Consider the following 288,358-nt stretch of genomic DNA (forward strand, 5'->3'; position numbering starts at 1 on the left):
ATCATAACAGGTGTCATATGTACAGTTTTCCAATCACTGGGACCTTTCCAGAATATAGGAAATTTTAGAAGATTACAACCAATGCATCCATTATCCCTGCAACCACTTCCTTTAATTATGACCCTAGGATTCAAGCCATCAAGTCCGGGGACTTGTCACCCTTTAGTCTCATTAGTTTTCCTAGTACTTTTTCTCTAGTGATTGTGAATGTTTTAAGTTCCTCCATCCCTTTTGCCTCTTGATTTCCTAATATTCTTGGAATGCTTTCTGTGTCTTCTACTATGAATAAAGAGACAAAATATGTGTTCAAAGTCTCTGCCATTTCCTCGCTTCCCATTATTAATTTACCAATCTCACCTTTAAGGGGCCTTCACTTACTTTAGCTACTCTCTTCCTTTTTTAGTAGAAGCTTTTGCAACCTGTTTTAAATACTTCTTGCTAGTTCTCTTGATACTCTAATTTCTCCTTCTCTCTTTTTTTGTCATCCTTTTCATGGGAACACCCGATCCCTGTGTACTACAGCATTCTGCAGACTCTCTCCATTGAAATTAAATTCTTCTTTTATATTACATTTTTAATTTGGTCGGTTTGGTTACTGGAACAGCAGGCTTCTGCTTTTATATTACATTTTTAAAAATGTTCCCAACTTTTAGGCTACCACCAATCTTTGCAGCATTGTATATCTTTTCTTTCAATTTGTTACCATTCTTAACTTGTTTAGTTAACCACTATTGATTCATCCTTCTTGTGGTATTTTTCTTTCCCAATGGAATAAATCTTTGTTGAAAATTATTGTCACAACCACATAAAAGATGTTTCCACAAAGTCGTCTGCGAGCAAAGAATTTGTATGTGTGTATGCAGCCCACTTTTAATTTGCAAGTGATTTAATTTAAAAATACACAACAGCAGAGCTTTATTTTTAAATAAGATAAATGTTAATTTATCACAAAACTACTGCTGTAAATTACATAAGTAAAAGTAATAACGTTACTAATTGATGGCATACAAAGATTAAATGTAGAAATGTAGAAAAGACACTTATAAAGATGAACTTCAGTTACTGCAGGCCCATAGCTTGCAAAATGTATTGGTTGCCTGGAGTGAAAGGTTGAGGCTGAATAGTTGTGTTCAGCAACTGCGATGGTTTCTGCAGTTGATTCATTGGTATTTACCCTTTCAGGTAGACTCAGCAATTCAATAGGTTTTGGGAAAGAGAGAATGTTTCTTGTCCTCACTAGTTGTGTGGTTACAACACTTGAAATTTTGTTAGATTCGTTTTCAGCAGAACAGCAGTTGGTTTCTGGTTGCCTTCCTCTTTATTCTCCCTTGGCCAAGAACCCTCTCTGATGATGTCTCTCAGAGTTCTTCCTGGTAGTTCTGCATAAGATGACTATTCTCAATCAGACTTTATACAATTCAAAACTCAAAATGGCTGCTCTTCCAAACTTTTGAATCATGCTCCATATTAGATATCGGGTTAACCCAGGTCTGGGGCATAGTAATCAACTTTTCAAATGTCTCAGCTATTAACTTGAATGGCTCCCATTCTTCTAGGTTTGGTGATATAGGAAAAAATGATTCACACCTCCATGGAGGCCATTGCAATGAGTTTCTGTTTACCATTGTGGAAATGTGCATTGTATTTCAAATGTCTTCACATGTCTGTGTATGTCTACTTGTGATCCACTTGAAAGCTTCTGGAAGCTTGGCAAATATTGCAGTTGAGGTTGCAGTTCAGGTGATTTTTGAAAGCTATTTTAAAGCTCATGTTTCCACTTAAAAGAAAGATTAGCTTTCTTTTACAAAATTTATAATATCACAACTACATGTTTGTGATAATTGTAACATATCTCCTTAAATATCCAATCCATTTAGCCACCTCTGTCTTCATATCCTTATAATTGCCTTTATTTAAGTTTAAAACACTAGTTTCAGACCCACATTCTTCACCCTCAAACTTAATGTGAAATTCTATCATGTTATAACCACTCTTAACTAAATGAACCTTTACAATGAGATAATTAATTAATCTGTCTTAGAACACATTACAACCTGTTTGATTTCATAATGCATTGGTCTGATAAACCCTATGAATTCATGCTCCAGACCACTGTTGCCAATTTGATTCATCCAATCTATATGAAGGTTAAAATCTCTCATACTTATTGCAGTACCTTTCTTACAAGCCACATTATTTTCTTGATTATACTCTGTTCTACAATGCAGCTACTGTCAGAAGGCCTATAAATTACTCCCACCAGTGAATTATTTCTTTTGCAATTTCTTATTTCCACTCAAGCTGATTCTACATTTTGATCCTTTGAACTTTGATCATTGCTCACAACGGTACTGATCTCATCCTTTATTAACAAAGCCACCCCCTTCCTTTTCCTTTCTTCCTGTTCTTCCAAAATGTCAATTAACTTTGAATATTCAGGTCCCAACTGTGGTCACTTTACAGCCATGCCTCTGCATTGGTTATCCTATCATACTAATTTATTTCTATTTGTGCTATAAATTCATCCATCTTGTTACAAATGTGGTCTGCATTCAGATAAAGAGCCTTTAATTCTGTATTTTTACCATTTCCCTTACTCTGACCTTATTTGCTAGTGCACAGTTATGTTTGTAGGCTCTGTCCCTTCCACCCAAACTTTGGTTATCATTACCTTATGGCTACCCTGCTACATCTCCTTGTCCTGTTTTGACTTTCCCAATCTCCCCTCACCTGAACCCCGCCCCCCCACCCCACCCCGCTCCCCGCCAACCTTATTAGCGAGTTTCTAATTCATTGGAAACTTTAGGAAATAAATATGGCTAGGTTAAGGTGCTCCAAAGTGAACACACACCGAAGGCATCTATCTATGTATGGAGGCACTATTTTCTATCGAAATAAAATTCTCTGTAATGCAGAATTTTACAGAGCAGATTATGCCTAATTCATCACCATTAATGTAGGAGGGTGGGCAGAACGGCACAAACATGTTTGAAAAAAGGATTCGCCCTCCCACATTAAACTGAAAAGACTCCTGGTATATTGAAAGGACAGAAGTCGGAGTCGTACAAAGGACAAAGTGCTTACTGGTGAAAATAATGTGACTTGTCTTAGGGGAATTATAATGCACGAGGGGGTGGTGGGGGGGAGAGTGCGAGGATGTGCGAGTGTCCGTGTGTGATTGCACGGCACTTTGATGAAATCACACGCTCTTTCTGGAGAGCAATAGGTACAGAAGAGGAGGGAAAGAGCCTTGGAGGGAGCACACTACAGACAACACGACAGCAGCTTCAGGCTACAGGTCAGTTAATCGGTGGTATTATCACTGCCGAACTGGATGATCTCCATTCTTGCTTAATCTGAAAGCCCCCTCCCCCCACAAACCCCCACCCCCCACATGATATTTTGATCAAATCTGTTCAATCCATTATAATCCAGTCTGACAAAGGTCAGTACTGATGCTTGTATAATTTTCAGTCGGTGCCTGTTATCTTCTTCACTGATGTTTGGCTGTTTGAGGGTGAATAAATCAGATTTAGTAGATGCTTGTTCTACAGCGTTCCACTGATCGAGGACCAAAATGGATGTTTTCATGAAAGGATTGTCCAAAGCGAAGGAAGGAGTGGCTGCTGCAGCTGAGAAAACCAAACAGGGTGTAGCAGAAGCGGCAGAGAAGACTAAAGAGGGAGTGCTATATGTTGGTATGTACAAATTTAAAGCCAGTGTAATGGAAAGTAGTGTCGCCTTTCCAGTTATACAATGAAACCTCCCTTTCGACAGTGACTGGATGGGTGGCTTACAGTCATGACATTATAATGGGCTAAAGCGATTTTTTTTATTGAATAGAAATACAAATTAACTGTATTAGTTGTTAAAAATAAACAGAAAACGTTTAATCCCGCGGGATCGACCCATTCTCGGACCAGAGCTGCTTTCGTTGTTGGCTCGGGTCTGATTCAAAGGTTTCATTTCCGCTCAGCAGATGGACCAGCCATATGGCACTCTCTTCCAGTACAGTGAAAAACATCCTCTTTCCAAGGATGTGGCGTCCAACACATTCAGGTTTCACGTCTGTCATAAAAATAGCAAAAATGATCATGACATTCAGCAAGAAATGGGAAATTCTCAAGGGATCGCAAAAACGTTTGCAAAATTATGAATTCAGACAATTGCCCGAGGATAACGATGTTTATATTCAACCTTTCCTTAGGATCCAAAACCAAAGAAGGTGTTTCAAGTGTCGTTTCAGGTAATTTCACATGAATGTTTACATAATAAAATAATTGAAATGTGTAACGGTGCAGAAGTCACAGTTTTGTACTCGCGCTCATCAATGTGCCGAAATCAAAGGCTTTCTGTTGTCACTATCGAGGGCTGTTGTAAGATGTTGGTTCTGCGCTGGTTAGATTTGTGGACGTTAATTTCAGAAATAGATCAATCCGTTGACACCAGTAAGTCTTACACAGTTCGACGTAGCGTGACGTGACGGAAGTGTAGTTGCATTTACAGTGCACCTGTGGCTGAATAAGTAACTTGTCATCCTGTACATGCGTGAACTGTGTTGCAAATGAAGTTAAATGCACGGATAATTTTCAGTAAGGTGAAACGTTTCTTAGAAAAGGTGACTTATCACTGCATTAACCTGGCTGTTACAATGAAGTTGTAAATATATATACAAGTTTAGAATTACCATGTGCGATGTTAATGCGTGAATGCCTAATATCTTCGTATATCATGACTTTGTTCACTATTTAATGGGAAGGATTACCCATTATAAAAAAGCCCATTTTCCAAAAAAAAATGGACAAAGTAATGTCATGCTAATTTTAATGACCGGTTCGCTAATATTACATCTAGCAATTTTTGGGTAGTGGTATTCAGGAACAACATGGCTTTGATTAATATAAGGTTACCAAGAGATCTGTTAATTATTTTAAAACTGCAGTTACACAGCACATGCCGAAAGCATTCTGTGCTCAAACGGTTGTAGGTACTATAGTTATATATTAAACATATCTATTTATATACTTCTGTAACGGAGAAGGACGACCGTCGAGGTGATATTCTAACCAATTCAGGGTGCAGGCCTGCGGGCATACTATGGACATAAGTTTGATTATGTACATTTGTGCAAATCACGCTAAAATGTGGAAATATAAAATCAGGGACAAATTCATGTTGTTAATACAAAAAAAATTAATATGCCTCGTTGCTGAATTGCAGTTCTAGGCTGTACACTTCCATACACCAGGAGACCAGAATTACAATGCCTCCTGCAAATTGACAAATGGGTTTGAGCCCTATAACCACCTGGAATTTTATTTCTCCTACTTTGTGCACCATGGAATTAGAATTGACTTCATGACTTTGCTGCCACTGACTCATAAAAGTAACACACTGACTAAAAAGACTGTATAAAAACTGTATTCACATAATGATTTTAATATAGCAAAAAAAACCTCCAAATGGTCAATTTATTTATATTACTGTTGAGCCAAATATCTTGAATGGCACACCAAACTCTATCTTTAAAGGAATATGAGTTTTCTTTCAGAACCATTCTCATATCTTAAAAAAACAACACAAAACAAAAATCTGTTCCATATCCCATTTGACAAGTAGTAGTTGTTTGTGGTCAGAGTGACCAAAAGGAAAGGGAAAGAAAAAAACAAAGCTGTGTGATTAAATAGTATGTGTCTTTTTGTGGAAGGAAGAGGACAGGATATTTTTAGATAATTAAGGGATAACAAACACACTCAGTGCAGTGAGAAACTGCTAAATTTTATTGGTATAAAGAAGAATGTTTTCCTGACTTTCTAGATACAAAATTGCTCTACTCAAACCACAATAGATCAGGATGATGACCACCTCACTGTAATAATAATTTCATTCAGTGTTTTTGAAAAGTTTGAAAGATGATATCTTGACCAAGTTAAACTGTTCAAGCTATTGACCATGTATTTTAAAATTGATACAGATATGCACATTCACAATCCTATCCTTTGTGTATTCATGCTACATGATGTTCAAGGGTAGAACTTTCTATCTTGACAGCTAAAAATAATAACACTTAGCAGTAGAGGGTCAGACAACTTATTTAAAATATTGGAAAAATATTGATGCTGGAAATCTGAAACAAAAACAAAAAATGCTGGAAAAACTCAGCAGGTCTGACAGCCATCTGTGGAGAGAGAAACAGAGATAACATTTCGAGTCCATATGACTCGAAGGTCTGAGGGAGAGTCTTGAAATGTTGAAATGTTGAAATAAAAACTGCATTCACATAGTGCTTTTAATATCGCAAAAAAACCTCCAAATGGTCAATTTATTTACATTACTGTTGAGCCAAATATCTTGAATGGCGCACCAAAGTCTATCTTTCAATATTTCAAGGACTTGAAATGTTATCTCTGCCTCTCTCTCCATAGATGCTGTCAGACCTGCTGAGTTTTTCCAGCATTTTTTGTTTTCGTTATTTAAAATATTCCTGTATTCATACATGAATTCTATTTTTCTTCACATCAAAGTTAATTTATATCAAAATGAAACATTTCTCAGTGAATCTGGACTTGCATTGAAACAATGGTGGGAGGATCATTTTTTAAATCAATAATCAAAAAATCAGTTTAAGTAATTAATTATAAATTGATTTGAAATGTGGCATTGAAAAGAAGGAATTTAAATAAGAAAAGCTCCCTCTGAATAGGAATCAAAGTTTACTGATGCTTGCTTTTTAGTGGCGGAGAAGACAAAGGAGCAGGCCTCTTTGGTGGGTGGTGCTGTTATCACTGGGGTCTCAGCTGTGGCTCAGAAAACAGTGGATGGAGCTGGGAACATCGCAGCAGCCACCGGTCTGGTGAAAAAGGAAGATTTCCCATCTGAAATAAAGGTGAGCCTTCATCAAACATGCACACCCCATCCTCTGATGCTGTAATCATACATCAAACTATTCAGATTGAATTAATGCTGTACACTTAGAAAAAAGCATGTAACACCCAGCATACGGTGAGTACACAATACATGAAACTGAAGATCTTAATTTTATTTAGATTTTCATATCTGCAAGCTGTTTAAATGCCTCAGGATTTGAGATAAACTCTTCTTAATAATTTCCATTATAGGCAGTAATTAACATAGAAATTCAATGGGGGATAAATTTGGCTGTATAGTACCATTTTTAGGCACAATGCAGCCACCTAACGCTCGATGATGGGGTCTGCAATGCACACACTGACTTCTAATGGGAAATGTACAGTATGGTTTATCTTGGTTTATGCATGCGCATCTAATGACCAATGGCAACACGAAGAGCAGACAAATTAAGATGTCAATCAGTGATTTGAAGCTATCACTGTCATTTTCAAACTTTACATTCCATCCAATGCCCTATCTTAACCTGGCACAGCAGAACATGACTTAAATGGACTGAAGGTTCCCTCCCTCCTCCTGCCACTTCCCCCAAACCTGTGCTATTTAAAAGGATCATGAACTACCTACAGATTAGTTGCTGGATTATTTCCTTTAGCTGCTCTGTGCCAAGAGTGTACTATTTCAGCCTGGGCCAGAGCAGTCAGGTCTGGCTGGCTGATGGGGAACAGCAAGGGCACTAGCAGAGTGGCAGGGGTAGGAACACAAATGCTGAAATCCTGCAAATGGATAACAGGGTTTGTGCTCCATCAAGCCATTGCCACCCTTCCAAGGAGCTGCCTCAGCAATCCTACTGATTTATTGGTAGACAGATTGATGGACCGCTGTGACATTCTGAAAGCCCCTTTGGGCAGGGGTATTCAGAGTCACAATAGCAGCAGTCTCAGCTTGCAAGGCAACATTCTGACCTTTCAGTGCAGCATTCAGACCTTTGATATTAGCTGTTGGTGCTGCATTGCAATCTATTTGTGTAGCAAGCTTTGACATCAACCAGCAGATTCTGCATCATGGCGAGTTCCACAATGCTGATGGAGGTGACCACTCTTTCATGTTGAAAGGATGGGCTTCAAGTTTTGCTCAAAGCCCTGTGCCAAGTTGATTCTGAACTCTCCATTCCACTTGACATTGAATGCTGGCTTTCCAGTGCACCAAACATTTGGTTGAGCATACTCATCAACTTTCTTCAGCAGCCAGGCCCATCAAAGTCCTTAACTGTCTCTTCTGCAGAGGACCAGTAGTGAGTTTTCATCTTGTTACAAAAGTATAAAAATTTTCATAATATTTTTCTGGTTTATTGTAAAGTAGATTTATAGGGGGTTGTGTTTTTCTGCCTGTATGTGATTTAATTACATTTTGTAGCCAAGCAGACTGCAAATTGAACTTATCAAAAGAAGTAAGGTGTAGAAGTGTCTTTAATATGCTAAGTAGGTAAACATGGTTAGGGTCTTAGCATGTAAGGCATGGAAGGAATTTGCATTTTTAGATAGATGAAGGGAGATTTGAATTTCAAAGAGGTTAATGAGAATATTGGCAACATGAAAAGATTTGTAATATGAGAAAAGTAAAGTTCCAAAGGCACATGGGCCAGGATTTTCCATTTGTCGGGCGGGCACGGTGGGAGCGGATGGAGATGGTCGCAGAGCCGACTGCCGCCCACGATCGGCTCCACACCGCGATTTCACGGCCTGCCCTGGGTGGATCACAAACAGTAGCGCTGAACATGACCTTTGCGGGCAGGGGGACGGGGGAAAGTCAGGTCCAGCGCTCTTTCGTGCATGTGTGCAAAAGAGCGCTTCACTCTCTCTGAGGCACAGAGTTACCTCAGGGAGATTGAAGCGCTTTTTAAAAAAATAAATAAATACAATAAAAATTTAATGAAACATGTGCCCTCAGGTGACTGTGTCACATGAGATGTGACATGGTTTTATTTTACAAAAGTGTTTTTTATTTAGTTTGTAAAAGCTTCAGGAAACCTTATCCCGCTCATGGATGAGGTTTCCTAAAAAACCTAAAGGCTGCTTTGCCTTTTCACCTGCCTGCCAACCATAAGGTTGGATGGGCAATGTAAAATTCAGGTTAATTACCTGGTTAATGGCCTTCATAGACCTATCAATTATCAGTGGGTGCACAGCCGACTCCAGCGCATGCCTGCGAAATATCGAACGACTTTGCGATTATCGCATGTCATTTAATGTTCTGGCATGTTGGGCGCACACCTGCACGCCAAATGGAAAATCATGCCGATGGAAACAATGGAATTTACACATTAAAAAGGGGGAAACATATACAAAGGAGAATGAGGCTGTGTCAGGAGAAGGCATTGTGAGCTCTAACAAAAGTGTGTGAAATAGCCTTAATAAAGCCTCCAGTGTTTGTGCATAAGCCTGCTGTCTACAGAAACTGGAGCTGGAGAAAAGTCATTTGGAATTCCTCTGTCTAGTTTATTTTGTTAATTTGCTGGATCTGTTTAAAATATAAAAATCTATTTTGGGACTGTTGACTATTGTAACAGGGGTGCAACTGAGAGTCAGGTTTTAGGAGTTATTATAGTAGTAATAGTTCTATGTCTGTGCTTGAAATCTCCCCTTTTGTTAATAAATATTTTAATTTATTTTTTTTAATCTTTGCAAGTTTTGGTGGACTTATTGCTTCTGAATGCAGTGCATGCACCTCGAAATAAATACAAATTACAAAACCATTGTGATAGCATGATCAAGTTTCCCTCTGGATTTGATCCACCTGGCACATATCATCAGCCAAGTCATAACAATTTGCACTATCCTTTCTCCTGTTCTGGCTCCAATGGACTTGTGTATGGTGTCAAACCATGTGCAAATCCTACTCTGTCCTGGCCTCAAAAGTACACCTAGTGTCAGTACCTGATGATTATAAGTGTAAGATTGGGAGACAGTGTCTCATCATCTTCACTGTCTTCTTCCTCTTTTTCCTCTGACTGGGATGGTTCCAGTTCCTGGTATCTAAAAAAAAGAAATACCGGTTGGGTTGTGGTGAGGAAAGAGGAGAAAATAAGAAGTGTGCTTACATCACCTGCAGCTTGTAAATCAGGAAATGTTATGTGATGAGATTGTGTATGTAGACCCCTCACCATCAGTCCTGTCCAGCTGTGCTAGTTGCTTCAGCCTCAATGCCGCTACTTTCCATGATGGCCATTACAGTCTCCTCCAAGGATGGCATACTTGCCCTCCAATCTTGTTTCCTGCTGCTTCATGTTACTCGCTACTTTCTCCAGCAAGAAATTAAATGTGTCAACAAGCATCCCGCAATAAGTTTGTGTGATGTGGCTGTCATTGTTGAATAGCTGTCAGTGCTGTGTTCTGGTTGCAAGGCTTGCAACAGTGCACAGTATGTGAAGGTGAGGTAATTGAATGCAAGAACTGAAACTGAGATGTTGATAGGTGGGATGATGAAAGTGTAGAGAATTGAGCAGTGGACGAGACTAGTAGTGGAGTTGGTAGGATATGCCATTTAAGGATGAGCTCATTCATCTTAATGACTTGTTTCAGATTGTTGAACTCCTTTTTCAATGTACCCATGTTGTTGGAGCAACACTCCTGGCATTAATATCTGTCATTAATTTTTCCCACTACCTCCTGAGCATGTGGCTGGTGGACCTCCTAACCCACTATGAATACAAGATGTTTCTCCTTCTTGCCACCTCTTGCACTAAGACCACCAGTGTGCTATCCAAAAATCTTGGTGCTCGCTTACTGCTATCTTCAGCCATTCCTCAAAGTATCAAAGCCCAAAAGCACCACTTCTTGCATTCGCCATGCACCTCCATTTGAAAACACACAGGCTACTTTTAGTAATCTTGCCGGTCATGTTATTTGGCTCCCTGCTGATGCATGAAGCCAATGTACGGCACATGCAGTGCTGGCTGGATGCAGCTATCATTTAGAAACATAAGCAACACCAATTTAACTGTTCTCTGCAACACAATGAACCAGCGTGGGTTAATCATGAACTATGATCTCCTTGCTCGTTTTCAGGTGTTATTCAATATAATCCCCAATTAATTTTATTGATTTCTTCCTAAAATTCTTATTTGCAAAATCTTATTTTTCACCCAAGAATAGGTCTTTGTGAGTTTTAAATTTATAGAAAAATTTCTACTCTTCTTCAAATTGTGAACTCGAAGGACTGGCTGCAGCACAACACAGTGGTATTCAATATGATGCACCACAGAGTAACAGGATGCAAGGCTTTGGACCTGATTATTTACAATGTGGGTTCTCAGTTTCGATTAGGATGTCTGGAGCTGGGATGGGTACACTTTTTAAAAGCTGCTTGATACTGAACATGCTTTCTCAGCAAGGTAATAGTGATAAAGGGGAGCTAAAAGAGGATGGAATTAATAACTTTAAAAATGTAAACCTTTGTTAAAGTCTGCATTGTTACAATTAAAGGACAACATGGAATACACATGCACCTTGCCTGTTTACTGGCAAATCATGCAGGAAACAACAAAACTTTTAAAGAATCAGCCCCTGTGGAGCAGTAAAGTGGACTGATGAACTGGGGTAAATCTAAGTGACCTAAAATGACATTTTATTTAGTCAAAAATAGATTAACTGCCCTTTATTCATCTTCATTGATAATCTATGAATGAAATGGCATGTATGAATTGGAACATATGATATTGAAATATGCGACTTTTTGAATGGCAGTCATCTGTACCTGCAATAAAGATCTTTAATACTTTTCAAATTGTTAAGAAGCCATTTAATCAGTTTAAATAATGGAAAGTTTGGTGAGCAAGTAGTTTGTGAAATGATAGGTTCTTTTCAACAAATGGGAATGATTAAGGTTTATTAGAAACACATGTACAAAATGCTGTCTATAAGGCAGTTAAATTGCCTCAAGGTCTTCTCCTGTCTTAAACTGCCTCTATGTTACTCTTACTATGTTAACATCTATCTGTTTGAACAGAACTTAGTGTCATGCATTATCGGGGAAAATGCGCTACCAGATATATTAATAAAATAAAGTTTTTTTGTTGTTCAACTGTGCATTTTGTGTTGACATGATATCTGATCAATTTTTACCAAATTTAGTGTATCTGTGTAAGAACTTCTGAACTACTCCTGAAGATTATTAAAAAAAGGAGCTTCCAGTATATAGGAACAGGAATAGACCATTGAGCCTCCCAAGCTGATTCTGGATTCTAGTAGATCATGCAAATAGGCAATATTTCATTCCTTTTGTCTCTTGGCAGTTTGGGAGGTTTTCAAATATCCCAATTAAACAAATTGGTCTAACTGAGCAGAGATTAAGAAGCTGTTGTCTTAACAGCATTCCAGAGACAAAGATGTTAAATAAAAAACACATACAATAGATTTCTGGTAGCTACTTTTCATTTAAACGCTGGGCAGATTATGCCTCTATTTATGGAGCTAGTCCTATCTATTCCCAATCCATCAAGCTACAATATGGAAGTTAGCCGTTTATTGTCCATAAACACTAAGGGCAAAATTTCCACCCCCCCAATAGGGGGGGAAGAGTGTGAGTGGGCACGAGCGGGTAGGCTCCCGATCAGCGCCCCGAGTTGGGGGCGCACTGCCATTTTGCTTGGGTGGGGCAATTAAGGCCCGCCCAACGTGACGTTCACCAGGAAGCGCTATGCGCTCCCTGTGTGGGCTGGGGGGGTGCAGATTCCCTCAGCCAAGAGTGTGATCTTTCGTGCATGCATGCGAACAGATCTCCCTGAGTCTAAATGCTGCCTTAGGGAGATCAGCTCCATTTTGAAACTTTTAATAAAGGAGTTTAAAAATTTTCCCTGTCATGTTCCCTCATGTGACACTGTCACATGAGTTGGGACGTGTCCATAGCTTTTATTGCAACCTTTCATTAAAATTTGAAAACCCTCATGAAGCTTCATCCTGCCAGTGGATGAGGTTTCATGTTTTTTCACAAGCCCGCTGGGGCTCCCAGCCTGCCCGCCAACCTTAAAGTTGGACGGGCAGGTCCATTAATAAGCTGAATTGGTTTCTTAATGGCCTTAGTAGGCCAATGACAGGTCGGCGGGCGCACAGCCAAAATATAAATGACGCGGGGTGATATCGGGAGTTCCACCTGACATCATCCCGTGTCATTTTACGAATCGGCATGCAGGCCCCGCCCCCTACACACCGACAGAAAAATTCTGCTCTAAATCTATCCTTTGGGATAGATATAAAAGCCACACAGTAACTGGCAACATTTTTGAGCTATGTTAGAAAGTCTGGCATATCTTCTGAATACTATGCAATAGTGGGCATTTGAAGTGCACCTTTACGTCCTGGTTATAATATGAGCAGAATGATAAGTCTGATTATACTAGATTTTCGGAATGAGGGGTGTGGTCTACAATCTGGATTCCTGACCAAAATTCACAGTTCCACTGATCATCCTTACAATTTGTGTCAGTTTCAAAGCTCACACAGAGAAAAGGCTGAGGCAGAACAAATTATTCATGACAGGAGTCAGGATGAATTATCAGCAACAGACACTGAAAATATTTTACAATCTACTGCACTGAAGGCCTTAGGAACATTATGACAATTCCAAAAAGCCCACAAAGTTTTTTTTTGTTGTTCATGGATCACAGGGACAAGACATAATGATTTGTAGAATAGACAGCATCATGACTATCATGTCATCTTTAAGGCTATGAAAACAATTAGCGGTCTAGAAGCTAAATGCAGGTTTTATCTTCATCGCTACTAGAATAACTGTGCTAGCTGTTTAAAGTAGAAGCAGTTCTACATTGGAGCATTTGGTGCTGTTAATTCTGCCCTGTTTACAAGGGTATGGAAAATATACAGTACCAATCATAATCATTTAGGAATGATGTATATGCAGTTGTTTAAAAGTTGCAATTGCAAATTCTAATATATAGCTCTGGCCTTGGGCCTTCCCCAATACCTGAAGATACAATAGTAGCACAACTGCTTTCAGAACAGCCCAGAAAACAATGTGCTGTTCCCCCAAGAGTTGTATTGCTGTCACATTTGCTTTATAGCTCACCAGTGTAATGTAAATTGTGGTACTGTAGTGTAATGGGATAATTTGACATTTGTCTTCAATTTCAACTTTTAAATAAATCAACCAGTGATTGCTAATTTATTGTATCCCTGTCAAGTTCAAAGAAAAGGCATTGGCAAATAGAAGGAAAAGTGAAAATCCAGCAGACGGGAAGAGTTGTAAATAGCAACAGATGGATACAAGGAAAGTAATGGGGTTCAAAAAAAAAATTTGCAAAAAAAAATTTGCAAAGAATATCAAATCAAACAGCATTTTCCTAAATATGTTAAAAGAGTACAGGAAAATATGGTTTTATTTAAGGTACAGGTAGGAGAGACAATAATGGACAATAAAGAAATGGCAGACTTGTTAAGTGAGTACTTGTAAAAAGGGACCCAAAAATAAGTTAAGAAGAAGAACTTAGGGCAGAATTTTCCCCTCGTTGGGGGGGAAGTTTAAGAGTGGGTGTGTGGAGGCATGCCTCTGATCGGCGCCAATTAAGGCCCATCCAGTGTGACGTCTGCCAGGAAGCGAGTGTGCTTCCAATGCAGGCAGGAAGGGGTGGGGGGGGTACTTCCTGAGCCATGCGCACGAAATAGCTCACTGATCTCCCTGAGGCTAAGTGCTGCCTCAGGGAGATTGGCTTTGCAATAAAAAATCTGAAAAATTGAAAAAAAAAATGGAACAAAGTTTGATTCTTCTAGGGACCGAGCTCAGCAATTTAAATTTAAGATCGGTGAAAATCAGGTCATCAAGGGCTGGAAAGAAGGATTAGTTCAGATGAGTGTTGGACAGAGAGCAAAACTAACCTGCACCTCTGACTATGTTATGGAGCTGCTGGCCACCCTGGCATCATTCTACCTAATGCTACTTTGATTTTTGATGTAGAGCTCTTGAGACTCGAGTGAAATCATTATTCAGTTTGTCTCCTGCTTTTGGCACACAAACATGAGCAAGCTTAAAGATTGTGCATTGAATATGCAGGGCTTGGCTATAATCACACTACATTTAACTTCCCCATCCACAACCTGCTGTATGTCAGCAACAAATCTGCTTCTCTCATGTTCCTTTTGGGCTGTAACTTAAAACCTGATGATCTTAATCCTGAACTTTATTTTTTTAAGAAAATCATGCTTTACTTTCTGGTAATTCTAAGTTGTGCATGATCAAGAATGAACATCAAGCTGCCTGTTAGTAAAAAAGGACAGCTGATCATTAATGACATACTACTTAATGTCACATGAGTTGGGACATGTCCATAACTTTTACATACATTTCAATTACATCTCACCTGTGGATGAGGTTCCTGCTTTTTCTAATGTGCACCAGGGCTCCTGGCCTGCCCGCCAACCTTAAGGTTGGACAGGCAGGTCCATTTATTAGTTTAATGACTCTGTCAATGGCTTCAATTCACCATTGACAGATCGGCGGGTGCACAGCTGATTCTGCTGAGCACCCGCCTACCTGAAACTTTAAATGGGGTGGGCTGACGTCGGGAGTTCCACCCATGTCATTTTATGCATCAGTGAGCAGGCCCCACCCCACCTGCTCGCCAACTGGGAAATCCTGGCCTTAGTGAACTTAGTTTAAATAACAACTTGGTAATAGAGAAAATAATGGGACTTAAGACAAATCTTTGGGAAGTGATATCTTCAACCCCAAAGGATTAAGACAGATGACAAAATTGCAGGTGAGTTAGTCATAATTTCCTAAAGCTCCCTAGATCCAGTATTTGTACTGTTGGTTTGTAAAACTGCAAATGTCACTTTATTATTTAAGATGAGAGGAAGGGAGGAATCTTATTGGGCCTAATTTTTAGCAACATATCATGAAATCATGTATTCCCCCTTTGGGAAATTCTGGGAAACAGTCCGTCCAAATATTGAGCTGTAACAATGTTCCAGATCCTTTCAATAATAAGAGGGCTATTGGTGGACATGAATTAATCTGATGAATAATATCTGCTTCAAATCAAGAATTCAAACCATGACCCTTCCAGGACATTTGACAAATGCACTTTCAAATTAAAAAAACAGATTTTTTTAATTCTCAGGAGTGGAACCAATAGACATTTTGTAAAGTCAACTTTTCTTTTTAAAAAGAGCAGTAAGAACATCATTAAAACCTTTGGAGATTGCTGATTACAAACTGACAGTGACTTATTTGAATGGCTTACCACCAATGTCACAATCAAAAAGTGGGGAGGAAGGATTGATATTGTAGAATGATTTTCCATCCCCTTTTTTGATGGAGTTTGATATTTTTCTACCCAGCACTGAAGCAATTATACCCATTGGTATAAGTAGTGTTTTAAACTTTATAATTGGTGCTATTATTATATTATAACCTTGCTGCTTTGGGCATTTGGATGATCTGAGAATATCCTCATCATCATTTCACATTGTTCAATCTTCATCACAGGCAGTTTGGATGGTTAATCTGTGAGATTGTATTAAGACAGCTGTGTTTAAGTAGAATGTTGTTTCATAGAGATTTCTATCCAGTACCAAATCAAGTGTTTTCATGGGGTGTGGACATCACTGGCAATTTGTTGTCCACCCCTAATTGACCTTTGAGAAGGTGGTGATGAGCTGCCTTCTTGAACTGCTGCAGTCCATCTGGTGTAGGTACATCCATAGTGTTGTTAGGAAAAAAACAGACTCTGATAATATCACAATTTTTTTAAATTCTGAAGATGTGACAGTGTGATGACACAAATATTGCTATATTGGTGCAGTGAACTGCAAAGTGATGTACTCCCATCTGTGCTTCCTCTGCACAAACCTTTTGGTCTCAGTGCAGCTTCAGCGGGGAAGCAGCAAAATGACACCAGGCATATTTCCACAGAAATTGTTTTTATATTGATGCTTGTTTAGGTCCGATTTTGGAAGACTTGAATCTACTGCTCAGCGCCCAGGGAAAGGAAACTGGATTTAATGTGAAAACAAGAGATTGAATTTTACACTCCCCTGCCGGTGGGTTTGGAGGTGGAGTGCGGCACGTAAAATCCTGTCTGCTGCCTACCCATCCAACCTGACTTGTCTGAATTTTTACAGGGCACAGGGGAGGTGTTAGACTCTCAAGCCCACCCTTGGGCCTATTAAGGCCCTTAAGTGGCCAATTAATGGCTATTTGAATCCTTCATCCCACTGCCACCACAACACTACCCATAGGGCTTGGCCTTAATAGCCAAGTGGTTATGGTACTGGGTTTGTAAACCCAAGATCAAGAGTTCAAATCTCACAATGGCTGAAACTATGTAACTTCATCTGAAACAGATGGAAACAGGTTTGTACTCGAAAGAGGTACACTACCCATAGGGCTTGGCCTTAATAGCCAAGTGGTTATGGTACTGGGTTTGTAACCCCAAGATCGAGAGTTCAAATCTCACAATGCCAAGCTATGAAAGAATGTAACTTCATCTGAAACAGATGGAAATGTGTTTATAGGGCTTGGCCTTAATAGCCAAGTGGTTATGGTACTGGGTTTGTAACCCCAAGATCGAGAGTTCAAATCTCACAATGCCAAGCTATGAAAGAATGTAACTTCATCTGAAACAGATGGAAACGTGTTTGTACTCGAAAGAGTTACACACCCAGGTCTCTCTGCTCCTGCAACCCCTTTTATGGGGCTTGGCCTAAATAGCCAAGTGGTTATGGTACTGGGTTTGTAACCCCAAGATCAAGAGTTCAAATCTCACAATGGCAAACTATGAAACAATGTAACTTCATCTGAAACAGATGGAAACAGGTTTACTCAAAAAGAGTATCAAGAGTTCAAATCTCACAATGGCAAACTATAAAACAATGTAACTTCAACTGAAACAGATGGAAACGGGTTTGTACTCGAAAGAGTTACAAGCCCAAGACTAACTCGAAAGAGTTACACTACCCATAGGGCTTGGCCTTAATAGCCAAGTGGTTATGGTACTGGGTTTGTAACCCCAAGATCGAGAGTTCAAATCTCACAATGCCAAGCTATGAAAGAATGTAACTTCATCTGAAACAGATGGAAACGTGTTTGTACTCGAAAGAGTTACACACCCAGGTCTCTCTGCTCCTGCAACCCCTTTAGCTTGGCCTAAATAGCCAAGTGGTTATGGTACTGGGTTTGTAACCCCAAGCTCAAGAGATCAAGAGTTCAAATCTCACAATGGCAAACTATGAAACAATGTAACTTCATCTGAAACAGATGGAAACGGGTTTGTACTCGAAAGAGTTACACTACCCATAGGGCTTGGCCTTAATAGCCAAGCGGTTATGGTACTGGGTTTGTAACCCCAAGATCGAGAGTTCAAATCTCACAATGCCAAGCTATGAAAGAATGTAACTTCATCTGAAACAGATGGAAACGTGTTTGTACTCGAAAGAGTTACACACCCAGGTCTCTCTGCTCCTGCAACCCCTTTAGAATTTTACCGTGGAGTTCTTCAGGGCGTTGTGGGACGTCTTGGGGAGCGACTTCGCGGGGATCCTGGGGGAGAGCATTGCTACCGGGGAGATGCCCCTTTCGTGGCGCAGGGCCGTGATTGCCCTGCTGCCGAAGAAGGGGGATCTCCGCCTTCTTAAAAACTGGTGCCCGGTCTCCCTCCTCAGCACGGACTACAAAATCTTCGCCCGAGCCATATCTTCTCGGCTCGGAACCGTGCTGGACCACACGATCCACCCTGACCAGTCCTACACCGTCCCGGACCGAACCGTTTATGATAACATCCATCTGGTCTGGGACATCATCCACCATTCCCGGAGGGCTGGTCTGTCGAGCGCCTTCCTGTCTCTCGATCAGGAGAAGGCGTTCGACAGGGTGGATCACGAATACTTACTGGGAACTCTGCGAGTTTTCGGGTTCGGGACGCATTTTGTCGCCCGGATCCGACTTCTGTACACCGCCGCGGAGTGTCTAGTGAAGGTTAACGGGTCCCTGACGGCGCCCCTTCGCTTTGGGAGAGGGGTACGTCAGGGCTGCCCCCTGTCTGGCCAGTTGTATTCTATTTGCGTGGAGCCTTTCCTGCGCCTCTTGCGGAGGAGGTTGTCGGGATTGGTTCTGCGCGGGCCGGGCATCGGGGTGGTCCTTTCGGCTTACGCCGATGACGTGCTCCTTATGTTTAGTGACCCGGCTGACCTGCGGAGGATGCGCGAGTGCCAGGAGGTCTACTCTGCCGCTTCTTCTGCCAGGATCAACTGGGGTAAGTGTTCTGGACTCCTGGTCGGTCAGTGGCAGATGGATCCCCTACCCGAGGAGCTCAGGCCTTTCACCTGGAGCAGGACCAGCCTCCTCTACCTGGGGGTCCATCTCTGCCCCGCTGAGGAATCCTGGCCGGCAAACTGGCAGGAACTGGAGACGAAAGTCACCGCTCGCCTGCGGCGCTGGACAGGACTGCTCCGAGTGCTATCTTACCGAGGTCGAGTTCTGGTCATAAACCAGCTGATCGCCGCCATGTTGTGGTATCGGCTGGTCACTTTGACCCCTCCCCCGGACTTTGTCACAAGAATCCAGAGATTGTTAGTCGACTTCTTCTGGGACAAAAGATTGCACTGGGTCACTGCCGAGGTTCTGAGTCTCCCGCTTAGGGAGGGTGGTCAGGCGCTAGTGTGCCTACGCACACAGGTGGCGACTTTCCGCCTTCAGACCCTGCAGCGATACCTCTACGTCGAGCCTCCTCCTAGATGGTGTGCCCTGATGACGTATTTCTTCCGTCAGGTGCACGGCCTGAATTATGACGTGCAGCTCCTGTTTATAGAACAGCTGGGCCTCGGTGGCTCCTTGCAGGCATTGCCCGTCTTTTACCAGGACCTGATCAAAGTCTGGAAAGTGGTCGCCTCGCGACGCAGCTCTCCCCCGTCAGGAGTAGCGGCTATCGTCAGAGAGCCGCTGCTCAGGAATCCGCCCCTCCGTCCTTTTCAGTGGTTGGCGGAGAGGAGGGCTGTGGCCGCAGGGGTGACCAGGATCGGGGACGTGCTGGGTGGCGGAGGACTGGGCTGGATGCTCCCGCAGGAGTTGGCGCGACGCGCGTCTGTGAGTGTCCAGGTCGCAGCCGATGCCATCCAAGACCTGAGAACGGTCGTGCTCGGACCCGACGTTATTTTGGGTCTTGAGGCGGCCCAGGTGCGCGGTGGTCTTCCGTCTGAGCGTTCCCCTGTTCGGACGGAATTCCACATTGGCCCCAAGCCCCGAACCCTCCCTCGGGTGCTGGTGCCCCGCAACATGAGCCGCCTCGGGGACATGCCCTCTGTGCCTTTTGGCATGGCAAAGAGGGGCTTTTTGTATGGACTGCTGCTGCACACCTTCCATTTTCTCGCCCTTGTCCGTCGACCGGACACGCCCTGGCGTGCCTTGTTGCCGTCCGGCGGTGGAGGCCCTCGATGGGAGGCCCTCTACGGAGGTGTCCTCCCCCTTTCTATCGGGGACCTGGGTTGGAGGGTGTTGCATGCAGCAGTCCCTTATAATAAGAGGATGCATAGGTTCACGGACTCTCAGGACACATGCCCTTTTTGCGGTCTTGTGGAGTCCGTGGACCATGTATACATAGGGTGTTGTAGGCTGCACTCCCTTTTTAGTTATTTGAAAAACCTTTTATTGATGTTTTGTTTGCACTTCAGCCCCACGCTCCTGATCTATGGGCACCCGGTGCGGAAGGGGGTCGGGAAGGAGGAGGACCTCCTCGTGAACCTGCTCCTGGGCCTGGCCAAGTTGGCCATTAACAGGTCCAGGCAGCGGGCGATCGACGGGGGAGTCCCGCCCGATTGTTTGTCCCTCTTCCGTGGCTACGTTCGCTGCCGGATGTCCCTGGAGAAGGAGCACGCGGTGTCTGCTGGCACTCTCGAGGCCTTCCGTGCTCGGTGGGCACCGCGGGGACTGGGGTGTTTTGTTGACCCCTTTAATCACATTTTGATTTAAAGTTTGTAAGTTTCCTTTAAACTTTGTTCTTGGTTTTACGGCTGACCTGAATTAGGGGCTGTGCCTGATTTATCCCAATTTTGTTGATTTGGTTTTCATTTAAAAGATTATCAAGAGTTCAAATCTCACAATGGCTGAAACTATGTAACTTCATCTGAAACAGATGGAAACAGGTTTGTACTCGAAAGAGGTACACTACCCATAGGGCTTGGCCTTAATAGCCAAGTGGTTATGGTACTGGGTTTGTAACCCCAAGATCGAGAGTTCAAATCTCACAATGCCAAGCTATGAAAGAATGTAACTTCATCTGAAACAGATGGAAACGTGTTTGTACTCGAAAGAGTTACACACCCAGGTCTCTCTGCTCCTGCAACCCCTTTAGAATTTTACCGTGGAGTTCTTCAGGGCGTTGTGGGACGTCTTGGGGAGCGACTTCGCGGGGATCCTGGGGGAGAGCATTGCTACCGGGGAGATGCCCCTTTCGTGGCGCAGGGCCGTGATTGCCCTGCTGCCGAAGAAGGGGGATCTCCGCCTTCTTAAAAACTGGCGCCCGGTCTCCCTCCTCAGCACGGACTACAAAATCTTCGCCCGAGCCATATCTTCTCGGCTCGGCACCGTGCTGGACCACACGATCCACCCTGACCAATCCTACACCGTCCCGGACCGAACCGTTTATGATAACATCCATCTGGTCTGGGACATCATCCACCATTCCCGGAGGGCTGGTCTGTCGAGCGCCTTCCTGTCTCTCGATCAGGAGAAGGCGTTCGACAGGGTGGATCACGAATACTTACTGGGAACTCTGCGAGTTTTCGGGTTCGGGACGCATTTTGTCGCCCGGATCCGACTTCTGTACACCGCCGCGGAGTGTCTAGTGAAGGTTAACGGGTCCCTGACGGCGCCCCTTCGCTTTGGGAGAGGGGTACGTCAGGGCTGCCCCCTGTCTGGCCAGTTGTATTCTATTTGCGTGGAGCCTTTCCTGCGCCTCTTGCGGAGGAGGTTGTCGGGATTGGTTCTGCGCGGGCCGGGCATCGGGGTGGTCCTTTCGGCTTACGCCGATGACGTGCTCCTTATGTTTAGTGACCCGGCTGACCTGCGGAGGATGCGCGAGTGCCAGGAGGTCTACTCTGCCGCTTCTACTGCCAGGATCAACTGGGGTAAATGTTCTGGACTCCTGGTCGGTCAGTGGCAGATGGATCCCCTACCCGAGGAGCTCAGGCCTTTCACCTGGAGCAGGACCAGCCTCCTCTACCTGGGGGTCCATCTCTGCCCCGCTGAGGAATCCTGGCCGGCAAACTGGCAGGAACTGGAGACGAAAGTCACCGCTCGCCTGCGGCGCTGGACAGGACTGCTCCGAGTGCTATCTTACCGAGGTCGAGTTCTGGTCATAAACCAGCTGATCGCCGCCATGTTGTGGTATCAGCTGGTCACTTTGACCCCTCCCCCGGACTTTGTCACAAGAATCCAGAGATTGTTAGTCGACTTCTTCTGGGACAAAAGATTGCACTGGGTCGCTGCCGAGGTTCTGAGTCTCCCGCTTAGGGAGGGTGGTCAGGCGCTAGTGTGCCTACGCACACAGGTGGCGACTTTCCACCTTCAGACCCTGCAGCGATACCTCTACGTCGAGCCTCCTCCTAGATGGTGTGCCCTGACGACGTATTTCTTCCGTCAGGTGCACGGCCTGAATTATGACGTGCAGCTCCTGTTTATAGAACAGCTGGGCCTCGGTGGCTCCTTGCAGGCGTTGCCCGTCATTTACCCAGGACCTGATCAAAGTCTGGAAAGTGGTCGCCTCGCGACGCAGCTCTCCCCTGTCAGGAGTAGCGGCTATCGTCAGAGAGCCGCTGCTCAGGAATCCGCCCCTCTGTCCTTTTCAGTGGTTGGCGAAGAGGAGGGCTATGGCCGCAGGGGTGACCAGGATCGGGGACGTGCTGGGTGGCGGAGGACTGGGCTGGATGCTCCCACAGGAGTTGGCGCGACGCGCGTCTGTGAGTGTCCAGGTCGCAGCCGATGCCATCCAAGACCTGAGAACGGTCGTGCTCGGACCCGACGTTATTTTGGGTCTTGAGGTGGCCCAGGTGCGCGGTGGTCTTCCGTCTGAACGTTCCCCTGTTCGGACAGAATTCCACATTGGCCCCAAGCCCCGAACCCTCCCTCGGGTGCTGGTGCCCCGCAATATGAGCCGCCTCGGGGACATGCCCTCCGTGCCTTTTGGCACGGCAAAGAGGGGCTTTTTGTACAGACTGCTGCTGCACACCTTCCATTTTCTCGGCTTTGTCCGTCGCCCGGACACGCCCTGGCGTTCCTTGTTGCCGTCCGGCAGCGGAGGCCCCCGATGGGAGGCCCTCTACGGAGGTGTCCTCCCCCTTTCTATCGGGGACCTGGGTTGGAGGGTGTTGCATGCAGCAGTCCCCTATAATAAGAGGATGCATAGGTTCACGGACTCTCAGGACACGTGCCCTTTTTGCGGTCTTGTGGAGTCCATGCACCATGAATACATAGGGTGTTGTAGGCTGCACTCCCTTTTTAGTTATTTGAAAAACCTTTTATTGATGTTTTGTTTGCACTTCAGCCCCACGCTCCTGATCTATGGGCACCCGGTGCGGAAGGGGGTCCGGAAGGAGGAGGACCTCCTCGTGAACCTGCTCCTGGGCCTGGCCAAGTTGGCCATTAACAGGTCCAGGCAGCGGGTGATCGACGGGGGAGTCCCGCCCGATTGTTTGTCCCTCTTCCGCGGCTACGTTCGCTGCCGGATGTTCCTGGAGAGGGAGCACGCGGTGTCTGCTGACACTCTCAAGGCCTTCCATGCTCGGTGGGCACCGCGGGGACTGGGGTGTTTTGTTGACCCCTTTAATCACATTTTGATTTAAAGTTTGTAAGGTTCCTTTAATTTTTGTCCTTGGTTTTACAGCTGACCTGAATTAGGGGCTGTGCCTGATTTATCCCAATTTTGTTGATTTTCATTTAAAAGATTATCAAGAGTTCAAATCTCACAATGGCAAACTATGAAACAATGTAACTTCATCTGAAACAGATGGAAACGGGTTTGTACTCAAAAGAGTTACACTACCCATAGGGCTTGGCTTAAATAGCCAAGTGGTTATGGCACTGGGTTTGTAACCCCAAGATCAAAAGTTCAAATCTCACAATGGCAAACAATGTAACTTCATCTGAAAACAGATGGAAACATGTTTGTACTCGAAAGAGTTATACTACCCATAGCAGAGGGAAGCTACACCATGCAGGAACCCATCAGCTTTAGTTGCATGGGCTAGTGTCAGGCAAGGTTGGCCCACCTATGTAAAATGGCAGCAGGGCCTGCTTCTCTGGCAGGGATCAGCTCCCCGCCCACCAGAGATTGGGTCGGGCCCGCCCAACAGGCAGAAAATTCTGCCCCACATCTCCATTTACCCGCCTCACTGAGACCCCTGACCCCAGACCTACCTGTTAGTCTGGGCTCCTCAGTACTGGGGACTGATTGTAATCCCAGCCATGGTGCCCAGTGGAACTGCTGGGACTACAGAGCTGCCAGCCAATCGGATTGACCAGCAGTTTTCTAAGGCAGGACCTGAGAAAGAGGCAGAAGTCTCACCTTAAAGCAATTAATGCTATTTCCAGTGTTAAAATGCTGTAGGACAGTCGTTGGGATCATGGGCAGGTTCCCACCAGCCCCTCCACCCCTGAATTTGTAACTGAGTAGGTAGGGATCACAACACCCTAAAAAATTCAGCCCAAGACTGTTGAGTACTGGTCTTCTGGAATACAACAAAACAAGCAGCAGCAACAAAATAAAGAGGGAGTAATAGCAGAAGAGAAATTCCCTGATTGCCCTTATACACTCTAAAGCCAGCTGAAATGTACCATTGGTTAAGGCTTACAGCCAAGGAATCTGTCATAAGATTGGTTGAAATAGTTAATAAGATCAGAAATAAGTTTGCTTACATTATAAAAATTAAGGTAGTGAAATATAAGCCTTTGTAGAATGATTGTCTAAAACCTTTCTGGATGGTCACAGTGATTTTCAGTTGTATGAAGTAATAATAAGACCATTTAAAGATTCACGAGGCAGCAGTTTGTTGCAATTTTAATAGATAACAACTCTGAGGCCTATTTCATTTATGCCAATTGGCTACATTAAAAAAATAAAGTTTAAAGCAGCGAATAAGTTGTATGTTTATACAGCAACCTGTACCTAACAGATTGAACCTTTTTTAAGCCAACATATCTAGGACAGAATAGTCTGCTTGATTCACATCTCATCTAGCACCTTAAACATTCATTCCCTCCACATCAGCACAGTGCGGCTGCAGTCTCTATCATCGCAGGGTGCACTGCAGTAACTCACCAAAGTTTCTACAACCAGCACCTTCCAGTTATGAGTTGGCACGGAAAGTGGATGGAGGTTGTGAGGGGTGAGGGCTAGACGGCCGAATGTTTAACAAAACAACTGGGACAAAGACCTACTCAGCACCCAGAAACCCCTGTGGCCGCTTCTGATCCGCATCTGGGGGTGATGGATCCAAAACTCCAAAGCACTTGCCCCCTCGGATGAAGGTCCTGCTAACCAGGACACTTTGAGAAATATCCTGACTCTGTGCACCTGCCTTGGGAGTGAAAATCTATGCCCGGATGCATGACCTCTACTGTCTAGAAGTACAAAGGAACACCATCACCTGCAAGGTCCCCATGCCCTTACTATTAACTCCTGCATCCATGAATGTATTAAAAAATTAACTATATATAGTTCAGAAGCAGAGGTAATTTAGTGAGCATCTGGATGGATGCTTACCACCACCATCTCAAGGGCAGTTAGGGATGGGCAACAAATGCTGGGCTGCAGCATCTCATAAAGGTGGCTCACCACCAGTTACTCACGTGCAGTTAAGGACAGGCAACAAATTCTGGCCTTGCCAGTGACATCCACATCCCATGCAAGAATTTTTAAAAAGATCTCATGGCACTACTTTGAAGAAGAGCAGGGGAGGTATCCCTCATCTGGCCAATATATATCCCTCAATCAACATCACAAAAACAGATTATCTGGTCATCATCACATTTCTGTTTCTGGGAGTTTGATGTGGGCTAATTCTCTGCCATGTTTCCTACATTACAACAGTGACTACAGTTCAAAAAGTACTTCATTGGCTGAAAAGCAATTTGGAACATCCGGGCATAGATTTCCACTCCCAAGGCAGGTGCACAGAGTCAGGATATTTCTCAAAGTGTCCTGGTTAGCGGGAACTTCATCCGAGGGGGCAAGTGCTTTGGAGTTTTGGATCCACCACCCCCAGATGCAGATCAGAAGCGGCCACAGGGGTTTCTGGGTGCTGAGTAGGTGGTTCTCTAGGACTTTGTCCCAGTTGTTTTGTTAAACATTCGGCCCTCTAGCCCTCACCCCTCACAACCTCCATCCACTTTCCATGCCAACTCATAACACTTGTGCCCCCACCGAATCTCCTGGCCCCTTATAACCCCTCTGGCAACTTACTCTGTATCCGCCATGGGCAGACCTCAGGAGCCATGCAGAAATTAAAGTTCTAAAACATGTAATGCATTAAAGTCCATTAATTACATTTAAATTCCCTCAAGTACTTAATTCCTTATAAAACAAACTTTTTATTCAGAACCCCACATCAAAACTTGAATAACCTCTTTAAGCCATCAGTCAAACTGTGAGCTTACAGCCCACCACCACGATAATGATAGGTTGTGGAAAGCAGTCAAGCATAAATAATGCTATAATGATAACGCTTAGGGTTATGTCAACAAACAGCTATTGAAACTTCTAGAACAGATTTTTTCACATTCAGACACAGGCAGCCAGTTTTTTTTAAAGCTAGGGGATTTAGATAGCTTGACAGTTCTAGTTACCTTATCTGCCCTTAGGAGCATTTACATCAGTACTAAGCTCAAATGGCCCTACTGTGTTCCACATTATCTGGTCATCATCACATTTCTGTTTCTGGGAGTTTGATGTGGGCTAATTCTCTGCCATGTTTCCTACATTACAACAGTGACTACAGTTCAAAAAGTACTTCATTGGCTGAAAAGCAATTTGGAACATCCGGGCATAGATTTCCACTCCCAAGGCAGTCACTTCCTTTCCTCAATTGGTCTGTGCTCCACTCAAGCCTCCTCCCATTCCTCTTCATCTAACCAGAGCAGCATAACCATTTATACATTTCACTTTTGGGTGTTTCTTTAACTTCTCCTTAAATGCATTTAATCTATTCACCTCAATTATTCCATGTGGTGGCATGTTCCACATTCTAGCCACTCTCTGGGTAAAGAATTTTGTCTTGAATTCTCTACTGGATTTATTAAAGTGAGTATGTTATCCCATGGCCCGTAGTTTTGGTTTCACCCACAAGTAGAAACATGATCTCAATGTATAGATAAAAACAAATACCTGCGGATGCTGGAAATCCAAAACAAAAACAGAATTATTTGGCAAAAATCAGCAGGTCTGGCAGCATCGGTGGAGAAGAAAAGAGTTGACATTTCGAGTCCTCATGACCCTTCAACAGAACTGAGTGAATATTAGAAGAGGGGTGAAATATAAGCTGGTTTAAGGTGGTGGGGGGGTGGGGGGAGAGAAGTGGTGGGGGGGTGCGGGTGTTGGGTGGTGTGGTTGTAGGGGCAAGCAAGCAGTAATAGGAGCAGATAATCAAAAGATGTCACAGACAAAAGAACAAAGAGGTGTTGAAGGTGGTGATATCTAAACAAATGTGCTAATTAAAAACAGAAGGCAGGGCACTCAAGGAACAGCTCTAGTGGGGGTGGAGTGGAAAGACTAGCAGGGCATAAAAGATTTAAAAATAATGGAAATAGGTGGGAAAAGAAAAATCTATATAAATTATTGGAAAAAACAAAAGGAAGGGGGAAGAAATGGAAAGGGGGTGGGGATAGAGGAGGGAGTTCAAGATCTAAAGTTGTTGAATTCAATATTCAGTCCGGAAGGCTGTAAAGTGCCTAGTCGGAAGATGAGGTGCATTTACTCCAGTTTGTGTTGGGCTTCACTGGAACAATGCAGCAAGCCAAGGACAGACACATGGGCAAGAGAGCAGGGTGGAGTGTTAAAATGGCAAGCGACAGGGAGGTTTGGGTCATTCTTGCGGACAGACCGCAGGTATTCGGCAAAGCGGTCGCCCGGTTTATGTTTGGTCTCTCCAATATAGAGTAGACCGCATTGGGAGCAATGAATGCAGTAGACTAAGTTGGGGGAAATGCAAGTGAAATGCTGCTGCACTTGAAAGGAGTGTTTGGTCCCTTGGACGGTGAGGAGAGAGAAAGTGAAGGGGCAGGTGTTACATCTTTTGCGTGGGCATGGGGAGGTGCCATAGGTGGGGTTTGAGGAGTAGGGGCTGATGGAAGAGTGGAGCAGGGTGTCCCGGAGGGAACGATCCCTACTGAACGCCGCCGGGGGGGTTGAAAGGAAGATGTGTTTGGTGGTGGAATCATGCTGGAAGAAGCGAAAATGGCGAAGGATGATCCTTTGAATGCGGAGGCTGGTGGGGTGATAAGTGAGGACAAAGGGGACCCTATCATGTTTCTGGGAGGGAGGAGAAGGCGTGAGGGCAGATGCGCGGGAGATGGGCCGTACACGGTGAGGGTGCTGTCAACGACTGTGGGTGGAAAACCTCAGTTAAGGAAGAAGGAAGACAGGTCAGAGGAACTGTTTTTGAAGGTAGCATCATCGAACGGATGCGAAGGAGGTGAAGGAACAGAGAATGGGATGGAGTCCTTTCAGGAAGCGTGGTGTGAGGAGCTGTAGTCAAGGTAAATGTGGGAGTCGGTATGCCTGTAGTGGATATTGGTGGACAGTCTATCACCAGAAATTGAGACAGAGAGGTCAAAGAAGGGAAGGGAAGTATCAGAGATGGACCACGTGAAAATGATGGAGGAGTGGAGCTTGGAAGCAAAATTAATAAATTTTTCCAAGTCCCAACGAGAGCATGAAGCAGCACCAAAGTAATCATCGATGTACCGGAGAAAGAGTTGTGGGAGGGGGCCGGAGTAGGACTGGAACAAGGAATGTTCCACATACGCCATAAAGAGACAGGCATAGCTGGAACCCATGCGGGTACCCATAGCCACACCGTTTATTTGGAGGAAGTGAGAGGAGTTAAAGGAGAAATTGTTCAGTGTGAGAACAAGTTCAGCCAGACGGAGGAGAGTAGTGGTGGATGGGGATTGTTCGGGCCTCTGTTCGAGGAAGAAGCTAAGGGCCCTCAGACCATCCTGGTGGGGGATGGAGGTGTAGAGGGTTTGGACGTCCATGGTGAAGATGAAGTGGTAGGGGCCAGGGAACTGGAAATTGTTGATGTGACATAAGGTGTCAGAGGAATCACGGATGTAGGTGGGAAGGGACTGGACAAGGGGAGAGAGAAGGGAGTCAAGATAATGAGAAATGAGTTCCGTGGGGCAGGAACAGGCTGACACGATCAGTCTACCGGGACAGTTCTGTTTGTGGATTTTGGGTAGGAGGTAGAAGCGGGCTGTCCGAGGTTGGGCGACTATCAGGTTGGAATCTGTGGGAAGAGGATCTCCAGAGGAGATGAGGTCAGTGACAGTCCTGGAAACAATGGCTTGATGTTCAGTGGTGGGGTCATGGTCCAGGGAGATGTAGGAGGAAGTGTCTGCGAGTTGACACTCAGCCTCCGCGAGGTAGAGATCAGTGCGCCAGACAACAACAGCACCACCCTTGTCAGCATGTTTGATGACAATGTTGGGGTTGGATCTGAGAGAATGGAGTGCAGTAAGTTCAGAGAGAGACAGATTAGAATGGGTGAAAGGAGCAGAGAAATTGAGACGACTAATGTCACGCCGACAGTTCTCAATGAAAAGATCAAGAGAAGGTAAGAATCCAGAGGGAGGGGTCCAGGTGGAGGGAGAATATTGGAGGTGGGTAAAAGGATCTGTTGAACAGGGAGAGGAGGGCGTAAGGGTATGAAACTAAGTCCTTTGCTGAGCACTGAACGTTCAGCGTCGGAGAGGGGAAGGTCAGAGGGTATAGTGAATACACGGTCGGGGCTGGGATTGGAAGATGGGGTGGGGACGGAGGGCCAGGCAAGGGTGGAGGGTCCTAGATGGGTGTTGGTGTCGATGAGTTTTTGGAGCTAGCGTTCCTTAGCACTTGAGAGAAAGAGAAAAAGTTTCTTGTTGAGGCGTCGGATGAGACGAAGAATAAAATGAAACTGGGGGCATGTGCAGCTTTGAAAAAGGGTGCGCGGTGCTGCTGGAGGGAGAGGTCGAATGTATTCATATGGTGGCACATGACACTGAGTGTGGATCTCAGAATGTGATGGGAACAACAGTCCGAGAAACGTTTTTTGTTCCGGAGATTCCTGCAATCCTGGGTGGGTTCAAAACAAGAGTGATGGAATTTCAGTTGAAATCCACATGGGGTAAGTCGCAGGCGCAGACAGTCACTGAGAAAGGAGATATGGCTGTGAAAGTGGGTTTTAGTAAACACCTTGTGAAACGACAGGAGAGAAATGGAAAGTCATGAAGGTGAACAAGGGAAAAGAGAGATACGGAACTCTTGTCGCAGAGAGGAGTAGAACCTCTGCAAGGTAGGCATTTCTTGAAGAGGAGTGGCAGTCAATTAATCACAGAGATAAAAACAAAAAACTGTGGATGCTGGAAATCCAAAACAAAAACAGAATTACGTGGCAAAACTCAGCAGGTCTGGCAGCATCGGCGGAGAAGAAAAGAGTTGACGTTTCGAGTCCTCATGACCCTTCAACAGAACTGGGTGAATATTAGGAGAGGGGTGAAATATAAGCTGGTTTAATCTTCGGTGGGGAGGGGTTGGGGGGAGAGAAATGGTGGGTGGTGGTGTGGTTGTAAGGACAAGCAAGCAGCAAAAGGAGCAGATAATCAAAAGATGTCGCAGACAAAAGATCAAAGAGGTGTTGAAGGTGGTGATATCTAAATAAATGTGCTAATTAAGAACAGAAGGCAGGGCACTCAAGGTACAGCTCTAGTGGGGGTGGGGTGGAAAGACTAGCAGGGCATAAAAGATTTAAAAATAATGGAAATAGGTGGGAAAAGAAAAATCTATATAAATTATTGGAAAAACAAAAGGAAGGGGGAAGAAACGGAAAGGGGGTGGGGATGGAGGAGGGAGTTCAAGATCTAAAGTTGTTGAAATAATATTCGGTCCGGAAGACTGTAAAGTGCCTAGTAGGAAGATGAGGTGCTGTTCCTTCAGCTTGCGTTGGGCTTCACTGGAACAATGCATCAAGCCAAGGACAGACAGGTGGGCAAGAGAGCAGGATGGAGCGTTAAAATGGCAAGCGACAGGGAGATTTGGGTCAATCTTGCGGACAGACCGCAAGTGTTCTGCAAAGCGGTCGCCCAGTTTACGTTTGGTCTCTCCAATGTAGAGGAGACCGCATTGGGAGCAATGAATGCAGTAGACTAAGTTGGGGGAAATGCAAGTGAAATGCTGCCTCACTTGAAAGGAGTGTTTGGGCCCTTGGACAGTGAGGAGAGAGAAAGTGAAGGGGCAGGTGTTACATCTTTTGCGTGGGCATGGGGAAGTGCCATAGGTGGGGGTTGAGGAGTAGGGGCTGATGGAGGAGTGGACCAAGGTGTCCCAGAGGGAACAATCCCTACAGAATGCCGCCGGGTGGGTGAAGGGAAGATGTGTTTGGTGATTGCCTCATGCTGGAGTTGGCGGAAATGGTGGAGGATGATCCTTTGAATGCGGAAGCTGGTGGGGTGATAAGTGAGGACACGGGGGACCCTATCATGTTTCTGGGAGGGAGGAGAAGACATGAGGGCGGATGCGCGGGAGATGGGCCGGACACGGTTGAAGGCCCCGTCAACGACCGTGGGTGGAAAACCTCGGTTAAGGAAAAAGGAAGACATGTCAGAGGAACTGTTTTTGAAGGTAGCATCATCAGAACAGATGCAACGGAGGTAAAGGAACTGAGAGAATGGGATGGATTCCTTATAGGAAGCGGTGTGTGAGAAGCTGTAGTCGAGGTAGCTATGGGAGTCGGTAGGCTTGTAATGGATATTGGTGGACAGTCTATCACCCGAAATTGAGACAGAGAGGTCAAGGAAGGGAAGAGAAGTATCAAACATGGACCACGTGAAAATGATGGAGGGGTGGAGATTGGAAGCACTATTAATAAATTTTCCCAAGTCCCGACGAGAGCATGAAGCTGCACCAAAGTAATCATCGATGTACCGGACAAAGGGTTGTGGGAGGGGGCCGGATTAGGACTGGAACAAGGAATGTTCCACATACCCCATAAAGAGACAGGCATAGCTGGGGCCCATGCGGGTACCCATAGCCACACCGTTTATTTGGAGGAAGTGAGAGGAGTTAAAGGAGAAATTGTTCAGTGTGAGAACAAGTTCAGCCAGGCGGAGGAGAGTAGTGGTGGATGGGGATTGTTCGGGCCTCTGTTCGAGGAAGAAGCTAAGGGCCCTTAGACCATCCTGGTGGGGGATGGAGGTGTAGAGGGTTTGGACGTCCATGGTGAAGATGAAGTGGTAGGGGCCAGGGAACTGGAAATTGTTGATGTGACATAAGGTGTCAGAGGAATCATGGATGTATGTGGGAAGGGACTGGACAAGGGGAGAGAGAAGGGTATCAAGATAATGAGAAATGAGTTCCGTGGGGCAGGAACAGGCTGACATGATCGGTCTACTGGGACAGTTCTGTTTGTGGATTTTGGATGGGAGGTAGAAGCGGGCTGTCCGAGGTTGGGCGACTATCAGGTTGGAAGCTGTGGGAGGTGGATCTCCAGAGGAGATGAGGTCAGTGACAGTCCTGGAAACAATGGCTTGATGTTCAGTGGTGGGGTCATGGTCCAGGGAGAGGTAGGAGGAAGTGTCTGCGAGTTGACACTCAGCCTCTGCGAGGTAGAGGTCAGTGCGCCAGACAACAACAGCACCACCCTTGTCAGCAGGTTTGATGACAATGTTGGGGTTGGACCTGAGAGAACGGAGTGCAGTAAGTTCAGAGAGAGAGATATTAGATTGGGTGAGAGGAGCAGAGAAATTGAGACAACTAATGTCACACCGACAGTTCTCAATGAAAAGATCAAGAGAAGGTAAGAATCCAGAGGGAAGGGTCCAGGTGGCAGGAGAATATTGGAGGTGGGTAAAAGGATCTGTTGAACGGGGAGAGGACTCCTGCCCAATGAAGTGACCACGGAGACGAAGACAGCGGAAGAAGAGTTCAGCATCATGCCGAGCCCGAAATTCATTGAGATGAGGGCTTAAGGGTATGAAACTAAGTCCTTTGCTGAGCACTGAACATTCAGCCTCGGAGAGGGGAAGGTCAGGGGGTATAGTGAATACACGGCTGGGGCTGGGATTGGAAGATGGGGTGGGGACGGAGGGACAGGCAGGGGTGGAGGGTCCTAGATGGGTGTTGGTGTCGATGAGTTGTTGGAGCTTGCGTTCCTTAGCACTTGAGAGAAAGAGAAAAAGTTTCTTGTTGAGGCGTCGGATGAGACGAAGAATAAACTGAAACTGGGGGCACGCACAGCTTTGAAAAAGGGTGTGGCGGTGCTGCTGGAGGGAGAGGTCGAGTGTGTTCATATGGTGGTGCATGGCACTGAGTGTGGATCTCAGAATGTGATGGGAACAGCAGTCTGAGAAATGTTTTATGTCCCGGAGATACCTGTTATTCTGGGTGGGTTCGAAACAAGAGGGATGGAATTTCAGTTGAAATCCACGTGGGGTAAGTCGGAGACGGAGACAGTCACTGAGAAAGGAGATATGGCTGTGAAAGCGGGTTTTAGTAAACACCTTGTCAAACAACAGGAGAGAAATGGAAAGCAATGAAGGTGAACAAGGGAAAAGAGAGATACAGAAATCTTGTCGCAGAGAGGAGTAGAACCTCTGCAAGGTAGGCATTTCTTGAAGAGGAGTGGCAGTCAATTAATCACAGAGATAAAAACAAAGAACTGTGGATGCTGGAAATCCAAAACAAAAACAGAATTACGTGGCAAAACTCAGCAGGTCTGGCAGCATCAGCGGAGAAGAAAAGAGTTGACGTTTCGAGTCCTCATAACCCTTCAACAGAACTGAATGAATATTAGGAGAGGGGTGAAATATAAGCTGGTTTAAAGTGGTGGGGGGGGTTGGGGGGAGAGAAGTGGGGGGGGGCGGGGGTTGTAGGGACAAGCAAGCAGTGATAGGAGCAGATAATCAAAAGATGTCACAGACAAAAGAACAAAGAGGTGTTGAAGGTGGTGATATCTAAACAAATGTGCTAATTAAGAACAGAAGGCAGGGCACTGAAGGTACAGCTCTAGTGGCACCCGATGCGGAAGGGGGTCGGAAAGGAGGAGGACCTCCTCGTGAACCTGCTCCTGGGCCTGGCCAAGTTGGCCATTAACAGGTCCAGGCAGCGGGAATCGAGGGGGTAGTCCTGCCCGATTGTTTGTCCCTCTTCCGCAGCTATGTTCGCAGCCGGGTATCCCTAGAGAGGGAGCACGCGGTGTCTGCCAGCACTCTCGAGGCCTTCCTTGCTCGGTGGGCACCGCGGGGTCTGGGGTGTTTTATTGACCCTTTTGATCACATTTTGGTTTAAAGTTTGTAAGTTTCCTTTAAACTTTGTCCTTAGTATCCAGCTGACCTGAATTAGGGGCTGTGCTTGATTTATCCCTTATTTTGTTAATTTAGTTTAATTGTTTTAACTCTAAAAGAGTTACAGCTCTAGTGGGGTTGGGGTGGAAAGACTAGCAGGGCATAAAAGATTTAAAAATAATGTAAATAGGTAGGAAAAGAAAAATCTATATAAATTATTGGAAAAAACAAAAGGAAGGGGGAAGAAACAGAATGGGGGTGGGGATGGAGGAAGGAGTTCGAGATCTAAAGTTGTTGAATTCAATATTCAGTCCGGAAGGCTGTAAAGTGCCTAGTCAGAAGATGAGATGCTGTTCCTCCAGTTTGTGTTGGGCTTCACTGGAACAATGCAACAAGCCAAGGACAGACATGTGGGCAAGAGATCAGGGTGGAGTGTTAAAATGGCAGGGAGGTTTGGGTCATTCTTGCGGACAGACCGCAGGTGTTCTGAAAAGCGGTCACCCAGTTTACGTTTGGTCTCTCCAATGTCGAGGAGACCGCATTGGGAGCAATGAATGCAGTAGACTAAGTTGGGGGAAATGCAAGTGAAATGCTGCTTCACTTGAAAGGAGTGTTTGGGCCCTTGGACGGTGAGGAGAGAGGAAGTGAAGGGGCAGGTGTTACATCTTTTGCGTGGGCATGGGGAGGTGCCATAGGTGGGGGTTGAGGAGTAGGGGTGATGGAGGAGTGGACCAAGGTGTCCCGGAGGGAACGATCCCTTCGAATGCCGCTGGAGGGGTTGAAGGGAAGATGTGTTTGGTGGTGGCATCATGCTGGAGTTGGCGGAAATGGCAAAGGATGATCCTTTGAATGCGGAAGCTGGTGGGGTGATAAGTGAGGACAAGAGGGACCCTAACATGCTTCTGGGAGGGAGGTGAAGACGAGAGGGCAGATGCGCGGGAATGGGCTGGACACGGTCGAGGGCCCTGTCAAAGACCGTGGGTGGAAAACCTCGGTTAAGGAAGAAGTAGAACATGTCAGAGGAACTGTTTTTGAATGTAGCATCCCCCCCACCTTAAACTAGCTTATATTTCACCCCTCTGCTAATATTCACTCAGTTCTGTTGAAGGGTCATGAGGACTCGAAATGTTAACTCTTTTCTTCTCCGCCGATGGTGCCAGACCTGCTGAGGTTTGCCACATAATTCTGTTTTTGTTTTGGATTTCCAGCATCCACAGTTTTTTGTTTTTATCTCTGTGTTTAATGGACTGCCACTTCTCTTCAAGCAATGCCTACCTTGATGATGTTCAGCTCCACTCTGCGGCAAGATGTCCGTAACTCACTTTTGCCTTGTTCACCTTCATTGCTTTCCATTTCTCTCCTGGTGTTAGACAAGGTGTTTACTAAAACCTGCTTTCACAGCCATATCTCCTTTCTCAGTGACTGTCTCCGTCTCCGACTTACCCTACGTGGATTTCAACTGAAATTCCATCCCTCTTGTTTCGAACCCACCCACGATTACAGGTATCTCCGGGACATAGAACTTTTCTGAGACTGCTGTTCCCGTCACATTCTGAGATCCACACTCAGTGCCATGCGCCGCCATATGAACACACTCGACCTCTCCCTCCAGCAGCACCACGCACCCTTTTTCAAAGCTGCGCATGCCCCCAGTTTCATTTTATTCTTTGTCTCATCCGACGTCTCAACAAGAAACTTTTGCGCTTTCTCTCAAGTGCTAAGGAACGCTAGCTCCAACAACTCGTCGACACCAACACCCATCTAGGTCACTCCACCCCTACCTGTCCCTCTGTCCCCACCCCATCTTCCAATCCCAGCCCCAGCCGTGTATTCACTATACCCTCTGACCTTCCCCTCTCTGACGCTGAACGTTCAGTGCTCAGCAAAGGACTTAGTTTCATACCCTTAAGCCCTCCTCTCCCCGTTCAACAGATCCTTTTACCCACCTCCAATATTCTCCCTCCACCTGGACCCCTCCCTCTGGATTCTTACCTTCTCTTGATCTTTTCATTGAGAACTGTCGGCGTGACATTAGTCGTCTCAATTTCTCTGCTCCTCTCACCCATTCTAATCTGTCTCTCTCTGAACTTACTGCACTCCGTTCTCTCAGGTCCAACCCCAACATTGTCATCAAACCCGCTGACAAGGGTGGTGCTGATGTTGTCTGGCGCACTGACCTCTACCTCGCGGAGGCTGAGCATCAACTCGCAGACACTTCCTCCTACCTCTCCCTGGACCATGACCCCACCACTGAACATCAAGCCATTGTTTCCAGGACTGTCACTGACCTCATCTCCTCTGGAGATCCTCCTCCCACATCTTCCAACCTGATAGTCGCCCAACCTCGGACGGCCCGCTTCTACCTCCTACCCAAAATCCACAAACAGAACTGTCCCAGTAGACTGATCGTGTCAGCCTGTTCCTGCCCCAAGGAACTCATTTCTCATTATCTTGACTCCCTTCTCTCTCCCCTTGTCCAGTCCCTTCCCACCTACATCCGTGATTCCTCTGACACCTTATGTCACATCAACAATTTCCAGTTCCCTGGCCCCTACCACTTCATCTTCACCATGGACGTCCAAACCCTCTACACCTCCATCCCCCACCAGGATGGTCTGAGGGCCCTTAGCTTCTTCCTCGAACGGAGGCCCGAGCAATCCCCATCCACCACTACTCTCCTCCGTCTGGCTGAACTTGTTCTCACACTGAACAATTTCTCCTTTAACTCCTCTCACTTTCTCCAAATAAACGGTGTGGCTATGGGTACCCGCATGGGTTCCAGCTATGCCTGTCTCTTTATGGGGTATGTGGAACATTCCTTGTTCCAGTCCTAATCCGGCCCCCTCCCACAACTCTTTCTCCGGTACATCGATGATTACTTTGGTGCTGCTTCATGCTCTCGTCGGGAATTGGAAAAATCTATTAATTTTGCTTCCAATCTCCACTCCTCCATCATTTTCACATGGTCCATCTCAGACACTTCCCTTCCCTTCCTTGACCTCTCTGTCTCAATCTCTGGTGATAGACTGGCCACCAATATCCATTATAAGCCTACTGACTCCCATAGCTTCCTCAACTACAGCTCCTCACAGCCCACATCCTGTAAGGACTCCATCCCATTCTCTCAGTTCCTTTGCCTCCTTCGCATCAGTTCTGATGATGCTACCTTCAAAAACAGTTCCTCTGACATGTCCTCCTTCTTCCTTAACTGAAGTTTTCGACCCACGGTCGTTGACAGGGCCCTCAACCGTGTCCGGCCCATCTCCCGTGCATGTGCCCTGACGCCTTCTCCTCCCTCCCAGAAACATGATAGGGTCCCCCTTGTCCTCAGTTATCACCCCACCAGCCTACACATTCAAAGGATCATCCTCCGCCATTTCCGCCAACTCCAGCATGATGCCACCACCAAACACATCTTCCCTTCACTTCCCCCCCCCCCCACCCCAACACCGGCAGCTTCCATAGGGATCGTTCCCTCTGGGACACCTTGGTCCACTCCTCCATCAGCCCCTACTCCTCAACCCCCACCTATGGCACCTCCCCATGCCCACACAAAAGATGCAATACCTGCCCCTTCACTTCCTCTCTCCTCACCGTCCAATGGACCAAACATTCCTTTCAAGTGAAGCAGCATTTCACTTGCATTTCCCCCAACTTAGTCTACTGCATTCGTTGCTCCCAATGAGGTCTCCTCTATATTGGAGAGACCAAATGTAAACTGGGCGACCGCTTTGCAGAACATCTGCGGTCTGTCCGCAAGATTAACCCAAACCTCCCTGCCGCTTGCCATTTTAACACTCCAGCCTGCTCTCTTGCCCACATGTCTGTCCTTGGCTTGCTGCATTGTTCCAGTGAAGCCCAACGCAAACTGGAGGAACAGCATCTCATCTTCCAACTAGGCACTTTACAGCCTTCCAGACTGAATATTGAATTCAACAACTTTAGATCTTGAACTCCTTCCTCCATCCCCACCCCCTTTCCGTTTCTTCCCCCCTTCCTTTTGTTTTTTCCAATAATTTATATAGATTTTTCTTTTCCCACCTATTTCCATTATTTTTAAATCTTTTATGCCCTGCTAGTCTTTCCACCCCACCCCCACCTTGAGTGTCCTGCCTTCTGTTCTTAATTAGCACGTTTGTTTAGATAATATCACTACCTTCAACACCTCTTTGTTCTTTTGTCTGTGACATCTTTTGATTATCTGCTCCTATTACTGCTTGCTTGCCCCTACAACCACACCACCCCCCACTTCTCTCCCCCCAACCCCCCCACCTTAAACCAGCTTATTTTTCACCCCTCTCCTAATATTCACTCAGTTCTGTTGAAGGGTCATGAGGACTCGAAACGTCAACTCTTTTCTTCTCCGCCGATGCTGCCAGACATGCTGAGATTTTCCAGGTAATTCTGTTTTTGTTCTCAATGTATACCCTGTCAAACACCTTCGCTAGCTTAAACATTTTATCAGATCCTTCAGCTTTCTCTTTTCTAGAGCAAAAAGCCCCATCTGTTCAATCTCTCCTGATAGGTATGACTGCTCAATGCTTTATTATTATTCAAACTGAACACAGTAATGTATATTTGAATGGAACACAGCAGTCGCAAACCCCGATCATAATAGTCATTTACCTGGAGTGTGGCAAAACACTCAAACTCTTGTTCTCCTTTTGTTAGGTTTCCAATTCACTTCCCATGGTCAAGGAACCTAATCATTTAATTAAAAACACAAGCATATTCCTAATTCTGGCACTGCCTGATACTATGACTTTTCAGTTTCCCATGATAAACAATGAATAGAATCACAGCATTATACATATGTAACAGTGAGTAAGACTAATATGTGATTCAGCACTGAAGAGTATTGTAGGAGAGGATGTGGTGTATCAGAGAGTGTTGCGCTAAATTGTTTCTCAATTAAGTAGCAACATGTGTATGAAAGTGGTGGTGTACCAAAGCAGTGATGTATGAGTGCCATATCAGGAGACTGTGGTCTATCAGAGTTGGCGAGCCCACAAAGCTGATGGTTTACTGGAAATGGTGATATCACAGACACTGGTGGTGCAATGCGAGGTAGACTGATAAGCAAGCCTCCTGGAGGAAGAACCTGTCCCTCCCCTCCCTCCCCTCAGTGTCGCAGTCACCTGAACTCTTGCTTGTAGAGGGGCTAAAGCATGCCTAGGAAGAAGCTACCAGTGTTACTGTCATAAGTGAAGTGCATTTTAATAACAATCTAACTGCTGCAGCCCTGTATAATTCGGGGGTGAAGCTGGCTTACCTGCATCCAGTAAATAGGCCACCTCCTCTACCAATTTCTACCCCCAACCTGTGTCTTTCATCTGGACTCCTAATAACCACAGGACATCCCAAAGCACTTTTCATGACCACTGGACATCTCGAAACATTTGATATCCAATTAAGTACTTTCTGAAGTGTTATCATTGTTGTGATGTAGGAAACACAGCAGCTAATTTGCATTCAGCAAGCAATCAGAAAGAGCAATGTGATCAGGACCAAATCATCTCTTTTTGTAATGTTGATTGAGGGATATATATTGGCCAGTAAAACAGGGATAACACCCCTGTTCTTCTTTAAAGTAGTGCCATGCAATCTTTTGCACCCACATGAGCAGGCAGATGGGGCCTCAGATTGATGTCTTACCTGAAAGACAAAATATCATACGCTACAGTGCCTCCTCAGTACTGTACTGGAGTGTCAGCCTTGATTTTTAAGCTCAAGCCCTACAGTGGAACTTAAACCCAGAACCTTGTAATTCAGAGGTGATTGTGTTGCAAACTGATCCACGGCTGACACTGCAGTCACTGAAAGTGCAGTCACTGACAATACAGTCACTGACAATACAGTAACTGACAATGCAGTCACTGACACTGCAGTCACTGTCAATGCAGTCACTGTCAATGCAGTCACAGACAATGCAGTCACTGACAATACAGTAACTGACAATGCAGTCACTGACACTGCAGTCACTGACACTGCAGTCACTGTCAATGCAGTCACAGACAATGCAGTCACTGACAATACAGTAACTGACAATGCAGTCACTGCCGCAATACAGTAACTGACAATGCAGTCACTGCCGCAATACAGTAACTGACAATGCAGTCACTGACAATGCAGTCACTGACCCTGCAGTCACTGAAACAGCAATCTCTGACACGGCAGTCACTGCCGCAATGCAGTCATTGACACTGCATTCACTGACAATGCAGTCACTGACACAACAGTCACTGACAATGAAATAACTGACACTGTAGTCACTGACACTGCAGTCACTGCCGCAATGCAGTCACTGACACTGCTTTCACTGACACTGCAGTTACTGACAATGCAGTCACTGACAATGCAGTCACGGACACTGCAGTCACTGACAATGCAGTCACTGACAATGCAGTCACTGACACTGCAGTCACTGCCGCAATTCATTCAATGACACTGCAGTCACTGACACTGCAGTCACTGACAATGCCGTCACTGACAATGCCGTCACGGACAATCCAATCACAGCTGCAATGCAGTCACTGACACTGAATTCACTGACATTACATTCACTGATAATGCAGTCAATAACACTGCAGTCACTAACACTGCTGTCACTGACACTGCAGTCACTACCGCAATGCAGTCAATGACATTGCAGTCACTGACACTGCTGTCACTGACACTGCAGTCACTGCCGCAATTCAGTCAATGACATTGCAGTCACTGACACTGCAGTCACTGACACTGCAGTCACTGACACTGCAGTCACTGACAATGCCGTCACTGACAATGCCGTCACTGACACTGCAGTCACTGACATTACATTCACTGACACTGCTTTCATTGACACTGCAGTTACTGACACTTCAGGCACTGACACTGCAGTCACTTACAATGCAGTCACTGACAATGCAGTCACGGACACTGCAGTCGATGACAATGCAGTCACTGAAACTGCAGTCACTGACAATACAGTCACTGACAATGCAGTCACTGACACTACAGTTGCTGCCGCAATTCATTCAATGATACTGCAGTCACTGACAATGCCGTCACTGACACTGCAGTCACTGAGAATGCAGTCACAGCTGCAATGCAGTCACTGACACTGAAGTCACTGACATTACATTCACTGACAATGCAGTCACTGACATGGCAGTCACTAAAACTGCTGTCACTGCTGCAATGCAGTCATTGATATTGCAGTCACTGACAATGCAGTCACTGACAATGCAGTCACTGACAAGGCAGTCACTGACAATGCAGTCACTGACACTGCAGCCACTTCCGCAATGCTGTCACTGACAGTGCAGTCACTGCCACAATTCATTCAATGACACTGCAGTCACTGACACTGCAGTCACTGACACTGCAGTCACTCACAATGCAGTCACTCACAATGCAGTCACTGACAAGGCAGTCACTGACAAGGCAGTCACTGACAATGCAGTCATTGACACTGCAGTCACTGCCGCAATTCATTCAATGACACTGCAGTCACTGACACTGCAGTCACTGACAATGCCGTCACTTACACTGCAGTCACTGACAATGCAATCACAGCTGCAATGCAGTCACTGACACTGAAGTCACTGACGTTACATTCACTGACAATGCAGTCACTGACACTGCAGTCACTAACACTTCTGTCACTGCTGCAATGCAGTCTTTGACACCACAGTCACTGACAGTGCAGTCACTGACACTGCAGTCACTGACACTGAAGTCACTTCCGCAATGCAGTCACTGCCACTGCAGTCACTGACACTGCAGTCACTGCAGCAATTCATTCAATGACACTGCAGTCGCTGACACGGCAGTCACTGACAATTCAGTCACTGACAATGCAGTCACTGACACTACAGTCACTGACAATTCAGTCACTGACAATGCAGTCACTGACAATGCCGTCACTGACACTGCAGTCACATACAATGCAGTCACATACAATGTAATCTCTAGTAGAATACAGTCACCGAAAAGGCAGTCACTGACACTGCAGTTACTGATAATGCAGTCAATTGACACTGCAGTCACTGACAATGTAGTCACTGACACTGCAGTCACTGACAAAGTAGATACTGATACAGCCGTCACTGACACTGCAGTCATTGACACTGCAGTCACTGACAATGCAGTCACTGACATGCAGTCACTGCCAATTCAGTCACTGACAATGCAGTTACTGACACTGCAGTCACTGCCGCAATGCAGTCACTGACACTGCAGTAACTGACAATGCAGTCACTGAGACTGCAGTCACTGCCAATGAAGTCACTGGCAATGTAGTCACTGACAATGCAGTCACTGAAAATGCAGTCACTGACAATATCGTCACTGACACAGCAGTCAATAACATTGCAGTCACTGCCGCAATGCAGTCAAGGAAACTGCAGTCATTGACAATGCAGTCACTGACAATGCAGTCACGGACAATGCAGTCACTGCATTCACTGACAGTGCAGTCATTGACACTGCAGTCAATGCCGCAATGTAGTCCTTGATACTGCAGCCACTGGCATTGCAGTCACTGACAATGCAGTCACTGAAACTGCTGCCACTGACAATGCAGTCACTGCCACTGCAGTCACTGAAAATGCATTCACTGCCGCAGTGCAGTTACTGACAATGCAGTCACTGACAATGCATTCATTGACACTGCAGACACTGACAATGCAGTCACTGACACTGCAGTCACTGACACTGCAGTCACTGAAAATGCAGTCACCGGCAATGCAGTCACTGCATTGAATGACAATGCAGTGACATACAAAGCAGTCAATGCCGCAATGAAGTCTTTGATACTGCAGCCACTGACACTGCAGTCACCGACAATGCAGTCACTGACAAAGTAGATACTGATACAGCCGTCACTGACAATGCAGTCATTGACACTGCAGTCACTGACAATGCAGTCACTGACACTGCAGTCACTGCCAATTCAGTCACTGACAATGCAGTTATTGACACTGCAGTCACTGCCGCAATGCAGTCACTGACACTGCAGTCAATGACAAAGTAGATACTGATACAGCCGCCACTGACAATGCAGTCATTGACACGGCAGTCACTGACAATGCAGTCACTGACACTGCAGTCACTGCCAATTCAGTCACTGCCAATTCAGTCACTGACAATGCAGTTACTGACACTGCAGTCACTGCCGCAATGCAGTCACTGACACTGCAGTCACTGACAATGCAGCCACTGAGACTGTAGTCACTGACAATGAAGTCACTGGAAATGCAGTCACTGACAATGCAGTCACTGAAAATGCAGTCACTGACAATATCGTCACTGACACAGCAGTAAATAACACTGCAGTCACTGCCGCAATGCAGTCAAGGAAACTGCAGTCATTGACACTGCAGTCACTGACATTGCAGTCACTGACAATGCAGTCACGGACAATGCAGTCACTGCATTCACTGCCAACGCAGTCACTGACACTGCAGTCAATGCCGCAATGTAGTCCTTGATACTGCAGCCAGTGGCATTGCAGTCACTGACAATGCAATCACTGAAACTGCTGCCACTGACAATGCAGTCACTGCCACTGCAGTCACTGAAAATGCATTCACTGCCGCAGTGCAGTCACTGACAATGCAGTCACTGACAATGCATTCATTGACACTGCAGACACTGACAATGCAGTCACTGACACTGCAGTCACTGACAAAGCAGTCACTGAAAATGCAGTCACCGGCAATGCAGTCACTGCATTGAATGACAATGCAGTGACATACAAAGCAGTCAATGCTGCAATGCAGTCTTTGATACTGCAGCCACTGACACTGCAGTCACCGACAATGCAGTCACTGACACTGCAGTCACTGACACTGCAGTCACTGACACTGCAGTCACTGCAGCAGTGCAGTCACTGACAATGCATTCACTGACAATGCAGTCACTGACAATGCAGTCACGGACACTGCAGTCTCTGACAATGCAGGCACTGACACTGCAGTCACTGACACTGCAGTCACTGACACTGTAATCACTGACAATGCAGTCACTGACAATGCAGTCAAAGACACTGCATTCACTGACAATGCAGTCACTGCCACATTGCAGTCACTGACAATGCAGTCACTGCCACAATGCAGTCACTGACACTTCAGTCACTGACACTGCAGTCACTGAGACTGCAGTCACTGACAATGCAGTCACAGAAAATGCAGTCACTTACAATAAAGTCACTGCCACATCAGTCAATAACATTGCAGTCACTACCGCAATCCAGTCAAGGACACTGCAGTCATTGACAATGCAGTCACTGACAATGCAGTCACTGAAAATATAATCTGTAGCAGAATACATTCACCAAAAATGCAGTCACTGAAACTGCAGTCACTGACAATGCAGTCACTGACAATCTAATCTCTAGCAGAATACAGTCACCGAAAATACAGTCACTGACACTGCAGTTACTGACAATGGAGTAATTGACATTGCAGTCATTGCCACTGCAGTAACTGACAATGCAGTCACTGTACCAGCAGTTCACTTACAATGCAGTCACTGACAATGCAGTCACTGACACTGCAGTCACTGCCGCAATGCACTCGCTGACACTGCAATCATTGACACTGCAGTCACTGATATGCAGTCAATGACACTGCAGTCACTGACAATGCAGCTACTGAGACTGTAGTCACTGACAGTATAGTCACTGACACAGCAGTTACGGACAATGCAGTCATTGCATTCACTGACACTGGAGTCACTGCCGCAATGCAGTCACTGACATTGCAGTCACTGACACTGCAGTCACTGCCGCAATGCAGTCAATGGCACTGCAGTCACTGACACTGCAGTCACAAACAATGCAGTCATTGACACTGCAGTCACTGAAAATGCAGTCAATGACAATGCAGTCACAGAAAATGCAGTAACTGACAATAAAGTCACTGACACATCAGTCAATAACCTTGCAGTCACTGCCGCAATGCAGTCAAGGACACTGCAGTCATTGACAACGCGGTCACTCACAATGCAGTCATGGACAATGCAGTCACTGCAGTCACTGACAATGCAGTCACTGCAGTCACTGACAATGCAGTCACTAGCACTGCAGCCAATGCCGCAATGTAGTTTTTGATACTGCAGCCACTGACATAGCAGTCACTGACAATGTAGTCACTGACACTGCTGCCACTGACAATGCAGTCACTGAAAATGCATTCACTGCCACACTGCAGTCACTGACAATGCAGTCACTGACAATGCAGTCATTGACATTGCAGACACTGACAATGCAGTCACTGAGACTGCAGTCACTGACACTACAGTAATTTACAATGCAGTCACTGACACTGCAGTCACTGACAATGCAGTCACTGACAATGCAGTCACTGACAATGCAGTAACTGACTCTGCAGTCACTGCCACAATGCACTCGCTGACTCTGCAATCTCTGACACTGCAGTCACTAACAATGCAGTCACTGATAATGCAGTCACTGACACTGCAGTCACTGACAATGCAGTCACTGCCACTACAGTTACTGACATTGCAGTCACTGAAACGGCAGTCACTGACAATTCAGTCACAGACACGGTAGTCACTCCCACAATGCCATCACTGACAATTCAGTCACTGACAATGCAATCAATGACACCGCAGTCACTGCCGCAATGCAGTTAGTGACATTGTAGTCAGTGACACTGCAGTCACTAACCATGCAATCACTGAGACTACAATCACTGACAATGCAGTCACTGACACTGCAGTCCCTGTCACTGGAGTCAGTGCAAATGCAGCCCCTGACAATGCAGTCATGGACACTGCAGTCACTGACACTACAGTCTCTGACAATGCAGTCACTGACACTGAAGCTACTGCCGCAGTGCAGTCACTGACACTGATTTCACTGTCACTGCAGATACTGACAATGCAGGCAATTGAAATTGCAGTCACTAACAATGCAGTCACTGACACTGCAGTCACTGACAAAGTAGTCACTGGTACTGCAGCCACTGACACTGCAGTCACTGACACTGCAGTCACTGACAATGCAGTCACTGTCAATGCAGTCACTGACACTGCAGTCACTGGCAATGCACTCGCTGACACTGCAGTCATTGTCACTGCAGTCACTGACAATGCAGTCACTGACAATGCAGTCACGGCCACTACAGTTAGTAACATTGCAGTCATTGACACGGAAGTCACTGAAAATTCAGTCACTGACAATGCAGTCACTGACACTGCAGTCACTGACACTACAGTCTCTGTCAATGCAGGCACTGACACTGCAGTCACTGACACTGCAGTCACTGACACTGCAGTCACTGACAATGCAGTCACTGACAATGCAGTCACTGCCTCAATGCAGTCAATGACACTGCAGTCACTGACAATGCATTCACTGCCACAGTGCAGTCACTGACAATGCAGTCACTGAGACTGCAGTCACTGACAATTCAGTCACTGAGACTGCAGTCACTAACATGACAGTCATTGACAATCCAGTCACTGACACTGCAGTCACTGACAATGCAGTCACTCACAATGCAGTAATTGACAATGCAGTCACTGACACTGCAGTCACTGACAATGCAGTCACTGCCACTACAGTTACTGACATTGCAGTCACTGAAACGGCCGTCACTGACAATTCAGTCACAGACACAGTAGTCACTCCCACAATGCCGTCACTGACAATTCAGTCAGTGACAATGCAGTCACTGACAATGCAGTCACTGCCGCAATGCAGTTAGTGACATTGTAGTCAGTGACACTGCAGTCACTAACCATGCAATCACTGAGACTACAATCATTGACAATGCAGTCACTGACACTGCCGTCCCTGTCACTGGAGTCAGTGCAAATGCAGCCCACTGACAAAGTAGTCACTGTCAATGCAGTCACTGACACTGCAGTCACTGCCGCAATGCACTCGCTGACACTGAAGTCATTGTCACTGCAGTCACTGACAATGCAGTCACTGACAATGCATTCACGGCCACTACAGTTAGTAACATTGCAGTCACTGACACGGAAGTCACTGAAAAGTCAGTCACTAACAATGCAGTCACTGACACTGCAGTTACTGACACTACAGTCTCTGACAATGCAGTCACTGACAATGCAGTCACTGACACTTCAGTCACTGACACTGAAGTCACTGACACTGAAGTCACTGACAATGCAGTCAATGACACTGCAGTCACTGACAATGCAGTCACTCACAATGCAGTCATTGACAATGCAGTCACTGATACTGCAGTCACTGACAATGCAGTCACTGCCACTACAGTTACTGACATTGCAGTCACTGAAACGGCAGTCACTGACAATTCAGTCACAGACACAGTAGTCACTCCCACAATGCCGTCACTGACAATTCAGTCACTGACAATGCAGTCACTGACACCACAGTCACTGCCGCAATGCAGTCAGTGACATTGTAGTCAGTGACACTGCAGTCACTAACCATGCAATCAGTGAGACTACAATCACTGACAATGCAGTCACTGACACTGCAGTCCCTGTCACTGGAGTCAGTGCAAATGCAGCCCCTGACAATGCAGTCATGGACACTGCAGTCACTGACACTACAGTCTCTGACAATGCAGTCACTGACACTGAAGTTACTGCCGCAGTGCAGTCACTGACACTGATTTCACTGTCACTGCAGATACTGACAATGCAGTCAATGGAAACTACAGTCACTGACAATGCAGTCACTGACACTGCAGTCACTGACAAAGTAGTCACTCGTACTGCAGCCACTGACACTGCAGTCACTGACACTGCAGTCACTGCCGCAATGCACTCGCTGACACTGCAGTCATTGTCACTGCAGTCACTGAAACTGCAGCCACTGACAAAGTAGTCACTGGTACTGCAGCTACTGACACTGCAGTCACTGACAATGCAGTCACTGACAATGCAGTCACTCACAATGCAGTCATTGACAATGCAGTCACTGACAATGCAGTCACTGACAATGCAGTAACTGACTCTGCAGTCACTGCCACAATGCACTCGCTGACTCTGCAATCACTGACACTGCAGTCACTAACAATGCAGTCACTGATAATGCAGTCACTGACACTACAGTCTCTGACAATGCAGGCACTGACACTGCAGTCACTGACACTACAGTCTCTGACAATGCAGGCACTGACACTGCAGTCACTGACACTGCAGTCACTGACACTGTAGTCACTGACAATGCAGTCACTGACAATGCAGTCAAAGACACTGCAGTCACTGACAATGCAGTCACTGCCACATTGCAGTCACTGACAATGCAGTCACTGCCACAATGCAGTCACTGACACTGCAGTCACTGACACTGCAGTCACTGAGACTGCAGTCACTGACAATGCAGTCACAGAAAATGCAGTCACTTACAATAAAGTCACTGCCACATCAGTCAATAACATTGCAGTCACTGCCGCAATCCAGTCAAGGACACTGCAGTCATTGACAATGCAGTCACTGACAATGCAGTCACTGAAAATGTAATCTCTAGCAGAATACATTCACCAAAAATGCAGTCACTGACACTGCAGTCACTGACAATGCAGTCACTGACAATCTAATCTCTAGCAGAATACAGTCACCGAAAATACAGTCACTGACACTGCAGTTACTGACAATGGAGTAATTGACATTGCAGTCACTGCCACTGCAGTAACTGACAATGCAGTCACTGTACCAGCAGTTCACTTACAATGCAGTCACTGACAATGCGGTCACTGACACTGCAGTCACTGCCGCAATGCACTCGCTGACACTGCAATCATTGACACTGCAGTCACTGATACTGCAGTCACTGACACTGCAGTCACTGTCAATGCAGTCACAGCAAATGCAGTCCCTGAAAATGCAGTCACGGACATTGCAGTCACTGACACTACAGTCTCTGACAATGCAGTCACTGACACTGCAGTCACTGACACTGGAGTCACTGCCACAGTGCAGTCATTGACACTGATTTCACTGTCACTGCAGATACTGACAATGCAGTCATTGACACTGCAGTTACTGACAATGCAGTACCTGACACTGCAGTCACTGCCAATTCAGTCACTGACAATGCAGTTACTGACACTGCAGTCACTGCCACAATGCAGTCACTGACACTGCAGTCAATGACACTGTAGTCAGTGCCGCAATGCAGTCAATGACACTGCAGTCACTGACAATGCAGCTACTGAGACTGTATTCACTGACAGTATAGTCACTGACACAGCAGTCACGGACAATGCAGTCATTGCATTCACTGACAATGCCGTCACTGCTGCAATGCAGTCACTGACACTGCAGTCACTGACACTGCAGTCACTGCCGCAATGCAGTCAATGACACTGCAGTCACTGACACTGCAGTCACAAACAATGCAGTCATTGACACTGCAGTCACTGAAACTGCAGTCAATGACAATGCAGCCACAGAAAATGCAGTAACTGACAATAAAGTCACTGACACATCAGTCAATAACTTTGCAGTCACTGCCGCAATGCAGTCACTGACACTGCAGTCATTGACAACGCGGTCACTCACAATGCAGTCACGGACAACGCAGTCACTGCAGTCACTGACAATGCAGTCACTGGCACTGCAGCCAATGCCGCAATGTAGTTTTTGATACTGCAGCCACTGACATAGCAGTCACCGACAATGTAGTCACTGACACTGCTGCCACTGACAATTCAGTCACTGAAAATGCATTCACTGCGGCAGTGCAGTCACTGACAATGCAGTCACTGACAATGCAGTCATTGACACTGCAGACACTGACAATGCAGTCACTGAGACTGCAGTCACTGAGCCTGCAGTCACTGACACTACAGTAATTTACAATGCAGTCACTGAACTGCAGTCACTGACAATGCAGTCACTGACAATGCAGTCACTCACAATGCAGTCACTGACAATGCAGTCACTGACAATGCAGTCACTGACAATGCAGTCACTGACTCTGCAGTAACTGCCACAATGCACTCGCTGACTCTGCAATCACTGACACTGCAGTCACTAACAATGCAGTCACTGATAATGCAGTCACTGACACTGCAGTCACTGACAATGCACTCACTGCCACTACAGTTACTGACATTGCAGTCGCTGAAACGGCAGTCACTGACAATTCAGTCACAGACACGGTAGTCACTCCCACAATGCCATCACTGACAATTCAGTCACTGACAATGCAATCACTGACACCGCAGTCACTGCCGCAGTGCAGTTAGTGACATTGTAGTCAGTGACACCGCAGTCACTAACCATGCAATCACTGAGACTACAATCACTGACAATGCAGTCACTGACACTGCAGTCCCTGTCACTGGAGTCAGTGCAAATGCAGCCCCTGACAATGCAGTCATGGACACTGCAGTCACAGACACTACAGTCTCTGACAATGCAGTCACTGACACTGAAGTTACTGCCGCAGTGCAGTCACTGACACTGATTTCACTGTCACTGCAGATACTGACAATGCAGTCAATTGAAATTGCAGTCACTAACAATGCAGTCACTGACACAGCAGTCACTGACAAAGTAGTCACTGGTCCTGCAGCCACTGACACTGCAGCCACTGACACTGCAGTCACTGACAATGCAGTCACGGCCACTACAGTTAGTAACATTGCAGTCACTGACACGGAAGTAACTGAAAATTCAGTCACTGACAATGCAGTCACTGACACTGCAGTCACTGACACTACAGTCTCTGACAATGCAGGCACTGACAAGGCAGTCACTGCCACAATGCAATCACTTACACTGCAGTCACTGACACTGCAGTCACAAACAATGCAGTCACTGATAATGCAGTCACTGACAATGCAGTCACTGGTACTGCAGCCACTGACACCGCAGTCACTGACACTGCAGTCACTGACAATGCAGTCACTGACACTGCAGTCACTGACAATGCAGTCACTGTCACTGCAGTCACTGACAATGCAGTCACTGACACTGCAGTCCCTGTCACTGGAGTCAGTGCAAATGCAGCCCCTGACAATGCAGTCATGGACACTGCAGTCACAGACACTACAGTCTCTGACAATGCAGTCACTGACACTGAAGTTACTGCCGCAGTGCAGTCACTGACACTGATTTCACTGTCACTGCAGATACTGACAATGCAGTCAATTGAAATTGCAGTCACTAACAATGCAGTCACTGACACTGCAGTCACTGACAAAGTGGTCACTGGTCCTGCAGCCACTGACACTGCAGCCACTGACACTGCAGCCACTGACAATGCAGTCACGGCCACTACAGTTAGTAACATTGCAGTCACTGACACGGAAGTAACTGAAAATTCAGTCACTGACAATGCAGTCACTGACACTGCAGTCACTGACACTACAGTCTCTGACAATGCAGGCACTGACACTGCAGTCACTGACACTGTAGTCACTGACAATGCAGTCACTGACAAGGCAGTCACTGACAAGGCAGTCACTGCCGCAATGCAATCACTGACACTGCAGTCACTGACACTGCAGTCACAAACAATGCAGTCACTGATAATGCAGTCACTGACAATGCAGTCACTGACAATGCAGTCACTGACACTGCAGTCACTGACAAAGTAGTCACTGGTACTGCAGCCACTGACACCGCAGTCACTGACACTGCAGTCACTGACAATGCAGTCACTGACACTGCAGTCACTGACAATGCAGTCACTGTCACTGCAGTCACTGTCACTGCAGTCACTGACAATACAGTCACTGACAATGCAGTCACTGACAATGCAGTCACGGCCACTACAGTTAGTAACATTGCAGTCACTGACACGGAAGTAACTGAAAATTCAATCACTGACAATGCAGTCACTGACACTGCAGTCACTGACACTACAGTCTCTGACAATGCAGGCACTGACACTGCAGTCACTGACACTGTAGTCACTGACACTGTAGTCACTGACAATGCAGTCACTGACAATGCAGTCACTGCCACAATGCAATCACTGACAATGCAGTCACTGACAATGCAGTCACTGCCACTACAGTTACTGACATTGCAGTCACTGAAACGGCAGTCACTGACAATTCAGTCACAGACACTGTAGTCACTCCCACAAGGCCGTCACTGACAATTCAGTCACTGACGATGCAGTTACTGACACTGCAGTGACTGCCGCAATGCAGTCAGTGACATTGTAGTCAGTGACACTGCAGTCACTAACCATGCAGTCACTGAGACTACAGTCAGTGACAATGCAGTCACTGACACTGCAGTCCCTGTCACTGGAGTCAGTGCAAATGCAGCCCCTGACAATGCAGTCATGGACACTGCAGTCACTGACACTACAGTCTCTGACAATGCAGTCACTGACACTGGAGTTACTGCTGCAGTGCAGTCACTGACACTGATTTCACTGTCACTGCAGATACTGACAATGCAGTCAATTGAAACTGAAGTCACTGACAATGCAGTCATTGACACTGCAGACACTGACAATGCAGTCACAAACAATGCAGTCACTGACACTGCAGTCACTGACAATGCAGCCACTGAGACTGTAGTCACTGACAATGCAGTCACTGACACTGCAGTCACTGACAATGCACTCACTGAAAATGCAGTCACTGACAATATAGTCACTGACACAGCCGTCAATAACATTGCAGTCAGTGCTGCAATGCAGTCAAGGAAACTGCAGTCATTGACACTGCAGTCACTGACAATAAAGTCACTGACAATGCAGTAACGGACAATACAGTCACTACATTCACTGACACTGCAGTCACTGACAACGCAGTCACTGACAATGCAGTCACGGCCACTACAGTTAGTAACATTGCAGTCACTGACAATGCAGTCACTGACACTGCAGTCACTGCCACAATGCAATCACTGACATTGCAGTCACAGACACTGCAGTCACTGCCGCAATGCAGTCAATGACACTGCAGTCACTTACACTGCAGTCACAAACAATGCAGTCACTGACAAAGCAGTCAATGCCACAATGCAGTCTTTCATACTGCAGTCACTGACACTGCAGTCACTGACACTGCAGTCACTGACAATGCAGTCAATGACAATGCAGTCACTGACACTGCAGTCACTGCCACAATGCACTCGCTGATACTGCAGTCACTGACACTGCAGTCACTGACAATGCAGTCACTGACAATGCAGTCACGGCCACTACAGTTAGTAACATTGCAGTTACTGACAATGCAGTCACTGACACTGCAGTCACTGCCACAATGCAATCACTGACATTGCAGTCACAGACACTGCAGTCACGGCCGCAATGCAGTCAATGACACTGCAGTCACTGACACTGCAGTCACAAACAATGCAGTCACTGACACTGCAGTCATTGACAATGCAGCCACTGAGACTGTAGTCACTGCCGCAATGCAGTCAATGACACTGCAGTCACTGACAATGCAGTCACAAACAATGCAGTCACTGACAAAGCAGTCAATGCCACAATGCAGTCACTGACACTGCTGTCACCAACAATGCAGTCACTGACAATGCAGTCACTGACACTGCAGTCACAGACAATGCAGTCACTGACAATGCATTCACTGCAGCAATGCGGTCACTGACAATGCATTCACTGACAATGCAGTCACTGACAATGCAGTCACTGACAATGCAGTCACTAACACTGCAGTCACTGACACTGCAGTCACTGACAATGCAGTCACTGACAATGCAGTCACTGACAATGCAGTCACTGACACTGCAGTCACTGCCAATGCAGTCACTGACAATGTAATCTCTAGCAGAATACAGTCACCAAAAATCCAGTCTCTGACACTGCAGTCACTGACAATGCATTCACTGCAGCAATGCAGTCACTGACACTGCAGTCACTGACACTGCAGTCACTGACAATGCAGTCACTGACACTGCAGTCACTGACAATGCACTCACTGAAAATGCAGTCACTGACAATATAGTCACTGACACAGCCGTCAATAACATTGCAGTCAGTGCCGCAATGCAGTCAAGGAAACGGCAGTCATTGGCACTGCAGTCACTGACAATGAACTCACTGACAATGCAGTAACGGACAACACAGACACTGCATTCACTGACAATGCAGTCACTGACACTGCAGTCAATGCCGCAATGCAGTCTTTGATACTGCAGCCACTGGCATTGCAGTCACCGACAATGCTGTAACTGAAACTGCTGCCACTGACAATGCAGTCACTGACAATGCAGTCACCGAAAATGCATTCATTGCCGCAGTGCAGTCACTGACAATGCAGTCACTGACACTGCAGCCACTGAGACTGTAGTCACTGAGACTGTAGTCACTGACACTGCAGTCACTGACACTGCAGTCACTGACACTGCAGTCACTGACACTGCAGTCACTGACACTGCAGTCACTGACAATGCAGTCAATGACAATGCAGTCACTGACACTGCAGTCACTACCACAATGCACTCGCTGATACTGCAGTCACTGACACTGCAGTCACAGACAATGCAGTCACTGACAATGCAGTCACAGCCACTACAGTTAGTAACATTGCAGTTACTGACAATGCAGTCACTGACACTGCAGTCACTGCCACAATGCAATCACTGACATTGCAGTCACAGACACTGCAGTCGCGGCCGCAATGCAGTCAATGACACTGCAGTCACTGACACTGCATTCACAAACAATGCAGTCACTGACACTGCAGTCATTGACAATGCAGCCACTGAGACTGTAGTCACTGACAATGCAGTCACTGGCAATGCAGTCACTGACCCTGCAGTCACTGACAATGCACTCACTGAAAATGCAGTCACTGACAATACAGTCACTGACACAGCAGTCACTGACAATGCAGTCACTGAAAATGCAGTACAAAAACAGAATTACCTGGAAAAACTCAGCAAGTCTGGCAGCATCGGCGGAGAAGAAAAGAGTTGACGTTTCGAGTCCTCATGACCCTTCGACAGAAGTTCTGTTCAAGGGTCATGAGGACTCGAAACGTCAAATCTTTTCTTCTCCGCCGATGTTGCCAGACCTGCTGAGTTTTTCCAGGTAATTCTGTTTTTGTTTTGGATTTCCAGCATCCGCAGTTTTTTTGTTTTTATCTCAGAAAATGCAGTCACTGACATTGCAGCCACTGACACTGCAGTCACTGACATTGCAGTCACTGACAATGCAGTCACTGACACTGCAGTCACTGCCGCAATGCACTCGCTGACACTGCAGTCATTGTCACTGCAGTCACTGACACTGCAGTTATTGACAACGCAGTCACTGACAATGCAGTCACGGCCACTACAGTTAGTAACATTGCAGTCACTGACAATGCAGTCACTGACACTGCAGTCACTGCCACAATGCAATCACTGACATTGCAGTCACAGACACTGCAGTCACTGCTGCAATGCAGTCAATGACACTGCAGTCACTGACACTGCAGTCACAAACAATGCAGACACTGACCAAGCAGTTAATGCCACAACGCAGTCTTTCATACCGCAGCCACTGACACTGCAGTCACCGACAATGCAGTCACTGACACTGCTGTCACCAACAATGCAGTCACTGACAATGCAGTCACTGACACTGCAGTCACAGACAATGCAGTCACTGACAATGCATTCACTGCAGCAATGCAGTCACTGACAATGCATTCACTGACAATGCAGTCATGAAACTGCTGTCAACAACAATGCAGTCACTGACAATGCAGTCACTGACACTGCAGTCACAGACAATGCAGTCACTGAAAATGCAGTCACTGACAATGCAGTCACTGACAATGTAATCAATAACAGAATACAGTCACCAAAAATGCAGTCACTGACACGGCAGTTACTGACAATGCAGTCACTGACACTGCAGTCACAAACAATGCAGACACTGACCAAGCAGTTAATGCCACAACGCAGTCTTTCATACCGCAGCCACTGACACTGCAGTCACCGACAATGCAGTCACTGACACTGCTGTCACCAACAATGCAGTCACTGACAATGCAGTCACTGACACTGCAGTCACAGACAATGCAGTCACTGACAATGCAGTCACTGCAGCAATGCAGTCACTGACAATGCATTCACTGACAATGCAGTCATGAAACTGCTGTCAACAACAATGCAGTCACTGACAATGCAGTCACTGACACTGCAGTCACAGACAATGCAGTCACTGAAAATGCAGTCACTGACAATGCAGTCACTGACAATGTAATCAATAACAGAATACAGTCACCAAAAATGCAGTCACTGACACGGCAGTTACTGACAATGCAGTCACTGACAATGCAGTCATTGACATTGCAGTCACTGCCACTGCAGTCACTGCCGCAATGCACTCGCTGACACTGCAATCATTGACACTGCAATCATTGACACTGCAGTCACTGACAATGCAGTCACTGATACTGCAGTCATTGACATTGCAGTCACTGCCACTGCAGTCACTGCCGCAATGCACTCGCTAACACTGCAATCATTGACACTGCAGTCACTGTCACTGCAGTCACAGCAAATGCAGTCCCTGACAATGTAGTCAGGGACATTGCAGTCACTGACACTACAGTCTCTGACAATGCAGTCACTGACACTGCAGTCACTGACACTGGAGTCACTGCCACAGTGCAGTCATTGACACTGATTTCACTGTCACTGCAGATACTGACAATGAAGTCATTGACACTGCAGTTACTGACAATGCAGTCACTGACAATGCAGTCACTGACAACGTAGTCAATGGCAATGCAGTCACTGCCAATGCAGTCACTGACACTGCAGTCACCGCCACAATGCAGTCATTGACACTGCAATCACTGACACTGCAGTCACAAACAATGCAGTCACTGACACTGCAGTCACTGACACTGCAGTCACAAACAATGCAGTCACTGACACTGCAGTCACTGACAATGCAGCCACTGAGACTGTAGTCACTGACAATGCAGTCACTGGCAAAACAGTCACTGACGCTGCAGTCACTGACGCTGCAGTCACTGACAATGCTACCACTGAGACTGTAGTCACAGACAATGCAGTCACTGGTAATGCAGTCACTGACACTGCAGTCACTGACAATGCAGTCACAGAAAATGCTGTCACTGACACTGAAGTCACTGACAATATAGTCACTGACACAGCAGTCACTGCCACAATGCAGTCACTGAACATGCAGTCACTGACAATATAGTCACTGACACAGCAGTCAATAACATTGCAGTCACTGCCGCAATGCAGTCAAGAAAACTGCACTCATTGACACTGCAGTCACTGATAATGCCGTCACTCACAATGCAGTCACGGACTTTGCAGTCACTGCATTCACTGACAATCCAGTCATTGACACTGCAGTCAATGCCGCAATGCAGTCTTTGATACTGCAGCCACTGGCATTGCAGTCAACGACAATGCAGTCACTGAAACTGCTGCCACTGACAATGCAGTCAATGACACTGCAGTCACTGAAAATGCATTCACTGCCGCAGTGAGGTCACTGACAATGCAGTCACTGACAATGCAGTCATTGACACTACAGACACTGACAATGCAGTCACTAAAAATGCAGTCACTGACACTGCAGTCACTGATAATTCAGTCACAGCATTGAATGACAATGCAGTCACTGACAAAGCAGTAAATGCCGCAATGCAGTCTTTCATACTGCAGCCATTGACACTATAGTCACCGACAATGCAGTCACTGACACTGCTGTCACCAACAATGCAGTCACTGACAATGCAGTCACTGACACTGCAGTCACAGACAATGCTGTCACTGACAATGCAGTCACTGACACTGCAGTCACTGACAATGCATTCACTGCAGCAATGCAGTCACTGACAATGCATTCACCGACAATGCAGTCACTGCCACAATGCAGTCATTGACACTGCAGTCACTGACACTGCAGTCACTGACAATGCAGTCACTGACACTGCAGTCACTGACATGGGAGTCACTGCCACAGTGCAGTCATTGACACTGATTTCACTGTCACTGCAGATACTGACAAAGCAGTCACTGACACTGCAGTCACTGACACTGCAGTCACTGACACTGCAGTCACTGACACTGCAGTCAATGCTGCAATGCAGTCTTTGATACTGCAGCCACTGGCATTGCAGTCACCGACAATGCTGTAACTGAAACTGCTGCCACTGACAATGCAGTCACTGACACTGCAATCACTGAATATGCATTCACTGCTGCAGTGCAGTCACTGACAATGCAGTCACTGACAATGCAGTCACTGACAATGCAGTCATTGACACTACAGACACTGACAATGCAGTCACTGACAAAGCAGTCACTGACAAAGCAGTCACTGACACCGAAGTCACTGACAATGCAGTCACTGAAAATGCAGTCACTGACACTGCAGTCACTGACAATATAGTCACTGACAATGCAGTCACAGCATTGAATGACAATGCAGTCACTGACAAAGCAGTCAATGCCGCAATGCAGTCTTTCATACTGCAGCCACTGACACAATGCAGTCACTGACACTGCTGTCACCAACAATGCAGTCACTGACAATGCAGTCACTGACACTCTAGTCACAGACAATGCAGTCACTGACAATGCAGTCACTGACACTGCAGTCACTGACAATGCATTCACTGCAGCAATGCAGTCACTGACAATGCATTCACTGACAATGCAGTCACTGACAATGCAGTCACTGACAATGCAGTCACTGCCACAATGCAGTCACTGACATTGCAGTCACTGACAATGCAGTCACTGACAATGTAATCACTAGCAGAATACAATCACCAAAAATGCAGTCACTGACACTGCAGTCACTGACAATGTAATCTCTAGCAGAATACAGTCACCAAAAATGCAGTCACTGACACTGCTGTTACTGACAATGGAGTCATTGACATTGCAGACACTGCCACTGCAGTCACTGCCGCAATGCACTCGCTGACACTGCAATCATTGACACTGCAATCATGACAATGCAGTCACTGATACTGCAGTCACTGACACTGCAGTCACGTTCACTGCAGTAACAGCAAATGCAGTCCCTGCCAATGTAGTCACGGACATTGCAGTTACTGACACTATAGTCTCTGACAATGCAGTCACTGAAACTGCAGTCACTGACATGGGAGTCACTGCCACAGTGCAGTCATTGACACTGATTTCACTGTCACTGCAGATACTGACAATGCAGTCATTGACACTGCAGTCACTGACAATGCAGTCACAAACAATGCAGTCTCTGACACAGCAGTCACTGACAATACAGCCACTGAGACTGTAGTCACTGACAATGCAGTCACTGGCAATGCAGTCACTGACACTGCAGTCACTGACAATGCTGCCACTGAGACTGTAGTCACAGACAATGCAGTCACTGACAATGCAGTCACTGCCGCAATGCAGTCAAGGAAACTGCAGTCATTGACACTGCAGTCACTGACAATGCCATCACTGACAATGCAGTCACGGAATTTGCAGTCACTGCATTCACTGACAATGCAGTCACTGACACTGCAGTCAATGCCGCAATGCATTCTTTGATACTGCAGCCACTGGCATTGCAGTCACAGACAATGCAGTCACTGCAACTGCTGCCACTGACAATGCAGTCATTGACATTACAGTCACTGAAAATGCATTCACTGCCACAGTGCAGTCACTGACAATGCAGTCACTGACACTGGAGTTACTGCCGCAGTGCAGTCACTGACACTGATTTTACATTCACTGCAGATACTGACAATGCAGTCACTGACACTGCAGTCACTGACAAAGTAGTCACTGATACTGCAGTCACTGACAATGCAGTCATTGACACTGCAGTCACAGACAATGCACTCGCTGACACTGCAGTCACTGCCAATTAGGTCACTGACAATGCAGTTACTGACACTGCGGTCACTGCCGCAATGCAGTCACTGACACTGTAGTCACTGCCGCAATGCAGTCAATGACACTGCAGTCACTGCCGCAATGCACTCGCTGACACGGCAGTCATTGTCACTGCAGTCACTGACGACGCAGTCACTGACACTGTAGTCACTGACAATGCAGTCACTGACACTGCAGTCACTGTCACTGCAGTCACTGTCACTGCAGTCACAGCAAATGCAGTCTCTGACAATGCAGTCACGGACACTGCAGTCATTGACACTACAGTCACTGAAAATGCATTCACTGCCGCAGTGCAGTCACTGACAATGCAGTCACTGACAATGCAGTCATTGACACTACTGAAACTGACAATGCAGTCACTGACACTGAAGTCACTGACAATGTAGTCACGGAAAATGCAGTCACTGACACCGCAGTCACTGACAATATGGTCACTGACACAGCAGTTAATAACATTGCAGTCACTGCCGCAATGCTGTCAAGGAAACTGCAGTCATTGACACTGCAGTCACTGACAATGAAGTCACTGACAATGCAGTCACGGACACTGCAGTCACTGCATTCACTGGCAATGCAGTCACTGACACTGCAGTCACTGAAAATGCAGTCACTGAAAATGCAGTAACTGACAATATAGTCACTGACGCAGCAGTCAATATCATTGCAGTCACTGCCGCAATGCAGTCAAGGAAACTGCAGTCATTGACATGAAGTCACTGACAATGCAGTCACGGACAATGCAGTCACTGCATTCACTGACAATGCAGTCACTGACACTGCAGTCAATGCCGCAATGCAGTCATTGATACTGCAGCCACTGGCGTTGCTGTCACCGACTATGCAGTCACTGAAACTGCTGCCACTGACAATGCAGTCATTGACACTGCAGTCACTGAAAATGCATTCACTGCTGCAGTGCAGTCACTGACAATGCAGTCACTGACACTGGAGTTACTGCCGCAGTGCAGGCACTGACACTGATTTTACATTCACTGCAGATAATGACAATGCAGTCACTGACACTGCAGTCAATGCCGCAATGCAGTCTTTGATACTGCAGCCACTGGCATTGCAGTCACCGACAATGCTGTAACTGAAACTGCTGCCACTGTCAATGCAGTCAATGACACTGCAGTCACTGATATTGCATTCACTGCCGCAGTGCAGTCACTGACAATGCAGTCACTGACAATACAGTCACTGATACTGCTGTCACTGTCGCTGCAGTCACTGACACTGCAGTCACTGCCACAATGCAATCACTGACATTGCAGTCACAGACACTGCAGTCACTGCCGCAGTGCAGTCACTGACAATGCAGTCACGGACAATGCAGTCACTGCATTCACTGACAATGCAGTCACTGTCACTGCAGTTACTGCCGCAATGCAATCGTTGACACTGCAGTCATTGTCACTGCAGTCACTGACACTGCAGTCACTGACGATGCAGTCACTGACACTGCAGTCACTGACAATGCAGTCACGGCCACTGCAGTTAAGAACATTGCAGTCACTTACACGGAAGTCACTGACAATTCAGTCTCTGACAATGCAGGCACTGACACTGCAGACACTGCCACAATGCAATCACTGACATTGCAGTCACAGACACTGCAGTCACGGACAATGCAGTCACTGAAACTGCTGCCACTGACAAAGCAGTCATTGACACTGCAGTCACTGACGCAATGCAATCACTGACACTGCAGTCACTGACACTGCAGTCACTGACAATGCAGCCACTGAGACTGTAGACACTGACAATGCAGTCACTGGCAATGCAGCCACTGAGACTGTAGACACTGACAATGCAGTCACTGGCAATGCAGTCACTGGAAATGCAGTCACTGATAATATAGTCACTGACACAGCAGTCAATATCATTGCAGACACTGCCGCAATGCAGTCAAGGAAACTGCAGTCATTGACACTGAAGTCACTGACAATAAAGTCACTGACAATGCAGTCACGGACAATGCAGTCACTGCATTCACTGACAATGCAGTCACTGTCACTGCAGTCACTGCCGCAATGCAATCGTTGACACTGCAATCATTGTCACTGCAGTCACTGACACTGCATTTACTGTCGATGCAGTCACTGACACTGCAGTCACTGACAATGCAGTCACGGCCACTGCAGTAAGGAACATTGCAGTCACTTACACGGAAGTCACTGACAATTCAGTCACTGACAATGCAGTCACGGACACTGCAGTCACTGACACTGCAGTCTCTGACAATGCAGGCACTGACACTGCAGTCACTGCCACAATGCAATCACTGACATTGCAGTCACAGACACTGCAGTCACGGACAATGCAGTCACTGCATTCACTGACAATGCAGTCACTGACACTGCAGTCAATGCCGCAATGCAGTCTTTGATACTGCAGCCACTGGCATTGCAATCACCGACAATGCTGTAACTGAAACTGCTGCCACTGTCAATGAAGTCAATGACACTGCAGTCACTGAAAATACATTCACTGCCGCAGTGCAGTCACTGTCACTGCAGTCACAGCAAACGCAGTCTCTGACAATGCAGTCATGGACACTGCAGTCACTGACACTGCAGTCTCTGACAATGCAGGCACTGACACTGCAGTCACTGACACTGCAGTCACTGTCACAATACAATCACTGACATTGCTGTCACATACACTGCAGTCACTGCTGCAATGCAATCACTGACACTGCAGTCACTGACACTGCAGTCACTGACAATGCAGCCACTGAGACTGTAGCCACTGACAATGCAGTCACTGGCAACGCAGTCACTGACACTGCAGTCACTGACAATGAACTCACTGAAAATGCAGTCACTGACAATACAGTCACTGACACAGCAGTCACTGACAATGCAGTCACTGACAATGCAGTCACGGACAATGCAGTCACTGCATTCACTGACAATGCAGTCACTGACACTGCAGTCAATGCCGCAATGCAGTCACTGGCAATGCTGTCACTGACACTGCAGTCAATGACACTGCAGTCACTGCTGCAATACAGTCAATGACACTGCATTCACAAACAATGCAGTCACTGACAATGAACTCACTGTCAATGCAGCCACTGAGACAGTAGTCACTGACAATGCAGTCACTGGCAATGCAGTCACTGACACTGCAGTCACTGACAATGCAGTCACTGAAAATGCAGTCACTGACAAGATAGTTACTGACACAGCAGTCAATATCATTGCAGTCACTGCCGCAATGCAGTCAAGGAAACTGCAGTCATTGACACTGCAGTCACTGACAATGAAGTCACTGACAATGCAGTCACTGACACTGCAGTCAATGCCGCAAAGCAGTCTTTGATACTGCAGCCACTGGCATTGCAGTCACCGACAATGCTGTAACTGAAACTGCTGCCACTGACAATGCAGTCAATGACACTGCAGTCACTGAAAATGCATTCACTGCCGCAGTGCAGTCACTGACAATGCAGTCACTGACAATGCAATCACTGACAATGCAGTCACTGTCACTTCAGTCACAGCAAATGCAGTCTCTGACAATGCAGTCACGGACACTACAGTCACTGACACTACAATTTCTGACAATGCAGGCACTGACACTGCAGTCACTGACACTGCAGTCACTGCCACAATGCAATCACTGACATTGCATTCACAGACACTGCAGTCACTGACAATGCAGTCATTGACACTGCAGTCACTGACAATATTGTCACTAACAATGCAGTCACAGCATTGAATGACAATGTAGTCACTGACGAAGCAGTCAATGCCGCAATGCAGTCTTTGATACTGCAGCCACTGACACTGCAGTCACAAACAATGCAGTCACTGACACTGCAGTCACTGACTATGCAGCCACTGAGACTGTAGTCACTGACAATGCAGTCACTGGCAATGCAGTCACTGACACTGCACTCACTGACACTGCAGTCACTGCTGCAATGCAGTCAATGACACTGCAGTCACTGACACTGATTTCACAAATAATGCAGTCACTGACACTGCAGTCACTGACAATACAGCCACTGAGACTGTAGTCACTAACAATGCAGTCACTGGCAATGCAGTCACTGACATAGCAGTCACTGACAATGCAGTCACTGACAATATATTCACTGACACAGCAGTCAATAACATTGCAGTCACTGCCGCAATGCAGTCAAGGAAACTGCAGTCATTGACACTGCAGTCACTGACAATGAAGTCACTGACAATGCAGTCATGGACAATGCAGTCACTGACACTGCAGTCACTGACACTGGAGTTACTGCTGCAGTGCAGTCACTGACGCTGATTTTACATTCACTACACATACTGACAATACAGTCACTGACACTGCAGTCACTGACAAATTAGTCACTGATACTGCAGTCACTGACAATGCAGTCATTGACACTGCAGTCACAGACAGTGCACTCACTGACACTGCAGTCACTGACAATTCAGTCACTGACAATGCAGTTACTGACACTGCAATCACTTCCGCAATGCAGTCACTGACACTGCAGTCACTGACACTGTAGTCACTGATGCAATGCAGTCAATGGCACTGCAGTCACTGCCGCAATGCACTCGCTGACACTGCAGTCATTGTCACTGCAGTCGCTGATGATGCAGTCACTGACACTGCAGTCACTACACTGCAGTCACTGACAATGCAGTTAGGAACATTGCAGTCACTGACACGGAAGTCACTGACAATTCAGTCACTGACAATGCAGTCACTACACTGCAGTCACTGACAATGCAGTTAGGAACATTGCAGTCACTGACACGGAAGTCACTGACAATTCAGTCACTGACAATGCAGTCACTGACAATGCAGTCACTGTCACTGCAGTCACTGTCACTGCAGTCACAGCAAATGCAGTCTCTGACAATGCAGTCACGGACACTGCACTCACTGACACAGCAGTCTCTGACAATGCAGTCACTGAAAATGCAGTCTATGACAATATAGTCACTGACACAGCAGTCAATAACATTGCAGTCACTGCCACAATGCTGTCAAGGAAAGTGCAGTCATTGACACTGCAATCACTGACAATGCAGTCACTGACAATGCAGTCACTGCAATCACTGACAATGCAGTCACTGACACTGCAGTCAATGCCGCAATGCAGACTTTGATACTGCAGCCACTGGCATTGCAGTCACCAACAATGCTGTAACTGAAACAGCTGCCACTGACAATGCAGTCACTGACACTGCAGTCACTGAAAATGCATTCACTGCCACAGTGCAGTCACTAACAATGCAGTTACTGACAATGCAGTCACTGACAATGCAGTCACTGAAAATGCAGTCACTGACACTGCAGTCACTGACAATATAGTCACTGACACAGCAGTCAATAACATTGCAGTCACTGCCGCAATGCTGTCAAGGAAAGTGCAGTCATTGACACTGCAATCACTGACAATGCAGTCACTGACAATGCAGTCACTGCAATCACTGACAATGCAGTCACTGACACTGCAGTCAATGCCGCAATGCTGTCTTTGATACTGCAGCCACTGGCATTGCAGTCACCAACAATGCTGTAACTGAAACAGCTGCCACTGACAATGCAGTCACTGACACTGCAGTCACTGAAAATGCATTCACTGCCACAGTGCAGTCACTAACAATGCAGTTACTGACAATGCAGTCACTGACAATGCAGTCTTTGATACTGCAGCCACTGACACTGCAGTCACCGACAATGCAGTCACTGACACTGCTGTCACCAACAATGCAGTCACTGACAATATAGTCACTGACAATGCAGTCACTGACAATGTAATCTCTAGCAGAATACAGTCACTGAAAATGCAGTCATTGACACTGCAGTTACTGACAATGGAGTCATTGACATTGCAGTCGCTGACACAGCAGTTCACTTACAATGCAGACACTGACAATGCAGTTACTGACACTGCAGTCACTGATGCTGCAGTCACTGCCACAATGCAATCACTGACATTGCAGTCACAGACACTGCAGTCACTGCCGCAGTGCAATCACTGACATTGCAGTCACTGACAATGCAGTCACGGACAATGCAGTCACTGCATTCACTGACAATGCAGTCACTGACACTGCAGTCAATGCCGCAATGCAGTCTTTGATACTGCAGCCACTGGCATTGCAGTCACCGACAATGCTGTAACTGAAACTGCTGCCACTGACAATGCAGTCAATGACACTGCAGTCACTGAAAATGCATTCACTGCCGCAGTGCAGTCACTGACAATGCAGTCACTGACAATGCAATCACTGACAATGCAGTCACTGTCACTACAGTTTCTCACAATGCAGGCACTGACACTGCAGTCACTGACACTGCAGTCACTGCCACAATGCAATCACTGACATTGCATTCACAGACACTGCAGTCACTGACAATGCAGTCATTGACACTACAAACACTGACATTGCAGCCACTGACACTGAAGTCACTGACAATGCAGTCACTGAAAACGCAGTCACTGACACTGCAGTCACTGACAATATAGTCACTAACAATGCAGTCACAGCATTGAATGGCAATGCAGTCACTGACAAAGCAGTCAATGCCGCAATGCAGTCTTTGATACTGCAGCCACTGACACTGCAGTCACAAACAATGCAGTCACTGACACTGCAGTCACTGACTATGCAGCCACTGAGACTGTAGTCACTGACAATGCAGTCACTGGCAATGCAGTCACTGACACTGCAGTCACTGACACTGCAGTCACTGACACTGATTTCACAAACAATGCAGTCACTGACACTGCAGTCACTGACAATACAGCCACTGAGACTGCACTCACTGACACTGCAGTCACTGCTGCAATGCAGTCAATGACACTGCAGTCACTGACACTGATTTCACAAATAATGCAGTCACTGACACTGCAGTCACTGACAATACAGCCACTGAGACTGTAGTCACTAACAATGCAGTCACTGGCAATGCAGTCACAGCATTGAATGACAATGTAGTCACTGACGAAGCAGTCAATGCCGCAATGCAGTCTTTGATACTGCAGCCACTGACACTGCAGTCACAAACAATGCAGTCACTGACACTGCAGTCACTGACTATGCAGCCACTGAGACTGTAGTCACTGACAATGCAGTCACTGGCAATGCAGTCACTGACACTGCACTCACTGACACTGCAGTCACTGCTGCAATGCAGTCAATGACACTGCAGTCACTGACACTGATTTCACAAATAATGCAGTCACTGACACTGCAGTCACTGACAATACAGCCACTGAGACTGTAGTCACTAACAATGCAGTCACTGGCAATGCAGTCACTGACATAGCAGTCACTGACAATGCAGTCACTGAAAATGCAGTCATTGACAATATATTCACTGACACAGCAGTCAATAACATTGCAGTCACTGCCGCAATGCAGTCAAGGAAACTGCAGTCATTGACACTGCAGTCACTGACAATGAAGTCACTGACAATGCAGTCATGGACAATGCAGTCACTGACACTGCAGTCACTGACACTGGAGTTACTGCTGCAGTGCAGTCACTGACGCTGATTTTACATTCACTACACATACTGACAATACAGTCACTGACACTGCAGTCACTGACAAATTAGTCACTGATACTGCAGTCACTGACAATGCAGTCATTGACACTGCAGTCACAGACAGTGCACTCACTGACACTGCAGTCACTGACAATTCAGTCACTGACAATGCAGTTACTGACACTGCAGTCACTTCCGCAATGCAGTCACTGACACTGCAGTCACTGACACTGTAGTCACTGATGCAATGCAGTCAATGGCACTGCAGTCACTGCCGCAATGCACTCGCTGACACTGCAGTCATTGTCACTGCAGTCGCTGATGATGCAGTCACTGACACTGCAGTCACTACACTGCAGTCACTGACAATGCAGTTAGGAACATTGCAGTCACTGACACGGAAGTCACTGACAATTCAGTCACTGACAATGCAGTCACTACACTGCAGTCACTGACAATGCAGTTAGGAACATTGCAGTCACTGACACGGAAGTCACTGACAATTCAGTCACTGACAATGCAGTCACTGACAATGCAGTCACTGACAATGCAGTCACTGTCACTGCAGTCACAGCAAATGCAGTCTCTGACAATGCAGTCACGGACACTGCACTCATTGACACAGCAGTCTCTGACAATGCAGTCACTGAAAATGCAGTCTATGACAATATAGTCACTGACACAGCAGTCAATAACATTGCAGTCACTGCCACAATGCTGTCAAGGAAAGTGCAGTCATTGACACTGCAATCACTGACAATGCAGTCACTGACAATGCAGTCACTGCAATCACTGACAATGCAGTCACTGACACTGCAGTCAATGCCGCAATGCAGACTTTGATACTGCAGCCACTGGCATTGCAGTCACCAACAATGCTGTAACTGAAACAGCTGCCACTGACAATGCAGTCACTGACACTGCAGTCACTGAAAATGCATTCACTGCCACAGTGCAGTCACTAACAATGCAGTTACTGACAATGCAGTCACTGACAATGCAGTCATTGACACTGCAGTCACTGACAATGCAGTCACTGAAAATGCAGTCACTGACACTGCAGTCACTGACAATATAGTCACTGACACAGCAGTCAATAACATTGCAGTCACTGCCGCAATGCTGTCAAGCAAAGTGCAGTCATTGACACTGCAATCACTGACAATGCAGTCACTGACAATGCAGTCACTGCAATCACTGACAATGCAGTCACTGACACTGCAGTCAATGCCGCAATGCTGTCTTTGATACTGCAGCCACTGGCATTGCAGTCACCAACAATGCTGTAACTGAAACAGCTGCCACTGACAATGCAGTCACTGACACTGCAGTCACTGAAAATGCATTCACTGCCACAGTGCAGTCACTAACAATGCAGTTACTGACAATGCAGTCACTGACAATGCAGTCTTTGATACTGCAGCCACTGACACTGCAGTCACCGACAATGCAGTCACTGACACTGCTGTCACCAACAATGCAGTCACTGACAATATAGTCACTGACAATGCAGTCACTGACAATGTAATCTCTAGCAGAATACAGTCACTGAAAATGCAGTCATTGACACTGCAGTTACTGACAATGGAGTCATTGACATTGCAGTCGCTGACACAGCAGTTCACTTACAATGCAGACACTGACAATGCAGTTACTGACACTGCAGTCACTGATGCTGCAGTCACTGCCACAATGCAATCACTGACATTGCAGTCACAGACACTGCAGTCACTGCCGCAGTGCAATCACTGACATTGCAGTCACTGACAATGCAGTCACGGACAATGCAGTCACTGCATTCACTGACAATGCAGTCACTGACACTGCAGTCAATGCCGCAATGCAGTCTTTGATACTGCAGCCACTGGCATTGCAGTCACCGACAATGCTGTAACTGAAACTGCTGCCACTGACAATGCAGTCAATGACACTGCAGTCACTGACAATGCAGTCACTGCCGCAAGGCAGTCAAGGACACTGCAGTCATTGACACTGCAGTCACTGACAATGCAGTCATGGACAATGAAGTCACTGCAGTCACTGACAACGCAGTCACTGACACTGCAGTCAATGCCACAATGCAGTCTTTGATACTGCAGCCACTGACATTGCAGTCCCCAACAATGCAGTCACTGACAATGCAGTCATTGACACTGCAGACTCTGACAATGCAGTCACTGAAAATGCAGTCACTGATACTGCAGTCACTGACAAAATAGTCACTGACAATGAAGTCACTGCATTCAATGACAATGCAGTCACTGACTCTGCAGTCAATGCCGCAATGCCATCTTTGATACTGCAGCCACTGACACTGCAGTCACTGACAATGTAGTCATCGGCACTGCAGACATTGACAATGCAGTCAGTGACACTGCAGTCACTGACACTGCAGTCACTGACACTGGAGTCACTGACAATGCATTCACTGCAGTAATGCAGACACGAACAATGCATTCACTGACAATGCCGTCACTGACAATGCAGTCATTGACACTGCAGACTCTGACAATGCCGTCACTGAGATTGCAGTCACTGACAGTGCAGTCACTGAGACTGCAGTGACTGACACTGAAGTCACTGACAATACAGTCGCTAAAAATGCAGTCACTGACACTGCAGTCACTGACAATGCAGTCACTAAAAATGCAGTCACTGACACTGCAGTCACTGACAATATAGTCACTGACAATGAAGTCTCTGCATTCAATGACAATGCAGTCACTGACACTGCAGTCAATGCCGCAATGCAGTCTTTGATACTGCAGCCACTGACACTGCAGTCACCGACAATTTAGTCACTGACACAGCAGACATTGACAAAGCAGTCAGTTACACTGCAGTCACTGACACTGCAGTCACTGACAATGCATTCACTGCAGCAATGCAGACACTGACAATGCATTCACTGACAATGCAGTCACTAACAATGCAGTCACTGACACTGCAGTCACTAACACTGCAGTCACTGACAATGCAGTCACGTGGAATGTAGTCACTAGCATTGCAGTCACTGGCATTGCAGTTACTGAAACTGTAGTCACTAACACTGCTGTCACTGACAACATAGTCACTGATCATGCAGTCACTGACACTGCAGTCACTGACAATGTAGTCACTGACAATGTAGTCACTGATAATGCAGTCACTGCCACAATGCTTTCACTGCCACAATGCAGTCACTGACAGTGCAGTCGCTGACAATATAGTCACTGACACTGCAATCACTGACAATGCATTCACTACAGCAAAGCAGTCACTGACAATGCAGTCACTGACAATGCAGTGTCTAGCAGAATACAGTCACTGACAATGCAGTCACTGACACTGCAATCAATGCCGCAATGCAGTCACTGACACTGAAATCACTGACAATGCAGTCATTGAAAATGCAGTCACTAACACTACAGTCAGTGACACTGCAGTCACTGACACTGCAGTCACTGACAATGCAGTCACTGGCAATGGAGTCACGGATACTGCAGTCACTGACACAGCAGTCATTGACAATGGACTGACTGACAATGCAGCCACTGACAATGCAGTAACTGACAATGCAGTCACTGTCACTGCACTCACTGACACTGCAGTCATTGACAGTGCACTCACCGACTCTGCAGTCGCTGCCACAATGCACTCGCTGACACTGCAATCACTGACACTGCAATCACTGATGCTGCAATCACTGACAATGCAATCAATGACACTGCAGTCACTGACAATGCATTCACTGCAGCAATGCAGTCACTGACAATGCATTCACTGACAATACAGTCACTGACAATGCAGGCACTGACAATGCAGTCACTGGTACTGCAGTCGCTGGCACTGCAGTCAATAACAATGCAGTAACTGACAGTGCAGTCACTGACAATGCAGTCACTGACACTGGAGTTATTGCCGCGGTGAAGTCACTGACACTGATTTCACGGTCACTGCAGATACTGACAATGCAGTCAATTGACACTGCAGTCACTGACAATGTAGTCACTGAACTGCAGTCACTGACAAACTAGTAACTGATACTGCAGTCACTGACAATGCAGTCATTGATCCTGCATTCACTGACAATGCACCACTGACCCTGCAGTCACTGACAATTCAGTCACTGACAAGGCAGTCACTGACAAGGCAGTCACTGACAATTCAGTCACTGACACTGCAGTCACTGCCGCAATGCAGTCACTGACACCGATTTCACATTCACTGCAGATACTGAAAATGCAGTCAATTGAAACTGCAGTCACTGACAATGCAGTCACTGACACTGCAGTCACTGACAAAGTAGTCACTGATACTGCAGTCACTGACAATGCAGTCGTTGACAATGCAGTCACAGACAATGCACTCACTAACACTGCAGTCACTGCCAATTCAGTCACTGACTACGCAGTTACTGACACTGCAGTCACTGACACTGTAGTCACTGCCGCAACGCAGTCAATGACACTGCAGTCACTGACACTGCAGTCACTGACAATGAAGTCACTGACAATGAAGTCACTGACAATGAAGTCACTGACAATGCAGTCACTGAAAATGCAGCCACTGAGACTGCAGTCACTGACAATGCAGTCACTGACACTGCAATCACTGACACTGCAGTCACTGCCGCAATGTAGTCAATGACACTGCAGTCACTGAAAATGCAGTCACTGACAATGTAATCTCTAGCAGAATACAGTCACTGAAATTGCAGTCACTGACACTGCAGTCACTGGCAATGCAGTCACTAAAAATTCAGTCACTGACAGTGCAGTTACTGACAATGCAGTCACTGACACTACAGTCATGCAATGCAGTCACTGACACTGCAATCAATGCCGCAATGCAGTCACTGAAACTGAAGTCACTGACAATGCAGTCACTGAAAATGCAGTCACTGACACTGCAGTCACTGACAATATAGTCACTGACAATGAAGTCACTGCATTCAATGACAATGCAGTCACTGACACTGCATCAATGCCACAATGCAGTCTTTGATACTGCAGCCACAGACACTGCAGTCACTGACAATGTAGTCACTGGCACTGCAGACATTGACAATGCAATCAGTGACATTGCAGTCACTGACACTGCAGTCACTGACACTGCAGTCACTGACACTGGAGTCACTGACAATGCATTCACTGCAGTAATGCAGACACGAACAATGCATTCACTGACAATGCCGTCACTGACAATGCAGTCATTGACACTGCAGACTCTGACAATGCCGTCACTGAGATTGCAGTCACTGACAATGCAGTCACTGAGACTGCAGTGACTGACACTGAAGTCAATGCCACAATGCAGTCTTTGATACTGCAGCCACTGACACTGCAGTCACTGACAATGTAGTCACTGGCACTGCAGACATTGACAATGCAATCAGTGACATTGCAGTCACTGACACTGCAGTCACTGACACTGCAGTCACTGACACTGGAGTCACTGACAATGCATTCACTGCAGTAATGCAGACACGAACAATGCATTCACTGACAATGCCGTCACTGACAATGCAGTCATTAACACTGCAGACTCTGACAATGCCGTCACTGAGATTGTAGTCACTGACAATGCAGTCACTGAGTCTGCAGTGACTGACACTGAAGTCACTGACAATACAGTCGCTAAAAATGCAGTCACTGACACTGCAGTCACTGGCAATGCAGTCACTAAAAATGCAGTCACTGACACTGCAGTCACTGACAATATAGTCACTGACAATGAAGTCTCTGCATTCAATGGCAATGCAGTCACTGACACTGCAGTCAATGCCACAATGCAGTCTTTGATACTGCAGCCACTGACACTGCAGTCACCGACAATTTAGTCACTGACACAGCAGACATTGACAAAGCAGTCAGTTACACTGCAGTCACTGACAATGCATTCACTGCAGCAATGCAGACACTGACAATGCATTCACTGACAATGCAGTCACTGAAAATGCAGTCACTGACACTGCAGTCACTGACAATATAGTCACTGACAATGAAGTCACTGCATTCAATGACAATGCAGTCACTGACACTGCAGTCAATGCCACAATGCAGTCTTTGATACTGCAGCCACAGACACTGCAGTCACTGACAATGTAGTCACTGGCACTGCAGACATTGACAATGCAATCAGTGACATTGCAGTCACTGACACTGCAGTCACTGACACTGCAGTCACTGACACTGCAGTCACTGACAATGCAGTCATTGACACTGCAGACTCTGACAATGCCGTCACTGAGATTGCAGTCACTGACAATGCAGTCACTGAGACTGCAGTCACTGACACTGTAGTCACTGCCGCAACGCAGTCAATGACACTGCAGTCACTGACACTGCAGTCACTGACAATGAAGTCACTGACAATGAAGTCACTGACAATGCAGTCACTGAAAATGCAGCCACTGAGACTGCAGTCACTGACAATGCAGTCACTGACACTGCAATCACTGACACTGCAGTCACTGCCGCAATGTAGTCAATGACACTGCAGTCACTGACAATGCAGTCACTGACAATGTAATCTCTAGCAGAATACAGTCACTGAAATTGCAGTCACTGACACTGCAGTCACTGGCAATGCAGTCACTAAAAATTCAGTCACTGACAGTGCAGTTACTGACAATGCAGTCACTGACACTACAGTCATGCAATGCAGTCACTGACACTGCAATCAATGCCGCAATGCAGTCACTGAAACTGAAGTCACTGACAATGCAGTCACTGACACTGCAGTCACTGACAATATAGTCACTGACAATGAAGTCACTGCATTCAATGACAATGCAGTCACTGACACTGCAGTCACTGACACTGCAGTCACTGACAATGCAGTCACTGACACAGTAGTCACTGACAATGCATTCACTGCTGTAATGCAGTCACTGACAATGCAGTCACGTGGAATGTAGTCACTAGCATTGCAGTCACTGGCATTGCAGTTACTGAAACTGTAGTCACTAACACTGCTGTCACTGACAACATAGTAACTGATCATGCAGTCACTGACACTGCAGTCACTGACAATGTAGTCACTGACAATGTAGTCACTGACAATGTAGTCACTGATAATGCAGTCACTGCCACAATGCTTTCACTGCCACAATGCAGTCACTGACAGTGCAGTCGCTGACAATATAGTCACTGACAATGCAGTCACTGACACTGCAATCAATGCCGCAATGCAGTCACTGACACTGAAATCACTGACAATGCAGTCATTGAAAATGCAGTCACTAACACTACAGTCAGTGACACTGCAGTCACTGACACTGCAGTCACTGACAATGCAGTCACTGGCAATGGAGTCACGGATACTGCAGTCACTGACACAGCAGTCATTGACAATGGACTGACTGACAATGCAGCCACTGACAATGCAGTAACTGACAATGCAGTCACTGACACTGCACGCACTGACACTGCAGTCATTGACAGTGCACTCACCGACTCTGCAGTCGCTGCCACAATGCACTCGCTGACACTGCAATCACTGACACTGCAATCACTGACGCTGCAATCACTGACGCTGCAATCACTGACACTGCAGTCACTGACAATGCAGTCACTGACACTGCAGTCACTGACAATGCATTCACTGCAGCAATGCAGTCACTGACAATGCATTCACTGAAAATGCAGTCACTGACAATATAGTCACAGACACAGCAGTCAATAACATTGCAGTCACTGCCGCAATGCAGTCAAGGAAACTGCAGTCATTGACACTGCAGTCACTGACAATGCCGTCACTGACAATGCAGTCACGGACTTTGCAGTCACTGCATTCGCTGACAATGCAGTCACTGACACTGCAGTCAATGCCGCAATGCAGTCTTTGATACTGCAGCCACTGGTATTGCAGTCACTGACAATGCAGTCACTGAAACTGCTGGCAATGACAATGCAGTCACTGACACTGCTGCCACTGACAATGCAGTCACTGACACTGCCGTCACTGACACTGCAGTCACTGACACTGGAGTTACTGTCGCACTGCAGTCACTGACACTGATTTTACATTCACTGCACATACTGACAATGGGTCACTGACACTGCAGTCACTGACAAAGTAGTCACTGATACTGCAGTCACTGACAATGCAGTCATTGACACTGCAGTCACAGACAATGCACTCACTGACACTTCAGTCACTGCCACAATGCAGTCACTGACACTGCAGTCACTGACACTGTAGTCACTGACGCAATGCAGTCAATGACACTGCAGTCATTGCCGCAATGCACTCACTGACGTGGCAGTCATTGTCACTGCAGTCGCTGATGATGCAGTCACTGACACTGCAGTCACTACACTGCAGTCACTGACAATGCAGTCACGGCCACTGCAGTTAGAAACATTGCAATCACTGACATGGAAGTCACTGACAATTCAGTCACTGACAATGCAATCACTGACACTGCAGTCACTGTCACTGCAGTCACAGCAAATGCTGTCCCTGACAATGCAGTTACAGACACTGCAGTCACTGACACAGCAGTCACTGACAATGCAGTCACTGAAAATGCAGTCTATGACAATATAGTCACTGACACAGCAGTCAATAACATTGCAGTCACTGCCACAATGCTGTCAAGGAAACTGCAGTCATTGACACTGCAGTCACTGACAATGAAGTCACTGACAATGCAGTCACGGACAATGCAGTCACTGCATTCACTGACAATGCAGTCACTGACACTGCAGTCAATGCCGCAATGCAGTCTTTGATACTGCAGCCACTGGCATTGCAGTCACCAACAATGCTGTAACTGAAACTGCTGCCACTGACAATGCAGTCACTGAAAATCCATTCACTGCCGCACTGCAGTCACTGACAAGGCAGTCACTGACAATGCAGTCATTGACACTACAGACACTGACATTGCAGTCACTGACACTGCAGTCACTGACAATGCAGTCACTGACAATGCAGTCACTGACAATGCAGTCACTGACACTGAAGTCACTGACAATGCAGTCACTGAAAATGCAGTCACTGAAAATGCAGTCACTGACAATGAAGTCACTGACAATATAGTCACTGACAATGCAGTCACAGCATTGAATTACAATGCAGTCACTGACAAAGCATTCAATGCCGCAATGCAGTCTTTGATACTACAGCCACTGACACTGCAGTCACCGACAATGCAGCCACTGTCACTGCTGTCACCAACAATGCAGTCACTGACAATGCAGTCACTGACAATATAGTCACTGACAATGCAGTCACTGACAATGCAGTCACTGGCACAGTGCAGTCGCTGACAATGTCATCTCTAGCAGAATACAGTCACCAAAAATGCAGTCACTGACACTACAGTCACTGACAATGCAGTCACTGACAATGTAATCTCTAGCAGAATACAGTCACCGAAAATGCAGTCACTGACACTGCAGTTACAGTCAATGGAGTCATTGACATTGCAGTCGCTAACACAGCAGTTCACTTACAATGCAGTCACTGACAATGCAGTTACTTACACTGCAGTCACTGCCGCAATGTACTTGCTGACACTGCAATCATTGACATGCAGTCACTGACAATGCAGTCACTGACAATGCAGTCACTGATACTGCAGTCACTGACACTGCAGTCACTGTCGCTGCAGTCACAGCAAATGCATTCCCTGACAATGCAGTCACGGACACTGCAGTCACCGACACTACAGTCTCTGACAATGCAGTCACTGACACTGCAGTCACTGACACTGCAGTCACTGCCACAGTGCAGTCACTGACACTGCAGTCACTGACACTGCAGTCACTGACACTGCAGTCACTGACACTGGAGTCACTGACAATGCATTCACTGCAGTAATGCAGACACGAACAATGCATTCACTGACAATGCCGTCACTGACAATGCAGTCATTGACACTGCAGACTCTGACAATGCCGTCACTGAGATTGCAGTCACTGACAATGCAGTCACTGAGACTGCAGTGACTGACACTGAAGTCACTGCCACAATGCAGTCTTTGATACTGCAGCCACAGACACTGCAGTCACTGACAATGTAGTCACTGGCACTGCAGACATTGACAATGCAATCAGTGACATTGCAGTCAGTGACACTGCAGTCACTGACACTGCAGTCACTGACACTGGAGTCACTGACAATGCATTCACTGCAGTAATGCAGACATGAACAATGCATTCACTGACAATGCCGTCACTGACAATGCAGTCATTAACACTGCAGACTCTGACAATGCCGTCACTGAGATTGCAGTCACTGACAATGCAGTCACTGAGACTGCAGTGACTGACACTGAAGTCACTGACAATACAGTCGCTAAAAATGCAGTCACTGACACTGCAGTCACTGGCAATGCAGTCACTAAAAATGCAGTCACTGACACTGCAGTCACTGACACTGCAGTCACTGACAATATAGTCACTGACAATGAAGTCTCTGCATTCAATGGCAATGCAGTCACTGACACTGCAGTCAATGCCACAATGCAGTCTTTGATACTGCAGCCACTGACACTGCAGTCACCGACAATTTAGTCACTGACACAGCAGACATTGACAAAGCAGTCAGTTACACTGCAGTCACTGACACTGCAGTCACTGACAATGCATTCACTGACAATGCATTCACTGCAGCAATGCAGACACTGACAATGCATTCACTGACAATGCAGTCACTAACAATGCAGTCACTGACACTGCAGTCACTGACACTGCAGTCACTGACACTGCAGTCACTGACACTGCAGTCACTGACACTGCAGTCACTGACAATGCATTCACTGCTGTAATGCAGTCACTGACAATGCAGTCACGTGGAATGTAGTCACTAGCATTGCAGTCACTGGCATTGCAGTTACTGAAACTGTAGTCACTAACACTGCTGTCACTGACAACATAGTCACTGATCATGCAGTCACTGACACTGCAGTCACTGACAATGTAGTCACTGACAATGTAGTCACTGATAATGCAGTCACTGCCACAATGCTTTCACTGCCACAATGCAGTCACTGACAGTGCAGTCGCTGACAATATAGTCACTGACACTGCAATCACTGACAATGCATTCTCTACAGCAAAGCAGTCACTGACAATGCAGTCACTGACAATGCAGTGTCTAGCAGAATACAGTCACTGACAATGCAGTCACTGACACTGCAATCAATGCCGCAATGCAGTCACTGACACTGAAATCACTGACAATGCAGTCATTGAAAATGCAGTCACTAACACTACAGTCAGTGACACTGCAGTCACTGACACTGCAGTCACTGACAATGCAGTCACTGGCAATGGAGTCACGGATACTGCAGTCACTGACACAGCAGTCATTGACAATGGACTGACTGACAATGCAGCCACTGACAATGCAGTAACTGACAATGCAGTCACTGACACTGCACTCACTGACACTGCAGTCATTGACAGTGCACTCACCGACTCTGCAGTCGCTGCCACAATGCACTCGCTGACACTGCAATCACTGACACTGCAATCACTGACGCTGCAATCACTGACGCTGCAATCACTGACGCTGCAATCACTGACGCTGCAATCACTGACACTGCAGTCACTGACAATTCAGTCACTGACACAGTAGTCACTGACAATGCATTCACTGCTGTAATGCAGTCACTGACAATGCAGTCACGTAGAATGTAGTCACTAGCATTGCAGTCACTGGCATTGCAGTTACTGAAACTGTAGTCACTAACACTGCTGTCACTGACAACATAGTCACTGATCATGCAGTCACTGACACTGCAGTCACTGACAATGTAGTCACTGACAATGTAGTCACTGATAATGCAGTCACTGCCACAATGCTTTCACTGCCACAATGCAGTCACTGACAGTGCAGTCGCTGACAATATAGTCACTGACACTGCAATCACTGACAATGCATTCTCTACAGCAAAGCAGTCACTGATAATGCAGTCACTGACAATGCAGTGTCTAGCAGAATACAGTCACTGACAATGCAGTCACTGACACTGCAATCAATGCCGCAATGCAGTCACTGACACTGAAATCACTGACAATGCAGTCATTGAAAATGCAGTCACTAACACTACAGTCAGTGACACTGCAGTCACTGACACTGCAGTCACTGACAATGCAGTCACTGGCAATGGAGTCACGGATACTGCAGTCACTGACACAGCAGTCATTGACAATGGACTGACTGACAATGCAGCCACTGACAATGCAGTAACTGACAATGCAGTAAATGACACTGTAGTCATGGACACTGCAGTCACTGACAATGCAGTCACTGATAATATAGCCACTGCCGCAATGCAGTCAATGACACTGCAGTCACTGACAATGAAGTCACTGACAATGCACTCACTGACAATGCAGCCACTGAGACTGCAGTCACTGACAATATAGTCATTGCCACAATGCTTTCACTGCCACAATGCAGTCAGTGACACTGCAGTCAATAACACTGCAATCACTGACAATGCAGTCACTGACTCTGCAGTCACTGACAATGAAGTCAATGACACTGCAGTTACTGACACTGCAGTCACTGACAATGCAGTCGCTGCCAATGCAGTCACTGACATTGCAGTCACTGACAATGTAGTCACTCCGCAATTCAGTCACTGACAATGAAGTCATTGACTCTGTAGTCACTGCCAAAATGCACTTGCTGACACTGCAATCACTGGCACTGCACTCACTCACAATACACTCACTCACAATGCAGTCACTGACAATGCATTCACTAACAATGTAGTCACTGACACTGCTGTCACTGACAATGCAGTCACTGACAATGCAGTCATTGCCACAATGCTTTCATTGCCACAATGCAGTCAGTGACACTGCAGTCAGGGACAATATAGTCACTGACAATGCAGGCCATGACAATGCATTCACTGCAGCAATGCAGTCACTAAAAATGCATTCGCTGACAATGCAATCAATGACAATGCAGTCACTGACATTGCAGTCACTGACACTGTAGTCACTGCTGCAATGCAGTCACTGACAATGCCGTCACTGACCATGCAGTCACTGAGACTATAGTCACGGCTAATGCAGTCACTAACACTGCAGTCACTGTCACTGCAGTCACTGCAAATGCAGTCCCTGTCAATGAAGTCACGGACACTGCAGTAACTGACACTTCAGTCTGTGACAATGCAGTCACTGACACTGCAGTCAATGACACTGGAGTCACTGACACTGGAGTCACTGCCGCAGTGCAGTTACAGACACTGATTTCACTGTCCATGCAGATACTGACAATACAGTCATCACATTGCAGTCATTGACAATGCAGTCATTGACACTGCAGTCACTGACACTGCAGTTACTGAAAATGCAATCGCTGACACTGCAATAACTGGCACTGCACTCACAATGCAGTCACTGACAATGCACTCACTCATACTGCAGTCACTGACACTGCAGTCAGGGACAATATAGTCACTGACACTGCACTCACTGACAATGCAGTCGCTGCCAATGCAGTCACTGACATTGCAGTCACTGACACTGTAGTCACTGCCGCAATGCAGTCACTCTCAATTCAGTCACTGACAATGAAGTCATTGACTCTGTAGTCACTGCCAAAATGCACTCGCTGACACTGCAATCACTGGCACTGCACTCACTCACAATGTACTCACTCACAATGCAGTCACTGTCAATGCATTCACTAACAATGTAGTCACTGACAGTGCTGTCACTGACAACATAGTCACTGACACTGCAGTCACTGACAATGCAGTCACTGACAATGCAGTCATTGCCACAATGCTTTCATTGCCACAATGCAGTCACTGACACTGCAGACATTGACAATGCAATCAGTGACACTGCAGTCAGGGACAATATAGTCACTTACACTGCACTCACTGACAATGCAGCCACAGAGACCGCAGTCACTGACAATATAGTCATTGCCACAATGCTTTCACTGCCACAATGCAGTCAGTGACACTGCAGTCAGGAAAAATAAAGTCACTGACAATGCAGTCCATGACAATGCATTCACTGCAGCAATGCAGTCACTAAAAATGCATTCACTGACAATGCAATCAATGACAATGCAGTCACTGACATTGCAGTGACTGACACTGTAGTCACTGCTGCAATGCAGTCACTGACAATGCCGTCACTGACCATGCAGTCACTGAGACTATAGTAACGGCTAATGCAGTCACTGACACTGCAGTCACTGCAAATGCAGTCCCTGTCAATGAAGTCACGGACACTGCAGTAACTGACACTTCAGTCTGTGACAATGCAGTCACTGACACTGCAGTCACTGACACTGGAGTCACTGACACTGGAGTCACTGCCGCAGTGCAGTTACAGACACTGATTTCACTGTCCATGCAGATACTGACAATACAGTCATTCACACTGCAGTCATTGACAATGCAGTCATTGACACTGCAGTCACTGACACTGCAGTCACTGCAGCAATGCAGTCACGGATGCTGCAGTCACTGCCACAATGCAGTCAATGACACTGCAGCCACTGACACTGCAGTCACTGACACTGCAGTCACTGAGAATGCAGTCACTGCCGCAATGCAGTCACTGACGCTGCAGTCACTGCCGCAATGCAGTCAATGACACTGCAGTCACTGACACTGCAGTCACTGACAATGCAGTCACTGACAATGCAGACACTGACAATGCAGACACTGACAATGCAGCCACTGAAAGTGCAGTCACTGACACTGCAGTCACTGAGAATGCAGTCACTGCCACAATGCAGTCACTGACGCTGCAGTCACTGCCGCAATGCAGTCAATGACACTGCAGTCACTGACAATGCAGTCACTGACACTGCAGTCACTGACAATGCAGCCAATGAAAGTGCAGTCACTGACAATGCAGTCACTGGCAATGCAGTCAATAACACTGCCGTCACTGACAATGCACTCACTGACAATGCAACCACTGAGACTGCAGTCACTGACAATGCAGTCACAGACAATGCAGTCACTGACAATGCAGTCACTGAGACTGCAGTAACTTACAATACAGTCACTGACACTGCATTCACTCACAATGCAGTCACTGACAATGCAGTCACAGAAAATGCAGTCGCAAAAATGCATTCAATAACACTGCATTCACTGACACTGCAGTCATTGACAATGCAGTCACTAACAATTCAGTCACTGACAATTCACTCACTGACTCTGCAGTCACAGACAATGGAGTCACTGATACTGCAGTCACTGACAATACAGTCACTGACAATACAGTCACTGAATCTGCATTCACTGACAATGCAGTCACTGACAATGGAGTCACTGAAAATGCAGTCACAAAAATGCAGTCAATAACACTGCAATCACTGACACTGCAGTCAATGACAATGCAGTCACTAACAATTCAGTCACTGACAATGCAGTCACTGACTCTGCAGTCACTGACAATGGAGTCACTGATACTGCAGTCACTGTCACTGCAGTCACTGACAATACAGTCACTGACACTGCATTCACTGACAATGCAGTCACTGATGATGCAGTCACTGACACTGCAGTCACTGAAAATGCAATCGCTGACACTGCAATAACTGGCACTGCACTCACTCACAGTGCAGTCACTGACAATGCACTCACTCATACTGCAGTCACTGACACTGCAGTCAGAGACAATATAGTCACTGACACTGCACTCACTGACAATGCAGCCACTGAGGCCGCAGTCACTGACAATGCAGTCATTGCCACAATGCAGTCATTGACACTGCAGACATTGACAATGCAGTCAGTGACACTGCAGTCAGGGACAATATAGTCACTGACACTGCAGTCCCTGACAATGCATTCACTGCAGCAATGCAGTCACTGACAATGCATTCACTGACAATGCAGTCAATGACAATGCAATCACTGACATTGCACTCACTGACACTGTAGTCACTGCCACAATGCAGTCAATGACACTGCAGTCACTGACAATGCACTCACTCATACTGCAGTCACTGCCGCAATGCAGTCACTGACGCTGCAGTCACTGCCGCAATGCAGTCAATGACACTGCAGTCACTGACACTGCAGTCACTGACAATGCAGTCACTGACAATGCAGTCACTGACAATGCAGCCACTGAAAGTGCAGTCACTGACAATGCAGTCACTGACAATGCAGTCACTGAGACTGCAGTAACTGACAATACAGTCACTGACACTGCATTCACTCACAATGCAGTCACTGACAATGCAGTCACTGAAAATGCAGTCACAAAAATGCAGTCAATAACACTGCATTCACTGACACTGCAGTCATTGACAATGCAGTCACTAACAATTCAGTCACTGACAATGCAGTCACTGACACTGCAGTCACTGACAATGCAGTCACTGACACTGCAGTCACTGACAATACAGTCACTGACAATACAGTCACTGACACTGCATTCACTGACAATGCAGTCACTGACAATGCAGTCACAAAAATGCAGTCAATAACACTGCAATCACTGGCACTGCAGTCAATGACAATGCAGTCACTAACAATTCAGTCACTGACAATGCAGTCACTGACTCTGCAGTCACTGACAATGGAGTCACTGATACTGCAGTCACTGACACTGCAGTCACTGACAATACAGTCACTGACAATGCATTCACCGACAATGCAGTCACTGACAATGCAGTCACTGATGATGCAGTCACTGACACTGCAGTCACTGAAAATGCAATCGCTGACACTGCAATAACTGGCACTGCACTCACTCACAATGCAGTCACTGACACTGCAGTCAGGGACAATATAGTCACTGACACTGCACTCACTGACAATGCAGTCGCTGCCAATGCAGTCACTGACATTGCAGTCACTGACACTGTAGTCACTGCCACAATGCAGTCACTCTCAATTCAGTCACTGACAATGAAGTTCATTGACTCTGTAGTCACTGCCAAAATGCACTCGCTGACACTGCAATCACTGGCACTGCACTCACTCACAATGCACTCACTCACAATGCAGTCACTGTCAATGCATTCACTAACAATGTAGTCACTGACAGTGCTGTCACTGACAACATAGTCACTGACACTGCAGTCACTGACAATGCAGTCACTGACAATGCAGTCATTGCCACAATGCTTTCATTGCCACAATGCAGTCACTGACACTGCAGACATTGACAATGCAATCAGTGACACTGCAGTCAGGGACAATATAGTCACTGACACTGCACTCACTGACAATGCAGCCACTGAGACTGCAGTCACTGACAATATAGTCATTGCCACAATGCTTTCACTGCCACAATGCAGTCAGTGACACTGCATTCAGGAAAAATATGATCACTGACAATGCAGGCCATGACAATGCATTCACTGCAGCAATGCAGTCACTAAAAATGCATTCACTGACAATGCAATCAATGACAATGCAGTCACTGACATTGCAGTCACTGACACTGTAGTCACTGCTGCAATGCAGTCACTGACAATGCCGTCACTGACCATGCAGTCACTGAGACTATATTCACAGCTAATGCAGTCACTGACACTGCAGTCACTGTCACTGCAGTCACTGCAAATGCAGTCCCTGTCAATGAAGTCACGGACAATGCAGTCACTGACACTGCAGTCACTGACACTGGAGTCACTGACACTGGAGTCACTGCCGCAGTGCAGTTACAGACACTGATTTCACTGTCCGTGCAGATACTGACAATACAGTCATTCACATTGCAGTCATTGACAATGCAGTCATTGACACTGCAGTCACTGACACTGCAGTTACTGACAAGGCAGTCACTGACACTGCAGTCACTGCTGCAATGCAGTCACGGACGCTGCAGTCACTGCCACAATGCAGTCAATGACACTGCAGTCACTGACACTGCAGTCACTGACACTGCAGTCACTGAGAATGCAGTCACTGCCGCAATGCAGTCACTGACGCTGCAGTCACTGCCACAATGCAGTCAATGACACTGCAGTCACTGACACTGCAGTCACTGACAATGCAGTCACTGACACTGCAGTCACTGACAATGCAGCCACTGAAAGTGCAGTCACTGACAATGCAGTCACTGGCAATGCAGTCAATAACACTGCAGTCACTGACAATGCACTCACTGACAATGCAGCCACTGAGACTGCAGTCACTGACAATGCAGTCACAGACAATGCAGTCACAGACAATGCAGTCACTGACAATGCAGTCACTGACAATGCAGTCACTGAGACTGCAGTAACTTACAATACAGTCACTGACACTGCATTCACTCACAATGCAGTCACTGACAATGCAGTCACTGAAAATGCAGTCACAAAAATGCAGTCAATAACACTGCATTCACTGACACTGCAGTCATTGACAATGCAGTCACTGACAATGCAGTCACTGACAATGCAGTCACTGCATTCACTGACAATGCAGTCACTGACACTGCAGTCACTGACACTGGAGTCACTGACACTGGAGTCACTGCCGCAGTGCAGTTACAGACACTGATTTCACTGTCCGTGCAGATACTGACAATACAGTCATTCACATTGCAGTCATTGACAATGCAGTCATTGACACTGCAGTCACTGACACTGCAGTTACTGACAAGGCAGTCACTGACACTGCAGTCACTGCTGCAATGCAGTCACGGACGCTGCAGTCACTGCCACAATGCAGTCAATGACACTGCAGTCACTGACACTGCAGTCACTGACACTGCAGTCACTGAGAATGCAGTCACTGCCGCAATGCAGTCACTGCCGCAATGCAGTCACTGCCACAATGCAGTCAATGACACTGCAGTCACTGACACTGCAGTCACTGACAATGCAGTCACTGACACTGCAGTCACTGACAATGCAGCCACTGAAAGTTCAGTCACTGACAATGCAGTCACTGGCAATGCAGTCAATAACACTGCAGTCACTGACAATGCACTCACTGACAATGCAGCCACTGAGACTGCAGTCACTGACAATGCAGTCACAGACAATGCAGTCACTGACAATGCAGTCACTGAGACTGCAGTAACTTACAATACAGTCACTGACACTGCATTCACTCACAATGCAGTCACTGACAATGCAGTCACTGAAAATGCAGTCACAAAAATGCAGTCAATAACACTGTATTCACTGACACTGCAGTCATTGACAATGCAGTCAGTGAAAATGCAGTCACAAAAGTGCAGTCAATAACACTGCAATCACTGACACTGCAGTCAATGACAATGCAGTCACTAAGAATTCAGTCACTGACAATGCAGTCACTGACTATTCAGTCACTGACAATGGAGTCACTGATACTGCAGTCACTGACACTGCAGTCACTGACAATACAGTCACTGACACTGCATTCACTGACAATGCAGTCACTGACAATGCAGTCACTGATGATGCAGTCACTGACACTGCAGTCACTGAAAATGCAATCGCTGACACTGCAATAACTGGCACTGCACTCACTCACAATGCAGTTACTGATAATGCACTCACTCATACTGCAGTCACTGACACTGCAGTCAGGGACAATATAGTCACTGACACTGCACTCACTGACAATACAGCCACTGAGGCCGCAGTCACTGACAATGCGGTCATTACCACAATGCAGTCACTGACACTGCAGACATTGACAATGCAGTCAGTGACACTGCAGTCAGGGACAATATAGTCACTGACACTGCAGTCCCTGACAATGCATTCACTGCAGCAATGCAGTCACTGACAATGCATTCACTGACAATGCAATCAATGACAATGCAATCACTGACATTGCACTCACTGACACTGTAGTCACTGCCACAATGCAGTCAATGACACTGCAGTCACTGAGAATGCAGTCACTGCCGCAATGCAGTCAATGACACTGCAGTCACTGACAATGCAGTCACTGACACTGCAGTCACTGACAATGCAGCCACTGAAAGTGCAGTCACTGACAATGCAGTCACTGGCAATGCAGTCAATAACACTGCAGTCACTGACAATGCACTCACTGATAATGCAGCCACTGAGACTGCAGTCACTGACAATGCAGTCACAGACAATGCAGTCACTGACAATGCAGTCACTGAGACTGCAGTAACTGACAATACAGTCACTGACACTGCATTCACTCACGATGCAGTCACTGACAATGCAGTCACAGAAAATGCAGTCACAAAAATGCAGTCAATAACACTGCATTCACTGACACTGCAGTCATTGACAATGCAGTCACTAACAATTCAGTCACTGACAATGCAGTCACTGACTCTGTAGTCACTGACAATGGAGTCACTGATACTGCAGTCACTGACACAGCAGTCACTGACAATACAGTCACATACACTGCATTCACTGACAATGCAGTCACTGACAATGCAGTCACTGAAAATGCAGTCACAAAAATGCAGTCAATAACACTGCAATCACTGACACTGCAGTCAATGACAATGCAGTCACTAACAATTCAGTCACTGACAATGCAGTCACTGACAATGGAGTCACTGACAATGGAGTCACTGACAATGGAGTCACTGACACTGCAGTCACTGACAATACAGTCACTGACACTGCATTCACTGACAATGCAGTCACTGACAATGCAGTCACTGATGATGCAGTCACTGATGATGCAGTCACTGATGATGCAGTCACTGACACTGCAGTCACTGACACTGCAGTCACTGAAAATGCAATCGCTGACACTGCAATAACTGGCACTGCACTCACTCACAGTGCAGTCACTGACAATGCACTCACTCATACTGCAGTCACTGACACTGCAGTCAGAGACAATATAGTCACTGACACTGCACTCACTGACAATGCAGCCACTGAGGCCGCAGTCACTGACAATGCAGTCATTGCCACAATGCAGTCATTGACACTGCAGACATTGACAATGCAGTCAGTGACACTGCAGTCAGGGACAATATAGTCACTGACACTGCAGTCCCTGACAATGCATTCACTGCAGCAATGCAGTCACTGACAATGCATTCACTGACAATGCAGTCAATGACAATGCAATCACTGACATTGCACTCACTGACACTGTAGTCACTGCCACAATGCAGTCAATGACACTGCCGTCACTGACAATGCACTCACTCATACTGCAGTCACTGCCGCAATGCAGTCACTGACGCTGCAGTCACTGCCGCAATGCAGTCAATGACACTGCAGTCACTGACACTGCAGTCACTGACAATGCAGCCACTGAAAGTGCAGTCACTGACAATGCAGTCACTGGCAATGCAGTCAATAACACTGCAGCCACTGACAATGCAGTCACTGAGACTGCAGTAACTGACAATACAGTCACTGACACTGCATTCACTCACAATGCAGTCACTGACAATGCAGTCACTGAAAATGCAGTCACAAAAATGCAGTCAATAACACTGCATTCACTGACACTGCAGTCATTGACAATGCAGTCACTAACAATTCAGTCACTGACAATGCAGTCACTGACACTGCAGTCACTGACAATGCAGTCACTGACACTGCAGTCACTGACAATACAGTCACTGACAATACAGTCACTGACAATACAGTCACTGACACTGCATTCACTGACAATGCAGTCACTGACAATGCAGTCACTGAAAATGCAGTCACAAAAATGCAGTCAATAACACTGCAATCACTGGCACTGCAGTCAATGACAATGCAGTCACTAACAATTCAGTCACTGACAATGCAGTCACTGACTCTGCAGTCACTGACAATGGAGTCACTGATACTGCAGTCACTGACACTGCAGTCACTGACAATACAGTCACTGACAATGCATTCACCGACAATGCAGTCACTGACAATGCAGTCACTGATGATGCAGTCACTGACACTGCAGTCACTGAAAATGCAATCGCTGACACTGCAATAACTGGCACTGCACTCACTCACAATGCAGTCACTGACACTGCAGTCAGGGACAATATAGTCACTGACACTGCACTCACTGACAATGCAGCCACTGAGACTGCAGTCACTGACAATATAGTCATTGCCACAATGCTTTCACTGCCACAATGCAGTCAGTGACACTGCATTCAGGAAAAATATGATCACTGACAATGCAGGCCATGACAATGCATTCACTGCAGCAATGCAGTCACTAAAAATGCATTCACTGACAATGCAATCAATGACAATGCAGTCACTGACATTGCAGTCACTGACACTGTAGTCACTGCTGCAATGCAGTCACTGACAATGCCGTCACTGACCATGCAGTCACTGAGACTATATTCACAGCTAATGCAGTCACTGACACTGCAGTCACTGTCACTGCAGTCACTGCAAATGCAGTCCCTGTCAATGAAGTCACGGACAATGCAGTCACTGACACTGCAGTCACTGACACTGGAGTCACTGACACTGGAGTCACTGCCGCAGTGCAGTTACAGACACTGATTTCACTGTCCGTGCAGATACTGACAATACAGTCATTCACATTGCAGTCATTGACAATGCAGTCATTGACACTGCAGTCACTGACACTGCAGTTACTGACAAGGCAGTCACTGACACTGCAGTCACTGCTGCAATGCAGTCACGGACGCTGCAGTCACTGCCACAATGCAGTCAATGACACTGCAGTCACTGACACTGCAGTCACTGACACTGCAGTCACTGAGAATGCAGTCACTGCCGCAATGCAGTCACTGACGCTGCAGTCACTGCCACAATGCAGTCAATGACACTGCAGTCACTGACACTGCAGTCACTGACAATGCAGTCACTGACACTGCAGTCACTGACAATGCAGCCACTGAAAGTGCAGTCACTGACAATGCAGTCACTGGCAATGCAGTCAATAACACTGCAGTCACTGACAATGCACTCACTGACAATGTAGCCACTGAGACTGCAGTCACTGACAATGCAGTCACAGACAATGCAGTCACTGACAATGCAGTCACTGAGACTGCAGTAACTTACAATACAGTCACTGACACTGCATTCACTCACAATGCAGTCACTGACAATGCAGTCACTGAAAATGCAGTCACAAAAATGCAGTCAATAACACTGTATTCACTGACACTGCAGTCATTGACAATGCAGTCACTGACAATGCAGTCACTGACAATGCAGTCACTGACAATGGAGTCACTGATACTGCAGTCACTGACACTGCAGTCACTGACACTGCAGTCACTGACAATACAGTCACTGACACTGCAGTCAGTGAAAATGCAGTCACAAAAGTGCAGTCAATAACACTGCAATCACTGACACTGCAGTCAATGACAATGCAGTCACTAAGAATTCAGTCACTGACAATGCAGTCACTGACTATTCAGTCACTGACAATGGAGTCACTGATACTGCAGTCACTGACACTGCAGTCACTGACAATACAGTCACTGACACTGCATTCACTGACGATGCAGTCACTGACAATGCAGTCACTGATGATGCAGTCACTGACACTGCAGTCACTGAAAATGCAATCGCTGACACTGCAATAACTGGCACTGCACTCACTCACAATGCAGTTACTGATAATGCACTCACTCATACTGCAGTCACTGACACTGCAGTCAGGGACAATATAGTCACTGACACTGCACTCACTGACAATACAGCCACTGAGGCCGCAGTCACTGACAATGCGGTCATTACCACAATGCAGTCACTGACACTGCAGACATTGACAATGCAGTCAGTGACACTGCAGTCAGGGACAATATAGTCACTGACACTGCAGTCCCTGACAATGCATTCACTGCAGCAATGCAGTCACTGACAATGCATTCACTGACAATGCAATCAATGACAATGCAATCACTGACATTGCACTCACTGACACTGTAGTCACTGCCACAATGCAGTCAATGACACTGCAGTCACTGACAATGCAGTCACTGCCGCAATGCAGTCAATGACACTGCAGTCACTGACAATGCAGTCACTGACACTGCAGTCACTGACAATGCAGCCACTGAAAGTGCAGTCACTGAAAGTGCAGTCACTGACAATGCAGTCACTGGCAATGCAGTCAATAACACTGCAGTCACTGACAATGCACTCACTGACAATGCAGCCACTGAGACTGCAGTCACTGACAATGCAGTCACAGACAATGCAGTCACTGACAATGCAGTCACTGAGACTGCAGTAACTGACAATACAGTCACTGACACTGCATTCACTCACAATGCAGTCACTGACAATGCAGTCACTGAAAATGCAGTCACAAAAATGCAGTCAATAACACTGCATTCACTGACACTGCAGTCATTGACAATGCAGTCACTAACAATTCAGTCACTGACAATGCAGTCACTGACTCTGTAGTCACTGACAATGGAGTCACTGATACTGCAGTCACTGACACAGCAGTCACTGACAATACAGTCACAGACACTGCATTCACTGACAATGCAGTCACTGACAATGCAGTCACTGACAATGCAGTCACTGAAAATGCAGTCACAAAAATGCAGTCAATAACACTGCAATCACTGACACTGCAGTCAATGACAATGCAGTCACTAACAATTCAGTCACTGACAATGCAGTCACTGACAATGGAGTCACTGACAATGGAGTCACTGACAATGGAGTCACTGACACTGCAGTCACTGACAATACAGTCACTGACACTGCATTCACTGACAATGCAGTCACTGACAATGCAGTCACTGATGATGCAGTCACTGATGATGCAGTCACTGATGATGCAGTCACTGACACTGCAGTCACTGAAAATGCAATCGCTGACACTGCAATAACTGGCACTGCACTCACTCACAATGCAGTCACTGACAATGCACTCACTCATACTGCAGTCACTGACACTGCAGTCAGGGACGATATAGTCACTGACACTGCACTCACTGACAATGCAGGCACTGAGGCCGCAGTCACTGACAATGCGGTCATTGCCACAATGCAGTCACTGACACTGCAGACATTGACAATGCAGTCAGTGACACTGCAGTCAGGGACAATATAGTCACTGACACTGCAGTCCCTGACAATGCATTCACTGCAGCAATGCAGTCACTGACAATGCATTCACTGACAATGCAGTCAATGACAATGCAATCACTGACATTGCACTCATTGACACTGTAGTCACTGCGGCAATGCAGTCACTCACAATTCAGTCACTGGCAATGCAGTCACTGACAATGCAGTCACTGACTCTGCAATCACTGGAACTGCACTCACACACAATGCAGTCACTGACAATGCACTCAATCACTGACACTGCAGTCAGGGACAATATAGTCATTGACACTGCAGTCACTGACAATGCAGTCACTGACACTGCACTCACTGACAATGCACTCACTGACAATGCAGCCACTGAGGCTGCAGTCACTGACACTGCATTCACTGACAATGCAGTCACTGACATTGCAGTCAGTGACACTGTAGTCACTGCCGCAATGCAGTCACTCACAATTCAGTCACTGACAATGCAGTCACTGACACTGCAGTCACTGCCACAATGCAGTCACTGATATTGCAGACACTGACACTGCAGTCACTGACCATGCAGTCACTGAGACTGCAGTCACTGATAATGCAGCCACTAACACTGAAGTCACTGTCACTGCAGTCACAGCAAATGCAGTCCCTGTCAATGAAGTCACGGACACTGCAGTAACTGACATTTCAGTCTCTGACAATGCAGTCACTGCCGCAATGCAGTCAATGACACTGCAGTTACTTACATTGCAGTCACTGCAAATGCAGTCCCTGTCAATGAAGTCACGGACATTGCAGTAACTGACACTTCAGTCTCTGACAATGCAGTCACTGACACTGCAGTCACTGACACTGGAGTGACTGCTGCAGTGCAGTCACTGACACTGATTTCACTGTCAATTCAGATACTGACAATACAGTCATTCACACTGCAGTCACTGACAATGGAGTCACTGACACAGCTGTCACTGACAAAGCAGTCACTGATACTGCAGTCACTGACTATGCAGTTATAGACACTGCAGTCACTCACAATGCAGTCACCGACACTGCAGTCAGTGACAAAACAGTCACTGGCAATGCAGTTACTGCCAATTCAGTCACTGACAATGCAGTCACTGACACTGCAGTCACTGCCGCACTGCAGTCGTTGACACTGCGGTCACTGCCGCAATGCAGTCAATGACACTGCAGTACTGACACTGCAGTCACTGACAATGCAGTCACTGACACTGCAGTCACTGACAATGCAGCCACTGAGACTGCAGTCACTGACAATGCAGTCCTTGAAAATGCAGGCACTGAAAATGCAGTCACTGACACTGCAATCACTGACAATGCAGCCCCTGAGACTGCAGTCACTGACAATACAGTCATTGACAATGCAGTCATTGACACTGCAGTCACCGCCACAGTGAAGTCACTGACAATGCATTCACTGTCGCAGTGCTGTCACTGGCACTGCTGTCACTGACAAAGCAGTCACTAACACTACAGTCACTGCTGCAATGCAGTCACCGACACTGCAGTCACTGACACTGCATACACTGACAATGTATTCACTGACACTGCAGTCACTGACAATGCATTCACGGCCGCAATGGAGTCACTGACGATGCAGTCACTGCCACTGTAGTCACTGGCATTTCAGTCACTGACAATACAGTCCCTGACACTGCAGTCACTGACAATATAGTCACTGACAATGCAGTCACTGACAAAGCATTCACTGCCGCAATGCAGTCACTGGCACTGCAGTCACTGACACAATGTTGTCACCGACACTGCCGTCACTGACACTGCATACACTGACAATGTATTCACTGACACTGCAGTCACTGACAATGCATTCACGGCAGCAATGCACTCACTGACAATGCAGTCACTGACAATGCAGTCACTGACAATGCAGTCACTGACAATGCAGTCACTGAAATTGCAGTCACTGAAATTGCAGTCACTGGCAATGGAGTAACTGACAATGCAGCCCCTGACAATGCAGTCACTGACAAGGCATTCACTACCGCAATGCAGTCACTGCCACAATGCAGTCTCTGTCACAATGCTGTCATTGACTCTGCAGTCACTGCCACAATGCAGTCACTGACACGGCAGTCAATGACACTGCAGAAAATGACAATGCACTCACTGACAATGCATTCACTTCAGCAATGCAGTCACTGACAATGCATTCACTGACAATGCATTCACTGACAGTGCAGTCACTGACATGTCGGTCTCTGCCGCAGCGCAGTCACTGACACAATGCAGTCCCTGATACTGCAGTCAATGCCGCAATGCAGTCACTGACACTGCAGTCACTGACACTGCAGTCACCGCTGCAATGCAGTCATTGACACTGCATTGACACAGCAGTCAATGACAATGCAGTCACTGACAATGCAGGCACTGACAATGCAGTCACTGACATTACGAGTCACTGACAATGCAGTCAATGAAAAAGCAGTCACTTACACTGCAGTCACTGACACTGCTCTCACTGACACTGCTCTCACTGACGCTGCAGTCACTGACACTGCAGTCACTGACAATGAAGTCACTGACATTGCAGTCACTTACACTGCAGTCACTGACACAGCAGTCACTGACAATAAAGTCACTGACATTGCAGTCACTTACACTGCAGTCACTGACACTGCATACACTGACAATGTATTCACTGACACTGCAGTCACTGACAATGCATTCACAGCAGCAATGCAGTCACTGACAATGCAGTCACTGACAATGCAGTCACTGCCATTGCAGTCACTGACATTGCAGTCACTGACATTGCAGTAACTGACAATATAGTCACTGACAATGCAGCCAATGACACTGCCTTCACTGATTTTGCAGTCACTGACATTGCAGTTACTGACATTGCAGTCACTGCTGCACTGCAGTCATTGACACTGCAGTCACTGACACTGCAGTCACTGAGAATGCAGTCACTGACAATGTAGTAACTGACATTGCAGTCACTGCCGCAATGCACTCTCTGACAATGCAGTCACTAACATTGCAGTCACTGACACTGCGCTCACTGCCAATGAAGTCACTGACAATATAGTCACTGACACCGCAGTCACTGACAATGCAGTCCCTGACACTGCAGTCACTGACAATGCAGTCACTGACACTGCCTTCACTGATTTTGCAGTCACTGACATTGCAGTTACTGACATTGCAGTTACTGACATTGCAATCACTGCTGCAATGCAGTCATTGACACTGCAGTCACTGAGAATGCAGTCACTGAGAATGCAGTCACTGACAATGTAGTAACTGACATTGCAGTCACTGCAACAATGCACTCACTGACACTATAGTCACTGACACTGCAGTCACTGACACTGCAGTCACTCCCGCATAGCAGTCATTGAAAAAGCAGTCACTGACAATGCAGTCACTGATAATGCAGTCACTGATAATGCAGTCACTCACACTGCAGTCACTGACAATGCAATCACTGACACTGTAGTCAATGACAATGCAGTTATTGACACTGCTGCCACTGACAATGCAGTTATTGACACTGCTGCCACTGACAATGCAGTCACTGACACTGCAGTCATTGCCACAATGCAGTCACTGGCACTGCAGTCACTGACACAGCATTCACTAACACTGCAGTCACTGCTGCAATGCAGTCACTGACAATATAGTCACTGACAATGCAGTCACTGACAATATAGTCACTGACAATGCAGTCACTGACAATGCAGTCACTGACAATGCAGTCACTGACAATGCAGTCACTGACAATGCAGTCACTGACAATGCAGTCACTGACACTGCCTTCACTGATTTTGCAGTCACTGACAATGCAGTTACTGACATTGCAGTCACTGCTGCAATGCAGTCACTGACAATATAGTCACTGACACTGCAGTCACTGACAATATAGTCACTGACAATGCAGTCACTGACACTGCCTTCACTCATTTTGCAGGCACTGACGCAATACAGTCATTGACACTGAAGGCACTGACACTGCAGTCACTGAGAATGCAGTCACTGACAATGTAGTAACTGACATTGCAGTCACTGCCGCAATGCACTCACTGACAGTGCAATTACTGACACTGCACTTACTGCCAATGAAGTCACTGACAATGCAGTCACTGACACTGCAGTCACTGACAATGCAGTCACTGACAATGTAGTAACTGATATTGCAGTCACTGCCGCAATGCACTCACTGACAGTGCAATTACTGACACTGCACTTACTGCCAATGAAGTCATTGACAATGCAGTCACTGACACTGCAGTCACTGACAATGCAGTCACTGACCAAGCAGTCACTTACACTGCAGTCACTGACCAAGCAGTCACTTACACTGCAGTCACTGACACTGCTGTCACTGACAATGCAGTCACTGACAATGCAGTCACTGACACTGCAGTCACTGCCGCAATGCGGTCATTGACACTGCATTCACTGACAATGCAGTCACTGACAATGCAGTCACTGACACTGCAGTCCCTGACAATGCGGTCACTGACAATGTATTCATTCCCACAACTCAGTCAATGAAAACGCAGTCACTGACACTGCATTCACTGACAATGCAGTCACTGATACTGCAGTCACTGCTGCAATGATGTCATTGACACTGCAGTAACTGACAGTGCAGTCTCTGACAATGCAGTCATTGACAGTGCAGTCACTGACAGTGCAGTCACTGACAATGCAGTCACTGACAATGCAGGCACTGACAATGCAGTCACTGACAATGCAGTCACTGACAATGCAGTCACTGACAATGCAATCACTGACACAGTAGTCAATGACAATGCAGTCATTGACACTGCTGCCACGGACAATGCAGTCACTGCCGCAATGCAGTCCCTGACACTGCAGTCACTTCAGCAATGCAGTCCCTGACAATGCATTCACTGAAAAGGCAGTCACTGACACGGCAGTCACAGCTGCAATGCAGTCATGACAAAATGCAGTCACTAACGTTACAGTCACTGACTGCAGTCAATGCTGCAATGCAGTCACTGACACTGCAGTCACAGCCGCAATGCAGTCACTGACACTGCTGTCACGGACACAGGATTCACTTACACTGCAGTCAATGACAATGCAGTCACTGACGCTGCTGTCGCTCACAATGCAGTCACTGACACTTCAGTCACTGATAATGCAGTCACTGATACTGCAGCCACTGACACTGTAGTCACTGCAGCAATGCAGTCACTAACACTGCAACTACTGACACTGCAGTCACTGACACTGCACTCAGTGAAAATGAAGTCACTGACATTGCCGTCACTGACAATGCAGTCATCAACATTGCAGTCACTGCCATTGCCGTCACTGACAATGCAGTCACTGACAATGCAATCACTGACACTGTAGTCAAAGAAAATGCAGTCATTGACACTGCTGACACTGACAATGCAGTCACTAACACTGCAGTCACTGACAATGCATTCACTGCCACAGTGCAGTCACTGGCACTGCAGTCACTGACACAGCAGTCAGTAACACTGCAGTCACTGCTGCAATGCTGTCACCGACACTGCAGTCACTGACACTGCAGTCACTGACACTGCATACACTGACAAGGTATTCACAGACACTGCAGTCACTAACAATGCATTCACAGAAGCAATGCAATCACTGACAATGCAGTCACTGGCACTGCAGTCACTGACAATATAATCACTGACAATGCAGTCACTGACAATGCCTTCACTGATTTTGCAGTGAATGACTCAATGCAGTTACTGACATTGCAGTCCCTGACACGGCAGTCACTGACAATACAGTTACTGACATTGCAGTCACTGCTGCAATGCAGTCATTGACACTGCAGTCACTGGCATTGCAGTCACTGACAATACAGTCCCTGACACTACTGTCACTGACAACGTAGTCACTGACAATGCAGTCACTGAAACTGCAGTCACTGACAATGCAATCACTGACACAGTAGTCAATGACAATGCAGTCATTGACACTGCTGCCACTGACAATGCAGTCACTGCCGCAATGCAGTCACTGACACTGCAGTCACGTCCGCAGTGCAGTCACTGACAATGCAGTCACTGACACAGCAGTAACTGCCGCAATGCAGTCACTGACACAATGCAGTCACTGACGTTACAGTCACTGACACTGCAGTCAATGCTGCAATGCAGTCACTGCCACTGCAGTCACTGACACTGCAGTCACAGCTGCAATGCAGTCACTGACACTGCTGTCACAGACACAGCATTAATTTACACTGCCGTCAATGACAATGCAGTCACTGACTCTGCTGTCACTCACAATGCAGTGACTGACACTGCAGTCACTGACAATGCAGTCACTGCCGCAATGCAGTCACTGACACTGCAGTCACTTCAGCAATGCAGTCCCTGACAATGCATTCAGTGACAATGCAGTCACTGACAATGCATTCACTGCCGCATTGCAGTCACTGGCACTGCAGTCACTGACAATGCAGTCACTGATACTGCAGTCACTGCTGCAATGCAGTCATTGACACAGCAGTCACTTACACTGCAGTCACTGACAGTGAAGTCAATGACAATGAAGTCACTGACATTGCTGTCACTGACAATGCAGTCGTGACAATGCAATCACTGACATTGCAGTCACTGACAATGCAGTCCCTGACACTGCAGTCACTGACAATATAGTCACCGACAATGCAATCACTGACACAGCTGCCACTCACAATGCAGTCACTGACACTGCAGTCACTGACAATGCATTCACTGCTGCATTGCAGTCACTGGCACTGCAGTCACTGACAATGCAGTCACTGATACTACAGTCACTGCTGCAATGCAGTCATTGACACAGCAGTCACTTACACTGCAGTCGCTGACAGTGAAGTCACTGACAATGAAGTCACTGACATTGCAATCACTGACAATGCAGTCGTGACAATGCAATCACTGACACTGTAGTCAATGACAATGCAGTCATTGACACTGCTGCCAGTGACAATGCAGTCACTGATACTGCAGTCACTGACAATGCATTCACTGCCGCATTGCAGAACTTGGCACTGCAGTCACTGACACAGCAGTCACTAACACTGCAGTCACTGCTGCAATGCTGTCACCGACATTGCAGTCACTGACACTGCATACACTGACAATGTATTCACTGAACACTGCAGTCACTGACAATGCATTCACAGCAGCATTGCAGTCACTGACAATGCAGTCCCTGACACTGCAGTCACTGACAATATGGCCACTGACAATGCAGTCACTGACACTGACTTCACTGATTTTGCAGGCACTGACAATGCAGTTACTGACATTGCAGTCACTGCTGCAATGCAGTCATTGTCACTGCAGTCACTGAGAATGCAGTCACTGAGAATACAGTCACTGACATTGCAGTCACTGCCGTAATGCACTCACTGACAGTGCAATCACTGTCAGTGCAATCACTGACACTGCACTCACTGCCAGTGAAGTCACTGACAATGCAGTCAGTGATACTGCAGTCACTGACAATGCAGTCACTAACCAAGCAGTCATTTACACTGCACTCACTGACCAAGCAGTCACTTACACTGCAGACCTTGACACTGCTGTCACTAACAATGCAGTCACTGACACTGTAGTCACTGACACTGCAGTCACTGACAATGCAGTCACTGCCACAATGCAATCACTGACACTGCAGTTATTGACAATGCAGTCACTGACACTGCATTCACTGACAATGCTGGCGCTGATACTGAAGTCACTGACAATGAAGTAACTGACAATGCTGTCACTGACACTGCCTTCACTGATTTTGCAGGCACTGACAATGCAGTTACTGACATTGCAGTCACTGCTGCAATGCAGTCATTGACACTGCAGTCACTGACAATGCAGTCACTGAGAATGCAGTCACTGAGAATGCAGCCACTGACAATATAGTCACTGACCATGCAGTCACTGACACTGCCTTCACTGATTTTGCAGTCACTGACAATGCAGTTACTGACATTGCAGTCCCTGACACTGCAGTCACTGACAATATAGTCACTGACAATGCAGTCACTGGCACTGCAGTCACCGACATTGCAGTCACTGACACTGCATACACTGACAATGTATTCACTGAACACTGCAGTCACTGACAATGCATTCACTGATTTTGCAGTCACTGACAATGCAGTTACTGACATTGCAGTCCCTGACACTGCAGTCACTGACAATATAGTCACTGACAATGCAGTCACTGGCACTGCAGTCATTGGCATTGCAGTCACTTACACTGCTCTCGCTGGCACTGCTCTCACTGACACTGCTCTCACTGACGCTGCTCTCACTGAAGATGCAGTCACTGACGCTGCAATCACTGACACTGCAGTCGCTGACACTGATCGCACTGACGCTGCAGTCACTGACAGTGCAGTCACTGACAATGAAGTCACTGACATTGCCGTCACTGACACTGCTGCCACTGACAATGCAGTCACTGCCGCAATGCAGTCACTGACACTGCAGTCACGTCCGCAGTGCAGTCACTGACAATGCAGTCACTGACACAGCAGTAACTGCCGCAAAGCAGTCACTGACACAATGCAGTCACTGATGTTACAGTCACTGACACTGCAGTCAATGCTGCAATGCAGTCACTGACACTGCAGTCACTGATACTGCAGTCACAGCTGCAATGCAGTCACTGACTCTGCTGTCACTCACAATGCAGTCACTGACACTGCAGTCACTGACAATGCATTCACTGCCGCATTGCAGTCACTGGCACTGCAGTCACTTACACAGCAGTCACTAACACTGCAGTCACTGCTGCAATGCTGTCACCGACACTGTAGTCACTGACACTGCATACATTGACAATGTAATCACTGACACTGCAGTCACTGACAATGCATTCACAGCAGCAATGCTGTCACTGACAATGTAGTCACTGGCACTGCACTCACTGACAATATAGTCACTGACAACGCAGTCACTGACAATGCAGTTACTGACATTGCAGTACCTGACACTGCAGTCACTGACGATGCAGTCACTGGCATTGCAGTCACTGACAATGCAGTCCCTGACACTGCAATCACTGACAATATAGTCACCGACAGTGCAGTCACTGACACAGCTGCCACTGACAATGCAGTCACTGACACTGCAGTCACTGACAATGCACTCACTGCTGCATTGCAGTCACTGGCACTGCGGTCACTGACAATGCAGTCACTGATACTGCAGTCACTGCTGCAATGCTGTCACCGACACTGTAGTCACTGACACTGCAGTCACTGGCATTGCAGTCACTGACAATGCAGTCCCTGACACTGCAGTCACGGAAATGCAGTCCCTGACACTGCAGTCACTGACAATACAGTCACCGACAATGCAGTCACTGACACAGCTGCCACTGACAATGCAGTCACTGACAATGCAGTCACTGCTGCAATGCAGTCAATGACACAGCAGTCACTTACACTGCAGTCACTGACAGTGAAGTCACTGACAATGAAGTCACTGACATTGCCGTCACTGACAATGCGGTCGTGGCAATGCAATCACTGACACTGTAGTCACTGACAATGCAGTCATTGACACTGCTGCCAATGACAATGCAGTCACTGACACTGCAGTCACTGACAATGCATTCACTGCTGCATTGCAGTCACTGGCACTGCAGTCACTGACAATGCAGTCACTGATACTGCAGTCACTGCTGCAATGCAGTCATTGACATAGCAGTCACTTACACTGCAGTCACTGACAGTGAAGTCACTGACAATGAAGTCACTGACATTGCCGTCACTGACAATGCAGTCGTGACAATGCAATCACTGACCCTGCAGTCACTGACAATGCAGTCCCTGACACTGCAGTCACTGACAATATAGTCACCGACAATGCAGTCACTGACACAGCTGCCACTCACAATGCAGTCACTGACACTGCAGTCACTGACAATGCATTCACTGCTGCATTGCAGTCACTGACAATGCAGTCACTGATACTGCAGTTACTGCTGCAATGCAGTCATTGACACAACAGTCAGTTACACTGCAGTCACTGACAGTGAAGTCATTGACAATGAAGTCACTGACATTGCAATCACTGACAATGCAATCGTGACAATGCAATCACTGACACTGTAGTCAATGACAATGCAGTCATTGACACTGCTGCCACTGCCAATGCAGTCACTGACACAGCAGTCACTAACACTGCAGTCACTGCTGCAATGCTGTCACCGACACTGTAGTCACTGACACTGAATACACTGACAATGTATTCACTGACAATGCAGTCACTGACAATGCAGTTACTGGCACTGCAGTCACTGACAATATAGTCACTGACAATGCAGTCACTGACACTGCCTTCACTGATTTTGCAGTCACTGACAATGCAGTTACTGACATTGCAGTCACTGCTGCAATGCAGTCATTGACACTGCAGTCACTGGCATTGCAGTCCCTGACACTGCAGTCACTGCCACAGAAGTCAATAACAATGCAGACATTGACACTGCTGCCACTGACAATGCAGTCACTGCTGCAATGCAGTCACTGACACTGCTCTCACTGACACTGCAGTCACTGACAATGCAGTGAGTGACACTGCATTCACTGACAATGCAGTCGCTGATACTGCAGTCACTGCTGCAGTGCAGTCATTGACACTGCCGTCACTTACACGGCAGTCACTGACAATGCAATCACTGACACAGTAGTAAATAACAATGCAGTCATTGACACTGCTGCCACTGACAATGCAGTCACTGCCGCAGTGCAGTCACTGACACAGCTCTCACTGATACTGCAGTCACTGACACTGCAATCAGTGACACTGCATTCACTGACAATGCAGTCACTGACACTGCAGTCACTGACAATATAGTCACTGACAATGCAGTCACTGACACTGCCTTCACTGATTTTGCAGGCACTGACAATGCAGTTACTGACATTGCAGTCACTGCTGCCATGCAGTCACTGATACTGCAGTCACTGAGAATGCAGTCACTGAGAATGTAGTAACTGATATTGCAGTCGCTGCCGCAATGCACTCATTGACAGTGCGATCACTGACACTGCACTCACTGCCAATGAAGTCACTGACCAATCAGTCACTTACACCGCAGTCACTGACCAAGCAGTCACTTACAATGCAGTCCTTGACATTGCTGTCACTGACACTGCAGTCACTGACACTGCAGTCACTGCCGCAATGCAGTCACTGACACTGCATTCACTGACAATGCAGTCACTGACAATGCAGTCACTGACAATGCAGTCACTGCCACAATGCAATCACTGACACTGCAGTTATTGACAATGCAGTCACTGACACCGCAGTCCCTGACAATGCAGTCACTGACAATGTAGTCACTCCCACAATTCAGTCACCGAAAACGCAGTCACTGACACTGCATTCACTGACAATGCAGTCAATGAAAATGCAGTCACTTACACTGCAGTCACTGACACTGCATTCACTGACAATGCAGTCACAGATACCGCAGTCACTGACAATGCAGTCACTGACAATGCAGTCACTGACCAATCAGTCACTTACACCGCAGTCACTGACCAAGCAGTCACTTACAATGCAGTCACTGACACTGCAGTCACTGACAATGCAGTCACTGACCAATCAGTCACTTACACCGCAGTCACTGACCAAGCAGTCACTGACCAAGCAGTCACTTACAATGCAGTCCTTGACATTGCTGTCACTGACACTGCAGTCACTGACACTGCAGTCACTGCCGCAATGCAGTCACTGACACTGCATTCACTGACAATGCAGTCACTGACAATGCAGTCACTGACAATGCAGTCACTGCCACAATGCAATCACTGACACTGCAGTTATTGACAATGCAGTCACTGACACCGCAGTCCCTGACAATGCAGTCACTGACAATGTAGTCACTCCCACATTTCAGTCACCGAAAACGCAGTCACTGACACTGCATTCACTGACAATGCAGTCAATGAAAATGCAGTCACTTACACTGCAGTCACTGACACTGCATTCACTGACAATGCAGTCACAGATACCGCAGTCACTGACAATGCAGTCACTGACATTGCCGTCACAGACAATGCAATCACTGACACTGCAGTCACTGACACTGTAGTCAATGACAATGCAGTCGTTGACACTGCTGCCGCTGACAATGCAGTCACTGACAATGCAGTCACTGACAATGCAGTCACTGACCAATCAGTCACTTACACCGCAGTCACTGACCAAGCAGTCACTTACAATGCAGTCACTGACACTGCAGTCACTGACAATGCAGTCACTGACCAATCAGTCACTTACACCGCAGTCACTGACCAAGCAGTCACTGACCAAGCAGTCACTTACAATGCAGTCCTTGACATTGCTGTCACTGACACTGCAGTCACTGACACTGCAGTCACTGCCGCAATGCAGTCACTGACACTGCATTCACTGACAATGCAGTCACTGACAATGCAGTCACTGACAATGCAGTCACTGCCACAATGCAATCACTGACACTGCAGTTATTGACAATGCAGTCACTGACACCGCAGTCCCTGACAATGCAGTCACTGACAATGTAGTCACTCCCACATTTCAGTCACCGAAAACGCAGTCACTGACACTGCATTCACTGACAATGCAGTCAATGAAAATGCAGTCACTTACACTGCAGTCACTGACACTGCATTCACTGACAATGCAGTCACAGATACCGCAGTCACTGACAATGCAGTCACTGACATTGCCGTCACAGACAATGCAATCACTGACACTGCAGTCACTGACACTGTAGTCAATGACAATGCAGTCGTTGACACTGCTGCCGCTGACAATGCAGTCACTGACATTGCAGTCACTGACAATGCATTCACTGCCGCAATGTAGTCACTGACAATGCAGTCACTAACACTGCAGTCACTGACACTGCATACACTGACAATGCATTCATGGCAGCAATGCAGTCACTGACAATGCAGTTACTGACATTGCAGTCACTGCTGCCATACAGTCACTGACACTGCAGTCACTGAAACTGCAGTCACTGAGAATGCAGTCACTGACAATGTAGTAACTGATATTGCAGTCACTGCTGCAATGCACTCATTGACAGTGCAATCACTGACACTGTACTCACTGCCAATGAAGTCACTGACAATGCAGTCACTTACAATGCAGTCACTGACCAATCAGTCACTTACACTGCAGTCACTGACCAAGCAGTCACTTACAATGCAGTCCTTGACATTGCTGTCACTGACAATGCAGTCACTGACAATGCAGTCACTGCCACAATGCAATCACTGACACTGCAGTTATTGACAAGGCAGTCACTGACACTGCAGTCCCTGACAATGCAGTCACTGACAATGTAGTCACTCCCACAATTCAGACACCGAAAACGCAGTCACTGACACTGCATTCACTGACAATGCAGTCAATGAAAATGCAGTCACTTACACTGCAGTCACTGACACTGCATTCACTGACAATGCAGTCACAGATACTGCAGTTATTGACAATGCAGTCACTGACATTGCTGTCACAGACAATGCAATCACTGACACTGCAGTCGCTGACAATGCAATCACTGATACTGTAGTCAATGACAATGCAGTCATTGACACTGCTGCCGCTGACAATGCAGTCACTGACACTGCAGTCACTGACAATGCATTCACTGCCTCAATGCAGTCACTGACAATGCAGTCACTGGCACTGCAGTCACTGACACAGCAGTCACTAACACTGCAGTCACTGCTGCATTGCTGTCACTGACACTGCAGTCACTGACACTGCATACACTGACAATGTATTCATGGCAGCAATGCAGTCAATGACAATGCAGTTACTGGCACTGCAGTCACTGGCATTGCAGTCACTGACACTGTCACCACTGATTTTGCAGTAACTGACAATGCAGTTACTGACATTGCAGTCACTTACAATGCAGTCACTGACAATGCAGTTACTGACATTGCAGTCACTGCTGCAATGCAGTCATTGACACTGCAGTCACTGACACTGCAGTCACTGAGAATTTAGTCACTGAGAATGCAGTCACTGACACTGCAGTCACTGACAATGCAGTCACTAACATTGCAGTCACTAACATTGCAGTCACTAACACTGCACTCACTACCAATGAAGTCACTGACAATGCCGTTACTGACACTGCAGTTACTGACAATGCAGTCACTGACACTGCAGTCACTGACACTGCAGTCACTGCCACGCAGTCACTGACAATGCAGTCACTACCACAATGCAGTCACTGCCACAATGCAGTCACCGACAATGCAGTCACTGTCACTGCAGTCACTGACAATGCAGTTACTGAGACTGCAGTCTCTGCCGCAATGCAGTCACTGACAATGCAGTCACTGCCACAATGCAGTCACTCCCACAATGCAGTCACTGACACTGCAGTCCCTGCAGCAATGCAGTCACTGACACTGCAGTCACTGACAATGCACTCACTGACACTGCAGTCACTGACAATGCATTCACTGCAGCAATGCAGTCACTGATAATGCAGTCACTGACACTGCAGTCACTGACACTGCAGTCACTGCCGCATTGCAGGAAACAATGCACCAACCCATGCACTGTAAGCTCTCACAAAAACAATGTGACAATGATCAAAGAATCTACTTCTGTGATGTTGACTGAAGGACAAGTTATTGGCCAGGACACCCAAGCTTTGGCCCAAGAACAAACGTAACAAGTTTCAAGTGAAAAATATTGTGGATACTGAAAATCTGAAATAAAAATGTAAAATGCTGGAAATATGCAATCTGAGTGAATAGACAAACTGAGTGAATGATCTGGATTTATTGCAGCCTTTGCAATGGGAAACATGGAGGCTGGGTTCACTTAGTCACAGGGAAGGACCCACGACAATCTCCGGGCGGAGGAAAAAACCTGTCCCGATTATATCAGCAGGCAGAAGGGGATGACGAGGGATTCCCAGCTGCTGGCAGTGGGATGTCAGTTAGGTTCATTAACGGGCAAATTGACACCCTTATTCCTGAGCCGACTGTAATTTAGTGGTTACTCAGGAATTAAATGGGAGCTGTGTGGCTCTCCCACAGCTTCTAAAGAATGTTCAGCAAACCCTGTCAGGTACTCTGTGCCTGATTGAAGGATACAGAATCAGGAAGTGGGCTCTTATGAAAGCCAACCTCCTGCCCTTTCCTCCAAACCCCACAGATCCCCTTCTCCTGAAATCCCCAACCCACTCTCACTCACCTTTGGTCTGGGGTCCCATAATGATCTTTGACCTCTGGTGGGTGCATTGACACCAGCTGCCACTGCTCCCCGATGGCATTGGTGTTTTAGAGAACTGTTGGCCTCAGATTGGATGGTAGGCCTTGGTGGTTTGAACTGACTGTCGGGGACTTCAATCGAGTGTCAATCGAAGGTCCAGTGGTGGGCACTTAAGTGCCTGAAAAACACCTGATTCTGTCGGGCCTTCTCCACAGAACTGACAGGGTTTCCCCGCCAGTTATCCAATCAGTGAGTGAGATTCCTTCGGCTCGACAGAATTCCAACCAATGTTTCAGGTTGATAACATTTCATCAGACCTGAAACATTAGCTTTGTTTCTCTCTCCACTGATGCTGTCTGATCTGCTGAGTATTCCAAGTTTCACAATTTACATGTTGACATAATCTTAAAATAATTGAGTTTTCCTTACTGAAATTATGAGAATATTATTCATATACATGAAAAAACTTAGATGGGAGCACTCACAAATGATTAAAACACACCTCCATTTAATAATTAAACGCACTTACTGAAAATGTATTTTCATGCACAAAAGGTTGTTGCTTTTAACAAGTATATTCTCAGAGGTGTAATTTAAATGCAATTTAGCTTAGCTGTTTTACGTAAAGTATACATAATTAACTTTATGTAAAACAAGATTAATATGCAGGATGAAAAGAAGTGGCATGATGGCAGGTCTCTGAAGTAACATTAGGAACTTGTTAAGTTGCTAGAAAATCCAAAGAAGCACAACTATTCCAGGCATAATTTTTGCTAGTTGCAGTGCAGTTTCAAAATTGCACACTGCTCAAATGAAAATAAAAACCCATGTATAAACTTGCAATGAAACAGGCTGCAACCTATTACCAAAACAGGAATATTGTAGTTATTAAATTATGGGTCAGAATTTCCTGTGAATTTGCACCCAAAGACTCATGCAATTGAATCACAGAAGCCAATTCCTGCCATTAAAGATTGAGAAATTTGAGTATGTGTTACACACTGAGCCACAATGTGCCCAGGTACAGGGATTTTTTTTATTCATTCATGGGATGTGGGCATCACTGCCTAGTCCAGCATTTATTGCCCATCCCTAATTGCCATTGAGAAGACGGTGGTGAGCTGCCTTCTTGACCTGCTACAGTTTATGTGGTGTAAGTACACCCACAGTGCTGATAGGGAGGGAGTTCCAGGATTTTGACCCAGTGACAGTGAAGGAATGGCGATATATGTCAAAGTCAGGATGGTGCATGGCTTGGAGGGAAACTTCCAGGTAGCGCTGTTCCTATTGCATCCTCTACCCTTTTCCTTCTAGATGGCCCTGGGTTTGGAATGTGCTGTCTAAGGAGCCTTGGTATGTTTCTGCAGTGCATCTTGTAGATGGTACAAACTGCTGCTACTACGCGTCAATAGTGAAGGGAGTGAATGTTTGTGGATGCGGCGCCAATCAAGTGGGCTGCTTTGTCCTGGATGGTGTCAAGCTTCTTGAGTGTTATTGGAGCTGAACTCATCCAGGCAAGTGGAGAATATTCCATCACACTCCTGACTTATGCCTTGTAGATGGTGGACAGGCTTTGGTGAGTCAGAACATGAGTTGCTCGCTGCAGGATTCCTAGCCCCTAACCTACTGTTTTGCCACAATATCTATATGGATAGTCCAGTTCAGCTCCTGGCCAATGGTAACCTCCAGAATGTTGATTGTGGTGAACTCAGTGATGGCAATGTCATTGAATGTCAAGGGGCAATGTTTAGATTCTTTCTTGTTGGAGATGGTTATTGCCTGGCACTCGTGTGGCATGATGTTACTTGCCACTTGTCAGCCCAAGCATAGATATAGTCCAGCTGCATTTGAACATGGACAGCTTCAGTTTCTAAGGAGTCGCGAATGGTGCTGAACATTGTGCAATCATCAGTGAACATTTCCACTTCTGACCATATGATGGAAGGAAGGTCATAGATGAAGCAGCCGAAGATGGTTGGGTCTTGGACTCTACCCTGAGAAACTCCTGCAGTGATATCCTAGAACTGAGATGATTTATCTCCAACAACCACAATCATCTTCCTTTGTATTAGGTATGATTGCAACCAGCGGAGAGTTTTACCCCTGATTCCCATTAACTCCAGTTTTGCTAGGGCTCCTTGATGCCACACTGAGTCAAATTCTACCTTGATGTCAAGGGCAGTTTGAACCAAGGCTGTAATGAGGTCAGGAGCTGGTGGAATCCAAAGTGAGCATCAGTGAGCAGATTATTGCTAAGCAAGTGCCACTTGATAGCACTGCTGATGACCCTTCCATCAGTTTACTGTTATCTTTTCTGATGATCAAGAGTAGACTGATAGGGCAGTAATTGGCCTGAAATATATCACACGGAGGAACCAAATTGGCTGAAGATGGGCACTTGTGATGCTGGGGACTTCCGGATCACCCATTTGGCACTTCTAGCTGAAAATTGTAGCAAATGCTTCAGCCCTGACTTTTTCACTGATATTTTGCATTCCCCCTTCATTGAGAATGGAAATATTTGTGGAGCCTTCTTCTCCAGTGAGTTGTTTAATTGTCCACTGCCATTCATGACTAGATCTGGTAGAACTGCAGAGCTTAGATCCGATCCATTAGTGTGAAGTCACTGAGCTGTGTCTATCGCTTGCTGCTTATACTGTTTGGTATGTTTGTTGTAGCTTCACCAGGTTGACACTTAATTTTTGGGCATGCCTGCCTACACGCTTCATTGAACCAGGCTTGATAAATAAGTAGAAAAGATTGAGGAAATTTATGCATGCATCGCACAAATACTAACGCTATCTAAATTTCCTCTATCTTCTATGCTGTTTATCAAGCTCTGCACTCAGACACATCACAGCTCACTCTCATGGCTCAGCCCCCAAGGTAAAGAGTGGTACACAAATTTCCTGCAGTTGCTCTCGTTCAAGCATGGTATAAAATTAAGTCTGGAGTTTCAGATACACAGGCACCTAATAAGAACATGGGAACACGGGTACTCCATTTAGTTGCTCAAGCCTATGTTAATGAGATCATGGCTGATTTGTGTCTTGACTCCATCCACCTTACTTAGCTTCATATCCTTTTATCTCCTTGGTTAGCAAACATTTATCAATCTCAGATTTAAAATTATCAATTAAGTCAGCATCTACAGCTTTTTTGGGAGAGAGTTCAACATTTCTACCATCCTTTGCACGAAAAAATGTTACCAAACTTGGTCCCTGAGTTGTGAATTTGAGCACCAGATTGATGACTTTTGTTTGTCATAAGATTCTGAAGGGGCTTGACAGGGTAGATGCTGAGACAATGCTTCCCCTTGAAGGGAATCTTGAACTAATGGGACACGATTTCAAAATAAGGAGTCTACTGTTTAAGACACAGATAGGGAGGAATTCGATAATCTTTGGAATTTACTAACCCAGAGAGCAGTGGAGAATGTGTTATTGAATTTTGAAGGCAGAGTTAGATAGATTTTTGATCTGCAAATGAATCCAGGTATGTAGTGGTAATGTTGCTGGACTAGTAATCCAGAGGCCCAGACTAATGCATTGAGGGCATGGGTTCAAATCCCACCATGGCAATTGGTGGAATTTGACTACAGTTAATAAATCTGACCATGAAACTATCATAAAAACCCACCTGGTTCACTAATGTCCTTTAGGGAAGGAAATCTGTCATCCTTACCTGGTCTAGGCTATGTGTGACTCCAGATCTGCAGCAATGTGGTTGCCTCTGAAATAGCCTAGCAAGGGCAATTAGGGATGGACAATAAATGCTGGCCTTTCCAGCGATGCCCACATCCCATGAAAGAATAGAGGGAAAAAAAGCTGCCAACAGCATCACTTCAAAGTAAGAATTTAATTAACCCTCAATGCCTTTTACGGATTCCACCCAATTTTCCCTGAGACCTCAGTGGCTGATTCCTACATTCCAGAACAGTGAAATTAGTTTTAAGAGAATTAACGTTTACAAAATGGGTGTATGAATGGGCGCATAATCAGAAAAACTTGCTGATTGTGCCCCCATGGGAAACTCTAACCACAATTTAATACTGTTCAGGAAGCATTAAAATAATTCAGCACGCAGTTTACGAAGAGACTTGGCTAGTCAATATTATTAGCTTGTTATGACATGGCAGATTTTGTGTGCCAGGTGGACCAAATCCACAAGGGAAACTTGGTTGCACTATCGTAACAGTTTTGCAATTTGTATTTATTATGAGATGTGTGCACTGAATTCAGAAGTAATAAGTCTGCAAAGACCTTTAGAGATTTAAAAAATTAAATTAAAATATTTAACAAAATATAAAAGATTTCAAGCACATACATAAGACTACAATTACTTATTATAATAAATCCTAAAATTCCTATTAACCTGACACCCAGATATGCTCCCTTTAAGGCAATGGTCCAAAAATAGATTTTAGATTTAGGTTTAGGTGTTGCAACAAAATGAAAATAAATGTTTGCTCCAGGGATCAATAGCTATTTGTCAGCATTGAAATTAACATGCTCTATTGAGAGATATTCATCCATGTTGAGGCAATTAAAGCCTAACAAATCAATGCTTGGGACCAGAGATACACTTACAGCTGAAGAAACAATGGGAGACTAAAAATCGCAAATCAGGCATATTAGTGATGTTTGGCTTAAGTGCATTAAAGGTGTCTCTGATTAATTGATAAAATAAGATCCTATAGGAGTAGAGCTCTCAGTATTTAATAACCTATTACTCTTCTGGGATAGTTATCCCTGCCACATCAAGGAGCAATATTCTTGTCTGAATACATAGAATCATAGAATGGTTATAACACAGAAGAAGGCCTGTTGTGCTTATGTCAGCTCTCTACAAGAGCAACTCATTTAGTTCCACACCCCTGCCTTTTCTCCACAGCGCTGAAAATGTTTTCTCTTCAAATTTGTCATAATTTCATTGGTCCTGCACACCTCACTCCTATCCTTGAAGCCCATGACACCATATGCCCACCAACTGTTTTCCCAACCTGTCCCACCTCCTTCAATGACCTGCACACATACTTCCAGGTCCCTCTGTTCCTGCACCACCCCACAGAACCATACCATCATTCTACATTGGCTCTCCCAGTTCCCATCAAAATGAATCAATCCACACCTCCCTATATTAAATTTAATTCGCCACCCATCTTCCTGCATCACCAGCCTGTCTATGTCCTCTTGATGTTCATACTACCCTCCTCATAGTTCACTACAACTCGACATTTTGTGTCATCTGCAAACCCTGAAATTATGCCCTGTACTGTCCAAGCCAGGATATTAACATATATCAAGAAAAGCAGAAGTTCCAATACTAACCCCTGGGGAACCCCACTATATATCTTCCTCCATTACAAAGAAACAACTGTTCACTACCAATCTCCGTCCCCATCACTCAGCTAATTTTGTGTCCCTGCTGCTACCATTCCCTCGGCCACACTCCAGGGGCTCCAACCTTGCTATCAAGCATGTCATGTCTAACCAACAACACTGACTCCTCTTGGAATTTATTGTATGTGAAGCCTTTTACTATGATGCTGTAAATAAATGCCATATAAGTGGCAATTTTGTTTTTTAAAGGGTGAGTTAGGAAAATTAATTCACGCTTAGAAGCATTTTAGAAACCAAATATACTGAGCTTTTTTTTCCAGATTCATGTACACTGCATCAACCACATCACCCCCATCAACCTCATCAACCTTCTATGTTACCTCATCAAAAAACCCAAGCATGTCCATAAAGCATAATCCATCCCTAACAAATCTGTGCAAGCCCCCCTCAAACAATCCACATTTGTTCAAGTGACTGTTAATTTTGCCCCAAATCATTATTTCTAAAGGCCTTCACAACACTGAAGTCAAACCAACTGGTCCACAATGGCTGAGTTTATCCTCACATATCCCCTACAGCCTCTCCCCCACCCCCCACCCCCCACATGCCCCCCCAGCAAACAAGGGCATAACACTTGCAACTGTCCAGCCCCCGAGGACTACCCCCACACCCAAGGAGGACCAGAAGACCATGGCCAGTGCCTCCGCAACCTCCGCCCCCACCCTCCTCAGCATCTTGCTTGACCATCGGGGTATTAAAATGTGCCAGGAACAGGTATCAGAGAGAAATGTGAGCTTTTCCACAGAAACAAGTCACAGCTTACTGCAGAAACCTTGGCAGAAGGTTGCAGAAGAGAAAGGTGCTGTGCTATTACTGACTATTACACCAGATTATTTAAATTCAGTCATCTTGCAGCTATAACTAGCCATCAAATTATCAGGTAAAGGCACATCTCGGTTAATTATAAAACAACAGATAAGTGCTATCATTCATAACATTAGACAAAGATCTGAAGTAAAAATGGCCAAGGTGAAAAATGACAATAAAATAATTTAAATTTAGTATTTCATTCAAAAATATTAAGAACTAACAATAAATGCAAGCATCCTTAGCTTAATCAGCAATATTTAGTTAGAGTACCATAGTTCTATTTTAGAGGACCATACAAAACAGGCAGGGGAGTGGGACCAGCAGAGTTGCTCTCGCAGAGAGGTGGCATGGGCACAATAGACTGAATGGGCTGCTTCTGTGTTGTAGCCATTCTATGATTCTATGTTCTTCAAGTACAATAATCTATTGATAAAATAAGCGTTAGATTGGCAAATAAAACAGATGGGCAAATCCTGTTACAAGGAAAGGCAAAGAAAGAACTCCTAGATTGTTCATAGTGCAAACAGCAAACAGCAATGTTCGTAGCAACTAAAGACATCTGCAATTAATTCCAACGTCAAAGGATAATCAGTCAGACTGGGATTTGCAGGCTATAAATGATATACAGCCACCAGATGAATTGCACTTGAAGATACAGCTGTCTAATTATTACCTGCTAATCAAGAATGAAGTGATGCTTTTTAAAGACCAACCTAGAAAACATCGAAAGCATAAGAAGTTGAGAACATAAGAAATACAAGCTGGAGTAAATCATATGGCCTGTCAATATGGTCATGACTAATCTTGGGCTTCAACTCCATTTTCCTCTGTTCTCCATATTCCTTAATTCCCTGAGAGACTAAAATCTGTCTATCCTATCCTTAAATGTATTCAATGAAGGAGCATCCACAACCCTCTGGAACAGAGAAATCTAAAGATTCACAACCCTTTAAATGAAGTAATTTCTCCTCATCTCAGTCTTAAATGATCGAATCTTTATCCTGAGACCATGAATGAGAGATTGTATTGATTGTGTTGAAAGTGAATTCGGAGATAGGCAGATGATGATAAACTAAAGGTTCCCCTAAAAGGTAGTAGTTTCTTTGAGGATAAAAGGCCCAAAATATACAAAAGCACAATTTTGTGTAGTTTCCAGGAACAAGCTTGATATTTGTACTGTCAAGCGTGGGGTTTGCAATCTGTTATGTTTTCATTGATTTTTAATCTTAGTCTTTTGTCTCTCCTTGTCTGTTAACTGCCCTAATATTGATGGTTTGAGTGTCTAATTCCTAGTTACTCTGTGAGAAGAAAGAGATAGTCAAGTTACAAAAAATATCAACATGACACCAGTGACACATGACTCAAATCTCACCAAACCAAAATAAAAGCAGATGCTGGAAATCTGAAATAAAAACAGAAAATGACGAAAAGACTTAACAGGTCTGGGAGCACCTGTGGAGAGAAAAAACAACCAGCATTTCGCATCTGTATAACTCTTCTTCAGAGCTCTGTCTTTCTAACTGATTAGATTGGTTTATATTGACAATGACCCAGCCCAATACTGATAGTCCGACACCCAAATTTAAAAGCTGTCACCTTTATTTAGAACCTTTATTTGGTTGCTCAAGTACAATTAGTTACAAGGATTTTGTAATGCCTTGGAAAATCTTCTAACTTATCAACTATTGGTTTGAGAAGTTATGTTCTCTACCCAGTCTATTACCTAGCCAATCAATAAATGATGTGTCGTGGCATGGTGTGCAAAATATAACTGCTACACTGTTTAGTTATATTGAAAGCAGGTTTGCATTTAATGCATGGAAAGCAACTATTCAGACCTTCAGTTCTCTTGGTACCCAGAGAATAATTTCCTTGGATTAGTAGGGGATGTGCTACAGAGATTATAGATCACTAATTGTTCAACTAGCTGAATAAGACGTGGTTCTTGTTATAGACTAATAATTGTTTTGAACTAGACAGAGAAAAGAAGATTTCCCTTTGCATCCATTGTATTATTCACTGATTGATTCTGTTGCCTTGCCTGGATTTGAGTTCACCATTCTGAGGAAAACTAGGATGACTTGAATACATGTCTCAAATGATTAACACCATCTGCTCCCATTAATTACTTCAAACTGTTTCTGCGTCACGTCAACCTCAATTCCATGGAAACAAACCCAGGTTAACCCTTTGAGTACTGAGCGACCTTGTATTCTTTCCAGCACAGTTTTCATCAAACAGCTTCAATCACTGTTCAGTGAGTGAAATAAGATAAAAGGACTGAAGTTCAAAAAATATTTATCATTGCATTAAACTAACATTCTATTAAAGTGCAAAACATTTCTAGAATTCTGTGAAGTTTAGCTACCATTGTGATTTTTAAGCATTCTATAGAAATAGTCCAATATAAAATAAATCAAAAGTAGCATATAATTTTACCCCGTAGTTCTAATAGAACTCTCTTTGTATGTTAAATTAAATTGTGATGGTATGTTGCTAGATGCAACTGAAGAAAAAGCACTAAAATCATACAAAAATCAGCCCTCAGGTCTGGAAAAAGTTTAAGCAAAAAGCACTACTTTTGGGATTTATACTCAAATATTTAATCATTTACTTGGACCCCATTATTATGACAATAGCTATCAATAGCACTCGCAGGGCCATAAAACTCAATTTACAGCTGTTGCATCCCTCTTCCACTAGGGACAATGAAGTTCTGCTTAAAATAAAATTAAGTTTAATAAGTGCTCCAGTTCTGGGAACATTTTAAACTTTGCTTTACATAGCGGACTGCAGTTAGCTTCCTAATACTGGTGTGAAAATCCAAGCAGTGTAAAACCTTATCTACCAAAATTAGCTTTGTACTTCTTGCCTAGAGCAACCACCTATTCAGTTTTGAATTGGTAGTTTGGTTTTAGGAATGGCCAGTTGATAATTTTAGTACTGAAAGAGCAGGAATAAGCTGACTGCTGACTTATGATTGCTGCCATTTTTTTAAAAAAAAGTGATACTTGAAAAGACTCTTATTTTATAGATGCATGGTCAAGTCATTTTCAAGTCATTAATGGTGTGCGTTACTATGTGCACAATAGTAACAAGGAAATTACCAGAAAAGAATAGACGAAGGCCCACCTTATTCACCTTCTTCTATCCTGATGGTTACAAGATACAATGATAATGAAGTTGTTGGCTGATCATAGCAATTGATCTGTCTATAACACACCCAGACACAATGATGGAAAGCTTTGAAAACCATGGGGAGAATTTTCCCCCCGTTGGGGGGGGGGGGGGGGGTTATGCGGGGGGTGCGGGCGCAAAACTGATTGGCGCCCCCGATTGGGTCCACGCCACCATTTAATGTAGGTGGGCCAATTAAGGCCCGCCCAGCATGACCCATGCCCCTTTGTGGGCGGGAAGGGGATTCCCTAAGTCAGGGCCTGCAAAAGAGCACAGAAATCTCCCTGAGGCAGATTAGTTTAAGGTTTAAAAAGCTGATTAAAGGAAAGAAAAAATTCTAAGACACGTCCCTTCATGTGACAGTGTCACATGAGCTGGGACATGTCAATTAATTTTTTTTTTAAATTTTATTTAATTTATAAACTCTTCATGAAACCTCATCCCGCCTGTGGATGAGGTTCCATGAAAAATGTGAAGGCCACCAGGTCTCTTCGTCTGCTCCCCAACCTTAAGGTTGGACGGGCAGCTCAGTTTATTGGTTTAATTAGTTTTAAAATGGCCTTAATAGGCCTTTGACAGTTCAGCAGGCATGCAGCCAAGTCGGCTGCGCGCCCACCAAATTGAAAATCTAAATGACGTGCGGTGACGTCGGGACATACATCCGATGTCACCCTGCGTCATTTTACACTTCGGCAAGCGGGCCCCACACCCATCCTTGCCCCCGTCCCTGCTTGCCAAGCCAAAAATTCTGGCTCATAGATCCAAGGTCACCTCTTCCAGCCAAATATCCCACTCAGCATGTCATGTCTCAAACTATTCAAACTCTATTCCAAATTATAATGTTCCATAAGAAATCTTCCTAATTTACATTTGAATGAATCAATTCTATCTGAGTTCACTGTCTCCCTCGGCAGCGTATTCTAATAGGTTTTTAATTTGCCTTAATTCCTCACCCCATTCAGATTTACAGCAGACAAAAAGTTGTCACCCTTGTCTTCTCATAATGTGATTCACAAATTACTGAGTTTCCTTTGGGGCTATACTAGCATTGAAAACCACTTTGTATTAAAATTAACTGTTAGTGTAACTGGTTCATTACATCAGGATATGGATAATTTTGAAATGTTAAATGAATATTTTAACGTCTTAATTCAAAAGAGTGTAATATAGTATTTACTGGTTTAAACTCACAAATACAATTTTTCGAAAGGTAGAAAATTAAAGATTTTCGATGAATTTAGATACCCATCCTAGCTAGCATCTGAATTGAAAATGTATGCATTCAATAAGACAACCTGGCGTGACAGTGAGACAAAAAGAGAGTGAGAACTTTTGAGAAAAATATATTTGCATATGTAAAATGTGCTTTCTAGATTATACATCACAATGACTCATTGTCTATTTACAGGACATTATGTGCAGTGTTTCTTATAATTGTGCTATAGTGACTGTCCTGACTGAATATGTGTGTAAAAATTAGCATTAACAGATCTCACTTCAACAGAGTCTGTGCTAAGAACCATAAGGTCACAGTTTAGAGAAGATTAAAGAAGCACCTTGATCCGTATAATTAACATGAGCTCTGAAAAACATTGATCTATGCTTATTAAGGTTAAATATGAACTCTGTGATGACTGTCACTTTAAGATCAGTTCAACTGAGCAGAGGTCACATGATTTGTTCAACCATTGTTTGGCTAGCGTGGGGGGAATAAATTCTAGAGAGGGGTTATCTAGGAAAAAGAAGATGGCTGTAGGAAGGGCTGGCTGGATGCAAGCAGCCATAGAAGTTCTCGTGTAAATAAAGTTGTTTTGTTTGACTAAGAAACCTCCCGGAGCATGCTTCTACAAAAACATAGCATTTACTTCAACATTAAACTGCAGTGGGGCTGAAGATCACAAACTTCCATCTTCAAGATGCATCACCAACTAAGCAGTAAAAAAAATGAAAAGATAAAAGGCAATTTTTCTCATTGAGAATAGCAATTAATTGTTATGTATCATTCTATGATTGGAACTCAAAACTAGTAACATTCAAAGCTTTAGCACAAAATCAATAACCTGCTTGCTCTCTTAATGAGGAATCAAAGGGGAATCCAAAGCATTTCATTCATGACAATTCCCCAAATGGAGTTTTTAACTATTTACTAGTACCTTTTGGTTCCAATTGTTTACACAGCTTTTAAATTCCATAAGCTCATTTTAAATAATCGCATCAATATATACCCTATTTAAAAGTGTTGGATGTGGATCTTTATGAAGCACTTCGAGAAAATTCAATTAAATCTAATCTTTTGAATAGTCCTCAACAAACTAGTTTCGCTAGCTACTGAATGAATTCTAGCGGACCAGTAACATATTACACCCTTTAATGCTTCTAAATCCACATTGACTACACCCTGTGGATTCCCTACTCCTTAGATAGTATTGACAGTTTTTAAAAACTATATTTCATTCATGGGATGTAGGTGTTACTGGCAAGGTCAGAGTTAATTCCCCATTCCTAATTGCCCTTGAAAATGGGGTGGTGTGCCGCCTTCTTGAACCCCTGCAGTCTGTGTGCTGCAGGTATTCCATAGCGCTATTAGTTTCAAGATTTTGACCCAGTGGCAATGAAGGAATGGTGATATAGCTCCAAGTCAGGCTGGCGTGTGATTTGGAGGGGAACTTGCAGGTGCAACTTCAAATTTAGTTTAAAATGAAAATTAAGATGTAAACACACCCCCACCCTGCTTTATGCCTGCACCGCACCACCCCCCCCCCTCCCACCTGCCGCCACTTGAAGCTCAAAAGAGCTAGTCACAATAAGAACCTGTGAGATCAGTGTGGGAGACCCATGGCCAATTTTATTGTCTGTCCACCCTCTTCCTGCCAAATGGTAGCTTTGAATTCATCCCTATGATCATAATTATATCTTCAACTGATGTTATTTCTGTGTAAATCTATGAATATATATTTGTTTTCTTCTCTATTGACAGCCTGAAGAGGTTGGGGAAGAAGCTGTTGAAATCATAGGAGAAAGTACAATGGAATCAGAAGGCGAAGTTGAACCTGAAACTTATGAAGAGGCTCCACAGGTAAAATAGTCAAAGATTTAATTGTAGGAGACTGATGTAAATATGATTGTGAAGTTGCTGTATTGGAACTGCCAGCGTTGAACCCTTAGGGCAGCTTTTCATTCTAAACATGGTCTGATTTGAATCTGCATCACAAATTACAGCTTTGAGATGTATCTTCAGTCACAGCCCATGAAAAATGATTGATCAACTAAAGGTATCTTGTATGAAACACTATTTATAGCTTTAATAACTGATAATTGAGCAGAAGTGATAAAGTGACAACTGATTTATCAAAAATGTGTCAGAAGTGAAATAAAGGAAAAAATAATCCTCAAAACGTAATTCTGTATTCTACACACAAAAATATAGGCCAAGAGTTTTGACGCGCGATGATGTTGGGCGAGCGTCCCTAGGTCATCCTGCACTCGCGCAATATTTCGGTCGGCGGGCGCATGTGAGAGCCGGCAGCATGTCCGCCAACAATGAAAAGGCATATTGAGGCCCTGAACAATCCAAGTGATTTAAATTTTTCACTGCCCGTCCAACCTTACGGTTGGCGGGTGGGCAAAAAGGCCAGGCGGCCTTTGCATTTTTTGCGAAACCTCATCCACGGGCGGGATGAGGTTTCGATCCATCATTATTAAAATAAAAAAAAAATTTAATTTCTAACATGTCCTGCTCATGTGACAGAGTCACATGAAGGGACTTTTTTTTACACCTTAAAATTCTTTATTTTTTATCTTGAAAACTGTTCATCTCCCTGAGGCAGCTCTGTGCACGAAGTTCGCGCTCACCCTACTCCCCCCCAACTCCTCCCCTCACACAGGCAACGCCAAGCGCTGCCACTTGCAACTCACACTGGGCAGGTCTTAATTGACGTGAAATCGCAGTCTGGCCCAAATCGCAGGCCCACCCATCCCCGCTGACCCGCCCGATAAGGGCAAGATTCTGCCCATAATTACAATATGAATCATAAATATATTGTTATTTAAGTGAATGAAAATGTGAAACATCGAAGGCATTTAAACAGCATTATCATTATACAATGAAACTAAAATACAAGACCAGTTACAATGATATCGTAAAGCAACATTTATAGTAAAATACTAATGAATTTTGATGTATGCATGGTAAAATAGGGCAAAGCCAGCATGGTTTCATCAAGGGGAGATCATGCCTGACAAATCTGTTAGAATTCTTTGAGGAGGTAATGAGTAGCTTAGACAAAGGAGAGCCAATGGATGTTATCTACTTGGACTTCCAGAAGGCCTTTGACAAGGTGCCGCACAGGAGGCTGCTCAGTAAGATAAGAGCCCATGGCGTTAGAGGCAAGGTACTAGCATGGATAGAAGATTGGCTGTCTGGCAGGAGGCAGAGAGTGGGGATAAGGGAGTCCTTCTCAGAATGGCGGCCGGTGACTAGTGGAGTTCCGCAGGGATCTGTGTTGGGACCACAACTTTTCACTTTATATATTAATGATCTAGATGAAGGAACTGAGGGCATTCTGGCTAAGTTTGCAGATGATACAAAGATAGGTGGAGGGACAGGTAGTATTGAGGAGGGGGGGAGGCTGCAGAAGGAGTTGGACAGGTTAGGAGAATGGGCAAAGAAGTGGCAAATGGAATACAACGTGGGCAAGTGTGAAGTCATGCACTTTGGTAGGTAGAATAGAGGCATAGACTATTTTCTAAATGGGGATACAATTCAGAAATCTGGAGTGCAAAGGGATGTGAGAGTCCTAGTCCAGGATTCTCTTAAGGTTAACTTGCAGGTTGAGTCGGTAGTTAGGAAGGCAAATTCAATGTTGGCATTTATTTCGAGAGGACTAGAATATAAAAGCAGGGATGTGCTGCTGAGGCTTTATAAGGCTCTGGTCAGATCACATTTAGAATATTGTGAGCAATTTTGGGCCCATATCTCAGGAAGGATGTTCTGGCCCTGGAGGGGGTCCAGAGGAGGTTCACGAGAATGATCCCAGGAATGAAAGGCTTAACATATGAGGAATGTTTGAGGACTCTGGGTCTATACTCGATGGAGTTTAGAAGGATGAGGGGGGATCTGATTGAAACTTACAGAATACTGCAAGGCCTGGATAGAGTTGTCGTGGGGAAGATGTTTCCATTAGTAGGAGAGACTAGGACCCGAGGGCACAGCCTCAGAGTAAAGAGAAGACCTCTTAGAACAAAGATGAGGAGAAACTTCTTTAGCCAGAGAGTGGTGAATCGATGGAATTCATTGCCACAGAAGGCTGTGGAGGCCAGGTCACTGAGTGTATTTAAGACTGAAATAGATAGGTTCTTGATTGGTAAGGGGATCAAAGGTTACGGATAGAAGGCGGGAGAATGGGGTTGAGAAACTTATCAGCCATGATTGAATGGCAGAGCAGACTCAATGGGCCAAATGGCCTAATTTCAGCTCCTATGTCTTATGTCTTATGAATTTAACAATATGTATAGTGTCACATATGGTCAATTGTTTCTAAGCAAACATGGTTAACTCTGGAAGCAGTATAAGTGGTAATATATGGACAGGAATTTTACACTCACTCAGTAATGGTCTGGCAAGGGGATGTAATAAAATTGTGTCACATGGCAGGGAGCAATGTGCCTATGGTGTACTTACCTCCACTGGTACTTTACCAGTAGCAGGGGAGGTACCAAATGGCCTGCTGGCCCTTGGGCCAATTGCAATCCTTAAGTGGCCCATTAATGGCCTCTCCCTGCTACCACTGGTATTTTACCAATGGTATGGGAATGGGTGGAGGGGAACCTTGCCATGTAGCAAGGCTGCCAGGTGAACCCTGGTAGCCCTGTTGTGGCTGGGTTAGGGGTCCCTACTGTTCAAGCACTCTGTGTCCAATGGAGGTACTTCATGGCCCTGCTTGTACCCCCTACTCGCCTTCCTGATGGCAGACCCCCACCACCTCCCCCACACCCCAGGACTTGCTTGATTGACTCTGGCAAACTTCTCCGCCCCACCCCACCCCACACTTACCATTTTATCTGGATCCCAGAATGCTCTCGGTTGGGGACTGGTACTGGAGATCTGGCGGTCATTTGATTAGGGGTGGAGTTCTCACCTTAAGTCAATTAACAGCCCAACAGCCATTAAATCAGGTTCGAGCTTCTGGGCCACACAGATACAGACCCTTTTCAGCCGGAGGTCACCAACTCCACTCAAATTTCTGGTCATAATCTTCAGTCAAATGCATCATTCTCATTACTAACTATAGAGTGATAATACTTTTAGTGGTGCCCTGCATAAATACAGAATAAAACTGATAATTTTGGACTGGTCATACATCCACATTAAAAACGTAACTTACGCTTATTTGATTTTGATCATAGGAACGTTTTACTGCATAAGTAGATGTTGCACAGTGTGAGTTAACCTAACACCTTGAACACATCTGAATCAAATGTGAAAGTTGGCAAGTAGGAGCTGGCTTCCTGACACATCGTCAATTTGTCAATTTTAACACTCCCACCTGCTCCCAAAGTGTTAACAGCCGATATTAAGCATCCACATAATATGTTGTTACATTTCATATGTTCTGCGGTGAGTGGAATTAGAGACGCAAAATTAATCTTTGAGACCCATAAGTAAAAATTTAGCAGGAACCAGAATTAACAGGAAGTCAGCAGAATATGATTTTAATGACAATAATGCATCTGAGAAATGCTCAGTGTTTACCAGGGGTATACAAAATCATCTACTAAACTAAAATAATACATTTCATTTCAAAACATTTAAAGATTACAAATGAAGATGATCCCAATTCCAACATTAAGGATTTAGTAGGATTTGAACGACAAAATCTGAACATAAATCTAGTCAGATTTGACACAGCCCCACAATGAATGTAACATTTTTCATAGAAGAGTTCTGCCTTTAGGAATTTCTTAGATTCCCCAGTGTATTGATGTTTCTATAAATTTGCATGTCAATTCCAATTTCCTGTATGTGAGGTTGAATGATGAAAGTTTTGGAAAATTTCAATGTGCAATGATGCCAGTGTTACAGAAACACTTCTTTGTTATTCCAATAGTCCAGTGATTGTAATTCACCTCAATAGGTTATCCTCTATATTTTCCAGACTAAAAGCTGAGGTGTTCTGCCTTTAGTCCTCTACCAATGTTCCCCCACCACTATTCATTGGACACTCCATGAGAGCAACCTTGGTTATCTGGATGTCAATCTTCTCGCCCTCCATGGATTGAACAATCTATTTCTTAATTGCTGAAACTAGACATAATTCCCAAGCTAAAGCCTACAACTCACAGATTAAGAAATGGATGCAAAGCTGCAGCACAACATTTCATGATGCATCAAGTCATCACTATACCAGTAGCAGGAATCTCCACAGAGAATGGGAAATTAAACCTATTGTGTGGCAGGAGTGGTACAGATAGCTGCAGAATGAGGCTAAGAAAAATGCTCAATTTTCATGAATCATTTACCTAAACATAGAAATGCTGAACTAATGGAAGGAAAGGGAAAAATTCTGAGTCGTTTTTCCAAACTTAGTGTTATAGCCAGTAGACAGGGTAGGAATGGTGGCAGTGACCTGGTGCTGTGGCCTAGCTGTCTGAGCAATAGATGCTGGAAGTATTGGCGGGATTCAAAGCTGGGTTCCCAGTGCATTACCCTGGGTCTTTAGTCTAGTTACTAGTCTGGAGCTTCTGGATTTAATGGGGAGGCGATGGCGTAGTATTGGTACTAGACTAGTAACTAGACTAAAGACCCAGGGTAATGCACTGGGAACCCAGGTTTGAATCCCGCCATGGCAGATGGTGGAATTTGAATTCAATAAAAACCTGGAATTAAAAGCCTGTTGCAGACCATGAAACCATTATCAATTGTTGTAAAAACCCACCTGGTTCACTAAGAAAATCTGTCGTTCTTACCTGGTCTGGCCTACTTCTGACTCCAGATCCACAGCAATGTGGTTGACTCTGAAATGGCCTAGCAAGCCATTCAGTTGTATCAAAGTCACAAAAAAGGAATGAAATCAGATGGACCAGCCGGCATCAACCTAGGCACCAGAAACGACAACAGCAATCGCAGCCCTGTCTATCCGGCAAAGTCCTCCTTACTAACATCTGGGGGCTAGTGCCAAAATTGGGAGAGCTGTCTCACAGACCAGTCAAACAACAGCCTGACATAGTCATCCGCACGGAATCATACCTTACAGGTAATGCCCCAGGCACCATCATCACCATCCCTGGGTATGTCCTGTCCCACCGCCAGGACAGACCCAGCAGAGGTGGCGGCACAGTGGTGTACAGTCTGGAGGGAGTTGTCCTGGGAGTCCTGAACATCAACTTCGGACCTCATGATGTCTCATGGTATCAGGTCAAACATGGGCAAGGAAACGTCCTGCTGATTACCACGTACCACCTTCCCTCAGCTGATGAATCAGTGCTCCTCCATGTTGAACACCACTTGGAGGAAGCACTGAGGGTGGCAAGGGTGCAGAATGTACTCTGGGTGGGGGACTTCAATGTCCATCACCGAGAGTGGCTCAGTAGCACCACTACTGATCAGGTTGGCTGAGTCCTAAATGACATAGCTGCTAGACTGGGTCTGCGGAGTGGTAGTGAAGGAACCAACAAGAGGGATAAACATACTTGACCTCATTCACACCAACCTGCCTGCTGCAGATGCATCTCTCCATGACAGCATCAGTAGGAGTGATCATTGCACAGTCCTTGTGGAGACGTTGTCCCACCTTCACATTGAGGATACCCTCCATTGTGCTGTGTGGCACTACCACCGTGCTAAATGGAATAGATTTTGAACAGATCTGGCAACTCAAGACTGGGCATCCATGAGGTGCTGTGGGCCATCAGCTGCAGCAGAATTGTACTCGAATAGAATCTGTAACCTCAAGGCCCGGCACATCCCCCACTCTACTGTTACCATTAAGCCAGGAGATCAACCCTGGTTCAATGAAGAGTGTGGAAGTGCATGCAGGAACAGCACCAGGCATTTCTAAAAATGAGGTGTCAACCTTGTGAAGTTACAACACAGGACTACTTGCATGTCAAACATCATAACCAGCAAGTGACAGACAGAGCTAAGCGATCCCACAACCAACGGATCAAAACTAAGTTCTGTAGTCCTGCCACATCCAGTTTTAAATGGTGGTGGACAATTAAAAAACTCGTTGAAGGAGGAGGCTCCATAAATATCCACATCCTCAATGATGGTGGAGCCCAGCACATCAGTGCAAAAGATGAGGCTGAAGCATTTGCTATAATGTTCAGCCAGAAGTGCCAAGTGGATGATCCATCTCGGCTTCCTCCGGAGGTCCCCAGCATCACAAATGCCAGTCTTCAGCCAATTTGATTCACCCCACACGATATCAAGAAATGGCTGAAGGCACTGAATACTGCAAAGGCTATGGGCCCTGACAATATTCCGGCAAGAGTACTGAAGACTTGTGCTTCAGGACTTGCCATGCCCCAGCTACAGCACTGGCATCTACCTGACTATGTGGGAAATTGCCCAGGTGTGTCGTTTACACAAAAAGTAGGACAAATCCAACCCAGCCAATTAAAAAAACTCCATGAGTCTACTCTTGATCATCAGTAAAGCAATGGAAGAGGTCATCAGCAGTGCTATCAAGCAGCACTTGCTTAGCAATAACCTGCTCACTGATGCCCAGTTTCAGTTCCGCCAAGGCCACTCAGCTCCTGACCTCATTACAAGCTTCGTTCAAATATGGACAAAAGATCTGAACTCCCGGGGTGAGGGAAGAGTGACTGCCCTTGACATCAAGGCCACGTTTGACTGAATGTGGCGTCAAGGAGCCCTAACAAAACTGGAGTCAATAGGAATCAGGTGGAAAACTCTCCACTGGTTGGAGTCAGAGCTAGCACAAAGAGGATGTTTGTGATCATTGGAAGTCAGTCATCTCAGCTTCAGGACATCATTACAGGAGTTCCTCAGGGTTGTGCCCTCGGCCCAACCCTCTTCAACTGCTTCATCAATGACCTTGCTTCCATCATAAGGTCAGAAGTGAGGATGTTTGCTGGTGATTGCGCAATGTTCAGCACCATTCGCAACTCCTTAGATACTGAAGCAGTCCATGCAGCAAGACCTGGACAATATCCAGGCTTGTGCTGACAAGTGGTTAGTAACATTCGCGCCACACAAGTGTCAGGCAATGACCATCTCCAACAAGAGAGAATCCAACAATTGCCCCTTGATGCTCAATCGCATTACTATCACTGAATCCCCCCACTATCAATATCCTGGGAGTTAACATTGACCAGAAAATGAACTGGACTAGCCATATAAATACTGTGGCTACAAGGTCAGAGGCTAAGAATCCTGCAACGAGTAACTCACCTTCTGACTCCCCAAAGCCTGCCCATCATCTACAAGGCACAGGTCAGTCACTTGCCCTGATGAGTACAGCTCCAACAATACTCAAGAATCTTGACACCATCCAGGACAAAGCAGCCCACTTGATTGGCACCACATGCATAAATGTTCACTCCCTCCACCACCGATGCACAGTAGCAGCATGTGTAACATCGACAAGATGCACTGCAGGAATTCACCAAGGCTCCTTCGACAGCACCTTCCAAACCCACAACCACCACCATCTAGAAGGACAAGGACAGCAGATAGATGGGAACACCAACATCTGGAGTTTCCCCTCCAAGTCACTCACCATCCTGACTTGGAAATATATCGCTGTTCCTTCAGTGTCACTGTGTCAAGATCCTGGAACTCCCTTCATAACAGCACTATGGGTGTACCTTCATCACCTGGACTGCAGCGGTTCAAGAAGGCAGCTCACTACCGCCTTCTCAAGGGCAACTAGGGACGGTCAATAAATGCTGGCCCAGCCAGCGAAGCCCACATCCTGTGAATGAATAAAAATATAATGAAGCGCCATTTAATGGTAGAAAAGGGTACCTGTAGATTGACTGTGATAGAACTGATCCTCAAATAAAGACTGTCTGCTATACATGGCAAACTTGATAGCTTGCTCAAGATCAAAGCTGCTGGTGCCTCTCAGCAGAAACGCGAAAGTCTAAAGATATTGGCTGCAATATCTGTGGCTACTTCTGGCATGCCCTGCCTAGTGCATACCACATGCAAGCCAGGACTGTAAAAACACTAGAGCAGGTATGCTGGAAGCTTACAGAGTGGGCTGACCATGACATCAAACAATATTTAAAGCTGATTTGATGATGCATTAACTGCAATTTTGATTTGAAGTCCCTGTAAACGCCCCATCTTAAATACTTACTGCTCTACAGGTGTTCAGTTAAACAAGTTACACTAACTCTATTTAAAAGGAACACTTAGGGACTTCCAGATGATATGCTTCTAACTTTCTTTTGCCGATGTGAAGTTAATGTAAATATTCAGTTGGGTGTTATTGGTGCAGTTTGGAAAATATTTTGGATTTACAATGGAGCAGTGCTGGGCTGTGACAAGGAATTTACAGGAGTTGGAAGGACTGTCAGGGCTCATTCCGACGTCTCCAGCATCACAGATGCCAGTCTTCAGCTAATTCGATTCATTCCATGTGATATCAAGAACCAGCTGAAGGCACTGGATACTGCAAAGACTATGGGCCCTGACAACATTCCAGCAATAGAAATGAAGACTTGTGCTCTAAAATTAGCCATCCCCTAGCCAAGCTTTTCCAGTAAGCTACAACACTGGCATCTACCCAGCAATGTGGAAATTTGCCCAGGCATTTCCTACCCATAAAAAGCAGGACAACCGAACCCAGCCAATCACCACCCCATCAGTTTCCTCTCGATTATCAGCAAAGTAATGGAAGGGGTCATCAACAGTGCTATCAAGCGGCACTTACTCGGCATCAAACTGCTCACAGATGCTCAGTTTGGGTTCCGCCAGGTCCACTCAGTGACTGATATCATTACAATCTTGGTCCAAACATGGACAAAAGAGCTGAACTTAAGAGGTGAGGTGAGAGTGACTGCCCTTGACACCAAGGCCGCATTTGACCAAGTGTGGCATCAAGGAGCCCGAGCAAAACTGGAGTCAATGAGAATAAAGAAGAAGACTCACCACTTGGAGTCATACCTATCATAAAGGAAGATGGTTGTGGTTGTTGCAGGTCAATCATCTCGGCTCCAGGACATCAGGGTAATGTCCTGCGCCTAACCATCTTCAGCTGCTTCATCAATGACCTTCCGTCCATCATAATGTCAGAAGTGGGTATGTTCACTGATGATTGCACAATGTTCAGCACCATTCACGACTCCTCAGATATGAAGCAGTCCGTACCCATATGCTTCAAGAGCGGGCCAACACTCAGGCTTGGGCTGATAAGTGGTAAGTAATATTAAGCCATACAAGTGCCAGGCAGTGATCATCACCAACAACTGAGAATACAACCATCTCCTCTTGATGTTAGTGGCATTACCATTGCTGAAACCCTCAATATCAATATCCTGGGGTTTACCACTGACAAGAAGCTGAACTGGATCAGCCATATAAACATTACGACTACAAAAGCAGTTCAGAGGCTGGGAATTTTGTGTCAAGTAACTCACCTCCTGATTCCCCAAATCCTGTCCATCATCTACTAGGCACAAGGCAGGAGTGTGATGGAATACTTTCCAATTGCATGGATAAGTGCAGCTCCAACAGTACTCAAGAAACTCAACACCATCCAGGACAAAGCAGCTACTTGATTGGCACCTCATCCGCCACCTTCAATATTCATTCCCTCCACCACCGACACACACTGGCATCAGTGTCTACCATCTACTAGATGCTCTGCAGCAACTCACCAAGGCTCTTTCGACAGTACCTTCCAAACCCGCAACCTCTACCACCCAGACAGATGAGAGCAGCAGATGCATGGGAACACTACCACCTGCAAATTTTCCTCCAAGCCATCCTGACATGGAACTATATTGAAAGTCCTTCACTATTGCTGGGTCAATATCCTGGAACTCCCTTTCAAGCAACATTGTGGGTATAATCCACCACATGGACTTTGGCGGTCAAAGAACACGGCTCACCGCCTTCTCAAGGGCAATTAGTGAGGGACAATAAATTCTCATCTAGCCAGCAATGCCCACTTCCTGTGAAAGATTAAGAAATAGGAGTAACCTCCTGTCAGTAATGGGTGCTATCATTGCAGTTCCTCTTAGGAATATGTTTGTTATGACACAGCTGATGGTAAATGCTGAGTTGTTCAAATCCCAAAGGGAAACTTGAAATAACTGCCGCAACCTGTTTTGCAATGTGTATAAATTTCAAGATGTGTGCCTTGAATTCAGTAGTAATAAGACCACAAATTCTTATAGGTTTTACAAAACTAGATTAAACATTTATTAATTAGAGAAATGATTTTTAAATATATACATAGATCTACAAATTACTACTATGATAACTTCTAAATTCCCCTAATCAATCTAACTCCCAGTTACACTTTTGTTAAGGCAATAGTAAGACCAACAGGGTAGGAATTTCCCGTCGGCGAGTGGGGCCCGATGTGTAAAATGATGCGCGGTGACGTCGGGCGGAACTCCCGACATCACCACGCCCCATTTAAATTTTCAGGTAGGCGAGGCGCAGCAAAATCAGCTGTGTGCCTGCCGACCTGTCAATGACGAATTGAAGCCAATGACAGAGTCATTGAAGCAATTAGTGGACCTGCCCATCCAACCTTAAGGGATGAGGTTTCATGTAGGTTTTTAAAAATGTAATTAAAGTTCTTTTAAAAGTTATGGACATGTCCCAACTCAGTTGACAGTATCACATGAGGGGACATGTCAGGGAATTTTTTTTTCTATTTTTAATATTTTTGACAGTAGAGCCGATCTCTCTGAGGCAGCACTTAGCCTCAGGGAGATGAGAGCACTCTTTTGTGCGCATGCATGAAAGAGCACACTCTCAGGGTTAGGGATTACCCCCCCTCCCCACCCGCACAGGAAGCGCATAGCACTTCTGTGCGGACATCACACTCAGCGGGCCTTAATCGGCCCACCCACGTAAAATGGCGGCACACCCCCAATTGGGGGAGTCGATTGGAGGCCCGCTTCCACGCGCCTGCACTTCAACTTCGTTCCCGACGGGGGTAATCCTGCCCATAGATTTTAAAAGACCCAGGCGAAGAAACATGATACCCTGAACAAGTCAAATTCAAAGTAAGGTTTCTTAACTTCAGTCCTTTGAAGACAGCAGCTTGATGCATAGATGCTGAAGGCTTCTCAAACTTGCAAGATCTTAAAATGCCTTCCCTTACAAATAATCTTCTCTCCTTTATACATATTTTCCTCTTTGAATGCAAGTACTCATTGTTTCATTATGTCTTTGGACTTTAACTTCCTGATAATAAAAACCTCTCTTAGCACTCAGTTTTACCAATTTTTATGTTTAAGTTTTTGGGAAAAATAAATACACTATTTCTAAACTTCACCTGGCTAGGTGACACATTTCACTCCCTCTTTTGAAAACAATCTAGTCATGTTTATTTAAAAATGCATATGTTCCCTCGACACCTATGTTTCTAAACTTCCCCTTGTTTACCTAATTAACATTTCAAACCCAACTTCTCTTCTTACATCAAAGCACCCAGACTAATTCAATTAATCTCTCATACACACACAGACACATATAGACATATAGGCAGATCCCACTATTAATATATTTCACAATAAGTTCCAATAACATTATGAGAATTATTATATCTTCCTGACAAAATTCAAGGTGATTTGGACAGATTTTTGATTGACAAGGGAGTCAAGGGTTATGGGGGGCAGGCATGAAAGTGGAGTTAAGGCAACAATCAGATCAGCCATAATCTTAGTGAAAGTCAGAGCAGTCTCAAGGGGCCAAATGGCCTACTCCGGCTCCTTTTTCTTACGTTCTTATGTTATTTTGGGTGTTGGGCAAAGATGATGCTTCTTCATCTGATGCCTGGTGTTGCTCTCACCCTTCATAGTGAGGCTACCTTGGTTAGCCAACTGACAAATCGTGGATACCTGAAATTAAAAATACAGAAGGAGAGAGCTGGGGTGAGGGAAGTGGGGGTAGGGTTGAAAGCAAAAGATCCAAAGTCACGCCCTCTGCAACTTGCTCATCATGCCAGATAACAGGATGAGTATGAAGTGAGATTTCAGAAGGGAAACACGGCAGGAACATACTATTAACTTCAATGTTCTCGGTGCCACTGGTGCAATACTCCCAGTCACAGCTGGCCCCATGATGCGGAGCACATGCCTGTCCCCAATGGTTCTTTGCTGCTTCCTGCAATTATGTTCCACCTTGCCCTGTAGAAGAAAGTAAAGAATGTCAGTGAGGGTGTTGCAATGTGTTTGGTAATGGACCTGCCATAGCTGAATAGCTGGAGGAATTTGGAAGCTGAGAGAGGTGGGTGTGAGGCTGGCAGCATTGGCAAGTATGTGAGGGTGAAGTGGAGCATGTGACTGTTGGCATGAGTTTTTGTTGCTGGTGGGTGACTGATGGGTGCATTGAACAGCCTGATAGGTTGGTTGAGTGATGGATAACTGACATCATTTGAAAATTTATTCACTGACCTTGACCACATTTGTGAATTCATTGGACTTATTCTGGCACTCCAGCCAGATCCTTGGGGCCAGACTCTGGGCATCGACTCCTCTAGCCACTTGCTTCTATTCCCTTCACAGGTTGTGCATTGAGGGCCTCCTGTGGAAATATGGCCTCCTCCCTCCTTTCCACCTTCATCTCTAAGGCCTCCAGATCCACATCTAAGAACCTGGGAATCCTCCCTCTGCTCAATTACCAGCCCTCTTCCTTCCACCTGATTTAGGAGTTACTGTAACCTGAGTGCACCTCCCTGTTAAGGGGACAGGCTGCCTTTAAGAAGTGCACGCTAGCTGCATTACATCTTATCTTCATAGATAACTGAGCCCTCAGTGGAACATGCAATCAGTCAGTGCAGTATTTCATCAATCGCATTGATGGGCAACAGCATGAAGTTTGTGTGCTGGCTGCCTCAATGGGACCATGCCTGGGATAATTGAGCAGCATGACCTCTGCACCCAAAATGGGCCTAAGCAAACTTCTCCCCCGAAGTCTTCAGAAGGTGAAGGATAATTTGCTTGAGGTGCCCAGATGTATTTCTTGCATTCTAAAATTATGCATCTGCCCATATTTTATACGTTACATATCACATTGCAGCTTTGTGTTTGAGTGGTTAAAAATGATCAAAGGCAAGGAGTGAAGGAAAGAAAGAGGAGTGTGCATGGCTGTGGATTGAAGTCATACAAGTAATTGTGAATGAGGATAGAAACACTTCAATTTGCTGGAGCATGGCCAACTAGTGAAGCTTGGAAAAGTGTGATGTGAGTGCACGTCTTTGTGTGAGTAAGGATGCAAATCATAAGGTAATGGGTCCTTTGTCAAAATTGGAGGCTGACTACCAGATTCTTTCAGAAATCAAATCTCAAGATAAAGTCTGAAGTAGGATTTTGGTGACAGTGCAGAGGCACAAGAAAGTGGAATTAGAAATAGAAAATTCATGGGGAATGGGCCTTGGCATTAAGTTAAAGTTTTGTGCCTTTTCAGCTAGATTGAGCTGACAATCAAGGAGGTTGATACACCATGGCTGATGGTAGGAAATAAAGAAATAGCTTTGTCAACATTAAGATATTCCATACAAAATTGATGAAGTTGTAACTCACTGGTGTAAGCCTCAACTTGAGTATTGTCATGCCCAGAACTGGACAAACGTTTGGAAAGATGGAGACATGAGACAGTCTGAATTTTTTTCTCCTTGAGAGCTGGGAAGGTTAAGGGGAGATTTAATAGAGATGCTCAAAATTATGAGGAGTTCTGATACTAGATAGGGAGAAACTATTTCCACTGACAAGAAGGTTGGTAACCAGTGAACACAAATTTAAGATAATTGGCTAGAAGTGTAGGGCATTTTTTTATGCAGTGTTTATGATCTGGAATACACTACCTAAAAAAAGGGATGAAGGTGGATTCAACACTAACTTTCATAAGGTAATTGTATATATACTTGAAGAGGAGAATTTTGCTTATTTATAGGGAAAGCGCATAGAATGTGAGTTATTGGATAGTCAAAGAGCTGGCATAGTCATGATGGGTCAAATGAGATCATGTTCTTTATGATTCTATGATTAAAGCTGTTGAAAATTCTGCCCTTAATGCCAGACAGGAAACTTGAGGAAGATACTTTCAGGTTTGCATTGATGGAGAAGATGTGGATGTAGAGCTGCAAGACATAAGTCAACGTGTGGAAACTGATGTGGCAGTATGTTATGGCCTTGGGAGGATATATAACGGAGGAGGAGAATAGGACGGAGGAAGGGGCTATGGCATCTCTTCTTTCTGAAGGTGATCTTAGAGGCAAAGGAGGTGAAGCAATTGGGAGCATTATGTCCTTGCTTTTCCAGGTAAAACAAAGCTAAAAGAGAATATTGCAATGAAGATGGATTGCAGAGGAGAGATGCTGGAGTCGAAGTAATGTCCAAATTGATGAGTAAATGATAAAGGGACACAGTGAACTAGTACATATTGAAGATAGTTTTATCTTAATGGAAGCAGAGCTTATTCATTAATGTTGTTTAGGGGTAAAACCTGCCATCCATTCCCAGTCTGACCTGTATGTGATTGGAGTCCCACACTAATATGGTTGATTCTCAATTGACTTCTGAAGCGGTGTAACAAGCCATTCAGTTACATCAAATCTTGGAAGAAGGACCACTATCACTTTCTCAAGGCCAACTGCTGATGGGCATTAAATGTTGACTTTGCTAGCTAAGCCCACTTAATGAGAATGAATTTTTTAAAAATATTTAGTTAGGGCTTCTGAACATTAACCTAGTGAACTCTGGAGGACAGTGCAACCTGATGGACTACACCTCAGGACAGGATCAGGCTGCTGCAATGAAAATGTTGAAAGCTGTCAATACTCTGCTTCTAGGCTAAAGCATGAAGCATGTCCCTTGGATGATGCACTGGAGACTAGCCAACACCCAAATAATTGTGCCCGAGCAGGAGATAACTGGTCAAATAAGTATTGCTGAGCATATACACTCAGTCATAGAAAATTAAAAAGAAATAAAGACAGGTAATGATGAATTGAATTGGAGCATCTCCCAAAAGGAGGAGGAAATTGAAACTGTGTTGCTATTCCTTGATTTCACTTGGAATCTCAAAATAGTACTAAACTAAATGGACTAATAATGAAATAAGAGTCAAATTGAAAATAAAAAAGGCATACACTAAATACTTAGACAATAAAGGAGAAGATGGCAAAAGGGAAGATGAAAAGGTTAGGAAATAAGTAAAAAAAAAAATTAGGAAGGCAAAGAGAAGCTAGAAAACTAAATTATACAAGAATATTGAAAGAAGTAGCAAAATCTTTTCCAAGGAACTTTAATTGGCTGGGGAGAGGACTTCCAACCCTCACTCGGGCGGAAGTGGAAAATTGCCTAAAATGGCTATGTGGAAAATTGCCCAGGTGTGTCCTGTACACAAAAAGCAGGACAAATCCAACCCGGCCAATTACCACCCCATCAGTCTACTCTCGATCATCAGTAAAGAAATGGAAGGGGTCATGAACAGTGCTATCAAGCAGCACTTGCTTAGCAATAACCTGCTCACTGGCGCCCAGTTTCAGTTCCGCCAGGGCCACACAGCTCCTGACCTCACTACAGCCTTGGTTCAAACATGGACCAAAAGAGCTGAACTCTGAGGTGAGGTGAGAGTGACTGCCCTTGACATCAAGGCAGCATTTGACCGAGTGTGGCATCAAGGAGTCCTAACAAAACTGGAGTCAATAGGAATCAGGAGGAAAACTCTCCACTGGTTGGAGTCAGAGCTGGCACAAAGGAGGATGTTTGTGGTCATTGGAGGTCAGTCATCTCAGCTCCAGGACATCACTGCAGGAGTTGCTCAGGGTAGTGTCCTAGGGCCAACCATCTGCTTCATCAATGACCTGCCTTCCATCATAAGGTCAGAAGTGGGGATGTTTGCTGATTATTGCACAATGTTCAGCACCATTCACAATTCCTCAGATACTGAAGCAGTCCATGTCCAAATCCAGCAAGACCTGGACAATATCCAGGCTTGGGCTGACAAGTGGTAAGTAACATTCGCGCCACACAAGTGTCAGGCAATGACCATCTCCAACAAGAGAGAATCTAACAATTGCCCCTTGATGTTCAATGGCATTACCATCACTGAATCCCCCACTATCAACATCCTGGGAGTTACCATTGACCAGAAACTGAACTGGACTAGCCATATAAATACTGTGGCTACAACAGCAGGTCAGAGGCTAGGAATCATGCGACGAGTAACCCACCTCCTAACTCCCCAAAGCCTGTCCACCATCTGCAAGGCACAAGTCAGGAGTGTGATGGATAAATGCAGCTCCCACAGCATTGAAGAAGCTGGACACCATCCAGGACAAATCAGCCCGCTTGATTGACACCACATCCACCAACATTCACTCCGTCCACCACCGATGCACATTAGCAGCAGTGTGTACCATCTACAAGATGCACTGCAGGAATTCGTCAAGCCTCCTTAGACAGCACCTTCAAAACCCATGACCATTACCATCTAGAAGGACAAGAGCAGCAAATAGATGGGAACACCAACATCTGGAGTTTCCCCTCCAAGTCACTCACCATCCTGACTTGGAAATATATTGCTGTTCCTTCACTGTCACTGGGTCAAAATCTTGGAACTCCCTTCCTAACAGCACTGTGGATGTACCTTCCCAAATGGACTGTAGCACTTCAAGAAGGCAGCTCACTACCACCTTCTCAAGGGCAACCAAGATGGGTAATAAATGCTGGCCTAGCTAGTGAAGCCCACATCCTGTGAATCAATAAAGAAAAAAGTCCCACTTGAGAAAGCTGTTGGCGAATCTGATTGGTTGGCAGCTCTGTAGTCCCAGCACCAACAGTGTCCAGGACTGGGACTACAAGTTGTCCCCAAATGCTAAAGCCTGGAGTCCAAGACCAGGTATGCGCAGGGAGGTCTCACAGCAGGGAGGCGAGATGAGGCCCTGAATGTGAGGTCTTAATGGAGAAGACAAGGGGGTCAATAATTGGCTACTTAAGGGCCTCAATTGGGGCGAAGGTAGACGGGCTGCCCAAAGCCTTGCCTGCCCCCACATAAAATTGTGGGCAGGTTGCAGCAATTGAGAGGGCAGTGGGAAGGCCACCTGGGGAATTTTATGGGCCGTCCACTGCCTGCAAACCCGCCGGCAAGGGACCGTGAAATTCTGCCCATAAAGAAGATGTTTCAAGTTGTGGGCAAGACTAGAACTAGGGGCCATAAATAAGGTAGCCACTAATAAATCCTGTTGAATGTTCAGGAGTAATCTGGTTCCAAGAAATTGGTTATAATGTAGAACTCATTATCACAGGAGTGTTTGAGGCAAATGGCATAGATTAATTCAAGGTGAAGCTAGAGAAACACATAATGGGGAATGGAATTGAAGGATACGTTGATGGAGTTAGTTTAAGTGGGTTGTGAGAGAAGACCCAGGTGAACCATAATCACCGACATGGACCTGATGGCCTGAATGGCTAATTCTGTACTGTAAATACATTGGCCAGAATTTTTAGGATGGCAGGGCTCGGCCCTACCATCTGAAGAGTTGGTGGGGATTACTCCGAGAGCCCCATTTGCAATTTATGTTCTAACATGCATTGATTGGCAGTAGGCGGGGCTTCTGCCCCTCATTCGGGAGGAAGTCCCACCTTGGAAAGCTGCCAGCCAATCAGATTGACCAACAGCTCTCCGGTCCCTCCAGGGGAACAGCGCTGCAGTGGCCAGAAGAGGCACTGCAAAAAGTTTCCTCAGCCTAAGTCCAGGGACAGAATTTTACGAGTTGGTGAGCGGGGGCGGGGCCCACTCGCCGAAGCATAAAATGACGCGCTGTGACATGGGGGGGGGAGATCCCGACGTCACCGTGCCTGATTTAAATTTTCAGGAAGGTGAGAACGCAGCAAAATCAGTTGCGCGCCCACTGACCTATCAATGGCCAATTGAGGCCATTGACAGGATTAATTAAGTAATTAAAAGACCTGCCCGTCCAATCTTGAGGTTGGCGGGCAAGCCAGGAGCCCCAGCAGGAACTAGAAAAAACATGAAACTTCATCCATGGGCAGGATGAGGTTTCATGTAGGTCTTTAAAAAATTTTAATGAAGATTTAGTGAAAATTATGGACATGTTCCAACTCATGTGACATTGTCACATGTAAAGGAAATTTTATTTTTTTATTTTTATCTTTTTTACATGTACAGATGACTTCCCTGAGGCTGTACTTAGCCTCAGGGAGATGAGTGCGTCCTTTCATGCGCATGCGCGAAAGAGCACACTCTTGATTTTGGGAATCCCCCCGCCCGCACAGGGAGCACATAGTGCGGACGTCACACTGGGTGGGCTTTAATTGGCCCGCCCACATAAAATGGCACCATGCCTCCGATCGGGGGTACCGATTGGAAGTGTGCCCATACACACCCGCCCATCAACATCCCCCCAGATTGGAGAAGGAACCGGAGAAAATGGTTTTACGGTCCAGGTGGGGAGGGTAGGGAAAGCCTTGAGGATCATGAAGGGGGTAATTGGAGTCTCAGGGGATAGGATAGGAGGAAGATGGATGTCCACAGGTCACCAGGCCTTAAAGGGAGCCGCCCAAGTTCTAACTCCCTTCCTTCCCGGCCTTCCCCCCCCCACTGAGCCAGCCTGAAAATGAAGGCTGGACCGGAAACAGCCTTTAAGTGGCTATTAAGTGGCCACTGAGGCCTTAATTAGGGTAAGGTCAGCCTTCCCATCCAAGGCCCTGCCCACCCAGCATGAAATCGCGACTAGGTTGGGGCAGGCTGGAGCCTGGAGGGAATCTCCTCCGTGCAATTTCACGCTCCCCCACTCACCCCCACCAACTCCCCTGCCCCCACTCCCCAACCTCCGAACCCACCGGTGTGAAATTCTGGCCCTTGTAATGCTTGGTATGTTGCACAAATGTAAAAGAATTAATTAGCTTTTTGTATGCAGAAGGTTACAAATGTCAATTGACTGTTGCTCAGAAAGTGGGGCTAATTGAATACACATTTGATTGTACATGTTGAAAACAAAGTTTATCCGAAAGTACTTAGGAACAATATCGCATAAGAAAGGAAGTAGGCCATTCAGCCCCTGAAGCTTATCATAATGGTGGCATGAAAAATTTTATGCTCCGAAGAATATTGTCAAGAAAAATCAAGACATTGCAGGAACTGGTCTCGTTGTGGTGTCACACAATATGCACAAAATTGCATTTTTCCTAGTCCTGGAAGATGCTTGAAAGTCTCTCTTAAAATATTTTCAGAGGAGAAACACAAAGAGAATCAATATTTGCATCTTCAATTTATTAAAAGAAACTGAACGGGACTGGCCGTATAAATGCTGTGGCTTCAAAAGTAGGTCAGAGGCTAGGAATAGTGCAATGAGTCACCCATCTCCTGACTCCCCAAATCCTGTCCACCATCTACAAGGCACAAGTTAGGAGTGTGATGGAATACTCCCCACTCGCCTGGATGAGTGCAGTTCCAACAACACTCAAGAAGCTTGACACCATCCAGGACAAAGCAGCCCACTTCATGGGCACCACATACACAAACATTCACTCCCTCCACCAACGACGCATGGTAGCAACAGTGTGTACTATCTACAAGATGCACTGCAAGAATTGACCAAGCACCTTCCAAACCCACAACCACTACCATCTAGAAGGACAAGGGCAGCAGATAGATGGGGAAACCACCACCTAGAAGATTCCCTCCAAGTCACTCACCATCCTGGCTTGGAAATATATTGCCATTCCTTCACTGTCACTAGGTCAAAATCCTGGAACTCCCTTCCTAAGAGCACTGTGCGTGTACCCACACCACATGGACTACAGCAGTTCAAGAAGCCAGCTCACCACCACATTCTCAAGGGCAACTAGGGGTGGGCAATAAATGCTGGCCTTGCCAGTGAAGCCTACATCCCATGACTGAACAAAAAAAATTACACTGTCAAAGGAGACATTGTCTGCTCTTACATCTAGGTAAAGTTCAATCCTTCCCTAAATACTACAATTTGTTTCTTCAAGAGAAATGGAGACAGTCAAGTAGAACACAGGAACATAGGAACAGGAATAGGCCATTCGGCCCATCAAGCCTGCTCCACCATTCAATTTGTCCATAACTGATCATCTACGTCAGTGCGGGAATGTGGTTCTACCTCCATATTCAATGGTCTTCAGAAATCTATTGATTTCTGTCTTGAAAATGCTCAATGATTGAGCATCTACATCCCTCTAGGGTAGAGAATTTCAAAGGTTCACCGCCCTCTGAGTGAAGAAATTCCTCATCTCAGTCTTAAACAGCCTACCCTGTATTCTGAGATTGTCGTCTGGTTTTAGACTCACCAGCCAGACTCAACATCTTATCTACATCCACCCTGTCACGCCTTGTAAGAATTTGGTAAGTTTCAGTTAGGTCACTCCTCATTCTTCAAAACTCTAGGGAAAACAATCTCTCCTCATAAGACAATGCTGCCTTCCCAGGGATTAAGCTGGTGAACCTCCATTGCAGTCCTATGGCAAGTATATCATTCCTTAGATAATGGGACCAAAACTGTACATAATACTCTCGGTGAGGTCTCACCAAGGCTCTATATAACTACAGCAAGACATCCTTATTCCTGTACTTAAATCCCCTCATGATGAAGGCCAGCATGCCATTTGCCTTCCTAATTAGTTGCTGCACCTGCATGCTAACTTTTAGTGACTCATGAACAAGGACACCCAGGTCACATTGGACACCTGCATTTCCCAACCTCTCACCATTTAAGAAATACTCTGCCTTCTCATTTTTCTACCAATGTGATTAACTTCACACTTATTCACATTATATTCCATCTGTCATGTTCTAGCCCATTCACTTAGCCTGTCCAAGTCCTCTTAGAGCCTCCTTGCATCCTCCTCACAACTTACATTCCCACCTAGTTTGGTGTCATCAGCAAATCTGGAAATATTACAATTGGTCCCCACATCCAAATCATTTATATAGATTGTGACCAGCTGTGGACCTAGCACGGATCCTTGTGGTACCCCAGTAATAAGAGCCTGCCACCCTGAGAATGATCCATTTATTCTTACTCTCTGCTTTCTGTCTGTTAACCAATTCTCAAATCATACTAGTATATTTCCCCCAATCCCATGTGTTCTAATTTTGTTTCCTAACTTCCTATGTGGGACCTTAGCAAAAGAATTCTGAAAATCCAAATACACCACATCCACTGGTTCTCCTTTATCTATGCTACAAATAACATCCTCAATGAACTCCAACAAGTTTGTCAAACATGATTTCCTTTTCATAAATCCATGTTGACTCTGCCCAATTTTACCATTCCTTTCTAAATTTCTAGTTATCACATCCTTTATAACAGATTTTAACATTTCCCTACTACTGCTGTCAAATTAACAGCTCTGTAGTTCTCCACTCTCCCTCTTCCTCCCTTCTTAAATAGTGGGGTTACATTTGCTGCTTTCCAGTCCACAGTAACCTTTCCATAATCTATTGAATTTTGAAAGCTAACCATCAATGCATCCACTAACCCTCTAGCCACCCCCTTCAACACTCTGGGATGATGCTCATCTCGTCTAGGGGATTTATCAACTTTCAATCCAGTTAGCTTTTCAAACACTACTACCCTTTACTAATACTAATTTCTTTTAATTCCTCAGTTTCACAAGTCCCTTGGCTGCCTAGTGTTTCTGGGAGATTTTCTGTGACCTTCTTCTATGAAGATAGACGCAAAGCAAATGTTTAGTTTCTCCACCATTTCCCAATTCTCCATTATAAATTTCCCTGTGCCCACTGTAATGGGCCCATATTTGTCCTGGCTAATCACTTCCTTTTCACATACCTAAAGAAGCTTTTACAGTCTGCCTTTATCTGCCTCGCTAGTTTGCATTCATAGTCTATTTTCCCTTCCTTTATCAGTTTCTCACTTCTCCTTTGCTGGGTTCTAAATTGCTCCCAATCCTCAGGCTCACTACTTTTTCTGGCATCGTTATATGTCATTTCCTTTAATTAACTGCAATCTTTAACTTCTTTCATTAACCATGCTTGATTTACCTTTCTATTTGGGTATTTGTGCCTTAGAGGAATGTATATCTGCTGTATACTGTGTAAATACTAGCCATTGCCATCTACAGTCAAATCCTTTCGTGTATTTTCCCAATCCACCATCGCCAACTTGCCCCTCATACCCCCATAATTTTCTTTCTTTAGATTTAAGACTCAAGCTTCAGAATGAACTCTATCGAATTCAAACTTGAGGCAAAATTCTACTACATTATGGTCACTATTTTCCAAAAAATCCTTTACGGAAAGATTGTTAATTAGCCCTTTCTCATTACACAACACTAAATCCAAAATATTCCGATCCTTAGTAGACTCTTCAAAGTACTACTCCAGGAATTCCTCCTCCAGAGCATTAATGCTGATTTGGTTAACCCAGTCTATTTGTAAATTGAAGTCACGCATTACTACTGTGTTACCCATGTTACATGCAATTTCCTGATTTATCCATGCCCAACATTAGTACAGTTTGGTGGCCTATAACCTACTTTCACCAATGTTTGCTGCCCCTTGCTGTTTCTTAGCTCCACCCAGACTGATTCTACATCTTGATCCTTCAATCTAAGATCCTCTCTTATCAACATATCGATCTTGTTCCCTATTAGGAAAGCTACCCAACCTCCTTTTCCTTTTTTTCTATCCCTCCTAAATGCCGAATATCCTTGGATATTCAGTTCCTACTCTTGTCCCCCTGTAGCCATGTCTCTGTAATGACAGTTAAATCATGCCATTTACCTCAATTTATGCATTCAAATCATCAACTATTTTGCGAATGCTACGTGCATTCAGCAGAGTGTCTTTTATTCTGCTTTTTTAACTTTATTCTGATCCAATTGATGCTTGCTTATGCCTTGTCTGTCTTCAATTTTTCTTTCCTGCTTCCTTTTACCAGTTTTGTTTCCCCCGAATTTGAGATCCCTCTCGGGTTCCCATCCCTCTGCCAATCTAGTTTAAACCTTCCCCGTAGCACTAGCGAATATCCCTGCGAGGATGTTAGTCCAGGTCCTATTAAGATCTAATACAGGTCCCACCTGCCCCAGAACTGGTACGAATGCCTCAGAAATCTTATGCCCTCCTTCCTACATCAGTTCTCCAGCCATGTGTTCAATTGCTCAATTCTCCTATTTCTATAATCATTAGTCCATGGTACTGGAGGTAACCCTGAGAATACTGCTTTAGGAGGTCCTGCTTTTCAATCTCCTTCCTAGCTCCCTGAAATCTGCTTTCAGGACCTCATCCCCCTTCCAACCTAAGTCATTGGTATAGACATGGACCAAGGCTTCTGGCTATTTACCCTCCCCCAAAAGAATGTCCTGCAGCTGCTCTGTGACATCCTTGACCCTGGCACCAGGGAAGCAACATGCCACCTTGGAGTCATGTCTACGGCCTGTCTGTCCCTCTAATAGATGAATCACTTATCACTACTGTTTTTTTCCTCTCCTTCCTCCCTTCTTGTATAGCTGAGCCACCCATGGTGTCACAAACTTGGCCGTGACTGCACTCCTCTAAGGAACCAACACCCTTACCAGTATCCAAAAGGGAACATCAGTTAGCAAGCAGGACCTCAGGGGCACTCCTGGCCTGGTTCTCTTGGACTGTATGCTGGTCACCCATTCCCTTTCTGCTTCCATGCTCCTAGCCTGCAGTGTCACCACCTCTCTATCCATGTAGCTGGCAGCCGCACGGATGTTCCACAATGACTCCAGCCACCACTTGAGCTCCGAAACCCGGTGCTCAAGTTTCTGCAGCTGGTCACACTTCTTGCACATGTAGTCATCTATGTCACTGCAACATCCACAACTTCCCACATACTACAGGAATGCATGCATTCCACATGACTGAGCTGCCCTGCCATGTCTTTACTTCACTCACATTAACTTTATTACTTCAGTTAAAGTTTGGTTTACTTATATTAACTTTACTTCATTTGGCTATAATGTAATAAACCTTACAACTATTGATAAACCTTACTAGTATTGATAAATCGGACTAATACTTAACACACTTTATGAGTTGCAAGAAACCTTATTTAAAGCACCTCTTTCCCCTGTTCACTGAATTCCCACCTGAACCTCAGGCTTGAGTCCAGGGGGATGGGTCCAAAAGCAGCACTCTCAGGCTGGAGTCCAGTGGGTCAGGTCCACTGGTTGCACTCTCAGGGGATACGGTACCCACCCGATGCCAATGGCGCTTATACCTACGCAATACTCAACTTCTATACCTCTGAATCCTTCCAGACTTCAGCTGGTGACATGTGTGGAATCTTGTAGGCAGCCACTCATTGCTGCATAAAGGAGGTTACAAACCCTCTATTCAAGAGGGCAGCTGAGTTCATCAAATACTAGACAGACCAAGACAACCAGACTGAGAGGTCCAGGGGCATTGTGGCAATGGCCAGTTTTCCATATGTGCAGAGTGTCATTGACTGCAACCATGTGGCCATCAAAGCATCATCAGATCAGCCAGAGTGTGAGCCCAAGCCAAACCACCAACATCTACCCCCTGTGGTGATTGTATTTGCTCTGTTGCTTGGTGCGGGGGAACGATATGATGCTGTGCACTCTGAGATGTCAACACTCTTGTCCTCAGAGGAGGCCTGAGGAGTTTTGCTGGTGGCTTCCTTATGGCTCTCTGCTGCAGTTGCACCTGCAAAGAGAAACATTCACAATTAGTTTTTTTTTAAATATCCAATGCTTTACTCCCAGTCTTGGATGCAGTGCTCTTCCTTTGCAGTTAGAGTTGATGGCAGAGCACTAATCCTCCTCATACTCAATGCCCATCACTCCAATCTCAATATCTGAGATGGGATGTCCACCCTGCTCTCTGGCCAACTCATGTGCCTCCATCTCAGTGAGACTCAGAGAATGAACGTCTAGCATTCTTCCACCAGTCTTCATCCTTTCACGGATGCTGTGGGCTCTTTTATCCTGAAAGTATAAGGGGAGAATGAGTGGAGCTCCAGATGCTGCTGAGTGGAACCCCTCAAGGCAGGACTTCCCTTGGTGCCATGAAGGGTTACCGCATCTGTATGTCCTTCCTAAGTATACGCTCTCATGGGAGATGGCTGATGTGAAGAGTGAGATGCACATGCCTGTGACCCACATGCATCCACTACTGCTAAAGTAGCTGGTGAGGGGGAACAGTGTACACATTGCCCATGCGATCCGATACAAATTGAGTAGCCCTTCTGTCCCCTCCTACTTTTTATCCACAGTTTGCACATCATTCTCTCAGTCACCATCATGGTACAAAGTAGGTCATTATTCCTGTTACTGCACTGGACCCAGTTTCATTGCTGCTCACATTTGCTGCGACCTCTGCCCAGGCATGCTTGGATGGCGGGAGGGTTTTTTACGGCCATATGCTGAACTATGGGACTGAATCTGAATGGCCTGTGGCAACTCTTCAGCTCTATGGTGTACAACTGACTGTAACTTTTACTCTCACTCTCTCTGGGGTGTACTATTTCTCAATGATATGTCACTGTATTTGGATGCTGGAGTCTTCTAGTTTAAGCTGCTCCTCTTCCTACCTCTGCTGCTTTCAGGGACATACTTCAGGAGCTTTGGAAGTCCGAAGGCTGAACAAGCTACTGTTTAAATATAGCACCAGCTCCTGTACTGAATTTACCTGATGCTGACATTCCTGCACTGAAGATGGTCCCCATCCTATAATTGTACAGGCCCTGCTGTCACTTCCGTTCATTGGTTGCTTGTCATTTGATTGTGGTTGGCCAGACGCCACAGACCCATTCTGGATTCCCACTGACATTCGATCCCGCCGGTGGGATCCACACCACAACAACTAAAGTCTGCCCAGTGACTTTAGAACAAAACTAGAAGATTAGTAAATAATTAATATTCTCTGCAAGGAAGCAAAAGTAGAGTTCCTCAGGATTTCTTGAAGGACAATATAACACTTTATTAGCAGCTGTGTGGGAATTTACATCATGGCAGTAAGATTAATGTAACAAATTACTCATACTTGCTCTTGATATGCAAAGCACACAATGGTGCTCTGGGATTCAAACATCCCTTTCAGAGAAATGTTGCTATGCTGCAGCTGATAAGAATAGAATTATTCTTGAATGCTTCATTTCAAGGTAAAGCATAACAGTAATTTCCAAAGAGATATTGTGTAGAATACACAAATTGAATTTTGATGCAATGCTTGTTTTAATTTATTTTTATATCTGTTTATCAGAAAATCATTATTTGGTTTGAGCAGATGATCATATCAATTTGCACAACAGCAAGCTTCCACAAATAATAAAATAACTAACCAAATAATCTAAGCAAAATACTGCGGATACTGGAAATCTGAAACGAAAATAGAAAATGCTGGAAAAACTCAGCAGGTCTAGTAGCATTTGTGGAGAGAGTAACAGAGTTAATGTTTCAAGTCTGTATGACAAAGGCTCTGAAGAAGGATCATACAGACTCGAAACGTTAACTCTTGTTTCTCTCTCCAGAGATGCTGCCAGACCTGCTGAGTTTTTCCAGCATTTTCTGTTTTTGACCAAATAATCTGTTTTTCAGTGATGTTAATTGAGGAATAGATGTTGGCCAGGACCCTGGGAATATTCAGCTGCTTCCTTTCAATAACACTAGGGGATTACTTACCTTTATCTGAGAGGGCAGTCAGGGCAGTAGTTTAATATTTGATTCAAAAGACAGCACCTCTCCTTTAGCACTGCACTGTTCTGAAGTGTCGACCTAGATTATGAAATAGGTTGGAACAGCGAGGAGGTCCTGCTGAAAGAATATCTGGAATTAGGCTTTAAACTAAAAAGCAGGACTTGGAGGGTAATAATCTATGGATTACTGCCTGAGCCACTTGAAAATTAGCATAGGAACAGACAGATCAGGAGAACTAACATGTGGCTAAAGGGCTGGTGTAGGAAAGAGGGTTTCCTTTATATGAGATACCGGAACCAGTTCTGTGACAGGAAGGAACTATACCGATGCAATGGGCTCAACCTGAACCAGGATGGGCCTGTGTCCTGGCAGAAAGGGTAAATAAGGAGGTGGCAAAGGCTTTAAGCTTACAAGTGGGAGGGAGGGATCTACTAGAAATATAAGCAGCCTAAATATAAACAAACAAGGCAGCAGAACACAGGAAAATAAAGTAAGGGAGGACATTGATAGCATGAGAATAAGCAGAATTATTGACCAGGAGCCAAAAAAGATGGTTAAATTTAATGGGAGAGAAAATCCTGTTAAAATGTGTTAAAAAATCTGTACATCAATGTACACAGTGTCCATAATAAAGCAGGGAAACTGGAGGCAAACATGCATTGGAAAAAAACAGATAGACCAAGGGTTAGTGAGACATGGCCACAGGGATAGAACATACATAGAAAAGTTAGAGAGGGAAAATGGGGAGGTGGAGTAGCTGTAGTTAGTACAGAAAACATAATGGCAGTAGAAAAATGGGATGCAATTATCAGCAAGACAAAAATAGAATCCACCTGGATAGAGATAAAAGATAATAAAGGATCAATCACACCACAGGTTAAGTCTACAGACCACCGAATAACGGAAGGGAGGTGGAGGAATAAATTTGCAGACAACTTAGGGAATTTAGATAAAAACATAGAATGTTAACCATGGGGGATTTCAACTACACTGATATTAACTGGACAAAAGAGGTAAGTAAAGGTGAGAAGAGAATGGAGTTCCTACAATGTGCACAGGAATTTCTTTCTAATTGAATATGTAAAAAACCCAACAAAGAAATCATACGGAATCGAAACGTTAACTCTGTTTCTCTCTCCACAGACTTGCTGAGTTTTTACAGCATTTTCTGTTTTAATTTCATATTTCCAGCATCCACAGTATTTTGCTTTTATCTTAAGGAAGATTCACAATTAGATCTAATAATGGGGAATGAACTAGAGCAGAGAAGAGAAATGAAAGTAGGGGAACAGGCAGGCAACAGTGATCATAATATTTAAAATGATGATAGAGAAGGGCATAAGTATGATTAAAAACAAGTTAATAGATTAGAGAAAATCTGATTTTGAGGAGTTGAGAATAGAACTTGGGAAAATAAAATGGGTAACTGTATTGACAAACAACAATGCAGAACAACAATGGTGTTCAACAGAGTGCAGAGAAAATATATTCCATTAAAAAAAACAAAGTAAACACCAGTGGAACCCCATGGATAAATAAAGACAGAAAATAAGTGGGAGTTAGGAAAGAGATATACATTATTTGTGTAAACACCAACAATTGCATGATAGAAGAGAAAATGGAGAGATTAGGAGAGAAATCAAAGAAATTAGGAAGACAAAGGGGAACTATGAAATTAAGTTATCCAGGAACATAAAATAAAATAATTAAACATTTTACAAGCACATAAATTAAAAAAAGGAAGGCTGTGATGGGTATACGACCATTAGGGGATGGACAGGATAATACCATAAATAACGATAGAGAGGTGACAGAAATGTTAAATAATTATTTCACTTCAATATTCAACAAGGAGATAGAACAGGTAGACATGTCATTAAATAAGGAGAAACGTGCACTTAAAATAAAGGGGATGTATTGAATGAACTGAACAAACTTGAACAACATAAAGCCTCTAGTTCAGATGGATTGTATATTTTAAAAGAATCTAATAAAGAGATAACGGAAGTATTACTCCTCAGATTTGATAATCCATTAAAAAATGTGTAGTACCAAATGAGTAGTGGATAGCTAATGTAATTCCTATATTTACAAAAGGGGCCAGCACATGTCCAGGGAGCTATACCACATCATTGGAAGGAAAAATAATGGAACCCTTACTAAAGAAGAGAATGGAAGAACACCTGGAAATGAGAAACATAATCATGAATAGTCAGCATGGATATCAAAAGGGAAAATCTAGCTTAATCAATGTTATTAAATTTTTTGAGGTGGTAACAAGAGAATAGACAATGGTAATGTTGTAGATGTAATTTATCTGGATTTTCAAAAGGTCTTTGATAAGGTACCCCATAATAGTCTAAAGAATAAGGTCAGAGAATGTAAAGTCAGGGGATAAATTGGGAAAAGAACGGATTGCTAGCTGGCTTCAAGACAGAAAGCAGAGCATGGGAATAAAGGGTAGTTATTCAATGACAGAAGGCGGAAAGTGGTGTCCACAAGGACCAGTGCTGGGACCACTGCTGTTCACAATAAGAACATAAGAAATAGGAGCAGGAGTAGGCTATTCGGCCCCTCAAACCTGCCCCACCATTCAGTAAGATCATGGCTGATCTGCACCAGGCCGCAACTCCTCTTTTGTGCCAGCTCCTCAAAATCCTCAACTCCCTAAATTTCAAAAATCTATCCACCTCCTCTTTAAATACTTTCAGTGATCTAGCCTCCACTACTCCCTGGGGTAGAGAATTCCAAACATTCACTACCTTCTGAGAGAAGAAATTCCTTTGCATCTCAGTTTTAAATGAGTGTCCCCTTATTCTGTAACTGTGTCCCCTAGTTTGAGATTCCCCCACTAGGTCTTCTCAACATCTACCCTGTCAAGCGTCCTCAGAATCTTGTACGATTCAATAAGATTCTTCTAAACTCTAATGAATAAAGGCCTAAGCTGTTTAACCGTTCTTGATAAGTCAACCCCTTCATCCCAGGAATCAGCCTAGTGCATCTCTTTTGAACTGTCTCCAATGCCAGTATATCCTTTCTTAAACAGGGGGACCAAAACTGCACCCAGTACTCCAGGTGCGGCCTCACCAAAATCCTGTACAGTTGTAACAAAACTTCCCTATTTTTAAACTCCGCCCCCTAGCAATACAGGCCAAAATTCCATTTGCCTTCTTAATTACTAGCTGTACCTGCATGCTAACTTTTTGTGTTTCATGCACAAGAACACCCAGATCCTTCTGTGCTACACTTTTTGGAGTCTCTCTCCAAATAATGATTTGGACTTTGAAATCAAAAACACTAAATTACAGCTGGACATTAATTAACTTGCAGAATGGGAAAATAATTGGCAAATAAAGAACAACACAGATTAATGTGAACCAGTACATTTTAATAGGTAGAATAGGGAGGTGTCATTACTTGGAAGGTGCATACCTAGAGTGGATAAAGAGAGAATATTTCCTCTTGTGGAGAAGAGCATAACTAGAGGCTATCAATATAAGATAGTTACCATGAAATCCAATAGGAAATTCAGAAGAAACTTCTTCACCCTAAGAGTGGTAAGAATGTGGAAGGCGCTACCACTGGAGTGGTTGAAGCAAATAGTACAGGTGCATTTGAGGGGAAACTAGCGAACCATATGAGGGAGAAGGGAATAGACAGATAAGATGGTAGATTTAGATTAGAAAAGATGGGAGGGGGCTCAAGTAGAGCATAAACATCAATGTGGACTGGTTGGGCTGAATGGGCTATTTCTGTGCTGTAGATCCTATGTAATCCCACATAAACATTCCTTCCTGTTGTATGTTATATGTCTGTCAGTAGGTCTCATGAAGAGTTTTTGAGTCTTGCATGGCTGAACATTAAGGCCAGAATTTTTCAGTTGGTACATGGGGGCGGGCCCAACACACCAGCACGTAAAATGATGGGCGATGACGTCGGGCTTGTGTTCCGTCATCAGCGCACTGTCTCACAGTGTTTTGTTCAGTGGGTGCGCAGCCGTTAAAGAAGTAATTAATGCCAAGTTTACTGCCCGTCCAACCTTACGGTTGGCTGGCAGGCGAAAAGGCCAAGTGGCCTTTATGTTTTTTAGGAAACCTCATCCATAATCGGGATGAAGTTTCCTGAAGCTTTTACAAATTAAATAAAAAGCTTTCCTGTAAAATAAAAACATGTCCTATCTCATGTGACACAGTCACAAGAGGGGACATGTTTCATTAAATTTTTATTACATTCATAAATTTTTTTCAAAAGTGCTTCAACCTCACTGAGGCAGTTCCGTGCCTCAGGGAGATTGAAGCACTCTTTCACGCACATGTGCGAAAGAGTGCTGGATCCGACTATCCCTGCTCCCCCTGCCCGCACAGGTAGCGTTCACTACCGCTCATGTATTACACTGGGCGGGCCTTAATTGTCCCACCCACATAAAATGGTGATGCGGAGCCAATCACGGGCAGTGGTAGGCTCCGTGACCACCCCTGCCTGCTCCCACCGAGCCCGCCCAACGTGGGAAAAATTCAGGCCTATGTGTTTATTGATAACACAACAATGTAAATGCATACAGGGTATAGACAAGTTATGAGCTAACTCCATGCTTGCTTCTACACAGGCCTCTGTCCAGTCCACAACTGACTCTAGTCTCAGGTCATATGTATCTTTACATCACACTGGGCGCTACCATTTCCCAGTCGACATTAACCCTTGCTCTGCCAGATACCCTTGTACTATATCTCCCATCCAAATCTTTACCCAATGTACTTACATTACAATGGTGTTACCCCTTCTCTCCAACCACTCCACCACCCCCCAAGTCTCTGATTTTATAAATTCAGATGACCTGGAGGCTTGATAGTTCTTCCGGATCTCAGTCTGGTCACATTTAGGGGAGTGTGTTTCTTCTACTTGAGGTACAATGGTAATTATCTGAAGGATTGGCTGATCTGATCAATGAGGAGCTTCTGCTGCTTGCAACAAAAAGATACAAACTGGCTCTGTGAAGACTGAAGACAATTCAAAGCTGAAGTTCCAGTTGAGAGTCTTTTTACTGGTGGGCCTCTAGGGAACTTGCAGTCCAGTGTAGTTGACGATAGAGGTTGTCTTGAGGCCGTCAGCTGTTTTAAGAATGTCAAGGGCAACACGAGTATCTCTGCTCAAGAGAGAAAATGATTGGTTTCAGCTGATGTACATGACTTCAAATATCTTCTTGTTGCCATACCTTAGTGATTGTAGGATCATGCTTATGACCAGAAGTAGGATTCCTACAGGCCCATAGAGAGTGATGTGTCTGTCATTCATAGCCAGAGGTCTCTCAACCACAGTTCCTTATTCAAGAGGACTACAACACTGGCTCCCATGTCCAATTTGAAGTTGGTGAGGTGATTGTTTATTGAGATGTCTGCTTTCCAAAAAGAGAATCTAGGATCCTTGACCTCACCCAACACCCTGGCATCCAAGTGTCCCAGGCTGTTGCATTTGAAATACAAAGCTGAGATTGCTGGACATTGATCTCGCCTGTGGGGCCATTTGGCTCCACAGCAATGATGTGGTCTCCCACCCTCTTGTGGTCTGTTTGGGTATTGCCTTCCTTGGCCTGGAGTCTCTCTGTCCCTTTGTTGTTTCACTAGCTGGACAGTTGCGGTTGCATTGTACCATGGATTACTTTCTCCCCATAAAATTGATCGGTGTTGTTTGCAGACTTCAGACGGTCTGCCTATTTGGATGGTGTTTTTTAAAGTCAGGTCCTCCTTGCCCCAAAGTCTGCCTGAAAGGGCATCATCAGCTGCTCCAATAATAATTCTGTCTCTTATGAGTTCTGAATTAAGGCCACCGTAGTCACAGACTTCAGACACTCGGTATAATTTGTTTATAAGAGTCAACCAGTTCTCCAGGCTGTTGGACACATTTGTTGTATTTCACTCACTCTAATATTTTGTTGCTTCTTAGATTAAAATGTGTATCAAAATAATTTCAGAACTTCTTCAAACTTATCTGAAGATTCGTTTATTCCTTGCCTCACAATAATATAATTAGCTATCGGACCTACTGAATAAAGTAGTGCATTCACTTGTTCAGCTTCTACCTTTTTATTGAATCCTGAAGCTATCATGTGTCTTAAGAGTTTTTTTCATCAAAGTCCCCAATTTTGTGTTTGGTCTGGCCATTGGATCAGCCCAAATGTTGATTTGTTGTCTATGGTTGCTTTAAAGTTCAGGGGAGTGCAACTTTAAATGCTGTGCAGGTTTTAAAGGTGGCACCACAATAACATTTTTTTCAAAGAACCTTCCGTACTGATTGCATTTTGGTGGGCTCCTGCAGCGATGGTGGTCCCAACCTCTTTAGGATTTAGTTTTTTTGCAGCAATTTGTTAAATCAACAATTTGGGTCCTTCCCTGTGACAGCAGAGGATTTTCATGCATTTTACAATCAATTCCCAGCTTTGGCTGGGGTTTTTAAACCTTCTGCTTCCTTTTTTTCTTACAACGAGCTCGACTGTCACGTGGTATGGCACCAATTCTGAACCCAGCTGGCCGCAGTGATTTCGGAAACAGGCTGCTCTGACTTTATTATAACACTGAAGCTATTTAAACTAGTCCTGGCTTAGAACTGAATTTTTTCTTCATCCCTGTTAGGTCCTTTGACTCTGCTCTCTGTGGCCACTCACAATGGACCTCCACAATCTCTTGTGGAGTCCTTAGCTGCACAGTGGAGGATTTTTTCTGCTTTTCTGCTTCCAGTTCTGCAAAGAGGCTTCTTTCAGGTGATCTCCCTCTCTGTCTTCACTTCAGGTGCTTTCAGTCAGGTCAGAATGCTGCTGCCTTAATTTTCCAGCCTTTGAATTGCTGCTCCATCTTCTCTGAGGTTCTGGGTTTTTCCATTAGCTGTCATCATGTGTGTTACACGTGTGTTTCCCAGTCCCACATTAACCCTTGTTATGCTGGATACCCTTACACTTCAATCCCCTGAATTCCACCCACCCCGCCCACCCAGACATCACACCTGGCATTGCAATATTTAATCTCATGGGTGGGACCAAAAAAGAAAAAAGGCAGGGGAGTAAGGGAAAAAATACTTCACATAATTCCTCTCTAACTCTTTCAGACCATCAAAACCACTGAGGAGATCACATAGACCAAACTTTAGTTAAAAAGACATCTATAAGATGTCAGAAACCAGTCCAACTCCCTCTTGATGGTGTGCCAAGAGTCAGCATCCATCACACTCGCTGGCAATATATGTCACAATGGGAGTCACAACTCTCGAGGAAAAGAAGAAATGCCTAATGATCAGTCTATTCCCACTCCTCCATTCTTTAAACTCCTGTCCTCTGATCCTCCCCAACTTATTAAACTGGAATACTCTATTAATAGGGACACTATCTAGCTCTTTAATTGTATTATAGATCTCTACCAAGCTTACATCATCACTGCCCTCAAGTAAATAGACAGGTACTTAAGCTTATCTGAGTAGCTGAGGGTCTTTAAGATAGAAATCATTCTTGTAGCTCTCCGAGGCCACTGTATCACCCAAGTGGGGCAGCCTAACCTATAGTGTCAAAAAAGTACCATTTAATTTATATTCTAGAATTCTATGAACATAAACCATCAGCTGCTCACTTTAACTGCAGTTTCTCTACATTGGTCATGAACCTTCAGTGAACTGTGCACAACGACACCAAATAATTTTCACTCTTGACCTCGCTCAATATTATTACCTGCAAACCATATGAGTATTCTACATTAGCCTGATCAACATGCATGACACAACTTTTATCTAAATTAAAAGCTATTTGCCAATGTATTGCCCACTTCCCTAGTACATCCAAATCTTTTTGGATGTACCATATCAAAATTTTCAGAAAATCTTTGTGGTCAATGACCACCAAATCTCCCTCATTCACTACCCTAGTGACTTCTGGAAAATCTATTCCAGATTAATTAGGCATAACATATGTTTTAGAAGCCATGCTGTGATTTTCCAATGACCCCTTCCCTTTCCCAGTGATCAGGAAGGACATCTCTTGTCATCCCTTCCAGCATATACTTGCTGAATAACGTGTTTGAGAAACTTGTTTGATGTTACTATTTTGGCACATCTGGTATTCCTAATACTTAGTAATTTTATTCCAAGCATAAAACATTACAGGTAATGCTTAGGAAGAACATAACAGGTTGATGAAGTTGGAGCGATTTACTGAGAATTAATCAACTTGAGGATTAATTTGTATGACATCTGTGGCAAAGTGGAGTGCTATGTACCTTTAAGAGAATGTAGTTAGTTGACCATGTGATTGTATTGACCAATCACTACACAGCACGGGCTTCTTGTGTAACTGTAAGTCTCGAGCTGGAAATGATTGAAGAAGTACATATGGCGTTAGTGCTCTGTTCTTAGTTCCAATATATCACCAGTGTTTGTTCAGATAATCGGTCTCTGTGCGTATATTGTTTCAAGCACCAACTAATGTGTTAATATCAAGGGCGCAACTAGCGTTTGCTGGACAAAGCGAACCTGATAACCAAAAACATAAAACTGGCGATGAGGATAAACCAGATCAATTGACGGCAATCAAGAAAGCCGTGGTAAGCCAGCTACGTTACTTCGCCACTACCTTGAAAGCTCTTTGAAAGCGCAGTCCCCTTAGTCATCGAGTAAGTCCCAGTTTGGGCATCTAGTCTATCTAGAACAGTTAGGTACTTGTTTGACCAGTCCAGACTCAATGGGCTGAAGGGCCTTTTTCTGTACTGTGGATCTCTATGACTCTATGACTATGACTATCTCAAACCATTCGACTCCATTTCCAATAACTGGTCTTAGTACATCGAACGGCTAGCATTTTTTTTTACCACTAACAATATTGTAGGGGAGGACAAGAAGAGGGCAATTCTTTTGTCCACATGCAGGAGCATAATGTATGGGCTGATCCGCAGCCTCACATCACCAAACATCCCCGATACAAAGCCTTTTGATGAGTTAGTAAACATTGCAAAAAAGCACCTGAAGCCAAAGTCCTCAGTCACTATGCAGCGTTTAAATTCAGTGCGAGGAATAGGCTTTCAGGAGAGACAATCACTGGCTATTTAGCTGCTTTAAAGGAATTAATGGAACATTGTGAGTTCGGAACTTCAATTAATGACACAATAAGAGACCAATTGATATGCAGAATGGTGGACGATGCTATTCAAAAGCAATTGCTATCTGAAACTACCTAGACTTCAGTAAGGCATTAGAATGGAGAGTGCTGTTAGAGACTCGGTGGCAATAAAAGATAGACAAAATGGCGCCGTTCATCTTGTAGGGCGCGTAGGTCCGGTAACAAAAGGCGCAAAAATGTCAGACTCCACAGAAAGGCAGAGTGCCCACTGTGTACAAACCATTGAAGAACAACAGTACTACAGTGAAAACCCAAGACTTTAATGAGAGAAATGCATCCAGGCAACTGCAGGTGATCGAAGTTCAGAAATATTGAATGCTTCTTTTGTCACTGCAATGGTCACAATGCGGCACTGTCAAAGTAGGCTGAGACAGCATTTTAAAAACAAAGGTAGAAATCGCAAGCTCTGTCTCATTGAAAAACCAGAGAAAGCAGAATCTGACATCTATTCATTATACAACCTGAAAGTGGGTAGAACTGAACCAATCCAGGTAGTCATTCGAGTCTATGAACAGCCCATCAAGATGGAGGTCAATACTGGAGCATCGACGTCTGTCATAGGAGAACATACATTCAGACACTTGAATAAAGGAATCCATCATTTAAGTTTGGAACAATCAGACACTAATTTAAGAACATATACAAGCGAAGAAATAAGAGTGAATGGGATATGTCAAGTCTTTGTGCAGTATGGGCATCAGTTTGCAAATTTACACCATATAGTAGTAGCTGGGGCAGGTCCCAGTTTAATTGGTCACAACTGGCTCAAAAAGATTAAATTGCAATGGGCCAAGATTTTTCAAATCAGATTGAGAAACTCACAGGAATTGTTACAAAAGTATGCTTCCATTTTCAGTGATGAGATAGGAAGGATTTGTGGGCTACAGGCCAAAATCCACATGGACCCTAACGCAACCCCTAGATTTATCAGAGCCAGACCAGACCCTTATACTCTATGGGACATGGTCAAGACTGAGATTAGCTGGCTGGAAAAGTTGGGTATCTTACAACCGGTGCAATTTTACGAGTGGGTGGCACCCATAGTACTCGTACTGAAGCCAGACCAAAGTGTCACTTATGTGGTGACTATAAGTTAACTATAAACAGAGGGACCAAACATGATAGATACCCGATACTGAAGATTGACAAATTATATTCGAAATTGGCAGGGGGCATCACATATTCAAAACGCGATATGAGCCACACCTACCAACAGGTAGATAGAGGGCTCTAGGGAATTTGTGACCATCAATACACATCAAGGATTGTATCAGTATACTCGACTACGCTTTGGAGTTTCATCGGCATGTGCTATTTTCCAGCATACCATGGAAAATTTGCTTCAGGGACTGCCCCATGTCATTGTTTATCTGAATGATGTCTTAGTCACTGGATGAACTGACAAAGAATATTTAGTTAATTTGAAGGTGGTGCTGAAACGCTTCTCACAAGTGGGGGTGTGCATGAAGCGAGAAAAATGTCTTTTCCAAGCCGAAGAGGTAATTTATTTGGGCCATAAAGAAGGGCCTGCATTCTGTGGAAGAAAAGATCAAAGCTATTCACAAGGCACCTGCACTGAGAAAAACTGCAAAACTAAAGGCCTTCTTAGGCATGATAAACTATTAGGGACGATTTCTCCCAAACCTATCAACCATACTGGCTCCATTATATGCATTGCTTAAGAAAAACAATAAATGGATTTGGCGAGCTCCACACCAAGATGTGTCTCTGAAGATAAAGCAATTCTTAAGATCATCGGCCCTAATGGTTCACTTTGACCCAAAGAAAGAATTGATTTTACTTTGCTATGCATCCCCTTATGGAGTAGGGATTGTACTTTCACATCGGATGGCAGATGGCTCCAAATGACCCATTGGCTATACATCTCGTACACTCAGTGCTGCAGAGTGACGATATTCTCAAATTGAGAAGGAAGGCTTGTCTGTTGTGTTTGGTGTTCAGAAATTCCATCAATACCTCCACGGTCACCATTTTCACATTATGTCCAACCACAAGCCTCTGCTGGGATTATTTGGAGAGGATAAGGCGATACCTCCCATTGGATCTACTCGTATCCGGAGGTGAGCACTGATATTGGCTGCTTTCAAATACACTTTTATTCACCGATCAGGAAGCCAGATCACACATGCTGATGCGCTGAGCCGCCTCCCCCAGCCAGATAACAACATGAAGGTTCCAATTCCCCAGGAACCTCTCTTAGCACTATTTTTTTTGGATTCCTCTCCTGCCCAGGCCAAACAAATCCATGAGTGGACAAGCCGAGATACACTTTTATCTCAGGTCTGGGAGCAGGTCTTGAATGGATGGTCAGACGAGCCAAAGTCTGGCAACATGAAGCCCCATTTCAATCGCAGATATAAGCTTACCTGCCAGGACATCATATTGCTCTGGAGAGCAAAGGTAATGATGCCCCCGAGAGGGTGAAGGCCATTACTAGCTGAATTACATAGTGCTCACCTTGGCGTTAGTAGGATGAAGATGCTTACATGCAGCTACTTGTGGTGGCCAGGGATGGACACGGACATCAACACCTTAATCAAAAGTTGTCTTCAATGCCAACAGGTACAAAGGCTACCCCCCCTTAGCTCCATTGCACGCTGGGAATGGCCGGGGCAGCCATGGGTATGCTTCCATGTTGACTACATGGGGCCCTTCTTAGGCACGATATTCCTTTTACTAATAGATGCCCACACCAAGTGGATGGATGTCTACAAAGTTCAGTTACCCACATCTGCTGCTACCATAGACCGTTTGTGACAAAAGTTTTGCTGTGCACAGGTTACCAGAGGTGCTCATGTCGGATAACGGGACTGTATTTACCAGTGGGGAGTCCCACAGGTTTACAACCCTCAGTGGAATAGCTCATATCAAAACCTTGCCTTATAGAACTGGAGGTGATTGAAGAAGCTCACATGGTGTTAGTGCTCTGTTCTTAGTTCCAATAAACTACTAGTCTTTGTTCAGTTAATCAGTCTCTCTGTCTATATTGTTTCAAGTACCAACTAATGTGTAAATATCAAGGGCACAGCTAACACTCGTCGAACAAAGTGAACCTGATAACCAAAAACGTAAAACCATCCAAATACTTTAAATTGAAGAAGGGTCATATGGACTCGAAACATTAACTCTGTTTTTCTCTCCGGTGATGCATGCTAGACCTGCTGAGTTTTTCCAGCATTTTCTGTTTTTGTTGCTTTAAATTGTTGTTGGATGGAGTAGTGAAGATGTTTTATTCTCTAGAATTGCCATTGTCAGCATAATATGCACATGAAATGAATATGCTATTTTTAATTGAAATACAAATCTAGAGTATGCAACTGATGGAAATGGAACTGAAGCATAATTTTTCCTTAAAATAGGCACTGTTATTTTTAACATTTAAGAATGCTGAGTCTAATACTATGATTTTGGTTGGAACTGGATAATAGTGCAATAAAACATCTGTACCAGTCCTTCCTATTCCTCACAGTAGCACAATTACATTTTCCAGCATTAAATGCCATGGCTATTAAACAGGTGCTGACAGCCAATAATCTTCTTTCTGAATGTCATCTCTTTGTATTGCTAAACATATTTTTGAGTATTATTAATGATGGTGTGCAAGATTTTAAAATTACAGTGTGCACCATGTGTTTCAGTACTGTGGAGATTAACAGTATTCCGATTAAAGACCGTGGTTAAAAAAAAAATGAGAAATGCAGCCCTTCCCCTACTGCATTTTAGCTGACCTACTTTCAGAAAAACTGATTTGGACAGATATACTTTGATCATAAAGTGCTATTCAGTGTTTGTGATGGAAAATGGGGTAAAGCCACAGTTCAAGATAAAGCTGCAGTTTGATTTTAGGTACATTACTTGCTTACTAAGAGATAATTATGCTGCAACAATGCATTGAGAAAGCAAAGATGCTGCAACATTTTCTGGATGTTTCAATCGCCAGTGGGTAACAAAAAAACAAAAGCAGCTGTGGATTTGTCTCAATTTCAAAGTTGTATTAGGTGAAGATCTGTGCTTATTAGTCAAAGCTGAATATGAAAAGTTATCCCGACCTTCCTCTTAATTACTTAATTCACTGCACTTGTATAAATGCTATTTTATTACTAGCGTATAAATTGATTTTTGTTCAATCTTTGAAGCTTCGTACACAAGGTGAATCAGTTTTTTTGCTAACTCCAATGGAGCAGTGAATACTATCAGTTGATAAGAAAGCAAAAGTACAAGCATTTGTACACATGTACCGATATGTCATCACCTTCTTTGCCAAACATGGATGTCCTGATAGAGCTGTAAATCTGATACAGCAGTTTCATGATGGAATGACCACTGGACTCACTGACTGTGAACTGACTCTGACCCTCTGATGTTACAAGTGTTGTGAAGCAGGGGTGTGTCATGGTCCCTCTGCTCTTCGGTATGTTCTTTGCTGCCTTGCTTTCTGGGGCATTTGATGGAGATATTTATGGAATATACATCAAATTCATAATTCATTAATCTCTTCAACCTGCGACGACTGAAATCCTCAACTAGGGTATGAGAGATAATGATATGAGAAATGCTGTTTGCTGGTGACTGTGCCTTTGTATCACACTGACCCTGGCCTTCAAAGGATCATGGACTGTTTTTCAAAAACAGGCGATGACTATGGGCTAATGGAACATCACCTTAAGGAAGACAGAGATACTCCACCAAACACCACCAAATTCTGACCATACCCCACTACCATAAGTATCAATGACATAACTCTGAATGCTGTAGATAACTTCACTCAGAAGCAAAATCTCCATCTCAGAAGCAAAATCTCCAGAAGTGTCTGCATTGATAGTGAAGTGGCAAATAGAATTGCGAGAGCAAGGTCAGCATTTAACCATTTACATGAGAGATCGTGGAGGAAGCGAATTATCAAACTTACAACAAAACTTGCTGTGTACAAAGTTGTGGTAATACCTACCCTCCTATTTGCCTGTGAGACATGGACTATCTATTCCAGACACATTAAGTACTTGGACAGGATCTACATGAGATGCATTTGGAATACACGGACATTAAATGGTAGGACAAAATCAAAGAACAGAAATGTCTGGAATTGAAGGCCTCCTTATCAGACCCCTCAAGTGTAGTGGACATGTACAACATAAGACTGATAATAAAATCCCTAAGGCAGTCATGTATTCACAACTTAAACTTGGACACTGCCTGCGAGGCAGCCTGAGATTAAGGTTCAAGAACTCCTGAAAGGCGAATCCCAGGAGATGTGGCATGTCTGCCACAGAGTAGGAGAAAAATGCACAACAGCGAGCTACCTGGGGAACAATCCCAAGTAGTGACGTGTTTCCTTCAAACAGCAAAGAATACAGACAGCTGAGGACAAAAGGCAGGCTAGAAAGACCAGGCAGTCCCAACAAAATCAGACACTTCATCCTTGCCTACACTGTGGAAAGCCATGCAGGTTTGCAATCTGGCTCCACAGCCACATTAGAACACACAATAGAGGACATTATGCACAAATAGCCATCCTCGATAACAAAGGAAAGTATATCCTTGGCCACTTAAGGGCCAGTTCCTTCCTGGCTCCAAGTATGAGGATGGCGGGAGTTCAGGGTATTGGGGGGGCCCGACAGGTCTCCCTGCTCATCTCAGATGGGAAGGGATGGTACCTCCCTCAAGGGCCTCCTTTCCACATTGGGTGCCCTTCACCACCCCCCATCAATTTTCTTCCCTCTATTGGTACTCCCTACCATCCTGGCTACTCCATCAAGACCCCCAGCCCCCAATCTTCAACTGCCCCCCCCCCCCACCACCCCCGCCATGAGAGCCCTCCCTGCCCGCATTCCCCCACTTACCTGATCCTGGACTCCAGGGTTTAGAATCTGTGGACTGCCTGTAGTCCTAGTCCTGGCCACTGGCGCATTGCCAACTAGATTGCTCAGCAGCTGTCTGAGGCATTACTTCTGCCCTAGTGAGGGACATTAAGCCCTGTATCCAGCCAGTTAATGATCAGAGTCTTAAATGGCTGTGGGGCTGCTGTGATCTGTGGGGCTGCATTCATCACCATCTGAAAATCCTGCACATAATTTGGGGCTGTTTAACATACATAGAATCCTGCTCATCATTATATGGCAAAAAATTGGTTAAAGTGTGCACTCTCTGCCAAGGTCCATTGGTGACACAGCAGAAGAATCCCAGAAATCTAAGTTTTATATTTGTCTTTTGTGGGGCCATTATTGTCTTGTGCTTCCCCCCATCAATCCCTCCCCTCTCCCCCACCCCCCGCCACCTCTGAGTGATTGGAATTACCTTATGCCATCTGACTCTGGACTGTCTGATATTGCTGGATTCAGGCCAATACAAGTTACTTCTTAATTCTATTTTAATGTGGTCTTAGCCTCAAAATGGCTTTGGCCTATTTGCTGTTGAAACGGGAGGATGGCCAGTGCACTCCACCAGTTAGTCGCACAAAAGGCACAATTGCCTCTGAGTAAAATTGAAACACATACAAACACATAAAACTGATGGGTGGGAAAAGACCAGGTAACCCATAAAGTCTACTCCACACCATGATGGACAGAGCATCATAACACTCTTTCCCCCATCCACAGCCATGCAATCGGCTTTGAGAGGGTTAGAAAAAGCTCAACACAGGTCACAGCTTACTTATCCTTGGCTAAGTCAAAAAAAATGTTACAATGCATTGTATTAAAAGGATGAAATACAACATTTTAAAATTAGCAAGTAATCAGAGAACTAACATCTCACTTTGGAGAGGCAATTTTACTCTGTGAATGACTGCATGTGACAGTCTCTGAAACATCCTGTCATGGGATTAGGATAAACACTGACATAACTGAAAGGTTGACTGATTCTGAAGAATAAAATGAAAATGGAACAAATACAAAAAGTTGGAATTGAGAGGATTATTTGAAATAAACAGAGAAGGATTGGTAATTGACCTGTCAAGGGAATAAAACCTCTGAATGTTAGGCTAAAAAGCTACCGTACAGATCATTGGCTGAGGAATGTCTTTCCTATTTCAGATTTGAAAGCATGGACACCTCTAAATCATTGTTACTCTTCACAATTCTTGATGATAATATTTGAGGTAACATTATTCATTCTTTGCAAAAACAGAATTACCTGGAAAAACTCAGCAGGTCTGGCAGCATCGGCGGAGAAGAAAAGAGTTGACGTTTCGAGTCCTCATGACCCTTCGACAGAAGTTCTGTTGAAGGGTCATGAGGACTCGAAACGTCAACTCTTTTCTTCTCCGCCGATGCTGCCAGACCTGCTGAGTTTTTCCAGGTAATTCTGTTTTTGTTTTGGATTTCCAGCATCCGCAGTTTTTTTATTTTTATTCATTCTTTGGTCTGTTGCACTGCATTATAATTGCCCAGGCGTAGTCAATTTATCACAGCCCACAATGGTTCATCTAGCAATGTTAACACCACAACTCCTCGGCCAGAATTTTATGGGGCCCGATCGGGCGCGTGGCCAAGCCGAGCTCTTGTGAAATTGCGTTCCAAAACGTCGGCCGCGCGTCCTAAAGTCATCGTGCCGTCGCACCACGTTACGGTCAGGGGGCGCCTGCAGGAGTCGGAAGCACTCCTTGGCCGACAATTCAAAGGGTAATTAAGGCCATTAAAAAGCCTGTTGCTTGGAATTTTACCTGGCCCATGCGATTTTGCAATCGACAATTAAGCCACACAAGCTGGCGGCCATCCCGCTTTTCATGCAAACTTGATCCAGGGCGGGATAAAAAGTGACCAGCGCTGTGGCTCTGTGAGTAGGTAAGAGTTCAGGTGAGAGTTGGTTGTAGGTGCTTTTCTGACAGTTCATTGCATTTTCTGTATTTTTTGAAGGACTCTTTAGCCTACAAGCTTTCTTAGAGGCTTTCTGCTGAGTGCACCCTTAGGGCTTTATCCTGTGTCATCTGTATTCCAGGAAACGGGGATTGTCTACTCAGCTGGAGGCACTTCATCCTCTGAGGAGGAGGGGGCCAGAAGGGAGAGAAGGGCTGGCGTCTGCAGGCAGCATCCCAGAGAGCCACCTGTGGAAAGAGAGGTGCAGCCAGATGGGGGTGCAGGGCGAACAGGAAGCCCAAAGCAGAAGGGTCCACAAAGGCACTATTATCTTGCAGGGAGAACCTACAGACAATGCTCCAACTACCTGAACATGTCGGAGGCCCAGTGCCAAAGGAGGCTCTGCCTCTCTGGGGAGACTGTGACCTCCATATGCCATGTGACTGGCCCCTAGATCACCTTAAACTGTGTCATTGGCAACCCAATGCCAGTGGCTCTTAAGATTACAGTGGCCCTGAACTTTTTCCCCTCCGATTCTTTAAGGGTCTGCAGGTGATCTATGTGGCGTTTCCTAATCTGCTGCCCACAGTTGCATCAAGCTGGTCACTGTCGCTGCGTTCAGATGGGTGATGAACTACATTCATTTCCGGACTGACCATGCTGAGCGGGCCAGAGGCTTCACTGCAATGGCTGACTTCCCGCACATCCAGGATGCCATCCATTACATTCATTTGGCCATAAAGGCGCCAGCGGGTGAGCCGGGTGCCTTCGTCAACAGAAAGGGCTTTCATTCCATCAATGTTCAGATTATGTGCCACCACAGGTCACAGATTTTGCAGGTTTGTGCCAGGTACCCCGGCAGATCCCATGATGCGTACATCCTGCAGCACTCCCAGGTGCTAAAGCTCTTCATCGCCTCAGCTAGTTGGATGGTTGGCTCCTGGGTGACAAAGGCTATCCCCTGAAAAGGTGGCACATCGTGCCACACCAACACCCAAGGACGGCTAGAGGGGAGGTACTGATGTAGAATCATGCCTCCTACAAGAGTGGTAATTGAGAGGACCATTAGCCTGCTCAAGATGAGGTTCAGCTGCCTGGACTGATAGGGGGAACACTGCAATGTCCTCCTGAGCGTGTCTCACTTATCATTGCTGTGTGCTATGCTCTGCATAGTCTTGCTTTCTCAAGGGGGAACATATTGGAGGATGAAGACAACTCTCCAGGCCAAAGAGGATGACTCAACTGATGATTTGAAGATGATCCAGAGGAGGCCCAGGTGAGGATGTGGCTACAGGAGTGATGAATCTTGTGGGAGGCAGGAGACCAGGGAGGCCTTGGTTCTCCATTTATTCAGCTAGATATCCAAGGCTTGGCATTAAATTGAGGACAAGGGTGATGCCTCCCTGCTGAACATTCCTGCTGAGACCACCATGTGAGGCTTATGTCAACTAACTGTCTCCAAAATAAAGTTTGCAGCCGTTCCCGTCTGTCACAAGCCACTCCCATGCCCATCACCTAGGAGAAACATGAAGCACACTCAGACCATGAAACATCATAACATCTTTAACTGGTGGTTGTGTTTGCCTTAATGATCTTGGTGGCTGTCCTTTGGCCAGTGGAGCATGTGCAGGCCCTGCCTGGGAGGGAGTGTCCAGTGCCATGGCTGGGCACTCCTCAGTTGTGACAGCCACGTGTACTGGTATACGGGCGAAGGAGCTGCTGTCTCTGTCTGGAGCTCCCTGAGAAGAGCCCGCAGATGCAAAATACAGCTCGTCTGCCAGCGTGAGGTTGGTTTGAATCTCCCTGCTCACCATTGCTAGACGGGCGCCTAGCACAGTGACGAGGTGCCTCATCCATCTCTCACACTGGTAGTGTGTAGGCTTGCAGGATCGAGTGCAGCCCCAGAAGCCCCTGATACTGTTCCTGGAGCTGCCTCTCAATGAAGGAGTCAGTGTGCTCAGTGGTCTGGGTCAACGCAACGCTCATGACCCCCAGCAATCTCCACCAGATCTTCACACACATCCCGCTGGACAACCAGCATCTGCCGCCAGAAGGACAACTCCAGAGTTTCATCATCTGCTTTGGACTCAGCATGGTCCTGGTCTCCAACAGTCCTCCGACTGCCAGGCTGTCGGCACCCTGGGCACTCTCTGCCTCCGCCAGCTCCTCATGTGAATGTGATGTGCCCTCACTATCTATATTACCTCTCCTCTACCCCTGTCCTTGGGTGTTGGAGTGTCACGATGTGCCACCTTTTCAGGGGATAGCCTGGTTCTCTACAAATTGAAGTGCACTACAAACTGAGCTGATGCGCTATTGCCAACTGATGTGCCTGTATCTGAGTTGGTGCTTGATGCAGAAAGCGGATGTGATGTGGGTGCATCAGTCAGCTGTTCCCCCTCAGGTGTCAATGGGGGTCCTTGGGGTCAGCCTCACGTCGTGAGGATGGCGTTTCTGAGGGTGGAACAGAATAAGTCAGTTAGGAACATCATAACAAAATGTCTGTGCAAGCACAATGGTTGTTTGCCACAATGGACAGCTGCCTCACTGAGGCACTGTGATTGGACAAGCAATGGGTACCCTGGATTTGAATTTTTCATTGGACATGTCATGGCCCTACCTTTCTTGCACACCCCTCCAGTCTCTCATCTGCCCACTGGGCTCTTACCGTCCTCTGAGACCCCTGCCTCTCCGAAACCTGTAGGCCTTGCTCCTCGCTTGCATTCCATGTCCAGGACATCCATCTCAAACCTGGAGAGGATCAGGATGTTGGGCACCCCACTACCTTTAGTGCACGCTCCAGCACATTGTGGCTTCTCTTTTCCTGTACCGACACAAATGCCTTCATTAGAACATCCTTTACCTGCATCACAATTCCAGCCTCGCTACTCACCTCCCAGGAGAGCCAGCTTGAGGTTCCTGCCACATTGGCACTCCTCACCCTTCAGGTGGGAATGAGGTCAGCATGAGAAGCAGACCCTCAAAGATAATAATTTCTGGATTATTACCTGATCCACGTACAAATTGGCAGAGGGCAAATAAGATTAGAGAAATTAATAGCTCAAAGACTGGCGTGGGAGAAGTGGGTTCCAGTCCATGGGGCACAATATTGGGGAAAGTGAAACTTGTACAGTTGGGACAGTCTACACCTGAACCGCACTGGGGCTGTATCCTCGTGAGTCGCATATCTAGGGAAGTAGAGAGGGGTTTAAACTGAAATGTTAGGGTAAGGGATCAAATTTGGAAAGATGTGGTAAACCAAAGAGTAGAGATGAGGCAAGGGAGAAAGGTATTAATATGGGAAATGATAAACAGACCGTGACAGGAAGGGACAGAGCATACAAATCTAAGAGTAAATCAGCAGAAACAGCTAGACACCACAAAAATAATAAAAGGACAAAACTAAAGGCTCTGTATCTAAATGCACGTAGCATTCGAAACAAAAGAGATGAACTGATAGCTGAAATGGAAATAAATAATTACCATCTGATAGTCATTACAGAGACATGGCTACAGGATGACATAGATTGGGATCTGAATATTAAAGGATGCATGACATTTAGGAAGGACAGACAGCTAGGAAAAGGCGGAGGGGTGGCTCCGTTAATTAATGATGGTATTAGCACATTAGAGATGGATGACCTAAGTTGATAAACCAGAATGTATTAACGGTTTGAGTAGAGACAAGAAATGATAAAGAAGGGCAGTTATGAGGTCATGAAAGCGGAGCTAGCTAAAGTGAACTGGCAAATGATGTTTAGAGTTAGTTCAATAGACATTCAGTGGCAGATATTCAACAAAACATTTCAGAATACACAGAATAAATACATTCCAATGAGAAAGAAAAATTCCAAGCGATGGAGAGGGTGCCCACCATCCCTGGTTAACTAAAAAAGTTAAAAGATAGTATCAAACTTAAAGAGAAGGCACACAATTGCACAAAGATGGGTCACAGGTCAGGAGATTGGAAAGAATATAAAGAACAGCAAAGAATGACAAAAAAGATTAACAAGGAGTGAAAGATTAGAGTACAAGAGAAAGCTAGCTAGTAACATAAAAATGTGGGGTTGAGGTTTAGATCAGATCAGCCATGACCTTATCGAATGGTGGAGCAGGCTCAAGGAGCCAAGTGGCCTACTCTTGCTCCTAATTCATATGTTCATATATATGCAAGGTATGCGGGCACATCTCCCACCCTTGGCAGGCACAACAATATGTGCCATTTGGCACTGTGCATCTCACACCCCTAAGCACCATGAATAACAGCCACCCTCCAAGTCATTTATACTCAGTTCCATGCCAACTTGGTACTCACCCTTGCGAAGCACAGAAAATCATTGAACCGTTTCCAGTCCTGGATCCATGTGCAGCACACAACATTATGCCAACTCACTTGGGTAGCCACCTCCATTTAGGCCAACTTCATCTGGTGGGGTGACCTCTGCCTGAGTATTTCATACCGGGCACTCACTGCCTCCGCTAGAGCACAATGACACTCATATGAGAATCATGGGGATAGTGCCCAATGGCATTGCCCTCACTCCTGCTGTGCCCACCAGGTGCTGAGGCCTTCACAGCTGTCAAATATTTAAGTCTCTCATGGACAGTTCCCTGAGGCTCCTCCCCAACTCCTGGCAGCCTTCAGGAAGCTGCCTGGGCTCTTTTTATACCTCCCTCCAGGCCACTATTCAATCCACTACCCACCATGCTCCCATCCCCACTGGCAGTGCTGCACCAATGTCCAGACATGTTTCACACTGCCCGGCCCTTAATTGGCCAGCCAGCGTGAAATCGCGTATCAAATCTAATCACAGCCAAAAGCAAATATCACATCCGCTTCTGGGCCCACTGATTACATACCCACAACGCGCGCAAAATTCAGGCTTTAGATAATGTACGAGTACCCACTTCATGAAATTCAGAAATACTTGGCTTTTGTGGGATTGCTTAACTTTCCTGCAAGCCCTTGAATTTTGAATATTGAAATGACCCTGACTAAAGTTAAAACTGAGATCTTTGTGACGGTGGCATAATATCCCTTGTCTCTGCAGCTTTTGACATGGTAGAAACACATTCATTCTCCAATGTCTTTCTATCATCGTCCAAATCAGTGGGATTGCAATTACATAGGCCTGAATTGTTCAGGCAGCAGGCGGGCTCGGTGGGAGCGGGCCGAGGGTGGTCGCGGAGCCGACCGGCTCCATGCCGCCATCTTACACAACATAATATACGGACCATAGCGCTCAGCGTTACCTGTGTGGGTGGGGGGAGAGTTGGGGCCAGCGCTCTTTCACACATGCACACACTCAGACGCACGCCTGATGTCATCATGCGTCATTTTACATGTCGGCATGTCGGGCCCGCCCCCACACGCCAACTGAAAAATCTTGCCCATAGTTCTGCTTTCATGTATCAGATCATGGTGAAAACACCTCCAGTAATTGCTTCTCTTCCTACCCCACATTGTTACTTCTACTCACACTCAACCAGTCCAAGAATCTATCCTTGGCTCCTGCCTCTTCAGCTGCATCATCCAAAGATATGTATGATATCTGTCTACCATCTTTTCAACTCCTCAACTGCCTGTATTATCAGCATACCACAAATTCCCACGGTTTAAAATAAGGAGACTAAAGCCAAAAAACTTGCTTATTCACACCCTTATAAGCACAAATTCAATTATCCTAATTCTCTCCTGGCCAGCATGTCATCTCCCACTTCAGTTCATCCAAAATGTCCTTTCCCATCTCCCTTTCAAACCCTGCTTACCATTCCCCATGCTATACAGTTTCTTCCATTAATCTCTCTAACTCTTCACTTCTTTCTTTTCTTTAAGATGCTCCTTAAACTCCACCTCTTTGGTCAATCTATTGGTTACCCTTCCGAAAATCCTCTTCTTTGTCATGGCTGCCATGTTTGCCTAATCTGACACATCTTGGGTTCTATTCAACATTAAAGGTTCAATACAAGTACAGGTTGGTGCTGCTATCCAAAGAATTCCAGTGCTTTCACCCCCTTTTCTCTGCATTGGAATTCAATGAAGTCCATTCACTACAATGTTCACTCTATGTGAAGCAAATCTTGTGATGTCAGTCCTAAATTTGCCTTTAACTAGTTTGAAACTATGTTCCTTTGTATTACCCTCAGTTTGGTTTGAAATGATTCGGTCTTGCCATTTGGTATATTAATTACCTCTACAAGATCACCCTTCCATTTGAAAAGACTAAAAGTTCTCCAGTTTTTCCTTCTAACTTAGGCTCATAACACTAGGAAACAGACTCATTTTTTTTTCTGAACTCCTTTCAGGGCTTAAATGTTTCCCTGCCTCTCGGCCTAGATTTTTACTGAGTTGGGTTGACTTGAGAGCCCTTTAAAACTGGTGGGTGGCTCCTGATACCAGGATTCCTGACCGCGTTCCCGGGATGTGTAATTTTCGGGAGTGCCTTTAAAGGGTGCAGACTGCTTCCTGTCAGAAGCTCGCATCCGGCTGGCCAGCTCCATTGCAGAGATAGGCATGTGCTACTCCTCTGCAATGTTCATGGAGTCAGACCAGGCTTTTAAAGAATCGTGGTTGACAGCCCCTCAGCTGAGTCATGAACTCTAGTGTGCACGAGGGGACCTTTTAAAAGGTAAGTTCAAAAAATCCCTATACTAAGTTACACTCCCACACCCACTCCCTCAGGCCTCTCATGCCCCCATGCCAAGCTCTGCCCTTCCACCCACTCCCTATGTCCCATGTCCTCATGCCAAGCTCTGGGATTCCATGCCCATTGACTCACTGTACACTTTCTAGAACCATTGAACATCATGGTGTGTAGTCCGATCTGTTTAAAAAAAACTTGAGCCCAGACAGCTCCCCAGAGGAAACATTGATTGATTGACAGCTCAGGCTGTCTAACCTCAGTGGTCAATTGCACAATGGCTTTTGAAACTTCAAAGGGCCTGGATGATTGACACTTTTATTAACTTGGTCCAGATTTTTTCATTGGAGAAATTTATCAATGGATTATATTTTTCCAAAGCTATATATATATTTTTTTTTACAGATCTCACTACACATCATGGTGTTCATTGTTTCTAGATAGTGCACAGTGGGGCAATGGTCATGGAAGTGCCAGAGCTTGGCATGGGGGGGCATGAACTGGACGAAGTGGGTGGGTGGAAGGGCAAGAAGGAGCTGCCATCTTCTGTCACTAAAGGATATTGTCAGTGGCGGAAATGGCAGTGGCACAGCCACTCCTGCCCCCACTGATATTTTATCAGCATCAGGACGGGCTGTTGCTGTTTGCAAAGACTGCCAGGTAAACCACGATGGCCTCCCAGTGGGATCCCAGAGGTTGTGGGGGAGTCCTTCCTTTTTGGCTGTTCCATGGCCCATGGAGAGGTCATCTGGCAGCAATCACTACTCCTCCCCACCCTACTCCCTAGCTCCGATGTCCCCATTGGAGGGTTAACTCCCCCGACCACCGGGGCCTGTCTGCCTGGCCCCGGCACAGTGAAAAGAAATTTACCTCGCCTTTGGGTTCCTCAGCATGGAGCGGTGTTCTCCTTCCTGCAGCCTTAGCAGTGGCTACTCCTTTGTTGGCACCACTGAGGCACCCGAACTGCCAGTCTTCTGACTGAGTCAGCACTGAGAGGTAGGCTGCCATCCTAATTTGGGCAAGGTTGCTGGCGGCAATCTCTTAGTTGGCCACCACCAGCGAAATTCCGCCATTGGTCCCACCATCCATCCACCTGGGCTCAGGACACACATTTGGTCACAGTCGTGGGACAACCAGGATTTACATAACATCAAGCCCAAAGTGTTCCAGAGTGAAGATAATGGGCAGAATTTTCTGATCCCCGTTGCCCCCATGCTGGGTTTAATAGCTGGCGGGGGATGGTGGGGACCAATGTGGCAGGAGCTGAAAAATCAGTTTCCTGCTAGCATAAAATGACAAGAGGATCTTCCGCTCCCAGCCACCATTGTGGGCGCCATTCCCACCAGAGGCTAGCGTGAAACTGTTTTGCATCCTGTTAATAGCATGCAGAAGAAGGCCTGACTGGAATCCCCCCCCCCCCCCCCCAATCCCACCTCACCCAATCATCTGCACCACCAGCAGGAAATCACACCTGTCCAGAACACGTCTGGACCAGCGTGGCGTGTACATGTCGGCATTTACCTGAAGAAGGCCTAGGGCAGGTCATGGGGATCGGAAAAGAATTTGGAGGCCTCCAGCGACTAGACCCTGGAACACCACGTGCAACAGTGGCTGAGTGGAGGATCTACGTGGATCTTCTATGCTCAGGATCTTCCAGGAGGTCTGTCCATCTTCTGACTTCAGGATCTTCAAGGAGGTGCATCTTCTAGCTTCAGTGTTGCATAGGTTGCTGTCTGCGTGCCATCCAGCCCCGCCCCTCTGTGCAATATGTCAGGAAACACCGGAATGCATAATTAATAAAGCCGGGATAGCGCAAAACAGCACGAATTCCCAGCAGCCTCCATGGCAGGAAACTCTCTCTGTTCCCACCCCCACCATGGGACTTAATTCCAGAAAGGAAAATTCCACCCAAAGCTTTGTGTGTGAAACAAAGTCAGTTTGGCCTTGATGCCTCATTCTTATTCCACACACGGCATTAAGAAATACAAATAATTAATTCAGGTAACACCAGAAATATTTACTCAGTCAAAAAATAGCATTTAAAATTATAAAATTGATATACCAAAAGTTCAAGGCAAAAGTGAGGGATACTATACTGTCAAGGACATCAACAGGACATTGGTGAGATGGCATCTGGAATACTGTGTTCAGTTTTGGTCCCCTTATTTAAGGAAGGATGTAAATGCATTGGAGGTGGTTCAAAGGATGTTTGCTAGATTGATACTTGGAATGAATGGGTTATCTTATGAAAAAAAGTTGGACAGGCTGGAGTTGTTTCCACTAGAGTTTAGACGAGTGAGGGGTGATTTGATTGAAGTATACAAGATCCTGAACAGCATTGACAAGGTAGACGTTGAAAGGATGTTTCCTCTTGTGGCTGAGTCCAGAACTAGGGGGCACTGTTTTAAAATTAGGAGTCGTTCTTTTAGGACAGAGATGAGGAGAATTTTTTTCTCTCAGAGGGTTTTATGACTTTGGAACTCTCTGCCTCAGAAGGTGGTGGAGGCGGGGCCATTGAATATTTTTAACGCAGAGGTGGATAGATTCTTGTTAAGGGAATCAAAGGTTATTAGGGTTAGATGGGAATATGGAAATTGAAACACAAGAAGATCAGCCAAGATCTTGTTGAGTGGCAGAGCAGGCTCAAAGGGCCGAATGGCCCACTCTTGTTCCTATTTTTTATGTTCTTATGTTCAACACATCTGAAAAGTTAAATTCGTTTTAGTGTTATTTCATGTTGCGGAACTTTGGCCTTTCACGTATTTTCATTTGATGAGTTAATTTTATTGTTATTTGCAAAGCCATCCATTAAAATTTATATTTTTACACACTACAATAATCAGTGCAGAGCTGGAGGATTATTAATTTGAAGGAAATCATTGGTGTCTGAGAAAAGATTACTCTATGCATTCTACAGTGTCCGCTCAGTGGCAAGGTTGCCTACGAACCCTCCCATCCCGGACTTAATCGTGGCAGAGGTAGGCAGGCAGCGAGTTCCCCACCCCACATCCTCTAACCTGATTAAGTGGCCCTGCCTCCAAATGCACTTCAGGGAGGGCATTAAATTCTGCCCCCCATGTGAAATGCCACAAGAAATGAGCTAGCAATGTGGTAAAAACAGAAGGGCAGGATTCCATTCCTGCACTCATTAGCCCAAGGTTTCCTACCAACACATTTAGACAAATGGAACATCATTGGCTGCTGATTTTATAAGTAGAATTGCTATCCTAATATGGCTAGCATGCATTTTCTGGTCTCGGCATTTTAACATCCTACTAGAAATTCCCATGTCAGATTTAAAAGGAATAAGATAGCAAACAGCTGTCATATGAATGTACAAAGTGCCCAGTTCATTTAAAACAACTTAAATGATATAAGAAACAAAACATTGAATTTCCTTGGACAATCTGCCAATGTTCTCCCATAACTTCTTCTCTGATAGAAATACTGTTAACTTTATGACTTTAATGGAACAATTCACAGTTTAACAGCAGAATAATACATCATTCACTACACAGTATAATATTCCTGTCATTGTAGAACAGCATAACAGTGTATCTTCTAATTTACGATGAGCAATGTAATGGATGATTTGCTGGTTGATAGCATGTCAGGCGTGTGTTTCTCAGTCACTTCCCTTTCCTGAGCCCTTGCTGTGAGCAAGGATTCTGGAGATGAGCAGCAAAGCAAGAGAAGCAGCTTTGAGCCATTCAAAAATAACTTGAATTATAACAGTGCCAGTTCAGCACTTCTGCACTATTGGGACTTGCACTTTCACAAACCCAGACCCCAACTTCATATCGGATCTGGATCATGAATGGGAACGCAGGTTCAGGAGAAGCAAGCAGTGAGAGAGCAAGGATGTTCGACGAGAGGGTGGGCTGGGCAGTATGGTAAGTCGGAGGTCGGGGAAGGGAAGAGGCTGCAAGTCAGAGGTCATACATGGGGAGAAGCTGCAATTTGGAGATTGGGAAGGGGAAGTGACCACAACTCAGAAATTGGGCACTGGGAGACACTGCAAGTCGGAGAGCAGGAGAGGGCGCTCCAAAATGGCACCAATCAGGTCACATGGGAAATGACATTAAAACGAATCTCATAATGCTGAATGAGATTAGGCTCCATTAATTTACTGACGTTAAAGCAAAACAACTTTAAGCGGGTCAACAATAAACAGGGACTTAGTGTAGCTGAATACATTTCATTCTCTCTTGCAAGGGTGAAGGAGGCTGAGTGAGCACACAATTTCACAAGAATTTCAGGTCTCCCTATGATATAGGGAGCCATTGGCCAGGATTTTTGTTTCGTCGCGTAGGCACGGTGTGCAGGCCTGGAGCAGCCAGGAAACAGTCCACCACCCGCAATCGGCCCCCGACCATGATTTCATGCTGGCTGGCCAATTAATGGCCAGCTAGCCTGAAACACACACTGAGGAGCTCAGCGCTCTTGGGCTGGGGCGGGAGGAGTGTGAGCATGGAAGTCTGCGCATGCGTGGGGAGCATTCACTGAAAGCTCCCTGAGGGCGCAGAGCTGCCTCAGGGAGCTGAAGAATTGGAGAAACGAAAATAAAGATTTTGAAGATGATATAAACATGTCCCCACATGTGACTCAGCCACATGATCTATGTTTAAAATGATGGTGAAAATATCTAATTTTTTTTATTTACTGTTGGAAAACTCATCCCGCCGTGGATGAGGTTTCGTTAAAAATGTAAAGGCCGCCTGACATAATCATCCACCCACCAACAGTAAGGTTGGACGGACAGCTAAAAATACAAATTAATTTCTTAAGGGCCTTAATAGGCCTCTTAATTGTTTGGTGGGCACGCTGCTGACTCTCGCACGCGCCCACCGACCAAAAGATCACGAGAGTACACAATGACACCGGGACACTGGGCCAACATCATCACGTGTGATTTTACGCCCGATCGGGTCGAGCGCACACCCGCCCGACAAATGTAAAATCCTGCCCATTGACTGCTTACATATCACTTTGTAAATGTAAATTTTGAAATGTACAACAACCAGGTGTTCCATTCCCTCAATATCCAGTTGGTGTGTGACCCTACTCAGCACATCATTCAGGGCAATATGCAATATCCTGGCAATAATCATGAAGCCTTTGTTGTGCATTAATCCACTGTGCTGTCAGCATTTGAACCACCAGGACAAACCAGAGGTTGGTACCCTCTCTCTATCTGCTGACCATCTGACTTGTGACTCCAGTGTGTAAGCCATACACATCTGGGCACCATGCATGCAATGAAAACCATGCTGCCACGCAAAATGTTATCAGCATTGTGCCAAGAGGACACTGTGACGATCAGTGAAGGTCGGTTACAAGCCTGTTAATTTTTTCTCATACCTTACCTTCCTGGTGTTACTGATCATCAGTGACCTCTTGACCACAAAGCTGAGCTAAAGGGCACCATTAACAAACTTTCTGAACTAACTTTATAAATCAAACCATTCTATCTCTCCTCATACAAAAGTAAAATAATCACCCTTGTGAACATCAGTAACTTAAATGTCCCATTAAAAATGCATATTCAAAATTAATTTTTTGCCACCCTCAAAACATGTCGATTTTTATGAATGTGTCAAGCATTTGATCAGGTAGCTATATTTTAGCTATCAAATATTAAAGACATGCTATAAAATAGTAAATATAAAACTGGACAGGACATAACAGATAAACAAAGAAACACAGAAAGTAGAAGCAGGAGGACTTCATTAGGCCCTTCGAGCCTGCTCCGCCATTCAGTAAGATCATGCCTGATCCTCTATCTCAACGCCATACTCCCGCTCTCTCCTTGATGCCTTTAGAATGTAGAAGCCTCTCTGTTTCCTTCTTAAATATATTCAGTGACTTGGCCTCCACAGCCCTCTTTGGTAGAGAATTCCACAGGTGCACCACCCTCTGAGTGAAGAGGTTTCTCCTCATCTCAGTCCTAAATGGCCTACTCCATATCCTGAGACTGTGACCCCTTGTTCTAGACCCCTCAGCCAGAGGAAACATCATCCCTGCATCCAGTCTATCCAGCCCTGTCAAAATTTTAGATGTTTCAATGAGATCCCCTCTCATTCTTCTAAACTCCAGTGTATACAGGCCTAGTTGACCCAATCTCTCTTCATACGACAATTCTCATCCCAAGAATGAGTCAGGTGAACCTTTGCTGCACTCTTTCCATGGCAATGCTTTGACACAGCAATTGGTAAAGGCTGAGTTATTTAAATCCCAGAGGAAAACATCAAGAACTGTCATAATCAATACTTTCAATTGGTATTTGAGGTACAGCTCTGAATTCATTAATAAGACCGCCAAGCCTCAAGAGATTTTTTATATAAAAATAAATTAAACATTTATTAATTTAATAGAAAATTAAACACATATGCATGTCTGTAAATTACTACCATAATAACTTTTAAACAAATCCCCAAATTAATCACCCCAGGTAAATCTTCACCAAGGCAACAATAACCCATAGACTTTAAACAGATTTCAAGCAAAGCACATTTGACCTTACAAATTCAAAATGAGGTTCCTTTCAATTTGGTTCCTTTTCAGATACAGTTGCAGGCTTACAGGCTGGTTAGATATTAAATGCCTCTGCCTCATGCACAAACTCCTTTTCCTTTATAACTAGCTTTCCTTTTGAATTTACATTTTCCATTGTATTGCTAGTTTTAAAAAAAATTACCTCTCCTAACAATAACCCTTTCATTCCACCAATTTTATTAGTAATATAAACAGATTGCTTAGTGTCTCCAAGCTAGTTGCAAGGTTTTATTCAACAAATGCAAATTGCACTTTACCTTTTACTCCTTACATTTATCTAATTAACATCTCAAAACTACTATACATCAAAGTACCCAGACTAATTGGCTTTAATCCAATTAAGCCACACAGACACACACATAGACACAGATCCTACTACAATTCCAACTTAGGCTTGGCCTAAATAGCCAAGTGGTTATGGTACTGGGTTTGTAAACCCAAGATCAAGAGTTTAAATCTCACAATGGCAAACTATGAAACAATGTAACTTCATCTGAAAACAGATGGAAACGGGTTTGTACTCGAAAGAGTTACAATTCCAACTTAAAATAATTTCCGACAACATTATAGATATTAACATCTCTTCATGACAGGCCTTTCTTAGGTAAGGAGACCAAAACTGCACAACAGGTGTAGCCTCACCAAGGTTCTGTACATCTGCAGCATGACATCTTTGCACCTGTACTCAAATCCTCTTGCAATGAAGACCAACATACCATTTGCCTTCTTAACTGCTTGCTGCACCGCATGCCTGCTTTCAGTGATTGGTGTACAAGTTCACCCAGGTCCCTCTGTGCGTCAACATTTCCCAATCTGTCACCATTTAAATAATGCTCTGCTATTCTGTTTTTCCTACCAAAATGGATAACTTCACATTTATCCACATTATACTGATTTGCCATGTATTTGCTCACTCACTCAACTTGTTTAAGTTGCCTTGAATCTTCTTAACATCCTCCTCGTCATTCAGATTCCCACCAAGTTTCATGTCGTCAGCAAACTTGGAAATATTACATTTGGTTCCGTCAACCTAATCATTGATATATATTGTGAATAGCTGAGGCCCAAGCACTGACACCTGTGGTACTCCACTAGTCACTGCCTGCCTCTCTGAAGAAAACCCATTTATTCCTACTGTTTCCTGTCTGATAACCAATTCTCAATCCATGCCAATATATTGCCCCCAATCCCATGTGCTTTAATTTTGCACACTAACCACTTACGTGAGACTTTATCAAAAGTTTTCTGAAAATCCAAATACACCACATCCACTGGTTCTCCCTTATCTATTCTGCTAGTTACATCCTCAAAAAACTCCAGTAGGTTTGTCAAATATGAATTCCCTTTCATAAATCCACATTTGTCTAATCCCATTGATATTTTCTAATTATCTGTTATCATATTCTTTATAATAAACTCTAGCATTTTCCCTACTACTGATGTTAGGCTAACCGATCTGTGATTCCCTGTTTCCTTCTTTAAATGGTGGGGTTACATTTACCACCCTCCAATCTGCCAGGACTATTCCAGAATCTATGGAATTTTGGAACATGACAACCAACACATCCATTATTTCCATGGCCACTTCCTTTAGTACTCTGGATGTAAATTATCAGGCCCTGGGGATTTATCAGCTTTCAGCCCCATTAATTTCTCCAGCACTATTTTTTTAGTAATACTAATTTCCTTCAATTCCTCCTTCTTGTTAGACCCTTGGTTCCCAGGCATTTCTGGGAAGTTATATGTGCATTCCTTTGCGAAGATGACTAAAGTAGTTACTTAATTGTTCTGCCATTTCCTTGTTCTCTATTATAAATTCTACCATTTCAGGCTGTAAGGGACCTACATTTGGCTTCACTAATCTTTTCCCTTTTACATACTTATAGAAGCTTTTACAATCTGCTTTTATGTTCCTTGCAAGTTTGCTCTCATACTTCCACTAATATTTTCTGCCCTTGTTGCTTCTTAGTTCCACCCTGATTCTACGTCTAGATTTTCTGAGCCAATATCCTCTCTCACTATCGCACTAATTTAATCCTTAGTAACAATGCCACCCCACCTCCTTTTCCTTTTTTCCTGATGGATAGGAAGGACAATCACCCTTGGATATTCAGTTCCCAATCTTGCTCACCCTGTAGCCATGTCTCCCTAATCACAATTATATCATACTCATTTACATCTATTTGCTCTGTTAATTCATCAACCTTATTGTGAATGATATGTGCATTCAGATACAATGCCTTTAGACTTGTCTTTTTAACATTTTAACACATTTTTTGTACTATTGTCCTATTTGCTGTTAGCCCTTGTTTCCTCTCCTTTCCACTTTTGCCTTCTACTTTTCTGTCCTTCATTCCTAGCTTTGTTTCTGTCTCTTGTGCCCATCCCCCTGACACTCTAGTTTCAACTTTCCCCCACCGTACTGGCAAATACCCCTGCGAGGACATTAGTCCCGGTCCTGCTGGGGTGCAACCTGTCCAGCTCATACAGGTCCCATCTTCCCCAGAATTGGTCCCAATGCCTCAGGAATCTAAATCCCTCCCTCCTACACCATCTTTCCAGCCACACATTCATCTGGTCTATTCTCCTATCCCTGACCTTGCTAGCATGTGGCACTGGGAGTAATCCTGAGTTCCTGCTTTTCAATTTCCTAGCTCCCTATATTCTGTTTTCAGGATCTTATCCCTCTTTTTATCTATGTTGTTGGTACCAATATAGATAACGACCTCTGGCTGTTCACCCTCCCCCTTCAGAATGTCCTGCAGCTGCTCAGTGACATCTTTGACCCTGTCACCAGAGAGGCAACATACCATCCTGGTGTCACATCTGTGGCCACAGAAACGTCTATCTGTTCCCCTTACGATAGAATCCCCTACCACTATTGCTCTTCCAATCATTTTTCCCCCCTGCTGTGTAGCTGAATGACCCATAGTGTCATGGACTTGGCTCTATCTAAATTTCCCTGAGAAACCATCTCCCCTAGCAGCATCCAAAACAGAAAATCAGTTAGAGAGGGATATGGACCCAGCGGACTTTTGCACTACCTGCCTAGTGCTTTTACTCTGCCTGGCAGTCACTCATTCACTTTCTATCTGTGCACTCTTTACCTGCAGTGTGACCACCTCACTGTGCATGCTATTCACAAAGATCTCATCATTGCAGATACTCCACAGTGACTCCAGCCACAGCTCCAGCTCTGAAACACGGATTTTGAGTAGCTGCCATTGGAGACACTTCCTGCACACATGGTCGCTCTGCATACTAGAAGTCTCCCTGACTTTCAACATCACACAGAAAGAGCATTCCACATGGCTGAGCTGCCCTGCCAGGACTTACCTTTGAATTACTCCTTTTCCTTTTACTTCCTCTAGTTTACAGAATATTAAGGACGGTAGAAATACTCACCAGGTCCTACTTACCACGGCCACCTCTCTTCCTTCTGAGGATAGGTAGAAAATGAAAGGATCACCTCCAGTCCTCTTCACCAAACCCCTTCTCTTACCAAACTGCAACTTTTAAGTACTCTAATGCAGCCCAAAGCAGCAGTCCACTGCAGACAAGAGAGCACTACAGATAGCCTGCTTTTATGCTTTCTGAATCTAGCTTCTGAAAATCTGTTTAAGCTAGTTATCTAATTAACCAGCTGCAGCTGCAAGCAGAGCCTGTATAACCCCTGTTTTCAAGCTGGACTAAAACTCACCTTCTCCCAACCCAAAGAGCAACTTTTAGTTTATTGCCAAATTAAAGAAAGGCTAGACTTTAGATAGAAATTAAATTAACCCTTAAAAGTTCCTCACTCACCAAACTCCAAGTTAAACACTAATGCAGTCCAAAGCAACATTCCAGCGTAATGCTAATTAAAACAAATGACATGAGATTAATGTTGAGATCTGTCAATTTGTGTATTTTACTGTATTTATTCAGTAATTGCTTTTCTAATGAAAAATTTTCATTTTTTCAACTAAATTATGATAATTAATGAAATATTTAAAATTTGGCGTCAACATAAAAGTAAAGCATGGATTACTGAGAAGTTAAGGACCCTCCATTATTCCTCACAATGTTCCTCAAATGCAAATTCACCAGAGAACTCCTCATGGGGGAAACAGGTTCCTTCCATTTCTTGCACTAACCATATCTGTGGCCGGCCAGCTTGTCACCACAATTAGTGCAGAATTGTCAAGAGTCTTAGGATTTGAATTTGTGCCAACTTCAAATGGTGTTGACACAGCCCAGATATTTAATAAAGGACCTTCAGTCAACAAAGGGAGGCTTTCATCCCAACAGCCTTGAGAGCAAAAACTAGATCTGCGCAGTGAGATGTTTCCCAAACCACAGTGCCACTCAGTACCATTTCTAAATTATTGAAAAATTAAATTAATTGTTTTGAGAAAGATACTTTTTATGCAAGTGATCTAAAAATATATCCAACCTCAGTAAAATTAATTTGGTTAATTTTCTTTGGTTTGTGCTGCTTTGAATTTTTTTTTAAATTGGGTATAGATTTCAGATCACAGCTAATTTTAAAGTGAGCTGTCCAATTCTTTTTCCATGCAGAGTCTCACAGCATATTAAGTACACAATACATATGTGTGTCTAATTGGCTTGGAGTATCAACGAAGGGAAATGTCTATCTGCTGCTGAATGAATGCACACAATTAATAGTGGCAGGATCAACTTTTGAGATATCATAGCCCATTGGAATACATGGGCTGAGATTTTCCGGTCCCGCCATGGCGGGACCTGCTGAGGGAGACTCGGTGCCCCAGTCATTGGCCAGGATTTTCCTGTCGGCAATTTGGGAATGGGGCCCACGTGCCAACGGGAAAATGACGCGGGATGACTTCGGGAGGAACCCCCGATGTCATCCCGGTCCCTTTAAATTTCAGGAAGGCAGGCAGACAGCGAAATTAGCTGTCCGCCCACCAACCTGTCAATGGCCAATTGAGGCTATTGACAGGCTGATTAAGATTGTTAAAGACACTGCCTGTCCAACCTTAAGGCTGGCGGGCAGGCCAGGAGCCCCAGTGGGCTCCGGATTATACATGAAACTTCAGCCACTGGCAGGACGAGGTTTCATGTCGGTTTTTAAAAAGTTTCATAAAGTTTATGTGTTTCTTATTAACATGTCCTATCTCACGTGACATTGTCACATGAGGGGGACATGTTAATAATTTTAATATTTTTCTATTTTTGGAGTTTTTTTATCTATCAGTAATCTCCCTAAGACAGCAAATGGTCTCAGGGAGCAGTGTGCTCTTTCACGCGCATGCGCGAAAGAGTGCATTTTGACAGTTGGGGAATCCCTCCCCCCCACCCACCTTGCACAGGAAGTACATAGCACTTCCTGTCAGGCAGGCTGCTGGGTGGGCCTTAATTGGCCCGCCCACTCAAGATGGCAGCGGACCCCGTTTCGGCAGCAGAATTCGGCTGCCCGCCAAGCCAGTAGGGCCTGCCCGCCCACCAAGGCCAAAATTCTGCCCATTGACTTCAGACGGGCCTGGATGATCCCAGTGGCAGGCGGGGCCAGAAAATCCCACCATTGAACTAAATTAGTATAGGCACACGTGCTGTCTATGTTAAAAAGAGAGAACTCAAAGTAATGAATGATATTTTGAGTGGAAAAAATGCTAATCAATTGTTCATAAAATTTTGGAAACAATCGATAATTTTTCTTTCTTTACATCTTAGGGGGAGTATCAAGAATACGAACCAGAGGCATGAAGCACAATGTGACGAACAAGATAAAAAAAGAGATTCGTATAAAATAATTACTGTAATTGTCTTCTATTGATGCAATGATTCCTTAACTTTTGTTATTTTGTTATACCATGTAAAAGAACCCTTTGTTAGCCATACTGATATTATACAATTTTATCTGCCATGGCTCATTTCACTGAATCCCTCCCACTGAAATGGGACCTTGACTTTGTAGAGATGGCATTGTTTTCAAACTGTTTCTATGTGTGATTTTGTGTTTTGAAAAAGGACCAATGTTATTGCAAATTTCAAGTCTGAATTTTAAATTAGATAGCTGTCTGGCTGTACATTGCTTGTATGTGACTAGGTGTTTCATATTAACTGAATTTTTATACATTGTGTCACTTCAATGTTGTTTGTTGTAACCATCAAATGGGAACTGAGTAAAATGTTTAATATTCCCAATTGTAGCATAAATGTGTCCAGGTGAGTCCCAATTCAAGCAAATTGAACAGGGAAGTGTCTTTATGCTGAGAATGATTACCTGTAAATAAAGTGCTAGGACCACATTACATTAGTTTCTGCAATGTTTCTAGACTTTTACAAAGAAAAAACAAGGAAGCTGCTTATCAATTACATATCAAGTGACTTTATATTTTACACTTCTAGGTTGGATGAATTGCTTAACGTTTGCTACGTTCATCATAGTAACAGTGAAAATGAATTGATAGCACAAATCAAACATTAAATGGTACTTTAAACAGTAAACGGTAATTTGCTGGTGCAAAACGTCTGCTTAATTAGTCCAAGTAATTACTCTCCACCAGTAATAAAATTTTGGCAAAAAGCAATCAGCACTGAATTAAATGCCACAGCAGGAGAATCAATCTGCAGAGGGAGAAAGTTCAACAATTGAATGGGCTCATCTGATCCCAGACTTTTATTTTATTATTAACATAAATCAAACTGTGAATTTTACTAGTGTTATTGTTGACCGATATAGAACATAAAATGTAATTTTAGCAATGGGTCTTTGTTTCATAGTCATGTGTCACTCATTACAATACAAAAAGACAAGTGTTTTTTGTGCAAATATTCAGGCCTGCAAACATCTTTGCTATAATTTCTGTGGTGCAGTTCCCAATCCCCCACTGTAACTTCAGCAGGAGATTAGCAGAAAGCTGAGACAAGTGAAGAACAATAAACAAAGGAAGATCGGAGTATCCCTGCTGAAATTCTACTCGCTTGAAGTTCGGAGACTTCAGTGGAGTTGGTCTCGAAGTCTGATTATTGACCATCAGTTTTATTTTCCTGCTTCCACCTCAAATATTTGGCAGGTTTGAACATCAATTATAAACAGTACTTGCTCTTGGTAATTTACCTTCTTGGTTGGCAGGACAGATGTTTGTTTGCTCTTAAACAATATGGTAGCCATTACACTTCTGGCTTGACATTTTAAAACTTTAATAAACTGTATAACCATGGGGTGCAGAAGAAAATTACTAGCTGTTGTGTAGTAATCAGCATCACATCATTAATTAACAATAATACTACAACCAGTTACTTGCATATATTCCAATGTACTTTTTGCTGTTCAATTATTCATATACTTCACCAAAATCTTTAAGTCTGTATTTCCTGCTAAGAAGAGATTGGGCTAAAAATGCTGCTTCTTGGTGTGGAGGTCATGATTTGTGACCCACCCATGCCCTTTCAGGTGAAGGTAGGCAGCACACAAATTTGGTGCTGCCACCTCATTTACTCATTTGTAGCCTAGGGCCAAATGTCTCCGAGTTCTTGGCTGTCTAACATTCTGGCTGGCTAACATGCGTGCCACACAAAGGAATTGGCCTGGGAGTCCTCAACATTGACTCCAGACCCCATGAAGTTTCATGGCATCAGGTCAAACATGGGCAAGGAAACCTCCTGCTGATTACCATGTACCGTCCTCCCTCAGCTGATGAATCAGTGCTGCTCCATGTTGAACACCACTTGGAGGAAGCACTGAGGGTGGCAAGGCCACAGAATGTTCTCTGGTGGGAGATTTCAAAGTTCATCACCAAGAATAGCTCGGTAGCACTGCTACAGACCGAGCTGGCCAAGTCCTAAAGTACTTGGCTGCTAGACTGGGTCTGCGGCAGGTGGTGATGAACCAAGAGGGAAAAACATACTTGACCTCATCCTCACCAACCTGTCTGCCGCAGATGCATCTGTCCATGATAGTATTGGTGGGAGTGACCACCGCCTTCACATTGCGGATACCCTCCATTGTGTTGTGTTGCACTACCACCGTGCTAAATGGGATAGATTTCAAACAGATCTAGCAACTCAAGACTGGGCATTCAGGAGGCACTGTGGGCCATCAGCAGCAGCAGAATTGTACTCAAACACAATCTGTAACCTCATGTCCCGGCATATCCCCCACTCTACCATTACCATCAAGCCAGGGGATCAACACTGGTTCAATGAAGAGTGCAGGAGGGCATGCCAGGAGCAGCACCAGGCATACCTAAAAATGAGGTGTCAACCTGGTGAAGCTATAAAACAGGACTATTTGTGTGCCAAACAGCATTAGCAGCAAGTGATAGACAGAGCTAAGCGATCCCACAACCAGTGAATCAGATCTAAGCTCTGCAGTCCTGCCACATCCAGTCATGAATGGTAGTGGACAATTAAACAACTCACTGGAGGAGGTGGCTCCACAAATATCCCCATCCTCAATGATGGAGGAGCCCAGCATATCAGTGCAAAAGATGAAGCATTCGCAACAATCTTCAGCCAGAAGTGTCGAGTGGATGATCCATCTTGGCCTCCTCCAGAGGACCCCAGCATCAGAGATGGCAGTCTTCAGCCAGTTCGATTCACTCCACGTGATATCAAGAAACGGCTGAAGGCACTGGGTTTGGCAAAGGCTATGGACCCCGACAACATTCCAGCAACAGTACTGAAGACTTGTACTCCAGAACTTGGCCAAACTGTTCCAGTATAGCTACAATGCTGGCATCTACGCAGCTATGTGGAAAATTGCCCAGGTATGTCCTGTACACAAAAAGCAGGACAAATCCAACCCGGCCCAATTACCGCCCCATCAGTCTACTCTCCACCATCAGCAAGGTAATGGAAGGGGTCATGATCAGTACTATCAAGCAGCACTTGCTTAGCAATAACCTGCTCACTGATGCCATTTGGGTTCCACCAGGGCACTCAGCTCCTTGGTTCAAACATGGACAAAAGGCTGAACTCCCAAGGTGAGGTGAGAGTGACAGCCCTTGACATCAAGGCAGCATTTGACTAAGTGTGGCATCAAGGAGCCCTAGCAAAACTGGAGTCAATGGGATTCAGAGGGAAACTCTCCACTGGTTGGAGTCACACCTAGCACAAAGGGAGATTGTTGTGGTCATTGGAGGTCAGTCATCTCAGCTGCAAGACACCACTGCAGGAATTCCTCAGGATAGTGTCCTTGGCCCAACCATCTTCAGCTGCTTCATCAATGACCTTCCTTCCATCATTAGGTCAGAAGTGGCAACGTTCGCTGATGATTGCACAATGTTCAGCACGATTAGCGACTGCTCAGATAATAAAGCAGTCCTTGTCCAAATGCAGCAAGACCTGGACAATATCCAGACTTGGGCTGACAAGTGGCAAGTAACATTCACACCACACAAGCGTCAGGCAATGACCATCTCCAACAAGAGAGAATCCAACCATTGCCCCTTAATGTTCAATGGGATTACCATCACTGAATCCCACACTATCAACATCCTGGAGGTCACCTTTGACCAGAAACTGAATTGGACTAGCCATATAAATATTGTGGCTACAAAAGCAGGTCAGAGGCTAGGAATCCTATGGCGAGTAACCCATCTCCTGACTCCCCAAAGCCTGTTCACTGTCTACAAGGCACAAGTCAGGAGTGTGATGGTATACTTCCCACTTGCCTGGATGAGTGCAGCTCCTAAAACACTGAAGAGGCAGAACACCGTTCCAGGACAAAGCAGCCTACTTGATTGGCACCACATCCACAAACATTCACTCCCTCCACCACCGACTCACAGTAGCAGCAGTGTGTACCATCTACAAGATGCACTGAAGGAATTCACCAAGGCTCCTTCGACAGCACCTTCCAAACCCATGACCACTACCACCTAGAAGGACAAGGCAGATAGATGAGAACACAACCAGCTGGAAGTTCCCTTCCAAGTCACTTCGCATCCTGACTTGGAAATATATCGCTGTTCTTTCACTGTCGCTGAGTCAAAATCCTGGAACTCCCTCCCTAACAGCACTATGGGTATACCTACACCACATGGACTGCAGCGGTTCAAGAAGGCAGCTCACCACCATCTTCTCAAGGGCAACTAGGGATGGGCAATAAATGCTGGCCCAGCCAGCGAACCCTACATCCCGTGAATGAATTTTAAAAAACAAGTGCAAGGGAATGAACATCTCCAACAAGAGAGAATCTAACCATCTCCGCTTGACATTCAATGGCATTACCATCGCTGAATCCCCCTCTATCACCATCCTGGAGGTTACCATTGACCAGAAACTGAACTGAACTAGCCTTATAAATACTGTGGCTACAAGAGCAAGTCAGAGAAATCTGTCGAGAATAACTCACCTCCTGACTCCGCAAAGTCTGTCCATCATCAACAAGGCACAAGTGTGGAATGTGATGGAATATTGTACACTTGCCTGGTTGAATGCAGCTCCAACAACACTCAAGAAGATCGACACCATCCAGGACAAAACACCTGCTTGATTGGCATCCCATCCACAAACTTCAACATTCACTCCCTCTACAACTGACTTTCAGTAGCAGTAGTGTGCACCATCTACAAGATGCACTGCAGGAATTTGCCAAGGCTCCTTAGGCAGCACCTTCCAAATCTGCGACCTCAATTACCTAGGTAAGGCAGTAGACAGATGGGAACACCATCCCCTGCAAGCTCACCTCCAAGTCACACACCAGCCTGACTTGAAAATATATCACCATTCCTTCACTGTCGCTGGGTCAAAATCATGGAACTCCCTTCCGAACAGCACTGTGGATCTACCTGCAGCACATATGCCACCGCAATTCAAGAAGGCAGCTCGCCACCACTTTCTCAAGGGCAATTAGGAATGGACAATAAATGCTAGATTAGCCAGCAATGCTCACATCCTTTGAATAAATAAAGAAAAATGGTGCAGCCAATCCTCTGCTGTTAAGAGAAGTCTGCCCCCTTAAAATGAAGCTGCATTGAATCACAAGAGGTTGCTGAATACAATTATAGACAAGGAAAATGAATCATCACAGCAATGACAGTTTTCAAGGTCACAGATGCAGCATAGGGAGGCCTTAGTGGCGAATATGTACAAGAGAAGAGACACCATGGTTCCAGCAGTTGGAGAGGACTTTGGAGTGTGATAGGTGCTGAAGCCCTTAAAGTCCATCCTTGAAAGGGATTGGGAGCAGGTGGGTTAGGAGGCAACAGTGCATCAAGTCTAATGACCTAACTTTGGTGGTCAAAGTCAGTGAATGCATCCTCAAATGACTTCTCCTCATAACCCTCTACCAGCCTGTCACGCTGCTCAATGCGCCACACACCCTTCACTCACCCAGCAACAGGCGCTCAAGTCACTATCCAGACACTTCACCTCAAGCTCACACACTAACCAATGCTGCTAGCCTCACACCCACCTCTCACTGCCTCCATGTACCTTCAGCTATTCAGCACTTGGCTACAGGCTAAGTGGTGGAAAATGGGATTAGAATAGATAGATGCTTGATGGCCAGTATGGACACGATGGGCCAAAGGGCCTGTTTCTGTGCTGTATAACTCTTTGGCTCTATAGCAGGTGCACCACTCAAACACACCACAAGATAATCACTGGCATTCTTTCCTCTCTTTTGCAGGAAAAGGTCCCACAATAGAAACAAAACGGAGCAGAGCTGGCAATAAACAAGGATGCCTGCATCTCCTGAACCCCAAAGGGGATAGCTCTCAGCATCATGAGGCCGGCTATGACTGAGTCTGTAGCATCCAGCATCACTGAGAAAATTGAAGATGACACCTTATGCCCTTTATCAACTTCCAGATCACCCTTACGCTGCTACCTGGTGTGGTGAGCTAGCCACATATGGTGTTGTCATGGACCATTCGCTTTCCACCCCACCTCACAGCTGTAGTATAAGGGTGTTAATGTGGGACTGGAGAACAACACCACCCACAGTATAATGCAGAGAGTCACATGACAGTAGACAGTGTTGTATACATAGACCTGTGTAGAAGTAAGCATCGTGTTAGCTCATAGCTTGGGCTATACTTTGTACATATGTAAATAATTACGTGTTACCAATAAAAACTCCTGTTCACCCCTACAAGCCTTTGAACCTCTTTGTGAGACGTACTGAACAAACCCTTACAACATGGTGGTAGCTAATGAACAAACCCAGAATCAAAGAAGCTGGGAAAGGATCCCTGAGTCTGAAAAACTATAGGAACAGCATTCTGATCTGACTGAAGTGCACCTTAACTGAAGACACAGCCGGATATCACCAAAAAAGAAACTCCATGGCTGACATGGAGGCTGAAGGGCAGAAGAAAAATCCACTGTGCAGATAAGACTCCACCAAAGCACATGGAGGTCTATTGTGGGTCCCCATCAATTGCAGCACTCAAGGACCTAGCAAGGATAAGCAAAAATTCAGCTCTAAGGCTGAAATAGCCCTTAAAAGTCTTCAGGCTATTAATCAGTCAGAGCAATCTGTTTCGTTAATCACTACAGCCAGGCAGGGTGCACAGTTGGCACCATACCACATGGTGGTCGAGCTCCTTTGAAAAAATAGCGAAGCTTTAAAAGCTCAGCCAAAGCCAGGAATCACCTTTAAATTGCCCTAAAGTACTCTGAAAATGTTCTAAAGGGATCCAAATCTTTGATTAAAAAAATTGCTGCAAGAAATTGATGTCTGTAGGAAATCATGGATCCACGATCGCCAAAACCCAATAAGCACGGGAAGAAGCAGCGCGATACCGGTTACTGCAGCGCCATAGTTAAAAGTGAAACATCATTTAAAGCTGTACCATCCTGATCTGAAAAGCTACCATGGCTAATAAATCAACCCTACCAGGTCAATTTGGGCTAATATAACAGCCAGACCAAGAGCAGAACTGGGGGCTTTGGCAAAAAAGATTTTCAAGATACATGTTAGTTTCAGGATTAGATAAGACAGAGGCTGAACAAGTGAATATTCTACTGTACACAGTGGGTCCAATAGCCAATGACATCATTGCAAGGCAAAGAAAAAACTCCAGATAAGGTTAAAAATGTTCTAAAATCTTCATTATCTACTTTAAATTAAGAAGCAATAAAATTTTAGAGTGAGCAAAGTCCAAAAAGCAGGTCCAACTACCTGGAGAATCCATCAACTCTTTCATAAATGAATTATACAGATTAGTTGTGACTACAGCAATCTTAAGTCAGCACTCATACAAGACTGAATAGTAGTTGGAGTGGCTAATGAGACCACTTTGGGCATATGCAGGCAAAAGAAGATCTAACTCCAGAAAAGGCCATCCAAATAGTCAGACAATCTGAAATTCGCCAACAACAACAATCCATTTTACTTGGTGAGGTTAAGCCATGGGAAACAGCAAACACAGCTGTCCAGCTCATAGAGCAACAAAAAGCCAGGGAGACTCCTGTCAAGAGAGACAATACCCAAACAGCCCACATAATGTTGGGAGACCACGTCAGCACTCTGGAGCCAAAAGACCTCACAGGCAAGAGCAATGTCCAGCAATCTCTATGCAATGTTTCAACTTCAACTGGCTGGGACACTTTGGAAAGCTGTGCAAGTCTAAGACATTGAGATGTGCGGAGGATCCCAAAACAGTCACCGAGATTGAGTTACCACACCAGGAAGATGTTCAGCTGTGTCTCTTGGATGATATCAGGGATCCTGGCTTCTCCTTTTGGAATGCTGACATCTCTGTAAATGGTCACCTCACCAATTTTAAATTAGACATGGGAGGCAGTGTGACGGCCCTCTTGGATAAGGAACCATGACCAAAAGATCTCTGGCTATGAAAGACAGAGACACCAATCTATGGCCCTAGAGGAATCTGTCTTCTGATCGCAGGCATAATCCTGGAACCACTCCCATATGGTGCCAAGCAAATATTCAAAATTTTGTAAGTAATTTAAAACCAATCCTTTTCTCTCTTAAGCAAAGATGCCTGTGTTGCCCTTAATCTCCTCTAAAGGGCAGAAGATGCCAATTGTTGTCAACTGCATGGAACTGCAATTACCTAAGAAATCTACCAGAGAAGAGACTCTAAACTGGGACTGCAGCTCTGAATTGTCTTCGCTCTTTGCAGAGCAAATTTGTCCAACGTCCCTGCAGGCAGCAGAAGCTCCTCTTTGGTTAGATCAGCCAAACCTTCAGATAAGTACCCCCATACTTTGAGCAGAAGATGCACATGAGAATGACCAGCAACAGAATGATGAGCCCCAAACTCAGGCTCCAATCATTGCTGTCAAACAACCGGGGAGCACCATGGCAATTAAGTTGCATTTTCCAGCAGAAATGCACAACAGCAAGGCAATTCTGGAGCAGAATAGTAGCAACCATCAACTCAGAGCACACAACAGTGAGGTACAAGGGCACAGGATTAAAGCCAAACTGTAGGTTGAGCTCATGCATGAGGAACATTCAAACAGAATGGAGATACACCATCAAGTTCCAGAAAGATCATAGCGGATCCCACGGATAAAGAAAATGCGTGATCATACTAGGAAAGAATGAAGTGAACGCTCCCTCCAAAGGAACAGGACAAACTCAGAAACACAGAGTACTACAACTTCAACTCCAAGCCAACAAAGCTTGCCCAAAGCAACTAAACTACCATTCCTCCAAATGTAACCAGAACAAGATCTGGAAGAATTGCCAAGTCTCCAGGCCATCAGAATTTATGAAGTCAGAGACCTGAGGGGGAGAGAAGGGGTAACACATAAGGAAAGATTGTACTGTAAATGTGTTGCAATGTCTGGAAAATATAATAATCATCATAATGTTATTGGAGTTTATTGTAAGATTGGAATAGTGTGTGTCTGTATATGTGCATGTGCATGTGTGTGTGTGTGCGTGTGTGGTGGGGGGGGACTTAATTGAATTAAAGATAGCTGGTCTGAAGACTTTGATGTATCAGGAGAGAAGCTAGGTTTAAAATGTTAAATAGGGAAACTTGGCTGGATTTTAAGAATGTGAGGTGTAAAGGGAAAAGTTGCATTTTAGATAAACCAGAGTAATTTGAATTTCAAAAGAGGGGGTGAAATGTTACACTTAGCCAGAAGAAGCCAAACAGTGTGTTTATTTTTCCCAAAGCTTACTGATAAAATTGACACTTGAAAGATTTTTAGTAGAGTTGAAAATACATATTGGGACAATGGGATTTACATTAAAAAGGGAGAAACCTGTATAAATGAGATGTGGTTATGTGTAAGAGGAAGGAATTCTAAGATCTAACAAGTGTGAAAAGCCTCCAACCTCTGAGCCTCAAGTTGCTGTCTACACAAACTGAAGTGAAGAAAACTCACCTTGAATTAGACTGTTCAGGATATTGTGTTACTTTGCCTGAGCCTTTTAAAATCTATGTTTTACTGTTGCCCTAATGGACTTGTAACTGGGAGTTAGATTAACTAGGGGAGCCAGAAGTTATCATTGTAGTAATTTGTAAACCCATGTATGTGCTTAAAATCATTTTTTATTAATAAAGGTTTAATTCAGTTTTGTAAAAAACCTATAAGGCTCGTTGGTCTTATTAGTAATAAATTCAAGGCATGCATCTCAAAATAAATACAAATTGTAAAATAGTTGAGGCAGTTGTTTCAAGTTTCCCTCTGGGATTTCAACAGCTCAGCATTTACCATCCGTTGTGCCATAACATGGGTAAAGACTTGCAGGGAGACGTTGTTCGACATAGCAAGGGTTAATGTGGGACTGGAGAACAGTGCCGCCCACAGTATGATGTTGAGTCACATGACAATTGACAGGAGACAGAGTTGTATGCAGAGACATGTGTAGAAGTAAGCATGGAGTGAGCTCATAATCTGGGCTATGCCTTGTATATATTTATATAGTTATGAATATAAACACTACAGCACAACATTGCAAGCCTCTGAACCTCTTCCTGAGACCTACTGAACAAACCGTTACAACAACCTACCCCTTCTGATCATCTGCTTTCAGACACCCAAGAGTAGCTCTCTATCTAGCCACAGAACACTCAGGAGAAAGGGAGGGAGCAACAGCACAGCACTGATGAAGATGTCCCATTCCTTGATCTGACACTTGCAGCCACCAACTCAGATATTGGTACAGTGCAGACCTGGGAGTTGGGAATAGCATGTGGCAAGCTGCAAGGAATGAGTGGGTTGCACCCAGGCCAAGGGTAAAGGATGGTTTTCTGTCAGCCCACTGGAAGATAAGGTAAAGATGGGTTTTGCGACAGAGGTCACAGATGATACAAAAAAAATGCTAATGGACAGACGCATCAATTCTGGGTGCATTGGCTGGCTTGCCAGACAGCTCTTTATCACTGTCTAGGAGCAAGAAAGAGTCTGACTTCAAGCTGGCAAATGGCATCACAGAGAGCTTCCTTGTCGTGTTGCTGACCGAGAAGCCTCCAAACCTGCAGCAACTTTTGTGTGGACAGGTCACCAAATCATCTGGTTGGAGTTATACCCATCACAAAGGAGGATGGTTGTGGTTGTTGGAGGTTAATCATCTCAGTCCCAGGATATTGCTGCAGGAGGTTCCTCAGTGTAGTGTCCTAGGGCCAGCCATCTTTAGCTGCTTCATCAATGACATTCCCTCCACCATAAGGTCAGAAGTGATGATGTTCACTGATGATTGCACAATGTTCAGTACCATTTACAATTCCTCTGATACTGAAACAGTCCATGCCCATATGCAGCAAGACCTGAACAACATTTAGGCTTGGGCAGATGAATGGCAAGTAACATTTGTGCCAAACAAGTGCCAGGCAATGACTATCTCCAACAAAAGAGAATCCAACCATCTCCCCTTGACATTCCATGGCATTACCATCGCTGAATCTCCCACTATCAACATACTGGGGGTTACCATTGACCAGAAACTGAACTGGACCGGCCAAAGTAATACCTTGGCTACATGAGCAAGTCAGAAGCTGGGAAGTCTGCAGCCAGTGACTCACCTCCTGACTCCCCAAAGCCTGGCCATCATCTATAAGGCACAAATCAGGAGTGTGCTGAAAGACTCTCTACTTGCCTAGTGTAGCTCCAACAACACTCAAGAAGCTTGACATCATGCAGGAAAAGGTTTGATTGGCACTCGATCTACCACCTTAAATATTCAATCCATTCACCACCGACGCACAGCGGCAGCAGTGTGTATCATATGCAAGATGGAATGCAGCAGCTCATCAAGCCTTTTTCAACAGCACCTTCCATACCCGTGACCTCTAATGAACTAGAAAGACATGAGCAGCAGACTCATAGGAACGCCACCATCGGCAAGTTCCCCTCCAAGTCACATACCACCCTGATTTGGAACTCTATTGTCATTCCTTCACTGTTGCTGGGTCAAAATCCTGGAACTCCCTTCCTAACAGCACAGTGGATGTACCCACACCACATGGACTGCAGCGGTTCAAGAAGGTGACTCACCACCACATTCTCAAGGGCATTTAAGCTTGGATATCAAATGCTGGCCTAGCCAATGATGTTCACATCCTGTGAAAGATTAATAAGAACTCCAGGATACTTCCAAAAAGTATGTAATAGCAAAGATTATTCAAAATGACCTTAACTGCAAAGTGGGTGCCTGACCTTTTAAATAATGCTAGTGCTGGGCCCCTCTTGCAGCAGAATGTTTGATGCTTAATGGGTGACAAGTGAATCCATTGAAGGAACCTGCATTTGGTCCAAATTTGGAAAATGGGTATCATACCCACTTATTGGGCTGTGTGAGGTCAGTATTGCATCACTTCAGCTAATTCCAAAGCATGTAGGGAATGGTCACGCAAGCAGGCTTTTCAACATGCTATGATGCAGGGACCACGTTGGAAGTAGCTGGCAGCACAGCTCTCACGCTCAGAGAGTGTTCAACTTCCAATGTGCTGCAGATCTGAATTTTGCACCCCTTACTTTTAAATCTGTGGCTTAGCTAAATGTTTAAGGGAATGTTCTAGCTTGTGTCCAAAAGGTTACTTGTAAATTTTCTTTTTGTTGGGACTTATTATGTTCATAACTGATATAAGAATGTGTTACAACATAGATTTTTTAAATGTTTTAAGGCTAATTTTCAGAGTTTACAGAACTCAGCAAATGGTTCCAGTTGCGATTTGATGGAGAATGAGACAGAAATGCTCTTACTCAATGGCTCAACAAACACACTAGCCCAGTGTGCCATTAATTAAGACTAGTTAATTACAGTACTGATGCATTTGTGCTTGGTTAATGACGGTTACTATTTATTCCCAAGACATCTAAAGATCTGTTACATCAACTTGCTAATTCCAACTGTTAGCCTAAAGAACTTTGAAAAAATTAGTGCTGTGAAATATAAAATACACAATGTATTGTGGGTTAGAAATGGGCAAAGAAAACTATGTTCAGGATTTTTTTTACAGGATTAGCAGAAAATTCTAGGAAAAATCTCTGTGCCAAGTAGAACTAAAATGATTACTTTAGAGAATTAATCACAAATAGTTGGAAAGAGAACTGCATGGCACAAATAAAATGCTTTAAAACTTGTTATTTTACAATTGACTGATGTTATTTTTTAGGTTGTAAAAATGGGTTATAGCTATAAAAATAGTTAAGTGATGATGTGGGGAAGTGAAGATATGCTATATATGGTTCTGGCAGAGCAACACCACAGCAGTCACAGTTCTGGTGTGAACTTCTGTCACTCACTGTCATTGCAAATATACTTTAAAATTAGCACCCTGAAATGCAAGTGAATTGGATAGCATGTCTCTGTTATTAACAATTAAGACTGTAGACTGGTAGCAATTAATTACATCTATATTTTTGTTGAATATTAGTGTCAATAAATCAAGAATTGTGACACAAACTAGTTCCTTAATGAGTTAATAAAGTCTAATTTCTTTAACTTTAAAAATTCACTGATTCAGTTTTTTAAGTAGTAAATCAAATTCAGTAGGCAAATAGTGTAATATATTCAGTTTTGAGGTTACCAGCTCAAAGCAGACTGACTGTGATGCTATTAACCTCATGTGTGTACATGAATATCATTAAACAGATAGGGGATTGAAGAAGAAACAAAAGCAAAAATTATATTTGGTTATCAACAGGTCAATATCATTCAGTCCAGTTGATTTGATGAGAATTACTACATGACAAAATTGTACGCCCTACAACAGCAGAGCACTGTGACTAGCTCATCGAGCCTCCATTATATCATGACAGAACAGGCACCACAAAAACTGTTAGTTCTTAAACTAGTTCCCTTTCTTTATGCCAGGAATGCAACAGCTGCTGCAGCTGCAGCTCAACATTTTGTATGGATCCAAAAAATTGACACACAATACAGAGGTAAAGTGCTGTTCCTGCCTATGAAAGTACCTTCGGAACACTCTGTCCTTCCTGTACACAATTTGAAATGCAGTTACAGTAACTAACACTTTAGAACCAGGGCTGTAAACATCCCCCAATTCTGATTGCCCAATTTGAGCTCTAGTACAACTTCTCTATCTTCCCAAAAATCAAAAATATAATTGCATTTTCCACAACACTCCTCATGTTCAGCAAGATGTCAACAAGAGTTGTAGATTAAGGGCACAAAACAATGGATACCAAACACTGAGGAAAAAGAGAAAAATGGTTATTCCAAAACCAGCCTCTTCAAGTCGGACAGAAGGTTTTTGAGAATATTTTGAAAACATGGAGGGAAATGGCAAGATGGATGTGACTGGGTAGGAATTTCTAGAGCGTAGGGATTGGAGTGGCTAAAGGATGTTGTAGCAACAGACAAATGTTGATAGGACTGACCAACATCCATTCTGCTACTGCATCTTGGAGACCATGCCAAAACAACACCACATCAACCTGGTGAAGCTACAATATAGGCCTACATGCATGCTAAACAGCAGAACCAGCATGATTATAGACAGAGATAAGCAACCCCATATCAACAGATCAGGCCAAAGCCTGCCACATTTGGTTGTGACAATTTGGTGGACAATTAAACTAACAGGACTGTGAACATCCCTACCCTCAATGATGGTGGAGCCCAGCACATGAGTACAAAAGAGAAAATAATTTTCAAACATCTTCAGCCAGAAATGTCAATTGATTGATCTTGGCCTTCTCCTGAAGTTCTCACTATCATAGATGCCAGTCTACATCCAGTTTAACTCAATGCACATGACATTAAGAAGTAGCTGTGTGCACTGAATACAGCATAGGAGGCGGCTCAATAACATCCCGGCTATAGTGCTGAAGACCTACGCTCAGAACCAACTGCACTTCTAGCCAAGCTATTCCTATACAGCTACAACACTGGCATCTACCCAACAAAATGTAGTATCGGCCATGTCTCTCTGGTCCTCAAAAAGGACAAATCCGATCTGGCAAATTACCATCCCATCCATCTACTCTCATTCATCAACAAGGTGACAAAAGCTGTTGTTGACAGTGCTACCAAGCAACAGTTACACACCAATAAACTGCTTACCAATGCTCAGTTTTGGATCTGCAAGGATCACTTGACTCCAGATCTCATTACAGCCTTGGTCCAAACATGGATAAAAGAGCTAAGTACCAAAGGTGAGATGAGAGTGATTGCATTTGGCATCAAGGCAGCATTTGAACAAATGTGGCATCAAGAAATCCTAGTAAAATTGAAGTCAATGGGAAACAAGAGTAAGCCCACTAGTAGATGGAGCCATACTTAGCACAAAGGAAGATGGTTGTGGTTTTGGAGGCCACTCATCTCAGCCCCAGGACATTGCTGCAGGAGTTCCTCAGAGCAGTGTCCTAGGCCCAACTATATTCAACTGCTCCCTCAAAGTCCTTCCTTCCATCATAAGGTCATAAAAGTTGATGTTCACTGATAGCTGCACAGTTTTCAGCACCATTTGTGATCTCTCAGATACTGAAGCAATTCTTGCCGACATGCAGAGAAACCTGGGCAACATTCTGGCTTGGGGTGATAAGTGGCTGATGTAACATTCATGCCACACAAATGTCCATCAATGATCATCTCCAAATGGGCAGAACCACTTTAACATTCAACAGCATTGCAATCACTGAATCCGCCACCGTTAGTATCCGGGGGGGGTCAACATTGAACAGCAATTTAACTGGATCTGCCAAATAAATATTGTGCCTAGAAGAGCAGGTCAGAGACTGGGAATTATAGGTTAAGAATGTTAAGTTCTCCTCTTGCCTGGATGAGTGCATCTCCAGAAGCTTGACACTATCCAGGAAAAGCAGCCTGTTTGATTGGCACTCCGTCTACCAATTTAAACATTCAATCCCTCCACCATCGCCAGACCGTGACTATATTCTGTGCCATCTATAAGATGCACTGCAGTAACTTGCCAAGTCTTCTTTGGCAGCATCCTCCAAACCTGCAACCTCTACCGTCTAGAAGGACAGGGCAGCAGGTGCATGGGAACTCCATCACCAGCAAGTACACCTCCAAGTCACATAGTATCCTTACTTGAAAAATATCATCCCCTCTTTCATCATCATTGAGTCAGCATGCCGGAGCCCCCTATCTAACAGCACTGTGGACGTATCAGTACCCCATGGCTATATCGATTCAAGAAAGCTTCAAACTACCACTTTCACAAAGACAATTAGAAATAAATTCTGGTGTCTCCAACAATGGCCACATCCCATGAATAAACACAAGAGAAAAAGGAGAAATATGATTTTACCTGAGCACAGGGACACAGGTCAAATGAATTCACTAAGGTAGAGTGAGCTATTACAATGGAAAGATCTGAAAGTCAGAACAAAAATGTTGAAGTCCATTCTCTGGCATACCTGGAGCCAGTGACATTTGGGGAGGATATGGAGATGCTAGTGCAGGGCTTAGTGCACGTGTACAAGCGGACTGCAGCATTTGAGGTTAATTGAAGCTTATGGAGCAATGAGACAGGGAGATTGCAGGGAAAGGGTTAACCAAGTCAAACATTGAGGTGATTGTTATGGACAGGAAGGGGGTTAACTTAAACAGCATTATTTTTCCCTCTCACCAGCCGTCCATAAACAAGGAAATGTTTTGATTTGTATCCCTCTTTATAAGTGGTGGCATATTTTCGAACCCCTTGGTTTTGTTGTGATCCAATTTTCTAATAACAACCCCATAGTGAACTTGCAATAGGATGAATTCAAGGGTTAGTTCATTTGCACACATTTAAAACATGAAAGGAGAGTCACAATATCACCTCCACACTCAGACAGTAAAGAGAGGGATAGAGAAAAGGTTTTACAATACAGAGACCATAAAGAAAATAAACATTCATTTACATGAGTTCCAATCCAGAATCAAAGTCCAATGAGGTATTCCTTCACGCAGGCCGTAGGGTTGAAAACCGATGCTGGATAATTCACTTCTCCAATTGTGTTGACTTCACACAATGAGATAGGCATGCAGAGATGAATCAGTTTTGTAGGTGATAGCACAGAATTTCCAGCAGAAGAAGTGTAGGTGGGGCCAGGTGTCTAACTGGGCTCAGCTTCTTGTCTGTGAGGCTGATAGTTAGATGGTAAACAGCAGACTGAGCTATGCAGTTCTGCAAGGCAATATTACTTGTTCCACAAGACAGAGGCCCATGTCTTGTGACTCCCACCTCTCCATCTAGTCTTTAGTAAAAGCTTTGTATCCATCGTCTGGATTCTAAAGACTGTTAAATGCCTCAGCCATTAGAAATTGAAAGGAAGGTTGTGGGGTTTGTCTTAGCAGATAATCCATCTCCTGTTGGCCAGCCTGGGTTATTAAATGCAGATGGCCTTTGTATAGTTCTCTTTGAATTAGGGCGGTGCAGTCCATAGGTTGTTATTAGTGGCTCCTCAGAGATGACAAGGTGCAAGTTTTCCCAAATCTGCTAGCTTATTTTGTTCAGGGTTCAAAGACAGAAATTCGTTCAACTATTTTAAAGGTCTTTGTTCAGTTTTAAAATAGATAGCAATGAGCACATCCATATATACTTTATAAGAATATACAGTGTGAGGCCTTAGCCCCTCACATCATGAAGACACAGCCTCAGGTTTTATCAGTGGAGAAAAGTAAAGAGTGGTGGGAGGTAAGCAACATCGCAGAGGTTGAAGACTTACTTTTGGTAAAGCATCAAATATGAAACTGAGCTCAGCATCAAACAATAGAGACAGATTCTGCACATTCTAGCTCAGCTTGAGGGGTCAGCAGTAAGTGGTAAGACAGCTCCTTTCTCTGTGGTGGGACACTCAACTAGCAATCTAGTTAGGAAGTGATAAAACACATCAGATAGTCTGACTGCAAAATCTAAGCACCAGCAGCCAGTGATAAAATGTGAATCCATGAAAGAAAGCATTGGAAAGGGTACAATTTTGCTGCTATGTTAACAGACCACCCAATAGTACAAGTATTCAATAATAAAAGTTCACATTAATATCTAATTTTCAATACTATATAGAGATGTCAATGACCAGCTCTGAGAAAAACATGCAAAATCCTCTATAAAGAGACCAAACCATTAACCTGTGTTGCTTTTTTCAAATCGGCTTAGCAATTAGTGCAGTTCACAACTAGTCCAACCCATATGGTACTCACTGTTACTGAGCTAGTGTGAACAGCTCAACTAGATCCAGCAATTGCAGCAGCTGTCAGTTTCAGACTGAGCCATTTAGGATTCAGATTATGCCACTTTCATTGGCAATGAGCTACAGAGCATGATCTCAAAATCTACTGTAAAATGCGAGATCAGCAACTCAATTTAAAAATGCACTCGTTTGCAAATGGTGCTAAACAAAGCACACGCTAAGCTGCCTTTACTGAACACTCCATTAATCTCATCCTTTTCAAAGAAAACTGCACCACTAATCATGGTTTGTGTAGCCTTGTCAAATTTCAGCCCTGGGGCATTCACAGCAAAACTATTAAACCCCTTGCATCAGAACAGATTCCCCATGTGTAGTTGCTGCTAGTTCATTTACTGCAATAGAGCAGGAGAGAACAGAATAATATGGCATCAATGAAAAAATCATTTGAAGAGCTGAAGAACACAACACAGACAGCTGCAAAGGGAATGGCAGACACAACAGGTTAGTAACTGGGCAAACAAAATGGAGGGGGGTTCACATGGAAGCTCAGGAGAGTATAATCACGTTACTTCTTTTTAAAGTTAAACTTTTTCCTCACCTTTTAGTGCAGGCAGCTCAAGAGGCAGTTCAACAAGTGGCCGAATCATCCAAGGAAACTACTAAAACAGGTATCTCAGTGAATTGAGCTCTCCACTGCTTGACAACTCAATCTTTCACAAACATTGAAAAGCCATAACACAGGTTAAAATGTTCTTTGAAATATTCTGCTTCTCCATTAGGTATGAAAGGAATTAAATGGCAGAAAATTGGTCAGAAACACTACTTTAACACAGTAAAATAATAAGATATATGTTAGTTGTTGTAAGGGAAGTTTTGACACATAATTTTCTATTGTAACACATAGTACACAAATATTTTAATGCTAAAGCCAGTTCTTTGTGGAATTAAAACAGAAAAGGCTGGAAAAACTCAGATAGTATCTTTGAAGAAACAACACTTCAGTTCAATGACATCTCATAGCTGAAGTGTCATTGCCCTGAAATGTTAACTTTCTCTTCACAGATGCTGCCTGACCCGCTAAGTATTTTCAACTTTTATTTTAGAATTCCTGGATTCACAATAGTTTGCTTTTGTATCATATTGAATTATTTAGTTTAATGGAACTTACTAATGAATGTTTTGCTAACAATGATTTAGCATTTAATTTCCTGTTTAATCTGTTAACCATAAGAATCCAGTTGCCAAAAAGAATCCTTTTTGGCTTCTAATTCAGAGATATAAATGTATTTCAATTCAATGAATATAGAACTGTAATGTTATAACTTTAATGGGAGGGAGGATGGGGGAGAGGTTTTCCTAAAATCAACTCGAGCCTTGTCATTGAAATTCTGGGAACATTGTTTAATTGAATTTGTTATGTTTTAAATCATGTATACATCTAAACTTTTGGTGCAATATTCTTAAGTGGTGTTGCTCTTTTAAATAAAATATGAAAGTGCTGTACAAGTACAACAGGTCAACTAGCATCTGAAAGAAAGAGAATAACATAAATATAAACTCCTAAATCATTAACTTCTTAAAACCACACTTTTTATATTGGCTTCCCCCATGTTTTCATGTTTAAGTGATGTCATTAGACTTTTTATGAACCCATGCTGATTCCTAGCGTGGACCTTTTGGACTATTAGTTGCATCCGACAAATCTGTAGTTATTGAAAGAATACAATAAAACTATTAAAATGAATAGCACTGTAAATGGTCTATCGACCTTCAAACCTGGACTAAGTAATACGACAGGCTGATATGACACAAAACTGGGGCTGATTCTGCCCTCACCCAATAGCACATGCACTTCCATCAGCAATCACTGAGTCATTATCAGCTGTGGGAAACCTGGTCGTTTCACTCCTGTGTAATCCAGGAGCCCTTCAGCCAACTGTGGCACTGCTGCTGCCATCCTGGCTGTGGTCAGTTAATTCAACATATACCATAGATTAATTTACCAGTGGGAATTTACCAGTCTCCTGGGCTCAGCTACTCACTCAACTATCATGGAAGCCCTAATACAACTATGTCGAAAGTATAAGCCGATATAGGAGGACAGGGGCTTACAGTGACTGTGTAGAGATATTGAATGCTACTTACCTATTCTTATTTTCATGTATGTCCATAGCTACTGAAGAAGCATCAAAACAAACGCAAACTGCTATCAACTCTGTTGCTTCCAAAGCACAGGACAGCATCAAGGGTCTTGGGCAGAAGCTTGTGCAGAAATGAACTTTTGCTTGCATTGCACAAATCTGAGATTTTTTATACATACTACTGTGTAATTCTGCACATTAAGTTATATAGTTATATTACATATAATACTTAGAACTTCAAAAGTGGATATAAAAAGAATACAGTTTCTAATGAAGCCGTAATTCAGGATTCACATAGACTTAGGCAGTTAGGAAATCAATACTGCTTTGCCTTCCATTTTACTCATTATCATTACTGGCACAAGTAATTTTAGGTAATAAAATAATGCAACATTTTTGGAGGTTTATTATATTTGATATTTAGCACAACGAAACAAGCTCTCAAATGTTAAGGCAGCACTTTATTTATGAAACTAAGAGGAAACTATAAAATAGCCAAATGTCTGATAGGAGGTATAATACAAAACACACACATATAAAAAATAGTAGAACTTTAGAATTTAAAATGTGAATCCAACTTATGGATAAACAGAAAAAAATCATGACATGATCCCTTGACCTAGCACAAAGTCTTCCCTTGCAGCCGAATGTTTAATTCTCCAAAGTGCTAGACAGAAACCTTTACAAAAGAGTATATGTGAATACAAAAGAAGCATTTCATGCTAAACTATTGAAGGTCACAGTAGGCGTTCAATAAAGTCCATAAGTACTAGAACAGAATATAGTAAGCTGATCAGGATTTAAAGTAGAGAGGCAATTAATCATTTTTGCATGTGATTTATTCTGCACTGATTTGGAAAATGATTACTTTAGAAAAAACATGTGCTGAAAAATACTTCTCCCTTAGAAATTAAAAGACTTGCAGTCTTCAAGGGCTTTTAGCCTTTTCCACTTTTAGGAAAGGTAACCTTTTATCTAATTTTGAACAATGTACTTTTGCTGATCAAAATGAGGAGCAAGTGTGTTGGGAAATGGAACAGTACTTTCACTCAGAACATCAACTAATTTCATTGTAGAAATATAAGGAAAAGTGGAATGAGAAAAGGCCATTCAGCTACTGAGCCTGCAGAAACCACATTTTGTTTATAAATAGTTATCTAGGTGTTATATAAGCTATCACTCACTACATTATGTATTGAATTATCAGTATGTTGAGAAGAGGATTGAATTCTACACTTGATAGTGAACCAAATTAGATTCTGTCAAGCTAAGATATGCCTTTCTATTACAAAATAATATACATATGCACAGGAATACCCTTGAAATTGCATGATGTCAATAATCCACCATCCTATTATCTGTGGATAAAGCCTGTATTGAGAGTTGCTAATTTCACCATTATCAACTGCATGAGCTGGTATCTCTGGGATAATCTCCAACTCTCTAAATTTACATATTTTACAATTAAAACCTGAAAATGAAACAAGGTCTGCTGATGAATGGCTTGCCAAAATTACTAAAGTTCACCAGTACATATGGTTAGGATTTTATCATAGTGTTTCACTAACGTTTATTCTTAGTTTTTCAACAGCTATTTCTGCGGATACTTTGATGAACAATTTCCTCTTCATCATCAATAATTGTTAAATAATAACTTCACATTAAAACTTATGATTGATATTTCATATTTTTGACTCTTCCTCACAATAGAATTTAATACTGAAATTAAATAAATCTGTTTGTAAATTGCTGATCTATATATTGCTATTTGTAATAAATTTTAAATCAGAACTATTTCACCGAGTGTGACATCATTTTCAGTTTAGAAATCTGAATAGATATATATTAGAGGGCATCCTATCCTTAATGCTACATTTAAAGCTGTTAAAAAAAATTTAGTATTAACATAAGCAGCATTTTGTCTTTTCTGCATTTTTTTACATATATATATATATATATATACCTCTGTATAAACATTGAATGCTGATAATACTATTTGTGGAGTTGATGGGAAAGGGTGGTTGTTGGGAACTGCAAGAGGAGAACTAGTGAGCCTGGGTGTATATTAACACACTATTACTAATGGTGCCAAAACTCAGTCATGGATACATCTTCTTCAGAACATCCATCTGTTCCAGACAAGAAACTGTGAATGCTGGAAACCAACATGAAAACCTGAGATGGAATACAAAAAAGGGCCTGAGCTTACAAAAAATATAAACCGAGCAACAGTGATTTTCCAGAGCTGTACAATATATTTTGGTTCTGTGATAAGGATGGTTTGAGTTTCATTTTGTTTCCAAGGTGGATTTTAATAATAGGGTGAACTTATCAATAGGTCTGGTGTAAATGGTACAAGACAAAAAGCCTTAAATCTTGGGTACAAGGCTGATGTAAGACTTACGATTATAAAATCATAAAGCGGTCACGAAAGTACTGAAAGCAGCCAATATAATTCAAAATATATTTGATTTCTGTGCATTTGAAAATTATATAATTCAATATTGTAGTTTCTATGTTTCAGTACCTTGTTGATTGTGGCTGAGCTAGTATTAAATCTTTTTAATACATCACATTGAATTGTCTGAAAGCACATTTTATCCATGTTGACAACAGCCAATTGTGGATGATTTGCAGCATCGCCACACAACATTACAAATTCTGTTAGTGGAAAATAATCTATTGAATCTTACGTTGTATGTGTTTATGACCATCTGTGTGGAAGAAGAGCAACAGTACAATAATGTTTGTCAATATCATAGGAGCAAAGATACCGAAAATTCATAAAGAAATATTTGAAAATATAGAGGAAATAATTGTTAAAAACTTTGAGATGATTTTGCACATTGAAACTACTAATTAGAATTACAAAAAATATACAGCACAGATAAAGGCCATTTAGTCCAGCAACCAATCCATGTTGGCATTGATGATCTATTCAACTCTCCTCCTCTCTTTCCCCAAACAACTTGATGAGAATAACATTCTATTCCCTTCTCCCTCATATTCTTAAGGGAGGTTATATAAGCCTATCTATACTGTTTGCCTTAACTACTCCCTGTGCTATCAAGGTCCACCTTCTCACCGCACTCTGGGTAAAGAATTTTTCCTGAATTCCCTATTTGATTTCTTGGGATTATTTTATATTGATGGACTCAACTTTTGCTCTTTCCCACAAGTAGAAACATTTTCTCTGTATCTACTCTTTCAAAACCTTTCATAACTTTAAAGACCTCTATTAGGTCACCACTCAACCTTCTCTTTTCAAGAGAAAAGAGACCCAGGCTCTTCAACCATGTCTAATACCTGCAAATTTCTCATACCATCCTTGTCAATTTTATTTTGCACCTCACCGGTGCCTCTATATCCTTTTTTATGACCAGAATTACATACAGAACTCCAAGGGGAGAATTCTCCCCTTGTCAGGGGGTTTGTGCAGGGTCGGGCAGGGGCAGGCACGGACCCGATCGGCAACCCCTATCGGTCCACACCGCCATTTTATGTGGGCGGGCCAATTAAGGCACATGCATGAAAGAGTTCAGAAATCTCCCTCAGGCACAGAGCTGCCTCAGGGAGATTACTTTAAGTTCCCAAAATTTTAATAAAGGAAAGAAAAAATTTTAAGACAAGTCCCTTCATGCGACGGTGTCACATAAGCTGGGACATGTCAATGAATTTTTATAAAAAATTTTATTCAATTTATAGACATTTCATGAAACCTCATCCCGCCCGTGGATGAGGTTCTATGAAAAAAGCGAAGACCATCTGGGCTCTTCGCCTGCCCGCCAACCTTAAGGTTGGACGGGCAGCTCAGTTTATTCATTTAATTGATGTTTAAATGGCCTTAATAGGCCTTTGACAGTTCGGCAAGCGCACAGCCGAGTTGGCTGCACGCCTGCCGAACTGAGAATCTAAATGACGCGGGGCGATGTCAGGACACCCGCCCGATGTCACCGTGCGTCATTTTATGCCCCCGCTCGCCAAGCCGAAGATTCAGGCCCAGGTGCGGCCTAACCAAGATTCGATACAACGTTCACATAACTTCTCTACTTTTCAATTCTATCTCCCTAGAAATAAACCCTCGTGGTTGGTTTGCTTTTGTATGACTTTATTAGCCTACATTACTACTTTTAGTGATTTGTATATTTGTAGTTTGAGATCCCTTTCTTATTCTAACCTATTTAGATGCTTTTTTCCAAATAATATGCAATGCCCTTAGTTTACTTAGTTAAATTTTACCTCATACTTACCTATGGTGAAACATTGGGTCTCTTGAAAACTTATATTTTTAATATTTTCCTTATTATCAGCAGAGCCTTCCAACCCAGCACTGTGGGTTAGATTGAAGCACAGGTTTCAAAGATGAAATGATGGACTACCAACTCATTGTACTATTTAATACTCTCCCCCACCCCACCTCTACGATGTTGCTATAATTTTAATCCTAGTTGTTTAGTGCGGCCCATGCTCTACTGCCTCTTTTCATCATAATACGGTGCTTAGGGCCATCATGCAAATACTATGCTGTCAGAAGGATGGAATGTAATTCTATTGTCTCCTTGACAAACAGAAAATACTACTGTGCACCATCTAGTTGCTGAGAATTAAGCAAATTTCCATTATGCATGATTCAGAATCCAGCTCTGATTAGTGAAGTTCTGAGATAGTCCAATACATCATAAATGTTCTGTCATTCCTTTGTTTTCACCCACAAAGCATTTGTTTTGGTTGTCTCTTTCTCTCCTGCTGCAGATATTAAAAGAGCACACTCTGCTTCCAGAGTAGTTCCATCATATGACTCGACATTGGGCAATCAAATTATTGGATCAGCATGCAAGACGTAGCCAAACAATATGCATCTTTGAATCTAATCATCAACAATAGGTTGTTCTGGGAATTTAGTCTCTGGCCATTCTTAAATTCTTTAAGCAGATTGCTAGTTTTGTCATTTTTTTTACTGAATTCATAGTTTAGTTTAGAAGAATACAGCATGTTTATATAACAGGTCACTTACCCTTTCCACAAGCAGAAATCGGTTACCGTAATCTTACTCACTTCTATTACTCAGGAAAAACATGCATGTTAGTTAATATGCAGTGAGTTAGTATCCCAAAACTTAACAATCTGAAGTAGCCTTTTCACTGTCAAAAATATTACATCTTTATTTTTAAATATAATTTCTAAAAATACTTTTCTGTAATGTTAATAAAGCACAATACAAGGATTAAGGGCTCCCTTCATGGTTCAGTGAGTAGAGAAAATGGGCGGAATCGCCCTAGATTTGCACAAAGTGTGGTCGCGAGCAAGAAAAAAGCTGTTTTACCCGTCGGCTGCAATGACGGGTTTTGATGCCGTATCGTCCCATTCTCGGTACGTATCGTCTCATTAATAATGCATTCACAAGAAACACTCTGATGGGCAGGCTCATATTTGCCTGCCCTGTCATGGCCTCAGCGCTTTCTTGCTCTGGACACCATATTTAAAGCACTCAGGAGTGCAGCCCACTTCCTGTCTACAGACCAGGACTGCTCCAGGCGACAGATGGTACTGAAAGCAAAGAAGATGGCAGCCACCAAATTTAGTGACGCCTCTCTGGGGCACCTGCTGGACACAGTGGAAGGCCATTGCGATGACCACTACCCCTGTTCTGGCCATAGGCCAGAGTCACCTATCCAGCCTGGGAGGCAGTGGCAGCAGTGGTCAATGGCACTGGAGCACAGAGGAGGTCAGACATCCAGGATGGATGCTTTCATCCGTTCTGCCAGAGGATCTCAACCACCTTATCACTCTCAACTCACACACTAACAAACCCATCACACAGGGATCTCACACCTCATGGGACAACACCACTAACTCTCACACACACCCTCACATCTCCATCAGGCTCATATCCTCTGGAGTTCACGTCTTCATCTCGTCCATGGCTCGGCTCACCTCACAAATATTCCACGCAGTGCCATGTGTCCTGCTCACACTCTTTCCATCTGTTTTCATGCAGGAGAAGCTGGCTCACAACAGCAGGGGGAGGGCCCAGACCAGGGGTGGAGTGGCCCACATTAGGCCCCTCACTCACTTTGAGGAGCGTGCCATCATGCTGACTGGTGAGGATGTGGACCGTGCCTTCAGTGGCAGTAAGGCGGCAACGAGCACCCACATGAGGATCCTACACCACATCATCCCTCTCTCAAAGCAAATGTGAGTGCTGTCTCTCTCTTGCTTTTGACTCTGCTGCCATGCACTAATTATCTCTACTTTTGTTCACAGGGAGCTCTGCCAAGCGGCTGACACCCTCAGCCAGCCAGTCCCTCAGCTCCATCCACATCCTCATCTCCAGCCAAGAGGGCACTTCCACCAGTGAAGAGCTGGAAATAAGCAGCCTGGAAACCCATCACAGTGCATACCCACACCCTCCAACAGTGCAGAGGCACACACCTCTGTGGGACCTAAATCTAGAGCAGGCTCGGGTTCACATTCGGGTGCTCACCACACAGACATGTGTATGCAACAGAAGGAGGCAGGTTCAGCTGAGCACCCCAGCACTCGGAGGACCGCTGGGGAAGAGGCATCTGTGAGGTTTGAGTCAGATGACGAGCCTCTGGATTTGGCCTTCAAACTCATTGTGGAGAGTCAGCAGAAGTCAGGGGAAAATCATGCAGAGCTGTTGGGAGCCTTCAACAGAGTGGTTCGCAAGTAGGATGAGTGCATCTGCCTGCTCTCTGATGAAGTGGTGCCCGCATGTGCACATATGGAGTTCTCCATAGGAAGGATGGTGGATACCTAGTCCAGCAGAATCCGGAGATGCACTCCATCACAGGAGCCATGGGCAGAATTTTGCCATCAGCGAGCAGGGGGCGGGGCCTGCTGGCCGACGCACAAAATGACGGTGGATGACGTTGGGCGGAACCCCCATCATTCCGCCCCATTTAAATTTTCAGGAAGGTGGGGGCACATCAAAATCAGCTGTGCGCCCGCTGACCTGTCAATGGCCAATTGGGGCCATTGACAGGCTCAATTATACAATTAAAGGACCTGCCCATCCAACCTTAAGGTTGGCGGGTCAGGCCAGGAGCCCCGGCGGGGAATAGAAAAAACATGAAACCTCATCCACCGACGGGATGAGGTTTCATGCAGGGTTTTAAAAAGTTTAATAAAGTTTTACTGTAATTTATAGGCGTGTCCCATCTCATGTGACATTGTCACATGAGGGGGACATGTTAGGGATTATTTTTTTCTATTTTTCATAATTTTATAAGTGTAAGCGATTTCCCTGAGGCAGCACTTAGCCTCAGGGAGATGTGCACTCTTTCGTGCGCATGCGTGAAAGAGCGCACTCTTGCTTTTGGGGAATCCAGCCCCCGCCCGCACAGGAAGCGCATAGCGCTTCTCGCCGGATGTCTCGCTGGGCAGGCCAATTAGGCCTGCCCACTTAAAATGGCGGTGGGGCCCAATTCTCCGGCGGGGATCGTCTCCCTGCCCACTGGAGATTGGGTCATCAGAAAAATTCTGCCCCATGGGTACGTTTCTGCAGTGGCAACGAGAGGGAAATGGGACACCTCAACAACTCTCCAGGTGATCCTTCACCTCAAGGAGTCAGGCTGGGGCCATTGGGCACCCGAAGGGAGAAGGAGTGGCAGCTGGATACCTCTGGGTCATCCGCTCAGGAATCTCAGAGGCTGTCCACTCCCTCCAAGTCCCCTTTCCCTGGGATCCCCTCAAACTTGTCCTCTGTCACCGCAGAAGGAGCAGCTGGCCCACAGGAGGACAGCTAAAATAAGCTAGCGCCCCCGATGCTTCAGCTCTGCAGAGAACCCACGCTGGAGTCATCAAAAGCAACAGGGACAACCATTGCACAGGTTGTCTCCATCCCTGCTGTAGATGTCAGGGCAGCTCCTAGAAGAAGTGTAGGCCTAGAAAAGTTAAGAAATTCTGATCACAAGTGTTGCACGGGTGAACATATTTTGCCACTTTATAAGCTGAAAATATATTCACTTTCACTGAATAATGTGTAATGATGGGCAGGATTTTCCAGCTGACGTGCAGGTGGCGGAGCCCGCACATCAGCGCTTAAAATGTCGCATGAGCGTCCCAAAGTCTGTGCGTGGCATTGCGATATTTCGGTCAGCGGGCGCACTCAGCAGCAGGACACTCGACCGCCATTGATTGAAGACCTCGTTAAGGCCCTTAACTTGCCAATTCTCCTGGATTTTGAGGGGCCCGTGCAAACTTCAGGTTAGCGCATTGGCCCCATGGGCAGGCGGGTAGGAGATGTTTTAAGAAAACTCATGTACTGGCGGGATATGTGGACTCAGAGGGTTGTTCATGTCTTCCACAAAGTTTTAATTGCAGAAAGTGTTTTAAAGTTGCCTGTGTGATTGTTAGCAGTTCACATCGATTTCCAAGATCTTTTTGTGTACTTTGAAACCAGTCTGCAGACAGTAATCTTTCTCGGGCCTGCAGCTTTCCAGAGGCCTCCATTTAGCCTGAAGGTATGGGTTCTGACATCTCCACTGGAGGCAGCTCCTCTGAGGAGGAAGGGAGAGATAGAATAAGGAGGAGGCCAGGACTGGACAATCAGGCTCCAGGCGAGCCACCTTTGGGAGGCCAGGCGCAGGCACAAGGGGCCCAGGGCCAAGAGGTTGTCCAAGGTGGAAGGGACCGCAGAAGATGCCACAATCCTGCTGCCCGGGTATACAGGCAATGAAACAGCTACCTCAATATGACTGAGGTGCAGTGCTGAAGGAGGCTCTGACTCTCAAGGGAGACAGTCAACTATATCTGTCAGATGATTGGCCCTGAGATCTCCCCTAACTGTGTGGGTGGACACTCCATGCCAGTGGCTCTGAAGGTCATAGTTGCCCTCCACTTCTATGCCTCTGGCTCCTTCCAGGGATTGGTGGGTGACCTTTGCGGTGTCTCCCAATCAGCTGTCCACACTTGTGTCAAGCAGGTTACAGACGCTCTGTTCAGACGGGTATTGATCGTCATCCACTTCCGCTGTGATCAGGCAAGTCAGATACAGCGAACCAGAGGTTTCACGGCCATTGCTGGCTTCCCCCGTATCCAGGGTGCTATAGGCTGCACATATGTGGCCATCAAGGCACCAGTAGGTGAGCCCTGTGCCTTCATCAACAGGAAGGGCTTCCACTCCATGAACGTGCAGATAGTGTGTGATCACAGGATGCAGATTCTACAAGTCTGTGCAAGGTTCCCAGGCAGCTTCCACGATGCCTACATCCTCAGACACTCCCAGGTGCCGGAGCTGTTCAGTGCTCCGGCTCAGCTGTATGGTTGGCTGCTGGGTGACAAGGGCTATCCCCTGCGAAGGTGGCTCATGACGCCCCTCCGCCATCCAAGAACAGAAGCTGAGCAGTGGTACAATAGGAGCCAGGGCACCACAAGGGCTGTGGTGGAGAGAACCATCAGTCTTCTCAAGATGCGCTTCCATTGTGTGGACCACTCAGGGAGCGCATTCCAATAACCCCAGATCGCGTCTCTCTGATAGTGGTAGTCTGCTGCGCCCTGCATAATCTTGCGCTGGAAAGGGGGGATGCAGTTGATGATGAAGACCTTGATGCCCTGGACGAGGCTGCACATGATGACATGATGAATCCAGCAGTGCGTCAGAAGATGAGGAAGCACAGGGCAATGATGAGGGGCAGCATGCCGACTCGCTATTATACCAAGGAGGCAGGGACACCCAGGACAATTTAATCCAAAGAACCTTCAGCTAGCTCCACACACATGGATCAGCAGGAGCAGCATTGCCTGGAACTTCCACACATGGCACTTAGGAGCTACATCTTCCACCTGTTCAGCTGCAAATAAGGGCTGAGTACAGAAACATTAATGTCCACTCAAACGCTCATGATATGTCTGTGAAAAAGAAAAATGCACCACAAAGGAAACACCCACAGCCATGGTCAGAAATGTGGACTTTATTATGTCCAAAAAAAAAACACAGACTTCTCCATTGCAATAAGAAGAATGTTTTCCCTATTCTAAGGCCAACACAAAATCACCAGTGAGTTACCTGTTTAGTGGCTAACATGCCTTATGCTTACGTTTGCGGGTGCTATGTCTAGGTGCCCCCCATTGCTCGGAGTGGCTTGTGAGACAGCCTGCTGACTCTGCTGTCCTGTTGGTGTCGATCACCTTGGCGGGCGTCCTCTGGCCTGTGGAGCTTGTGATGGCCCCACCTGGGAGGGAGTGGCCATTTCCAGAACTGGCACCTCCCCAGTTGTCGCAGCCTCAACGGAAGCAACGTTGACTGGCAGAGGGGTGGAGGAGCTGCTATCCTCATCCAGAGCACCCTGAGAGGAGCTCGCAGTGATGACAGGCAGCTGCTGTGCCAATGTGAGGTCCCTTTCGACCTCCCTGCTCACCGCAGATGCAGGGGCACTGAATGCCAGTGCTTGGTGCCCACAACATCTCCCACATTGGGAATGACCACCCGTGGCCAGTACAGCAGTGAGGGCTTGCAGGTCAGAGTGTAACCCAATCAGAAGATTTTCCATCTGATTGAAGCCCCTCTCCATGAGAGTCGCCAATCTCTCAGTGGAGGAAACCTGAAGTTCTGCTCTGAGGTTCATGCCTTCAGGTGAACTCTGCCTGGACTCCTCCTTCGCAGAGACCAACTGAACCATTCCCTCATGAAACCCTGCCAGATGCAAACGCGCTTCCCGCCGCTTGTCCTGCAGCTGCTGCATTGGTGACAACTCCAGAGGCACGTCATCAGTTCCAGACTAAGCATGTGCTTCGTCCCCTGCAGCCCTCCAGCTGCTGGCACCATCGACACTCTCTGCCCCTACCATCTCCTCCAGCGATTGTGAAGTGCCCTCTCCACTGTGACCCAGGACACTAGCCGACAGTAAAGTCCCCACCAAGGTGTGTGTGTCTGCGCTGGTGCCTGGCTGGCTGAAATGATGTGCTGCAAGTTGCACATGTTGGCCCTCAAGTGTGGAGGGGGGGCTGCGGTGTCGAGGTGCAGGTCGCTTTGGTGGTGATGCTGAAATTAACAACAAGGACAGTGCATCAGTTAGCGTACAGTCAGTTCAACCTTTCATCCCTTTCCCCCCCAGCCTCATAAGTCACTCGCCTTTCAAGACCCTAAGGAGACGAACATTGGTGGGGTGGAAAAGAGTCAAGAGGAGCCCCGACCATTAGACGTGCATGCAGACAGGCTGGTCAGATGGCCTCAGGAATGCCACATGGCATGTTATGAACCATTGGAGTGGGGAGAGTGCAGAGATACCTGACCTGGAGCATTCTGGCCTGGATAGTTGTGATGCTGAGGAAACATAGCAGACAGTTGTGACATTTGCCGTGGATCACAGGAGATTGAAAGGTCACATTATTGGCCTTCATACTGGTAGGAGGGGCATAGACCAGGTGGGCAGAAAGCAACATTTCCCCTTGGCACAGGGATGAGTAACATGGTGGCATTTATTTAAGGTGAGTGCCATGAGATTCACAGCTGAGGTGCTGAGGACCTTTTGGACAGAGTAATGTGGGGCGCACTGGCTGGAAGGGTGGTGGAGGTATCAAACCCCCTACAATGCAATAAGTCTTTGGCTGTGCAGCAGCGATCCAATGGCATGTTAGGCCATGATGATAGTGGTCACAAATGGGATAAGGTGACTTTGGAAGGTGGTGGAGACGCGAATCCTCAAGGGGATGAGGGACCTTTGTGTATGACCCACACGTCAGAATGTCTCAGTCTATGAATGAGCAGTGTTGCAGCATTAACAATTGCAGCAACCATCAGTGGTTTGGATGGTGGGCAGAAAGAGTGGATGGGACTGTGGACCTCAAATACCTGCCCGCCGGACCCCAGCCTCGCTGCCCCCAGCCGCCCTGGCCTCGTGCCTCCTCCCCAGCTCCATGGCCTGCTCCTCAAATGTTGTGAGGCGCTGGAGCAGGGCACACCCACCTCCAGTCCCCGGTGCTCCCGCAGATTGTGTTGACTTTTTGCCTGCAGAACAGAGAAGAGGGTTTATTGGTACATGCTCACTCATGTACTCTGCATGCACACACCGCACCCCAACCACAGTGGCCCATCTGAGGCCTCCAGCGGCTCCTGTCCAAACTAATGGTGATCAGTCCCCAGAAAATAGTACGGCTGCTCCAAACCCCCCTCCCCCAATGGCCATCTTGGACACATTCGGCGTCCATCAATTTGAATAGCACATGGGTCTTAGCACCCATGGCAAGGAGGCGCAGCTAGGTGCAGCGCCAATGCCAGCAAATGGCACTTGGCCACAACACTTTGATGCATACCTTGCACCATCCCATTACCATCAATATGACATGTGTTGGAGTTCTGAGTATGTGTCTTGCGGCCTCCCCTGCAGGTTGCTCCCAGACTACTCAAATGCCACAAACACCAACATATGCTGTGAGGAGAACCCTTCTCCTCAGCCAATAAGGCTGATGTAAGCATGATCAGTACTTGTTTGCCCACCCAGTGTGCGCCAAATGCCCTATGCAGTGACAACAACAAGACGTGGGGGGCTCAAAGGCTAAGGCTACATTCTGGGTCAAATGGCCAAGACCGACATGGTACTCACCCGTCCAGAGCGCAGCAAATCATTGAATCTTTTGCAGCACTGGGTGCCATTGAGCTGCACATCATTATTGGCACTCACAGCATCACCCACCTCCTCCCATGCCTGGCTGGTGATATGGGGGGCCCTCTTCATCCCATGCTCCGGATACAACACATGCCAACAGCTGGAAACCTCTAGGAGGAGGACAGCAAGGCATGCATTGGAGAATCGAGGGGCACAGTGGCCCCCCACTGGCCTCTCCTGCAGCCTGCCCCCCTCCTCCTGCTCATACTGCTGTCCAATCGGTCCTCCCTCCCTCTCTCCACAAGTGGCCATGGTGCACTGCCTCAAGCAGGCTGACTGGCCACTCTTTATACAGGCTCCCCATTGGAACCGGCAGTCTGAGGCCGCCCGCCCCGGCAACTATTTTCCCGTTCTCCACGGGAGTCGCTTACCTGCTGGGCGGGCCTTAATTGGCCTGCCCACGGAAAAAGATGGTGCGGCCCGTTTCGGCAGCGGCAATTGGCTGCCCACCCACCGCCAAGTCAGTCGGGCCCGCCCGTCCATCAAATGTAAAATTCTGGCCGATGTCTTTCAGCTTCATTGACAGGCTTCGCCAGTCCTCCCACTGCATCCCCCTTCTAGCGGCTCAGCGGCACACAGCCGGACCAGAAGTGATTCTGGAGGAAAAGATATGTGTGTCACAGGGTCTTTTAGAGCCTTGTGCAAGCACTCTCCCATGCATGCCGAGCCTTCATCTATCACAGTCATCTTACAGTCCTGAGCATTTTCAATGCTGCCTGCTGGGGTTCTCTTTCAGTTGTCCATCTGATCTGATCTGCAACCCGCTGATCACACTCCCATGCAGCACCTGTGCCTGTCCAACACGGGGCTCCGCTCACTTTTGATTTCGACAACAATGGTCGTAGTCAAGTTTTTGATCAGGTCCCCCATCCTTTCCCCTCCCCAGTCACCAATGTCCTTTCCCTCATCACTATTGACCTCCTGGCAGCACCTTCCACTTCCCATTGTCACCTACCAAACCAAACCCTTTTCTTTCCAGGATGTCCAGATGAATGTGTACGTTACCTACCTTCCTGAGAATCCCACACCCATCCAGATTGACCTTCCCAACCTCCTCCTTCATACCCCCGGGTCCATGTCTACCTCTAAATCACCAACAACCACCCTTGCTGATCATTCTACTGCTACCAACGCACCCATCCCCTTCCACCCTTCCAGCTCCCTTGGCCCCCTCTCATACCTCTCATTCCCTTCTACCACACCCACCCACTTCACTCCCCGCAAAGCAGTTATCGACTCCGTAGACTTCTCTATTACATGTTTATCTGGACATCCCCCATGCCTTACTCCCTCCTCCGCCCTTATTCCATCCTCTTCAGGACATCTTCCCCCCTTTGAACCTGCTCCTGTTTGAACTCCTTCCCCCTCTGAACTCCTTCCCTCTCTTAACTCCTTCCCTTACACTATCCTCCCCACTTAGACCTACCTCCCCACTTGCCGCATTCTCCCCATTACACATTCCTTCCCTGTACTCCCTCCTCAGAACTTCGTTCCCCCCACCCCAACCTCACTCCCCGACACCTTTCTTCCTTGCCATCCCAACATCTCGACCCCCACCCCCTCCCCCCCCTTCCCCCCACCACCCCCCCCCCCCCCCTGCAATTACACCTTCCTATCCCAGTCACACCTAGTCCTTCTTCCCCAACCATCCCCCTCCCCCAAGATACCTTCCTCTGCCACTCACAGCTGGACCTTCCTCTTGACCCACCCCCTGCCCATCATCCATAGCAGCCCATGGCCAAGATCATGATGCTCTGAAGCAGATCCGAGACATCAACGAGTCCTCCCACCTTCCCTGAGCTGCTTCGCGGCAGAGCCATGTCCATGAGACTCCACCCAGCATGCGATGCACATGTTCCTCCAGGGTCCAGTAGCTGTAGGGCTCCAGTATCTTCTTCTCCTTGGATATCCCTGATCTGAGCAAGGCCCTAACAGTAATTCCCAACCTCTGCACATCACACTTGTCCAGAAATGTTCTGGGCCAGCATGTTTCCCGCCGACGGAATGGTAAATCTGGCGTAAGGGTACAATTCTGGTCAGGCCTTATTTTGCATTCCATTGGTGGGACGCAAGCCGGGTTCATGCTGGCCTCCAGCAAGATTCGTGTTCTGACATGGCGGGCACCATCAGATGACCCCACTGTGCTTTCACGCCAGTGTGAAACCGATTTTTGGCCTTCTCGCCAGATTGTGCCCCCCCTCCCCGCCACAATGCCTGACACCAATGATACCAGAAAATTCTGGCCAGTGTGCTTTGTTCAGTATCCCTTCACTGAGGTTTGCAAAGAAATGTTACAATCAGCTCTTAAACTGCATTGCAACATATTAGCTTAATGGATTGAGTGTTTGATGCTAGACCCACCTGTCACTTAAGCTTGTTTATCCCAGTTTAGCATTTTTTGTTAATTCATTTATTCTTTATACTAAATGGTGTTGTATCACAAGAGAAATGAAAAATAAACTGATATCATCTGTGCACCTTGCTTGAATCATGGATTATTACAGGCTAACATTCATGGAGAAACATACAACCCACCATACCCTGGCTGTAATAGTATGCAAACAGCAATAGTTCATCAAGGTGGGGCAAAATAAGAGATGAGAAAACACATTGGAGTTCACATGACCTACAACTGGTCAGTGACAAAAATTGGAGGCAGTGCAGTTTTATGTGATTGATTTTAGAAGCTGTGGGAATTGAGTCAGTTATTGTGGCGCTATCTGTTTAGCTGATATACCTGTCGGGATTGAATAGCTGGCAGTACATGCAAGCTGTGAGGTGTAGGTGTGAGGCTTGCAGCTGTGATAATTGTAGGAGGGTGAGGTGAAGCATCAGAGTGCTGCTCTGATAAATATTGTTGGTTGGTTAGTAATCGGGGTGTAATGAATTGAGCAGTGGCTGAGGCTACTGGTGTAGTTGGTAGGATATACTATTTGAAGATGCCTTCACTAACCTTGACCACTCATATGATGTAATTGAACTTCTTGCACAACTGAAACCAGGTCTTCAGAGTTTGATCCCTGGCATTGACTTCAATGGCTATCTGCTTCCACTGCCGATTTGACCATGTGTCTGGGGAAACTTCTCCCTCCTTGCAGATACAAAATATCTTTCTTCTTTTCCAGCTCCTTCACCAGGACCCTGGAATCCACTTTCTCCATTGTCCTGCCATTCCTCACTTTTTTACAGGTCAGATTCTCCTCAACCACAAGCATTAGCCAGTGCTCCAACTACAACAAATCTCTTCTTTAAGAAATGTAAGCTGGCTTTAAGTGATGCTAGCCACTCACGATATTGCTCTATCACCACTGGCGTCCCCGCTCCCCCCCGAGAAGTGCAACCAATGAACAGTGCAGTTAGCAACAGCTGGATGTGGAAATAGTTCAAATGAATGATGAACAAAGTTGGCATGTTGCCTGCACTGCAATCAATGGGCTCTGGATAATCCCACAATGCGATCCTCATACCATTTTTAGGGACTATTTAATTTAGCCCCCCAAGTATTTTATGTATAGGTGGATTTTCTCTCAATCTAGTGCATCACAAGAACACAAGAAATGGGAGCAGGAGTAGACCATTTGGCCGATCGAGCATGCTCCACCATTCAATATGATCATGGTCTTCAACTCCAATTTCCCACCCACTCCCCACATCCCTTAATTTCCTGAGATAACAAAAATTGGCCTTTCCCAGCCTTAAATATATTCAGTGATGGAACATCCACAACTCCCCAGGGTAGAGAATTCCAAAGATTCACCACCCTTTGAGTGAAATAATTTCTCTTCATCTCAGCCCTAAATGATCAGCCCCTTATCCTGATAATGTTTTAGATTCCCAAACCAGTTAAAACAACCTCTCAGTATCCACCCTGTCAAGCTCCCTCAGAATCTTGTACATTTTAATGAGATTGCCTCTCATCATGGAACAATCCCCTCATCCCAGGGACCGATTTAATGAACTTTTGCTGTCCCACCTCCAATACAAGTATATCCTTCCTTAAATATGGAATCCAAAACTGCACACAGTATTCCAGATGTGGCCTCAACAAAGCCCTTTACAAGTGTAGCAAGACTTCTTTATTTCTATACTCCAATCCCCTTGCAATAAAGGTCAAATGCCATTTGCCTTCCTAATTGTTGCTTTACCTGCATGCTAACTTTTTGTGTTCAGTATACAAGACAAACAAGTGTCTTTGAACATCAACACTTACATGTTGCACACCTTTTTAAAAATATTCTACTTTTCTATTCTTATGGCTAAAGTAAATAACTGTACACTTTTCCACATTATACTCCATTTGCCATGTTGTTGCCCACTCACTTAACCAGTTGTCACGATAGCGTAACTTGTGTATGAGTGATATCAATCTGTATTTTCATCGGTTGATCAAGCGCATATTGAACAGTTTAAAAAGGACTTTTAAAAAAGTAAGCTAAGGCACTGACCTATGATGGCTGCCACAAGTCACTCTATGTCTCATATTACCAGTTGACCTGTTTTCTGGAAGATTCCAATGTGGAATACAATTAAGACATGCCCAGACACCCTGATGGAATTTCATTTGGCAAACAAAGCAATATCCTGCTGTATATCTTGTAATTTTGCATGCCTCTAAGTGCATGTGTGTGTGGCTAAAGTAAATAACTGCACACTTTTCCACATTATACTCCATTTGCCATGTTGTTGCCCGCTCACTTAACCAGTTGTCACGATAGTGTAACTTGTGTATGGAATGCATGGAATTTTACTGATGTCAAGAAGTACTTCAAAAAGATTTATTGAAAACTGTGCAGGACCTCGCATTTGCATTTCTATAAAGCTACGTCTCAAGCAAAAACAGAAAGGTGTTCTTCCTATCTCATCATGATGAATAATGGATATTCAGGAGTTAAGGGCTGGGACATTACAGGATCTAATCAGAACAGCCACAAAACAAAGGCTACAGTCGGTCCAGGCATCAGCTAAGCAAGTACCTTCTGAAATCATTATGGGGAAAGAGGTCATGTGACTGGAATAACCATTTTTGAAATCTCTTTTAACACAGCATGTAAGCTGTTAAAACAGCAGTCTGGAAAGGCGGCCAATGAAACAGTAATGAGCTCTCTACTCTTCCCTCCCAAATTTAAGGCCCTATCTTTATTTCAGTTAAAAATACAGCACAGAAATAGAGAATTGCCATCAAAAGGAACCTCAGGTGCAAAAATAATCGACCTGGATTATGTTTTGAAAAGAAATTGTTTCTGGAAATTGCAGTTACTCATGGGCTTCTACTCCCGGAACTTCAAGATTACCATGGAGAAAAATCTGCCACAGCCATAGTTACCAGTAAACAGCTCATAACAATGAACTCTCCCTTTTTTTACATTTTAGCATTATACTTTCATTTGGCTAACAAAGCAATATCCTGCTGTATATCTGTAATTTTGCATGCCTCTAAGTGCATGTGTCTGTATTGCAAAGGTCGGACGTGCGTTTACTTTTTTGAATATTTTTATATCTTTACCTAGGTAGATTTTTAACTCATAAAAACTAACTGCTTTTTGTTTTAAACTCAAGAAGGCCTGCAAAACTAGTTTCTTTACAGCCAGTGCATAAATGGTTCAGCACAGATATTGAGTAAATACTTTTATCTTTACAAATTTACAAAAAAAACTCTGTTACGTTCAAACTTGGAGTGGTAGGATGGGGGATTCATATTTTACCCCATCTCACATGGCTGTAATGCTGTCTATATCTCTTTGCAGCCCCTCTATGTCCTTCCCACAGCTTACCTATCTACCTAGCTTTCTATCAAACAGCAAGCTTAGATACAGTACTGCCTCTTCATCTAAGTCATTAACGTAGATTGTAAATAGCTGATACTCCAGCACTGACCCTTATGGCACACCCCTCGTCACAGCCTGTCAACTTGAAAATGCCCCGCTAATGCCCAATCTTTGCTCCCTGTCTGTTAACGAATCCTCTATCCATGCTAATATATTACCCTCAACTCCATGCACCCGTATCTTGCCCATTAAACTTTTTGCTTGGCACCTTATTGAATTCCTTTTGAAACCCAGGTATGTTACATCTACTAGTTCCCCTTGACCTACCCTATTCATTACATCCTCAAAAAAGTCTAATAAATTTGTCAAACGGGATATCCCTTTCATAAAACCATATTGACTTATTCTAGCCATGCTAGACTTTTCTCTAAGTGCATTGTTAAGACTTCCTTAATAATAGATTTCAGCATTTTCCCAATGGGTTATGTTAAGCTAATTGGCCTGTTGTTCTCTGTTTTCTCTCTCCTTCCTTTCTTAAAAACATTTGCCAACTTCCAATCTGTTGGGGCTATTCCAAAATCTAAGGAATTTTAAAAAATTATAGCTAGAGTATCCACTTTTAGACTGCTAAGTTGTAGGCCATGAGGTCCCAGGGAATTGTCAGGTTTTAGTTCCTTAAGCTTCTCCAATACGGTTTTTCTGCTGATATGAATTACTTCAATTTCCTCACTCTTTTTTAGACCTAGGTTAACCTCCAATTCTGGTATGCAACTTGTTCTTCTACTGTAAAGACAGGCATAAAATATTCATTTCTTCATTCCCTATTATAATTTCTCCAGTCTCTGCTTGTAAGGGACCAATGTTTACTTTAGCTACTCTCTTCCTTTTTATATACTTATGAAAGGTCTTATAATCTATCTTTATATTTCTGGCTAGTTTTTTCTTATTTTAATTTTCCCTTTTTATCCACTTTTTGATGGCCCTTTGCTGGTTTCTAAAACACTCCCAATCCTCAGACTTGCTATTATACTTTACACCATTATAAGTCTCCTCTTTCAATCTAATACTTTCTTTAACTTCATAAGCGGGCCACAGATGGGTCTTCCTTACTGAATTTTTGTTTTTCAATGGAACATATTTTTGCTGAAAATTTTGTATTGTTTCTTTGGTCTGAATTTTCTGGTAGACTGTGTGGCGGTGGGGGGAGGGGGGGACAGAGCGGGAGGAGGTGTGGGCGGGCGTGGACCCAATTGCCACCCGCAATTGCGTCCAGGCTGCCATTTTACGGGGGCGGGCCAATTAAGGCCCACCCAGCGTATTTCGCGGCTCCCGAGAATAGCGGGAGTGGGCGGGTGTACACAGACCACCAGGTCCAATGGCTACCAGGCAGCCTATTTAAATGAAGGCCTGGCAGCCTTTTCTAGGCTTCTCACAATGTCAAGTGCAAGGTCACAGCAGAGGGCTTCTGGTGAGCAGACCAGTCCAGAGGGTAAGCCAGCAGAACAGGCCAGGCCAGGCTGGAGGGTAGGGCAGGGGGGGCCAATGTGTCCCTCGTTTTTTGGATAGCTGCCTTGCTGCCCTCATCGAGGAGGTGGCAGCATGGCGGGAGGTGCTGGTCCCTCAGGATTGGAGGAGGAGGCCCCCCCAACGTGACCAAATGTGCCTGGGAGGAGGTGGCGAAGGTGTTGAGCTCCCACGACGTGGTGCTGCGCACCTGGATCCAGTGTTGCAAGCACTTCCATGACTTGTTGCGCTCTGGCAGGGTGAGTACCATGCTGGCTTTGGGCATTTAACCCAGCAGGTCAGCTTCCCCCCTGCTGCTCCCCTCCCTCCATCCCACCACCACCCCAAGTCTGAGTGTAGTGAATGCATTGAATCATTGACGGCATTTGTCCTTTGTTGGGTGGGCAAGAAGACATTGCCCATGTTGAGGTCAGCCTAAGAGGGCGATGAGGAGATGTGTTTTGCCCTTGCAGCATGTGGCCACCAATGAGATTGGTTTGGGGCAACATGGAGGAACTGCACCTAGGTGCTGTGTTTGAACTGCAGGACATGTCCAAATCAGGATGATGACATGCTGGGTTAGGGAGCTTCAAGGTGGCAACAAACCATCTGCTGCCCACTGCGCTCCATGTGCTTGCGCCTCCTTGCTATGGAAGGATATACCGTGTGGTGCCTAATGTGATGTAGGCAGCATGTGGCCAAGTGGGGGTGGGGGTGGTGGTGGGGGGCAGGCCTAGCATCTTTGTGTGAGTGTTCAGCAGCAGCGGGGTGAGGAGGCACTGGAGCCCTGATATATCCCACTCTGGTTTGGGTGAACAGGGTCCATGTGCAATTTTCACTAATTAATGCCCATTTTCAGGAGAAGAATGCTCATAACATGGCAGAGCGTGTGAGGACTGGTGGCGGCCAGGCACAGATCGCCAATCTTAGCCACTTCGAGCAAGAGGCCCTGGACCTGGAGAGGCGCCATGCACACAGGTCCACAGGTGTCGGTAAGGCTGGGCTGCCACGGCCAAGTATTTATGCCCAACAGTGACGTCAGAATTGTTCTCCCAACAGCCATAGCACTGTTGATTGTGAATTGATTTAAATTTGCAACATGGCTCAACCATTGGTTATGGAAGGATGAACGCATAATGATCGGGGGGACAGGGATGATCTTTCTCATTGCCTCCACGCTAAGTGATCCACTGTCCTTGTTCTTCCTTTCAGCATCATCGGAGCAGGGCTGGGAGGAGGAGCAGCAGAGGCTCCGTCTCACATCTGAGGGGTCTGAAGTCTCACCAGTGCCACACTATTTCTGCAAGGCAGGCACCAGCAGAAAAGAACACCTCGGTGGGAATTCGAACAACGGCTAGTGTCCCGGGGCACAATGATGAGAGCACTTCACAGTCGCTGGAGGAGCTGGCAGAGACAGAGAGTGCCCATGGTGCCAGCAGTTGGAGGACTGCAGGGGACCAGGCACATGCTCAGTTGGTGCATGATGATGTGCTTCTGGAGTCGTCCACGAAACAGCGAGTGCAGGAAATGCGGCCGAGTGTGCGGGAGCATCTGTTGGAGATATATGAGGCTATGCTTGGCTTGGTATCCATGGTGAAGGAATCTAAGCGGACGATCGCTGAAGCAATGAGCCACATGTCCAAGCACCGTGCATCCTCCATGGAGAGAGTGGCAACTCTCATGGACGGCCTACTCCAGGAGACCCATCAGGGCTTCCTGGGGATGCACTCTGATCAGCAAGCACTCACATCAGCATTGACCTCAGCTGCTCAGTGCTAGTGTGGAAGATTGTTTGGGCATCAAGTTTCCCAGCTTGGTGCCTATCCATCCACGGTGAGCAGGGAGGTCCAAAGCGACTTCATGCCGGTGCAGCAGCTGCCTGTCGTCTCTGCAGGCTCCTCTCAGGGTGCTCCGGAAGAGGACGGCAGCTCCTCTGCCCCTCTCCCAGTGACCATTGCATCCAGTGAGGCTTCAACGACTGGGGAGATGCCAGCTGTGGGACTGGGCAGCTCCCGCCCAGACAGGACCAGCACAGCCTGCAGGGACCAGAGGACAGCTACCAAGATCATCAAGGCCAACAGGACAGCAAAGTCAGCAGGCTGTCTCAGATGGCACTCCCAGCAATGGGGAGCACCAAGACGTAGCACCTGGAAATGAAAGCATAAACAAAACAGAATTACCTGGAAAAACTCAGCAGGTCTGGCAGCATTGGTGGAGAAGAAAAGAGTTGACGTTTCGAGTCCTCATGACCCTTCAACAGAACTAGGTGAATCCAAGGAAGGGGTGAAATATAAGCTGGTTTAAGGTGTGTGGGGAGGGGGTGGGTTTGGGTGGGGGGAGAGAAGTGGAGGGGTGGTGTGGTTGTAGGGACAAACAAGCAGTGATAGAAGCAGATCATCAAAAGATGTCACAGACAACAGAACAAAAGAACATATAGGTGTCGAAGTTGGTGATATTATCTAAACGAATGTGCTAATTAAGAATGGATGGTAGGGCACTCAAGGTATAGCTCTAGTGGGGGTGGGGGAGCATAAAAGATTTAAAAATATTTAAAAATAATGGAAATAGGTGGGAAAAGAAAAATCTATATAATTTATTGGAAAAAACAAAAGGAAGGGGGAAGAAACAGAAAGGGGGTGGGGATGGAGGAGGGAAGTCAAGACCTAAAGTTGTTGAATTCAATATTCAGTCTAGAAGACTGTAAAGTGCCTAGTCGGAAGATGAGGTGTTGTTCCTCCAGTTTGCGTTGGGCTTCACTGGAACAATGCAGCAAGCCAAGGACAAACATGTGGGCAAGAGAGCAGGGTGGAGTGTTAAAATGGCAAGCGACAGGGAGGTTTGGGTCATTCTTGCGGACAGACAGCAGGTGTTCTGCAAAGCGGTCGCCCAGTTTACGTTTGGTCTTTCCAATGTAGAGGAGATGAAAGGCACCTTAGGCACACCACAGCTTTATCACTGGTGCTTTTGTGTTCTATTTTTTAAGTTTATAACACTTTCAGCGCTCTTCCTGAGACAGCACTTAGTCTTAGCGAGATGTGCCCAACACCAAGCCGGTGGAGCCCGCCCGCCCATCAAGGGCAAAATTCTGCCCATTAAGTTCAGATATGTCACCATGGCTGTGGGTGCTTCTTTTCTTCTGCATGTGTATGGTTTCTAAAGCTGTAATGAGTGCTTTGTTGGACATTCAGCTTTATTAACAAGGCCCTTGGTTACTGTTGCTAACCTGACAGATCTTGCACTTAGGTGTCGAGTATTGAGCCGACAGCCCAGGCTTGTCTTGGTGGACCATCTGTGGTGTGTTAGCTGAAGGTTCATTGGATTAAAGCCTCCTGGGTGTCCCTGCCTCCCTGAAGTATGACCGGGTCAGTATCTACTCCCTCAGCATTTCCCTGTGTGTGCTCAACCTCGGACTCACTGCTGGACTCATCGTGTGCAGTTGAAGCCACTGCGTCGATGCCTTCATCGTCCTCTGCATCCCCTCTTTCCAGCGCAAGATTGTGGAAAGCGCAGCATGCAACCACTATCACTGACACACGATCTGCGGGTGTGCCCCCTGAGCAGTCCAGGTATCAGAAGCGCATTATGAGAAGACCAATGGTTCTCTCCACCACAGCTCTTGTGGAGGCTCCTATTGTACCGCTGCTCAGCTTCTGTTCTTGGATGGTGGAGAGGGGTCATGAGCCACCATCTGAGGGGATAGCCCTTGTCACCCAGCAACCAACCATCCACTGAAAAGCTCCGGCACCTGGGAGTGTCTGAGGATATAGGTGTCATGGGAGCTGCCTGGGTACCTTGCACAGACTTGTAGAATCTGCATTCTGTGATCACACACTATCTGCACGTTCATGGAGTGGAAGCCCTTCCTGTTGACGAAGGCACTGGGTTTACCTGCTGGCGCCTTGATGGCCACATGTGTGTAGTCTATTGCACCCTGGACGCGGAGGAAGCCAGCAATGGCCGCAAAGCCTCTGGCTCGCTGTTTCTGGTTTGCCTGGTCCCAGTGGAAGTGGACGAAGGTCAATATACATCTGAACAGAACGTCTGTAACCTGCTTGACACAAGTGCGGACAGCTGATTGGGAGACACAGCAAAGATCACCCACTGAGCCCTGGAAGGAGCCAGAGGCATAGAAGTTGACTTTTAGAGCCACAGACATGGGGTGTCCACCCACACAGTTAGTGGAGATCTCAGGGCCAATCATCTGACAGATATAGTTGACTGTCTCCCTTGAGAGACAGAGCCTCCTTCGGCACTGCAGCTCAGACATATTGAGGTAGCTGCGTCACCGCCTGTATACCCTGGCAGCAGGATAGCAGCATATTCTGTGGCCCCTTCCACCTTGGACTGCCTCTTGGCCCTGCGCTCCTTGTGCCTGCACCTGTCCTCCCAAAGGTGGCTCCCCTGGAGGCTGAATGTGCACTCCTGGCCCCCTCACCCTTCGAGCCCTCCCTTCCTTGGAGGAGGAGCTGCCTCCAGTGGACAGTTCAGCTCCCATTCCCAGGCTAAGGGAAGGCTTCCTGAAACCTGCAGGCCCAGAAAAGATTCCTCACTGCAGAATGCTGACCTGAAGTTAGAAGTCCAGAAAAAGCAGCTGGTATGCGTTTTGAAGTATTGCAGATCACATAGGCAAGTTTCAAAATCTTTCAGAAATAAATACTTGACTGTGCACACTCGTGACCCCAGTGAGCCCTCGTATACTGCCCATGAGTGAGGTTAATACAAATGAGTCCTACCTGTCTGCCTGTGCGCCGAACTGAAGATTGCATGGGCGCCAAAAAATCGGCATTGATTGAACACTCAAGGGCATTAAGTGGCCCATTAATTAATGGGGGGCACACGTCGGATATCATCACATACTTGCCCAACAAAAAATGGTGATGGCGCATGGTGACGTCGGGACGCTGGCCCGACATCACGCGTGTCATTTTACACACGGACGTGTGCCCCCCCCCAGCAGGTCAATGGGAAATTTCTGCCCTTTAAATATTTCTCACTGTTCATTTACCACCATGCCTTTTAATTTATTTACGCCATCACTCTTAGCCAGGCCTCCCCTTGTTCCTCTGTATTTGGCTTTGTTTAAGTTTAAGATTCCTGTTTGTAATTGGGGTATGTCACCTTCAAACTTAACGTGCAGTTCAATTTTATTATGATCATTATATCCCAGTGGATCCTTTACTATGATATTAGGAATTTACCCTATCTCATTACGCGATACTATACCTAAGATTGCTTTATCCTTAGTTAGTTCCACAAACTATTGCTCCAGGAAACTGTCATGAAAACATTCTATAAACTCATCTTCCAGACTACCTTTGCCAATTTGATTGCCCCAGTCTATATGAAGATTAAAGTCCCCAATAATTATTACATTGCCTTGTTACAAGCTCCAATAATTTCTTATTTATGGTACAAATACTATTAGGGATCCTATAAACTATCCCACCAGTGTTTTCTGTCTCTTGGTATTCCTAATTTTCATGCATACTGGTTCTGAGACCAGATCCTTTCTCACTCATTCATCTTTTACTATCAAGGCCATCCCATTCCCACCCTGCACCATCCTCCCCCCACCCCTTTGCCATTCTGCTCATCTTTCCAAAATATTGTATACCCTGGAATATTCATTTATCTTTAATTTATTGATATTTATTGCAACCATGGGCTGAATTTTACAGGCCACTGGCAGGCAGGAAAACAGACAGGTGGATCTGTAAATTAGGGCACCGTGCCATCAGCAGCATACAGGCTACAGGTCCACCCAAACCCGCCCCTTGACCATTTTAGGGGCAGGGGGAAGGAACTGCCTGGGTCACCCAATGTAGTCCAATTGAAGCCCTTAAGTGGGCAATTAATGCCCAATTAAGGGTCTCATCCAGCCATCACTCTGATATAATGGGTGACAGGATAGGCCTGTGCCCAACATGCAGTTCAGCGTGTTTAACCCTGCAGGTTGACGGTCAGCGAAAGAGAGGGTTGCTGGTGGAAGGTGTGGCTCCTTCCCAGGACCTCTGTGTCAATCGGAAGCCTCCCCCAACAGTATTACCTGGCAGGGACATCCACCCTCTCCCCTCAACATGACCTCTCTTCCCCTCACTGGGGCCTATTAGCCTGCCCCCAGAGAAATCTTGGACTTACTTTAATGTCCAGGCCCACTGCTGAATGCCACTTCCTGCCCCACCTGCAACACCATCAATGGCCACCGCTCTAGGTTGGTTTGGCGGGCAGCTCTGTGGAGGCAGAGGGAATTCCTGCCTCATACTAATTAAAGGGCCATCCCACAAAAAATTAAAGCAGAGTAAGCCAGCTAAGCAGAGGAGGGCTCACTCCCAAAATTTATGCTGTGGAGTGGGGAGCCTGCCCTCAGTATAAAATCCAGCCCCATGTATCTGTAATGGTGATTACCTCTATTTATGTCAGTAGTCCATCTATCCTATTGCAGATGCTTCAGGCAATCAGATAATAGCCTTTAATTCCATTTTTTTACTTCTGTGTCCTGCAATGATAACCTCATTCGCTGATGCACAACTTATGTTCAGCTTTCTGTACCTCCCTGTCCCATTCTGCTTGTCTTTATCTGCATGACTAAGCTATTCGTTGCCTTGACCATTCTCTTCAGATTTCTTAATCTCCCTTCACCTGAAACTTCCACCACACCCACACTAACCCCACCTCCCGTGCACCCCCACCCCCCCCCACTGTTAATTTAAAGCTCTATCCACAGCCCTAGTTATAAGATTGGCCAGGACACTTGCCCCAGCCTAGTTTAAGTGGAGTTCATCCCAATGCAATAGTTCCCTTTCCCTGAGTACTGGTGCCAGTGCCCCATGGATTAAAACCCCTTCTTCCCACATCAATCCTTGAGCCACATGTTTAACTTTTTAATTTGCTTGTGCTCCAGTTGGCATGTGGCTCAGGTATTACCTTCAATGATCTGTGTTTTAAATTGCAGTCTAACTCATCAAATTTTCCTGGCTCTGCCTATGTCGTTGGTTCCCACATGGACTATAGGAACTGGATTTTACCCCTCCCACTCCAAGTTCCTCTTCTGCTGCAAGGAGATGTCCTTAACATGTCCTTAGGGAGCGCACTGCTGCAGAGTGGAATTACTGCGAGTTTGGTGAGAAGGGTGTTCAGTGAATAGGTCATGGATGTGGCCTTTTCATTTTCTTTCTCTATCTTTCTCAGCCTGTGGGAGACCAAGAGCTTAAAAGCTGCACGAGAGGTCTGAGTTTTGAAAACTCCCAAGAGTGACATCACAGAAGGAACACAAATTCATCGGTTGTGAGAAACTGCTGTTAGCAAGGTACTTCAACTAGCTGAAAATTAGAAAACCACATCCTTCTTAAAAGAAGGGGTTACTTAGATTTCAGTAAGAAACAAGAGGGAAGTAAAGTTAAGTCAAGACCAGGTAAGATAAAGCAGTATAAGTAAACCAAAGTTAAATAAAGTTAACATAAGGGAAGTAAATTGAAACAATGGCAGAACAACTCGTTTGTGTGGAATGTGTGCCCTGTAATATGTGGGAAGCCATGGATGCCACCCATGTCCTAGATGACCACAATGTGCAGGAGGTGTCACTAGCTGCAGAACTTTGAGCTCCAGATTTCGGAGCTTCGGAATGGTGGCTGGAGTCACTGTGGCGCATCCACAAGGCTGAGAGCTACGTGACTAGCAAGTTCAGAGAAGTGGTGACACCACGGCTTAGGAGCCTGAAGGCAGAAAGAGAATGGGTGACTGCCAGGCAGTCTAAGAGAACTAGGCAGGTAGTGCAGGAGTTCCCAGGGGTCCCACTCACCAATCGGTTTTCCGCTTTGCATACTGGTGAGGGTGTTGGTTCCTCAGCGGATTGCAGTCAGTCAAGTTTCTGGCACCACATGCAGCTCTGCTGTACAGGAGGGGAGGAGAATTTGGGGAAGAGCAGTAGTGATAGGGGATTCATTAGTTAGGGAATCAGACAGGTGTTTCTGTGGCCGTAGACATGACTTCAGGATGGTATGTTGTCTCCCTGCTGCCAGGATCAAGGGTTTCATGGAGAGGCTGCAGGATATTCTTTTAGCGGAGTGTTTTCAGCCAAAAGTCGTGGTCCATGTCCCAATGACTTAGGTTGGAAGGGGGATGAGGTCCTGAAAGCAGATTTCAGGGAGCTAGAGAGGAGATTGATAAGAAGGACCTCCTAAAGCAATAATCTCAGGGTTACTTCCAGTACCACGTGTAACTGAGTATAGAAATAGGAGAATTGAGTGATTGAACACGTGGCTGGAAAGCTGGTGTAGGAGGGAAGGCATCAGATTTCTGAAGCAGTGGGACCAGTTTTGCAAAAGGTGGGACCTGTACAAGCTGGACGGCCCACACCTGAACAGGACTGGGGTGAATATCCTCACAGGGAGATTAGCTAGATTGGCAGGGAGCTGGGAATCTGAAGGCAGGAAATGGGAGATGGAGGATTAGTGATTGACTCTAAAGACAGAAGAAGCACAAGTTAAACATGAATTTGGCAATGTTAAAGAGTGCATATGTAAATGCAAGGAGTATAGCAAATAAAGCCGATGAGCTGAGGGCACAGATGGATATAAGGCAGCATGATAACATCGCTATAATGGAAACTTGGCTTAAAGCGGGGCAGATATAGCAGCTCAACATTCCTGGATACAGAGTTCTAAGGCACGATAGAGCAGCAGATAAAAAAGGTGAGGGCGTAGCATTATTGGTTAAAAAAACAAGTAATAAAATTAATGAGGAGGAATGATATACTAAATGGAGCATCAAATGAGGCCATATGGGTTGAGCTCAGAAATAAAGAAAGGGCAGCCACATTGCTAGGAATGTGCTATAGGCCCCCAAATAGTATAAGGGAGTTAGAAGAGCAAATATGCAGGCAAATTTCTGAGTGCAAAAACAATAGGGCAATAATAGTTTAGGGACTTCAACTACCCTAATAATACGAACAATGTGAAAGGCACAGCAGGCACAAAATTCTTGAACTGCAATCAAGAGAACTTTTTCAGCCAACATGTAACACGCCCAGAGGGAGCAATTCTAGATTTAAGGCTGGGTTTTCTGCACCCACCCACCACCGTAATCTTCTGGTCCCGCCGCAAGTCAATGGGCTTCTGACTGCGGCACCACCTTGTCCGCGGTGAGACCCACCCGCAACAGGGCAAGAAAATCCCAGCCTTGGTCTTAGCTGGGCAATTGGATGAAATAGCAGTCAATGACCAGTTTGGAGGTTGTGACCATAATATAGTTAGATATAGCATCATTATGGAAAAGGGTAAAGATAGAACAGGAGTAAAAGTTCTAAACTGGGGAAAGACAAATTTTACAGAGCTGAGAGATGAACTGGTGAAATTGGACTGGACACAGCCTCTAGAAGGGAAAACAGTATCAAATCAGCGGGAGGTATTCAAAAGCGAGATTCTATGGGCACAGTGTAGACATGTACCTACAAGGAAAAAGGGTGGTACTGCCAAATCTAGAACCTCCTGGTTATCAGAAGCATACAGGGTAAGAAAAAGCACATAAAATAACATGGGGTAACAGCAGGCGTGCCTCCCGACATCTCCCCACATCATTTAGATTTTCAGCTCAGCGGGCGCGCAACCGAGTTGGCTGCAATCCGCCGACCTGTCAACGCCATATTAAGGCCACTAATGGACAGGTCCCAGCTCATGTGATAGTGTCACATGAGGGGACATGTCAGGAAAATTTTTTTGTACCCTTTTAAAATGTTTTACAACTTCCACCAATCTCCCTGAGGCAGCACTTTGCCTCCGGGAGGTCTGTGCGTTCTTTCACGGGCATCACGTTGGGCATTAATTGGTCCACAACTGGGGGCACCAATCTGGAACCTTCCTGCCCATGCCCACTCCCACATAACCCCCCCTACAGGGGGGAAAGTGCTGCCCCAGGTTGTCAAAGGAAGCCAGGAAGGTCTCAGTGTTGGGGCCCTTCCTGTTTGTCGTATATATTAATGATTTGGACTTAAATGTGGGAGGCATGATAGGGAAATTTGCAGATGACACAAAAATTGGCCACGTAGTTAATAGTAAAGAGGCTAGCTGTTGTCTCCAGAATGATATCAACGGTTTGGGTGAGTGGGCGAAAAAGTGGCAAATGGAATTAAATGCAGAGAAGTGTGAGGTAACTCATTTATGGGGACAAAATAAGCAAAGTAAGCAAATGCTTAATAAGTGGGAGGTTTCAGAGAGGGGTTGAGGAAGTGAGAGACCTTGGAGTGCATTTCCACAGGTCTCAGAAAAGGTGGTAAAGAAAGCATATGGAATGTTTTCCTTTATTGGATGAAGTATTGATTACAAAAGCAGGAATTTAAGGCTGGACCTGTATAAAATGCTGGTTAGGCCACAGCTGGAATATTGAGTAAAGTTCTAGTCATCACATTACGGGAAAGATGTAATTGCTCTGAGATGGGACATGTTCATAATTTACATAATAAGTTTATTAAACTGTTTAAACCCTACATGAAACCTCAACCCGCCGGTGGATGAGGTTTCATGTTTTTTCCTATTGCCTGCTGGGGCTCCTGGGACAGGCAGGCCCTTTAGTTGTGTAATTGATCCTGTCAATAGCCTCAATTGGCCATTGACAGGTTGGCGGGCGCACAGCTGATTTTGCTGTGCCCCCACCTTCCTGAAAATTTAAATGGGCCGGGATGACGTTCCGCCCGACATCATCCCGTGTCATTTCATGCGTCAGCGAGCGGGCCCCACCCCCTGCTCGCCAACGGCAAATTTCTGCCCATGAAGTCAATGTGTTGGAAATTACAGGGAAAATCTGTTGGGATTAATGGGGTGCATAAAAGTTCTGGGAGTAAAAGTACTGTGGTTTCTGAGGTTCAGGCACAGGAAAAACCAATGGTCTGTGTACAGGTAAAACAGGAAGGATCACTGATAGGTAAAGAAGAGGGAATGTGTTCACAATTTACCAAAAGAGTTCTGACGAGAAGGTTGCAGAAATGTTTAAAGATTTTGTTTGTGATGGGAAAGTCTTTCCATGTGCACAGGCTGGGGTAGGTAAGGATGTTAAAATTTTAAGAGACACAGGGGCCAGTTAATCCTTAATGTTGTGGAATAGTGACATTTGTTGTTCAGAGGGAGTATTGCAGGAACAGATGATAATAAGTGGGGTCATGGAGATGCTAAACCTATTCCATTGTGGAAGGTAAATTTAAAGAGTAACTGGAAAAACAGGTGAGGTGATTGTTGGAGTAATAGAAAAATTGCCCATTGCAGGGGTTCAATTTATTTTAGGTAATTATATAGCTGGGTGATGCCTATGATAGTTGAGCAGCCTGTAAAAGTCTTCTCACAGAAGTGCTGCAGAGAGAGCATCCTGGATTGATTCCAGATTATGTGATAACAAGATCACAGGCTCAGAGGTTAAAACAAGAAGAACAGGAAGTTCAAAGGCAGAGGGAAGGTGTGAGAGTCCAATTGACTGACACTGTTTTTGATAACATTGTTCAGGAAGAAAGAATGGAGGATAATTTAGCTGAGGTGATTAACTCAAGGCAGTTGGTGGAGGTCCAGAAAAAGGATACACAAATAAGACAGTCATATCAAACAGTTTACTCAGAAGCAGAGGCAGAATGTATTCCAGAATCTTATTAAATTAAGGGTAATGTTTTAATGAGAAACAGGTGGCCTTATCATGTTTCAGCAAATGAAAGCTGGAGGGAAGTGTATCAGGTTGTTATACCATTTGATTACAAAAATGAGATTCTGAGAATTGCTCATGAAATTCCAATGGGGCGGCATTTAGGAATTAGAAAGACACAGGCAAAAATACAGAAAGATTTTTTATTGACTTGGATTGCATAGAGTTGTTGTCAAATTCTGTACAACATATCACACATGTCAGGTGATAGAGGAACCACAAGTAGTGATTAAGCTGGCACCATTAATTCCAATTCCAGCATTTGAAGAAACTTTTACTAGGGTCATGATTGATTGTGTAGGGCCCCACCCTGAGACTAAAAGTAGAAATCAGTGCTCACTGACAATAATGGATGTGTCCACAAGGTTTCCTGAAGCAATACCTTTGAGAAATATTACAGCAAAGAGAATTGTGGAAGAGTTCACTAAATTTTTTTATAAGATATGGTTTGCTTAAAGAAAAACAATCAGACCAAGGTTCAAATTTCATGTCACAGCTGTTTAAGGAAGTAATGAACAGTTTGGGGCTTAAACAGTTTAAGTCAACAGCTTATCTTCCGGAGTCACAAGGGGCTTTGGAAAGATGGGCCAGAACTTTTCTCTCGTCGGGCTGGCACCCGCCTGACCTGAATGAATGTAAAATGATGTGCTAAAAACAAAAAAACTGCGGATGCTGGAAATCCAAAACAAAAACAGAATTACCTGGAAAAACTCAGCAGGTCTGGCAGCATCGGCGGAGAAGAAAAGAGTTGACGTTTCGAGTCCTCATGACCCTTTGACAGAACTGTTCTGTCGAAGGGTCATGAGGACTCGAAACGTCAACTCTTTTCTTCTCCGCCGATGCTGCCAGACCTGCTGAGTTTTTCCAGGTAATTCTGTTTTTGTAAAATGATGTGCGTTGACTTGCGTGAGCGTCCCAATGTCATCGCGCACTCCTGTAATATTTCAGTCAGCAGGCACGCCAGGGAGTCGGCAACGCACCAGCTGACAATTGAGCGGCTTATTAAGGCCCCTAATCAATGAATTTACTAGAATTTTTCACTGCCAGTCCAGCAGTTCAGTTGCCGGGTAGGCGATAAAGCCAAGTGTCCTTGGGATTTTTGGTGGAACCTCATCCACGGGCAAGATGATGTTTCAACCATTGATTAAGAAGCAAATAAAAACTATTTACGCTCCTATTTAACATGCCCCTGCTCATGTGACAGAGTCACATGATGGACATGTTTTCATTATTTTATATACCTTTATTTTTATTGTTAAAAATCTTCAGTTCCCTGAGGCAGCTCTGTGTCTCAGGGAGCTTTTACCTGCGCGCATGTGCATACTTCCGTGCTTGCGCTCCTCCTGCCCCCACCCCAGCAGCGCTGAGCACTGCAGCACCTGATTCACACTGGCTGTCCATTAATTGGCCAGCCAGCGTGAAATCCCAGTCAGGACCCAATCGCGGGCGGCAGTTAGTTTCGCAACCGCTCTCGGGTCCACCCACCCAACGAGGGCAAAATTCTGCCCATGACATCAAATTTTAAAAACTATGATGAGGGCATATGGTCAGAATTATCCACAGGATTGGGTGGGGGAATTTCATTCTTGTTATATGCTATTAGGGATGCTCCTAATGCAGCAACTGGTTTTATTCCTTTTGAACTAGTTTACAGTCATGAGGTAAGAGGACCATTGAAATTGATTCATGTGAAATTAGTTGGTCAAAATTCAGAGACTACTCTCCTGGATTGTGTTTCACACTTCAGAGACAGGTTGGGCAGAGCATGTGAGTTGGCTAGGGAACATTTAAAGACATCACAGCAAATGATGAAAGTGAAGACAGACAGGAAAGCGACAGCTCATAGTTTCATTGCTGGGGGAAAATGCTAGTTCTGTTACCAGTACTCAATGACTCATTAAAGGCAAGGTTTAGTGGGCCTTCCAGGATTTAAAAGATACTGAGTGAAGTAAATTATTTAATAAATACTCCAGATAAAAGAAAGAAGCAGAGAGTGTGTCATGTAAATATGCTTAAAAAGTACTTTGATAGGGAAGAGGACCAGAAGGTTATTGGTAGATAAAGAAAAAGAGGTAGAAATGCAGGATTCTGAAATTCATTTTGCTCTTATCAAATTGGATAATGAGGGGGTACTTGAAACTTTAAATGTAATATTGAGTTACCTTCTAGCCAAGCGTCAAAGTGATTTGGAGAAGCTATTGCAATCACACAAAGCTTTTTGTGGGAATCAGCTGGGGAGGACAATTTAGCTATACATGGTATATGTGGAGAGGTTTCATCTTCGTTGAAGCCACATCATTATAGATTAAATCTGGCAAAGTTATCACAAGTACAGAAAAAAATTCAATTCATGCTTCAAAATGACACCACTGAGTCTAGTTACAGTAATTGGACTTCGCCTATTGTGCTAGTACTGAAATCAGATGGAACACAAAGACTGTGGGCAGAATTTTCTGCCTGTTGGGTGAGCGGGCCCGACCCATCTCCAGTGGGTGGGGAGCCGATCCCCGTCAACGAAGTGGGACGCACCGCCATTTTACGTGGGTGGGCCAATTAAGGCCCACCCAGTGTGACATCCGGCGGGAAGAGCTATGTGCTTCCTGTGTGGGCAGGGGAGATTCCCTAAAAGCGAGACTGCGCTCTTTCATGCTGCGCAGAAAGAGTGCACATCTCCCTGAGGCTAAGTGCAGCCTCAGGGAGATCGCATCCACTTTGAACAATATTAAAAATAGAAAAAAAAATTCCCTAACATGTCCCCCTCATGTGACAATATCACATGAGATGGGACATGTTCATAATTTACAGATTAACTATATTAAAATTTTTAACACTCTGCATGAAACCTCATCCCGCTTGTGGATGAGGTTTTACATTTTATCTATTTGCCACCGGGGCTCCTGGCCAACCCTCCAACCTTAAGGTTGGACGGGCAGGTCATCTAATTGTTTAAATGATCCTGTCAATGGCCTCAATTGACCATTAACAGGTCGGTGGGCTGATAGCTGATTTTGCTGCGGGCCCGCCTTCCTGAAATTTTAAATGGGGCAGGATGATGTTGGGGGTTCCGCCTGATGTCATCTCATGTCATTTTACGCATCGGCGAGCGGGCCCCGCCCCCTGCTCGCCGATGGCAAAATTCTGCCCTGTGTGTGGACTATCAAAAGGTGAAAGTGGTGACAAAAGCATTTTCATATCCTACACCACAGTTAGAAGATTGCATTGAGAAAGTGAGACAATCAAAGTTTATCACCAAGTTTAACTTGCCAAGAGGACATTGGCAAGTACCATTATCAGAGAGAGAAAAGGAGATGTTGGTTTTTGTGATGCCAAATGGGCTATAAAAGTTCAAAGTCATGCCATTTGTTATGAAAAATGAACCTGCTCCATTGACTGAATAATTAAAAAAGAACAAAAAGTTTCAATGAGCAGAGGAATGCCCTTTGATAGTTTGAAAGCTGTATTGACTACAACATCAGTTTTGACAGTACCCAATTGTGCCAAGCAATTTAAGTTGACTGTTTCCACAAGCAATATAGGCATTGGGGCTGTATTGTTACAAGAAGATGCCTCTGGAATTGAGAAACCGTTTGGCTATTTTTCAGAGAAGTTGAATGTCCAACAGAGAAGATATTCAATGATTAAAAAGGTGACTTTGGGTCTGGTCTTAGCATTGCTGCATTCTGAGATTTACGTTGCAAACAATTTGTCAGAGACAATTGTTTATTCAGGCCACAATCCTTTAAAGATTCTGGACAAATTTTGAGACAGAAGTGCAAGGCTATTCAGATGGAGTTTATTACTGAACCATTTAATCTACAGATTATACATGTGGCTGGATGAGAAAATCTGATTGCAGATGCATTGTCATGAGTTTGAAAATTAAAGGGAAAACTGGCCATTTAAAACCTGGGCACTGAACTGAAGTGATTTCTGTTGATGCAAAGAATTTGTATATATGTTATTATGTTAATGCATGCATTTGGTAATGTAATAGTGTAATAAATATAGGAGATAATGTAAGATAGGTTAAGGAAATGAAGTCATCTTTTAAAATTATGACGGCTCATTTGTCAATAAGGAGGGGAATATCATGAAAATATAATAATATTCATAATGTTACTTGGATTTATTGTAAAGTAGGAATAGTGGGGTCAGGATAGTCTGTGTATGTGTATCTGTGTGTGTGAATTAATTGAATTAAAGACTGCTGGTCTGAAGGTTTTGATGTTTCAAAAGGGAAGCTAAGTTTGAAATGCTAAACAAGTAAACATGGTTAAAGCTTTAGGATGTGAGGTATAAATGAAAATTTGCACTTTAGATAAGTCAAAACAATTTGACATTCAAAGGAGAAGGTGAAGTGTTACACTTAGCTAGAAGAAGCTAAACAGTGTGTTTAGTTTTCCCAAAGCTTACTAATAAAATTGGTGCTATGAAAGATTTTTATTATTAGAAAGGTAAAGTCCAAAGACATATTGAAACAATGAAATTCGCATTCAAAGGGGAAAATATGTATAAAGGAGAGAAGGTTATGTGTCAGAAAGAGGAATTCTAAGATTTAACAAGTATAAAAAGCCTCCAGCCTCAATGTACCAAGTTGCGCTGCCTATAGGAACAAAGGCTAAGAGAATTCACTGTGAATATCTCTGTCCAGGGTATTGTGTGCTTTGCCTGGGTCTGTTAAAATCTATTTTGTTTTTCCTGTTGACTTAACAGAGGTGCAACTAGGAGTTAGATTACTTAGGGGAGCTAGGAGTTATCATAGCAGTAATTTGTAGTCCTATGTATGTGCTTAAAATTATTTATTTTATTAATAAATGTTTATTTAGCTTTGTAAAAAAAAACTCTAAGACTTGGTGAACTTATTACTTCTAAATTCAAGGCATGCATTTCAAAATAAAAATACAAATTGCAAAACAGTTTTGGCAGTTGTTTCAAGTTTCCCTCTAGGTTTTGAAAGGCTTAACATTTACCTTGCCCTGTGCCGTAACAAAATATTTATGGTGATTGGTAGAAGGATTGGAGGGGATATGAAGAAAAGCTTTTTCACCCAAAGGGTGGTGGGCATCTAGAATTCACTGCCTGAATTGGTGCATGCACGAAGTTCACGCTCAGTCCACTCGCCTCCCCACCAGCCCACCCCCCCCTCCCCCACCCGCACAGGTAACACTGAGCACTGTCACTTGCGTTTCATGCTGGGCAGGCCTTAATTGGCTCACCAGCGTGAAATTGCCTTCTGGTGCCAATTGCGGGCGGCTTCCCGCCCACCCCCGCCAAGAGCGCCCAACATGAGTGAAATTCTGCCCCAAATATTTAGCTCAATTGCTCTTCCAAATGTTTGTAAAAATGCAAATGATATAAACAATCATGGAACTGTAATCTAATTGTACTGTTTACCCTCTTGATTGAATTCAGTGAAAGGCCCTACATACAGGCTCATTTTTCATGATGAGTAGAAGTATATGTGCTGTCTATCTTGGCAATATTTAAGTGAGCAGTCTTTACCTTGAATTCAATTTTTCTTGCATATATTTAAAATTCATGGAATAACAGATAATTAGCTCCAAAACAAATTGGCTCACTGTATTAAACAAAAAAGTTTTTAAAAATCTAAAAAATTCTGAAAAGTAAAAAGAAAAACAGAAAATGTTGAAAACATTTAGCAGGTCAGAAAGCATCTATGGAAAGGACAGATGAATTAGCATTTCAGGCATTGACGTTCTGAGATCAAAATTCCACACTTCTACAATGGATAGATGGCTTGCTCCAATAGTTTACTATCCAGGTGGTTCAGGTCAAAGTTATCCCCAATTTTTATATCTGTACCTTGCTTTTGGCTAGTACTTGACACAAAATGTGATCATATTTTGAACCAAACCACCAAAATGTGTCTGTCTGAGCTTCCTATCGCTATTGTTTCAGTCAGAATATGTGTGTCTTTTGGAATTTTTTTAATCGCTCCTGGAGTTCACCATATGTTAGCTCAAGAAAGGCAGGAGTAGCTCAAAGCAGAATGTTAATTGATTATATTGCATAAGAGAGGAGCCGAAGTAAAAACCATATCCACCTGTGTCATTCTTAACATAAACTCCACTATAATTATCTATAAGGTTTTTTGACAATGGATAAAACATAGAATATTATGATCAATCTTCTTTTCGACACTTTGCAAAGCTGTGCAGCTATTGAAAACATCCAGCAAAATTTTACTGGCACCCGCCGCAGGCGGTGAGTTGGGGACGTTAAATTCTCACCACCATCCCCCAACCTGTCCGCAAGTTTACAGAGGGCAAGGCCTAGAGTGACCACTTAAGGGGTGCTTTCCACTTGGCCTCAATTTTCAGATTGGCAGGAGGAGGTCAGGGATAGGGAGAAGCCCAGCAAGTTACCCTGCTTGAGCCTCAGGTGTCAAATGGGGGCCACCTCTCTCATTTCAGGGTTAAGAATAAGCTCATATATACACCGTGCCTGGATAAAAACATGTTACATTTTTCTAAGTGGTCAGTTGCTTCAAATCGAGCAGCTCATTATCTGTGCATGAAGGAGCAAAAGGAACTATCAAATATAAGGTTTAATATTCTCTCTTCCCCAAAAACCTTCTTTAAAAGTTCATAATGGGATCTAAGACCAGTATATGTATACTTACACAAAGGTCATGCACTTTTTAGTTAAGTTCAGAAAATGCGAATTCACTTCAATGTGCATATTCAAAAATCTGAATACAAAGACCCAAAAAACTTAATTATCGTTGTGTTGATAGGTGCACTAGCCGAATCGTACACCAAACCAATGACAATTAGATTCATTTTCTCCCTTCCTCTCAAAGCACCATTCCTTAAAACAGACACTTGCTTAAAACACCCAGTACCATCAATAACATTTTCCAAATTGTCCCATAACTTGACTTTCAAAATAATCCCCACTAACAAAATTATTTGAACAAATGCTGAATTTATCCAATACTATTTTTAAAAGAAAATTTCTCAGCCCTGAATTCTAAGGTAGTGGAGAAGTTCCCCATGTTTTCTATCGGCTAGGGAGGTTTGAAATCATAGATGTGCTTGAATCAAACCTTCAGATGCTAGTTCCTCTCTTTCAAAATTAGCTGATCATAACATCATAACATTTCTCATCACTTGGTTGCCCTGATAAGCTAACTCGGTTGATTGGCTTAAGTGCACAAACTGGATTTTATACCCTTAACACTATGTTTGTTATATATAATAAAACAATCTCAGAGATTCCCCACCCCTCCCCCCCAATCCCCCAAAATGGGTATAAATTATATTTGATGTGGGCTTGAACCACAGAGATCTGGAAGGTTTTAGGTCTGATCCTGCAGCTTCCCTGATCTCAGATTGAGGGATAGTAGGTAAACAATTGTCCTTCACCCCCCTTATCGGCATTCCGTAGGGATCGCTCCCTCCGGGACACCCTGGTCCATTCCTCCATCAGCCCCTACTCCTCAACCCCCTCCTATGGCACCACCCCATGCCCACGCAAAAGATGCAACACCTGCCTCTTCACTTCCTCTCTCCTCACCGTCCAAGGACCCAAACACTCCTTTCAAGTGAAGCAGCATTTCACTTGCATTTCCCCCAACTTAGTCTACTGCATTCGTTGCTCCCAATGTGGTCTCCTCTACATTGGAGAGACCAAACGTAAACTGGGCGACCGCTTTGCAGAACACCTGCGGTCTGTCCGCAAGAATGACCCAAACCTCCCTGTCGCTTGCCATTTTAACACTCCACCCTGCTCTCTTGCCCACATGTCTGTCCTTGGCTTGCTGCATTGTTCCAGTGAAGCCCAACGCAAACTGGAGGAACAACATCTCATCTTCCGACTTGGGACTTTACAGCCTTCCGGACTGAATATTGAATTCAACAACTTTAGGTCGTAAGCTCCCTCCCCCATCCCCACCCCCTTTCTGTTTCCCCCTTCCCCCTTTTTTTTTCCAATAAATTATAAAGATTTTCCTTTTCCCACCTATTTCCATTATATAAAAAAAAACCCCACTAGAGCTATACCTTGAGTGCCCTATCATCCATTCTTAATTAGCACATTCGTTTAGATAATATCACCAACTTTAACTTTAACACCTATGTGTTCTATTGTACTATTGTCGTTGACATCTTTTGATGATCTGCTTCTATCACTGCTTGTTTGTCCCTACAACCACACCACCCCCCCTCCACCTCTCTGTCTCTCTATCTCTCCGCCCCCCACACACACACCTTAAACCAGCTTATATTTCAACTCTTTCTTAGACTCGAACGCAAGTTCTGTCGAAGGGTCATGAGGACTCGAAACGTCAACTCTTTTCTTCTCTGCCGATGCTGCCAGACCTGCTGAGTTTTTCCAGGTAATTCTGTTTTTGTATTGTCCTTATCAGTCCTGCGTTAAGAAGAGGAATAGTATGTTAAAGTTTCTACTCCAAAATAGGATTTTGCTTGGCTTTCATGTCTTCCCTGGCCAAAATATCATGTTCAGTGCAACAATAACGGCTATTTGAACAAGATACCAGAGTGCTAGCTGAGACAGTAAAACATCATGGCTCAGAAGATAAACTAGTGGGAAAAAAGACTGGACTTCAATCAAAATAAAGAACAGGTGAGAAGTAAAATGGGTTGCCTGTTTGCTGTCATCCATTTTACACTTTTGTGCCAAGTGAAAATTATCCCCCATGTGTGATTATTCTTGATTATACTTGAGGAAACATAACAGCATGTAAGTAATGCAAATATTTGTTGTATTCAGCACACAATAAATTGACTTTTTTCAGTTTTACTTGGATATTTCTCTTGCACTCTATTCCAAAGACTCTGATACCATATGTACTTCCCCGAGCCTTTTGCAGATATAGGATCCGCAGCATCATGTATGCTGTCCATGTCACAAGGTAAGCTTTTCATCCCATCACTATTAATTTACTACATTCTTTGCTACTCTACTAAAAATAAGAACAAATTTTTACTTTCCAGCTTAATCCTGTGTATCCAGGCTCTTATTTAGTCATACATTGTAATTCAATTGCAGAAGCAATCTCCTGAAGCTGTACTGTCTGAGAACTGAATTAAAATTGAAATACATTTTGATTATTTACATAAAATTAAGCATTTTGACCTGAAGTTTTATTCAGTTAGTGCTATAGGCTTACTGCTAGTGGTATAATGCATTTGAATGTAGGAAAATGTAGTATTCTTTGTGCCACTATCAGCACAGGCTTCTCTACAATATAAGGCATTGAGGAGTCAGTGGTAACCCCAGGAACATCTGCAAGTGTCTTATAAACAGGGGACTCCTGACACATAAAGCCATAATTTACCTGTTCAAACAATTACAGGGTCAATTATTTAATGGAAAAAACTAAAAGAAAGAGAAATGATGAATTCAGACAAGTGATGATGCAAGAGGTTAACATTGGCCTGAACTTTTAAGGCGTGGGCGGGCTCAGTGGGAGCGTGTGGGGGGCGATCGGCTGAGCACCGCCATTTTACGTGGGCAGGCCAATTATGGCCTGCCCAGCATAAGATGTGAATGGCAGATCAGGGGGAGGAGTGAGGAGGGAGAGCAGGCAGAGGAAGAGGGAGTGTTGGGGCCGGCGCTCTTCCATGCATGTGCATGAAAGAGCACGGAGCTGTCTCAGGGAAATTGAAGGGCTTTTGAAATTATTAAATAAAAGGTTTAAAAATTTATTTCAACATGTCCTCTCAAGTGACTGTGTCACATGAGATGAGGCATGTTTCTTATTTAAGAAAATTTTTAAATTTATTTGATAAAAGCTTTAGGAAACCTCATCCCACTCGTGGATAAGGTTTTCTAAAAAACGCAAAGGTCGCTTGGCCTTTTTGCCTGCCCGCCAACCATTAGGTTGGATGGACAGTGTTTGCAATTATCTTAATTAGTTCCTTATTGGCCTTAATAGGCCGTTTACATATCAGCGGGACTCCGGCGTGCGCATGCCGAACAAAATATCACAACTCAGAGCGATAACTTCAGGACGCACGCCTGATGTCATCGCACATCATTTTACCTGTCGGCACGTCAGGCCTGCCCTCACGTGCAGACTGAAATATCTTGCCCCTTGTTCCCTAAAGTTACCATGAATGATGTAAATCATTATTACAGAGACTTGGTTGAAGGATGGACAAGATTGGCAGATAAACATTCCAGAATTTAGATGTTTCATGCAGGATAGAGAGGGATGTAGAAGAGGTGGGGGAGTTGCACTGCTGGTTAAGGGGAATATCACAGCTTTACGACAGGAGGACACCTCGTTGGGCTCATGCAGCAAGGCAATATGAGTAGAGCTCCGGAATAGGAAGGGTGCAGTCACAATGTTGGTTTACTATAGGCCTCCCAATTGCCGGTGGGAGATTGAAGAACAGTTATGTAAGCAGATTTTGGAAAGATGTAAAAGCAATAGGGTTGTTGTGGTGGGTGATTTTAACTTCCCCTATATTGACTGGGAATCACTTAGTGTTAGGGGTTTGGATGGTGCAGAATTTGTAAGGTGCATCCAGGATGGCTTCCTGAGACAATATGTAGATAGTCCAACTAGGGAAGGGGCAATACTGGACCTGGTATTAGGAAATGAACCCGGCCAGATGGTTGAAGTTTCGGTAGGGGAGCATTTCGGGAAAAGTGACTATAATTAATAAGTTTCAAGGTACTGGTGGATAAGGATAACAGGAGTCCTCGGGTTATGGTGCTTAATTATAACAATATTAGGCAGGAACTGAGGAATCTAGACTGGAGGTGGATGTTTGAGGGCAAATCAACAACTGACATGTGGGGGGCTTTCAAATGTCAGTTGATAAGAATTCAGGTCTGGCATGTTCCTGCTAGGGTGAAGGATAAGCATGGCAAGTTTCAGGAACCTTGGATAACGAAGGATATTGTGAGATTAGTCAAAAAGAAAAGGGAAGCATTCATAAGGGTGGGAACAGATGAAGCCCATGGAGAGTATAAAGAAAGTAGGAAAAAACTTAAGCAAGGAGTCAGGAGGGCTAAAAGGGGTCATGAAAAGTCACTGGCAACCAGGATTAAGAAAAATACCAAAGCCTTTTATACATATGTAAAAAGCAACAGGGTAGCCAGGGAAAGGGTAGGCCCATTCAGGGACAGAGGTGGGAATCTGTGCATGGAGCCAGAAGAAATGGGAGAGATACTAAATGATTACTTCTCATCAGCATTCACCAAAGAGAAGGACTTAGCAGTCAATTTGTCTAGGGAAGAGTGTGTAGATAGCCTGGATCACGTTGAGATCAAAAAAGAGGAGGTGTTAGGCGTCTTGAAGAATATTAAGATGTATAAGTCCCCAGGGCCAGATGGGATCTACCCCAGAGTACTGAGGGAGGCAAGGGAGGAGATTGCTGGGACCTTGACAGAAATCTTTGTATCCTCACTGGCTACGGGTGAGGTCCCAGAGGACTGGAGAATGGCCAATGTTGTTCCATTGTTTAAGAAGGGTAGCAGGGATAATCAGGAAATTACAGGCCTTACATCAGTGATAGGGAAGTTATTGGAGAAGATTCTTCGTGACAGGATTTACTACCATTTGGAAACAAATGGGTGTATTAGTGAGAGGCAGCATGGTTTTGTAAAGGGGAGGCTGTGTCTCACTAACTTGATCGGGTTTTTCGAGGAAGTGACAAAGATGATCGACGATGGAAGGGCAGTGGATGTTATATACATGGAATTCAGTAAGGCCTTTGACAAGGTCCCTCATGGCAGACTGGTACAGAAGGTAAAGTTGCATGGGATCAGAGGTGAGCTGGCAAGATGGATACAGAATTAGCTTGGTCATAGAAGACAGAGGGTAGCAGTGGAAGGGTGCTTTTCTGAATGGAGAGCTGTGACTAGTGGGGTTCCACAGGGATCAGTGCTGGGGCCTTTGCTGTTTGTGGTATACATAAATGATTTGGAAGAAAATGTAACTGGGCTAATTAGTAAGTTTGCAGATGACTCTAAGGTTGGAGGAGTTGCAGAAAGTGAAGAGGATTATCAAAGGATACAATGGGATATAGATCAGTTAGAGACTTGGGTGGAGAAATGGCAGATGGAGTTTAATCCGGACTAATGCGAGGTAATGCATTTTGGAAGGTCTAATACAGGCAGGAATTATACAGTAAATGGCAGAACCCTTAATTGCATTGACGGGCAGGGGGAGCTGGGTGTACAGGTCCACAGGTCACTGAAAGTGGCAACGCAGGTGGATAAGGTAGTCAGGAAGGCATATGGCATGCTTGCCTTCGTTGGCATGGGCATTGAGTATAAAAGCTGGAAAGTCATGCTGCAGCTGTGTAGAACCTTGGTTAGGCCACACTTGGAATATTGCGTGCAATTCTGGTTGCCACATTACCAGAAGGATATGGAGGCATTGGAGAGGGTGCAGAGGAGGTTTACCAGGATGCTGCCTGGTCTGGAGGTTATTAGCTATGAGGAGAGGTTGGAGAAACTCAGATTGTTCTCTCTAGAGCGACGGAGATTGAGGGGCAACTCAATAGAAGTTTACAAAATTATGAGTTGCATGGACTTAATTTTAAAATCTCTAAAGGTGTTAGTGGACTCAATACTTCTGAATTCAGTGCATAAGCCTTCTCGTAATAAATACAAATCGCAAAATCATTGTGATAGCTTGGCCAAGTTTCCCTTGTGGATTTGATCTGCCTAGCACATATCACAGAACTTAAATTAGAGTCAGATAGACTGCAAGGTTGAAATTATCAAAAGGAGTTAGGTTTAAAAAGACATTTGAAATGTTAATGAGTAAACATGGATGAGGGCAGCATCTAGGATGTGAAGGAAATTTGCATTTTAAAATAAGTGGAAAGGTGTTTGGGTTTCAAAAAGATGGTAGGATGTTTACAACTAAAAAGATAAATAGGGCAAGCTTATTATGTTTATTTTTCACAAAAGGAAATAAGCCATATTGACAACATGAAAGATTTTTCTATTATGGGAAAAATTAATTTCCAAAGACCTATAGAACAATGGAATTTACAAATTAAAGGGAGAGAAAACTTTTATGAAGAAGGATGTAGGGGGTGTGGCCATGTGAGATCGCCAGGTCCATAATGCTCACTATTGTGAATAAACTCCCCAGAACGTTTCCCTGCCTATGGCTCCTTGTTCTATGAGCAGTGTTCTTGTGACCAGTGACGCTGTGCTCCTGAAGGGGTCAGCTGCTGAAGGCTGACAAAGGATCAGGTGCATTTAAAGTTTCACAGCTGCATCTCCATGACTTTACCCTGGTAACAGAGTTCAAGCGAGATGCCCTCAGCCAGACAGGAGTCAGACATTCACAGAGGCTATGTGAAGGTCTATGGAGTGTCCTCACTGCATGTCATCATCATCCTCCTGGAATCTAATGACTATTAGGGTCTCCACTGTGTCTCCATGACATGAACCTGAGCAGTGAGGGTTTGTGCACTGCCATCAGCCACACAGGAGTCAAACGTTCACAGATACAAGGTGAGGATGTCAGGACTGTCCTCATTGCATCTTGTCATTATCCTCCATGAACCTGGTGATTATGAGGGTCTCCCGAGCATGCCTGCCTCATCTGGCCAGGGTGATGGCCTCATCGCCGGCAACTTCGTCTTCGAGGGCCTCATTACCATCATCGTCTTCAACATCCTCCTCATCGGAGGAGATATGCAGTTTGTCATCTCCTCCTCAGCCAGGTCCTCCCAAGCGCCAGGTTGTGCAGTGGCGTAGCAAGTTCCGATGATACATGACACCCTCTGGGGCTGTATTGCAGTGCTTCACCAGACCTGCCAAGGCACCAGAAACTCATTTTCAAGATGCCTATTGTTTGCTCCACCAAAATCCAGTTCATGGCATGAGCCTTGTTATACCATCGCTCTGCTGCAGTCTGAGGCCACCACCCAGGTGTCATCAGCCACGTCCTCTGCAGGTAGCCCTTGACCCTGAGCAGCCAACACTGTAACCTTCCAGGGACCCTGGAGAATGTCAGGGATTTGTGACCTGTTAAGTATGTAGGACTCATGGATGGTCCCTGGGAGTCATGCGCAGACCTGTAGGATGCGTTTGTGGCGGTCGCACACCAGTTGTATATTCACCGAGTAGGAGCTCTTACGGTTGACTTAGTTGACTGCTTGTTGCCATGGAGATATAAGTACCATGTGAAGACAGTCGACGGCACCCTGCACTTCTGGAAAACCTGAGATCTGCACAAATCTCAGTGCTCTTGCTTCCCCGCTTTCCAAATCCTGATCGAAGTGCACAAAGTTTTGTGCCTTTGCAAAGATGACGTCCGTGACCTCCTAGATACATTTGTGCATGGAGGCTTGCGAGATCCTGCACAGGTCACCTGTGCAGCCCTGGGAGAGCCACTGGTGTAAAAATTGAGCACCGCGATCACTTTCAAGGCCACTGGTAGTCAATGCCCTCCATGTCCCCGTACTGCCAAGCCCTGCAGTAGGTGCCATTTGTGACTGAACAATTCCTTAGACATGTGCAGTCTTCGGTGACACTGGTTCTCAGTCACCTGCAGGAATGAAGGCGCCATCTATAGACTGTAGATCTCGTGAGGTGCCAACGAGCGGCAGCTCTCTGTGGATCTTCAGTTGCGTGTGCAGGAAGCCCTGCTGCCATTTCATCTTGATTTTTATTTATTCATTCATGGAATGTGGGCTTCACTGGCTGGGCCAGCATTTATTGTCCATCACTAGTTGCCCTTGAGTAGGTGGTGGTGAGCTGCCTTCTTGAACTGCTGCAGTCCGTGTGGTGTAGGTATACCCACAGTGCTGTTAGGAAGGGAGTTCCAGGATTTTGACCCAGCGACAGTGAAGGAATGGCAATATATTTCCAAGTCAGGATGGTGAGTGACATGGAGGGGAACTTCCAAATGGTGGTGTACCCATCTATCTGCTGCACTTGTCCTTCTAGGTGGTAGTGGTCATGGGTTTGGAAGGTGCTGTCTAAGGAATTCCTGCAGTGCATCTTGCAGATGGTACACACTGCTGCTACTGTGTATCGGTGGTGGAGGGAGTGAATGTTTGTGGATGTGGTGCCAATCAAGCGGGCTGCTTTGTCCTGGACAGTGTCAAGCTGCTTGAGTGTTGTGGGAGATTTACTCATCCAGGCAAGTGGGGAGCATTCCATCACAATCCTGAGTTGTGCCTTGCAGATGGTGGACAGGAGATGAGTTACTCGTCGCAGGATTCTTAGCCTCTGACCTGCTCTTGTAGCCACAGTATTTATGTGGCTAATCCAGTTCAGTTTCTGGTCAATGGTAAAATGATAACTCCCAGGATGTTGATAGTGGGAGATTCAGCAATGGTAATGTCATTGAATGTCAAGGGGCAATGGTTAGGTTCTCTCTTGCTGGAGATGGTCATTGTCTGACACTTGTGTGGTGTGAATGTCACTTGCCACTTGTCAGCCCAAGCCTGGATATTGCCCAGATCTTGCTGCATTTCTGCTTTAGTATCTGAGGAGTCGCCAATAGTGCTGAACGTTGTGCAATCATCAGCAAATGTCCCCACTTCTGACCTTATGATGGAGGTGTTCCCCCACTTTGCCCAGCCAGATGCCTCCATCACACTCTTCCTCTCTGCTCCTGTAAGCCATGAGGCATACCGCTAAATCACCAGGCTCCATGATCCTGATGTGCTCTTCCTGCAAGATCAAATAGAGAGACTCGTGGGTTAGCATATATGCACTAAGAACCACTCTTGGTTAAGTCTAAAGTCCCTTCACACATGCAGGAGAGTTCTGGCCACCACTTGGATGGTCAGTGTGTAGAGCGCTTCATGGCTGTCCAAAACCACATGCACCCCCTCCACTTGACTGATTGGAGGCAGCTTCGGCCATTCGACTACATGCTGTGCTGTCAGCTCAGGTGCAGGCATTCTCCTAACATGCACTGCAAGTCTGCACTGTTAGCTGGAACCATGAGGGACAATGGTCCAAACCTTAAGAAAGACATTGCAAGGGGCCCTGAGTGTCTCCATCAGTGACTTTTCAATGACCATCTTTCACAGTTGGCCAATTGTTCTGCTGCCCCCTAAAACAAACATTAATTTGCAGTCTGCACCCGAGGGGTGAAAAGTTCTGGAGCATTTGGTGGCACTTTCAAGCTCTTGCACTGGTCGAGTGGACAGAAAATCTTCAGAGGCCCGACTCCAAGCATGTCAATGGAGTTGCTGCTGAGTGGTCTCATCTGCGGAAGAATGCACACTTTTGACAAACTTTTCCAACTACATGACCACTTCCTCAACCCCCACCACCTCCCAGGCACGTGTTTGTGTACGTCCATAAGTCCCTTCTACCTTGGCCTCCTGCTCCCCCAGCCTCAATCACACTGGAGGCCTTGCCCCAGCACTGCACTGAAAGCCAGCTGGGAAAAAGTGACTTGCCTGTGGCCCGCCAAATGCACAGCTCCTATTCCTTGATGTCCTATGGGTAATGCTCATGAGTGCTGCGCAAAGTTGTGTGCACTCACCTCCGAGTTCCCCTCGAAGTTCAGTTCACCAGGTGCATGCCTTTTAAAGGCAGTCATGAAGCACGCTGTGCTGAGGTCACACCAATGTGAGCAGTAAATATAATGTGGGGGGATGATTCCTGCAAGCAGGGCTTATAGTGAGATGCTAAAGTATTGCAATTAGGTTCCAATGTTCGGCAGCCAGAAATGCGGCCTGCCATTGACGGGTGGAGTGAACGATCTCAAATTGGTTTCACAACTAAATAAATATGATTTTTGGCTGTCTTGCTATATTGGCCGCTCATGCCCGCCATGATGCCTGCCACCAACGGGGCTGGACATCTCTGCCCAATTTCAAATTGGTGAGACTCTCCAGAGTTTTACACATCATTTCTTGTCCAAGGTAACACCTACAAGTGTAGCATTGGTGCAAAATGGAACTGCTTTAGACCAGTGCCAAATTTCCATTATAAATGCTCTCTGAACACTTACAAAGAAAATAAATCCATCTGTATTTGGGAAAACCATATAGTCAAAGTGGATAGGACAAACAGCTAATACAGTGCTTGTCCTGTCAGAGAGAAGCACCTTCATCATCTTGTTGCTTCTTTTAAAACCACACAGTAAATTTGAAAAACACACAATTGCATGACCAGGATTGTGTATCGAGGAACAGATGCAAATTACAACAGAAGAGATATTAAAGCTTATTAAAAATATAAAGATAGGTGTACAAGTTCCAAATAAAAGCGACCTAGAAAAAATAAAGAAGGTGGAACATATTTTATTGAAAAAGTGTCGATTTCGTTTCTATATCACAGAATCACAGAATCGATTTGTTTATTCATTTATGGGATATGGGTGTCTCTGGCTAGGCCGGTATTTATTGCACATCCCTAATTGCCTTGGAGAAAGTGGAGGTGAGCTGCCTTCCTTTACCGCTGCAGTCCTGTTAGGGAGGAGTTCCAGGATTTTCACTAAGCGACAGTGAAAGAGCGGTGATAAATTTCCAAGTCAGGAGGGTGAGTGGCTTGGAGGGGAACTTCCAGGCGGTAGTGTTCCCATTTGTCTGCTGCCCTTGTCCTTCTAGGTGGTAGTGGTTGTGGGTTTGGAAGGTGCTGTCTAAGGAGGCTTGGTGAGTTCCTGCAGTGCATCTTGTAGATGTTACACACTGCTGTTACTGTGTGTCGGTGGTGGAGGAAGTGAATGTTTGTGGAAGGAGTGCCAATCAAGCAGGCTGCTTTGTCCTGAATGGTGTTAAGCTTCTCGAGTGTAGTTGGAGCTGCACTCATCCAGGCAAATAGACAGGTTTTAGGGAGTCAGGAGGTGAGTTACTTGTTGCAGGATTCCTAGCCTCTGACCTGCTCTTGTAGCCACAGTATTTATATGACTAGTCCAGCTCAGTTTCTGGTCAATGGTAACCCCCAGGGCATTGATAGTGGGGGATTCAGCAAGTTAATGCCATTGAATGTCTAAGGGACGATGGTTACGTTTTATTTTGTTGGATATGGTCATTGTCTGACATTTGTGTGGTGCAAATGTTACTTGCCATTTATCAGCCCAAAGCTGGATATTGTCCAGGTCTTGCTGCCTTTGGACGTGGACTGCTTCAGTATCTGAGGAGTCACAAATGGTGCTGAACATTGTGCAATCATCAGCAAACATCCCCACTTCCAACCTTATGATGGAAGGAAGGTCATTGATGAAGCAGCTGAAGATGGTTGGACCTAGGCCCTGAAGAACTCCGGCAGTGAAGCCCTGGAACTGAGATGTTTCACCTTCAACAACCACAACTATCTTTCTTTGTGCTAGGTATGACTCCATCCAGCAGAGAGTTTTCCCCTGATTGCCATTGACCCCAGTTTTGTTAAACGCTCGGGCAATGGCGAGATATCATACCCAAAATGAGATATTACTGCTCAGTCACATGTCTTTTGCCAAACCCCCATAGGTGACTGTAAGTGTTTTCTCCCCCTTAACTAACCACATTACGTACATTTTTATCTAAGCAGTTGCCCATTTTACAACATCCCTTCTATTTCTTTGTAATTGCATATAATCATACAGACATCTGGCTTTCTTACACCTGTGTCTTTTCAAATCACACAATAAATATAAGACAGGAATGAATTGCACAATAACAAAAACTGAGGAGCAATACAGATCCAGGGGTGGATCTGAATATCAGTGCCAAAATCTATCCCTAGCATCATTGATCTCTCTGGGGGGAAGCAGCTTGTCCATTGTAACTTGAATGTGATCTCTGAATAATATCAGCTTAAATTAATACCCCTTTCAGTATGACACTCCCAACCTGCAGAACATCTCACTCAATATCATTAAAATTACATCACGTATGGTCTTAAAAGATCCTCCAGCTCTCCCTTCATCTGTACCCATCTTGTGGTTTCCCATTCAGGAGTTGCTCACCCATTTGGTGTTCCTCACACAGGGTTCTTGCAATTTCTGTGCTTTTCACAGCTCAAAATTGTCCTAGATCCAAATAACAGTGTTGTTGGGCAGACAGGTTTCTTGTAATATTTTATTCACTCTTTCCTCAAAAGAAAATCCTTTCTTATATCTGTAGAAACCACCTAGATGGTCTGTATATGCCTTTTTGTTTTCCTAGAATCCCTTTGAATTTCAGATAATTTTCCCTCAAAACATTTAGAGTACCATGCCATATGAATTAAAATTAATTCATCAATTCCAATTTCTTGCGCCCGGACTCATTGGTTTTGAAAAGTCTTATACTCATTGGTCAATGTGTTTGCATCAGATTTCCCATACTCAACCACTTTATTTGGGAAATAACCAATGGCCCAAATGGGCTAAGATCAAATTCCTCTTAGTTTTCTTTTTTTTTAAAAGAAGCCTTTAGTCCATGACTATTTTGTCGAAGCTACTACAGATCTTGTTACTTGCAGTTTACCTATAAAAATAACACAAAAGATCCATTTTGCTTGGGGCAGTTTGTCCAAACATATCTGACAATTGAGAAACCTAAAAAATTTTGTAATGCCCAAAACAAATAAATTTTTAAAAATAGAAACTGTTTCTATGTTTTGAATTCTCATGATATCTTTTATACACTTGCTCAGATTTCTTAACATTCTCCTCAGACAGTATTTTAAATTACCCTTCCAATTGTTTAAAATTCCAGCTCTCTTTTTCACTTCCCTTACTTTTGGCAGTCTGAACTCAAGTTCCAATTATCAGGATCCAATCTCAAAATTTTCCCCTTTCTAGGGACAAAATTCCCAAATCCTTAAACTTTGTATCAAGATTCTAACCAAAGACCAATCCAATTAGGATTCGCCATGATCACTTCAAATACCCCAGATTCCGATCAACCCTACCAAATATTAGAACTACCTCACTCTCGTGTCCGAATTCATATCCGGATTAAAATTCCCACATTTCTATCAAAATACCCTGGACTCCTGATTCTGGACAGTAATCATGGCTCCAGGTTCAAACCTTGAAGATTTTTCTTCACCAGTTACACCTCCCCTTTAAGTTAGATATCTCAGTTTCAGGAGAAATTTTAAAACATACTCATCCATGCAAAATATTTATCACACACATTTTCTCTTTTTTAGAAGCGTCCAACTCTATCTCCAAAATATTCCTTTAACTTTATCAACTCAAACCAATGAACGTAGCACATGTTTTACAAAGAAACATAAAACAGTAAGATAAAAACAAAAAAACTGCGGATGCTGGAAATCCAAAACAAAAACAGAATTACCTGGAAAAACTCAGCAGGTCTGGCAGCATCGGCGGAGAAGAAAAGAGTTGACGTTTCGAGTCCTCATGACCCTTCGACAGAACTTGAGTTCGAGTCCAGGAAAGAGCTGAAATATAAGCTGGTTTAAGGTGTGTGTGTGGGGGGCGGAGAGATAGAGAGACAGAGAGGTGGAGGGGGGTGGTGTGGTTGTAGGGACAAACAAGCAGTGATAGAAAACAGTAAGTCCTGGGTTCCCAAGTTCTTCTTTCTTCAAGGTACTTTTTGAAACACCTGTAAGTAGGAACTAAAGAAAAAGGTGAATTTTCACAGTACAACATCATAACTTCAGACAAAATTTAAACCTAACAGCAGCCTCACACAGCATGGGGAAGGACCCGCCTTTATCTCTTTCTCTCAGAACAAGAACACAATCATTTTTTTACAGCCCAATACTCCTGTTACTTCCTTCTCACTTATGCCAATTGAAAAAGAATAAAGCTCTTGAAACACATTAAACAGCCAACTGATTTGAAGCCACATACAGAAACAGACTACAAGGGGTTAAACAACTTCTAAGTTATACAGACACTGGCTTGCAAACGCATAGAGAAATCAGAGAGAAAAGACCCAGTCTCTCTCTCCCTCTATCACACACACACACGCACACACGCTCAGCATAAAAGAATAGCACAACTGGATTTAACACTTCCAATATTCACCCAGTGACAGGCACTGAAGCACAGACACACAAATTCGAAGAAGACACTCCATTAAAACACAGACAGAAACTGACTTGACTCATACACACAAGGGGGAGAATTTTCTCTCCGTCAGGCGGGCCAGTCAGGAGCGGGAGCGGGCGGGTGCGGAGCCGATCGCCACCCGCAATTGGCTGGGCTCCGCCATTTTATGTGGGCAGGCCAGTTAAGGTCCACCCAGTGTGACGCACACCCGGAAATGCTCAGCACAACCCTTGCAGCGGGGGGAGGAGGCAGAGTTGAGCACAGAAGAGCACAGAAATCTCCCTGAGGCATAGAGCTGCCTCAGGGAGATTATGTTCAGTGTCAAAAAGGTGAAAAAAATGAAGTTATTCAGACATGTCCCCTCATGTGACAGTGTCACAAGACCTGGGACATGTTTATGAATTTTAATTAAAATTTTTATTTAAGCTATAAACCCTTCAAGAAACCTCATCCTGCCTGTGGATGAGGTTTCATTAGAAAGGGGAAGACCGCCTGGGCTCTTTGCCTGCTCGCCAACATTGAGGTTGGACAGGCAGCTCTGACAATTACTTTAATTAGGTTATTAATGACCTTAACAGGCCTTTGACAGTTCGGCATTCATGCCGCCGACTCCGGTTCGCACCCGCCGAGTGAAAGATCAGAGTGATGCACAGTGACGTTGGGACGCACGCCCGACATCACCGCATGTCATTTTACGCGTTGGCGTGTGGGGCCCGCCCCCACATACCAACCAGAAGATTCTGCCCAAGGTTTCTTTTACTGTTCACACAGAATTTTAACTAAATTGTGGGCATAATTTCTTACTTTCCCCTAACCATTTTCCATGACCCCAAAGTTTTTCTTATATCTCAACCTTATGCAAACAGCTGGACCATGGTCTTGCTGATAAAGGAGCTCATCTCTTCTTGTCTCAGCAGGGACCAGCACCTGTTGTCTGCCCATTTTCCCTTTTAAGTTCGCAATTCCTTTGCATGCCCTGCATCCTACATTCTCTAACTCCTGAAAATCCTTGCCACATTTCTCAGCACAATAAACCGTCCTAATCAAAAGGTCTGTTACCTTTTCAGCTCTTAGCTTTTCCCCCTCCATCCATTCTTGAATGAACACAACTTCTTCAAAAGGGACTCTGTCCCCCACTTCCAGGCAATCAGTGAGCAGTGTCTAGACCTGTTTATTAGACAAATTCTCTACTTCAGGCACTTTGTCCCTGTTCTGTTCCTTTACCACCTTCATACCCTCACACTCAGCCTTCAAGTCCTGAGACTGTGCCTCACCCTCCCAATGTAACCTCCGATACTTGTTTCTCTCTTCCTCCACCTTACAGCCCTGGCCCTGATATTAGCTCACTGTCTGTTCATGCCCTGACTGTTTTGTGGCCCTTTCTGCTTTAGCTCCTCAAGTGCCTTCATCAAACAGTTAACTACCAGTTCCCTGCCTGAGGCTTGTTTCCTCAGGGCCTCTACTTCTTGTCTGAGTTTATTATTTTCACACTGATCTTTACAGTGTTGATGGTCATATCCATAAATAACACTGCCTTACTATCTTCTTTCGCCTTTGGGATGACTCAGAGGGGATGATCCCTCGACCCATTCTAATGGATCCTCTGAATTAGCTATCTCCCTTATCCAATCCTCACATGGCTTTTGCATATCACAGATAGACTTCTGTAACCGCATTTCCATTGTCATGGGAAGATCACTTTTCCTCCCCTACATTGTCCACAGTGCCATCTGTTCAGCCATAACACCTAATGGTGTTCTGCCGCAGTCACATGCATTTACCTCATTACTACTACCCCACCTTCCCCCATAAAGTCTCTGAGTTCATAGTTTCAGGTAGTCTGGAGGTCTTACAACCTTTCCATATCTTGTTCTCACTACTGTTGGAGGAGTGGTAGGCTCTGTTGCTGCCAGCAAACCTTGTTGAACTGTAGGTTGTTCTGGCATCTGGTTGTCTTTCTCATTTTCTCTTTACAGTGGGAGGGACTTTTCCAGGGGTGAGGAGGAGGCTCCTCCTGTTTCTCCTGATCACACCCTTTCGGATGCCAACAAGGAATGACCAGGGCTGGTCATCATCTTTCTGGATAATAGTGCCCTGTCTCTCGAGGTCTTTAATCCAGGCCTTGTCATCCTTTTGTAGTTGTGGCAAGTGTCTGGTGCTGTGCCTTTTGTTGTAGACGGAAGCCTGTTTCTGCCTCTAAGACTGTTCTCTGTGTCTTGAATGTCCTGGTGATCCTTGGTATTACCAACCTTGGTATTAGTTTCTTTGGCAGTATTGGGAGTTGTGTGCAGTTTTCTACCCATCAGGAGTTCAGATTGGGCTCGGCTGCATTGTAACGGGGTGGACTGATAGGTTAACAGTCTGGAAGCCTTAGTTCTTTTTTCAGAAGGCTTTTTTAGTGCGGACCCCTTTGCCCCTCTGTCAGCATTCCTGTTTGACTGTGGGCATCTTGGGGAGCTGGAGGAAGCTGGAAGCGATAGCAAATTGGGCTAAGTACTAGTCTGAAAATTGTGGGCCATTGTCGGACATAATCTTGTTGGTGAGCCATGGCATCCCAGGCATCTGTTTCAGTGTTTTAACTACTGGCTGTGGTTGTTGTGTACAGTTGTTTCACCTCAAACATTGGGTCACCAGCCATGGTTCTCTGTCCAAAAGGACCATAACACAGGCTCCCATGTCCAATTTAAATTTTATGAGATGGCCATTAACCAAGATTTCTGCATTCCAGAATAAACATCCGGGATCTTTGACCTCACCCAAGAAGCATAGTTGTGTGTCCTCTTGGTAAACTGTCTCGAGCTCGTGAATTCTCTTGGGATTATCAATGCATTTTTATGTTTTAGCTTTACACAGATTCCCAAACTGTCCTATTCTGTTATGTTGAAAGCATTGGGCTGAAATTGATGGATATTGATCACGCCTGTGGGGGCCCTTTGTTCCACAGTGTTGGTATGGTTACTCTACTGGTCAATTAGGATATTGCTACCCTTGGCCTGGAGTGTCCCTGTTTCTGTGCTGTTTTACTAGCTGGACAGTAGGGTTTACTTTATACCGTGGTTTGCTTTCTCCCCTTAATATGGATATGTGCTGTAAACAGATTTCAGATTGCCTAACAATCTGGATGGCTTTCCTAAGGGTTACATCTTCCTTCGCTTGAAGCATGTCTGAGAGTGCGTCATCTACCACTCCTACAACTATTCTATCCCAGATTAGCTCAGATTTCAGGTCACCCTAATCACAGCCTTCAGCCATTCTGTACAGCTCATTAATGAAAGAGTCGACAGATACTCCTGGTTACTGGACACGCTAATTAAATATAACCCTTTCAAGGATATTGTTACTTCTGAGGTTAATATAAGCATCAAATGATCTTAAAACTTTAACAAATTTTGCAGATGATTCATTAATTACTCAGCTAGCTATTATATCATCAACTATCGAGCCTATCGAATAAAGCAGTGTGTTAACTTGTTCAGATTCTGTTTTTTTATTCAGACCTAAAGCCATCATGTACCTCTTTCTCCAAAGTCCCCAATTCTGTGATTGATCTGGGCCTTGGATAAGCCAAATTGATCTGGAGGAGTAAATTTCTGATCCATGGTACAAATTTTAAATATTAAGTGCAGCTTTAAGAGGTTTCCAAAAATACAAATGGCACTGCTGTACACTTCTTCACAAAGGATTTTCCCACACCTGTCAGGTTTGGCAGGCTCCTGTAGTAATGGCATTCATGTTCTCGGCGTTTAAATTTTTTCAATTATGGTTGCCTGAATCAACTCGTTAGAGTCTTCCCCGCTTTAGTGCAATGTTCTTGGGTCTTGGAAGCATTGAATCCTGGCTTTTGCTGGGTTTTTTAAGCTGTCTACTCAGTCGCAATTAATCTTTAATTGATTTGTTTTCTTTTTGTTCAGAGTGAGCTCATCTATCACATATTCAGGTGCTGACTCAAGAATCGGTTTTCTTACGACTCCAATTTAAACAGCAATTTCTGACCACTGCAGTATTTAATTTTTTCAGGACTTCTGTTGTGCAGCAATTTTAAATTTCAAGCTCACCCCTGCTAGGCCTGCTGACTCTCTACACTCTGAGTATTGAAGCTGGGCTTCCATGGATTCCTGGAGTCTTTTGCTGCATTGAGGAATTTAATTTCTGCCTTCAGCTTCCAAGCCTTTTTTTGGAGCTTTCTTCCAACAATTTCCTTCTGTGCCTTCACTTCTTGAACTTCTCTTCAGGGCAGAATGCTTCTTTGATGTTTCCTTCAGTTCTCCAGGATTTTAATTTCCTTCTGCATTCTTTGTGAAGTTTGAGTTGTTCCATTTGCTGCCACCATGTTTTAAGGCATTGGATGTAGTTTGCTAGATCTTATTAAGCTTGCTTCTACACACTGCTCTGTCCAACATGGCACTGACCCCTAGGTGCAGATCACGTGTTCTCTTGCATCAATATGTGGGCGACATTGTACTCAGTCCCAAATTAACCCTTTGTGTGTCAGATCTTTACTACTATATTAGGAAGACTGAAAAATCATGGCTTGTGCCTCTGCAATTTCCACTCTCACTTCCCTCCTTATCTTTAGATGCATCTTATCAGGTCCCAGTGCCTTGTCCACTTTAAGCACAGACAGCCAATCCAATACCTCCTCCTTATCAATTTTAAGCACTCCTAGTGACTGAATTTCCTCCTTTTTCACCATGGCCTGGTAGCATCTTCTTCCTCCATAAAGACAGATGCAAATCGCTCATTTAATACCTCAGCTATGCATATTTCTTGTTGCTTTATAAACCTTCACTGCTGCCTATCCTTGATCTATGCTAATGAGCCAGCTGTCCACCGACAAGCCCTAATGGGTTAGCAAGTTCAATACTGTCGTGAGAATGCAAGATGTAATTAGTACTCTGAAGATTAATCCAAATTCTCATTAGAGTTGTTTTGTCAATTTCTCTGCACATTTGCATATCACCATTTGGACAAAAACTTTCATTTCAGCATACAAAAATCAGAGCTATAACGTATGTGTTGGCAAAAAAAGACAAAGCAGATTTTGTTTAATTACAAAAATTAGGCTCATTCCCAACATCTAAGTCTAACCTCCCATATTAATAATATGCAACATCCGGTGGAAAGACATTCTTTAAACTCACTATTTTTCACCATGAATGCAATGAGGGATTTTTCCCATAATTAAAGATCGAGACTTAAACTCTTGTGACAGGTTAAATATTAAGCCATGTGATAGCATTCTCAAAGGAAACACTCAAGTTATTTGCAAGCAAGCCTCCACTAGGTGCAAATCTTTCTCATCTCTAATTCTTCATTCCATCAGGTTCATAAGCTTATCAACCCAAGAGTGAAACCAATAGAAAGCAAAATCTTGTCTTTTAATACCTAACATTTTAGCTATAACTAGGTGGTAATTGAGATTTTGATATTTGACTGCAATTACAATATCTTAAAATTCAGCTCTCAAGCAAATTACAATCGAATACAAGTTCGCCTGTTGCCAAATAAGCTTAGACTGCTGCCAATCACAACTTCTCCGCTGATGCTGCCAGACCTGCTGAGTTTTTCCAGGTAATTCTGTTTTTGTTTTTGTTTTATCACAACTACAAATACTGGTGTTCAAGGAGGTTTACAGTCTCACAGTACTCCAGTAATCTGTGGTGCAGCATATCACTAGGATTGCTGAGGCATCCCCCCCCTCCCAAGGACGTGGTTGTGGCTCCATGGAGCATGAACCTGCTCTCCTCTTTCAGGATGACAGCATTCATCCCGCTGCCACTGCCACCCCACCAAGACACTTGTTATTACCTATCAGCCAACCATCCCAGATTGCTTCTGTCCATGCAAAGATGGTGCAGTTTGAAACCAGACTGGTGAGCCCAGAGTTGTATGACATTGTCCTGCAAGGCCATCTGCAGTCTCCCCCAGCTGAAGATCAGTAGCCTTCCATATCACGAGGGTAGCACTATGTAGGAGCACCAGGACAGGCAAAGGCACCAGGGAAGACAGGCACACAGGGAATGCATAGGGTGATTATTATTTGTATGGAATGTTGAACGTTTGATGGATAAAGTTTGTTTTGAATATTTGTTCTGTGGTGGTTTTTATTTCAGCATTATGGCCAAGAGGATGCTGTTATGGCCAGTAACAGAGGAATGGTAAGGTGTAAGATTGTTGCTGAATGGAGATTTGGGGTTCTATTCACTAGATCATTATCAATCAGCTGATCACAGACTGATGATGACAGTTGTCCTTTGAGTTCAAGGAAGACAATGGATGCACAGGCTTATCAGCGATGGACACGGAAATGGTTATGTAGTCCCAGTCCAGACACACAGAGTCGGAAACAATTGAGGCATTGGAAATTATGTGTTGTTCATGGACAGAAGCTGCTCTATGATGTTCATGGATAGCAATAAGACATTGATGCCGATACTTTTCAAAAGTGACAGAAGGGCTATGGATCAGGGCTGTCCAGTGAGCTCCTTCTTGCCCTGATTCTTTCAGCTCATTAGGCTTGATGCTGCACCACTTCAGATTTTCCTTCAACATGTCTTTGTACCACTTGCATGGCCAGTTTTGGTTTCTTTTGCCAGACTGTAGCTATCCATACATCAGCTGTCTTGGAAGCAATTGTCGTCCATTCTAGTTCCATGCCCTACCCAGTGCAGTTGGGCTCTCAGGAGCATTGCCTTAATGCTTGCTGCCTGGGCTCGGTCAAGGTTTGTGATCCGGTCTTGTCAGCAGATACCAAAGGTGGAGCAAAGAGTCCGCATGTGAAAGTGTTCCAATTGCCTTATGTGTTTGCGGTATAAAGTCTAGGACTCACAGACATAAAGGAAGGAAGTAATGACAAGGGCTTTGTACATCTTGATCTTCGCGCACAGTCTTATGCTGTGGTGGTTTAGTACTCTGTTGCAAAGCCTTCTGAGCGCCTGGCTCACCTTGCTGATCCTAGCAGGTGTCACATTATCAAGTGAGCTGCTGTTGGAGATAATGGTTCCAAGATATTTGAAGCTATCCACATTCTTCAGCTTTGTATCATCAATGGAGATGTCTGGTTGAACAATGCTGGAATTTGGCAAGAGCTGTAATAAAACCTGTCTTTCCAAGACTGATGGTCAATCTAAACAGCTTTGAAGCCTCTGAAATTCTGTCAACCATGATCTGCAGGTCTCTCATTTTGTGAGCTATTAAGGCACAACCATAGGCAAGAAGGACTTCCTGGATGAGTTTCTCAGAAGTTTTGGTTTTTGCACAGAGACGTCATAGGTCACAGAGTGAGTCGTGATGACGTTTTTTGGAGATGCACTGCCTCTTCAAGATCTTTGACAACATAGCTAAGGACACAGGTGAAGAACAAGTTAAAGAGGACTGGTGCAGCCCTGCTTCGCTCCATTCAAGATCAAAAGAATGCTGATCATTTGTCAATTAAAAGGACCGGGCCCATCATTCTGTCAACGAAAAGCTATATGATCGTGACAAATTTTTTTGAGCAACCACGCCATTCTAAGATTGTCCAGAGGACCTTTCTGTTGACTGTGTCAAAGGCTTTTTGAGGTCACTGAAAATGAAGTAAAGGGCCATGTTCTGCTCAAGGCATTTTCCTTGGATTTGTCTCACAGTGAATATCATATCTACTGTGCTACAACCTGGTGGAAAGCCACACTGAGCCTCAGATAGATTAGTTCCTGCCACAATGACAAGTCTGTTTGGATGAAGCAAGCAAAGATCTTTCCAGCTATGAGATAACTCTGTAGTTGCCACACTCTGATTTTTTGCCTTTGTTTTGTGGAGAGCAACAATCGTGGCTTCACGAAAGTAATTTGGCATCTTTTCTTCATTCAAATGCACAAGACTATGTCATGGAAAACCCTCTATCATATCAGGGCCTGTACTTTGAAAATTTCCCAGCAGAAGCTTCTTTTCCTGAAGCCTTGCCTGAGTTCATCTGCTTAATGACTTTCTTGATCTCATCAATAGAAAGAGGCAAGTCAAGCTCATCAAGGACTGGTTGTTGAGGAATCTGATTGAGGGCTGTGGGATTGACAATAGATGGGCTGTTCAGCAGGCTGCTGAAGTATCTCACCCATCTGTCTCTTATTTCTGACTGATTCTTGATCAAGGATGACGCAACGGCCGAAAGCCTGTCATAGAAGGTCCATATGCAGATTTGATAGAACTGAAGAATTTTTTAAGCTGCGGAAGTCTGCACATTACTTTAATTCTCCAGCTTTCCTTTCCCACCATCTGTCTTGCATCACGCACAGCTCTTTCTGAACTTTACTCTTCAGGTGTCAAAACTTGTCTCTTTTGGAGGTGGAGATTGGATTATTCTGACATCCCATATCTGCTCTATTTTTGGCCTGCAGGATTTGACAGATGTTTTCATCATCTTCATCGAATCAATCCTGATGCACTTGCTTCTTTGATCTAAGAACAGTGTTTGCTGTTTCAGTGACAATGTCTTTAAATTTCCTCTACTTCTCAACACAGTCTCCAACTAGGGGTATGTTAGCTTTGAGTTTTTGATCAAGTGTGCTCTGAAACTGGCTGTAGCAAGCAATGTTACTCAGGTTAGTCACATTGAAAGGAGCTCTGATGATGTTTGGACAGTTGGAGCAATTTGCAAGTTGAGAATTGCCCTGATTAGTCTGTGATCTGTTCAACATTCTGTGCTTGCATTGCATGGGTAATTTGTACATCCTGGAGATCCCTCTGATGCACAGTGATGCAGTCGATTATATGCCACTGTTGTGACCTTGGATTCATCCAAGTAGCCTCATACTTTTCAGCTTGTCTGAGCTTTGTGTTGGTTATGCAAAGATTGTGCTCGACACATTTACTCAGGGGTAACAGACTGTTGCAGTTAAGCTTTCCAACCCTGTGATTACCCAAAACTCCTTTCTCTGACTTTCCCCACATGGACATTGAAGTCTCCCATGACCACATGTTTATCATTGACAGATATAAACTTAATGAGTTGACCCCAAAGCCTCATTCTTTCAGGTCCTCAGGGCTATTGAGAGTTATTGCATAGGCACTGATGATGGTCACGTGGCATGATTGGTCAAGTGGAAAACGCAACTTCATGAGGCGCTTATTGATTCCAACAGGAAGTGTTGTCACGTCTTTCATCAAAGATGATCTGATTGAGAATCTTATACGATGTATCCTATCCTCATTCTCCATTTTTCCCTTCCCGAAATAGTGTAGCCACCTCCGTCTTCCTTTAGTAAGCCCTCATCAGTAAGCCTTGTACCACTCAATGCCAGAATGTCGATGCAATAGTTTGCTAGTTCTTTGGATATAAGAGCTGTTCCCCTTTCAGTTCTTGTTGTGTTGTTTCTGTCCAGTAGAGACCAGGTATTCCAAGCTCCAATGATAAATCATTTTTGTTTCTTTGGTTTTGATGTTATTTGATCGCTTTGTGGATGATCAGCCAGCTATGGTAAGCTAGCCAGATGTTTGTAGGGCAGGCAATGTTTGGGGTCCTTTTCTAATCCCTCCCTCACAAAGGGTGGACAGTACTGTCCTAAAGAGAGCTGCCTGGTCACCCTAGATGCTGCTGAAATCCCCTGTTGCTCTGAGTACAGAGTCGAGTGGCCACTAGTCCAAGAGCCGCCTACATGCAAGCTTGTGACCATGGCCACTAGTGGTCACCTCCATCTGTCATTTCACCACGCCCCCATCACCGCAGGACTTTGGAAAAAAGAAACAAAGATGAGTTTGCACAAAAACCTGTGCAAGAATTCTTTTAAAGTGGGAGAATCATTGCACAGGAGCAATCCCACTCTCTCGGCCACAGAAGCCTGAGTTCAGTGCCACACAGAACTGTTACAATTGAAAACTTCACTCATGGATTACACATCTCAGACTTAAATGAGATATGCTTATTTTTAAACTGTATTCCCTACTTCTAAATTCCTCCATGAGAGAAAATATCCTCTCAGCATCTACCCTGTCAAGCCCCCTCAGAATCTTACGTGTTTCAATAAGATCACCTTTCATTCTTCCAAGCTCCAATGAATATTGGCCCAATCTACTCAACCTTTCCTCATAAGACAATCCCTTCATCCCAGGAATCAACCTAGTGAACCTTCCCTAAACTTCCTCCAATGCAAGTATATCCCTCAATATAAAGGTGACCAAAACTGTACACAGTTCTGTAGGAGTGATCTCACCAATGCCCTCTTTTTATATTCCATCCATTAACTGGATCTAAGCCAAATGGTAAATTATGAAACAAGATGCAAATCTAGTTCTTGACAGTAGATTTATTCACAGGATGCAGTATTGCCTCCTAACTACTAACCCAGTGTCTAAGCAGATTCTCTTTATATGTGCTCTCAGCCCTTAATCAAGCAATACCCAACATCTGTGTACCCTTAATAGCATAATCAATCAACCATTATCAGATCCCCCTAACAGACTTGATTAATGGCAATGCAGTCAAATTAAAAAATTTGTTTTCCATATTTCTTACAACACATCATAACACATGACATCCCTCTTCTAGGACTTCCAACAATTTCTTGGAACAAACATTCCTCTTTGTCAAACAGTCTGAGAATTATTGAGGTCTATTAAACCATTTTATTTAAACGATCTCTTGTCTCCCTTACATTTCCTTTATACTAACAAGGTCAATCCTCAACCTTTCTCAGTGATAATCTTTGTTGAATGAACATTAGCCCCTTGAGAATGGTTATACATATAACATTTAATGGACAAACTATTCTCAGAATACCCTTTGTATAGGATTTCTTTCAGAATGTTGGATAAGCACAATACCATATTTATTGCTTCTATTGTAGGGCAGTGTTTCTGCAGCTAGGGTACTTTTAATCACCCTTTTTATTTTCTTGGTTTTCCAGGCCAAGGAACAATATTTTCCATTTTTACCCACCAAAAATATGATAAACCGAGCTGCACTCAAATACCCAATACTCAAAGATTAGCACAGGCAGTATCACTAAAAAGGACTAACTTCCTACCTTCCAGGTCGCCCAAGGCTGGGAACATGAATGTGCATTTCTATGAATGTAGTTTCTTTCATGTTTTATTTACTCTCAAAGCCTCCTTGATTGTAACCTGTTTTATCAGAGTACTGACTTCTAATATGTCATAACTGACATCTGGTTTTGTCTGAGTGCATAGCCAATTTAATTTTCTAAACAAGCTTCTTAACTGCACTGTTTGTCTGATTAACAATTTCTAGATATGATTGTTGATTCAACCTATTCTGTTTAATGCATAACCCTATATATTTAAAGACCCCTGAAGCCTGACTTCTAATCTTAAATTCCCCTTTTATCTTACCTAACACAAATTGCTCAAATTCCACAGAGCCTCCCCATAAAAAATCATTAATGCACATCATAAAGATCCCTATGAATTTCTCTTTGTGATACCAGTAGAATATTACTGGGTCTATTTTCAGCTGAATACAACATACTTCCAGCTAGACTGACCTAACTGGGAAATACTATACCTTGTTGCATCAATGACTCCATAAACACCTTTGTTTAATTTCCCCAGCTTCCCTTCTATGTTATTCGCTTCTTTAGGTCGTTCAGAAAGACATCCTTTGAAACTTTTCATCCTGCAAAAAATGCGGCTTTTATATCAATTGACCTACATTCCCAAGAACATGTGTCTAAGAGCTAAGAAAATCTTTAAGATCACCTTTCCTGCAGTGATCTTACCAGCACTCTACCATGCTGATCACCAAGTCTCTCTTCAAAACCCTGCACCAATAGTCTCGCCTTACAGATCCCATCAGGAAGTACTTTTTCTGTACATATCCACCTGTGTGATCAGGCTGGCTGTCCCCCAACTGGCACTTCAGAATAAACACCAAATTCTTTCCAACTATCCAACTCTTTTTGTTTAACATCTCTTATCAATTTATCTTCTAATTTGTTTCTAGCCACCAAAACTTCCCAATAACAAGGGCTCCTGCTTCTAGTGGCATTCCTTGATTATCGTAGTTAAGCTGCATCCTCTTCCTGCTCTCCTATTTCTTCCTGGAGTATTGCTACATGGCCTCCTTCTCCCATGATCAGATGTTCTGTTGCCAGTATGTGATTGTTTCCTAGGGCCAGAGTCACTTCCAGGTCTGCTATGGGAATTCATATTATATTTTCTAGCTTTCCACAGTTCCACCTCATTTTGCCAATCCATAGGTTTTACCTCTTGTCCATCATCTTGGATATTTAACAAATGTTTGAATTAGCTGGTAGCTTTCCCTGCTCTCCATACAATGCTCGCATTCCTCCATTCAATGGACCCTTCTGGTATGCATGCCGCAGTTGTCCCTTGGGTAAAACAGCCCTGTCCTGCGCATCGTTATTTTGCCCAACATCATCCAGCCCCTTATCCACTGTACACTACTCATTATAACTCTCAAACATATGAGTATGTGAAACATAGGGTGCCTCAAGACCCTCTACTAATTGCTCTGATTCTGCAACTGCATTAACAATCCCTATTAACCTAGATGAATATACACTAGTAGTTTTGTTGCCATGTTGGTGAATTACTGTCTTCCCATCACACCTTTTCACTTTACCTGGACCTTTCCACTCTCTGGCCCTCTCTTTTATCACATACTAAATTCCCAGGATTAAAGTCCATCTCTGACAGTCCCCTCCAATGCCGTGAGGCTAGCCAATTTTTCTGAGACTTCTGCCTTGATGAATGCCCATCTCCCTGCATGTGGGCATTCAAGTGTTCAGAAAAGGTGGAATTAATTGTAGTGCCTTTCGAGGCCAAAGGATGATCACACATCACAAAAGGTATTTTTCTATTTCTCATATAGACCAACTGATATGGACAACAGCTTCCAACCACTTGAAGCAAATTCTTGCAATGGACTGTCCTGCCAGGGCAGATGTTAGCTGACCAACCAAATTGTAAGCTAAGATCTTATGGAGCATCTCATCAATCACCACATGATTTCTTTCACAAAAGCCCATTACTGAAAGGACTTTTAGCTGTGGTGTATATATATATATATATATATATATAGTATATATCACATTTTATACTAATCTCTTTAATAAGCTTTGTGTACCCATCATCAACTACGCCTGCATTCCGTAGTAGGTTTTTTAATCTGTTACAAGAGTGATGAGCAAATTATTGAGGTAACATTAAGAAAATTTGCTTTCTTTTCCCCCAAATTCCTATTACTTGATGACATTAAGACTTCTATAACATTCTGATTAGAGATATTTGGTTTTGTCTAAGGGATGCAATAATGTCCTGATTGGGTAAATTGCAAATCTACTGATTTTCTAAAGACAAATGCTTTATCATGCTTTATCTACTTTTATTTGTGCCTTTCTCATGCTTGGCTTCCTCAGCAGCAAGGGTATCTCACTAGATGCTATGTCTACACTCAAAGTGGCTTCCCGCTGCATGGAACCACCACTCTTCCTGTCATCTGCCCGATCAGCCAAAAAGGCTTCCATCCTCATTTCTTTGGTCTGTGATTCTTCTGTTGCATTGACGTATATCAACAGTCTCGAAATTCTGCTAGCATTGAATACTCCATCTTTTGTGACCGTTAAGAAACTCAAATACTTACCTTCTTTAGTTTGTAGGTCAGGAACTCCAGTTCCCAATGAACCTCAGGCCTCTTGTGCACGTGCCAACTGGGAAATGGCTGCACATGTGCAGTTTGTTTTTTTTATTATGTTCTTCAGGCTGGGGCCTGGCCCTGCACGCCTGCACAAAAGGGAAAAGATGAACAGCTTGAAGAGGTAAGTCAGGTGACTTGGAAGAGTGCACCATGGAGAGAGTGTGTCCCAGGGAGCAGGTCACAGGAGGGAGACAGGGAGAAGGTCCCAAATCAGGGAGGAGGACAGGGAGAGGTCCAAAAAAGTAGTCCTGGATAAGAGATGAAGGCAGGGGACAGAAATAGGTCCCGTTAAGTAAAATTCTAAGAGACAAGCAGGGTAATAGGCTCCGAATTCAAGAAAGAGCTGCAGGGAGCAGACTTTAAAGAAAGTGGGCATGAGAGGAGCCTTCAAGATCCAAGAAGGCAGCTGAAGGTTGGTGACTGTGCTGTGGGCCTCTGGGGCAAAGGTATCCTTTGGAGCAGTGGTGTTCTGCTTGGCATGGCCGAAGATCTGAGATTGTGCTCGGAAGGTGAGCTTAAGTGTACTCAGAGATCCAGGAGAAAGGTGGGTCATTGATGAAGATGTCCAAGTGGAAGTGACTTTTGAAGAGAATTCCAAGGCAAGATCTTCAGATGTGGGGATTGGAAACCCTTGTGAGAAAGGCAAAGTTTCAGCGAGATTGGTTGGCTCAAAATGTGACAAATGTCTGGGTGGGTTGTTCAGAAATCCATGAAATCTGTTTTGGTCTCATCCGTCATCTATTGTGTAGTGTGTGTGGTGTGTCTGACCACAGTTCGCCACATGTACCTCAAAGTTACCCTCAATGTTAAAGTATAAAATAGATATTGTAAATTGTTTTATCATTCTGAACTTGTACAGTAAAGTTTATTTTTGTTTGTTCCAAACCTCTGGTATCTTGTGGCTTTATTCTAGAACTAGAGGTCAATGGTTAAAAATAATTTTAGATAGAAATGAGGGGAAATTTTTTCTCTCAGAATCATGAATCTTTGGAACTCCCTTCCTCAAAAAGGGTAGTGGTAGCAGAGTCCTTGAATATTTTTTAAGGCAGTGTGAGATAGATTCTTGATAAGCAAGGGGGTGAGAGTTTATCAGGGGTAGGCGGAAGATTACAGTCAGACCAGCCAAGTTCTTATTGAATGGCAGAGCAGGCTCGAGGGACCAAGGGACCTACTCCTGCTCATAATTCATATGTTCGGATGTTTGTATTCGCTTAGTAAGTGCCTTTACTCTCAAACTTTATCTACTTTAAACAAAACGTTATTGGCCCCAACCGGATCTTCCACCACATCCCGGAGTCTGGCCAACGATCATAACAGTGACAACTCCAAATGTCCCATTTGTGCCATGAAGGCAGCTGGAAATTACTGCTTTCCCAGGAATTTTTTTACAGACTCGGACTTCTGTTCTTTCTGAGAATCTAACTGCAGTTAAATCCAGGAGCCTATCCACATGTGACACTTTCACACAATCTAACAATTTAAAAGCAAGCCCTGAACCTGGGATTTCTAAATAGAATTTCTGCAATCTTATCTATAGTCTGTTAAATTCCATGATATATTCTTTTATGGAATAACCATCCATCTTTCTAAATTTATCAAAATCTGATCAATCCTCAAATGCATTTAATAGATCAACTTTCTTATAAATTTTATCCATAAATGTTAATAGAATATCCAAACCTTCCTCTGTCCAACTAAAGAACCTTTATCTCGGAAAATACTGTGCACCTGATCCTGCTTTTGTTAGGAAAAGGCTGGGCCAAGGCCATAACTTGCTTTTTCCTTGGTAAAGTCATAACCCGTGTCCACATATCGACTTCATTTTTACATTGGACTTTATAGGGTTCAGATTCAGAGAATATAGGTGGGAAATCATACTCTGCCATTTTAAACTTGGTTTCAGCCATTCTTCTTTGTTTAAAACCAACAAACACCAACAGTCTATATATCCTGGTGGGTATTGCTCCCCCGATATAAGAAGAACGGTATCCAGTAACAAAAAGCAACTCTGTCAAACATCAGATGAGAGGCACCCTCTACATGGTCATACACCTACACCCAGCCGCCTAAAGTCAAGGAAGAGCTTCATGAACAGTGTTGTTCCATTACAATCAACCCCATCTGAAGTCCGCATCGCCTTGTGGAAAGACCGGCTCGCCAGTCTCGAACAACCCCCAGCAATGGAAATTCTACCAGATGAAAGTCTTCCCCCAGGAGCTAATTGCAACTGGGCAATCTGGAAGTGCCTTAACAGACTTAGGACTGATGTAGGTCGTTCAAAGGTGTCACTAAGCAAATGGGGATATACAACCAGCCCGACAACTTGTGAATGTGGAACTGAGCCACAGACTATGCAACATCTCCTGCAATGCCTATCGCTAGAGGAACCCTGCACTGTAGCAGATCTTGCCGAATTCAACAAGGCACAAAAATGCATCTAGTTCTGGCTGGGCCATGTATATACTATCCATGGACATGATAAAAAAAAAGCAATTCTTCTCAAAAGTTACTCTGATTATAACCTGCCTAAATGCTTTTTTTAGTTTCCAATCTTCACCTTTAGGCAACCATCCTCTGCTACCGTGTTAAATAGATCCAAGCCAAATGGTGAAGTATGAAACAGGACACACATCTTTTCCTTGTTAGTAGGTTTATTTACAGGATGCAGAATTACAGATCTTTGCCTCCTCACAACTAACCCAGTGTCCCAGCAGACTCTATTTATATGTGCTCTCAGTCCTTAATCAAAAAATGCCCATCACCTGTGTATCTTTAACAACATAATCAACTAACCATTTCCCATTGCAATAAAGGCCAACATTCCTAATTGCTTGCTATATCTGCATGCTAGTTTTTTGTAATTCATGTAGAAGGACACCAAGATCCCTCTATACCACAGCATTCTGCAGCCTCTCTTCATTTAAATAATATTCTGCTTTTCTATTGTTCCCACGAAAGTGGACAACATCACATTTTCCCACATTATATCCCATCTGCCAATTTTTTTTACCACTCACTTAACCTATCCATATTGCTTTGTAGATTCTCTGTGTCCTCATCACAGCTTTCTTCCCAATTTATCTTTGTATTGTTAGAAAATGTGGTTATAATACTCACGGTCCTTTCATCCAAGTCAATAATATAGAGTGTAAATAGTTGAAGCCCCAGAACTGATCCCTGTGGCACCCCACTAGTTACAGTTTGCCAACCTGAAATATATACATTATCCCAACGTTCTTATTTCCTGTTTGTTAGCCAATCCTAATGTTAGTTATCCATGCTAATATATTATCCCCAACACCATAAGTTCTTATCTTGCGTAGTAGCATTTTATGGGGCACCTTACCAAATGCTTTCTTGGAAATCCAAATATTGCATCCACTGGTTCCCGTTTATCCACCCTGTTTTTTTACACCTTCAGAGAACTCTAATAAGTTTATCAAACATGATTTCCCTTTCATAAGACCATGTTGATTCTGCATGATTATATTATGATTTTCTAAATGTCCTGCTACTACTTTAATAATGGAATCCTGGAATTTCCTAATCACGGATGATAGGCTATCTGGCGTATTGTTTCCTGCTTTCTGTCTTCCTCCTTTAGTGAAAAGAGGAAGGAATCTAGGGAATTTTGGAAGATTACAACTGACTACACTATCTCTGCAGCCAGTTCTTTTAAAGCCCTAAGATGGAAGGCATCAGGTCCAAGGGACTTGTCAAACTTTAATCCCATTAGTTTTCCTAGCACTTTTTCTCTAGCGAGAGTGATTATTCCTCCCTCCCTTTTTCCCCTTGTTTTTCTACTATCATTATTGGGATTTTTTTGTGTCTGTGAAGACAGGAAATAACACTTGTTCAAAGCCTCTTCCATTTCCTTGTTTCCCATTATTATTTCTCCAAACTCATCCCATAAGGGACCAATGTTAATTTTAGCTAATCTCTTGTTATATACGTGTAGAAGCTCTTACTATCTTTTTTTATTTTTCTTCCTCGTTTGCTCTCATATTCTAATTTCTCCATCTTTGCTTTTTTTAGTCATCCTTTCTAAAATTTTCCCAGCCTACCACTAATCTTCGCAGCAGTGCATGTATTTTCTTTCAATTTGATACCATGCTTATGTAAGATAAGGTAAGTTAATTAGCCATAGTTCACAAAGGACCACAGGCATCTCTGTTAGAGAGAGGCAAATAGTAATATAGCTTGAGGGGCACCACTCCGCATCAAGTATGGAGCAAGACAAGGAGGTAGGTTTCATGAACAGCCACAGCTGGTACGGGGATTGAGTCCACATAGTTGGCATCGTTCTGCACTTCACTCTCATCCCAACTGAGATAACTGATCCCCATACCATTGTTAATTTCCTTAGTTAGCTATGGATGGTGCACCCCTCTCATAGAGTCTTTCCTTCTCAATGATATATCTTCTTAAATGTCTGCCTCTTCTTACCTATCATCTTACCTTTTAATCTATCCAGTGTAGCCAGCCTTGCCTTCATATCTTTGTAATTGCCTTTAATTAAGTTTAAGACATTAATTTCAGACCCATTTCTCTCACCCTCAAACTGTACACAAAATTCGATCATGCTATGATCTCTCTTGCGTCGAGGACCCTTTACCATGAAATCATTAATTAATACTGTCTAATCACACATTACCAGCGCTAAAATAGCCTATTCTCTGGTAGTTTCCAGAACCTATTGTTTGAAGAAACTATCCTGAAAATATTCTATGAACTCATCTTCAAAGCTCCCTTTGCCAATTTGATTCATCCAATCTGTGTGAAGTTTAAAATTGCCCATGATTATTGCTTTCTTACAAGTCCTCATTATTACTTGATGTATATTATGTCCGTATTGTAGGTAATGTAAGGGGCCCTATAAACATTTTTTTAATTCATTCAAGGGTTGTGGGCTTCACTGGTGGGACCTACATTTATTGCCCACCCCTAGTTGTCTTTGAGAACGTGGTGGTGAGCTGCCTTCTTGAACCGCTGCAATCCATGTGGTGTAGGTACACCCACAGTGCTGTTAGGAAGGGAGTTTCAGGATTTTGACCAGTGACAGTAAAGGAACAGCAATATATTTCCAAGTCAGGGTGGTAAGTAACTTGGAGGGGAACTTCCAGGTGGTGGTGTTCCCATCTATCTGCTGCCCTTGTCCTTCTAGGTGGTAGTGGTCGTGGGTTTTGAAGGTGCTGTCTTGGGAGCCTTGGTGAATTCCTGCAGTGCATCTTGTAGATGGTACACACTGCTGCTACTGTGTGTCGGTGGTGGAGGGAGTGAATGTTTGTGGATGTGGTGCCAATCAAGGGGGCTGCTTTGTCCTGGACAGTGTCAAGCTTCTTGAGTGTTGTGGGACCTGCATTCGTCCAGGCAAGTGGGGAATACTCCATCACACTCCTGACTTGTGCCTTGTAGATGGTGAATAGGCTTTGGGGAGTCAGGAGGTGGGTTACTCGTCACACAATTCCTAGCCTCTGACCTTCTCTTGTAGCCATAGCATTTACATGGCTGGTGCAGTTCAGCTTCTGGTCAATGGTAACCCCCAGGATGTTGATAGTGTGGGATTCAGTGATGGTAATGCCATTGAATGTCAAGGGGAGATGATTGGATTCTTTCGTGTTGGAGATGGTCATTGCCTGACTTGTGTGGTGCAAATGTTACTTGCCACTTGTCAGCCCAAGCCTGGATATTGTCAAGGTCTTGCTGCATTTGGACATGGACTACTTTAGTACCTGAGGAGTTGCGAATGGTGCTGAATATTGTGCAAGCATCAGCGAACATCCCCATTTCTGACCTTATGATGGAAGGAAGGTCATTGGTGAAGCAGCTGAAGATGATTGGGCTGAGGACACTACCCTGAGGAACTCCTGCGGTGATGTCCTCGAGCTGAGATTACAGACCTCCAACAACCACAACCATCTTCCTTTGTGCTAGGTATGACTCCAACCAGCTGAGAGTTTTCCCCCAATTCCCATTTACTCCAGTTTTGCTCAGGCTCCTTGATGCCACACTCTGCCAAATGCGGCCTTGGTGTCAAGGGCAGTCACTCTCACCTCAGGAGTTCAGCTCTTTTGTCCATGTTTGAACCAAGGCTGTAATGAGGTCAGGAGCTGAGTGGCCCTGGCGGAACCCAAACTGGGTGTCAGTGAGCAGGTTATTGCTAAGTAAATGTCGCTTGATAGCACTGTTGATGACACCTTCCATTGCATCATTGATGATGGAGAGTAGACTGATGGGGCAGTAATTGGCTGGGTTGGATTTGTCCTGCTTTTTGTGCGCAGGACATACCTGGGCAATTTTCCACATAGCCGGGTCGATGCTAGTGTTGTAGCTGCACTGGAACAGCTTGGCTAGGCGCACAGCAAGTGACTTCTTTCACTTGTTATTTCTTAGCTCTATCCAAACTGATTCTACAATTTGACCCTCCTAACCAAGATCATTTTTCACTACTTTACTGATCTCATCCTTCACTAACAGAGCCATCCCACCATCTTTTCCTTCCTTTCTGTTCCTCTGAGATGATAATTACCCTTGAATATTCAGGTCCCAGCCTTGGTCACTTGGTAATTATGTCTCTGTAATGGCTATCATATCACACTCATCTATTTCTATTTGTGCTAACAATTCATTCATATTGTAATGAATGCTGTGTGCATTCAGATAAAATGCTTGTTCTGTCTTGTTACCATTTTTCCCTAATCCTACCTTATTTTCACTTTTATGTTTGTATACTCTGTCACTTTCTGTCACACTCTGGTCATCATTATCCACATCACTACCCTGCACTATTGCCTTGTCCTTTCTCTTTAACTTACCAAATGTCCCTTCACGTGAACTCCCCCCCCCCAAACTATTTAGTTTAAAGGCCTCTCTACAGCCCTAGTTATACGATTCACTAGTACACTGGTTCCAGCGTAACTCAGGTGAAGGCCATCCCAACGATACAATTCCATCTTTCAGCAGTGCCAGTGCCCCATGAATTAAATCTCATTTCTCCCACACCAATATTTGAGCCATGCATTGAACTCTCTGATCTTACTTACCCTATTCCAATTTACTTGTGGCTCAGATAAAAATCCAGAGATTATCACTTTTGTGATTCTTCATTTTAAATTTTGCCCCTAACTGCTCATACTCCCCTAGCAGCTCATACCCCCCTAGCAAAACCTCTTTCCTAGTTCTACTTATGTCATTGATATCCACATGGACCATGACAGCTGAATCCTGTCCCTCCCACTCCAAGTTCTTCCCCAGCCCTGAGGAGATGTCCTTAACCTTGGCGCTGAGCAAGTTAACAAAGCCTTCAGGACTCGTGTTCTTGCATGCAGAGAACAGTATCTATCCCCCAGTTACACTGTCATCCACAACTTTTATGTTCCTTTTTAATTCCCCCACTTGAATAGTTTCCTGCAACATGGTGCTGTTGTCAGTTTGTTCATCCTCCCTCAGTCCCTGCTCTCATCCACACAGGCTGCAAGAACCTTGAACCTGATGGACAACTGCAGGACTGAGATTCCTCCAGTGCTACCTTCTGGGACCACCTACCTGCCTTCTCATAGTCACAACTTCCTGTACCTTACCACAGACTGACCCCTTGTGGAAAATAATTATTGTTTCAACATTTTGTTTAACTCCAGTTCCTTTTCACAGGCAACATCACACAGCTGATATTTCATAGTCCACATGAACAACTCCTAAAATGAAGCTGCTCACTCATACTAATCATGGATTAGGCATTCCTTTACCCTGACAGCCACAGTACAAGAAAATATCCCTGAATGTGGATTATGCCTGGATCTGGATGCTGACGGATTAAATACACAAAATAATCACTTTGAGCATTTGTTGATCAGACATTCTAATGATTTATTCAGCTATCCTTAAATTTTTGATGCTGTAAATTTTCTTAGCATATGCAAGAAAACTTTAATATTCAAATTGGTTGGTGCCATCAGGAGAAGCCAGATGATTAATACACAAAGGTAAGTACAGATATAACAAACAGATGAAAGGTTCTTTGGCCCATCTTGCCCAAACTTCTGGAATAATGTTTCACGCTTTGCATAAAAAGGCTAACATTACCAAGAAAATGCTTACCACAGAAAAACTGTTGGTTGATCCAGTGGATAGATTTGGGCACCAATCAAGCACGACAGCAAAACATTTATTAGGATTTTACAGTCTATTTTGGTGTTAATTTGTTGCTTTCCTTAAGGTGATGACTTATGCTAGTGTTTCCGTTCAGAGTGTTAACAGGTTATATGACCTTGGGAGCATCAAATCCAAATCTGCTTCTATCCTTATCTACATTCCACGCATTATGTTTTAATGAAGGGTTAATCAATAAATTGAGATTTGGAACCCTGACTGATGATTGCCCTCATTATCCCAAACTTGCTGTGGCCCATTGATTGCCATCTGATCTGAAGCCAACTAACTCAGCACAGTCTAATGACAGGAACTTGAAGGTTCCTGGTTTTTGTGGCTCCGTATCACATTGGAATGTGCATTTAACTGCTAAGTAGAGTCAACTTAACAAGAAGGTTAAAAACAAAAAACTGCGGATACTGGAAATCCAGAACAAAAACAGAATTACCTGGAAAAACTCAGCAGGTCTGGCAGCATCGGCGGAGAGGAAAAGAGTTGATGTTACGAGTCCTCATGACCCTTCAACAGAACTTCTGTTGAAGGGTCATGAGGACTTGAAATGTCAACTCTTTTCTTCTCCGCCGATGCTGCCAGACCTGCTGAGTTTTTCCAGGTAATTCTGTTTTTGTTTTTAACAAGAAGGTTGCTTAGTAAGAAGAAAGTTGCAATAGTTCCTTCAGCATTTTTGTGCCTTCAATAAATATATTCAAATAGATTGGAACAGGATGAGATAAAACTCTTAGAGGATTGAATCAAGTTGTTGGAGATGATATGTAGTACTCTGCCCTATATATATAATTCTATATATCTATAAAACATAAATAGCTAATTGAGAGGCGGGTCAGCCAGGAGCCCTGGCGTGAATTAGAAAAAACATGAAACCTCATCCACGGGTGGCATGAGGTTTCATGTAGGCTTTAAAAAATTTTACTAAAGATTTTGTAAAAATTATGGACATATCCCAACTCATGTGACATTGTCACGTGCGGGGACATGTAAGGGAAATTTTATTTTTCTATTTTTGTCTTTTTTACATGTACAGATGATCTCCCTGAGGTTGCACTTAACCTCAGGGAGATGAGTGCATTCTTTTGTGTGCATGCACGAAAGAACGTGCTCGCGATTTTGAGATTCCCACCCCCCCCACCCCTCCCGCACAGGGAGCGCACAGCACTTCTGTGTGGACATCACACTGGGCGGGCCTTAATTGGCCCACCCAAGTAAAATGGCAGCGCGCCTCCACTCGGGGGTGCCGATCGGAAGCAAGAGTTAGGAGTTGCCATTAGGGATACATTTAGTCAGCAAGATGTCGTACAGCATGGCAAATTGTGACAGATACCTCTCACGACATCAGAAGATAATTGATTATACCAGAGAATCAATCAATTGTGGGATTAGGTGGAATATAATTTGACCCTGATGGTATTATTAGATAAGTATTATTATTAAATGAGCGTGGAGCCAATGATAAGCATTTCCATATTCAGGCAAATAAATATTCCAATGCATGTACCTTTCATAAAAATGTGCCTGTAACATCTGCAATTTCCTTCTGTTTGATTCATTAAGTATATTTCTTCCTTATTTGGATAGATTAATTCAAATCACATTCAATTAAAGCAACCAATTCAATTCTACAAAAAAGGATACAGCCACCATGACAGATCTCTGGTCAACTCAACCACAGCCTCGCTTTTCCGTTATTTAAAAATAGCATTGGCATGACATCTCCTGACCTGTAAAGTTGCACTCTTTCGCAAAGCTTGAAAATTGAAGACATAAAGGCAGAAAAGCCCAATCCAAAGCTATAACACTGGTATCTAGCCAACAATGTGGAAAGTTGCCCAGTTGTGTCCTACCAACAAAAAGCAGGACAAATCTAACCCAACCAGTTACTGCCCCATTGATCTACTCTTGATCATCAGCAAAGTGATGGAAGGTGTCATTGACACTGCTATCAAGCGACACTTACTCAGCAATAACCTGCTCACTGACTCTCAATTTAGGCTCTTCCAGGTCCACTCAGCTCCTGACCTCATTACAGACTTGATTCAAACAACAACAAAAGAGCTTAACTCTCGAGGTGAGGTGAGAGTGATTGTTCTTGCCATCAAGGCCGCATTTGACTGAGTGTGGCAACAAGGACCCCTAGCAAAACTGAAGTCAATGGGAATCTAAGGGAACATTCTCTGCTGGTTAGAGTCATACCTAGCACAAAGGAAGATGGTTGTGGCTGCTGGAGGTCAATCGTCTCTGTCCCAGGAAATCACTGCAGGATTTCCTCAGGATAGTATCCTAGGGCCAACCATCTTCAGCTGCTTCATCAATGATCTTCCTTCCATCATAAGATCAGAAGTGGGGATGATCACTGATTGCACAATGTTCTGTATCATTCATGACTTCTCAAATATGGACGCAGTCTGTGCCCATTTGTAGCAAGACCTGAACAACATTCAGGCTTGGTCTGACAAGTAGCAAATAACATTCATGCCACACAAGTGCCAGGCAATGACCATCTCCAACAAGAGAGAATATAGCTATCTCCCCTTTACCTTCAATGGCATTACCATTGCTGAATCCCCACTATCAACATCCTGGGGGTTACCATTGACCAGAAACTGAATTGACCAGTTATATAAATACAGTGACTACAAGAGCAGGTCAGAGACTAGGATTTCTCTGATGAGTAACTCACCTCCTGGCTCCCTAAAGCCTTTCCACCATCTGCAAGGTACAAGTCAGGAATGTGATGGAATACTCTCCACCTCTCCACTTGCCTGAATGAGTGCAGCTCCAACAGCACTCAAGAAGATTGACACCATCCAGGAAAAAGGATCCCGCTTGATTGGCATCCCATCCATCAACTTAAAAATCCACTCCCTCCATCAACAATGCACAATGACATCAATGTGCACCATGTGTAGACAGTAGCGTTGTGGCAATGTCACTGGATGAGTAATCCAGAGACCCAGGCAAATGTTCTGGGGTCATGGGTTCAAACCCTGCCGTGACAACTACTGGAATTTACATTCAATTAATAATCTGGAATTAAAAAGCTGGTCTCAGTAATGATGACCATGAAACTATCATTGCTTACTGTAAATAGCCCATCTGGTTCACTAATGGCCTTAAGGGAAGGAAATCTGCCATCCTTACCCAGGCTGGCCTACATGTGACTCCTGACCCTCGTGTGGTTGACTCTTAACTGCCCTCTGCAGTGGTGTGGCATGCCACTTAGTTCAAGGGCCATTAGGGGACGGCAACAAATGTTGGGCTTGCCAGCAATACCCACATCCCATGAAAGAATAAAACAAATGCAAGATGCACTGCATTAACTTGCCAAGGATCATTTGAACTTCCAAACCCACAACCCCTACCACCTAGAAGGACAAGGACAGCTGATGCATTGGAACACTGCATCCTGGCTTGGAACTATATTACTGTTCCTTCACTATCACTGGCTCAAAATCCTCAAGCTCCCTTCACTGTGAGTGTACCTGCACTCGATGGACTGCAGCATTCAAGAAGGCAGCTCACCTTCTCAGGGGCAATTAGGGATGGGTAACAAATGCTGGTCTAGCCAATGATGCCCACATCCTGTGAAAGAGAAAAAATAAACCCATGAGGAATGCCATGAGAGGTGCACAAGTCTTTATAAAAAAAAAACTGAAACAAAAACAGAAAATGCTAGCAACTGTCAGTCAACATCTGAGCAGAGAACGGACAAATTGATGCTTTGGGCAGCAGTTTAATGTGGGGTCAGCAGAGACACTCACATTCCTCCCAGCTCCATGTTCAGTCAAGTACTTTAGAACAAATGTACTTTTTTGGTGGCAGCCTGCAGCAATCCCTTTAAAGATGTTCTGTTAGATCCCAAGTAGAACTGGATTTTCCAAATGTAGGCAGTGCAGCCGCAGGGCAAGCCAATTTGCAGAGGGGGACTCATAAAGGCATTGGTCCCTTTACTTGCACTTTTAATAGGACTTAACCACTTATACCAGGCATGGGCTCTGGGTCTGTATTTTTTGTTTTTTGCCTACACCAACATAGGAGGAAGTGCATTTCCAGCACAAAATGTCATGCATCACATGACTGCCATACTGGAGACTTAGGTGCCCCTTAAACATTTGAAAAATGGGCACAGCTCCATCCAGTTTCTGGACCTCTCTTTCTCAAGCAAATTTCTATACTTCTGGACCTAGAGCAACTTTCTACTAGAGTAGCGAATGCAATTTCCTCCTCCTGAGTGACCAAGCGCTCTTTAAACCTGTCCTGCATGTCAAATTGTCACATTTCTCTCCAACATTATCATTACTTGCATGATTATACTTAAGTTTGAGATACTTAAGACAACGATTTCCAAAATAACTTTACTGACAATGGGCTTTGGATGTCAAGAGAGATGAGGTTTGCTAATTTTTGCTACTCAAACACTGTAAGCTACAATCTTCTAGTTGAAGAAGTCTACGGATTGTGTTGGTCCCTCAGATCCATTGCTGACCTGGAGAGCATCCCAATCCCATTGTCTCTTCTGCTGTTATTAAACAAGAAACCACACTGGTTTTTTAAACACCGCTTAGTCTTCAAAATGTTCATAGACTGAATGGAGCTATCTGATGTAACAGACATTACAAAGTAACACTTACAGCACACATAACATTTATTGCGGTGCCTATGTAATTGTTCTTTCATGGGTTCCAAAGGCGCTTAATAACCAATATGTTTTTAACCTGCCAGTGCCACAGGTGGTTTTGGTTAAATATTGACCAGGAACTACCACAATATTTTTGTAATTAAGAGAGAGCTGAATGATGAAAATGCTTTCAGAGCTCGAGGCAGGTAGGGGAAGTCGGGAAAATTCCCGGCTCAGCCCACCCTCCTTGGGAGAAAGTGCCCTCAAGGAAAGGGTTTTCATTCCAGGGACATGAGGCACAGGGGTGCATGGGCGGGCGTAGGCACAGGCACTTGCATGGGCTGCAGTCAGGCCAGGAAAATGTTCAGGGGAAACCACAAGGGCTGCTGGGTGAGGAGGTGGGCTGTTTAAAATGCATCCAGTTAAAATGAAAGCAGAAAGTCTCTTCAGCTCCCACCCCTCACACTTGTCACTCCCTCATATCCTCACAACCCCCCACAAACTCGGCCATGCCCCATCCATGCCACCTCATATCCCCCAGCCTTATGGTCCCCTCATGCACCCATACCAAGCTACGCCTCCCAAACAACTGTCAAGAAAAATACCATTTTTTCCAATATTACTGTGGGATACTGTGAAGCAGGCTTGTCGGGGCTGTGTGTATGTTGTGTGTGCATGACTAATTTAATTAAACTGAAGACAGACTGCAAGGTTTAAATCATAAAAGGGTTAGGTATAAAAGCAGGCATTTTGAAGTGCAGATGAACAAGCTAAGATGGGATACTGGTAAATACAACATGAATAGGAATTTTCATTAGGAGAGAAATGAGAAGTTGAATTTTTAGCTGTTGAATTTCACAGAGAAAAAAGGAAATTTTACAACTGGGAAAGATCATAAATGAATAAAGCAAAATTTATATTTTCCAAAAGTAGTGGCCATAAAGACAACGTGAAAGATTTTTTTATATTCTGGGAAAGGTAACCTTCAAAAGAAAATTAAGAACAATGGGTTTAAAGATGAAAGGGAAAAATATATTTAATAAAAGATTGAAAGCTGTATGAGGTACGGCCATATGATCTTGAAGAGTGTGCTGTGTGAGGACAAACCTGTGGAGTAAGCAGTCTCTAGCTACCCCAGAGAAGTGTTTGTTTGTTCCAGAAAGCAAAGTTTTGTTACAAGCTTTGGATTTCCATTGTTGAGTGAGAGGGAGGGAGAAGCCTGTGAAATACCTCCCCTATAGCAACAGTGGGTGCCTTGCGATAATGTTACTGGACTTTTTTATAGATTAAGAATCTGTAAGGACTGTTACCTAGAAAAGGGTGTTTATTTATGAGTCTGGCTAAATAGAAATCTTCTGGGAAATGTTATAAGACTAAATTTAACTGTGTAACTCTAATCTTGTGTGTTTAAGTTTTCTTTACTTTTGTTAATAAGTGTTTTAATTTAATATTTAAAATCTCCAAAAGTGGTAGCAGAATCTTTACTTGTGAATTCAGTGCACATACCTTCTCAAAATAAATACAAATTGCAAATCGTTGTGGTAGCTTGACCAAGTTTCCCTTTGGGATTTGGATTTGTAACAAACAGCTACAAAGTCACTAAAAAGGAATGAAACCAGATGGACCACCCAGCATCAACCTAGGCATAGGAAATGACAACAGCAATCTCAGCCCTGTCGACCCAGCAAAGTCCTCCTTACTAACACCTGGGGGCTAGTGCCAAAATTGAGAGGGCTGTCTCACAGACTAGTCAAGTAACAGCCTGACATAGTCATCCTCGCGGAGCCATATCTTACAGATAATGTCCCAGACTCCACCATCACCATCCCTGGGTATGTCCTGTCCCATGAGCAGGACAGGCCCAGCAGAGGTGGTGGCACAGTGGTATACAGTCAAGAGGGAGTTTCCCTGGGAGTCATCAACATAAACTCGGGACCTCATGAAGTCTCATGGCATCATGGTCAAACATGGCCAGGAAACGTCCTGCTGATTATCACGTACTGCCCTCCCTCAGCTGATGAATCAGTGCTGCTCCATGTTGAACATCATTTGGAGGAAGCACTAAGGGTGGCAAGGGTGCAAAATGTACTCTGGGTGGGGGACTTGAATGTCCATCACCAAGAGCGGCTTGGTGGCACCACTACTGACCAGATTGGCTGAGTCCTAAGTGACATAACTGCTAGACTGGATCTGCGGCAGATGGTGAGGGAACCAATAAGAATGAAAAACATACTTGACCTCATCCTCATTAACCTGTCTGCTGCAAATGTATCTGTCCAGTATCGGTAGGACTGACCACTGCACGCTTGTTGTGGAAGCAAAGTCCCGCCAGCATAGAGAGGATACCCTCCATCATGTTGTGTGGCACTATCACCGTGCTAAATGGGATAGATTTTGAACAGATCTAGCAACTCAAGACTGGGCATTCATAAGGTGCTGTGGACTATCAGCATCAGAAGAATTGTACTTGAACCTCATGGTCTGGCATATCTCTGACTCTACCATTACCATCAAGCCAGGGAATCAACCCTGCTTCAATGAAGGGTGCAAGAGGGTATGCCAGGAGCAGCACAAGGCATACCAAAAAATGACGCATCAAACTGGTGAAGTTATAACACAGGACTACTTGCATGCCAAACAGCGTAAGCAGCAATTGATAGATAAGGCTAAGTGATCTCACAACCAACAAATCAGGTCTAAGTTCTGCAGCCCTGCCACAACCAGTCGTAAATGGTGATGGACAATTAAAAACTCACTGGAGAAGGAGGCTCCACAAATATCCTTATCCTCAATGATGGAGGAGCCTAGAACATCAGTGCAATAGGTAAGTCTGAAACATTTGCAGGAATCTTCAGCCAAAAGCGCTAGGTGGATGATCCAGCTCAGCCTCCTCCAGAGGTCCTCAGCATCGCAGATGCCAGTCTTCAGCCAATTCAATTTGCTCCACGTAATATCAATAAATGGCTAAAGGCACTGAATACTGCAAAGACTATGGGCCCTGACAATATTCCAGCAAAAGTACTGAAGACTTTTGCTCCAGAACTTGCTGCGCCCCTAGCCAAGCTGTGCCAGTACAGCTGCAACACTGGCATCTACCTGGCTAGGTGGAAAATTGCCCAGGTATGATCCGTACACAAAAGGCAGGAAAAATCCAACCGATCAATTATCGCCCCATCAGTCTGCACTCCATGATCAGTAAAGTCATGGAAGGGGTCATCAACAGTGCTATCAAGTGGCACTTGCTTAGCAATAACCTGTTCACTGACACTCAGTTTAGTTTCTGCCAGGGTCGCTCAGCTCCTGACCTCATTACAGCCTTTGTTCAAACATGGACAAAAGAGCTGAACTCCAGAGGTGAGGTGACTGCCCTTGACATCAAGGTAGCTTTTGACAGAGTGTAGCAAAACGAGTCAATGGGAATCGGGGGAAAACTCTCCGCTGGTTGGAGTCATACCTAGCACAAAGAAAGATGGCTGTGTTGTTGGAGGTCAGTCATCTCAGCTTCAGGACAGGAGTTCCTCAGGGTCATGTCCTCGACCCAACCATCTTCAGCTGCTTCATCAATGACCTTGCTTCCATCATAAGGTCAGAAGTGGGAATCTTTGCTGATGATTGCACAATGTTCAGCACCATTTGCCCCTCCTCAGATACTGAAGCAATCCATGTCCAAATACAGCAAGACCTCGACATTATCCAGGCTTGAGTGGACAAGTGGCAAGTAATATTTATGCCACACAAGTGTCAGGTAATGACCATCTCCAACAAGAAAGAATCCAACCATCGTCCCTTAATGTTCAATGGTATTACCATTACTGAATCCCCCACTATCAACATCCAGGGGGGTTACCATTGACCAGAAACTGAACAGGACTAGCCATACAAATACTGTGGATACAAGAGCAAATCAGAGGCTAGGTACCCCGCAGCGAGTAACTCACCTCCTGACTCCCCAAAGCCTGTCCACCGTCTACAAGGCAGAAGCTAGAAGTGTGATGGAATACTCCCTGCTTGCCTGGATGAGTGCAGCTCCCACAACACTCTTGAGGATTGACACCATCCAGGACAAAGCAGCCCACTTGATTTGAACCACATCCATAAACATTCACTCCCTCCACCACTGACTCACAGTAGCAGCAGTGTGCACCATCTACAAGATGCACTGCTGGAATTCACCAAAGCTCCTTCGATACACCTTAAAAACCCACGACCACTACCATCTAAAAGGACAAGGGCAGCAGATAAGGACAAGGACTGCTTCTTAATGTGTTCCTAATTTTTGTCAATTTAGTTTAACTGTTTGCTCAAAAGAGTTAAAAAGCAGTTTTTTTAATATTGTGCAAGTTAGTAATGAATGATTTTTAAAACCTTTTTTTATTGACATTCTACTGACACTATAGGGTTCACTAGTTCTATACAATGTTTTGTGGACAAATGTGTATGCGAGTACCATGGCTTGTCATGGGGGTCCACAGGGGTTGTTTGCGGGGGCATGGCATGGAATGGGGGCATGAGGGGGACCTTTTGATTTACCTTCCAAAAGGTTTGCTCATGCAGACTATGATTCACGACACCTCTGAGGTGCCGTGAACCTTGACCCTTTGAAAACCTAACCTGACTCCATGAAAATTGCAGAGGTCTTGGACCTGGCTATCCCTGCAGTGGAGCCGGCCAGGTCAGGAATCCAGGATGCAGGCTTTTGACCCAAACCAGCTCACACCCTTAAAAGTCATTTCTGGAAATTGGCTACCCCGGGAATGGGGTTGGGAATCCTGAAATCAGGCCCGACCATCATTTTTAAAGGGCTCCTAAGTCATCCTGATTCGGTGAAAACCCAGTTCTCTGGGGCAATAAACAATTATTCAGTATAGGGCTAGAACCTATGATGGAAATCCCAGGGTACCTATATTTCAAGTGACTTTTGTTACAATATTGAGGTTTCTAAAATTGCTATGTTTTAACCTGTATGTTTAATTTTAGGTAAAGACAGGGATCATGTGACCTTTTCCAAATGCTGCTTGATAACAAGCTTAATTTATTCACTATGGGAACAAAAGGCCCAAGTCATGGAACTTGCTAGGCAAGGTGCAAAATTATCACTGCTGGGACAAAGGGCCAGGTCAACTGTGTTAGCAGGGAGCAGGGATGTCAGCTCCAGTCTTTTTGAGCAGAAGAAAGAGTGAAGGGTCTCACAGAGGGTGACATGCAGTTGCTGTATGGTCAGCAGAGATAGAGGAAGGTATCCTTTCTGTGGGCTTCCAAGCAGAATGCGGGAGGGCCTATGGTCTTTAGAGTGATGCATCCCATGGAAATTTAAGAAATCCAGAAGATTCATGAGTGCAGCCGGAGGTTGGGGTTGGGGGAGGGCAAAAAATAAATTGCTAGAATAGGCCTTACTGCTGGTAATTGGTTCAGGACTTCTCCGGAAACAGAGAATAGCACCTTTTAATGTTCAGTCGAAATTACAGCTCAGCAAAACAAGAAGAGGCGAACTCGTTGCGAGCTGAAGGTGATGTTGGACTGGTTCCTATAAAAACTGTAACTCTGTGGATAGTGGGATTTTTGCTTGTGTTATAAGTTACGTAGGGTTCATTTCTGTACTTTAAAGTGTAAGCTGCCGACAAAAAGAAAATAGTGTTTAGTCAATAGTGTTTTTCAGTATTTGTTTAAAAAAAATTTTAATGTGAAATTTTGTTGCATCATTCTTTCAGCTATTAACTGGAAGCTGAATCTCTTTTTAAAAGATATCAGTCTCTATGGAGGTTGTAACACCTTCCATTACTTAAAGAGCTTTGTCGATTCACAGCTTGGTCCACAGTTGAAGTGGATGAATGGAAAAGTTGGTCAGTTCATTTTGTAAGTGCAACTGCCATAAGTTCATAGATTGTATTAAGCACAGTGAAGCAGAAGTCTATGGTCAAGATTGTTTTTGTGAAAAGCAATCTGTACAGTAGCATGTCCCTCCTGTGGAGTAACTGATGGGTGAGAAATACCATAGCAGCCTAAAGGATAATCACATATGTTCATAAACAGGCTGTACTATAATGATTACCATCTGCAGTGTTAGGTTTTACATTAGAAAGACATTAAGGCTTTCAAGAGGGCATAACACAGATTAACTAAGATGCTGCCCTGGTATGAGGAAATACAAATATAAAGAAGGACTTGAAAAATAGGGTCCCTCTTCCTTCCAATAATATAGATTACAATGCAATATAAGAGAAATCTTCAAAATTCTGAAAGGAAAGGACAGGGCAAGTAGAAGCAGATGTGTTTCAATAGCTGATTGGCCAAGAATGAAGGAACAAAGATACAAGATTAAATGTTAGAGATTTAGAACATAGGATATGAGAAACATTTTCATACTATACAAGTTGTGAAGCTGTGAAATTCATTTCCAAGGAATCCTGTTTAGGCAGAAGCCACGTCAGTATTCCAAATTGGATTGTACAGCTGGATCAAGGAAAAAGAGTTGAAAGGATAAGGATAAGGTAGATGTATTATTGTGGTAAATTAGATTAAAACTATTTGCTTGCATGAAGGACA

The 288,358-nt window shown here is 44.6% G+C and overlaps 1 protein-coding gene and 1 pseudogene across 1 annotated transcript; both read left to right on the plus strand.

Moving 5' to 3' along the window:
• Positions 1–3,207: 3,207 nt before the first annotated feature.
• Positions 3,208–183,972, plus strand: sncb (synuclein, beta). The gene is made up of 6 exons (XM_041193647.1): positions 3,208–3,298; positions 3,555–3,698; positions 4,208–4,246; positions 6,735–6,886; positions 120,214–120,312; positions 182,936–183,972. Exons 2-6 carry the CDS (start codon positions 3,578–3,580, stop codon positions 182,966–182,968), a joined length of 444 nt encoding a protein of 147 aa, XP_041049581.1. The 5' UTR covers positions 3,208–3,298; positions 3,555–3,577; the 3' UTR covers positions 182,969–183,972.
• On the plus strand, positions 14,626–14,855 carry LOC121280960 (annotated as a pseudogene).
• Positions 183,973–288,358: the final 104,386 nt, after the last annotated feature.

This window comes from Carcharodon carcharias, chromosome 8, assembly GCF_017639515.1.
Source record: "Carcharodon carcharias isolate sCarCar2 chromosome 8, sCarCar2.pri, whole genome shotgun sequence".
In the NCBI taxonomy this organism is placed as follows: Eukaryota; Metazoa; Chordata; class Chondrichthyes; order Lamniformes; family Lamnidae; genus Carcharodon; species Carcharodon carcharias.

Bases quoted from the DNA above. Each gene is read 5' to 3' on its own strand.
- sncb (XM_041193647.1), top strand. From the start codon at position 3,578: ATGGATGTTTTCATGAAAGGATTGTCCAAAGCGAAGGAAGGAGTGGCT. The intron at 3,699-4,207 runs GTATGTACAAAT...ACCTTTCCTTAG, and splicing joins AGAGGGAGTGCTATATGTTG to GATCCAAAACCAAAGAAGGT. The intron at 4,247-6,734 runs GTAATTTCACAT...CTTGCTTTTTAG, and splicing joins TGTTTCAAGTGTCGTTTCAG to TGGCGGAGAAGACAAAGGAG.